The 203,692-nt window shown below is 37.2% G+C and overlaps 2 protein-coding genes across 6 annotated transcripts; one reads left to right on the forward strand and one right to left on the reverse strand.

Annotated features, from left to right (window-relative positions):
* Positions 1 to 5,901: 5,901 nt before the first annotated feature.
* RSF1 (remodeling and spacing factor 1) lies at positions 5,902 to 163,465 on the reverse strand. 2 transcript variants are annotated; one of them, XM_072794759.1, is made up of 16 exons: positions 162,968 to 163,465; positions 118,742 to 118,833; positions 77,392 to 77,484; positions 76,796 to 77,001; positions 66,671 to 66,825; positions 41,155 to 42,911; positions 39,181 to 39,387; positions 31,563 to 31,667; positions 30,379 to 30,458; positions 25,286 to 25,340; positions 24,445 to 24,554; positions 21,673 to 21,740; positions 20,182 to 20,389; positions 18,474 to 18,694; positions 15,849 to 16,037; positions 5,902 to 13,463 (listed from the first exon to the last, which is right to left on the reverse strand). In XM_072794759.1, the coding sequence occupies exons 1-16, from the start codon at positions 163,152 to 163,154 to the stop codon at positions 12,901 to 12,903; spliced, it is 4,296 nt and encodes a 1,431-aa protein (XP_072650860.1). In that variant the 5' UTR covers positions 163,155 to 163,465; the 3' UTR covers positions 5,902 to 12,900. The 2 variants fall into 2 exon arrangements, with proteins under 2 accessions (XP_072650860.1, XP_072650859.1); XM_072794758.1 differs by having other exon boundaries at positions 41,146 to 42,911.
* AAMDC (adipogenesis associated Mth938 domain containing) lies at positions 160,103 to 201,019 on the forward strand. 4 transcript variants are annotated; one of them, XM_072794774.1, is made up of 5 exons: positions 163,561 to 163,701; positions 172,126 to 172,298; positions 174,199 to 174,348; positions 198,835 to 198,930; positions 200,844 to 201,019. In XM_072794774.1, the coding sequence occupies exons 2-5, from the start codon at positions 172,281 to 172,283 to the stop codon at positions 200,982 to 200,984; spliced, it is 405 nt and encodes a 134-aa protein (XP_072650875.1). In that variant the 5' UTR covers positions 163,561 to 163,701; positions 172,126 to 172,280; the 3' UTR covers positions 200,985 to 201,019. The 4 variants fall into 4 exon arrangements, with proteins under 4 accessions (XP_072650874.1, XP_072650876.1, XP_072650875.1 ...); XM_072794773.1 differs by lacking the exons at positions 163,561 to 163,701; positions 172,126 to 172,298 and adding an exon at positions 160,103 to 163,251; XM_072794775.1 differs by lacking the exon at positions 172,126 to 172,298 and having other exon boundaries at positions 163,543 to 163,701.
* The last annotated feature ends 2,673 nt before the right edge of the window (positions 201,020 to 203,692 follow it).

Here is a 203,692-nt window from a genome sequence, read left to right on the forward strand (position 1 = left end):
TTGGCTCCGGGTGTGATCCCTGGGGTCAAGTTCCATATCGGGCTTCCTGCATGGAGCCTGCTTCTCCCTCTGCCTCTGCCTCTGTCTCTGCCTCTCTCTCTCTTGTCTTTCATGAATGAATGAATAAAGTCTTTTAAAAAATTAAAAGAAGCTATAGCAAAAAGGAGATTGAGTTGGAATCTTAGAAAAAATATTTAACTTAGGAGCCTCGGTTTTCTCATCTATAAAATGAGAATGTTTATTTCCTGTGATTAGGTAACAAGATTTGCTATTATTTTTAAATGACTTAAATGTAATGCTTTTTGCCAGACATTGAGATTGAGAGCAGATAGCCCTTGCTTATCAAACAAGGGCTGGAAAAACAATTACAATGTAGTTCATTAAGCATTAAGCAGTATAATATAGAATATGCAGCGTTATGCAGAAGCACCTAGTTCAACCTGAAGGATGAGGACAGACTTCTTGGAAGAGGTGGTACCTGAGTGGCATCTTAAATAATTATCATCCAGGGATGCCTAAATAAAATAAAAAAAAATAATAGTAATTATCATTTAGAATTAGCCATGTGAAAAGAAAGAAGGTGTGTGTTGTGTATGATGAACTGTGAAATGCTGTAACATAAATTTGGATAAGGATTCAAGTTTTTTTTTTTTTTTTTTTTTTTTTTAATTCATGAGAGACACACAGAGAGAGACAGAGACATAGGCAGAGGGAGAAGCAGGCTTCCTGTGGGGAGCACATGTGGGACTCCATCCCAGGACCCCAGGATCACGACCTGAGCCAAAGGCAGATGCTCAACCACTGAGCCACCCAGGCATCCCAGGATTCAAGTTTCTTTTCTTTTAATTTTAATATTAAAAAAAATAATAATTTTAATATTATTTTTTTAAAGATTTTATTTATTCATGAGAGACACAGGCAGAGGGAGAAGCAGGCTCCATGAAGGGAGCCTGACGTGGGACTCGATCCCCAGTCTGCAGGATCACGCTTGGGCTGAAGGTGGCACTAAACTGCTGAGCCACCGGGGTTGCCCAAGTTTCTAAAGAATTTTCTGATGAAGTGGGGCGCCTGGGTGGCTCAGTCAGTTAATCCAACTCCTGATTTCAGCTCAGGTCTTGATCTCAGAGTCTTGAATTCAAGCCTGATGTTGAAAAAAAATTTTTTTCTGATTAAGTATATTTTACATCTTGAAATGCATGGTCCTTAAATGTAGTTTTGACAAATACACATACGATCCTATTGATATACAAAACATTTCCATTACCCTGGACAATTCCCTCTTTCTCTTTCTACTAGCGATTATCTCTCCCAGAAGCAACCACTAATCTGATTTTTATCACTGTAGATTATTTTAGTCCATACTAGAATTTTATATATAAATGGAATATACAGAATATATGCTTTTGTGGAAATCCCCTTTTACTCAGCATAATGTTTTTGAGACGCATTCATGTTGTTAATCAGTGGTTTGATCCTTTTTATTGCTGAGTTGTATTCCATCGTGTGAATATACCACAGTTTCTTTATCTGTTCTGTTGATAGACATCTGGGCTCTTTCTGGTTTTTGACCATTATGAATAAAGCTTTGTTAATATATTTTTTAAAGATTTTATTTATTTATTCATGAAAGATGCAGAGACACAGGCAGAGGGAGAAGCAGACTCCTTGCAGGGAGCCTGATGTGGGGCTTGATCCCCGGATCTGGGATCATGCCCTAAACCGAAGGCAGATGCTCAGCCACTGAGCCACCCAGGAGCCCCTGAACATTCTTATACATGGGTTTGTGTGGATATAGGTTTTCATTTCTTTAAGGTAAGTACCTACAAGTAGAATTGCTATGTTATAGGTTAGTTTGTCTACTTTTTAAAGAAACTGCCAATAGTTTCCAAGTGGTTTTACCATTTTATATTCCCACCAGCAAAATGTATGGGAGATCCAGCTGCTCTATAGCCTTATCAACATTTAAAGTCAGTCTTTTTCATTTTAACCACTCTAGTGGGTGTATAGTGTATCTTACTGTGATTTTAATTCACATTTCTCTGATAACTAATAGTGTTAAACACATCTTCATGTATTTATTAGCTTTTCATGTATATGTATATATATTTTTGGTAAGTATATTTTCAAATCTCTTGGGAATTAAAAAAATAACAGACCTACAAATTAAATGTAATCCCTATCAAAATTCCAATTGTCTTTTTTTACAGAAATTGACAAACTGAACCTGAAATTGATATTAAAGTGTACCCAGAACTGTCAAAATAATGTTATAAAGAGAGAAAAAGAGGTTGGAGGACTCACTTCCTGATTTTAAAACTTACCACAGAGCTACAGTAATTAAGATTGTGTAGTACTGGCATAAGGATAAATAGATCAGTGGAATAAAATTAAGAGTCCAGAAGTAAACCCATACATTTCTGGTCCATTGAGTTTTGACAAGGATGCTAAGATAATTCAGTGAGGGAAAGAACAGTTTTTCAATAAATCGTGCTAGTATAAGTGAAAAGCCACACATAAAAAGAATGAATTTGGATCTCTCCCTGACACATATACAAAAATAACTCAGAATGAATCAATCACCTAAACTTTTTTTTTTTTTTTTTTAAGTTTTTATTTACTTATTCATGAGAGACACAGAGGGAGGCAGAGACCTAGGCAGAGGGAGAAGCAGGCTCCACACAGGGAGCCTGACTCTGGACTCTATCCTGAGCCAAAGGCAGATGCTCAACCACTGACCCACCCAGGCGCCCCTCAATCACCTAAACTTAAGAACTAAACCCATAAAACTCTTAGATAAAACAAAACAAATTTTTGTGACATTGCATTAGCAAACAGTTTCATAGGTTATGATGTCTAAAGCATGAGCACACAAAGAAGAAAAACAAATTGGACTTCATCAAAATTTAAAACTTTTTTGTGTCAAAGAATACCATCAAGAAAGTAAAAAGACTGAAGAATCGGAGAAAATATTTGTGAGTCCTATATTTGGTAAGGATTGGTATCCATTATAAGACTCATAATAAAAATACAGATAATCCAATTTTTAAAAAATGGGCAAAGGATCTGAACAGATGTTTCTGACAAGAAGTTAAACAATGGGCCGATAGCACATGGGAAAGTGCTCAATATTGTTAATCTTCAGGGAAATGCAAATTGAAACCACAATGGGAAACCACTTCATATCCACTAGGATGGCTCTAATAAAAAGAGATTGACAAGAATAATTGTTATTAATGTGAAGAAATTGGAACCCTCGTGCATTGCCAGTTGGAATGTAAAAAGATGCAGATGCTGTGTAAAACAGTTTAGCAATTCCTGGAAATGTGAAACAAGAGTTACCATATAATCTAGCAATACCATTCTTAAGTATGTACATAAGAGAACTGAGGGGATCCCTGGGTGGCGCAGTGGTTTGGCGCCTGCCTTTGGCCCAGGGCGCGATCCTGGAGACCCGGGATCGAATCCCACGTCGGGCTTCCGGTGCATGGAGCCTGCTTCTCCCTCTGCCTGTGCCTCTGCCTCTCTCTCTCTCTCTGTGTGACTATCATAAATAAATAAAGAAAAAAATATTTAAAAAAAAAAAAAAAAAAAGAACTGAAAACATTTCCACACAAAACCTGTACTGGAATGTTTATTATTCATAATAGCCCCACAGTGGAAAGAATTCAAATATCCATCAACTGATGAATGGTTAAACAAGATGAATAAACAACATAGTAGAATATTATTCATCCATAAAAAGGAATGCAGTACTGATTCATGCTAAAACATGGATGAAGTCATGAAAACATGCTAAAAAAAAAGTCAGACACAAAAAGCCACATATTGTATGATTCCATTTATATAAAACGTCCAGAACAGGCAAGTCCTTACAGACAGAAAGTAGGTTAGTAGTTGCCAGGGTCTCAGGGGAAGGGGAAAATGGTGACTGACTGCCCATAACACTGGGTTTCTTTTGGGGGTGATGACAACCTTGTGAATATACTAAGGACCTTTAAATTGTACATCTTTAAGTAGTGAATTTTATGGTATGTGAATTTCATCTCAATTTTAAAAACCAAGAAGAAAGGTTTTAAAATGAAATTTACAATTTGGTTTGGAAATCACTGCATAAGCACATCTAAATTTTTAGAAGTGGCTGTGTCTCAGAGAAGACAAGCACCACAAAGACTGCTTCCTAGCCCTGTCTTCCCCTCTCATATGCCTTTTCTGGTTTTGGGTCCTTGCCTCTTCTGCACTGTCCTCATTCTGCTTATTCCAGTTAAAACTCTAGCCCTGCCTTCTAGATCAGTCTGAATCTGAAACCAATTTTCTGGTTTTCCAGAATTGAGCCAGCTTGCTTCTCTTGATTGTTGGTAAGCCCTAGTTACCTCAAAATTCATCCTTATTTTTATTTTTTATTTATTTATTTTTTTCATCCTTATTTTTAAAAAACAAACCAAAACATTAGACTTGGAAATACAGAAAATTTACTTTTATGGTTCAAGCTAGAGACAGCACAGGTTCTAATCAGGTTCTATCATCATTAATCAAGTCCTTCCAACTTTTTGGCTCCAAGTGATAGAGTAAGAGCTATTTGTTGCAGGAGTTCACAGTGCAATTACTGGCATCCTGCTAGCAGGCATAATGCCAAAGTCAGAAGAAAACGGGCATCTTCGCAGAAAGATAGGGAACAATTGCAGGGAACAGGGAGTAACATCTCTCCCCATTGTCAATTTCAGCTTTCTGTAATAGTTGTTCCTAAAGATGGAGTTCCAGTATGTGGCTGAGAATCCTGCTAGTTTCCCAGAGTTTCTCTTAGGAATTTCTGGCATTTCAGTGAGTCTTCCAATAAAATTTACCATTTCTATAGACTGGCAGTCAAATAAGAAATAACTGAGAGGCAGATTGAATGGAAGACAGGGTAACACTTTTGTTTTCCAGGATAGAGGTTTGTATAAAAAGGACTTGAGTATAGAAGGGTGGAGAGTAGTGAAATCACTGAAATGTGAAGTCCCACAGGAAGCAAGAGGGAAGGGGCCAGATCAGGGACACAGAAGTGATGTGATAAAAACAGGAGACACCTCCTTCTTGGAGAAGGCTGGAGACAAGGTTGAAAACTTGAGTGTGGATAAAGTAGCTCTGAAGTGGGCAAGAAAAACAGGAAGCTATAGGCTTGTACTGTGAACTAGTAGGTTCCTGGTTAACTTTCCATTTGGGATATGCTTTCATGTGCTAAACTAATGCTGCAAATATTAAATCACATCCTCTTAGAGGATCCTCTTTTTCTTTGATTTTCATTTGGACTTTGAGGACCTTAAAGAACTCATGCAAAGTCATTGAAGGGTCAAAATTATACAAGCATTCATTTCACCCAACATTTAACTTAGTTTCACTAGGAATCTTTTCATTATTTTTTATAATTATGCCTCTACTAAATGGCCCCAGTATAATACACCAATTCTCAGTTTTTAAAAGAAAAGAGGGATGCCTGGGTGGCTCAGCAGTTGAGGATCTGCCTTCAGCTCTGGGTATGATCCCGGAGTCCAGGGTTGGGTCCCACGTCGGGCTTTGTGTGGAGTCTGCTTTTCCCTCTGCCTGTGTCTCTGCCTCTCTGTGTCCCTCATGAATAAATAAATGTTTTTAAAAAAACGTGTGAGTTCTCTAGAAGTTAAAGGGAAATCTTTCAAAAGATAACCTTCTAAAATCTGTAACTCACCTAGCTGGCATACAGTCTTAAAAATTACTTTGGGGAAATTGATACACTCGCAAATTTACATTCTAGATAGTAGAAAACAATTCATCTGTTCCTTAGATGACAAAATTTTCAGCCTTTGTCAACTATTACTGAAAATTCTTAGCCTTCTATGTGCCATGAAGTTGAAAATAAACTAAGTTTGCAAACACATCATGCTAAATACATCAAATTATTTAAATTTTTTATTATGACAATTGACATATATTAAGTGAAAGAAATGACAGAAGTATTATAATAAAACATTTTGAAAGGAAAAGTTACACAATTAGGCCAATAGCTATAAAATAGCTTTAGGCCTGGCTTATAACACCAAGAGTTCTGATCAGACTGTAGTGAGACATTGAACATTTCATTAACAAAAAATATTGGCACCAGCCACAACATATTTTGGTTGTCACTTACAAGGAATATTATATTTAAACAACTATGCACTGCAATTCTAACACACTAGGTGTTCATACACTGCAGTTAACCCCTGAAGCTTTAAGCTACCAGGAATTCCCATATTTTCTATGCACAAAATTTACTTTGTGCATTATTGGAATTACATTTCCAGTTTTCAAATCTCCCCCCCAACACACACACATGCAGTACATTATATGTGGCAGAGAGCATTCCAGCTTCCCCTGTTTGACTAACAGCACAGTCCTGATTACCTCAACAGTTTTATGCTAACCATGGAGCTTCTGCTTTAGCTCTCATCTCCTAGAAATAAAATAAAGCATTCTGAGAACCTATTCCAGGAATAATTTTTTATGCATAGGAAAATAAAGCATTTCATATAAGCATGTCTGAAAATCCAAGAGGCATTTGATCAAATGCACCCTGAATCTCAGCCACTATTACTTTAAAATCAAAATGAAAATTTAACATATACCATTTACAAATTCTTATCTGGAATTTGTATTCACCTGGAAATTCATGATTCCCAGACTTCACCTCTGAATGGGTGAAGATAGCAAAGAAACTGACAATCCCACATTAGCTGACAATAGATTAAGGTAGTTTAGATAGAAATTTTGACACACTTAGATGAACTTAATTCTTTATAAGAATACACTTGTGCTATAAAGGTGAGAAACTAGAATGGTAAAATTATCAGATGGCAAACATACTGGTATCTTAAGTTATGGTAAAATGTGCCATGTAAAAGACTGCTAGAATTGGCAACTCTACAAGCTTTAAAGATAACTTTTCATCAAATGTGGAGAGAATTTGAATTTGAATTTGATATCCCTTCCAGCAGAAAAATATTCCTGTGAAATTAAGTCTACTGAATAGTAAGAATCAAATCAAGCAATTCTAGTTTTTCCTTCTTTTACAGATTGAAAAGAAACGAAGCTCTGCCCAACCCACCCCGCCAAAACCTCCTGGCAGGTTTGGGCAAGCTACAATTCAGATACTATTATCAAGAAGCTACTTTGCTAAGAAAACAAAACATCAGACCAACAATGAGAATACCCTAGTTAGGCATTACAAAAATCACACACTATAATATGCTGTTAACTGCCAAATTTAGGCCATTATAGCTGTTCCGAAATTGAAAATTCATTTACACTAATATAAACTAGATCTGTGTGTGTACATGTTATGTGTCTTTATGTATGTGTGTATATGTGTATACGTGTTTGTGTATTTTTCATGCAATGATCTTAAAGCTTTGGAAATAAGGGTTATAAGCCTAATTCCAAGGCTTGTCCACATAGCAGTATTGACATGCACCAACTCTGCTAAAGGGCAGGAAAATGAAAAAGACCATGGCACAGATTTTTAAACAATTTTAGTTTTAATTACATAATGCACCTGTAGATGTTCTAGCATAAACACAATTGTAAAAATCTACATCCTATTTTAGGGTATCTTTCCACCTCCCAACCCTTAAAAGCTGTACAATTATATAAAAAATGTGACTCTCAAGCAAAATAAATTTTTTTTTTTTTTTTTTTTTTGCAACATACAAAATAAGTTAAATGATTCAGAAGGTCTTGAGCCATTAAGTATCCCAATGACTGTGTTCTGGTCATCCATAAGCATGACATGCAGCTCCTGGTCTATGACCAGAACTCAATAAATACAGGTCAAACAAAACCCAAACATTTAAATTAGATTTCTTTAGAAAGTGATGAAAGTCAAGAAAATATATAATTAGGGTTAACAGTTCCATTCTTAACTTACATCATCCAGTGGCAAAATGAACAAGGCAGGTCACTCAGTCCTTAGTGCATTTACTAGCTTGTACCGGTTCGGCAAAAAACACAAATGTAGTTCCTTTAAATGTTTTTTTCTCATTCAAAATGTCTAAGGAGCTTAATTAATAAATTTCTACTCATCTAATAATTTGTTATGCCCTCTTGTATAACTTATGCATAGGATAGATAAATCTTAAAAATTATTAAAATAAAAATAACATTTTCATTAACTGAAATCACAATGTGCCAGAATGGGTTTGCAGCATTTCCCAGAATGAAACTGTATAAATATAAAGTGAAAAAAAGATTGAGTTTACATGACCAAAATGAGGGAAAAAAATTCACTAATGGAATCCTATTCTACTCAAATTTCTGAGAGGGTTTATGTGAATAAAGTATTGAGTGTACAATCTAAAGTGGTTATATACCAAGCACACTACAGTTTGGCTTATGAAGACCGCTTGCTTGCTGGGGAATGACTCTCTTCAGTATGTTACATAGTTACTTAGCAATTCTTGGCACTCAAAAAAAAAATGTTAAATGATGATTTAAGTTGAAGTGAAATATCTTGAAAACAAATTATTAAGTGTACACATAACATGATAACTCAGTTTAAATACATTGATAGCAAAGGGCCTTGTCTTTTGGGATTGATATAAAAATAAGAAAATCAGCAGTTGAACTGCCACTTGCAAAGTAGGTCTACAGGTACATACTGGGAATGGTGGATAAAATAGGAATGGATTTTATTCTAAAAAGGTTTAATAACAATATTAAACAGAGGACTAGGTAGACAATAGCAGATATGCAGTCTTGGCATTCTTACTTCTTGGAGAACCAGGAATATTTTTTTAGAATGTCAAACCAAGAAGAGAAACTTCACTATTTTTCTCTAGACTTTCTGTAATTAAATGTTCATAATTTCACGTCAGGTATAATTATTTGTCTTATGTCTTTTTAAGTCAGTTAATGATTTCAGAGGATTCATTTTACTAACATCTAAAGTATGTATACACATATTAACTTATATATATATATATATATACATACATATATGTATGTTCTATTTTAAAAAAAAGATGTGGGTCTTTGAATACTTGTTCTATAGCTGTGAGGCAATCATGGACCTGTTTCACTGTGTTGGTGAAGGGCAGAGTTCACAACTTTTTCTGATTATTAAAACTTACAGATTCATTGGGTTCCTTTCAGTCATATGGTAGAACTAGTGAATGGTTAATATCTCTTATCCCCACAAACATAAGCTAAAAAGGAATTCTTTGTGCTAAAGTAAATTCCATCAAGCCCATTTAAATATCGGTAACATTTTCCCAGTACTTTACCTCTAAACAAGGATATGCCTACATTTTTAATATACATACTTTGTTCAGATGCATATTATGGGATAGGGTATCAACCAAAAAGTGAAAACTGGAGTTTGTAATATCCTTTTAAATTTAATTTAAAATGTTTTTTCAACAATTTCTTTAGCATTCGAAGTCCTTGGTTCTTTGGCAGGTCATATTAAAAAAAACAAACTATCAGCAGACATGAATTTATTCTAAATAAAATTCCTCTTTATTCTCTGCATCTGCAACCTTGACCAACTGGAAAAAGACGTGTCAAGGAGGAAACCCAACCTCAATATAGCAAATATACTCTTGAAAATATCTCTGCCATCATTCTCTAATAATGTGCCAACAATGGACAATGTTTTACACTAAACCCTATTTCATCGACACAAGTCTATGAAACCAAGATGTGTATTCTCAGTCTGAGTTCTTGTCACATATTTTAATTCAAAGCTTCTGCATTGTGAAAATTTGGCCAGTTTTCAAACCTTTACAGAAATTGCAAACTAAATATGCTGCACACTAAACTACAACTCCCCTTTATACATGTGCTATAGACTGTGGAGTTTTTGACACTGGGAGTCCACCTGTATTTCAAAAAAAGTTTAAAGTATCAAAGGACTCTATTATATGGCAGCTACATTGGATTTAAATCCATGGTTAGTACTCTAAGGATCCAACACGTTCTAAACTCTAGATGAGCTGCTGCTTTCCTACACTCTGTCCAGTTCCTAATGACTGAATTACACCTTTGGATAAAGGACATTTACTTTTTCCTACATTTTAAAAAACTTCTTCAAAGCATGTTCAGTTAATATTTCAGTGAACACAAAACTTTATAAGGGACCAAATCTAATAATCAAGCAGCAGAATTGGTTTTGAACTGTCCAACATCTAATTGGCCATAATTAATCTCTCTGCATAATAATTTGTAAGTATGAGCTGTTCAGATTGCACTCTTTGTAGATGAAACAGTTAATTGGCTTAATCAGAATGTAAGATTAGAAGGCAGGCATTCACTCTCAAGTTCATACTTGATTCAAGTTCAGTAAATTAATAGGCAGCAAAAGTGGTATCATAACCCATGTCAGTGGGACCTATGCTAACTGAATACTCCGTCTTTACCATGGTAACAATGACCTTTTTGCTCTCTGTAGGAAAAAGATAAAAAGAGCTCCTTATTTCACATTAGGCATCCTGTAAAATAAATAATCTACCCATTGGATATTTGTGATCACTTAACTACAGAGTGGTGGAAGCAGAAGTTGGTGTGTCCAGAGGTAGAGACGGGGTACGTGGGAGTTTCTACGTGGTAGTGGCTTTACCCAGCTATAGGACTAAAATGGCAGAGGAGGAACGGGGGCAGTGGAGGCCACCTGCACATTCAAACCACTTACCTGGCACTAGTAGGAATCCTTCTATTGCCTGCCTATTAGATAGTTTAAAAAGGCTAACAACCATTCGTAACTGATTTTCAAACCAATGAACCAACTTGGCTAGAAAGGAGGCTTGGTAAGTGACTGTGGCTCCTTATGGCAATAACCTTGCTCCACTGTCTGTAAGTGTAAAGCCCTTCCCTCCCTTCCAGCAGAACATTGTCTCAAAATACAAATCACAACTTGCTTGGAACCACGTGCTATGGGTGCATCCTATTTTTAGGCTGCTTTCATTATTTTATTTTTTATACAGATACATATACATTGCTAGAATCAAAGCAAAAATATTAATGGGCAGGTACTACACAACTAAAGTGAAACAAAACACAACAAACAAAAGAACCAACAAATGAAAAACAACAGCTATAAACTTTCAAGGCCAAAAGATAAGATTTAAGGGCAACACCTGTTGAGGAAGGGAAAGGAGTATAAAGTTTCTAGAGAGGTATTTATAATGCAAGTCTAATGCCAGCTTTTTAATAATAAAAAAGAGAAGTGCTTTACTATACACTGACTAGCACATATAATGCTTAATTTGGAAAGAAAAATCAACAAAGTTCTTGGGCCAGCAGCAGATATGGTGTGTCCATTGCCGGCAACAGACACAACACTGGAACAGAAAAACCCAAATCCCAGGGCAAAAGTATTCACAGAAGTAATGGCTGAAGGTTTCGGAATTTGACAGGCAAGGTTTAATCACAAGTGCTATACTTTATACAACGTTATTTATGGCTCTGCCGGGAATTTTACAGCTGTAACAGTAAATAAGACAAAGTTCATATTTTAGTGTCAATTACATGTTAGATATTTAATTATAAACCCCTTTTTTCTTGAAACAAAGGGGCATATCTCTCTTTAAAGTGTTGAGATGTTTAAAATGGATGTCATGCCCAGTAAGCAGACTGGCGGTTCTCAATCAACTCTAGGTTGGTTGTGTGACTATTAATGAATTTTAATAGAAGTCTAATGGCCAAAGGCCAAAACTACATTCAAACCCTGCTAATATATCCAGGCAGATAGGAAATTCCAATGCACACACATACACACACACATATACACACACATACATGCTAAAACTCAAACTAAAAACCTCCCAAAGGAACTGCTTTGTTTGTAGACTTCAATTTGAAGTAGATACTAAGGGCAAGAATAGACCAGTTAAAATTCACCTGAAAATCCTTTCCCCGTCTTCAAATGTGCTAAAATACCGCTGTCAGCTTAGCATCTCTTCATGTATGTTATGTATAGATGTATTTCTTTCAAAATGGGGTATTTCAGATATTTAGATATTAAGTGGCCAGAAGACAAGAGTTACAACTATCTGCAAAGTTTACAGTCCACTTGGGCCTAAAGAAAGACCACACTTATTTCACTAATAACTCTCTATTGATAGTATATTAGAGGCCACTTCATCACCACTGCATAAAGCTGCTTAAAAAAAATTGCTGCTAGCACAATCTGGTTGTCAAAGCTTCATTATACATTTTACTGTACAAATGTTTTTCAGATGATTTTTTTTTTAAAAATAAGAAACTCCGCTATAACAGAAACTCAGGTTAGAGTTTTTAATGATGGTGCTTTCTCCGTCTCTTCTTTATTAAGTGTGGTTATCTCCAATAGTAAACAAGCTGACATCATGAATTCTGTTACTGAATGACTTATGTATGATGTTATCTACAGTTCTCAAACTGCAACAATACAGACTGGAGCTTTTAAACAGTCTGTTCATCATCATATATGCCATGAATGTTTAAATATAATATATATTTAATATGAAAAAGCTAAAGCACAAGTGCTTTCTCCCACCCCTAATTCTGTTTTGGGTCCTCACAGATTCGGAATGCATTCTTATCCACCCTTTTTCACAAAGTCAGGAGAGCTCAGGAAATATAAAGTCAAAAATATACAAATCTTTGTTGTTATTATAATAAGATTTTTTTCCATGAATGAAATTACCAAGGACCATGAACTTGGAAAAAGAAAATCAAAAGGAATTTACAGCAATTATTTATCTTCAAAGTTCAAAACTGGTCACTTCACAGAAAGACTTCAGGGTTTGTTGAAATTTTTCTTCTAAAAAGTCATTCTGTAGTGGAGTTTTCTAGGAAAAATAAAACAGCTTTTAATAACTGGCCCGCTGGTGTGAGAGCTACCGTGGAATAAATTAGCACAAAAATGGAAAAAAAGTCTTATAACTGTTCACTGTTACAGACATAATCAACAAGGTCAGTCACTCTTAAAAGCTCATCTTCCTCCTCTTCTGGTGCCCCTGCCTCCTGCCCACCATTTGTCCCATTGGGGGCCAGGCTTGCACTGGCTGTGCTGTTGTCCTTGGGGGTCTGAGGCTTCTCAGCTGGTTTGCCAATCAAGTTCTCAATGGCTTTGCCAGGACTCTGTCCATTGGTGGAAGGCAAGTCCACTAAGCTATAGTCCAAAGGGCTCCCCACCTTGCCTACATTTTCAAAGTCCTCTTCCTCATCGCTGTCTATCCGATAGGGCTTCTTGGTGCTCTCTTGCTGTGACGGCAGGACCCTGGGTTGGCTGTCATGAGCAGGTTGATCTGCATCTCCATGAGCATTATCACAACTCTCCTCATCTGTCTCGATCCTGTGTAGCCGTTTTCGTGATGGTTTGCCTTCTTCTTCCTCGTCTGCTTCTGAATACTCATCTGTGCTTCGACCCCGCTTTCGAACTGACCGCTTTGATTCTTTAGCTAGCTCATCATCTTCAGAGTTCTTGGACATATAGCTCTCTAGAATAAATAGCACATTTAAGCCATCGACACAGTTAACCATATCAGATTTAAGTAATTCTCCTTTTCCTCCCCATATTCACCCCATCTCCTGCTTTTAGACTTGCCCATGCATCCATATATCCCTCCAATAACTGGCCTGATTTCTCTCTCCTCTCAGGACTGTAACAATCCACAGTATGATCCTCTCAGGACTGTAACAATCCACAGTATGATCCAACAAAGCACAGTATGTGCTTTTTAACTAAGATTTTAGGAAAGAGCAAAATCAGATTTCTTTTTTTTTTAAGATTTTTTTTTTAATTTTTATTTATTTATGATAGTCACAGAGAGAGAGAGAGAGAGAGAGAGAGAGAGAGAGAGGCAGAGACACAGGCAGAGGGAGAAACAGGCTCCATGCACCAGGAGCCCGACGTGGGATTCGATCCAGGGTCTTCCGGATCGCGCCCTGGGCCAAAGGCAGGCGCCAAACCGCTGCGCCACCCAGGGATCCCTTTTTTTTTTTTTTTAAGATTTTTTTTTAAAATCAGATTTCTTAGAAAACAAATATGATGATCCTTAAATTAAATGAAGATAGGGTGGTCACACACTGAGAAACTCTTATCCACTAGCCCCCAAATTATGGAATCATGTAAACATAATAAGGAAAGATTAAACTGAGCATCCAACTCTCTACACAGCTGAAATATTGCACTAACTCTTAACCCATGTTATTAAATGTCCTTCCTTGTTAGTCCTTGAATGTCTTCTTTTTTTTTGTCTCTATTTATATCTAGGTGGTCTCATTTAATCTCATGGCTTTGCATCTATATGCTGATGACTCATGTTTGTTTGAGGCAACCCCTAAGTTCCACACTCATGTATCAACCTGCCTACTCAACATCTATGCTGGAATTTCTAAACAGGCATATAAAACCTAACATGTCCAGAACTGAGGTCCTACGCTTTTGCCTCAAACCTGCACTGCTCTGGTCCCCACCATCTTAGTTACTGGCAACTCTATTGTTCTAATCACTTAGTTATCTTTGGATTGTTTTCTTTCTCCCTTCTAACCCAACAGTAAATTCTTTGAGTCTACCTTCAAGAAACAGAAGAAGAAAAAAAGAGAAACAATGGCGTGGTTGGCCCAATAAAACATGATTTACAAAATCTTTATTTACACAAACGAGTGGGCTGTAGTCGTTGACTACTGCTCATGACACCTGCTGATCTCTGCAGCATCTCATTCAATTCACCCCTTCGCTCATTCTTCTTCAACCACCCTGGCCTCCTCTCTGTTCCTGAGCATGCCAGGCACAAACTTGTTGCTAGGCCTTCACATTAGTTGTTCCATCTGCCTGTATCACTCTTCCTTCATAAAAATGCATGACATATTTCCAACATTTGTCAGGTCTTGACTCAAAGGTGTCTCAGTAAGGTGTCCCTGTGGTGCCCTATCGGAGGTCCCAGCTACTCTCCCAACCCAACTCCTTGTTCTCCCTTATTCTTCACAGCATTTATCCCCACCTAATACAGCACAGGTTCTACTTATTTATCTTGTCTATTATTTCTCCTTCTAATTAAAGTAAGAGATACACATGGGTGTTACATGTTTTTGGCTGTTCTGTTCACTGTTCTAGTCCCAGCGCCTAGAATAGTGACTAGTGCAATAATATTTGTTTGTAATAGTTAGATTATAGAATTTGTCTGTCTTTAATGACACATGAAGAGAAATAACCACAATCAGATGTTCACCTCCTTTCTTTAGCCTCCCATGTTCAAACTTTTTTTTCCCCCTTTACCTAGCTTGGGCTCAAACTTAATTGATAAGGTCTTTGAAATCTTCAAAACAGATCATAAATGACAAAGAATTAAGTAAGTCAAAAGAAAGGGGCAGAAGTGAGGGTTAGAATCATATTTATAAGAACTGGAATAACCATAAGACTCAATGGATATCACAAATTCGTATTGGAGAGCTTTTCCTACACTCCTGGTATAGAATACAATTAAAACTATTATTAAGAAATAATACAGTTACCAACTGAAGCTCACTGTCAAGGTAGAAAGAGAGAGCAGGCATCTGTATCTGAAATTGTTTAGTTATCCAAGCACAGGTTATTTCAAAATGAGGGCCATGAATAATAAGGAAGCAGAATTCTTGCTCCAATCTTAATTTTCTGAGATTTGTCTATTTCATGAAGAGTTTAATTATTACAATGGAGACAATAAAAATCAGTATCTTATCAAGTATCATTTATTTAATTTATAAAAAGGAATCAGGCAAAAAAATAATGGGTTCTGTCTCAAAGATATCACTGCTTATACTGAATCACAATCCTGAGTTTACTTTATAGCTTCTATTTCTGCCTTGTCCAAAGTTCTGTAAACTGGAGATCTACTCTTTACCTTCACTCTCTGAGCTGGAAAGCCTGCGCTTGTGAACTCGTCTGATTTCTTTTCCCCGTCGTAAACTCTTCTGGGAACCATCACTTTCGGAATCTTCTTTGTAGTTAATTTGTCTCTTCTGGTTCCTCCTTGACCGCCTTCGCCGAGTTTCTACAAAATCGTCACTAAAATCATCGCTAAAATCACTTTCTGTTCAAGGAAAAAGAAGTACAAAATTTAAGTCTACTCAAGAGAAATGTGATTAGCTCGTAGGTCATAAAAATATAAAATTATTAAGTAGGGTTCAGTAATAACAATCTTTAAATTAATAATAATCATTGTAAGTCTTTTTTTTTTCTAAAGTAGGCTCAATGGCCCAACCTGGGGCTTAAATTCATGACCCTGAGACCAAGAGTCACATGCTCTACTGACTGAGCTAGCCAGGCACCCCTATCAGTGTCTTATTTTCCTTTTAATGATATGAGTAAATGCAGAGGGGTCTTTAATACCAAACCTCACTAATGTTCCCTAGTAGCGGCCAATATTTGAGAGTAAATGATGTTTTATACAATTCTTATCTCAACCTACAGCTACTCAGACAGCTACATGGCTGCTCTTCTTGGTGGATAATTGCTATTCTGCCTCAAAAGAATCTGCTGTTCCTATGTGTACAGGTGTATGGTACAGTTATAATTTCACAATGTATTTTATGGATTAAACTCTCTAATCCAAGAAAACTGACAAATTTGTTTCAAAGAAGCATAGAACTGCAGTTATATTTTTGACCTTTTTCTGATGTGGAAATAAAATCTGCTAATTATAGCATAGAAGGCTACTTAAATTCTCAAAGTATTGTTAAATAGCACTGTCCTTACCATCTCTGATTAATAAACAAGAGACTATGATATTGTATCAGAATGGTATTTCAGGAGTGCTAACAAATTCCACTGAATTATCACACCCACCTTTGTTTTTTAATGAATTTCAAAAACTTCAAAATGGCTTGCCAAAAGTGTTAAGGAGTCCCTACTGGCCAAACCTGGGACAAACTAAGTCTATATAGCAATGGTAACACATACCCACAGATTAAAATAAGAATCCACAAGCACATCCTGAAATAAAGAAATAAACATATAGAGGAGAAGGGAAAGTGCTTTCTTAAAGAACATCAAATAATAAATATGAAAGGAATGATGGAACTAGAAAATCATCAATGAATGCTAAAACTTTGGGTGAAACATCTAAAAAATGGTATAGGCACATCTGGGTGGCTCAGTGGTTGAGCGTCTGCCTTCAGCTCAGGGTGTGATCATGGAGTCTCGGGATCAATTCCCAGATGGGGCTCCCTGCATGGAGCCTGCTTCTCCCTCTGCCTGTGTCTCTGCCTCTCTCTCTCTCTCTCTGTGTCTCTCATGAATAAATAAATAAAATCTTAAAATTAAAAAAAAAAAAGGGAAATGGTATATATACAGTCTCAAAATGCCCTCCTACATATTACTGTTAAATTATAAAGGGAAAAATAATAGAGACCTGGATAATGCATATTACCTCTGTGATATTCCTTCTGAAAAATGTGTACCTGAGTTTAATTGCAGGAAACAAAAAAACCCAATTGAGGAGCATTTAACAAATTAACTAGAGTGTATTCTTCAAAAATGTCAGGATCAATAAAGCCAAAGTTTGAGGAATATTCTAGATTAAAGACTAGAGATATTAATAAATGCAATGTGTATTCCTGGATTAGATCCTGGCCTAGGAAAAAAATTGATATGAAGGACAATTTTGAGACACCTGATATCTGAATGTATACTGTTAATTACAGAAAGTAGTTTATCAATATTTTAAAATGTCTGACTTTGATAATTATACTGTGATTATGTGACATATGAAACAAAAAACCCATAAGCCCAGCTAGGTCAAGGATGTAATACTCTTTCCTGGCTGTGACACTTCCTCAGTGAGAGGACAGCTACCTATCTGCCAATTCTATAAAGTACTCATATCTGTTCTTTTAGATGCTGTGCCTGTCACTATTTATTCAGTTAATAGGGATAAACATAAAATATAAGAATATTAACTACTGCTAACTTATATTGGAGAAAAATGTTCTCAGCTTATTGAGAATGATTCCAAAGAAACACTATGAAGATAAAGTCTAGACATGGAAACTTTGCACCAAAAGAATTAATCACAATCTTTTTTTTTTAAAGATCTTTCTTCTTCTTCTTCTTTTTTTTTTTTTTTTTTTAAGATTTTATTTATTTATTCATGAGAGACAGAGAGAAAGGCAGAGACACAGGCAGAGGGAGAAGCAGGCTCCACGCACGGAGCCCAATGTGGGACTTGATCCCGAGTCTCCAGGATCACACCCTGGGCTGAAGGCAGGCGCTAAACCACTGAGCCACTCGTGCCACCCAATTAATCACAATCTTCAATGAATTTGGTATGCAGTTAACACATCCATCTGTATTTATTTTCTGAGATATGCTTTAAGTGCTTTCTGTGAAAAACTTAGTTACTAGTGAGTCATAAGAAGAGAATTCAAAGTTTTATTAGAAAGCTTGTATTATAATTGAATGGAATTTTATCTTAAGAACTCTTAACTACAGAGGTCATAAGAATTGAGCAGATACAAATTATTTTTACCAGAGTCTCTACTATTTTCCTCAGACTCTTCCTCTTCATCATCATCAGAGTACTTTTTCTTTGGGGTCTTTCTCCGCAAACGTCTGCTTTGCCTCATTGGCCGGGAGGGATGTCGCCTCAGTCTCCGGCTACAGAAATCAGTGTCACTGTCATCATTAGATGGTGGGTCTTCTTCGCTTTCATCTGGGTTTTCATCTGATACAACAAACTCATCTTGAGATCTGTCCAAGAGAAGCCAGATGAATTATGATTCTGAGTTCAAGTTCTAACAAGTCCAGTGAATCATTAAGTAATGGTTAATGTAAAATACCTGGATAATTTTATCAATTTGTCGGTTAATAAAATAGAGAAAGGTTTTGCCATCTATTCTTTTCTTGGATGAGTTAAGAAGATGAATTGATGCTGATTTTTGTATATAAATTGCTTTGGCATTTTGGGATGTCCCCCACATGCCTTAAATTCAACACATCCCAAAGAGAACTCATTATTTAAAATCTATTCCTCTCTTCTTCTGTTGCCTAGCCTTACCTACCCAGTAACTCAAACCAGAAATCTGATATTTTTCCTAATTTCTCACATCTAATCAATTATTAACTCCTCCCAGTGTTGACCTCTTAAAAGATAATTATCTCAAACCCGATCTCTCCTTGTTCCGGCACTCATCTCCTACCTAAACCACTGTAGCAATTCCTCAGGGAGTTCCTCTAGTCTCTAGACTCATTTCCCCTCCATATATCCTCCAAATGAATGCTAGGATGAATTTTTCTAAAACATAAACCTCATTAGCCTGATGATTAAATCCCATCCGTGGGCTTTCATCATCTTTAGGGTAAAAGTGAAATTCCTATGCAAGAGAAACAAATCACTCCATCTGCTGGTTCCTCTCTATCTCTTAGCCACATCTCCCACAGGGTATTCTTTACTTCTCCTTCCCCAAATTCTTGCTACCCTGACATACCAGGAATTTCCTAAACATTCCATGATGTTTTATGCCTAGCAAGGCATAATTGTACCTTGGACACGTGACTCCTCTTAGGATGCCCTCTTTCTCATCTCACTTTGAATCTAAAATGGACTGATTTGCCTAATTTTTCATTCTTCAAATTTCAGATCAAGCTTTATTTCAACTCAGGCTTTCCTGGAACTCCCTAAATTGATCAGATTCTTCGCTTATACCATAACTTAGGCTTTACCTACATTTTGGTAGCAATCACACAGAATGATTTTTTTTGTGGTTTATGTTTCTCCCACTAACAATCTGAGAGGAGAAACTTAGTGATACTCTTTCAGCATTTGCTCTGAAGAAAATCTTTCCTGATCTTCCATACTGGATTGCTTACCCCAACTCAAACCTCTGTGGGTCACCAGAGAATAGTACCTAATTACCTGTACTTGCCTAATTATCATATTTGACTAGGAACCTCTCATGGACATGGCAGAAGGTGGCATGGAGATGCACAGCAAATGAATGCTTGATTATAGTTAATAAAATGTAAATACAATTTTGAATATTAAACCGTAAGCCTACTTTGTTTTGATCTAAAAAGAACCAAAATCAGCACTCTTGAATCTGTTTTAGATAGCCTAAAAATAAAGAGACTGTCCATGTGCATGAAGAACAAAGCCCCATTGCAGCATGGCCGAGCTTCTCTGCGAGCCCCATTTAGGCCTGTAACTAGGGAATGGGATCTCCTGGCAAACCACACACCCGTCACTGATCTTGAATTCATCCTCACTCTCTTCTTCATCCAGGTTGCTATCACTGTCCAGATCATTCAGTCGCCGGCGTTTCTTCCGGCGTGCAGCAGCTGCCCTCTGGGGTCGTTTATTTTCTTTTCTTTCTTCATCCAAAATAGTAGAGATGTCTTTCCCACGATGACCTGTGATGGTGGAGATATCTTTTCCTCGACCAGCTCCTGAGTTCAGGGGTGGAGGGGAGGGCATTAAGGGGAATAGAGAGAGGGAGGAAGAGAGACAACTGTACGTTTATTAAAAGCTTCTCTTTAATATCTAATATCCTTGTTCATGCTCATTCATTTTTTTCCTACAAACAAGCAGTTTTCTCAAAACTTCAGCTGACAGAGCTCTCAGTGAGAGAATTTTTGCATGTGTTTTAGTCTACACTAAGCAGATGTTTACCATGTAAGCAAGTTTTTAAAAATTTGAAATAATTCACATACTATATAACATGCACCCTTTTAAAGTGTATAATTCAGAGATTTTCAGTGGTCACAAAGTTGTGACTACTAACCACTAACAAATTACATCACCACTAACAAATTCCAGAACGTTTTCATCAACCTCGAAGGAAACCTCGTACCTATTAGCAATCACTAAAGAATCTCTTCTTCAAAGTTGTCTTTTGGACAACTTTAGAAAGAGACCAATCTGTTTACTTTAGAAAAGAGACCAATGGCTTTTGGCTTTAGAAAGAGACCAATCTGTTTACTTTTAAACGTGTGTGCAGGACAGAAAAGGTGAGAACCCCACAGCAAAGCTGTACATAAGGTGTAGAGTCCTGAAAAAGCTGGTCGGACAGCCTACTTATTACTAATCCTCTTCAGAGTTTTCCTAAGTACTAACGGAAACTATAATGCTCCATACTAGAGCACTGGTAATTCTCTATATAGCTCTTTCATTAAATTACCTTCAAATCCTTTTATTTTTATGTCACCTGTTAAAGACTATGAAATTAATATTTGATTTTTAAAAGGCTGATTTAAAGTAATCAGATTCAGATTATCCATAATATTTAAGATTTTGTAGCAATAGTGATCTAAATATAGACAACAAGAAGTTTAACTGGGTTTTCTATTTGGAAAGAGAAGTAAATTTTTTTAATCTATAGAGGAACGTTTACATTTTGTATCAGGTCATAAAACTACTTGAAAAATAGTAAGATCTGAGTCTACACACTGAAACTATGTCCACACATTATTTTGAATCTCAGACATTTAACCATAGTGATCGTGATACACATTGGGGAGAATAAAAAAATTATGCTTATTGCTCTAATCAGCATTATTTTGTGTTTTTTATTGAAAGTAATCTGTATGCCTAATGTGGGGCTCGAAGTCATGACCCTGGAATCAAGAGTCGTATGTTCTACTGACTGAGCCAGCCAGGCGCCCCTAATCAGGTCATTTAAATTAACTTATTGGCCCAGTCATCTGAAGAAGAGGGAATGATAAACACATACCTCCTCCATCAGCTTCTTTGATATCATCTTCTATAGCTTCATCAATTGCTTCATCAAATTCATCAAATCTAAAATATATACACAATAATCACATCACAGCCTGGTTTATGGGTTAGGAGGAGTCGCTTCTGAAATGAAAAAGGTCTCAATATAAAAATGCTCTCTGCCACTTTGGGCTTGTGTGAGTTGGACTACATCACTTCACACCTGCTAACCTCAATTTCTTTTGTAAATCAGCATCTAACTCATTTTCCAAGATCATCTATACCAGGCATCAGCAACTGTTTTTGCAAAGGGCAGACAGTACATATTTTAGGCTTTATAGATTATATGGTCTCTGTTGCAACTACTCAATCAGCCACTTGTAGTGCAAAAGCAGCCATAGATAATGCAAGTGAACCAATATGGCTGTGTTCCAGTATAACTATCTATGGACACTGTGATTTGAATTTCATGTAATCATCTTACAACTTTCTTTTTTGGGTCTTTTTTTTTTTTTTTTTTTTTTATTTATTTATGATAGGCACACAGTGAGAGAGAGAGAGGCAGAGACACAGGCAGAGGGAGAAGCAGGCTCCATGCACCGGGAGCCCGATGTGGGATTCGATCCCGGGTCTCCAGGATCGCGCCCTGGGCCAAAGGCAGGCGCCAAACCGCTGCGCCACCCAGGGATCCCTTTTTTTTGGGTCTTTTTTTTCAATCATTTATACATATAAAAACCATTTCTAGGTCATGGGCTGTATCTACATAAACTGGCAGTATTTGTTCCACAGGCCATAGTTTGCCAACCTCTCACTATACAAATCACACAGCAAAGTAAGTTGAATTGGTATTCTAGTAATAATACTTAAGCGTGAGGACTACACTATTATTGTCCTCAAAGATCATATTTATTACCAAAATCCATATACAGATGGTCAGAATTTTAGAATTATCTATCTCTCACAAGGGCTGTTTCCCCTAACTTAAAGAATCTTTGACAAGTCTAGACGATCCCCTCCAAGATTTCTTCACATACAAAACTCCTTTCACTTTAGACCTGAGGTGACCAAAGGGATAAAGTGACTTGTCTAAAACTATGCAAAATATGGTAATTACTAGTTGCGTGTGGCTATCTATATTTAAATTAAAATGAAAAATTCTGTTCCTCACTAGCCAGATTTTAAATGCTCCATAGCTACATATGGCTACTGACTACCGTGCTAGAGAGTAAAGAAATAGCACATTTCCATAACCATAGTAAATTCTATCGGACAGTGTTGGATTAAAAGCATACAATGGATTAACAAGAGTTTAACAGCCAAATATTTGCTTTTTGAGTTAACTCATTGCAGCTATGGATTTCCTCTCTAGGAAAAAAATACATATCCACACAAACATAAAATTTTATATCTAATTTCAGAGGACTCCCAAGTTCCAGGTTAAAAATTCTTCTACAACATAGATTTTAATAGTATGTATCAAACCTTACAGATGTATCATAATTTAGTTAAAAGTTTACTTCCAGGTTTTTCACAATTACAAACAAGGTTATGAAAAACAACCCTGCAGGGGATCAATGGTTTAGCTCAGCGGTTTAGCGCCTGCCTTCAGCCCAGGGTGTGATCCTGGAGTCCCGGGATTGAGTCCCATATTGGGCTCCCTGGATGGAGGCTGCTTCTCTCTTTGCCTGTGTCTTTGCCTCTCTCTCTCTCTCTCTCTCATGAATAAATAAATAAAATCTTAAAAAAGAAAGAAAGAAAGAAAGAAAGAAAGAAAGAAAGAAAGAAAGAAAGAAAGAAAGAAAGAAAGAAAAACCACCCTGCAGCTGTAGCTTAGCCTTTCCTTAACATAAATTCTGAAAAAGTAAAACTCTGTGTATCCACTCATCCAGATAGAATGACAGATACAGATAAAGCCAGATGCAGTTAACAGCAAACAGTATTTCTCAAGGACATGTTGCAACATGTGTAAAGGGCAGAAGACTGTGAAAAATAGACATGGTCTTTACCTTCATGCTAACAGTCTAGTGGGCGAGACAAATATTAATTTAATAATTAAAATCACAATCACCACGATAAGTGCTTTCAAAGAGAAGAACTGGTTGTTTTTTTTTTTTTTTTTAATTAATTATTTATTTATATATGATAGTCACACACACAGAGAGAGAGAGAGAGGCAGAGACACAGGCAGAGGGAGAAGCAGGCTCCATGCACCGGGAGCCCGACGTGGGACTCGATCCCGGGTCTCCAGGATCACGCCCTGGGCCAAAGGCAGGCGCCAAACCGCTGCGCCACCCAGGGATCCCGAGAAGAACTGGTTGTTATGAGGGCATATAATAGATTTGATCAAGAGAAGGTTAACAAGGTAAAAACAGGAGGAAAATCCTAGGTTGAGTAAAAAATATGTGCAAAAGAGTTGAAAGAAGACTGTGGCTAATAAGGACAGAGGGAAAATGTGGATGAGACAAAGCTGAAAAGCTGAGTACACAGCAGACTAGGCAGTGCCTGTAGGGGCCTTGTTAAAAGCATCGATCCTTATCCCAAGAGCTATAGAAATCTGACAAAGTAGATTTGAATGCAGAAAGCAGAAGAGAATGACATGAGCAAATTTAGGTTTTGAAAAGATCATGCTGGCTGCTCTAAAGCTGTATGATTCTAAAGATAGTAAGTAACAGATATAATCACTATTGATCATTACAAAGGGAAAAAGCATATACTTTTGGGTCATGTTGTATAATTAAAAAAAACATTTTATACTCTTTCATTGTAACCATTTCTATATATTTCATACCTATAACTTATACATTTCCGTGTTCTAGTTGACCTCCTTTCAAGTAAGTTTGCTTTGGCTTTTTTCGAGTCTTTTTTCTTTTCTTCATGATCTTCAGAAAAATCTGGCTCCTGGTTTAAAAATATGATAATACATATATAGGTTATGAGTCCAGAAAAAATTTCTTGAAATAGTTTTCTAATATCTGTCTGGCAGTACATGGGAAAGATCTAAAAAAAGTGAGGTGATTCCCCCCCAAAAAAACTGAATGAACACGGCAATACTAAGTAAAGAGATTTAAAAAGAGTACTGATGATCAAAAAAAAAGCACTTCTGTATTAAATTCTTATATTTAAATTTATAATTACCTCTTTCAAAACAACTGTGATGAAGTTTCTCCACTGATGAATTTTTTTAACAAATAATTAAATTTAACACATAGAAGATACTTAGTGAAATATCTGAATCAATGAAATAATGGATTTAGAAAAAGAAAGAAGCATGATGATGAAGGAAAGTAACTAACCAAAACAGGTTACTTAAGCATGTGATTTAATTAAGTCTGAATGAAAATGGAAACCATCTTACATGTACTTTCACTCATGAGATATCCTTAATTAGAAATTAGACAAATAAATGTAAAACAATATTCCTTCAAAGAAACCAACTGTTAAGAACAAATATTGAAGTTTCTAACAGAAAACAGGAAAATCTGGGTGGTTTCTTTATGGTCCTAAACTTTCACTTTTAATAAAACAGGTATACTATATATTTAAAACCATTCACATTACATAAACTGGGTTAAATTTTAGAACAATTACGGCAGTCTCTTCTTCAAAAATACTACAAACCAGAAACTTACTTGTGGAGGAATGATGTTTTCAATACTGATACCCACATACACCAAACGTTCTTTCCTTTAAGTGAAAAACAAAAATGTACAAACCTGAGATTTGCTAAAAATAAAATTGTTATGATAACATTATTAACACAGACAATACTAAAATTATGATTTCATGTAACAGCAAAGGCTAGATCACAGACATGTTGGCTACTGTCTATAAAGCTTATCATACTGGTATCTGTGGGAGGCACAAAACTTTCTCAAAGTAAAAATCCTAAAAAGATGTAATTGAAAATTATAGCCTTGAGAATAATTATACTGATGAAATAAAACCTGTAAACTGAAATAGACAAGGAAACTTCATGAGGAGAGTCACACTGCAACTCACAGAAACTCAATGCTGGACAAACTAGATCTTTGTTATGCTAGAAGTTTTCATATATATACCACTGTAATCTCATGGTAATAAACATATAAAAAAAAGAATTCTATACAATAGAACCATATAAAGGTCCCAGTGAATGATACTAAGACCATTCATTTGCAGAGAAGAAAAAAGGCAATGCAGCCACATGGCTCTGTACCCTATTTGCTCCAAAGAAGATTATTTTTAGAGTCAGTTAACATTTCTCCAGGAAATATGAATTTGGAACACTGAGATTTCCATAATTTCTTATCAAAGAAACAAACCTTTGTTGATTTTAATTCAACAAATTTTACATAACAAACTGTTTCCACAATAGGTATTTTTTTTCTGGTTTTCTCAAAGTTAATCTAATTCACTAAGGACAGAGGAGCTGTCCTGTATACATGGAGCTCCTGTATACATGCCTGTGTATGTTGAACTGATGGAAATGACCACTCTTCCTTTACTTGTGATGTCCCTCATTGAAGGAACTGGATTGAGGGTGCATTCAATGTAGCCTTTACTGCCCTAGAAACCCATGGCTCTGCTAACAAGAATCTTAGTCTTTTTTGAGACGGGTTATAAAGCTACTCAGTGGAAAATTGGCATGTAAGAAAATGATAAAGTTATTTTAATCAAAACCTGATTAAAAACAGGACAGTAAATGAATTAAAAACTAGGAAAGCCAAGAACAAGTACTATCTGGAATTAACATGTAAGGCTTCATGGATATGTTACTAATATGTTCAACACCAAGTTTACTATTGTATCAGTTTCCTCTTTTATACCTCAAAATCTCTATTTTCACTTGATTATTATTATCTCCTCAACTCAACTGAAAAACATTTACTTCACATCCACCATACTTGGGTGATGATTTGTGTCAGGCTTGGGAATCCTAAGGGTAAATAATACACGGTTATTGTCCTCACAATTATTTAACAACTGATTGTAGTCCATTATGAAGAGGTATAATGGAAACATGAAAAAGAGTAACTTTTTTGAAGAGCTGAGAAAGTTGAGGCTTTAACTAGGTGGTAACAGTTGAGTAGCATCTTGAAGGTAGGTTATGATTTTTCATCACAGCACTTTTTGCTTTTTTTTTCTTTTTTAAAATGCTCAGTAATCTTATAGAAAAAATGTATCTTCTATTCTATCTCACCACCACCTGGCTCAATGATCATACTGGGCCCAGAAGTCGTCATTACAAATAACCACAACCCTCCTAAAAATTCCATTTCAGGGAACCTATTATCTGACTTCTACTGGCTCACTTTCCGGCTCACTCCTTCTAGTCCACTGGTTCCAACAATTCCCTGACTCCAATGGGGCCTCTGTCTATCGACTCTGGCCTCTTTTCAAAACTGTCCATTAACTCCCTTGTGTCCTTACTTTCCCCCTTACCTGGCTTAGACTCCATGGTCCATCATTATAAATACTCCTTTGCATACACTTTCAAATTCCTTGTCTCTTTCTCTCCTTCCCTCTGTTACATTACCTGGAAAATTCCAACCCTGATTAAATCCAACTCTCTGCTAGCAAACACTAGTAAAAGTACTCTGGAAGTACAGAGCTATTTGAATTCCCAAATAATGTCTAGCACCAAATTCTGGAAGGGATATTTACAAACCAGTTGAAGGGGCATCAAATTTCAGAGCATCACAACTCCAGCTCTGTTGACAGTTGCTGTCTAGTCACTAATTACTCATTGACAAATCCTTCTTCATCATCATACTGTAGAGTCCTTTAAGGTAGACACCACATAATATACTTCATTTTGATTACATTGCCTGGCATAAAATAGGTGCTCACTAAATGTTGGTTAAATGCTGAATAAATCTGGGGCGCATGGGTGGCTCAGTGGTTCAGTGTCTGCCTTTGGCTCAGGTCATGATCCTGGGGTCCTGGGATGGAGTCCCATATCAGGCTCTCCACGAGGAGCCTGCTTCTCCTCTGCCTATGTCTCTGACTCTCTGTCTCTCATGAATAAATAAAATCTTAAAAAAAATGCTGAATAAATGTACGAACAAAGGGAAAGATGCTCTTATTCTATGATATAGAGAGTAACCAAGGCTCTAAGTTTCTAGGATGAGCGTTAGAAAAAATATTTCCACAGATTTTAAAAACGATGAATAAAATGCTCAATTTTAGAAACAGATGAAATCACCTGTAATTTACAGTTAATATATTATTTACTTTAGAAATATACATATTTTGCTGTTTAGAATCCCTAGGATTCATATATATCGGGAGCTATAAAGAAAACTTTATTAACGAGATTATTGGGGAGAATTAAAAAATAACAGCAATAATTCAGTTAACTGGCTTTGTGCCAGACTGATCTCTCTGTAATAGTATCTTTGCTCTGTTTTCTGTGAAGCAATCTCAAAAAGGATTTAGTGTGTAATCTAAAGCCACAATTATGGATGTCCTCTTAAAGGATGACATTTAAGTGAAGGAGACTATCCAAAGCAGAAGCAAAAGTAAATGAATTAGTAAATGGGAGACCAATAGTGTGAATAAGTATTGTGGCACATTTTAACATAAATTTCTAAAATTTTAAGTATTTCTTGATTGTAACAATATATCCCACAGTGAGGCAGTTTAAAAAATTTTAACCAGTCTTTCCACATATAAAAGGCATAAACATCACAAGTTTCCAAAACACAAGCAGATATAATTTGACTATCAGACAAATTGCTAAGTGGTTTATATTGGACTTTTAGAGAATATATTTTCTTCCATGCCCTTAAAGAGTAAGCCTATTAACTACCTACCTTGCTAAGTTAAATCAGTTTTAGGATATGAAAACACTACTCATTTCTCAGAAGGGTAGGCAGATTTCAAAAAGAATTTTAAAAATGCCTAATTTTTTATTATGATTTAATTTGAGGCATCCCTAGTTAGATCTTTTCTAGTGTCAAAAACAGAAACAGGAACAACTATAAATATCAGAATAACCCTAAATAATTACATACCAGACTATTATCCAGAGTTTCTAAATACAAAGGTATTTAAGACAAGTGATTTTTAAAGATGAAATATTTTTATCTCCTAGTCAACTTTAGAGATTAGTTTTGCCTTTAAAAGAAGTAGCATCCATTATAAACCAGAGAGCTCAAGTTGACTAGTAAGGAATAAAACAGGAACTGGAGGCTGAACCTACAGAGTTCACAGTATGGGGGAGTAAAGGGAGAGGATTATCAAATGAGCTAGCTGACTGTTAAAGCAAGCTAAATTTTGGGGTGGAAGACTATGAGACAGCAGGTGAAAGTTACAGTAGCAGCAAATGAAGGTAGTAAGACCAACCAGGAGACATTGCTTAGATTTTCTCACAATATGTATGAATGGGCATCAAATCCTCCTGATTAAGCTTCTGAAAATTCTCTTTTAACACCTCTACTTTATTATGTAAGGAATGCTCTAGTTCAGGCCTAACCAGCTCTCCTAATCTCCACTGCAACAGTCTCAACCCTAATTCTCTCATTCTTATACTAGGGCATTTTTCTGAGATAAAGATCTGATTATACTTATCTCTCCTTTGATGGGTCTCCTAGTACCTGTAGAAATAATTCAAATTCCCTAGTCAGATATGCCAAACTGTGCACAATTCGGCCTCAATCTACTTTTCAACTTCATCTCCTACCACTGTCCCCTTCTCATGTCCACATTTTATTTTTGCTTGCATTTGGCTCTTTGCCTGAAATACACTTTCTCTGCTTGTCCAACCCTATGTTATCTTCCAAGGACTTGCTTGATAACCCAAACCCTTAACAGAACTAAAATGCCCCTCCACAGTATTTTTGTACTGTTCTGAATAAACCATAATCTGTCTACTTTATTGTATCATTGGCTCCTCTGTCTGTATTCTGCCAGAGGTTAGTTCCATATAAGGAGAGCTTTGTCTCATTCATCTTTTCTCTTTAGTCTGATACACAGTAGGCATGAATGACTGTTTGGCAATAGATTAATCAAAGAAAGTACAAATAAATATAAATAAACAAACTTACTGTCCTGATTTTGAGCCCCCTTTTAAAGATTGGGTTCAACTCCAGTCTTACCTCTTTCAAGAAGTCTTCTCCAACTGCTTTAGGACAACATTGTGGTGGTAAATTGAAAAGGGAGGTGTTTCTTAAGACTAGAAGTTATGACTCTTATGACACAGTTCAGCATTTAAATGCTCTTTATTTTACCAGTGTTAATTCTGCCCACACAAAGAGGTGACATGGATAACTAGACCAGTTCTTAGAATTTTCTTGCACTCATTACAATACTTAGTAAGATATATATCCTCCACAATAACTGGGCCAATATTTATTCAGAGTGGGTTTTGAAAAATATTTTAGATCAGGAGTTCGGCAGGTCATAAGGTTTTTGTTGTAACTACTCAACTATGGTGCTATAGTGTTAAAGCAGCAACAGATAATATATAAACAAATGAACATGGCTATGTTTTTTTTATGGACAATGAAACTGGAATATAGAATTTTCATCTGTCATGAAATAAGATTCTTGTTTTGATGTTTTTCAATCATTTAAAAATGAAAAAAATTCCCAGTAATACAAAAACAAGAAGCATGTCAAATTTCACCTACAGGTCACAGTTTGCCAATTCTTACTTTAGATAGATATGTTAACCTATAATGCAAAATAATTTTACTATCAAATTCCCAAGTAAAACATTAACACACACATATCACAATACCTGCGTTCAGCACGCTCCTTCTTCTTTAAGGCAACATCCAAATCCTGCAATTGTTCTTCTAATTTCTCACACAGTAGTTTCTGAAAGAGCAAAACATGAGTATTATTCCTTTTCTTTTTGTTTAATTTTAAAGAAATAACTACACCCAGAGAGGGCTTGAACTTATGATCAAGAGTCACATGCTCTACTCACTGAGCCAGCCAGGTGCCTCATGAGTGTCATTTTTAACACTTTTTCTCATGATCATTTATCCCTTGCATGCTGGCTCATGGATACTGGGCTATGCTGAGAGCTGATGAGGGGTCACATAGTGAATGAACACGAAGATGGTCCTTGTGTTTAATTACAAAAAGAGGTGCTTTAGCCTCCAGTGAACTGAATATGAGCACAGTATCTCTGCAGTAACACATCAGAGAAACTCCTAGCCTCATTAAGAAATACATTTTATGCCTACTTTGCTGGTGATAATCAATGTTTAAGATAGCATTTGGCTCAACATCTTTATAGTGATTAAAAAGTTTTAAGAATCGCCCATTTTTAAGGGAGATGGTTCTATGTACAATATAATGGTGGCAATCACTATTTTTAAAAAAGAGAATGGGAAAAAATTACAAAACCATGCCACATGGTTACTGGGTCAAAACAGAAATGAAGAATGTAACTCAGAAAGCTATGCTAAGCCAAGGAAGTCTGTTTCACTGGGAGATGCAATAAAGCCTATCATTTTTAAAGCAAAATCAGACTGGACCTGTGAGAAAGGACCCCTGGGGTGCAGTGGCATAAAGATAGCCTGTTGTTCAACTTTCAAAAGAAATTCACCTGAATCAAGATATAAGAGAAATATAACCCATGTTTCTATTCATAGTAGCATCATAATGGCACAAAATTCATAATATCAACTCTAAAGGGATAAAAGAACAGGAAGAAACTTATTTCTTCCCTTATATATCATTTTAATTTGGGGCTATTTGTGCCTATAACAAATGTGAAAAAAAAAAGAACACCTAAAAGATATTAATAAAAGAGAATTGTTTCAATAGTCTCAAATTTACAGAACTTTAAATGAAAGGTAAACAGTATTTACAAAATGCTCTGAAAATGAAAAATGTTTAGTGGCTGTCCAGAAGTTTTAATAATCGGAATATAAAACCAAAGACTAAAAACAAAGGTGTGCTGGGTCATACATGTTGGCAAGGAGGGCAGAACCATTCTCCATCTGGGATGATCATCAGAGGAGGACGAAGGCAGGCAGTGTGGTATCCACTGTCACAAGAGTCACACAGAAGAATCTGAAATAAACCAGGGGTTAATGTCAACCTAATTCTATGACTAAAATTCAAGGACTCTGAAGTTAAAGACATTTCAATATTTCTTAGTACTATACTATGAAATATACAATTTCACAGTATCTTTATGTGCAAAAAACTAAAAAAGTTCTGCTAATTGAGATCTAACATGACATTTTTAATTTAATTTTGTATTTTTTAAAGATTTTATTTATTTATTCATGAGAGACATAGAGAGAGAGAGAGAGGCAGAGACACAGGCAGAGGGAGAAGCAGGCTCCATGCAGGGAGCCCGATATGGGACTTGATCCCAGGTCTCCAGGTCTCCAGGATCACACCCGGGGCCGAAGGTGGCGCTAAACCGCTGGGCCACCATGGCTACCCTAACATGACATTTTTTAAAAGAGAAAACAAAATAATTTACAATATGTTAAATTACAAAATCCAGTGAAAAATTACAAGTTTTTTTTTAAAAAAAGATTTTATTTGACAGAGAGCAGGTGTAGGGGGAGGAGCACAGAAGGAGAGGAAAAGAATCTCTAGCAGATTCCATGCTTCCATGCGGAGCCTGACGTGGGGTTCAATCTCATGACCCTAGCCAAAACCAAGAGCCGGTCACTCAAGTGACTACATCACCGAGGTACCCTATAAGTTCTTCTTTTTTATTTACTTATTTTTTAATTATTATTTTTTAAGATTTTATTTATCCGAGAGAGAGAGAGAGAGGGAGAGAGACGGAGGGAGGGGCAAGCAGAGGCAGAAGCAGGTTCCATGTAGGGAGCCTGATGTGGGACTTGAGCCTGGAATCCCGGATCACGCCCTGAGCTGAAGGCAGACACTTAACCCCTGAGCCACCCAGGCGTCCCAAGTTGTTGTTGTTGTTCTTCTTCCTCTTCTTCTTCTTTTTTTTAAAGTATTTTATTTTACTTATTTTTTATATTAGGCTCCACGCCCAGTGTGGAGCTCAATGCAGGGCTTGAACTCACAACCTGATCAAGACCTGAGCTGAGATCAAGGGTCAGACACTTAACCAACTGAGCCACCCAGGAATCTCTTAGGATTTTATTTTTAAGGAGTCTCAACATCCAATGTGGGGCTCAAACTCACACCTCGAGATCAAGAGTCACATGCTCTACTTATTGAGCTAGCCAGGTGCCCCAAATTATAAGTTCTTCTGAACTAGAGTTGCAATCCTTTTTATAATGTGCCTTGAGGACTGTAACAACATATTCTTTTTAACAGAGTTTTACAGTTCAATCATCATAAACTTCCTGACTACACATAGGATTTAAAAAATACAGATAATTCCCACTTTTAAAGAAAAAACTTTTAGTTATTTATTTGACAGAGAAAGAGAAAGCACAAGCAGGGGGAGCGGCAGGCAGAGGGAGGAGAAGCAGGTCCTCGGTGGATCAGAGAGGTTGACTTGAGGCTTGGCCCCAGGACCCCTGGAACATGATCTGAGCTTAAGTCAGATGCTTAACTGACTGACCCACCCAGGTGCCCCAATTCCCACTTTAAATATAGTATTTCGGGGCAGCCTGGGTGGCTCAGCAGTTTAGCGCCACCTTCAGCCCAGGGCCTGATCCTGGAGACCTGGGATCGAGCCCCACGTTGGGCTCCCTGCATGGCGCCTGCTTCCTGCTTCTCCCTTTGCCTGTGTCTCTGCCTCTCTCTCTCTCTCTCTGTGTGTGTGTGTGTCTCTCATGAATGAATAAAATTTTAAATAAATAAACAAACAAATAAATAAAGTATTTCAATTACCTGTCTGTAAGAAACATTCATGATCCTTTTTATAATGTAAATTCAAATATGGAAGGGACAAAGGTATGAGGAATAGAGCTATACTTAGGACCATTATGTTCGCAAACAAAGGCTAACAGTAATTAGATTTAAGTCGTCATTTTATATTATTGGAGTTTAAGATGACCAATTCTCTGAAATTTAAAATGTACCTCAGGAATATTTAACTTAAAAACACTTATTTTTAAATAATTTTATATTTCATTAGAGTTGCAAAGATAGTAGAATTCCCATAAATCTTTTACACTGCTTCCATTAATGTTAACATCTCACATAACCTTGGGACACTTATAAAAATTAAGAAATTAATATGAGTACATTACTATGAACTGATCAACAGACCTTATTCAGATTTCACCAGCTATTCCACTAATGTTCTTTTTCTGATTCCAGAATGCAATCCAGGATATTATATTGCATTTTATATGAACACTAAAATTAGTGGGTGAAATTTTTTAATTACTGTGGTTGATTTTAAGTTTTATCTTCAAATTCTTTGATACTCCACTAGTGCTCCAGAAAGTGGAGCTTAATTCTCCTCCCCTTGAGTGTGGGTTGGACTTATTGCTTCTAATGAGAATAGGTATGCAAAGTGAAAAGTAGTAATTTTACAGTGATAAAAAAACCAACAGATATTACTGTGATCAAGGTTACTATTACTAGTAAAAGTCATGATGATATCATATATCATATGCACATTAAATGCAATATAATAGGAGATTTTCTTAATCTCCTCCAATCTGTAACAGTTGCTTAGTCTTTGTCTTCCATGACAGTTTAAGAGTACTAGTCAGATATTATGTAGACAGCTCCTCAGTTTGGGTTTGTTTGAGGTATTCCCTTGATAAGACTCAAGTTATGGGTTTTGGAGAAGAGTACCACAGAGGTGAAGTGCCCTGCTCATTGCATCACATCTGGAGGTATATGATATCATCATGACTTTGCATACCTATTCTCATTAGAAGCAGTAAGTTCAACTCACACTCAAGGGAGAAGAATTAAGCTCCACTTTCTGGAGAGTGGAGTATCAAAGAATTTGAAGATAAAACTTAAAATCAACCACAGTAATTAAAAAATTTCACCCACTAATTTTAGTGCTCATCAGCACTACATTATTGCTTGCAACAATTGCTACCGTGGTGTTCTAATGATGATCATCTATTTTCTTCATGCCTTCTATTATTTTGAATTCTTCTGTAAAGAAAATATGACCTTCAGGACGCCTGGGTGGCTCAGCGGTTAAGCGCCTGCCTTTGGCTTGGGGCGTGATCCTGGAGTCATGGGATCGAGTCCCGTATCAGGCTCCCTGCATGGAGCCTGCTTCTCCCTCTGCCTATATCTCTGCCTTTCTCTCTCTGTGTCTTTCATGAATAAATAAATAAATATCTTAAAAAAAAAAGAAAATATGACCGTCACCCCTATTTATTTGTTTATTCAGTCACTTCTTTGTATCAGGCTGACTAATGAAGATTAGAAGATTTTATTTATTCATGAGAGACACACAGAGAGAGGCAGAGACATAGGAGGAGGGAGAAGCAGGCTCCCTGGGAGAGCCCGATAAGGAAGGCAATCCCAGGATCCCAGGAGATCACGATCTGAGCCGAAGACAGATGCTCAACCACTGAGCCACCCAGGTGTCACTGGGTTAGAATTTAAAACCATTATTTATTATTCAAATTGCCCCAGCAACAGGCACTTTGCTAGTTCTTTCAAGTTCGTTCCTGTGTCCTTAGGACTCATCTGCATCCCTTTTTTTTAAAGCACTTTATCACTTTCTGACACTATAGAACACTCCAGGCACATCTTGTTATTTTCCCTGCCCAAGCCTTTGAATTAGCCATTTCTCCTAGAAACCCTGTTTCCTTTAGTGGAGAATGGTATTTAGAAACCAACATCTGGGGAGTACCTGGGTGGATCAGTTGGTTAAGAGTCCAACTCTTGATTTCAGCTCAGGTCGTGATCTCAGGGTCATGAGATCAGGCCCTGTGCTGGGCTCTGCACTCAGTGTAGAGTCTGCTTCTCCCTCTCCCTGATCTCTCTCTCTCAAATAAATACAATCTTAAAAAAAAGAAAAAAGAAAAAAAAATCAACATCTAGGTACTGAATGCTATGATACTAGGTATCACTGCTTCTGGGCTCTCTCAGAGGACAGAACTATGATATATATGTATGTATAGCAACCCATGTATACACATAGATCTATATTAAAATAAGCATGAGTTCACACTAGTATCTCCAGCTCTGATCCAGCACAACAGGGCTCATTCGAGCCTTTGATATTGTTTATCTGCAACTTCCTTTTACTGACACTGAGAAAACTGCCTCCAATCCCCTCACTTCATTTATTTGTTCAACTGTAGTACAGATGTAAAGCAGTTTCTAAAATGCTAACACAAATCGCGAGTAGAGGAGGGCAGTGGGATACGTACCCATGTGCAGCGATTTAAAAGTGAAAAGCTGCCTTCTCCCTTCTCTGAACCATGCATCATCATCTGCTGCCAATACCCAGAACTCAATACTAAGTCATGTTAGTGTTTTACCTGAGTTATAGGACTGACTGATCACAGGCATATGGGGACTAATCTGGGCACTGGATTTCATTCATTGCATTGTTTCCACGGTAAAACATAATCTAAATTTCAAATAACAAAATTAAAAGTAAACTTCTGGGATGCAATTTCTTTAAAAAGTGATATTTGTCTCTATTAGAGATAAAGATAAAATTCCATTAAAATAAATCCAATTGTGTAGGATTTCCAAGCCTCAGGCAATGATCCACTTATTTTGACTAAAGCATCTGGAATATCCTATAGAGTTCTAGACTCATCAATGAATTCATTGTTTTTCTGCTGTAAGCTCATTGAAGACAAGGATCATACCTTTTTTTTTTCATATTTTATTTATTTATTTGAGAGAGAGAACACAAGCAGAGGGAGAGGCAGAGGGAGAAGCAGACTCCTTATGGAGCAGGGAGCCTGAGGATGGGCTTGATCCCAGGTTCCTGGGATCATGACCAGAGCCAACGTCAGATGCTTCACCAACTGAGCTACCCAGGTCGCAAGGACCATGTCTTTCTAATTCAGCATTATTTCCATACCACTTAACACATAATAATTGCTTGACATTTTGATCTGATGATTATTCTTAAACACTGGGCATAGGGATCCCTGGGTGGCGCAGCGGTTTGGCGCCTGCCTTTGGCCCAGGGCGCGATCCTGGAGACCCGGGATCGAATCCCACGTCGGGCTCCTGGTGCATGGAGCCTGCTTCTCCCTCTGCCAGTGTCTCTGCCTCTCTCTCTCTCTCTCTGTGTGTGACTATCATAAATAAATAAAAATTAAAAAAAAAAAAAACAAAACACTGGGCATAAGGAATCCACTGCTATTTGGGATCTTCAGTTTCTAATGTCACTCTTTTTTGGCACAGTAATCAGCAATGGGATTTTCAGAGTAGTTACTAAAATGACCAACTAAATGAAAGTCCTTTATGTGTATTCCAAGAAGGGTGCAACTTTCTCCAGCTCCTCAATATCATCTCTGCTCACTTCATATTACTTCTCATTTCTTCACACCCTTTTGTTGCTGACATCTATTGCTGTCTCAGTCAAAATGCACTCTCTTAGTTTAGTTTAAAAAGATATTAGAAATGGCAGGGAAAGAACATAAGTGTTAATTTTTGATTTGGAGAGCAGAAAAGACCACTATCTCCAATCTTCTCCTGGTCTTTTTCCACACAAAACTCTTGACCTAACTTTCACTGCCTGATGATCATAAAAATTCTTGGAAGGGTCTTCTCAGCCTAATTTCAACACATATTCTTTTCAGAGCTGAAGTCATTCTCTGGTTCTAAGTTGTTGTTTTTTTTTTTTTTTAAGATTTTATTTATTTATTCATGAGAGACAGAAAGAGAGAGAGGCAGGGACACAGGCAGAGGGTGAAGCAGGCTCCCTGCAGGGAGCCCGACGTGGGACTCGATCCCGGGACTCCAGGATCATGCCCTGGGTCAAAGGCAGGCACTAAACCGCTGAGCCACCTAGGGATCCCCTAGGTTTTATCTTTTATTTGAACCTTCTGAAACTACAGAATATGATAAACATTATTGATAGATTTAATTTCTAAATATGAATTAAACATTAGGGAAGAAAAAGAACAAGTAAACCACAAATAACTTTAGCACATAACAGATGTCAGGAACTATGCTAAGCCAACTTTACATAACTTACTAAAAACAACCCTCAGCAGGGGGCACCTGGGTGGCTCAGTCGGTTTGCCTGCCTTCCAGTCAGGTTATAATCCCATGGTCCTGGGATGGAGTTCCACATTGGGCTCCCTGCTCAGCAGGAGTCTGCTTCTTCCTCTGCTCCTTACCCAGCTTGAGGTCTCTTTCTCTCTCTCTCAAGTAAATAAATAAAATCTTAAAAAAAAAAAAAAAAAAAAAAAAAAAAACCTTTCCAAAACCCTCAGCAGTCTCTCCTTTGCTGTCCTACCCACTTCCTTGTGGTGTATTCAATAAACTTCTATCTCCTTTAAAAAGCAAACAAACAAAGAACACTAACAAGAAATATGTGATAGTATTTCCATTTTAAAACAAACAAAATAAGATGCCAAGAAGAGAGCACCAGGTAAGTGGTGGAAGCAGGACCTGTATCCACACTGGTCTGACTCCCTTGGTTTTCCATCACCCCACACTGCTTTCTTTCTTTCTCTCTCTTTTTTTAAAAATATATTTTATTTATTTATTCATGAGAGACACAGAGAGAGAGAGAGAGGCAGAGGGGGAAGCAGGCTCCATGCAAGGAGCCTGACATGGGACTCGATCCCGGGTCTCCAGGATCACATCCTGAACTGAAGGCGGTGCTAAACCGCTGAGCCACTGAGGCTGCCCCCCACACTGCTTTCTAAGAAAGAGTCTTGGAGAATTATCTCACATGAATCTTCCAAACTTTATTGGATTTGGAAAAGTTTCTGCTACACAAATTCTAGCTACATGGAAGCATCTTTCTTTACTTTTCTTTCTACTTAGAAGTTGGAAATTGCCTCTAAAGTCACATCTACTCAAAACAGACCAGTTGCACAGAATTGGGCATTAACAAAAGTGTTTCTTAAATAGGCTCTTTAGAAAGCTCTTATGAACTGCAAAAATTATATAAACAGGTAAGGAACTGGATTTCCTGATTTACGCTACCTTTGAAGAACTTACTTCCTAGGTAAGAAAGTACCATGTAAATCTGTCACTATTCTTCTAGAACTTACCCTCTTTTTTTTTTTTTTTTTTTTAGAATTCCCCATTTTCTAAAGTTTAAAGCCCTACTAGGTTATTACTTGACTTAAATGTTGTTACAGAAGGCAATAAGGTGTTTAGGCCTTACTTCTTTACAGTTGGCACTTCAGAAATATCATTATAAATTAAAGGGAAAGAAGAAACATTTAAAGGAAAAGAACAAAATAGAAAAATTTGAATGAATTAATTGATCTATGAGAAGAAGTTAGGAGTGTATCCTTAAGTAGAGGAAATGTCAGCATATAAACCCAGTAGAAAGCAGAATTGGGTTATTACTTGAGAAACAGAAATAAAGGTTATTTTATTTTGTACACAAAGCTGTGCCAGCATTAAAATATTTCAAATTATGCTCAAACCCAAAAGACTCAGACTGGATTGGGTAACCACAGCATGCCAGTAAAATGAATGTGGTTCATTTAGATCAGGTACTTACTAGTTCAGGATGGTTTGGAAGGCCACATTTTTTGCATGGTTCATCATCATCTGCTAGGATGGCTTCTTCGCTTTCCTTTTCTTCCTCTTCCTCTGAAGCTGCAGATGATTTTTCACTGTCCGATGCTTCACTTTCATCATTGCTAGAATATTTCCATCTACCACGTGTTCGAGAACCAGTCCATCGAACTTTGCCTTTGGGTTTTACCTTGTATAAAATTAAAAATTGGAATAATTTGGTATAATAAGAACATTAAAGAACAAACTTCTCATTATATGTCCATTTGCAGTCAAAATACAAGAAGAAAATGAAAATTACTGTGTCTTTATCACAGATCTACCTACTATTATATTTCAGTAATATTCCAATATTTATTCTACTTTCGTTGGGGGGGATAATTAACATCTTGTCTTATAAGCATTTTCCCTAGTCATAAAGTATATTGTTAACATCACTGTAAATGACCATATAAGATGCCATCACATAAGATGCCATCACACAACTGTATTTATCTAATCCCTTACTAAATAAATAGACATTTAGGTAGTTTCCCAGTTTTTCACTTTCATAAAAAATGGCTCCTTATAAATATAAACTTTTACAAACCTCTGTAGTTAGGATAAATTCCTTGAAGAGCATTCTGGGTCAAAGGCCATGCACATTTTAAAGGCTTTCTAATAGAGCACTGAATATATTCTCACATATTGCTATATAAAGTTTTAAATTCCCATATTAGAGATGAATTAAAAAATTTTCATGGGTCAGAACTGCATATAAAAATCCTGACAAATATAAAGAAGCATTATTCAGAGATTAGGTTTATAATGTTGTAAACTGCTTTTTATTGCCTTGTTTCAGTCTTTTAATTCATATTTCAGTTCATTCCTACAGTGTAAGTCCCCATCAATGATCAAAATAATTCTAACAACAGAAGGGGAAAAATTTTTTTAAATAAAGAAATTAAAAATTCAGTATTTCAGGGAACAAAGGATCACTTACAATGAAGAAGTGATCTGATCATTTAAATAAATTAAAAATAAAAGTAGCACTTTTAATTTTAACAAACTCCTATAAGCTAGCTGTATACTTGTACAAGATTTTGCTTAAAATAAAAGTCATAGAAAAAAGAATTCTGGCTTCTAAGACTAATGATTAAAATAGGGGAAGAAGATGCTCTCATACACGGTAATGAGAGAATATACTAATGGGGCCTTTTGGGGAGGCCAATGTGGCAATAGCTACCAAAAGTTAAAGTATACACATGCCCCTTGACCCAGCAATGCCAATTCTAGGAGTCTATTCTAAAGAAATACTCACTTATGTCCAAAAGGATCTTCAATGCAGCATTGCCTGTAATAGTGAAAAATTGGAAACAACCTAAATGTCAATCAATAAGGGAGTGGTTAAATAAGCTGAGGTACATCCACACTATGGAATACTATGTAGCCATCAATAACCAAAAGGTAGACTACATCTACTGACATAGAAAGAATTCAGACACACACTGATAAGTGAAAAATTCATAGAAAAATGAACACATTTATCTTTTAAGTGAACGGGTAAATATTTATGAACATAAATATGAATTGGAAAAAGATGTGGAAAAAGAACTGGAAAGACATGCATCCAAAACTGTTAATAGTGTTTACGTGACATTTTGATTTTTCAATCCCACAGCTTGAGTATTATCTGCATAGTTTACAAAGAGAACATATTCCCTGTAATAGAGAAAAAGTTTAAAAGATGACAAGATTATATAGTCTGAAATTTAATGTCTGGAATACTAGTGAGAAAAGATATCTCAGCTATAGGAAGAAAGATATATATATATATATATATATATATATACACACACACACACACACACATATATATATTAAAGTTCTCTTTAGCCAAAACCAAGAGTCACACTTAGGCCCAATTATTTCTAATAAAAATTAAAGCTCAGAACAGGAGAAATTTTACCTTGCTTACTTTAGAATTCGTATCCTTCTCTGTTTTTTTCATATTTTCTTTTTTGTCTGCTTTCTGCAAAGCTGCTGACTCTTCTTCTATCTCATCTTCTCCTTCTCCTCTTTTTTTATCAGCTTTCTGATCTCTGATCTCAGCCACTTTTGCTGTGGGTCTTGATATTCTTGGAGATCTCCTTAAAGTACGACCCACATTTGTTTTCTCTTCTTCCTTTTCTGTCTTCTCTTGCTTGGTTTCTTGTTCTAGAATTTGGGGAGGACAATCTGGCTTTTTCTTTCGACTGGATATCCTAATTGTTAATTTGATGCCCTCTTTCTGCCTTTCAGAGGTTATCTCTGTGTTTTCTGAGGCAGTGGTTTCTTCCTCAGGAACCAGCTTATATTTAAATTTGCTTTTTTGCACAGAACTCTTTGCCTCAGAAGGATCTTCTGTGCCAGAGGTCTGGGCATTGTCCAGATTATCCGTTTCTACCTTTGTGGATTCAGAATCCTTTTTTAGAATTTCTGGGTCTGTTTTTTCCAGGGGCTGACCTTCTGTGGAACTTGTGTTCTGACATTCTACCACCTCTTTTTCTGAGGCTAACTTCTCACAGTGGTCTGTCATGTTAGACGGTGCTGAACCTTCAGCTGCCTCTGGAGAGACTGGCTTTCCTGATTCTGGAGTATACTTTGGAGCCTCCTCTGGTATTGGACTCAATCTTTCTGTGTCCTTCTCAAGAAAAGTCTTTTTGGACTTCTCTAACTTTTCAAGACATTCTAGGACTGGTGGGCGCTTATCCTTTTTACTTTTGGAAGACTTCTCGTCAACTTTCAGGGTACAAGATTCAGTGGCAGATAAAGAGGTTTTCAAAGAGAGATCTTTTGCCATCTCAGAAGACTCAAGAGAGATTTCCATTTCCAGAGGACCAGTTTCCTCTAACTGCCCTTTTTGACTCTGGGGCTCTAAGATTAATATTGAACTATCTGCATCTTTCCCTACAGGGACCACTTCCTTCTCAAGATCGCCTATTTTCATATTCGTTATGACAGAATTTAAGGACTCTGCTCCATTTCCCTCTACGATGACACTTCTATCTTTAGATGGGCTACAGCTATCTTCCTTTGTATCACAAATCCTTGTCTCCATTTGTTCTGTCTTAAAATTTGAAGTTACCTTTTCATCACTAACTTCTCCATTTACCAGTTGTTTCCCTTCATGACCCAAAATAGTAATCGTAGAGATCCTTTTACAAGTCTCTTCCTCTTGCTTTATTTCATCTTTCAAAAACTCTTTTGTTGGAGTAACTGATTTACACAAAGGTCCTTTGATTGGACTGTCAAAATCATCACTCAGTTTAATTTCTCGTTTTTTTAGGGGTATCTTGGCCTGCTGGTCATTTTTAAGTTTTTCGGTTTCTTCAGTAGACTTCTCAGTGATTTCTTGAGAAGATCTAACATTGCCACCAAATTCCAGCCTCTCTGGCTCTAGCTTCTCCATGCTACCTTTGATATCTTTAGGATCTGCTCTAAATTCCTTTACTTCGACTTTAGTGGGTTTGACATTTTCCTTGAAGGAATCACTTTCTTCTTTGATAATCCTTTTTTCCTCACTTTCTGGCAAAGGTTTTTCTAGCTTGACTATGACTGGCAGTTTGACAAGTTCCTTTTCATCTTCTTTTTCTATTTTCACAGTAGCCTCTTCCAGAGCACTGGGTGTAGAACAGTTTTCTGAATCTACTGGCTGCTCTTCACTTTTCATCTTCTCATTTTCCTTCTGTTCCTCTACAAATCAGGAAAAAATTTACATAAATCTAAGCATTTAAGATTATAAAATACAAAAGGCTAAATATAATTGATATTCTCAATTGAAATTTCCCTCTTAAAAAAGGTGGCTTGTCAATGGACATTTGATCAAAAAAGAAACAAAAACCAAAAAACCAAACACTCCAAATCTGACGGTGAAGGAAATTACCAAACCTGAAGCACAACTTCTAAATATCAAAAAATGGGTATTCAGAAAGATTCAGGTTTCTGCTTTATACTTTTAGCTTCAGTGTTCCTCAATGGAATGCAAATGTTTATACAGTTCAAATAATTTATTCAAGCTCAAGTGATGGCTCAAAAATGTGAACTAAAAATACTACATAAAACATTTCCAAAAGACCATATTTGTTTTAAAAACTGACAAATGTTCTTCCTTGCAAGTCACTGAGCACTTCATTTCATTGAGGTAGCACGAGCATGGGAAAATGTTTGTTTTATGCTTTATACAGATTACTAAAAGTAACACAATTCTGCACAGAAAATGAAACATATGCCCACAAAAAGAATAAAAGGTCCATAATCTTAATACCCAGAGGCAGCCACTATTATTATTTTAGGTTACTTCTAGTCCTGTATATTTTTAACAAAGTTGGGATCATGTTGCCCCATTTTTTTTTTCATTGAAACATTACCACTATCTTATGATATTTAATGCCTTTTAAGAAATCAGATTTAATTATATAGCAGTCCTCAATGTGGTTGTATTAAAATTTACTTTATCAAATGCCATAGTAAAATTTCAGAAGTTAATATGTTACCAACTATATACATTTATCATCAATTCTTCTTTTTACCTTAATTGGCTATGTATTTCCAACTTTTATAGAGTACTTAATAGTGCAAAAACCAAATCTGGTAAATAGCATAATCTTTGTGATTTTTTTTGCATTAAAAAAATTATTTTAAGTAGGCTCCAGGCTCAGCCTGGAGCCCAATGTGGGGCTGAAACTCACAACCCTGAGATCAAGACCTGAGCTGAGATCAAGAAGAGTTGCATGTTTAACCAACTGAGCCACCCAGGTGCCCCAATAACATTACATTTGAATGGGATTACACAGATTGCACAAACAATATAAACCAGTGCTCAGAGAATCTAAGCAGAGCGTTTTCACAGAATTCATTAAGTACTAATTTTACCTGTATTTCCCATCACTTCACTATATCCCTACAATTGAAAAAAACAGCTCTAAATGGAATTTTACCAAAGTAGTAATTTTTACCAAAAAAATTGCACACATTAAACCAAATTGATAAACTAGAGTTATAATGTATTTCACAGGTATAAAATGGAATAAAAGAGAAGGGAGATGAATCAGGACATGTTTTTGAAAATAAGAACGCAACATCTTTAAAAGAGTAAATATTTTAATTACAAACAACTAGTTCTTTTACTTAATTCATGTTGCAAATATACCATTCAAGAACCACTAAGAACCACTCAGAACCTGAAACAGGAGGTCAGTATTGCTCTTCACTCTTTACATTGTCAATAATTTCATATATGCATGCCACTAAGGAAATTAAAGACATGACATTAATGATCTAATTTGTGTTTTCTCCTTCCCACTGAAAAAGTAGCCTTAGTAAATTCCTGATCATTGAGATCAGTTAGCACATCAGGAAATCTAATTAAATGAATATCTTAACAATTAAAACACTGATTACCAAAAAAAAAAAAAAAAAAAACCCACTGATTACCATTTTAAAAAATAACTTCAACTTGTAAAAAGATCATTCAGTTATATATAAGCATTTTCCTGAAGTTTTCTTAAAAAGAAACTGTAAAAGAAATGCAAATGACTTGAAGAGATATAAAATCTGAAGAAACTTTTTTTTTTTTTTTTTTTTTTTTAAGAAACAAAACTTAAGGTAAAACTTACTTCAAAACTCACATTGGAGCAGCAACACTGGTTGGCAAACTTGAGGTAATCCAAGAGAAGTATTATCTACCATAGGTTTTTATTTATTTTTATTTTTTTTTTAAAGATTTTGTTTATTTATTCATGAGAGACACACACACACAGAGGCAGAGACACAGGCAGACGGAGAAGCAGGCTCCATGCAGGGAGCCCAATGTGGGACTCGATCCCAGGTCTCCAGGATCAGGCCCTGGGCTGAAGGTGGCGCTAAACCGCTGAGCCACCCGGGCTGCCCTACCATAGTTTTTTTTTTTTTTTTTAATTTTTTCTAATTTATTTATTTATGATAGTCACAGAGAGAGAGAGAGAGAGAGAGAGAGGCAGAGACACAGGCAGAGGGAGAAGTAGGCTCCATGCACCGGGAGCCCGATGTGGGATTCGATCCCGGGTCTTCAGGATTTCGCCCTGGGCCAAAGGCAGGCACCACCCAGGGATCCCCTACCATAGGTTTTTAAAGTGGATTCACTCACCTACTCAACAAATATTTACTGATTACCTATTATGTGCTTTCCCAACCATCCCAACCACAATCTCTATGGAATAAAACACTGACTATCCTATAAAAGTTAACTGTAAAGGACATTGCTAGGTATCTACCCAGTATAAACATACCTTTTATTGGGCTTCACTTTATTGTACTTTCCAGATACTGCATTTTGTTCAAATTGGAAGTTTGTGGCAATCTTGCATCAAGCAAGTCTATTGGCACCATTTTTCTAAAAGCATTTGCTCACTTCATGTCTCGGTCACATTTTGGTAATTCTCACAATATTTCAAACTTTTTCATTATACTACGTTTGTTACAGTGATTTGTTATCAGTGATCATTTGATGTTACTATTATAATTGCTTTGGGGCTCCACAAACCACACCCATTTAAGACGGTCAACTTAAAATTGTGTGTGTTCTGACTACTCCACCAACTGACCAACCCCCCCATCTCTCCTTCTCCTTGGGCCTTCCTATTCCCTGAGACACATCAATACTGAAATTAGGCCAGCTAATATTTTACAATGGCCATTAAGTATTTGAGGGAAAGGAAAAGTCACACATCCCTCAAGTTAAATCAAAAGTTAGAAATGATTAAGCTTACTGAGTAAGGCATGTCAAAAGCCCAGACAGGTCAACAACAATGCATCTTATACCAAATAGCTGGCCAAGTTGTGAATGCAAAGGAAAAGTCCTTGGAAGAAATTTTAAAAGTGCCACTCCAGGGATGCCTGGGTGGCTGAGCAGTTAACCGTCTGCCTTCTACCCAGGGCGTGATCCTGGAGTCCCAGGATCGAATCCTGCATTGGGCTCCCTGCAGGGAGGCTGCTTCTCCCTCTGCCTATGTCTCTGCCTCTCTCTCTGTGTCTCTCATGAATAAATAAAATCTTTTTTTTTTTAAAGTGCCACTCCACTGATCACGATTAAAACAACAACAACAACAAAAACAGAAGCAAACAGCCTTTATTGCCAATATGCTGAAAGTTTTAATAGTCTAGACAGAAGATCAAACCAGCCACAATATTCCCTTAATGCAAAGGCTAATCCACAGCAAGGCCCTAACTTTTCTCAATTCTATAAAGGCTGAGAGAGGGTAAAGAAGGTACAGAAGAAAACCCTGGAGCTTGCAGAAGTTGATTTATCAGGTTTAAGAAGCCATAGAGACATAACATAAAAGTGCAAGCAAAACAGCAAGTGCTGAAGCAGAAGCTGTAGTTACCCAGAAGACATAGCCAAGAAAATTCATGAAGGTGGCTACACCAAACAACAGATTTTCCATGCAGATAAAATAAGGCTTCTAATGGAAGACAATGTAGGATTTTCATAGCTAGAAAGAAGTCAATGCAGGCTTCAAAGCTTCAAAGGACAAGCTGACTCTCCTGTTAGGGGCTAATACATGACTTGGAGTTGAAGCCAATGCTCATTTACCGTTCTGAGAATCCTAGGGCCCTTAAGAATTATGCTAAATCTACTGTGTCGGTGCTCCATGAATGGAACAATAAAGTCTGGATGAGATCACATCTGTTTACAACATGGTTTCCTGAATATCTCAAGCCCACTATTGAGATAACTGCTCAGAAATAAAGATTCCTTTCAAAATATTACTGTTCATTGACAATGAATTTGGTTACCCAAGAGCTCTGATGGAGAGGGACGAGATGGATGTTGTTTTCATGCCTGCTGATACAACATCCATTCTGTAGCTCATGTATCAAGGCATCATTTCCACTTTCAATTATTATTTAAGAAATACATTTAATAAGGTTATATATAGCTGCCAAAGATATTGATTCCTCTGGTAGATGTAAGCAAAGAAAAAAACTCTTCTCAAAAGGATTTACTATTTTAGACACCATGAAGGACATCAGTGACTCCTGGGAAAAAGTCAAAATATCAACATGAACAGGAGTGTGGAAGAAGTGGATTCCAGTTCTCATGGATGAATTCATAGGGTTCAAGACCTCAGTAGAGGTAGTAACTGCAGATGTGATGGAAACAGCAAGATAACTAGCATGAGAAGTGGAGCCTGAAGATGTGATTGAATTGCCACAATCTCATGATAAAACTTGAACAGATGAGGAGTGACTTCTCATGGATGAGCAAAGTAAGTGGTTTCTTGAGATGGGAATCTGCTTCTGGTGAAGATGCTGTGAAGATGGTTGAAATGACAAAAAGCATTCAAAATATTACATAAACTATATTGATAAAGCAGTGTCAGGCTTGAGAGGATTGATTCCAATTTTGAAAGAAGTTCTACTGAGGGTATAATGCTATCAAATAACATAGCATGCTAGAGACAAATCACTGATGAAAGCCAAGAGTCAGTCAACTGATGTGGCAAACTTCATTCACTGTTGTCTTATTTTAAGAAACTGCTACACCACCTCAGCCTTCAGCAACCACCATCTGGATCAATAAGCAGCCATTAACATGGCTTATTAAGGTAAGACCTTCCACCAGCACAAAGATAACGACTCACTGAGAGCTCAGATGATGGTTAGGATTTCTTTTTTTTTTTTTTTTAAGATTTTATTTATATATTCATGAGAAACACAGGGGAGAGAGAGACAGAGGCAGAGGCAGAGGGAGAAGCAGGCTCCACACAGGGAGGCCGATGTGGGACTCGATCTTGTGGGATCATGCCGTGAGCCAAAGGCAGATGCTCAACTGTTGAGCCACCCAGGCATCCCGATGGTCAGCATTTCTTAGCAATAAAGTATTTTTTTTTAATTTTTTTTTTTAATTTTTATTTATTTATGATAGTCACAGAGAGAGAGAGAGAGAGAGAGAGAGGCAGAGGGAGAAGCAGGCTCCATGCACCGGGAGCCTGACGTGGGATTCGATCCCGGGTCTCCAGGATCGCGCCCTGGGCCAAAGGCAGGCGCTAAACCGCTGCGCCACCCAGGGATCCAATAAAGTATTTTTTAATTAAGAAATGTGCATTGTTTTTGTAGGCATAACACTACTGCACACTTAACAGACTACAGGATAGTGTAAATATTACTTTTATGTGTACTTGGAAAACAAAAAATTCCTTTGATTCATTTTATAGCAATAGTTGCTTTACCGAAGTGGTCTGAAACTAAACCTGCAATATATCCAAAGTATGCTTTTATCTGTTTTTTTCTTCTAACAGAACCCTGTTTTTGTTCAGTAAAGTACTTGCCTCTTTAGATACCTATGAGTCATATGATTCAGTTCTGACCAAGGAGATGCATGAGGAAGTCTCCTGGTTGAGACTTACAGGGTTCAACTGACCTACGTCTTTTGCTTTTCCTACTTGCTATCCACAGTCTACACATAATACCTGGAGAGGGAGCAATCAAAGCCACATGGTAAGGATAGCAGACTAGGAAGGATAGTTTATGGCTTCATGGAGCTGCTTAACCAGACGTGGATTACTATTTGACGTTTTATTCCAAGGGAAAAAACCCAATTCTGTTTGAACATGTAGCCAAATGCAATCATGTCTAAATCATTTTCCTTTCACTTTTGTGTTCTATTATCTTTCCTTTTCCATACTAACCAAAATTCATCCATATCCACTTAATACCTATTGGGCTTGTCATCCCTTGGATGATAAAGGGGTAACTAATCCCTGATGAGGCTTAATTTATTTATAATCTTTCTCTTCTAAGCCAAGACTTAATTTTAAAAAGTATAGTGGTTTCAGAGTCTGTTCAACTCCTACATACCTAAGGTAAATTAACACAAACACTTTAAAAAGCAAGCTGGAAATATCCACTCTAAAGCTTGAAGAAATATACTCTGTAATAGATTAATTCTGCTTATAGAAAATATATTAAACATGAGTATTTATTATAAGCACTGCTATAAAACTGCAAAGTTAGAAATAATCTATATATCTTTAAAATAGGAGAATGAATAACCAGTATATAGCAAATAATAGAAAAGAAACAAATTTACATGGATCAATTATGGATGAATTTCAGAAATAAAATGATGAATGAAAATAGCAAGCTGCAAAAGGGCAGGTAGCATCTGCAAAGCCATAAAATGCACAAAATGATGCTATGTATTGATATGGCTACATACACATGTAGCAAAATCATAAACATATGAATAAGAATAATTCACAGGACTGTGGCCATGCCTGGAAGAGGAGGGTAAAGGAATGGAATGAAAAATGAGGGAAAATAACTATTTCTACAACGTTTTTAATCAAAAGCAAATTTTAGCAATATCTAAGTGTTTTATACTATGTTGTTTATTTGAACTATTTCATTAAAAATTAAGAAATGAGGGGACACCTGGGTGGCTCTGTGGCTGAACATCTGCCTTTGGCTCAGGTCATGATCCCATGGTCCTGGGATCAAGTCCCGCATTGGGATCCCCACAGGGAGCCTGCTTCTCCCTCTACCTATGTCTCTGCCCCTCTCTCTGTATCTCTCATGAATAACTAAACCTTGAAAAAAAAAATTAAGAAATGAGTTCGATAAATCTTAATGCTCTAGTGCCACTTCCACATTGGCTAGTTATGATCTTAGGAAAATTATCTTTCTACATTTCTTTAGACTCTGAACTCTAAAAGTGAAATAAAAAAATATCTATAGTCGAAGAACCACTGTGAGGGGTGCCTGGGTGGCTCAGTCAGTTAAGTGTCCAACTCTTGGTTTCTGCTCAGGTCACAATTTCGGGGTCATGGGACTGAGCCCTAAGTAAACTCCGAACTTGGCAGAGAGGCTGCTTGAGGATTCTCTCCCTCTCTCTCTCCCCCTCCTGCATCGTGTGCTTTTCTCCCACTCCCAGTAAATAAATAAATAAATCTTAAAACAAAACAAAACAAAACAAACTGCTGTGAAGGCTTGTTTGTTTTTAATGCAACCTGTGAAGCACTTTGTCAGTCAGGAGCAATACTAGTCAGGAGCTATTATTATTGTTATTCATTATTTGGCCCCTTCTTACTATAAATTTTAGCCACATTAAAAAACTGTAGTGTTTCCCAAAGATGCCACCATTGCTTAGAAAGCCATTTCTACTTTTTACCCCTCCATTTCTCTCTTTCCCAATTTGTAAAACAATTAAAATATCAATAACCACTAGGATTGTTAAAGACTACAGAAGGATGGCATAGCTAATCATTCAAGGATAGTATTATCATTATTACTGTTATTTTATTGGCAAAATCTTACACCTGTCAAGCCCAGTCAAAATATCACTCCCATTTTATATAGTTTTATCTGAGTTTTCCCCCTACTTTCCCCTACTAAGAATTAACCACTCCCCCCTCCTGTGTACTGCTTTACGTAGGGTTTTATAATAGCACTTATTACCCCTAATTACAATTGTTTACTTACAAATCTCTTTTACTAGTCTAATGAACTATGCCACTGTGAAGAGTTGTGGCTTATTACCTGTGGTACAACACTGAAACATCCTCTGGTTATACTGAATAAATTGAAATGGTAATAAATTCTAGACTCATAGTGATAAATTACATCTATACATTTTAAGATGTAGCTTTTACTAATACAGAATCTAGTTTATCTGACTAACTTACAGAGATTTGGGCAAGGACATGACATATTTAATAGCTGTTAAGGTATACTGCACTGAAGGATTAATAAATACACTTATGTAAGAGACTATTTAAAATATAAGAATAACATTAAAGGCCCTAAGCAAAAATGGGTTATTACAGATGGGTCATTCAAAGAAGATAAAATGTACAAATTCTACTAGCAATCAAGGAAATTGAAACTCAAAAAAATATAATTTTTGATCAAACCAACCAGTAAAGTTTGTTTAGTGAGAACATTCAAAACATTTTTTTAAAAAAAGATTTTATTTATTTATCCATGAGAAATACACACACAGAGGTAGAGACATGGGAAGAAGAGAGAAGCAGGCTCCATGTAGGAAGCCTGATGTGGGACTTGATCCCAGGACTCAGGGTCACGCCATGGGCCAAAGCCAGGTGCTCAACCACTGAGCCACCCAGGCATCCCAACATTCAAAACTTCTAAGGGCATAGTGAAAGGAACATGGTTCATACACTAATAGTATTATAGTATAAGCTGATACAACCACTCAATAATCAATATTTGTTAGGTGCTAACTTTATATGTGGAACTTTCTTCTTTAAGGAATTTTTAAAGACATAGGGAAATCCTAATAGTAGAAGAAGTAAAAAGATATAGAATTCCATTTATCACATAATCTCAATTCTAATAAATAAATAAACAACCATGCCTAAAGTAAAGATTAGAAAGAAAGAAATCACAATATTAACAGTGGTTTTCCCTCTTGGCCACAATAGGTATTTTTTGCTTTTACCCAAGTTTTCTAGTGCAAACATCTATTATCTTTACAGTGACATAAATTATAAGTAAGCAATCCAATTATAAGAAACCCTGGTTTGCCCAGGACTGAGAGGTTTTCTAGGACATGGGTCTTGCCATGCTTAAACAGACAATCTAGACAAATGAGGACAGTTGATCACACTATTCCCACTCATGCTGACTTGTCATTAAAATTAAATATGTACGCTGCTGTTTGTACAATGGTACTGCTAAATTTCTTTGGAACTATCTCTTATTCGGTTTATCAACCAAAGTAAAATGTGTTGACCATTTTGCAAGACAGCCAATTAGGCCTTAAGGAGCATTAAATGATAGCAGAGCAATGCAAATTTAATCTGAACCACAGAAGCATCCCTTCAGATTTAGCATTCAAGAATTTAGGTTACTTTACATTTACCTTTTTAATATATTTTCAAAATTAATTGGCAGTAAACAGGTACAATGCACCTACCATGAGCAGAGATCTATATCAGCTACTGGGGATAAAGGAATAAGATTGGTATTACAATAAATTCATGGTCACCAGCTATCCCTGAGACACTGAGGCTACCCAGTAATCTTCCTCTTTTTCTCTAGCAGTAACTATTTTAATGTTCTTCACTATCCTCAAACCTGTAATCTCTCTGCTATGTCCACATCTTCAAATGATTCTGTCCTCCATTTCAAAATAAAAAAAGAAGCCATGAGGCAGAAGTTTCTTCTTATCACCAGACCTATAAACCTACTCCTGTTAAAATAGAGATGTAAAAGCTAAGGCCAATCTTTCTACCTATGTTTTGGATCTCATCTCCTCCAGTGTACTCAGGAAGGGTTTTAAATAATGTCATTATCTCACTTGTTTTAATGAGACCTCAGTGGCTGTCTTATGCCAAGTAGATGAAAGAAGATCAAGGAGAAAAACAAGAATAGTTTGGGGATTATTTCAAGAGAATTCATGGTAAAACATTTTCAAGGTCATCTCATTTTATTCAGACTAAAAACCATTCTCGATAAACCACAAGGCCCTAGATAACCTCTACACATCTCTCCGCCACCTCCCATAGCCTGACCTCCATGACCTCATTTCCTCCTGTATTACAATACCCCTCACTCATTCTGCTTCAGCTGTATTACTCACCTTGCTATAAAACAGGAGCCAGCAAATTTATTCTGTAAAGGGTCAGATAGTAAATATTTTAGTCTGTATAGCAACTACTCAACTCTACCTTTGTAGTATGATAGCAACTATGGACAGTAAGATACTAAAAGAAACAATACATTCTAATTAACAAAAGCATAGCCGGTCTTGTGGCACCCGGGTGGCTCAGTTGGTTGAACATCTGTCTTCGGTTCAGGTTATAATCCTAGGGTCCTGAGATCAAGCCCCACATCAGGCTCCATGTTCTCCCTCCTCCTCTGCACCTCCTCCTCACTTGTGCTCTTTCTCATTCTTTCTCTCTCTCAAATGAATAAATAAATAAAATCTTATAAAAAGATACAAAACAAAGAACAGTAGGCCGTATTTAGCCTATAATCCCTATTCTGCCAATCTTTGCCCTAGTATATTAAGTAGGCATGCTCCCCAGTCAAGGTCTTGCATTTGTTTTTGTCTACTTAAAAAAAAAAGCTTTTCCTTGGGTCTGAATGGCTTGCTCTCCCCCAACTCTTTAGTTTTTACTTGTCACATTTTCAGTAAGTCCTTTTCTAACCCCAATCTAAAGTTATACCCTCCCTCATCCCCCAAATTATTTTCCTCCATAGCTCCTTATCATCTAATGTGTTATGTATTTATTAATCATGTTTATTGTCTAGCTCCCCATACTATGTAAGTGTCATGAAGGCTAGAAGTCAATTGATTTTCTTTACAGACTTATTCCCAATACTAAGCATAATGCATGTAATACAGCATGTACTCAATAAATATCTGTTGATTGAAATGAATGAATGAAAAATTACAGGTAATATCAACTGTGTCTAGGAGAGGACTATATTTTTGAAACTGAGTATTTTGCTTGGCAAAGAAACTTTTCACCATTTTAAAGATGCTGATAGATTTTGCATTTTTCCAAAAGGGGCTCAAAATATTGCATTATCATTTGATATTATCACTATCATGTACCTAATGGACAAATAATAGGAGCTGCCTACACTAAAACATCAATACTAACAATTTACTATATGTTAAAGGGATATGAATTGGTGCCAATTCTTTTATAACTTATTATAAAATTACATGGTGGGGGCACCTGAGTGGCTCAGTGGTTGAGTCTGGTTTCAGCTCAGGTTATTATCCCGGGGTCCTGGGATCGAGTCTCACATCAGGCTCCCTGCATGGAGCCTGCTTCTCCCTCTGCCTATGTCTCTACCTCTCTCCCTATGTCTCTCATGAATAAATAAATAAAATCTTTATAAAAAAATTACATGATATCGGATTTTTTTATGATTTAAGTATATAAACCAATTAAGTCACATAAAACAAGTAACAGATTAATAAATTATTAGAAGGCAAGTAGGTGGTGCACCTCAGTGGCTCCGTTGGTTGGGTGTCTGCCTTTGGCTCAGGTCATAATCTCAGGGTCTTGAGATTGAGGCCCTTGTCAGGCTTCCTGCTCAGAGGGGAGTCTGGTTCTCCCTTTGCCCTTCCCCTCAACTGGTTTTCTCTCAAATAAATAAATAAATAAATAAATAAATAAATAAATAAATAAATAAATAAAATCTTTATTTAAAAAAAGGCAAGTAGGAAACAGAACCTTGCCAGCTATTCTATAAACCCTACACATGCCTCTTCCCAAGAATTCTCTCTCCATACCAAGAATTATCATTAACCTGACTTTTATGTTAATCACATCCTTATTTTAGTTTTACCTGTGTATCATTTTTTTCTATCCCTTTAATCTCCTGTTGTCCTCTCCATCCTTTACTTTTCTTGCAATCTACCTGTTCAAGTCACTGAATCATTTGTCCTTTAATTTCTGGATCTTGCTGACTGCACTCTCAGGCTCCTATGTCCTTTTTGTCCCTCAAATCATCACTTTGATCTATAGACTTCATCAGATTCAAGTTCAATTTTTGTGGCAAAACTACTTCAGTGATGGTGCATTCTTTATCAAAAGGCATTAATGTCTGAGTATTTCTCTCTTTTTGTGATGTTAACAGATATTAATGCTCACTATCTAAAGCCTTTATCGGGAATTGCAAAACGGTATTTCCATTCTATCATTCCTTCATCAGGGACTTGTTGGAATAAATTCTATAAACTTTACAAATTCACTATTTTGTTACACAGTGGTACAGTTCATACAGAAAAAGAAGGATAAATATTTGATTCTTTTCATTTATTTAACAATTTCAAAATAATAATTTGATCACCACTGGCATTTTCTGAAGGCAATCCATTTTTCTTTTAGTATCATAAGGAGATCTTGGATCTAAGACATATTTAATTACAATCTTTTTAAGTTAGTTCTTCAGTCTTTTATTTATTTATTTTTTAAAGAGTCAACACGAGGCTTGAACTCATGACCCTAAAATCAAGACCTGACCTGAGATCAAGAGTCAGATGCAAAAAAAAAAAAAAAAAGAGTCAGATGTTTAACCAACTGAGCCACCCAGGCACCCAGGTGCCCTGGGTCTTGAGTTTTTTTTTACATGATTTGATAACATTCACACTATCTGGAATGACAAAATATTTCTTGGCTCTTTCCCATTATGCCTCTGAGTTAGTGGGAAACTGGTTTTTACAAACACAATCTAGGAGTTAAGGCTGATCACTACTACGGGGTTGACCACTGTTTCTGTCTTTTCGACAGAACTAGAAAATACACGCATATATTTTTTTAATAAAAATAACTCAATTCATAATGCTATTTCAGTATTTTCTTAATCTCTTCTATCTTACACCTTATTTCTCCCCTCCCCCCGCCACTGAGAACTTTGGTTTTAAAAGACAATACAGATGATATAATTAAAATATTAGTTATTATTTTTTCTCATGTTTATGCAAAACACTCTCAGAAAAACAGTATCAACATCATCAAAGTGACTTAATAAAAAATTAAGTGTTTGTGTGTACTTTTCCCATTCTTTCTTCATCTATTGTCTTTATTATATATAGTTCCATTTTCAAAACACATAGCCATTAAAGACTACACATTATTTCTCATATCTGACATTTAGATTTAGTTACATGTAACTACAAATTTAATGCTCACCTAATAGTCTTTTTAAAATCTTATTTTGCAATAGTTTTAGACATACAGACATGTTACAAAAATAGTTCAAGTATACCTTCACTGTTTTTCCTAAAGTTAACAACTTATATACTCATAAAATCAGGAAATTAACACTAGTAAAATACTATTAATACAACAGATTTTATTTAAATTTTGCCAGTTTTCCCCCAATGTCCTTTCCATTTAAGAATCCAGGTCTCATTTTGTTCTTGTGTTTGTCTTTGTCTCCTCCAATCCGTGACTGTTGTTCATTCTTCCCTTGTTTCTTCTGACTCTGACAGAGTTACTTTGTAGAAATCTCTTAGTTTCAGCTTTTAAATGTTTTCTCAAGATTACAGACTGTATATTTCTGACAAAAATCCCACAAAAGAGATGCTTGTGGATTACATCAGAGAATCAGGATGTCAATGCCTTGATCATTTAGTTAAGGTGCTATTGGCTGGTTATTACACTGTGAAGTCATGATTTTTCTCTTTGTAACAGGTAACTATCTTCGGGAGCTACTTTGAAATTATGCTATTATTCTGTTTCTCCGTAAACTGTAACCCACTTTTAGTATCTGTCAGAGATCTTGTCTGCAACAATGATTACTTTAGTGTTGCCTTAATGGTGATTCTGTATTTCCCTCATTCCTTTACATAATTAACCAATATTTGTCTGCAGGGAAAGCTGTCCCTTCACCTCTATTTACTTATTTATGTAAGTATATACTTATGTAAGTAGAATTCATGGACATTTATTTAAATCCATGGTTTAAAAATCTATCATATAAATTTGTAGCTAAAACAGTTTCTGCTTTTTTTAAAAAAGATTTTTAATTTATTCACTTGAGAGAGAGAGAGCACAAGCAGGGGAGACGCAGAGGGACAGGGAGAAGCAGATTCCCCACTGAGCAGGGAGCCCAATGTGGGGGCTTGATCTCAGAACCTGAGATCATGACCCGAGCCAAAAGCAGACGCTTAACCATCTGAGCCACCCAGGCGCCCCAGTTTCTGCTTCTTGCTGGCACCTGTGTACTACTGATATACTCAAATTCTTTTTTGAGCACATCCTCAGTTTCCGGCATTCTATGATGCCCCAGGCTCATCTTGTATTCTCCCAAAATTGATTCTCGCCAGAACCAATCTAAGGAGCACTGGTTCCTTTTATTGGAGAATGGTATTTTGAAATAATCTAGAGACTAAGTGTGCACATTGCTATTGGGGTATCATTGTTCTTAGATTCCTCTCATAAATAGAGGTAGGAAACATATATATGAATATTAAGCCAAAAAAATGAACACATTTACATGTATTTTGATAGCACCCACCACTGATACTATGTTATTCATTTAGCTATCTGAAGTTCATTCACTTGAAGACTTCTAAAAACAGACCTTAGATTTTGGTCAGTTTATCTGCAGTCTCTATTTGAAAGCCAGTTTGGTTGGACATAAAATCCCTGGGTCACGTTTTTGTTGCCTTACATACATTAGGGCATTTTCTTCTATCATAAAAGCACTGCTTTCAAATACAGTGATCGCAGTCCAATTCTCTTTCTGCTATAAGTCATGTGGTCTTTTTGTCTGGATAACTGAAGCTTTTCTTCTTTAAATCCCTTAAAATCCTTTAAATTTTATTGGAGTACGTCTTGAAGTTGGTTGTTCTGGGTTGATTTTCCAAGGTATATAATGTCTTTTCAGTATGCAGTCTGACAACTTTGTTGAAGGAGGTTTTATTAAGCATAGATTCTAGTATTTTTGTCTATTCCTTTGCTTTTTTTTTTTTGTGGACCCTTGTTGGATTTTCTTTTGCATCTTCAAATCCTTATCTCCTTCTATCAAATCTTTATCTCTCTTTTCATTTCTTTTTGATCAAAAAAAGATACAGCTTTCCATTTGCTATTTTGTATAAGCACTAATTCTTGAGTTTGTTCACTCTGACATTTCTTCTCTATTTGTGAAAAATCTTGACTCTTCTCAGTTCCACCTATGAAGTTAGAATTTCCACAGTTTGTGGGAATGTCTTTAGGATAAGTTTTCATTCTCTACGGTGATATTTTTCTGCTTCTCACTTTTTTTTGTTCTTATAATCCTATGGGATCTATTTTGATGCTTTTTAGTTGTCTTTTTAATATCAAATAGATAGTTTTTCTAATTTCATAGCTCTAGAGCTCCCCATCTGTTATTTTTGTGAGATATTCAAATTTAAGTGATTTACTTAATGAGATGAATGAACTCTATTTCTCTTTCATACTTTTATTTGAAGCTTCTTTTTTGCATGCCTATATTGTCCCTGTCCTACTTAATTTGGATCCTATTCTTAGCAGTTTGGACAAAGCTCAGTGTGGAGTTTATTCTGGAAGGGAGGTTTGGCTGCAGAAGTTTGAGAATTCCTAAGACCCACAGTACCTGAGAGCTCCTTTACAACCTTAGTTTCAGCTATTGTCTATAGTTTTTCATTTCTACCATTAATATGTTCCTTTAATGAAGGAATTTATAGACTTAAAAACCATACTGCTACTTTCCAAAAATTGTGACTGATAACCTCAATTTTTTCGCTAATTCAAATCACAAAAACTTAATCAGAACGTTAATCTACCATGAGATTTCAACAGTTAATCTAATCATGAGATTTCTTTTGCTTTTCTCCTTCCTTCCTTCCCTCTCCAATAAGCACAAATCGTTCACATAAAAAGTAACATGGTCAAAAAAAAAAAAAAAAAAAAAAGGAAGTAACATGGTCTGTCCTATTGTTCCTGGCATAAAAATAAAAGAAATGCAAACTTCAGTGTAATTTGTCCTTTTTGCTGACTATTCAAGGCAGGCTTAACATAAAGAAAGAATGATGGTGACGATAAAAACAGTACATTTTCTTTTATTTTCATAAAGGAAACTATGTAAGATATCTTAACAAGGTGACAATAACATCTGTATTTTATCTGCTCTCTCTATACTTTTCTGTAATGAAACAGTATTTAATGTAGTAGGGCAGCCTGAGTGGCTCAGTGGTTTAGCGCCGCCTTCGGCCCAGGGCGTGATCCTGGAGACCTGGGATCAAGTCCCACATTGGGCTCCCTGCATGGGGCCTGCTCCTCCCTCTGCCTGTGTTTCTGCCTCTCTTTCTCTCTCTTTCTGTGTCTCTCATGAATAAATAAATAAAATATTTAAAAATATATTTAATGTGGTAATATAAAAATGGATTATTTTCTGCCCTGTACAAGGACATTTTAAAATCCATCCATAAGTTTCTAAATTAAACATCCATATCATATCAAATCATTTCTTTGAAGCTGTTAACAATGAGTATACACCCCTTCTAAGAAGGGGTTACAAACTGGCCCACAGGGACCAGGCAAGAAAACATAAATGAGTAGAAAGGGCTGACAGGTAAGAAAAACAAAAGTTTGAAATATTAAGTAAATTCTGTTTTTACTGAACGCAATATAAATATGTATAATGCTGGTGATTATGTTTTAAAATTTAAAAACCCACTAAAGTTTTATTATTTCATTTCTTAATTCATTTTCCTTTGATCTGGAATCAGAAACTGGATCATTTTTTTCCAGGAGCAGGGGCTAGTCATTATGACAGTGTTGGATCTAGTACTTACTTAGCACTGTTACATGTAATACAGAATTTAGCTTTGAGTCATTTAATAGAGAGTTTACTAATATATATTTCATGCCAATAGCTGCTGGTGAGCGCAAAGTATTAGCAAACACTGACAGAATTTTTAATTTTTTTTAAAATTTATTTATGATAGTCAGAGAGAGAGAGAGAGGCAGAGACATAGGCAGAGAGAGAAGCAGGCTCCATGCACCAGGAGCCTGACATGGGATTCGATCCCGGGTCTCCAGGATCGCGCCCTGGGCCAAAGGCAGGCGCTAAACCGCTGTGCCACCCAGGGATCCCAAAGTCTTTTTTTTTTTTTCCAGAATTTTGTATACAGGGAATCTACTCTCAGGATTTTCACATAATTTTTATTATAATTGAACACCATCATTATTTAGTTTTTAGTACTATAATATTGATATATATTATATTGATAGAGTAGAATAAAGAGCTACAGGATAAACCCAAATTTACTAGTATCTAATACTTTAGATACTTCAGTTTAGGCAAACTGAACAATATCAATTTTTCTCCTTAAATCTGAAGTCAGAGAACCTATTTCAGAATTCAGGCCATCATATCCATTTCTGGATACTAACTACAGTGTTAAGAAAGTGGGCCAGATAATTTCGTATCTACATTTCCTATTGAATCAAGTTCATGAAAAATGAGTGAATCAACTAATAAGATTACAATACTAATAAGTATTACAATCAACTAATAAGATTACAATACTCAGTGTTTCAATTGTATTGCTCACCTGAGCCTTTGAGAAAATATGTGTTAAGATATAGATTTTTAAAAAATCCAAATGGTATTAAAAAATCACAAGCCCCCTTCCCCCAAAAGGCTTCCTAGCAACAGATCATGGCTTAAGCCATCTATGGGCCACAGGCTAAGAACAGGTTTTCTCCTCTTCCTGAGAACCTGACTATTGGTTAAGCTCTGCTCTCTTGCTAAAAAGAACTGAAATGTCAGCCAGATCATCACTAGACAACAGTGCACATGTTATTGATAACCTCTAATTGATAAAATGCAGGTAGGCAGAAAAATATATAAATACATAATGGGGATACCATACTTGGGCCTCTCCTGAGTACAGCAAGGACCACAGAACATATGCCTATACACCTAAGACATACTGGCTTCTATGAAATATCAGGCTTTTAAGACAAAACGGTTCCTACATCTACTCAACGTGAGCCCCATATACTTGGCTCCTGAAGTTGTCACCTAGGAGGAGATAGTTCCTGGATGGCCATATAAACTGCTACACAAACTGCGGCAAAGCCTACATCTGTAGGCCAGCTCCTACTCCTGCTGACAAGCTCTGTCTTACAACCATTTTAGTAGACTGATGCCAAGTATGATCTGTAGTAGTCTTGTGAGTCTGAATACTTAGCTGAACCGAAGACCACTCCTGGTGGGCACTGCAGATCATCAAGTCTCATAGCACAGAAAAATACTGTATTATGTAGTTCATTCATTAGGCAAAAAAATTGATTCACCTATGATTCAGGCTTTAAGAGTTTATCCAGTTCAAAAGGTTAATTACCATGACTGTGACAGATTTCACTTTTAACTTTTTTATACAAAGAAACACAAAGTTAATGACTTCCGTTTTTTTGTCTTTAAAAATGATATGTCTTTACAAAATGTCATTATCTCAAATTTAAGCTTTGTGTCAGGTATTATGATCATAATAGCCAAAGAATGATCATATCTAAGTAACTTTTTCTAAATATGACCTGTCTACATTTTTTAAAGATTTTATTTTTAAGTAATTGCTACACCAAAATGGGGCTTGAAGCCACAGCCCCCAGATCAAATATCATGTGCTCCAACTACTAAGCCAGCCCAGTACCCCTACATTTTATTTAAGAATTTCCTTTCAATATACAAAAAAGCCATCTCTTAAAGTTGGGTTCATTAAATAGGAACCATATCCAAATTAGCTCTCATCATTTAAAAAGATTAATCGATACTACAAATTAGTCACTATAGGTAATATTATTATCTGTGCTTTCATCAGCTAGAATAGAAAATATAACAAATGACTTGACTTCTTGTCCCGTTTGCTCCTAGTAATCTATTCACAATGAGCAAGAGTATTTGCAATTACACTTATGTATATAAATGCTCAGTCTAGTTGGACACATTTTTTAATGGATCCCAAATTCAACATTAAAAAAAAAAAGGTTTTGATGCACAAGTACTATTTTTTCTTAAAAATCTATAGCTGGGACGACTGGGTGGCTCAGCGGTTAACGCGTCTGCCTTTCAGCTCAGGGCATGATCCTGGAGTACTGGGATTGAGTCCCACATCAGGCTCCCTGCATGGAGCCTGCTTCTCCCTTAGCCTGTGTCTCTGCCTCTTTCTCTTTCTGTGTCTCTCATGAATGAATAAATAAAATCTTAAAAAAAAAATCTGTAACTGCTCATCAACCACTGAATAATATACGGAATTGCTGAATCACTATATTGTACACCTGAAACTAATATAACATTGTATGTTTAAATACACTGGAATTAAAAAATATATATAAATAAAATAAAATATATAAATGCTAATCTTAGCATTAAGAAACAAATCTCAAAATTTCAGTTCTCCCCTTGTTCTGCTAGGTATCTTTTCCATTACTCATATTACCATAGGACTGGTTCATAATATTACATGTATGGACTGAATTATGTCCCCCCTAATTTCCTGTCAAAGCCTCAATCCCCATTGTGACTGTATTTGGAGATAGGGTTCTTAGTAAAGTAATTATTGTTAAATGATATCAAAAAGGTGGAGCCCTAATCCAATAGGGCTAATGCCCTTTTAAGAAAAGGAAAAACAACAGAACACTCTCTCATCATACACACAAACAGAAGAGGCCATGTGGGACAAAGAGAAGGCAGCTAATTCTAAGCCAGGAAGGAAGCCTTCACCAGAAACTGAGCCTGTTGGCATCCCAACTTGGGACTTCTAGCCTCCAAAACTGTGAGAAAATAAATTTCCATTGTTTAAGCCACCAAGCCTGATATATTTTGTTATGGCAGACAGGGCAAACTAAGATCTACATTAAGTTATATTATTTTGCCATGGTGAATTTAAGTTTTATATCAGATATTGTGTTAGTAATGGCTACAAGAGAATCATCTGTAGCTTACTTTACCTATTATAACTGTAGATATATTCTTCACTGCCTCTCTCATTCTTTCTCTTGTTTTTTCAATATTTGAAAGACCCATGAATATAATAATTTTTTTACTTTATATCGTAAGAAAAACAAAATTTAAGTACTAAGCTAAGCAACTGAGACTGAAAGCCCAATATGTGGGGACGTGAGAGAGGATTAACATAAACTGGAGAATGCAGATTCTAAGGATAGTCAAACCTTCCTCAGTTACAGCCCATTGTTGATAGACAAAAATAATGCTTCATTGTTACCAGCTCTTCTAATTTCCAATTTTAAAGGTTAACAGTAAATTCAAAGTAAACAAAACCCACACATGTGTGAAAACATGTTTCCACAAAAATCTGTACATGAATGTCCACAGTGGCATTATTCATAACAGCCAAAAAGTGGAAACAACTCATATGTCCATCAACTAATGAATGAATTAACAAAATGTGTTATATCTATCCAAGGAAATATTATTCAGTCATAATAAGGAATGAAGTGCTATATTAAGGAATGAAGTGCTGTATGAAACATGTTACAACAAGGGTAAACCTTGAAGGTAAAAGTGAAAAAAAGAAACCTTCCAAGTGAAAGAAGCCAGACACAAAAGGCTTGTGTCATATGATTCCATTTATACGAAATGTTTAAGACAGGCACACTCAGAGATAGAAAGTAGATCAGTGGATTCCATGGGTTAGGTACAGGTAAAAGCAGCTAATGACTGCTTAATTGTTACAGGGTTTCTTTATGGGGTGATGGAAATGTTCTATCAATAGATGGTAGTGATGGCTGCACAACATTATGAATATATTAAAAACCACCGAATTGTATACCTTAAAATGCTGACTTTCATCTATAATTAAAAACAAAACAAAACAAAACAAAAAAACGAAACAAAAAACAAAGCAGCACTGTACAAACCAAAATAAACATATTTTCAGGCCAAATCAGTTTAAAACTGCCAATCTATAATTTCTATTCCCTATTAAAAATTCTCAAGTGATATTCTTTACCCATTCTACATATAGGCAGAAGTGTATGATGCAAAAGCTAACAAAAGGAAAGTCTTTTTCCAATTAGCAGAAAAAAAAACTAAAAAAAAACTAAAGATTAGGATTTCCCCAACTTTATTTTTCCCCATACAAGGTCTGTTTTTTAGTTTCCTAGTCTCTTCTAAATTAGAATATACAATATCTAACATGGAGTGAAAATATTTATTAAACTTCTAGGTAGTATACCACCTGACAAGATATCCTGGGTCTTAAACAGAGAAGGGCTTAAGTTATACTTAACACTGGCTTTGAAATCTATCATCTATCACAGTCTGAGAATAAGAAGTCAACAAATATTTGAGAGCTTCAAGCTTGGTAGTATGACTGACCCTAATATAAGTGAGGAAAAAAGTAGTACTAATTAAGTGCTAGCGGAACTTAGAAAAAGGATTAAGATTATGAGATTCAAGATGGCCCTGAATAACTAGAATTTCCAGAGTAGACGAACAGTATCTCAAGGAGATAAAAGCATGATAAGTACACAGAAGGAATGGTCAAGACAGAAGGAGATAATAAAGGCATCTAGATTATCTGGAACCAGTGATCATGTAAAAAACTAGTAGGAGATAACCCTAGAAATATAGTTTGAGGCCACACTGTGAGATTCTGAATGACAGTTTAAGAAATTCAGACTTCAATTTCAATTATATCTGAAACTTAAAAAAATCTAATTATTTAGTTGGTGAATATTTTAAGACCTATGATGCCATCTTTGAATCTCTTCTTTGCCTATGTTTATATGTAATACATTTCTTCTTGGCACTTATACAAAAAATAATTTTGCTAAGGTTGGATACAAAGCATGGCCAACTCAACTAACAAAGAAAAAATTATTTTGGTTGCAAGAAGAGGTGTAGATGTTTTATTCTTTCTCCAGTTCTTGTTTATTTTTTCCCTCCTGATGTCTGATTTCCAAATATCCCTGCTTTCCCTCCCCTCCCTGCCCAAGGGCAATGTTTGTTTACATCTGAAAGTAATAAAAATGACTTGGTCTTGTTTGGAACAGAACCAATAACTACACCTGAGAGGATGGAGTAAGAGATGGGGCTTTAGGGGCTGAATAAAATGGTCTACTTCCACAGTATGTGTTACTGCAGCATCTAAAGCACAAGAACTCTGACCTGGGCAGACCAAAGACTGCCCAGGTGAATATCGGGTGTGCCAATAACAGGCTGTGTGACCCTGGAAAAGTCACTCAAACCTTTCCTTGTCTTGCTTCTCTCGTCTGAAAAAATGAAAACAAAAACGAAATACTAATGTCATAACTAACAGAGTGGTTGTGAAGATTATAGGACTTAGCACATGTAAAGCACTGAGAACAGTACTTGATGCATGGTCAATGGTATGTGTCAGCTATTTTATTCACAAAACAAGGATTTTAGTCTGCTTACTGAAGTCTCAAGTCTAAAATGGTGTTTAGCACAGAGTAGATGTACAATAAATTTTTCCTGAATGAATAAGAAACATTTTGCTGTTAGAGTAAGAGAAACAGAAGAGACACTATTTCAAAGAGAAAGGAGAAAACCAAAGAGGGTTAAATGTCTTGCTCCTCCTCTTACACTACTTTTTAAAAAGATGTCCTCCCCCACAGACTCTCTTTAACTGTGCTGAATGTTAAAATATCAGCATTCATTGAGGAATATTTCCAGAAACAGCTGTCTGAAAAATTTTGCTGTATTTAAGCCAATACAAGGTTAGAAGGAAACTGCTTCTATAACCTTGCTATTCAAAGTGTGGTTCTCTGACCAGCCACATCAGCATCACCTAGGTCCTTGTTAATTAAAATGGCATATCAGCAGCCTCACACAAGACCAACTCAATCAGTGTCTGCATTGTAAAAAGATCACCAGGTAAATTGCATGCATATTAAAATTTGAGAAGTACGGCCCTAGACCACTCTAGCTGAAGACCATGGGTGATACAAGGACTAGGGGTCATCGCTAGACTCTGACACTTTATTATCTATAGGACTTAGGGCAAGTTTATAAACTTTCCTATTTCCCTCATATATAAAATGGAAATAATTAACAGTAGTAGTTCCCTCAAGGTACTAATATGATGATTAAGTGAACACACACATTTGGTGAACTGCAAAGTAACATGACTAGAGGGAAGGTAAAATGGCACAGCAGCTGTAAAATATGGTATGGCAGATTCTCAAGCTACCACAGCAGGGCCCAGCAATACCACTTCGAGGTATATACCCAAAAGAAGTGAAAGCAGTGACCAGAAGATATTTGTACACCCATGTTCCTAGCAGCATTATTCACAAAAGCCAAAAGGTGGAAGAAAGCCAACTGTCCACTGACAGATGAATAAAACAAAATGTGATATACACAGACAATGGAATATTATTCAGCCTGTCATTACGCTCAGTGAAATTAGCCAGTCAAAAATGAATAAATATCCTATGAATTCTTAGATAGAAGATTCCTAGAGTTAGGCAAATTCACAGGGATAGAAAGTAGAATGGTGGATGCCAGGGGCTTGGGGGTTGGGGAGCAAATGGGGAGTGAGTATTTAATGGATAGAGTTTCAGATGGGGAAGACGACTCTGGAGATGGCAGTGGTGATAGATGGTCACAATGTGAATGTACTTAATGCCTCAGAATTATATACTTAAAAATGGTTAAAAAAATAATTTTTATGTTATGCATATTTTACTACAATAATAAGAGTGAATTTAGTGAAATTTCTTTGCATTCCTAAATTAGTAAAAAATATGCTATGATGATATGAACATTTTTTATTTAAGTTTTTAAAATATTCAATATATTTTGAGAAGAAAGTACTCAATGGCTTTTTGGTTCTTATTTTTCATTAAAGAAAAGAAAAATCAACCTTCCTCTACAGGAAGACTTCCAATTTTTCAAATTGAGAGAATTCTAATTAATATAGCTGGAAATAGGAGTGGAAGAGAAGAAATTACAAAACAAAGCAAAACAAAACACACAAAAAAAACCTTGTTTAGGTGCTTCTTCCTCCTTTTTAGTCTCCTCATCCTCTAAGCTGGGACTTTCCCGGGAAGAGTTGTCCTGTTGGCTAGAGTTTTTCAGTAGCACAGGATCAATCTGTGCTTTCAGGAGGGCAAGAGTCTCAGCCAACTCGTTTCGATTTCTAAATAAGGGAAAAAACAAAACAGCATAAAAATCTTAATTCTGCTCTAAAGAGATTTCAAAATAATACCTATGAAGAGATTAAAATTAAAATAGAAAAACATAATTAAAAAACATCCAAAACACTGGTACATCTCAATTACCTTGAATTTAAGTATTAGGAATGAAAGCATATTAAAAAAAATTTTTTTTTAAAGATTGTATTTATTTATTCATGAGAGACAGAGAGAGAGAGAGAGAGAGAGAGAGAGAGAGAGACGGAGGCAGAGACACAGGCAGAGGGAGAAGCAGGCTCCACGCAGGGAGCCTGACGTGGGACTCGATCCCTGATCTCCAGGATTAGGCTCTGGGCTGAAGGCGGCACTAAACCGCTGAGCCACCCGGGCTGCTCAAAAGTTGGATAATTTTTAAAAGTTCTATGCTCTTAAAAGAGTATAAAATCAATGTAAAATTTCCTTGAAGCATTTTTTTAAACAAAATGATTCACATTCTTGATTCATTTGTAAATAAGAACTCTTCTACCTACAAAAAAAATATTTGATGCTGTTATAAAATTATGATCCAGGTCTGAGTAATTATAGCAGTCAGCTCTTATAACACAGTTCAAAAACTTAGGAATTTAGGAAACTGTATGTTGTTCCATCAATTACAGTTTACAACTACAGGAAGGGAATTCAATTTGAATAAAAAATACAAGAAAATCCCAAATAAGGAATATTTAACCTATCAATTCTCTATTTTTACTACCTAGACCAGAGCTGTGTTAGATGGTTGATTTGAATGCCACTTACAAACAAGAAAGCTCACTTGGATATTTCTCCTTCTCAGATAAGCAATGTGTAACAGTGAAGAGAAAAAAAATGAAACCCTGGACTAAGAGTTGGAAGTCAGTTCTGGATCTGCCACTGAGTTTTGCAACACCATGATCTTCCCATCTGTGTTGTCAAAACACTGTGCATGCACCTCTAATCCTATGTAGTTCCTATTCAGATGAAATTACTTCTGTTCTTATCTGTTATTCCACACATGTCCTCTATCCTGTCCCCTTCCACTTCTCTCCCAGCTAACCATGGTGAGAGCAGGGACACTACCTTATGAATTATGAAGTAGACTTGAAGAAGTATTTAATGAATGAATAGAATCCTGTTCCAAACCTAGATGACTCTGTGCCCCTGGACAAGTCATATATCTTCACTAGTCTTCAGCTTATCTATAAAAGAGAGGATTCACTCAAATGTTATTAAAATGGCCTCCTGGGCAGCCCCAGTAGCTCAGTGGGGGCAGCCCCGGTGGCTTAGGGGTTTAGCGCCGCCTTCAGCCCAGGGTGGGATCCTGGAGACCCGGGATCGAGTCCCATGTCCATCCCGGGTCTGCATGGAGCCTGCTTCTCCCTCTGCCTGTGTCTCTGCCTCTTTCTACGTCTCTCATGCATAAATAAATAAAATCTTAAAAAAAAAAAAAAAAGGCCTCCTAAGGAAAGTATTAAAATTCCCACTGATGGACACCTTTCAGAAATGACAACCATTTTGTCACTACGTATAGGAGTGAACACACAGGTTTATCACATTTTAATATTGAGTATGGGAATGAATTCATAGGTTACACATATTATAAATAAGGTGAAGTTTTAGAATTTTAATTATCTAATAATAGAGATCAGATTAAGATTAGATGGTCTTTCAGAATCCTCTCTGGTACTGCCTCCACTTCACAAAAAATAATATTAAAACCTAGAGACAGGGGTGCCTGGGTGGCTCAGTTGGTTGGGCATCTGCCTTCTGCGAGGGTCATGATCTCAGGGTAGTGGGATCAAGCCTTGCATGGGGCTCCCTGCCCAGCAGGGAGTCTGCTTCTCCCTCTCTCTGCTCATGTTCTCTCCCTCTCTGTCTCTCTCAAATAAATAAATAAAATCTTAAAAACAAACCCGAGAGAGAGAAAAAAAATTATTTTTGGCAAAGTTCCTATTTCCTACATTACATCAACTTCATTACGCCTTCTAACCCAAGGTTCTATCCAATTAATGTTATTACTTCTCTTAGTATACTGAGAATTCCATATGTAAAAACTGCCTCAACCTTCTTGGTTTTTTGGAAGTCATGCTGGGAACTGAATATATTTAAGTTGTTCACTGTATCTATTTTAAAAAGTTTCCAAACATTAAAAGAGAACCAATACTGTTACAAAATCCACATCAATTACTGAAGTAAGAAACAAAGGAATTTAGCAGAACTCCCTAAAAAGCTTTTAACCTAACAACTGGGTTAACATGCAAGCTTCATATAGTCATAATTATATGAAAACAGAAAACTGCTCATCTTTGGAGTTCTCCTATTTTGATAAAACAAGATTTAGTATGCAAAATAATTTTTTAAAAATCCTATATTTGAACTAGTCAGAGGGGATTTTTATAAACATATTCAAATTACGCCCCAAATTCTTACCACTATCTACAGGAACTCTTAGAAAAGACTTTGGACACTAACAACAATTCTGTGTTCTGCTCTCCTTCTCTCCATTGCTGGCTTTGTTTGCTCTAAAACATTTCTTCACTCAGGTTTATTAGATACATCCCTCCAAATTACCATGCTCTCAGGATGTCAGGTGTTTGCACTTCTGCTCTCTTAGTCTAGAATGTGTTCCTCATGGCTAGCCCCAACTACTCTTGGAAGACAAGTATAGAATGAATAAACAAATATGGTATATCCATACAGGCCAATACTATTTAGCCATAAAAAAGAACAAAATACAGATTCCAACTATATAAATAAAAACCTTGAAATGATTATGCTCTCGAAAGAAGCCAGACACAATGGGCATATATTGTATAATTCTGTGTTTATGAAATGTCTGGAATAGGCAAATTATAGAAACAGAAAGTAGACTGGCAGCTGCCGCTGGCCAAGTAAAGGGAGAATGGTGATTAAAACTACTAACATGCAGGGTATGCAGTACAGGGTTTCTTCATGGGGTGGGGAGAATGTTCTAGTTTGATAGCAGTGATGGCTGCACTACTTCGTGAATATACTAAAACCACAGAACTGTATTAAAAATAAAAATGAGGGGCACCCAGGTGGCTGAGTCAGTTGAGTGCCCAACTCTTGGTTTCAGTTCAGGTCATGATTTCAGGGTCCTGATATGGAGCTCCTCCTTGGACTCCATGCTCAGCAGGGAGTCTGAGGTTCTCCCTCCCTTCTCCCACCACTGACACGTGCATACTCTCTCCTGAAATCAATCAATCAATCTTAAAACAAAAGAAAGATGATGGTGGCTTGGACAAGAACATAACTATGAAGGGGATGAGGAACCAACGAACACTGGATACATTTTGCAGAGAGAACTGTTTGTATTTGCTGATACAGTGGATGTGAAGGGAGAGAAAAAGAAATGTCAAGAATGCGCCCCCAAGTTTTAGATCCAAGCAGATGAAAAGATGTGGTTGCTTTTAACTGAGATGGGACAAATATGTTGAGGTGAGAATGTTAGAAGCTCAGATTAACAGGCAGATTACGGATTTTGATTTAAGAGATTCCTAACTCTTGTGTTTTACTATTTGTACTTGAAGTTAATTTAGACTTTGGCGAAATGGAGCATATCATCCTAATTATTATATTGTGGAATATGATTTTTCCTAGTCTAAGGGTTGCTCAGGGTTAAGAGTTAGTGGTAGGATTAAATCTTTATTTTTTAAAGATTTTATTTATTCATGAGACACAGAGAGAGAGGCAGAGACACAGGCAGAGGAAGAAGCAGGCTCCAAGCAGGGAGTGCAACGTGGGACTCGATCTCGGGTCTCCAGGATCACACCCTGGGCTGAAGGTGGCGCTAAACCACTGAGCCACCTGGGCTGCCCTGGGATTAAACCTTTTAAGAAGCAATTGAGCTGACAGTACAATACCACAAAATCTAAAACAAAAGAAATCAAACAAAAACAAAGCCAAGCATAGGCATCATTTCTGCCCAGTATGAACCCATACTTGGTTATTTAAGTACTGGGCCCTAAATAGCACACTGGATCTCCATCAGAGTTCATATTTATGACCCTATATTATCATCGACAATTTCCCTGTATCTCTCTTCCACAGTTTGGAACTCCTTAAGAAACTGCATCATGTCTTTGCATTTCCAGGGTAGAGCACAGTGTGCTCTAAGAATAGCAATTCTTTCTAAGTATCTATAGTATATGATTGCAGGGTTCACCAATAATTTTCCATCTTTTTTTCATCTGATTCTAAATTAATGAAGTGACAAAATAGGGAAGATAACGGAGTGTGATAATATTTCTTACGGGGGCCAGGAACCTGAAGGAAGACAGTAATGAGTGATGTGATTAATATGTTCTAGGCACTCCTCCAAGCACTTTATATGAACTAGTTCATATAATCTCAATATAACCTGATTAAAATACAGACTATTGTCACCCCCCATTTTATAGATGAGGAAAGTGAGGACATCGTAGAGAGGTATAATAATTTAATAGTTTTTAGGTCACAGTACAGACTAAAGGCAGGATTGAATTATAACCTGACTTCCAAGACCGTCTGCTCAATCACCGTGCTATACTAGCAGCATATGGTTTAGAAAGGTTTTTGACAGTTTGTAATTTTGGGTAAACTCGGCACACTGTTTAGAATTCAGCTTTTTGAAAATGGTTGTCAAACCATTACAATTTTTTAAATATTTTTATTGAGGTATAATTTACATACTTTGAAACGAAAAGATCTTAAGTGTTCAATCAGTTTTGACATTTTGGTTGCTTTAAAGTTTTGGCAAGTATGAACAAAGCTGCTATAAACATTTGTGTGCAAGTTTCTGTGTGGACATATCTCTTAACTCCTTTGAGCAAATACCAAGGAGTATGGTTGCTAGATCACATGGTGTTTAATTCTGTAAAAAACCATTAAACTGTACTGAGAAGTGGCTATGCCATTTTGTATTTCCACCAGCAGTGGCTGAGAGTTCTTGTTGCTCCACATCCTTGTCAGCATTTGGTGTTGTCAGTGTTCTGGATTTTGGTCATTCTATTAAGTGTATAGTAGTATCTCATTTTAATTTACATTTTGTTAATGACATATGATGTGGACCACTTTTCATATGTATCTCTGTACAAATATATATATTTGCCATCTGTATATCTTTACTGGCAATATGTCTGTAAGGTCTTTGGTCCATTTTTAAATCAGGTTATTTACCTTTTCTTAAAAAAAGGTTTATTTATTTGTGAGAGAGAGAGCAGGAGGAGGGGCAGAGGCAGAGGGAAAACAGACTCCCTGTTGAACAGGGAGCCCACCGTGGACCCAACTCCAACTCCAACTCCATAATCCGGAGATCACAACCTGAGCAAAACCAAGAGTCAGATGCTCAACCAAGTCAGCCACCCAGGTGCATCTTAAATCAGATGGGTTTTTAATTATTGAGTTTTAAGAGTTCTTTGTATATTTTGGAAATAGGCCTTTATCAAATACATCTTTGGTTAAGTATTTTCGCCCAGGGCAGCCTGGGTGGCTCAGTGGTTTAGTGTCACCTTCAGCTCAGGGTGTGATCCTGGAGACCTGGGATCAAGTCCCATATCGGGTTCCCTGCATGGAGCCTGCTTCTCCCTCTGCCTGTGTCTCTGTCTCTCTTTCTCTCTGTGTCTCTCATGAAAAAAAAAAAAAAAGTATTTTCTCCCAGTCTGTGGCTGAACTTTTCATTATATTGACAGTTCCTTTCCAGAGCAGAAATTTTAAATTATAATGAAGTTCAGCTTTTATCACTTCTTTCTTTCAGAGATTGTACCTTTGGTGTTGTACCAAAGAAGTTATTGCCAAACCCAGTATTATCTAGATTTGCTTCTGTGTTATCTTCTTGGAGTTTTATAGTTTTGCATTGTATATGGAGGTCTGTAATTCATGTTGAGTTAACTTTTTGTTGAGGGTGTAAGGTCTGTGTCTAGATTCAATGTTATGCATATGGATGTCCATTTTTTCCAGCATCATTACCTTTTCTCCACTGTACTGTCTTTGTTCCTTTATACAGGTCTATTTCAAGGCTCCCTATTCTGCTACACTATATATTTGTCTAGGCTTCTGGTGTCCCTGCATCTGCCTCTTCTTTTCACCAATACCACACTGTCTTACCTACTGTAGCTTTATGGTAAGTTGTGAAGTCGGTTAGTGCCTTTCAGTGCCCCACTGCATCTAGGTTATCAATTTGTGAGATAGAGCTGTTCATGGTATTCCTTTATTATCCTTTTGATGTATGTCCATGTACTTGTACTGATATCCCTTTTTTCATTTATGATATCAATAATTTGTGTTCAATCTCTTTTTTCATAGCCTGGCTAGTGGCTCATCAATTGTACATCTTCTCAAGGAACCAGCTTTTGCTTTATATGTGAAGTTTCTTCTAAGTATTGCTTTCACTGCAAATTTTCAACCACATATTTTGAGTTGTATTTTCATCTAATCCAAAAAATTTAAAACTTTGTCTTGAAATTTCTTCTTTGACCCATGTATTATGTAGAAGTATATTACTTAATATCTAAGTATGTGGGGATTTTAAAACTCTCTTTCTATAACTGATTTCTAGATTAATTCTATTTTATGGTCTGAGACTAGACACTGTGTATTATCTACGTATTGCATTTTCAGAAGATCAAATAGAGAAAATTCTTTTTTTATGGATCCCAGTTTTTAGAAAAATATTCCACTTTATTTTTAAGTTGCAAAGTTGTTACATTTTAAAATTTATCAATTATTTAAGAAGGATGACTTTCAGCTTAAAAAAAAAACAAAGCAGAATTCTTAAGACAACTTTTGTCACATAATCTTTTTTTGAGAGTTAAGCAAAAACATGTTTTCAACATCAGAAATCCCCAAGAAAATCAGCATTACTTTAAAGAAATAATTTTAAACAAGAGGAGATTTTTCATTTCACTAGTAAAAAATAATATTCACCAATGAGGAAAAATAGCGAAGTAGAATCTGTTAAACAAAAAAATCATAATTCTACTTAACTTGCTTAGAGTCTGGCATCCGAATCTAAATACTAGACTCCAGAAGGATGTCATCAGGGCCAGGTAGGATAATGGCCTACACATTACTTGGTAGTGTAAAATGCACATAATGCATTTTAATGACAATTAAGATAATAATTTTGGCAACAGGCAAGAATAATACAATGCTTTTCACATTCAACAATCACAAAAATAAGAGACTTATAGGGACAAGACAGTTCACCGCATCTGTCAAAAGTAGTACTACTGTGTCAATTTAAAGAAACTTAAATGTCATGTCACAGAACAGGTCAAGTATATGAAGCACAGACCAAACTGAGAATCTGTAGAAAACTATGGCAATTCTCAAGAAAATACACATATTAAATAAAACTAAGAGCTACTATTTACAGTAAAAGGGATTTCCACAGGTTCCTGAAGCTCCTCTACAAATCCCAGAGCTGTACTATATTCCTTAGGATAACCACAATTGCTCAGCTTAGTGCTTAATTATACATGTTGATAAGCAATATAAATTTACATATTCTTCACAATAACTTTACTATCATCCTCATTTTAAAGTGCAGGAAAGAAAAAAATAAAAGTGCAGGAAAGAGAATACCAGGGAAATTAAGTATTCTGCCATCACACAGTAAGCAGAGGAATCCAGATTTAAGCACAGTTAACTCTAAACCTAAGCACTTCTCTCACATCATCCATTAGGGTATGATCTAATTAAAACACTGTACATTAGAAATGGTTTTAAGCATTATGACTGATCAGTAATCATAATTATTTTTCTCTGTCATATTTTCTTCATATACAAAGTAGGAGAGAGTAACTCTTAAACAACAATGCAAGGTTGATACAGGAAATAATAGAAGTGATAAAACATCATGAACAGAACTTCATTCAATGTTTATAGGGAGAGATGGTAAGTGAACTTCATTTCAAGACTACTTTATTTCCATTTAGTAAATTAACTACATGGAGAACCATATTATAGTATGATTAAAGGATGTTTATGAAACATTCCCCTATAAATTCATTCATTTCCTTTATTCTTAAGACACCAAAGTTAAGCTTCCCTGACCCAAATGTTCCAAATTTCCACAGATTCTCTCTTCAAAACATTAATAAATAATCACTATAAAAACCTGCTAAAACTAAAAAATGAGCAAAAAAGTCAAGGAGTTTTTCATAAGCAGTGGTTATATATTCACTAAGTTCTCCCTACTTACAGATTTATCTATAGTTTGATAATTTCAAAATTAATATAAACTGTGGGTACTGGTATTAATGAAATAAATTCTAAATAATTATATTTAAAAAATAGAAAATTAGAGATACAAAGATTCCTTTAAAAACAAAAAGATTTATTTTTTTGAGAGAGACAGAGAGTGCAAGAGTGGGGGGGGGTGGTGGACAGTGGGTAAGAGAGAGAGGTAGAGAATCTCTAGCAGACTCCCTGCTGAGTGAGGAGTCCCATACAGGGCTCGATCCCATGACCCCAATCAAGATCATGACTTAAGCTGCTATCAAGAGTCGGATGCTTAACCAACAGAGCCAGCCAGGTGCTCCAGAGACACATGATTCTGAATAATGACCTCAGTGTCACTTACTAATTAAAAAATAAAATTTTATTTTAAGGTTTTACATGAAATGTTTCCACTCAAATATATCTTTTTAAAAAGATTTTTATTTATTTATTCATGAGAGAGACAGAGAGGCAGAGACATAGGCAGAGGGAGAAACAGGCTCCCTATGGGGAGCCTGATGCAGGACCCTGGGTCCATGACCTGACCCAAAGGCTCAGACACTGAGCCACTCAGGTGCTCCAAGAACAGGTGACTCTTGATGTCAGGGTTGTGGGCTTGAACTGTTCAGTGCAGAGATTACTTAAAAATAAAATCTTTTAAAAAAATACAAATAAGAAATCAAGATTTTTTTTAAAAGGACTATGCCAAAAAAGGGGTGCAATATTCCTCAGATTTCTTCAGAACTGTAAAGGAATGTATGCATAGTAAAGATTAAAAATATACTAGGGGCAGCCCCGGTGGCGCGGCGGTTTAGTGCCGCCTGCAGCCCAGGGCATGATCCTGGAGACCCTGGATCGAGTCCCACGTCGTCGGGGCTCTCTGCATGGAGCCTACTTCTCCCTCTGCCTGTGTCTCTGCCTCTCTCTCTCTCTCTCTCTGTGTCTCTATGAATAAATAAATAAAATCTTTAAAAAATATATATATACTAGGGAGGTGGGCGGGGGGTGAGGGTGACTGGGTGACGGGCACTGAGGGGAGCACTTGATGGGATGAGCACTGGGTGTTATTCTAGATGTTGGCAAATTGAACACCAATAAGAAATAAATTTATAGGGATCCCTGGGTGGCGCAGCGGTTTAGCGCCTGCCTTTGGCCCAGGGCACGATCTTGGAGACCCAGGATCGAATCCCACGTCGGGCTCCTGGTGCATGGAGCCTGCTTCTCCCTCTGCCTATGTCTCTGCCTCTCTCTCTCTCTGTGTGTGTGTGACTATCATAAGTAAATAAAAATAAAAATAAAAGAAATAAATTTATTAAAAAAATTAAAAATAAAAATATACTACAGTGCCAAGATGAACTGGCCAAATTAAAACAATTAGAAATAAATAAAGGATGCCTAATAGAAAACTGTGCCTAGATAAGAACGAAACAATGCTTTTCTTGTATTTTTAATGTTTTTTTCTGTGCATATTATTGGTGCATTATTATTTGTCAAATTCCAGCTTCCTGAAGTATAAGGTACATGTGTTGATATGGACCACCATGCTAAATATATCTACTTGTTTGAGAAATAATTAAGTACCCACTATGGGAATTGTGCTGGGCAAAAGGCTAGGTTCTGGCAATTCCCCAACCCTACAAAAAAAGGATCACCTTAGCCTTAGAGATTAATCTCTTCTTGTAGAGAAGAGATTAGAGTAAGAAATGCAAATAAATGTGAAAAGATTCCAATAAAAGATACCTGACAATGCATTTCCATGAAGAGCCATCTTGATCATCCTGTTCTTCTATGTACATTCTGACATTGTGATCTTGATCCAACTGGTACCAGTACATGAGGCCATCTTTGTCTCGGCCAATTGGTTGGAGACGCATGGTATCAGCATCCTCTTCATTGATAATGTTCTTGAATTTGAGATTGTCATCAAACTGACACTCGCAGAGGTACTGAAAAATAGTCATAACATGGCTTAAAATACTTCATAAATGTTTCTCCATCACAGTAAATATGGTATGTTTAACCATAGAATTGATTCAGGGATGGGAACAGAAAAAAATACCATCCTCTCACCACTTTTGTACAACCTGTTTAGAATAAGCAACTTAAAAAGATATATTTCAAGTTAACACTTTAGTATTACTTAAATTTACAGATTTAATATAACCAATGACATAAAAATAATATATTTCAAAAGTACTGTGTTTGTACTAGTCTCCCAAATTTTCTTATGTATAAAATTTTCAATGATTCTTTCTGCTAAGCTTTTAGGTGACATTATTCTTGGAACAACTATTGGTGAATAAATTAAAATAATTATAACATAATAAATGTATTACCTTTAAGAGTGCTAGTTTGCATTCAACACTCATTTCAAGATAGCCCTTCTTCTCCATCTCCCATGCCCAGGTGCTATTAAATTCTTGGCATATCTGTCAGAGAAAGTCAATATGTCAATATCTTAATACATAAAAGCAATTTCTATTTACCTTGGTATTTTGTTGTACAATTATGTTAATTTATTTATAATGGAGTAAGTTTATACCAAATACAATCCAAGGCAAATCCATTCTTAAATACACCAGAGATACTTACTTATGACTAATGATCAAATTTAAGTTAAGTAGTGATCTCTATAGTTCTCTCATCTAATCTCAAGAAGTTTTTACATATTTTATGGCACATTTTCCTAAATGCAAAAATTATCTAATTCCCCTTCAAAATGGCCTAAAAGTTCCTTGAGGGCCATAGTTTTTTTTATCTTTATGCCCAGAACAGAGGTAGACATTCAAAAAACAGGTTAAATTGTAGGTACATTTTTAAAAAATATTTTATTTATTTGAGAGAGAGTGAGAGTGAGTAGAGGGGTGGGGAGGGTGGGAAACAGAGGAAGACGGACAAGGGGACTCCATGTTGAGCATAAAGCCCCATGGAGGGCTCAATTCCAGGACCCCAAGATCATGACCTTAGCCAAAATCAAGAGTAAAATGCTATCCTGGAATACTGTATGTCTCTGGTTGATAGGATTATATATTGTAGAGAGGGGAAAAAATTCTATCAAAAGCTAAAAGGTCAGAATCTGAATGGACATTTTGCCAAAGAACATATAAAACGGCCAATATGCACAGGAAAATAGGATCATCATTAGTCATTAGGGAAATCCAAATCAAAACCACAATGGAATACTACTTTATATCCATAAGGATAGCTGACATTCAAAAAAGAAAAATAAGGGGCGCCTGGGTGGCTCACTGATCTCAGGCTCTTGAGATCCAGCCCCATATTGGGCATTCAGCTCAGTGGGGAGTTGGCTAGAGATTCTCTATCTCCCTCCTCTGCCCCTCCCCATGCTCACATGCTAACAAAAATAAATCTTAAAAAAGAAAAGAATAATAACACTAAATGTTGGTGAGGATATGGAGAGACTGAAATGCACAGGTTTTGAAGGGAATATAAAATGGTGCAGTTGCTTCATAAAAAAGCTAAGCAGTTCCTCAAAATGTTAACACTAAGTTACCAAGTGACTTAGCAATTCCATTTCTAGGTATTTATATAAGAAAAGTGAAAATACATGTACATGTAAAAATCTGCATAGTGTTCGGAGTAATATTTTTTTATAATAGCCAAAAGGTGCAAACAATTCAAATATCCATCAACTGAAAAACAGATAAATAATATGTGGAATATCCATGAAGTGGAATTTTATACAGCTATAAAAAAAGAATGAAGTAGTGGTACATTCTACAGCTTGGATGAACATTAAAAACATGCCCAGTGAATGAAATCAGATACAAAAGGTTATATATAGTATGGGTCTATGTATATGAAATGTACACAACAGTAAAATACATACAGACTAAAAATTTATTAGTAGTTGTCAGGGGGCAGGTAAAGGGAGGAATAGGGAGTGATAAAAATGTTTTAGAATTAAGACAATGGTGATGACAGCACATCCTTATGAATACACTAAAAATACTGTATTGTATAATTTAAAGTAAATTTCAAGATATGTGACTAATATCTCAATTTAAAAAAACAGAGTTAAGAATGCAAACCCAGCTTATGACTTGGAAGTACCTACTGAGGACTCTGCTATATACCACACCTAAAAGAAGAGGATGTTGATTGACTATCTTAAAGGTTAAATCTGAGGGTGTAGAAGCTCATGTTCAGTATAAGACGGGCTGAGAATGATATAGCTCCAACGTCTGCTTGACAACCCAAGTACAAAGGCATAGCCAATGACTCATGTAGTCAGATACCAAATACAAATGAACAACTCTTAATTATCTTTTATCATGTGAAAGGGGATAAAAGTGAAAAAGGGGTAAAGAGATAATTAAGACACAGGCCTCTTTGCCTCACACTACTTACTTTCAACTTATTGACCTTCCTTACTTATAATTTAGGGTGCAAAAACTTTTGTGCTAATATTCAGAGATGAGTAGGATACTCTTTTGTTTCTTTAAGAAGGCAAAGGTAGACATATTATTTTGCCATTTGAGAAAAAAAACAAAAATCTCATATCAGATTTGCCCAAACAACCATAACCCATTGCTATCACAAAGTAAAGACTGTCAAAAAAATAATCTGTAAGTGACAATTATGCAGGACTATATAGACAGATTTTTTTAAAAGATTTTTTATTTATTTATTCATGACAGAGACAGACAGAGAGAAAGAGAGAGACAGGCAGAGGGAGAAGCAGGCTCATGCAGGGAGCCCAACGCGGGACCTGATCCCGGGACTCCAGGATCATGCCCTGGGCCAAAGGCAGGCACTAAACCGCTGAGCCACCCAGAGATCCCCTATGCACGACTATATAAGTCTACACCAGAGGTCAGCAAACCTTTTCTGTTAAGGGCCAAACAGGAAATAATTTAGGGTTTGTAGAACATACAGTGTCTTTTCAACTATTCAACTCTGCTGTTGTAGTGGAAAAGCAACCACAGAAAATATATAAATGAGTAAACTTGGCTGTGTTCCAACACAACTTTATTTATGGATAAGGAAATCTGAATTTCATATCATTTTCATACGTCAACCATTCTCCCAACCATTTTAATATGTAAAAACCCCCACTTAGTTTTCAGGCCATACATAAGTAGACAGCAGGCCAGATTTGGCCCATGGGCCAATGTTTGCCTAGAGTGCCAGAAACTAGCTGTGTCTCTGAGACTGTCTATGACAGTTATTCTTGGATCCTTGTGAGACAGAGAAACTAAAGGGACTCCATGAAAAAACTGCTTTTTACCTTCTTCTATTTCCATTAGGACATCCACCTCCACCTTATACATGTCTTATAGAACAGAAAATGAATGTCTTCCTTGTGAAGGTCAAGGATTTAATGACTTCTTTGGAAGTCTTCCAGCATAATAGATGACATCTAAGGAGTAACCAGGCAGGGTCATCACAAATGTTTTCCAAGACACTGACTCATCAAGACCACTGGCTGGCACCAATACATGAGTGACTTATGGAGAACATCTAAACACTCATCTTTGTTCCTGGATGCCAGAGAAGACATGTGCACCAGACAACAACCCTCAATAAAAAACCAGACCCCAAGTAATAAGACTCACTCTCCTCTCCTTTCCAAGTCTTCCAGATGCTCTGTATGTATCTGCACTCTCTACATCTTCAATAAACTCTGCTCTCACTTCCTCTTGGCTCACATTTGATTTTTTTTCTTTTTTAGATTTTATTTATTCATTCATGAGAGACACAGAGAGAGAGAAAAAGAGAGAGAGAGAGAGAGAGGCAGAGACATAGGCAGAGGGAGAAGCAGGCTCCATGCAGGGAGCCTGACGCGGGACCCGATCCTGGGTCTCCAGGATCATGACCTGGGCTGAAGGCAGAGCTAAACCGCTGAGCCACCCAAACTGCCCTCACATTTGATTTTTATCCTGTGCAAAGCCAAGGACCCTCTTGACTGGTCCCTAGGAAACCCGCTCTGAGTCCGAGGACCCAGCAAGCCTACATCACTTGAAGCAAGAGGATCCTTATTAGATTATTAATTCATATTAACTCCCTATGCCCCAACTTGAATCTGATCTGCTTTGTAAACATAATTTGGTTTTGCATGCAATTTCTCTTTAAAGCATGTTCAGTATCTAAAAATGAACATTTTTGTATAATGTTCCTATTTATCACTCTAAGTCATTATTCCATAATACTGGCTCTATGTTTGATTCTCTCTAATCTGGTTAATGAGAGGTCATATCCTGTAGTATCCCCCTGCATGGTGCCTAAGGAACAGCCTTTCTGATATACACGTACACATGAAATCAAAGTTCTGTACCTGTAAGACTGACTGATATTCAGCCTGGGAGGCCTCTTGGCCACCTAGCTGCTACCATTCCAATACCCCTAGGCTGTCTTTTCCTCTTACACACAGAACAACAAGAATGAAGATGGGAAATAGGGACGGGGGGGGGGGGGTGTTTAAAAGTCCACATCATCTCAATATTTACAGGAAAGGTGGTTTCACATGCCTACACAGCAAATATATGGAATTTATGTCAGTGAGATCATTAAACACATTAATCTTGGAGGCATATATGCAATCAAGTACCAATAATCCTTCTCTTTTTTGATAACATAAAGCATTAAAAGGGGGCAGAATGAGGGTGGGCATTAAAAAGGGGAGGGATTGGGTAGAGAAGAAAACTGCAAAAAATCTCAAGCATGAACATCCAAAACCCTGCATTAAGAGACTAAATCAAACTCTAACATGGCTTCTAGCAGCCTCAGGACTTATCCCTGGGACCACCCTGTTCCTCTTGAGTTCCTGTCTAGAAAACTCAAGGTTTCCAAAAGAATTTACTATTTGTTCCAGCCAACACCTGATCTAAGTCCATGAATTTACTTTTCCATTTATTTTAAAAACAAACAAAACCTTACAATTGTAAATCTTTCCTCTGTCCCTTTGAGATGTATATGTGTCTCCTGTAAGAGTGTCTTTCTCAAGGACTTGAAAGCCATTCCTTTGATTTAGAATCCTCAGGAAGGATAGGACCTCCCAGACTCTGTGCAAGGGTAGAAAGTTTATCTTTCAATGTTGACAGACCAACTTTCAGACCAACCCTCATACTTACTTTTTGTTAACTTTTCCTTTCTCTAACCCCTTTTCCTCCCCCTCATTTCCACCTCCTGAAACCCTTAGTCTCCCTTTAAAATACCAGTCACCTCTGGGTAAACTCAAATTGAGCTCAGCCCCTTCTCCTACCATAACAGTTAAGTGAATGAAGTCTGTCTTTACTGCCTTTATCTTGGGGGACGGGTGGTCTTTGGATGCCTTTATTTTATAAGTTTATAAAGAGAGTCATTTATCTGGTGATTCCACTAATATTTACTGAGCACCTACTCTATGGCAGAAACTAGTCAAGGAGCTGGGATACCATGATTAAGAAGACAGGTAACCTGCTATCATGGAGCTTATATTCTTAAGGATATTACAACAGATAAAAATAAGAAAATATTAAGTAGAGCCAAATGCTTTGTTGAAAATAAAACAGTAATGTGCTACAGATAGTTTGAGTATTACTCTGGTTGGGTGCTCAGAGAAGGCCTCATTAAAAAAGTTGACATCTGACACAAAAAGTGGAGACATAGAAATCAGCCACAAGAAGGTCTGATGTAGGAATGCTTCAGGCAGAAAAAAAACAAGCTACTAAAAAAGGCCTTCAAGTTTGGTGTATTTAGAAAAACAGAAAAAAGATCAGTATAAATGAAGCAAAATAAAGGGGAAGTGGCAGAAGATAAGGTTAAAGAGGTAAAACAAGGGCAAAATTATGGAAGCCATAATAAGAAATTAGGATCTTATTTCAAATATAATGGGAGGCCACTGGAGGATTTTAAATGGGGGAATAACAAAATGTGAGCCATGTTTCAAATACAGCTGCTGTAAATGGATTGCAAAGCAGGGGTGGGGGTGTCGGGGGTGGAAACTAAGAAACCAATTTTAAGGCAAGAGATAATGAATGATGTCATGGACTATGGAGGCCACAGTGGCAACAGAAGTTAACTGTATTTTGGAGGTAGAATCATCAGGACTTTTAGTAGAATGTATGTGGTCAGTGACTGGAAAGGAAAAACAAAGGTGACATCTACATTCCTTGGCTTGAACAAATAGGATGAAGGTGCTTCTAACAAAGGTATTAAGACAACAGTACCAAAGAGAAGGAAGTTGACAAGAGATTTGTATCTTTCAAAGTTAGTGACTGAGCTGAGACTTGAAGCTTATGACTTCTGGTTCAGAGCTCTTTCCACTGGATCATATTTCTTTACATAAACCTTTTAAAATCTGAGTCCAGAAGAATTTAACTGAGCTCTGAGAAGTCAACTCATCTTCATACCCCTCGCTTGTAGCAAAGTATGCAATACAGCATATACAAAACAAACATCTGATGAATAAACGAAAGAAACACCAAAATAATGCTTTACCTTAATTAAAAAACCTCTTTTAGGTTAACCACTATTAATTAGCAGCCAACACAACACGTCTTTAACATTAAAAATTCTTACTAGAATAATAATAACAGCCAACATTTATTGCATGTTTACTAGTTGTCAACTACTGCTATTATTTTAAAATATTAACATGATCAATTCTCACATGCTTTAGATGTATGTACTCTTATCCTCAGGAAGTTATGTGCTTTACCCAAGGAATTAGAGTAATTAGTATCAAGGGTCATTTACAGTGAAATTAGTATATATTCAGGTCACCAATCAGGTCAGCTGTCACCATCAAGTTGTGAACAAAGGCTAGAATGAGAATTACAAACAATCTAGAAACTGAGTAACTAACACATCAACTACTACAAAAAGAGAGAGGAGAGAAACCTTAATTCAATAAATGGATAAAAGGAGATCAGCAACAACTCAAGGGTAAAGTTTTATTTAAGTGGTGACTTTAGTGCTAGGACTTGAAGAATGAATAGGTTTTTACAAGAGAGGAGGTGAAGAGAAATTTCAGGAAGAAAAAAAAAAACAAAACAGAATATGCAAAGCCAGGAGGGTGTGAATGATACTGGTCTATCCTGTCAATGTAATGGTGAAGAGAGCAGTTCTTTCTGCTGAACTCTAGAGCCCTAGATCTTGAGTGCTTGGGTTTGAAAGTGGGTACAGACAAGGCTGTGAAGGGAAGGCAGTGAGAAAGGTTGTGAAAGTAGGTCATGGCTTGTACATATGGGGGCTCAACAAGCATTTGGAAGCACTATTAAAAAACAGTTCTGGGCAGCCCGGGTGGCTCAGCAGTTTAGTGCCGCCTTCAGCCCAGGGTGTGATCCTGGAGACCCGGGATTGAGTCCTATGTCGGGCTCCCTGCATGGAGCCTGCTTCTCCCTCTGCCTGTGTCTCTGCCTCTCTCTCTCTCTCTGTGTCTCTCATGAATAAATAAATAAATAAAATCTTAAACAAACAAACAAACAAACAGTTTCATTGCACTGTGCAAAACTGATGGGATAATACAGTCTGAGGTCAAGGAGACCCACTAAAGCCTATTTTCCAACAATTCAAGGGAAAGAGTTGAGTTGAGCTAAGCTATTTGAGAGAAGCAGATTTAGGTGGCTAGTGCATCCACCTTACAAAAGCATTAAGTTTCATGTTTAATATACGGTTTTACTATTTGCAATATAACATTCACATTTCACTTGAGGTGGGTATTCTTTAAAACTACAAGATTTTTGAAGGCCAAATACAAAGTCTGATTCTTCTATTTTCTATAGTATCTACCAAGTACAGGGCCTTGCTAATAGTGGACACTCAATCTCAATGTTCTCTGCTATAAATTGAGAGAATTTACTATTATTATGGTATATTTGGGAACACTGTCTATAAGAATGCATTAAAAGTTATACAGAATGGATGTTTAATTCCTTAAAAAAATACACAGGAACTATTTTGATGGCAAGATTTCTCAAGCAATATGGTTTTAAAAATCAAAAGAACACCAAAACCCTACTGACAGAGCATAAGTATATATTAATTAATTAGCTCACTCCACATTTTATCAGGAATGTACTGTGTCCCAGACAATATGCTTGACACCAGGATACATAAGATACTATAACTCCTGCTAATCGAACTCAGGATTAGAGGGACAGGCAGCTGAAATCTCAGTTAACTTATAAACTGGGCAAAATTACACATGGCAAAGCTTTGAAAGGCTGATCTCAAAAGTAGCCTATTCTGAAGTTTTGGTTAAGTAAAAGGTACCCTGAAAATATGTGAAATAAGTTTAGCAGGAAAAATAAAATCTCTATCATACCTATTTTATATTCATAGGTAAGATTAACCATGTATCTAAAATGTAATTAAAATGGAAAGTGCCTCTTTCCAAGTAATCTGCTTTATATCAGTAATCTAGGTAAAAAGGGAAATATGGCTCTAGGGTCCTGTAGGTTGAGATTCAAATCCTCGCTTTCCCTATCAGCAGTGTGATCTTGTTAAATCACCACCACCTCTTTGAATTTCAGTATCTTCAACTGTAAAGTAGGGGTTTTACTAGTAAAACCTAGGTTTTGCTAGTGAAAGAGACAAGAAAATAAGGATGGCTATCAGATACTCACTGTGCTATAGTTTCCTTATTATGTAAATGTAAACCTAAAAATGTTCTAGTAAATGACCACAAGAACCAACTGGAATACAAGTAAAACAGAAAGAATTAAGAGCTGGTAAGAAGTATATCAGTGTCCTTCAAATTGTACATAAACATTGTTTCATGACATTTTTGTTTCATATACATATATAAAACATGCCTAAGATTTAAATAAAATTATTGGTGATTGACTTGTTTTAATTTCCTACTTTTATTTTCTGGGTAATTGACCTCATTTAAAATGTGGTCAGGCCAGAAGGTGGAGCACTCATGCCCTAACACTAGTCAACTGTAGCCTGAAAAGGTACTACTTATCTATCCCAGCCAGAAGGTTTTCTTCTTGCCAGTAAACAGACGAACGGGTAAGAGACTGTCACAACTCAGCCCATGAAAAGCCACTCCACTACAAACTCTCAGTTTATGACTCTTGGTTTATAGTCCATCCCAATACCTCCTTCCTTCTATCAAAGAAATGACCTCTCTTTTGCTCTCTGGACTTGCCCAGCTTGCTTGTCCTAATTCTTGGCTATTCCCTAATAAATCCATTTTTTGCTGATAAAATAATTAACAGTTTTATTTTTGAGGTTAATAAACCCTATATTATACTGAATGGCTTCTCTTTTTATGTATGCTCTGTAACCAACATGACAGTGAATACGTTAAAGCTAAGATCACTGCTAGATCTACAGACAATTCCCTGATGGTTGCACTTCTTAAAATTTTATTGTGGGGAGATTATATATACAAAATTTAAAAATGAAATTTGGCATTTTAATCATTAAATGTACAATTCAGTGGTATTAATGACATTCACAATGTTGTATAACCATTAGCACATTTTATTCCCCATACTTCATCACCCAAACAGAAACTCTTGAACCCAAAGCGATAACTCCCCACACTCCCCTTCCGCCCTGCAGCATCTGGTAACCTATCTACTCTCTGCGCATCTGCCTGTTCTAGACAGGTTATACAAGTGGAGCCATCCAATATTTGTCCTTCTGTACCTGGCTTCTTTCAGGTTAACATATTTTTAGGGTTTATCTGCACTGTAGCAAGTATAAGAACTCCATTCCTTCTTCGGAATGAAAGATATTCCACTGTATGAATATACCACTTTTTGTTTATCCATTCATCTGTTGACTGACAACTGGGTAGTTTCAACCTTTTGGCTATTGTTGAGTTATTCTACAATAAACACTGGCATACAAGTAGCTGAGTCTCTGTTTTCAATTCTTTTAAGGATACAGCTAGGAGTGGAATTGCTGGGTCATATGGCAATTCTATGTTTAGCTTTTTGAGGAACTGCCAAACTGTTTTCCACAGCAGCTGCACCATTTTGCATTTCCATCGGGATTATATGAGGGTTTCAATATCTCCACAACCTTACCAACACTTACTTTTTTTATAAAGTAGCCATCCTATTAGGTATAAAGTGATGATACCTCATTGTGGTTTTGATTTGCATTTCCCCACTGACTAAAGACATTGAATACTTTTTCATGTGCTAATTTATTAATCTTGGTATATCTTTGGACAAATGTCTACTCAAATATTTTGCTCATTTCTAAGTTGGGTTATCGTTTTGTTGAAGTTTGGGTTTCTTATATGGCTGGATATTAAATTCTAACAATTTACATAATTTGCAAATATTTCCTCCTATTCTGTAGGTTGTCTTTATACTTCATCATTTTCTTTGATGTACAAATTTTTAATTCTGATCAAGTTCACTTTATCTTTCTCTTGTTGTTCACATGATTTTGGGTGGTATCTAAGAATCTACGCCAAATATAAGGTCATGAAGATTTAACCCTGTGTTTTATTCTAAGAGGTCTATAGTTTCACTTCCTTCATTTAGGTTGTTGGCCCGACGTGAGTTGATTTTTGCATATGGTGTGAGGTAGGGTATCTTGAATTTGGCAAGTTGTTATATTTCAAAAAGAAGCATATTTCATATGATAGGCAACAGTCTGAAAAAAAAGAGGTTTTCTTTTAAAGATTTATTTGAGAGAGAGAGAGAGAGAGAATGCAAGCAAGCATGAGTGGAGGGACAGAAGGGAGAGGGAGAGAGAACCCAAGCAGACTCCTTGCTGAGCAGGAGCCCAATGCAGGACTGGATCTCATGACCCTGAGATCACAACCTGAGTCAAAACCAAGAGTCAGATGCTCAACCAACTGTGCCACTCAGGTGTTCCCAAAGAAGCTTTCAAAATATGACATAAATCTTATATATAGTCCATCCTCTCATTTTCAGATAAGACAAGAATAGAGATAACTAACTATATAATAGTAACAATTTTCAATGGTAGGAACATTGTATACTTAGAAAACTTCACAAGATTGTATTTTTTACTTCCTACATTTATCTGATGAGCTAAAGCAATGAGAAGTGACTTTAAATTACAATTTTCATATAACTTCTTTGAAAACACATTAATATTTGAGTTATAGAAACGTTTCCTATATAAAGAACTGACAGGTGTGCACACTTGAAAAAAAAAAAAAAAACATCTAAAGAAGAGAAGCATGTTCCCCAAGTCTACTCAGAGGCACAATTGTCACAAGAGGTTTCCCAGCCATAATTAAGGTAATTCAGCTTGTTGCTCTATGGAAAGGCTTTCAGGTATATTATTATCACAAAATACTCATTAGACCACCTGAAGTCACTTAGTTCAGTAGAAAACCGAAGAAAATAAAACCCAGGGGCAGGCCGGATGGCTCAGCAGTTTGGCGACACCTTCAGTCCAGGGCCTGATCCTGGAGAACCAGGATTGAGTCCCGCGTTGGTCTCTCTGCATGGAGCCTGCTTCTCCCTTTGCCTGTGTCTCTGCCTCTCTCTCTCTCTGTGTTTGTGTCTCTCATGAATAAATAAATAAAATCTTAAAAAAAAAAAAAAAGAAAGAAAAGAAAACCCAGTATTTTCTATATCCACAAGTATAGTGAGTTTCTTTAGCCCAAGTTGCTGTTAGTTTCCAAAGGAACGCTACCCACAGAAAAGAAAAAAGTTGTCTAAAATCACTATGTTGTTTCTCTAATTTATTATTATTATTTAAATAACATTTGCTAGGTTCCAACTATTTGACAAGGTACTATGCTGAGAAAATTCACACGTATTTTCATGAGAAAACAGAGGATTCAAAGAAGCAACTTAACTTATACACAGTAATTAGCAGAGTTCGGATTTTTCCCCATTACTTATCCAGCTCTTTCTACATCACCACATGTAATTCAGTTATGAGTGTATATTATGGCTGCTCACACCTTACCAGTGAGTAAAGGGTACTCTTTAGGGAACATTTTACAAAGTTAAAAGTATGTGAAAATATTTTCCAATATGCAAAATACTTTCCATTAAGTATTCATGCTGTGGCATGAGACAAACTTGTATTCAATCCTTGCTTCAGCATCCACTATCTATGTGACCTTGGAAGTAGTTTAATTCACCATCATCTGAGGTGTGTTTTGAACTATATGATAATGTATGTAAAACAGCATAAGACCTATAGTAAGCTCTCAAATATTAGTCCTTAGCCTTACTACTAAAACATTAAGTTTTAGAGAAATTGAAACACTAATAAATTGCTAGTGGGAGGGTAAAATGGTATGGCAGCTATAAAAAAAAGGCTGGTAGTTCCTCAAAAAAACTAAACATAAAATTACCATATGACCCATGAATTACAATCTTAGGTATACAGACAGGAGAAATGAAAATACATGGTCACAAAAAAACTTGTACAGTACCTAATGTTTACAGCAGAATTATTCTTAATAGGCCAAAAGGGAAAAAATTCCAAATGATCATTAACTGGCATGGATAAATAAATATAAATATGGTCTTATCCATATGATGCTATTACTATTTGGCAACAAAAAGAAATGAAATACTAATGCATGTTACAATATGGATAAACTTTGAAACAATTATGCTAAATAAAAGAAGTCAGACACAAAAGGCCACATACTTTTTATGATTCTCATTTACAAGAAATGTCCAGAATAGGAAATTCATAGAGACAGAAGTACATTATTGGTTGCCAGAGGACTGGGAGAGGGAGGATTGTGATTGGGACTGTTATTAATGCGTATACAGTTTATTTTAGAGGTAATGAAAATGTTCTGGAACTAGATAGTGACTGTAGTTGCACAACATAGTGAATATATTCAAAACCAATGAATATACTTTAATATGGCAGATTTTATGCCCCAAGAATTGTACCTCAATAAAAAAGAAAACACCAATAAACATATTAACAAGGCAAATAAAAATTAAAGATAACCACCTTAGTTTAGTTTTGAAAAATAAATGTAGCAGTAGAGAAAAACGCTTGTCAAAATATAACCAAAAACAATTGTTTTAAATATTTTATTTATTTATTCATGAGATACACAGAGAGAGAGGCAGAGACAGAGGCAGAGGGAGAAGCAGGCTCTATTCAGGAAGGCCCGATGCAGAACTCCGTCCCAGGACCCCAAGATCATGCCCTGAGCCGAAGGCAGACGCTCAACTGCTGAGCCATCTAGGCGTCCCAAAATATAACCAAATTAATAAATGATAAATGACTTGCTAAAAATAGAGAGCAATCATCCCTAAGGAGTAAAAACAGCGGGTCTTTTCAAAATTACTATTTAGATTAAAGCTATTATTGTCAAGTTTATTCACTTTCAAGAGATTTCTAAACCTGTTAGAGGAATCATCAGACAAGAGATAGCCCTTGTCTTCCCTCTACTTTTGAGGGACAAATGAATGAGGTATCATTCTGATGAGGGGGAAACACCCCAAAAGAGATATATTAGGTTCTTTTCTATTCAATGTCATTACCTCTCAAGTATGTTTTTTCCTCTCGAGTATTAAGCATCAGAAAAAATTCTGCTTACTCTAAGAAACATATTTATTTTTTATATTTAACATTTCATAAAATCAAGAATTTTTTTAAGGTTAATGATTACATTCAACATAATAGCATTTCTTTTTTCTTTCAACAACCATCTCTAAATCATGTGGCATGAAGAAATTACAGAACCAAAGAAAAACAGCAATAATAAATTACCATTGTCTCTTAGAAATTATTCTGAGGCTAAAGGAAATCAACTGTGATTTCATTTATAGGATAATTTATTAAGACTTGGCTTTCCCATTACTTTTCAAGGCCATTATATGGCTGTCTTTGAGCAGAAGCCAGAGCAGTAGGGAAGCCAAGGCACAGGTACTGAATTTGTTGAAGGGAGATACTTGTTTATTAACATATTGATATTCACTATCCATGGCTAAGGTGTATAAAATTGCTCCTGTGGTATCTTTAGTGATTAATAACCACAGGAAATAGAGGAGTTTCGTGGAAGCATGAGAGTTCACTGCAGAGAAATTTCTTTGTGACTCACCAAATAAAAAAAGGAATATGAAGCTCAATAAGGCCAAGGCCTGGTCAACTAAGCAAGGAGTTAACAGATCCCAGCAGAACTGCTAGTTTTAATTTCCACTTACTGGGTTTCTTTATTTTTAGGAGGGTAATTCCACTTTTTTTTTTTTTTTTTTTTTTTTTTGGTAATTCCACTTTTAAAGTAAAAAGCCACCAGCAGGATTTTCAAGTTTCTTTACTCTAGATAATATTGGAGAATATATGTCAGCAAGTGTAGGATATGGCAATACAATGAATGCTCTTATATTCATTTTCTATCAGTTACCAAGATTTATTGATTTTGCCTTCCAAAAAGCTCTCACATTCACCCTCTTCTTTCCATCCTTACTGCCAAAACCTTAATTCAGATCTCTTCATTGCTCAGTCGGATTATCATAATAGCTTCCTTTCACATGATACCTGGGCTTCCACTCATTACCATTCTTTCTAGGTACTTATTTCAGTGAAGCTGAACTATTGGTAATTTCCTAACAAATTTCTGCTCATTCTACAGGTCTTAGTTTAACTGTTTTAGGGAGACACTAACAAGAGATGACAAACAGATGCTAATGCTGACTGATTTGTAGTAGCAGTGAAGTCAGCTAAGACAAAGGCTTAACAGAAAAAGCTTAGATTGGTAACATTAGCTATGAGCCAAGGAACAGGGCCTAACAGATGCCAGATATTTGCTCTGGACTTAAACAGAATTTTACATTAATTATATCCTACTGACTTCAAAAGGAAATAAAACAGGTCTCCATTACAGATTACGCACAATGATGCCACAAAGAGAAGGATAAAAGATCAAAAGTCTCATAACAGGGAAGGTAAAAATTCCATGAGAACACTATCTAATATAGATAAGAAGTACAACAAAGAAGCATATTTAGAGTTAAGCCTATCAGCAGTGAACTGAAAGAAAATTGAAATTGTCTAAGTGATTACTTAATACCTAAAATTGATGCATAAAGGATGAAAAAAGCACTCAAGATGCTTACAACCTATAAAAAACACAAATATGAAGGACAATATTAGTGGCATTTTGAAGCACTAGATTCACAAAGACCTGGGTTTGGATGCTGGCTCTGCCATTTCTAGTGATGTGAGACCAAACAAGTTATCTTGTGTCTCAAAACCAATTTCCTTGTGCAAATTGATAAAAGAAAATATCTATTTCTAAGGTGAGCTATGTAAGGTAGATATTAAACACAGTGCCTGGTACATACCAAACATGCAATAAAAAAAAACCATATGATAGGGGTGCCTGGGTAGCTCAGAAGGTGAAGTGTTCTAACTCTCGGCTTTTGGCTCAGGTCATAATCTCAGGATCCATGGGATCAAGCCTGGAGTTGTGCTCCACGCTCAGCACAAAGTCTGCTTATCTCTTCCTTCTGCTCCTCTACTCACTTGTGTTCTCTCTCTCTCTAAAATAAATAAATAAAATCTTTAAAAAACCACAACCCCATATGACAGGTTCTATAATGGAGTATAAATTGATGAAAGAACGTCTTCCTGGGAGAACATCTTAGAAAGAAAGTACTTGAGCTGAGATAGGAAGGATAAATTAAGTTTGCCAGGAAAACAAGTTAGTAGGGAGGCATTCTAGGCAGGAGATATAATATATGCAAAAACACCAAGGAATGAAAAAGAAAGCAGATTCTGTGAAAGGCGTACAGTATGAGCCTAAATAGTAGGGTGCACAGGAGAGAATGTCATTAGATATGGCCAAAGAGAAGTGGCTAAACCATTAAAAGTGCTGAATACTCTGACAGAGTTTAGATTTTTGAGTGAATGGGAATGACTAAATAATTTTGAAAGTGATATAACATTGCTTTTAAACTTTTGTGTTTAAAAGGTCATTCTTGGGATGCCTGGGTGGCTCAATGGTTGAGCATCTGCCTTTGGCTCAGGTTGTGAACCCGCAGCCCCAGGATGCGGTCCCACATTGGGCTCCCTGCATGGTGCCTGCTTTTCCCTCTGCCTCTGTCTCTATGTCTCTCGTGAATAAATAAAATCTTAAAAATAAAATAAAATAAAAGGTCATTCTTGTAGCAGTAAGGAGAAGGTGGTAGAAAGGTACAAGACTAAAAGCCCAGAGGCCAATCAGAAGGTGAAGTTTTAGGCAAGAAATGATAAAGGCCTGAATTAGCCCATGGCAATAAGGATGAACAGAGACAAATCTGAGAAATAGGCAGGAAGAAATACTAAGAGAACTTGGCTATTGTTTGGGTGTGGACAAGGAGGGTTTTGGGACGATGCCCGAATCATGGGTTGGGCTCAGAATGTTGGTGGTAACATGAACACATCATGGATTCAGTATGTACAAGACGTATGAGGAGGGAAGATAATGAATATGATTTCTGATATGTTAAGTTTGATTTGCTTTGATATCAGTTTGATAGGCAGGCAGCTGGATATAAATGGAGATGTTTGTAATTTGGTATAAAGCCTAAGACAGAGCTACAGTTATGGGAGTCAGTTTATAAAACATTTTCTTTCTTTCATTCATTCATTTATTTATTTCATTCGTTCATTTACAGAGAGAGAGAGAGGCAGAGACACAGGAAGAGTGGAGAAGCAGGCTCCCTGCAAGGAGCCTGATGTGGGACTCCACCCTAGACCCCGGGATCATGCCGAGCCGAAGGCATATGCTCAACCTCTGAGCCACCCAGGTGTCCCTATAAAACGTTTTCTAATAATAAACTGTCAAGGAAACTTACTGATGAGACTTCACACAAATATCTTTGTTCAGTCACTCAAGTGTGCTTGGGAGTTAGATAAATGGTAGCCAAAAAGGTGGACAGAGTTCTTATCTACTTATAAACCAGCAGACAACTAATATAAGAAACTATAAAAAACACAAGGAGATATAATATGTGCAAAAAACACTTCTTCAGTAGGTACAGATGTGTTCTTGTTCATTCATGTCCTTTTTATCTATCTAGCAACTAACCACCATGTGGTTTTCTGGTATTCTAATTTCATAAAGGACAGACCTAAGAGAAATAGAGATATATAGATGGCTGATGTGCCTTCCAGATTAGATATTTAACTTTTCCTGCAGAGGGCTGATGGTAAATATTTTAGGCTTTGCAGACCAGACAGTCTCTATTAAACAAACTACTCAATTTGGCACTTTACCATGAAAGCAGTCATAGATCATTGTAAACAAACAGATGTGGCTGTGTTCTAATACAACTTTATTTACAAAAACAGGCAGTGAGCTGTAGTTTGCCAACTCCTCCTCTGGACTATCAACAATATTCTTAATGCAGACAGAAGAATGACTAGGAAAAAAAAATCCCTAATGAAGCTTTTGGCCATAGTAAAATGACGGCCAAATACTCTATTGTTAGAAAAGACGTGGGACTCGATCCCCGGTCTCCAGGATCACACCCTGGGTTGAAGGCGGTGCTAAACCGCTGAGCCACTGGGGCTGCCCTATAATGTTCCTTTTTAAAATAATGTAAGGATTTCTTTCTCATTGCCATATACAGAACTTTATTGTTTTTGGATACAAAGTCAGAAAGACCAGGTTGAGTAACTTGGCTTTGTGTCCTTTGCAAAGTTACTTGACCTCAATTCATTTATTCATTAAACAAATAACTATTAAACCCCTATGTGCCAAGCACTGTGTTAGGACATAGTCACCTATTTTTAAATATAATATACTATGTCATATCTCATGCTATATACTATGCATAATATATAATAATTAAGTTCAATTTTTTGGTAATACAGGTGTATTAATGAGAAAAATAGAATTATTTGGGGGGAAGTGGATAACAGTGTGCTTAACTGGAATTCAAAGTACTCTCTTTCAATAAACTGATTATAAATGTTCTACTTTGTGAAAAAGCATTATTGGATCAGAGCCTTACACAACTGCCTGTGTGGCTAAGTTGGTTGAGCATCTGACTCTTGGTTTCGGCTCAGGTTATGGTCTTGGGATCATTAGAATGAGCCCCATGTTGGGCTCCATGCCCACTACTGAGTCTGCTTGAGATTCTCTCCTTCTGTCTCTCCCCCTCATTCACTCTCAAATAAACAAATAAATATAAAAATAGGCAGCAAGACATAATTTGAGGACTTCTGATGTATGTAACACTGTATAAGGCATATAGGGTCTAGTTCTCATGAATTCTGGTTTGGGACAGAGGTTTTTATGAGCAAATACAATTTCCTCATCTGCATAATGGGGATATCAATATATGAATCTACCCTGCAAGGGTTGGGTGAAAATTCACATACGTACAAAGGTGATTCTTCTTATTATTTATAAAGGACAGTACTTAGGAGAATAATAACATAAAGTAGACAATCAACAGAATACAGCTTTGATTTTCCCTACAGTCATTAGAGAAAAGATGTCTCCATGCTCAGCACATCTTCATTTGTCTTCCTGTTTCACATAAAGTCACCTATTTTTACCTTCAGAATTTAATTAATAACTTACCATCCCAAGAAATACTTTTACAGTTTTTGTGACATGGTAACTTCTATTAACTAAATTACCATAATAGTATCTTTTATAGAACTTAAAAATTAGGTGACAAATGTAAGCTTCAACAGTATCTTAGATATTATCATCAATAGTACTTTTACTCTTGAAGCCAGTATGTCAGGCACTACAAGGAGTGCATTTCATACATTATTTCATTAAATTCTCACAATTCTGCAAGATAAATGGTGGTTTCTCAGTTCTGTAAGATCACATTTTCTCAGTTTTACAGATGAATCGACCTGGGTTCAGATAAGTGAGATAAAGTTTCCTGAGATCAACAGAACTAACAAAGAATGGAGCCCAGATTTTCTAACACCAAAACTTTCTTTCCAATCAAACTTTGACTTAGTAACAAATGTAGTAAATTTGTTCAATGTTTAGCATCAAGTTATTTTTTTTTTGTTTTCTTTTTAAAGATTTTATTTATTTATTCATGAGAGACACAGAGAGAGAGGCAGAGACACAGGCAGAGGAGAAGCAGGCTCCGTGCAGAGAGCCTGACCTGGGACTCGATCCTGGGTCTCCAGGATCACACCCTGGGCTGAAGACGGCGCTAAACCGCTGAGCCACCTGGGCTGCCTTCAAGTTACGTTTAAAGTAAATAATTAAATGTACTAATATGAGAATTTCATCATTCTACTTATAGTTTCTACAGAAAAGAGCACATTTTTTATAAAAATGAAAGAGGAAAAATACTTTTGGCAAGCAATTTTTGGAAACCCTACTGAGTTTTCTCATCAGATTATAAATCCCTTATTAATATAATAAATCTGTATTAGTTTTCTACTGCTTCATAATAAAACACTACCTTCTTCAAGAACGGCAAATGTGCTGAATCCTCATGCTTCGAATATTTCTACCTTCTTCCTGCCTCTTTTGTTCTTAAAGGATAATGGAATTTACACTGGGCCCACTGAATAATCCAGGATAATCACCCTAATTTAAGGTCAATTAATTAATAAATTTAATTATATCCATAAAGCCCCTTTTGCCATATAACATACTCATGAACATAACACCAAGGAGTGAAGACACAAGGGTAAAACTTCTGCTTACTGCATAACCCATATCAGCTGTTCCAATTGCCTTCCATCAAAATTACTGAGTGGATCATTTCTAGTTATGCTTTCATGTTGAGTATTTCCTACCTTATGACTTTGGGTTACTTGTATTTTTTACATTATTTTCCTAAGCATTACTGGCTAGAAGAAAGGAAAGAGAGAAATGCTTTTCTATTTTTTGTGAGTCATAATCTTTACCACAAATACTGAAAAGAGGAGAAATTTTTAAATATATTTGCATACTCCAAAACTATTTTATTCTGGATACCACATTGCACTTAAAGCATTTACACTCTGCCTGCCACTATATTTATGTTTACCTACTTTGCTTTTCTGCCTTGAGTCTGTCTGAACTCCAGACTCAAGAATATAAGTCTCATACATCCCCTGAAGTGCCCTACTGAGTCCTCTACAGAGCATGACATCAAAAAATCTTTACTGGACAGATGAAAATGGGCTGGCATTAGCAGCTGTGGGTTCTTAGCTAACTACAGTTATGATTATATTCTGTGTTTAACTCAATTATTTTAAGGCAACTTCCAGCTTTTCTATTAGATTATTCTGCTCCATCTGTTACTCATGCAGTGTTTCAGGGGTCAGAGGAAAAGAGCCAGCAAAAGAAAGTAAGAAAGCACAATTAGAGATAGAAAGAAACCGGGCAAAGCTGAGAGAGATTTAAAAACCATTCAACTCTGTGAAAGAGTGATAAAAATAGGTTTAGTAAACAGATCTGAGGAATGTTCACTGGATGTTACAACATGGCAGGGCTTCTTTAGACATTTTTGGTGGCACAGTGGAGGCAGAAATGTGGTAAGATTCAGTAGGAAGTAAAAAAAAGTGAACAAGGCAAATGTGGGCAATTATGGAGAAGCTTGATTATTATAAAATGAACTTACAGTTTTGGTTCAGTATTACTATTTTCAAACAAAATGTTATTAGTCAAAAGTTTTCAAATAGATATTCTCTAAGTATTAACAGAATTCAAAGAAGAGTATGGAAGTAGATGTTATCATGACAACAATCATGATGGTATGGAGTTTCAAATTACATTAAAATATATGTTATCCCCTGAATTGGAATAGTAAGGGAAAAATTATAGCACAGTTTTTCCTTCTAATGTTTTAATTTTGTAGCTAACCAATTACCAAAGACTAAGCAATAACATCAGTAAATAGGGTTGTTTTTCCTGCAGTTTAAACATACGTTCAGAAGAAAATAAATCTTTTATTTACTTTAAAAAATTAAAGCACATTACTGGTGAAGTGGACAATTTCCATTTCCATAAATTTTGCTTTTCAAAGTGCTTTCACAACTATCATTACTACCTGATAATCCCTACAATTGGGATTCTGGGCTTTCTCCTTTCTCAATATTAATGTTTTTGTTTTTAATTTAAGTAAATCTCTACACTCAATGTGGTGCTCAAACTCACAACTCCAATATTCCTCAAATTTTAATTGGAAGTTTGTCACAAAAATATGAAATTAGAACTTTTTTTTTTTTAAGATTTTATCTATTTTAGGGACGCCTGGGTGGCTCAGTGGTTGAGCATCTCCCTTTGGCTCAGGGCATTATCTCGGAGCTCCAGGATCGAGTCCCACACTGGGCTCCCTGCATGGAGCCTGCTTCTCCCTCTGCCTATGTCTTTTCCTCTCTGTGTCTCTCATGAATAAATAAAATCTTAACAACAACAAAAAAGATTTTATCTATTTTAAAGGGAGAGTGAGTATGCATGGGAGGAGCAGTGAGGGAGAAGAGAATCCTAAGCAGACTCCACACTAAGTATGAAGCCCAATGCCAGGTTCCATCTCAGGACCCAGAGATCACAACCTGAGCCAAAACCAAAAGTCAGATGCCCAACCAACAGTGCCTCCTAGGTGCCCCTAGGACCCTTGATTCTTATTCCAACACTACTTAGCCTCAGGTCAGGAAGTTACTACAATTAGAGTCCACAATAATTTACAAAAACATATTATAATATAATCAAAGCTTTAATTATTCCACCAAATACTTATGGAAATGGTAATACCTAACATGCTTGAATCACTTAAGGTTCTACGAAACAATATAAATTAAAAGAGATCTGGAACCCCAGGAAAGATAGATTGTAAAGATAATTCTCATTTCATAAAACAAATGTGCTCCTAGAAAGCTACACATGAATGCAATTTTATTTATTTTTAAAGATTTTATTTATCTATTCATGAGAGACACAGAGATAGATAGATAGATAGATAGATAGATGATAGATAGATAGATAGATAGATAGATAGATAGATAGATAGAGGCAGAGACACAGGCAGAGAGAGAAGCAGGCTCCACACAGGGAGCCCGATGTGGGACTCGATCCTGGGTCTCCAGGATCATATGCTGGGCCAAAGGCAGGCACTAAACCACTGAGCTACCCAGGGATCCCATGAATGCAATTTTAATAAATTCTTATGTTGAAGGAACTATGTAATTTCTGAGAGCAGTTATTTTCAACTCACCTTCCATTTATTTTTCACCTTCCATTTTTATTGATCAACCACTTCCAAGAAAATATTTCATAGGATGTTATAAAATGAACTGTGTTCTCTCAAAATTCTTATGTTGAAGCCCAAACCTCCAAAGTGTCTGTGTTTGGAGATAAGGCCTTTAAAGAGTTAATTACGATTAATGAGGTTATAAGAATGGGGCTCCATAAGATTGGCATCTTTGAAAGAAGAGACTCTAAGCCCCCTCCCTACAGGAAACACAGAGGAAAGGCCAAGTAAGGGCACAGTGATGACAAGGACTAGCATAAAGTAGAATGAGAGCAATCAGCAAATATGTCAACACCTTAATCTTGGAATTCTAGCCTAAAGAACTGTGAGAAAATACATTTCTGTTGTTTAAGCCACACAGGCTGTGGTATTTTGTTATGGTAGTCCCAGCAGACTAATACGTGGGTTTGGAAACATTTCTGGGGAAACTTTAGGGCTTTAATGAAAAACAATTTGAAAACTGCTGTGCTAAAGAAATTTCTTGTACTGCAAATAACCACAATGTAATTAATGTTTTATGTGCATTGAACACATAATTCTCAAAGCAAATGAAGATTAGAAGTGTCTATTTGTTCCATAATCATAAAGAAGGACTTTATACACTGAAACGAAATTTTAAATGTCAAACCATGGAGTGCTTGGGTGGTTCAATCAGTTGAGAAGCCGACTCCTAGATTCAACTCAGGTCAAGATCTTGGGGTCATGGGATCCAGCCCCCATTGGGCTCCACGCAGGGTCTGCTGAAGATTCTCTCCCTCTTCTTCCTCTCCCTCCTCCTCCATCCTTTTCCCAACTCATGCACATGTGCCTGCTCTCTCTTAAATAAATAAAATCCTTAAATGTCAAATCACTGCAACTATGATAAAAATCCAAGTCAACAAATGTATCAATGGTTAAAATAGATTAGTGTAATAGATGATCAAAAAGACACTGATGTTCATCAGTGGTCTATAAAAGCTAATCACTTAGGACTGAGAAGTAAAACTAAATGCTTTTACGTAATCTGTATAAAAGTGCTTTACAAATTAGCAGACTATATATATGTTCACTATTATAATTAAAATCTGGAATATTTGCCAGAAAATAATGATAATGATAAAATGAGGACATATTTTAAATTTCATGAAAAGTTCATGGAATGAATTTAGCAAATTTATGAAAGGAACTAATGAACCAGAAAAGCATTAATTCTGAGTGGTAGGAATATGGACATTATAATATTCTTGGTTTTTATCTATGCACTTCCCTTTTTTTCTATATTAAAAATAAAAAAGAGGCTGTGGGAAACCTTTTTCTCAGCATCATTTCCTTAGAAATATCACAAGGGGGCACCTGCATGGCTCAATCTTTAAAGTATCTGCCTTAATCTCAAGTCATGATCCTGGGGTCCTGGGGTCCTGGGATCAAGACTGGCAGCCCCCTGACCCCCGCCCCACATGTGGTTCTCTGCTCAGTAGGGAGTCTGCTTCTTGCTCTCCCTCAGCTCCTGTCCCCTTGCAGGTGCTAGCTCTCTCTCGAAATAAACAAACAAAATCTTTTAAAAAAGAAAGGAAGGAAGAAGAGAGAAATACAGAGAGAGACAGAAAGACCAACCACAAGGTTGGTCTTCAAATTGAGGAAATTCCAGAGCTATGTTTGATTCTCAAGTAACTACAACTCAATCCAAGGAGGTATGTGAAACGTAATTTTAAGCAGTGTAGTATTGGTCAACCTTAGCCTTTCTACTAACCTAGATCTTAGGGCCTCCTAAATTAGGATCAGTGGGATTCTTTTGAATAAATAGTTTAAAATTCTCCTGGCATCAAAGAAAGCTTAATGTATCCATGAAATTACTCTTAGAAGAATCTAAAATAATAGGTACTAAAAATTGGTATCAGATAAAACTGCATTTTTTAACAAGTTTGAGCACCTACCATTAGTATTAGATAGCAAAACACTGAAAAACTTGCACATACCTCTAACTTAACAGAATTTGCATCCTAGTGTAAGGCTGAATAAAATGGAAGCAAGGGGAGCACATATGAGAAGATAAATTGACACTTACAAAAACAGTGTATGTATATAACTTCACATACTCTAGCCACGTACTATATGGCCCACAAAGAAATAACTTATGGAGAACTACAAAATACTAAGGAAACACAACATCAGGCACACTAAGTAAGAAAGACACTGAGACAGTCACATACATACATAGGGCTTTCTGCAAGATAAGTGTTTACTCATTCATCCATTTACTGACTCAATAAAAACTTACTGAGCAACAACTAAGTGTGAGGCACTAGTTCAGCTATCAAAAATGCCATAGAAAAATGATAAAAATTCTTGCCCTCACAGAGCTTTAATTCTACTGGAGAAGATGGACTTAAAAAGTAAAACTGAAGATTTTAGAGAGTGTTATCTACTACAAGGAAAATAAAGCAAGGTCATATATGAAGAGACTGGTAGAAGACTCAAGAGCAAGGCTTACTTTAAATAGTCATTCAAAGGAATAAGAGCCAGAAAGAGGAGGACCATTCTGGAAGCCAAAAATCATTCTGAAAGGGAGAATATAGTATATAATGAGATCAACAGAGAGAAGAGCAAGTCAAGAACCCAGAGGAGAAAACGGGAGCCATCACATCAGCAACTCTGTTGCCATGTTAAGAAATGTATTTTCTATTTAGAAGACAACAAAGACTCCCATATTAAGGACTTACAGCGAAGGAGAAAAATCACTCTGATTTTCACTTTATCACTGTAATTGTGCTAAGTGGTCTAAACACAGGGAAACCAGCCTGGAGTTTCTTATAATAATCCAAGTAAGAGACAATGGCATCAACTAGAGCAGAGGCAGCAAGGGTTGTATAGAATGAATTGAGAGAAATTAAGCAGGCTAAATCAATCAGGACCTGGTAATATACTAAATGTGAAGGACACACACACACACAAACAGAATGATGATCAGGTTTTTTTTTATTTTTTAAAGATTTTATTTATTCATGAGAGACAAAGAGAGAAGGCAGAGACATAGTCAGAGGGAGAAACAGGCTCCCTGCGGGAAACCCAATGTGGGACCTGATCCCAGGGCCCCAGGGATCACGACCAAAGGCAGGTAGGTCAACCACCTAGCCACCCAGGCATCCCGATGATCAGGTTTGTTTAAATGACTAAAAAGACAACAGTTTACCAACTCATTTACCAACCTATTTACCAACCCAAGGAACAATAAAACCCTAGATTACAAAAACCTACAGTTGACCCTTGAACAATGCAGGCATTAGACAAGCTAATCCCCATGAACTGTTAAAAATGAACATATAAAAAAAATGTGCATATAATTTTGACTCCCCCAAATCTTAAATACTAATAGCCTACTACCAACCAGAAGCTTTATCTATAACATGAAAAGTCGATTAACACACATTTATATTAGATGTATTATATATTACATTCTTAAATGGGGAAAAGAAAACTTTAAGAAAAATCATAAGTGAAGATACACTTACAAGTACTATACTGTATTTTAAAAAATTCTGCATGTAAGTGGACAGGTGTACAAACCCGTTTTTCAAGGGTCAATTATACTACAAATTTAACATCAAATCTACCCAAGTTCTGATTCTCTATTCTCTATGGCTAGGAATAAGTATTTCTCTTTGGGTCTTTTTTTTTTTTTAAGATTTTATTTTTAAAAAATTTTTTTAAAGATTTATTTATTTATTTATGATAGACATAGAGAACGAGAGAGAGAGGCACAGAGACACAGGAGGAGGGAGAACCAGGCTCCAGGCCGGGAGCCTGACATGGGACTCGATCCCGGGACTCCAGGATCGTGCCCTGGGCCAAAGGCAGGCGCCAAACCACTGAGCCACCCAGGGATCCCCCTCTCTTTGGGTCTTAATGTCTTCATCTGTTGCCATTTAACTTCCTGAACTTGGGCTACTGCTGGCCACTGTCTGCAGTCATGTCTATGCTGATGCCACTGCTGCTGAAGGGCCTGACAGGCCTAAACCAGCAGTTCCTGGTACCGTCCAGGTAATGGACAGGCCTAAACCAGCAGTTCCTGGTACTGTCCAGGTAATGGACAGGCCTAAACCAGCAGTTCCTGGTAATGTCCAGGTCAATTCCAAACCACCATGGGAGTAGCTTGGGACCCTGCATGTCACCATTGGGCTCACCTGCCTTCCTATGTTTCCTCTTGTCATCATCAGGCTGGGTCCTGTCACATCTGGAGACCTACAAGAAGTGGGAGTGAAGAGGGCTGTGTCCTGACCACTCTGGCCTGATCATGCCTGCTACATTCCTGACAGTCATGTCCTTCAACTACAGTGACCTCTTCTGCAATCATGACCTCTTGATTTCTTCATGGTGACATGCTGAGACCAAATATATTGGTTTTTAAGGCCCTGCTCAGTAGGGTCCCCTAATAACAATAAAGTCTATTTAAATCTTGAAAAAAATAGTATTTTCATCTGCTAAATCAAGAGCTCTGAAAGAAAGAAGTCAGGATTTAGTGTGGGAAATGAGGAGTGAAGGATGATACTTATATTTCTGGTTTGGGTAAGGAGGTGGAGGTATTGGTGCTATTTAACCAAAGGTATCAGTCAGGATAGTCTAGGTTATGCTTCAGTAACAAGTAACCCTAAATCTCAACCATTCACAACAGGAATTGGCAAACTATGGCCCACAGGCTGAATGCTTGTTTTTGTAGATGAGGTTCTATTAGAACACAGCAATATCCATCCATTTAGGGATTGTCTGCAGCTGTGACAAAGACTATAAAGAACAAAAGTCTAAAATATCTAGTATCTGACCCTTTAAGAAATGGTGTGCTGATCACTGAGTTACAGCAACAAAAATTTATTTCTGGCCTATATGTTGATGACAGGTTAGCAGTGGCTCTGTAACCTATCATTTTCACCCCAAAATGGGCAGCACTGACTTAGTAAAAAATTCTGCATACAAGTCATCGTAGTGAAGGGAACAGAGAATATGTAGAATACTCACTGCTCTTAAAGCTTCTGCTGGGGAATAGGGGAAGGAAGCTTCTGCTCAAAAGTTTAACATTGTAACTTTTTGTATTCCAATGACCAAAAACAAGTCACATGACCATGCCTGAATTCACCAGCAGGGGGATATATAATCTTCACAAAGGAAGGGAAACCAAGTATTTTAAGTTGCCCCAAACAAATCTGTTCCCCCTGCCCCATTTCCAGAGTTTATGCCACTAAGGAAGGGCTGATATTCTCCAACCTACTTTACAAATAGGTATAATCATGTGACTGTGCTCTTCCTAATAGAACAAGAAAAGTGAAGAATGCAAATTCTGCTTCATTTCTTAAAAGAAAATTGTTTGCTCTATACTTTTCTTTCGCCTTCCTGCAGCTAAAGCACATTCTACAACATAAAAAAGCAAAATACTCTATGGTGGAGCAATAAAATGTAGAGAATCTGGATCTCTGAATAACCTCATTGAACACAGTTGTCCCAGGGGTAGAAAAGTCAGATTGTTTAATAGAGACAAATAAATTTTTTGCCTATTTAACCAAGTATATTTTGGAATCTCTTTCTTATAGCAATTCAGTCTCTATCTAATGTTGATTCATCAGCATTTTTTAATGAAGGTGTTCAATATGTAGTTGAATACACTTAAGATTCAGAATGAAAATATAAGTCATTAACACATAGGGGTGTAAAGTCTTGGGAACAGACAAGAATATCCAAGGAGAATATAGAAAATGAGACTAGAGGAAGGTCTGGAACAAAAAAATATAAAAGCTTTCAAGAGCTTAGACAAAAAAGAAAGATCTGGGAAAGGAGATTAATGGGGTAAAAGGAAAATCAGGAAATTACTGTAGGAAAGAAGCTAAAAGAAGAGTATTATAAGGAAAGGTCAGAGAAATTAAAAAGATGTGAAAGTATCACTTTTTATGGATTCACTTCTCATGGATGCCCTACACCACTCCTCCTTCAGCTTTGGTTCTGAGCCAAATCCAGTAACTTTATGCTAACAAACAGAATACGGCAAAAGTGATAGTATGTAGCTAAAACGTGGTTACAAAGAGATCCTGACTTTTGTCTCAGTCCCTTTCTCTCATCCAATGGCTCTGCTGCAATGTGTTAAGCAGCCCTATGGAGAAGCAACGCCCTACATAATTGCCAGTGCTCTGAGGTGCTGTGTGGACAAACCATGACAAGAAACCAAATCCTGTCAATAGCCATGTTACTGAGATTGGGAGAGATTCTCCACCAGTTTAGCCTTCAGATGAGAATGCATGCCAGGCTGACAGCTTGACTGTAGCCTACTGAGAAACTCTGAGCCAGAGGTATCCAGCTAGGTGCCACTGAAATTCCTAACACAAAAAAAAAACTGCAAAAGAATAAATGTTTGGTGTTCATTTTTTTGTAATTAGAGTTAGATAACATACAGTGCTATATTAGTTTCAGGTGTACAATATAGGGACTCAGCAATTCCATACATCACCCCATGTTCATGATGAAAAAAAGTACACTCCTTAATACTCACCACCTATTTAACCCAAACTTCTCCTGGTTCCCCTCTGCTAACCATAAATTTGTTCTCTCTGATGGAGTCTTGTTTCTTGGTTTCTATATTTCCCTTTGCTTGTTTGCTTTCTGAATTCCAAATATGAGTGAAATCATATGGTATTTGTCTTCTCTGATTATTTCACTTCGCATTATACTCTCTGGCTCCATTCATGTCGTTGCAAATGGTAAGATTTCATTTGTTTTTATGGCTAAATAATATTCCATGGTGTGTTCATACACACCACATTTTTATCCATTCATCTATCAATGGACACTGGGATGTTTATCTTGGCTATTGTAAATAATGCTCCTATATAGGAGCATATGCACAGGGGTGCATGTATCCGTTCTAATTAGTGTTTTTGTATTCTTTGGGTAAATACCCAGGAAAGCTGTTGCTAGATCATATAGTAGTGCGATTTTTAATTTTGTGAGGAAGCTACATACTATTTCCACAGTGGCCGCACCAGTTTGCATTCCCACCAACAATGCAAGAAAGTTCTTTCTTCTTCACATCCTCACCAATACCTGTTGTTTTTTGTGTTGTTGATTTTAGCCTTTCTGACAGGTATGAATATCTCACTTTAATTCTGATTTGCATTTCCCTGACAGTAAGTGATGATTAACATCTTTTCATTTGTCTGTCAGCCATCTGTATTTCTTCATTGGAGAAATGTCTGTTCATTGGAGAAATGTCTGTTTTTAAAAATTGGATTGTTTTTTCAATGTTGAGTTTTTATAAGTTCCTTATATATTTTGGATACTAACCTTTTATCAGATATGTCATGTGCAAACACCTTCACCCACAGGAAGGAATGGGTCCATTGGGACCTTTGCTGTGTGGAGGCTTTTTATTTTGATACAGTTTTTTTAGTTTTGTTCATTGGGTCCTTCGCTGTGTGAAAGCTTTTTATTTTGATATAGTCCCAATAGTTTATTTTTGCTTTTGTTTCTCTTGCCTTAGAAAAGAAGTTGCTATGTCCCATGTCAAAGAGGTTACTGTATTCTCTTCCACTTTTCTATAGTTTCAGGGCTTACATTTAGGTGTTTAATCCATTTTTATTTTTTATTTTTTATTGTATTGTATTGTATTGTATTGTATTGTATTGTATTGTATTGTATAAGAAAGTGGTCCAGTATCATTCTTTTGCATGTCGCTGTCCAGATTTCCCAACACCATTTGTTGAAGATACTGTCTTTTTCCCACTGGATATTCTTTCCAAGTCTGTCAAAGATTAATTGATCATATAATTTTGGTTTCATTTCTGGGTTTTTTGTTTCATTAATCTATGTGTCTATTTTAGTGCTAAGTACCATGCTGTTTTGATTAGTACAGTTTGTAATACAACATGAAACCAGGAATTGTGATATCTCCAACTCTGTTTTTCTTTTTCAAGGTTGCTTTGGTTAGTCAGGACCTCTTGTGGTTTCATACAAATTTCAGACTTGTTTTCTCTAGTTCTGTGAAAACTGCTGTTGGTATTTTGATAGTGATTACATTAAAGGTGTAGATTACTTTGGGTAGGTTAGACATTTAAAAATATCTGTTCTTCCAATCCATGAGCATGGAATGGCCTTCTACTTCTTTTTTTTTTTTTCTTTCTACTTCTTTAACGTTATCTTCAATTTCTTTTATCAGTGTTTTATAATTTTCAGAGTACAGGTCTTTTACCTCTTTACTTATTTATTTATTTTATTCCTAGGTATATCATTATTTTTGATGCAATTGTAGATGGGATTATTTTTTAATTTCTCTTTCTGCTGCATTATTATTCGTACATAGAAAAGCAAATTTCTGTATGTGGATTTTGTATATTCTGAAAATGAATAAAATTCATTTATCAGTTCTAGCAGTTTTTTGGTGTAGGTTTTCAGGTTTTCTAGATATAGTTATCATGTCATCTGTAAATAATGAAAGTTTGAGGTCTTCCTTAACCAATCTGGATGCGTTTTATTTCTTTCTGTTATCTGATTCTTGTGGCTAGGACTTCCAGTAAGTACTATGTTGAATAAAAGTGTTGGGAGTGTAAATCCTTGTCTCATTCCTGACTATAGGGGAAAAGCTCTCAATTTTTTCCCATTGATGATGTTCACTGTGGGTTTTTCATATATGGCCTTTATTATGTTGAAGTATGTTTCCTCTAAAACTTTGTTGAGACTTTTTATCATGAATGGATATTGTACTTCTCAAATGCTTTTTCTGTGTCTACTAAAATGATCATATGGTTTTTATACTTTCTCTTGATATAATGTATCATATTAATTGATTTGCAAATACTGAACAACGCCTGCAATCCAGGAATAAATCCCACTAGAACATGATGAATGTATCACTGAATTCAGTTTGCTAATATTTTATAGAGGATTTTTGCATCTATGTTCATCAGGGATATTGGTCTGTAGTTCTCTTTTTATTGGTGTCTTTATCTGGTATCAGGATAATGCTGGCCTCACAGAATGAATTTGGAAGTTTTGCTTCCTTTTCTATCTTTTGAAATAGTTTGAGAAGAATAGGTATCACCTCTTCCTAAAATGGTAGAATTCGCCTGTGAAGCCATCTGGTCCTGGAATTTTGTTTGTTGGGAGGTTTTTGATCACTAAATCAATTTTGTTGCTGGTAATTGGTCTGTTCAAATTTCAAATTGGTTGTTCAATTTGTTGGCATAAGTTTTTCATAATATTCTTTTATAATTGTTTGTAATTCTGTGATGTTGACTGTTATTTCTTCTCTCTCTTCTCTATCCTTTGTGATTTTGGTCCTTTCCCTTTTTTTCTTGCTTAAGTCTGGCTAGAGGTTTATCAGTCATCGATTTTTATGAAAGAACTGTTCCTGGTTTTATTAATCGGTTCTTTTGGTTTTTGTCCTTTGTTTATTTAATTTCTATATAATTTATTTCTACCCTAACATTTATCATTACCTTCCTTCTGCTGGTTTTAGGTCTTGTTTGTTTTACTTTTTCTAGCTCCCTTAAGTGTAAGGTTAGGTTGTTTGGGTTTTTTGTTGCTTCTTAACATAGGCCTATATTACCATAAACTCCCCTCTTAGAACCGTTTTTGCTGCATCCTATAGGTCTTGGACCGTTTTCTTTTTCATGCATTTCGATATACTTTTTTAATTTCGTTTTTTATTTCCTGGTTGACCCATTCATTGTTCAGTAGCATGTTATTCAGCCTCCATGTATTTGTGATCTTTCCAGATTTTTTCTCCTGGTTGATTTCGAGTTTCACAGCATTATGGTCAGAGAAGAAGCATGGTATGACTTCAATCTTCTTCAATCTGTTGAGACTGCTTTTGTTAACTAATATGTGATCTATTCTGAACAATGTTCTGTGCACACCTGAAATAATGTATATTCTGCTGTTTTAGGATAGAATGTTCTGAATGTATCTGTTAAATCCATATGCTCCAGTGTGTCATTCAAAGCCACTGTCTCTTTGTTGATGCTCTGTTTGGATGATCTGTCAATTGATGTAAATGGGGTGTTAAAGTCCCTTAGTATTATTGTATGACTATTGATTAGATCTAATGTCTGCTGTTAACTTTGTATGTATTTGGGTGCTCTTATGTAGAGTTCATAAATATTTATAATTGTTATAACTTCTTGATGGATTTCCCTTTATTTATATTGTGTCCTTTGTTATACCTTTTTACAGTTTTTGTTTTAAAGTTTGTCTGATATAAATATTGCTACTCAAGCTTTCTTTTGACATCCATTTGCATGACAGACGTTTCTCCATTCCCTCACTTTCAATCTGTAGATGTCTTTTAGTATAAAATGAGTATTTTACAGGCAGTATATAGATGAGTCTTGTTTCTTTAATCCACCCTATCACCTTACATCCTTTGACTGGACTATTTAATTCATTTGCATTAGAAGCATTAGTGATAGATATATATTTGAGGTCATTTTATTTGTTTTGTGGTTGTTTCTAAAGATTTTCTCTGATCCTTTCTGGTCTTTTACTGATTTTTTTTGCTGATTTTCCTTAGTGATATATTTGGTTTTCTTTCTCTTCATTCTTTCTAGGTTTATTGGTGGTTTCTGATATATGGCTACCATTAGGTTTTTCTACAATCTCTTGTGCACATAGTAGTCTACATTAAGTTGATGGTCATTTAGGCTTGAACCCACACTTTTTCTTCTCTCCTCCCTAGATTTTAGGTATGTGTTTACTATTTTTTTTAAAGTAGGCTCCATGCCCACCATGGAGCCAAATATGGGTCTTGAACTCATTACCATGAGATCAAGATCTGAGCTAAGATCAAAAGTCAGATGATTTAATGACTGAGCCACCCAAGTGTAGGTATATGTTATTATATGTATAATATATATTATACATATAATAACATAAAGATTTTATTTATTTATTCAAGAGAGACACAGAGAGAAGCAGAGACACAGGCAAAAGGAGAAGCAGGCTCCCCCAAGGGAGCCTGATGTGGGGCTTGACCCCAAGACCCCGGGATCACAACCTGAGCCAAAGGCAGATGCTCAACCACTGAGCCACTCAGGTGTCCCTATGTTATTATATTTTATAATTTTTATGGATATCTTCATTGACTTTTTAGAAATATTCATTTTTACTGCTTTTGTGTTTCCTATCTTTATAGTGTCACTTTTGGTCTCTCCTTTCCATTCAGAGTCCCCTTTAATATTTCTTGCAGGTGTGGTTTAGTGGTCATGAACTCCTTTACTTTTTGTTTATCTGAGAAACTACCTCTCCTATTCTGAATGATAGCCTTGTTGGATAGAGTATTCTTAGACGCAGATTTTTCCCATTCAGCACTTTGAATGAATATATCACACCAATCACTTCCTTCTAACTTGCAAAAATTCTGCTGAAAAATCTCCTGCTAGCCTTATGGCTTTCCCCTTATAAATTACTGACTTCTTTTGTCTCGCTGCTTTGAAGATTATTTCTTATCACTACACTACACATTTAATTATAGTATGTCTTGGTTTGGATCTGCTTTTGTTGATTTTGATGGAATTCTCTGTGTCTCCTGGATCTAGATGTCTGTTTCCTCCCCCAGATTAGAGAAGTTTTCAGCTATCATTTCTTCAAATAAATTTTCGGCCCTCTTTTTTCTTCTTCTGGAACTCCTACAGTACAAATGTTATGATTTTTGATGAGCAACTGAATTTCCTAAGTCTATTCTTGTTTCATGTAATTCTTTTTCCCTCTTTTGTTCAGCTTGATTACTTTCCACTTTACTTTTCACTAACTTGTTCCTCTGCTTCTTCCATCCTGCTATGCATTCCATCAAGTGTGTTTCTGATTTTTTTTAAGCCCTTTATCTCGTCTATGTTATTCCTTATCTCTGCTTTAAAGGTCTCACTCATGTCGTCCACTCTTTTCTCAAGTCTAGTGAGCATCTCTGTGATTATTGTTTTAAATTCTCTATCAGGCATGTTACTTTTATCTGTTTCACTTATGTCTCTGACTGTGCCTTGTCCTGTTCTTTCCTTTGGGATAGATTTCTCTATCTCCTCATTTTGTCTGTCTCTCTGTATCTGTTTTTGATTTTCAAGAAAGTCAGCTATGTCTTCTACTCTTTAAAGCAGTGACTTGGGATCCCTGGGTGGCGCAGCGGTTTGGCGCCTGCCTTTGGCCCAGGGCGCGATCCTGGAGACCCGGGATCGAATCCCACGTCGGGCTCCCGGTGCATGGAGCCTGCTTCTCCCTCTGCCTGTGTCTCTGCCTCTCTCTCTCTCTGTGTGACTATCATAAATAAATAAAAATTGGGCAGCCCCGGTGGCGCAGCGGTTTGGCGCCGCCTGCAGCCCAGGGTGTGATCCTGGAGACCCGAGATTGAGTCCCACATCGGGCTTCCTGCATGGAGCCTGCTTCTCCCTCTGCCTGTGTCTCTGCCTCTCTCTCGCTCTCTCTGAATGAATAAATAAATAAATCTTAAAATAAATAAATAAATAAATAAATAAATAAATAAATAAATAAATAAATAAATAAATAAATAAAAATTAAAAAAAAAATAAAGCAGTGACTTTACAAAGAGGAGGTCTTGGAGTACCCTGCAGTGCAACGTCCTCTATTCATCAGAAACTGGCACTTCAGAAGAGTATCCTATGTATTGCTTTTTTACTGATATCATTTTAATAACTAATAATGCTGAACATATTGTTATATGTTAATCAGATATTATGGAATTCCATTTTGTTAGACTCTTTATCAAATTTTGATTTCCAACAAAAGCAAGACCTGAGATGAGTTCAAACAATTTAGTTGGAAAGTGATCCAAGGAAAGCCTCAAAGAACAGACACACAAATCCAAACAACTGCAGAACTTCTTTCATATTGGTGAGCAGCCACAGTATCAAGATGGAGTACTCTGCTTCTTTCTTTCATGTCTCTTTGTCTTCTTTGTACCAGGGCCAGTTTCAGACTTCACACAGAAAACTTCAACCAACAGACATCAGGGAAAATATGGTTTGGGATGCACTGAGCATTAGGCACAGCTCAGAGAATGTTAGACTTCATATTCACTGTTTTCACCAGCGAGGTTCTGAGGTCATTTCTCATGAAAGCAATAGATAACTAATACAAAGCAGAAAAGGGAAGATGGGAGAAAGCTAATGGAGAACAAAGAATTAAGGAAAAGTTTACTGTTCTTTAATAAAATAGTAGAGGGGCACCTGGGTGGCTCAATTGGTTAAGTGTCTGCCTTCAGCTCAGGTCATGATCCTGGAGTCCTGGGATTGAGCCACACACACACCAGGCTCCCTGCTCAGGAGGGTCTCCTTCTCCTTCTCCCTCTGTCCTTCCCCCATGCACTCTCTCTCTCTCACTCACTCTTTCAGATGAATAAATAAAATCTTTAAAAAATAAAATAAAATAAAATTAGTAGAGACTTTATCATTCAAAAAGGATACGGAAAAAATATATATCTGTACCTAAGGTATGTGAATGTTGTGCATACACTTTATTAATAGGGGAGCAAAAGTCCTAATAATCAGGAAAAAAGGGAAAAAATCAGAAAAGACAGTAAATATGAAATTAACAAACCTCACTAAATACCCAAGTAGAATAATTATATTTTAATATTGAAGGGCCTTTTACACACATGCACACACACACACGTTAAGTGACGCCATAAAACAAGTCTCAACAAAATTAACTGGATTAAAATCAAAGTATGTTCTTCATAATGGAATGAAATTAGAAGCCAGTAAAAGGAAAACGTATTGCCAAAATTTATAAGTATGTGGAAATTAAACAATGTACAACTAAATAATCAATATGTCAAAGAAGAAATCCCAAGAGAAACAGGAAAATAGTTTGAGATGAAAGAAAATTAAATATAACATACCAATTTATAGAATGAATCTAAAGAAAGGAATAAAGATATAATAGCTGAAAACATCTACATTAAAAAAAGGAAAATCTCATATCAATAAACTACACTTCTACCTTAATGCCAGAAAAGAAGAGCAAACTAAACCTAACAAAAATGAAAGGAAAGGATAAAATAGAAAAAGTATAGGGAAACTCAACAAGACCATATAAAAGACCAACAAAATTGGGGTGCCTGGGTGGCTCAGTCGATTAAGTGTCTGCCTTTGGCTCAGGTGAGTCTCGCGTTGGGCTCCTTTCTCAGCGGGGTGTCTGCTTCTCCCTCTTATCCCGTTTGCACTTGCTCTCTCTCTCTCTCTCTTAAATAAATAAAATCTTTAAAAAAAATAAAAGATCAGCAAAATTGATAACCCTATAGCTACGTTGACCAAGAAAAAAAAAGAACATACAAAATGAGTAAAATAGGAAAAGAGGGAATATTACTACCTATACATAAATAAGATTACAAATGAATACTATAAATAAATGAATGCCAATAAGCTAGATAAAACAATTTCGTAGAAAGACATCAACTACTGAAATTGACTCTAAAGAAACACAAACTAAACTGACTTATGCGAGAGACTGAGTAAACAAACAAAAACAATACTTCCAACAAAGAAAAGCCCAAGCTCAGATGGCTTCACAGCTAGATTCTAATAAATGTTTAAAGAATAAACATCAGGGATCCCTGGGTGGCGCAGTGGTTTAGCGCCTGCCTTTGGCCCAGGGCGTGATCCTGGAGACCCAGGATTGAATCCCACGTCGGGCTCCTGGTGCATGGAGCCTGCTTCTCCCTCTGCCTATGTCTCTGCCTCTCTCTCTCTTTCTCTGTGTGACTACCATAAATAAATAAAAATTAAAAAAAAAAAAAGAGTAAACATCAATACTTCATGAACACTTACAAAAAAATACAGGAAATAATTTGCAACTAATTCTATGAGGCCACAGACATCTCAAGAAAACAACACATTAGTATCCCTTGTGAATACAGAGACAAAAATCCTCAACAATAAATTAGCAAACCAAATCTAGCAATACATAAAAAGGTTTATGAACCATGACAATGGGATTGACTGCAGTACTGCAACAGTTTCAACATATGAAAATTAATCAAAGTAATAAACTATGTTAATAAAGGAAAAAAAACCACAAAGTTGTCTCAATAGATGGAGAAAGAACATCTGACAAAATTCTAATACCTTTCATGTAGTTGGACCCCTATCTTATAAAATAAACAAACGTTAACTTAAAAGAGATTATATATCATGATAAAAATACTAAACATACTAGGAAGAGACCTTTCTCAACTTGAAAAAGAACACTGGTGAAAAACACATATCTAATATCATTAAATCTTAAAAGACTGAAAAACTTCCCCCTAGGGTCAGAAACATGACAAGCATGTCTGTTCTCACCATTTCTATACAACAGTGTACCAGAGGTTCTAATAGAGCAATTATGCAAGAAAAAGAAATAAAGGGGCTCTAGACTTGAAAGGAGGAAGTAAAACTACCTAGATTTGCAGATGACATAATCTTAATCCACAATAAAACTATTTAAACTAATAATCAAGTTTGGCAAAATTGCAAGATACAAGATTTCTTCATATTAGCAATGAATGATCTGAAAATGAAATTGAGAAAACACATTTATAATAGCATCAAAACCAAGAAAATACTAAGAAATTGAACAAACTGAGTGTAAAAACTGGACTCAGAAAACTACAAAATGTTTTTGAAAGGAATTAAAGACCTAACTATTTTGAAAGACATCCTATTTTCATGGATCAGAAGACTTATTTTTGATAAGAAGCTGATACTCCCCAGATTGTATCTAACCCTACATATTATATCTAACTCTATCTAAATCATAGCTAGCATTTTTGCAGAAATTAACAAGCTGAAAAAAAAAAAAGAAATTAACAAGCTGATATTCAAACTCATTACAAAAATGAACGAGAAAACAGAAAAGCCAAAACAATCTTGAAACAGCAATTTCAAAATTTATCACAAAGTAATCAAGACAGTATGATACTAGCATAAATGATGACATATAATAAGACAATAAAATAAAGACTTCAGAAATAAACCCTTATATTTATGGTCAACTGACTTTCTACAAGGATGTCAAGGTAATCGAATATGGCAAAGAATAGTCTTTTCAATAAATGGTAATGCAACAACTGGATAACCACATGCAGAAGGATGTAGCTGGATCCCTATCTTATAAAATACACAAAAATTAACTTAAAAGAGATCTTAGATCTAAACATAAAAGCTAAACGTACAGAACTGTTAGTATAGACTATAGGATTATATCTTCATGATCTTGGGTTGGGCATGGTTTCTTAGTTATCACACCAAAACACTTAAAAAGAAAAAATATATTAGATTTCATCAAAATTAAAACTTTTGTGCATGAAGAAAGTTACACAGAAAGTAAAAAGATAAAAAAAAAAGGGAGAAAAACATTTGCACACCATATAACTGGTAAGGGTCTAGTATGCAAAATATATAAAGAGCTCTTAAAACTCAAGAACAGAGGATCCCTGGGTGGCTCAGCGGTTTGGCGCCTGCCTTTGGCCCAGGGCGCGATACTGGAGTCCCGGGATCGAGTCCCACATTGGGCTCCCGGCATGGAGCCCGCTTCTCCCTCCTCCTGTGTTTCTGCCTCTCTCTCAATCTCTGTGTCTATCATAAATAAATAAATAAATAAATAAATAAATAAATAAATAAATAAATAAATAAATCTATCTATCTTAAAAAAAAACAAAACTCAAGAACAAAAAGACAACCAACTAAACAATGCAGAAGGATAAGAGCAGGCATTTTTCCACATTTCCCCAAAGATATACACAGCCAACAAGCATATGAAAAGAATGCTGAAACATCATTTAGTCATGAGTAAAATGCAAATCAAAACCACAATGGGAACTCACTTCATACCCACCAGGATGGTTAAAATAATCAATCAATCATAAATGTTGATGGGGAAGAATGTGGAAAATCTGGAATCCTCATAAATTCCTAGTGGTAATATAAAATGATGCAGCTTTGAAAAATAGTCTGGCAGTTCCTCAAACAGTTAATTACAGAATTATCATATGACTCAGTAATTCTATTCTAGATATAAGAAATAAATCACATGTCTACCCAAAAACCTGTAACTAAGTATTCGTGGTAGCATTTTTCATTAAAGAGCCAAAAGGTAGAAACAAGCCAAATATCATAAACTGATAAGTGGATAAATAAATAGTATATCTATATGACTGAACATTATTCAGGCATAAAAAGGAACAAAGTACTGGGGTATTTGGGTAGCTCAGTCAGTTAAGCATCTAACTCTTGATCTCAACTCAGGTCTCAATCTCAGAGCTGTGAGTTCAACCCCCGTACTGGACTCCATGCTGGGCATGGAAGTTGCTTAAAAAAAAAAAAGGAAGAAAGTATTGATTCATATTTTAACAGAGATGATACTTGAAAACATGCTAAGTGAAAAAGCCAAGACGGTCAAGGCCACAGAGTGTATAATTCTATTTATATGAAATGCTCAGAATAGGAAAATTCATAGAATCAGAAAATAAATCAGTAGCTGGTAAGGACTAGGGGAAAGGAGAGTAATTCTTAATGAGTATGCAGTTCCTTTTTGGATGAAAATGTCTGGTTTAGACAGTGATGATAGCTGTATCACCTTGTGAAAACACTAAAAAGAAATGAATTGTGTACTTTCAAAGGGCAAATTTTGTTATGTGAATATAACTCTATTTTTATTCTTCTATAACTTTTTTGTTAAAAAAAAGATTTCATTTATTTATTCATAAGAGACAGAGAGAAGCAGACACATAGGCAAAGGGAGAAGCAGGCTCCTCACAGGGAGCCCAATACGGATCTCAATCCTAGAACCCCAGGATCACGCCCTGAGCCAAAGACAGGCGCTCAATCGCTGAGCCACCCAGGTGTCCCTATAACTCTATTTTTAATAAAATCGTCTCATTTTATTTCTCACATTTTATGAAGAAATTGAGACACAAAGGAGCAAAATAGATTATCCATGGTTCTCAAGTTTGTTTAGAGATAGAATTAGTGGGATCCCTGGGTGGCGCAGTGGTTTGGCGCCTGCCTTTGGCCCAAGGCGCGATCCTGGAGACCCGGGATCGAATCCCACGTCGGGCTCCCGGTGCATGGAGCCTGCTTCTCCCTCTGCCTATGTCTCTGCCTCTCTCTCTCTCTCTCTGTGACTATCATAAATAAATTAAAAAAAAAAAAAGAGATAGAATTAGTATACAAGATATTTCTACCTAAATTCTCAGAACATGTGAACAAACAAAACCACTTTAATAAACAGTTTTATTTATAAGAGGCTACACCCTCTAAGATGTTATGGTAAAAAAAAAAAAAAATCAATGTCCTGAAATTCCAGCATCTCTTTTTAAGCTCCAGACCCTTATTCTTAATCATTAATAAATATTCTGTTAAAGGCAAAACAGCAATTTCACTTGAATTTTTAAAGCACTTTGAATAAATGCTGCTCAGTTATCATTTATACTTTAATATTTTTCAGAGATTTCATTCAACCTTAATTATTCAGGCTTTTAGAGAATCTCATTGCATCAAATTTTTGAAATGTTGAGCCAACTTTGAAGTGCTCCAAACTTGTAGAAAGATACTGGAAAATATTGGGTTTTTCAAAAGTTAAAACACTACTATCACTGAGAGTTTGGGGTCTATATCTCTTCTCTTTAAATGTGAGAAAAACTGTAGCTTCTTCAAACAACAGAAAATGGTGAAAGAGATCTTTCTAAATTCCTTGCCCGGAGAAATCAGTGAGCTGATTAAAATGATTATTATTTCACGTCACTTAATTTGGAATGGTGTGTTTTACAGCAGATAAATGGAAAAGCACATGTGACTTGTATGATAAAAGCAAACAACTCTTGTTCCCTGATGGGAACATAATACTTTTTCATAATACTCTAAAGTCATATATACACCTCCCCACCAAAGAAAGCAGTTATGTAAATACAGGGGTATATAAACACATATATATTTTTTTAATGGTAAGAAAATTACGTAGTTTTTAAAATACCAAAAAATATCACCTAATACTCTGGCATGTTATAGAATTCAAAATGCTCCCAAATGATATAATGGAGGAAGGTACATACAATTTTAAAAGTTTGGATGCAATTTCAGACAATTTTTCCTCAATGGTCTTTCCTGCATAGGATTTATCGTAAGGCAACACTTTTCTGAATTCCCAGGGTGTTTTTACTGAGGATAGGTTTGGCCTTAATTTTGAAGTCTCCTACACTTGACTTAAAGGTGTTATGACTTTTTACCTTTTAAGTAACAGACCAATTCTGGCTCTACTATATATTCTGTGTGATTTCAAGGAAAAACAACTTTCTTTGCCTTATCTATGTCTTACTTGACTTGATCAGATTTTAAGGATTAAATGAGAGAAGACATGAAAACTCCTAGGCACAGTGTCAGGCGTAAAAGAGACAGAATACCTCTGAAACCTAACCTTAGGACTCGACTATGGCTTAATAACTGCAGAAGAGAATCACATACTGATAGTAATTATATGGATTTCTAAGTCATAATTTGCAACTTTAAGTAGACCATTTTAAAAGTTAAGCATATTTTGAAATATCAATTTATGCTATATATGAGTAATATTTCAGTAACAGAGAAGGTTAATTTTTAACATTTACCTTGATCAAATATTTTTCCCATCTGTCTGCTGTAACAGATTTGCCAATCTTCCTCATCAACTTCAAATGGAGCTCCACCAATTCTTTAGGTACTTAAAAGAAAGAAAAAATACTGTCAGCCAGCAAAATAAAACATTTATAAACATTCAAGATGATAAAAAAAGAACTCTTCCCAATCCTGAGTGCTTTTTCAAAATAGATGATGTTGGTTTTAGCTATCCTTTAGACCCTGAATCAGAAAAGACTAAACGAGGACAAGAAATAACCTGAGACTACTCTTTCAAAAATGAGCAGGAACATTCATTCACATTTTCTTACAAAGTATTATCCAGTAAGAAGGAACTTGAGGGGTGTCTGGGTGCCCCAGTAGGTTAAGTGTCTGCCTTCGGCTCACATCATGATCTGAGGTCCTGGGATTGAGTCCCACATTGAGCTCTCTGCTCAGCAGGGAGCCTGCTTCTCCCTCTGCCTCTGACCTTCCACCCTGCTCGAACTCTCATCTGCTCTCTCAAATGAATAAATAAAAAACCTTTCTAAAAAACGAACTTAAATGTAAACTAGATTTTTGATAATGATGCATCAATGTAGATTCATCAATTCTAACAAATGTACTTCTGTGGTACCAGGGAATGGACAATGGGGAGGTTCCATCTTTTGGGGAAAAGTGTATATGTGAACTTCTGTTATCTAAAACTGTTCTAAAAAAATAAAACCCATAAAAAAATTAGATCGAGTTAATCATACAACTAAAATTTCTACTAGTGCTTGTTTCTCTTAACACATATTTGGATAATTTACTTAGCAGACCAAGACACAGATTCATAGAAAAGAATCAAGGAATACAAATTCCAAGTTGATGGATATTTCAGAAATAAGTCTAGTGGTTTTCAAACTATTTCACAAAACTACTCTTTCAACCTATACCTTCTTTACGTGCTACAGCTCTTTATAGCATCCCTATAAATCTTCACTTGACAAACTTCAGGGACAGAAAATTGACTTAACTTTCAAAGTTCTAGTTATTAGAAAGTTAGCCTTTTACATGGTCAAAACCTGCCTTCCTACACTTTCCTTCTCTGGTTCTTATTCTTGTTCTCTAATTTCAAAGACAATAATTTCAATTCCTCTTCTGTTGGAACCTTCAAATATTTGAAGGTTCCCTCAAATTTTCTCTTCTAAAAACCTTCTCTCAGATTTTCTCTTCTAATTGTAAACAATCAGAGTTCCATATATCTCTTGGGCATTATCTCATTATGTTGTTTAATTATATGAGTCAGACTTGAGGTAAATAAAGGACACACATACACACCTATCAAATTTAGCATATCCCAAATACCACCAGTAACCTAAGAGAAATTGGAGGTATACTCTCTAAAAATTTAGGTTCCATAATCAAATGCATTAGAAAAATACTGGATCAAAAAAAAAAAAGTTGTTTTGTTGTCGTTTTCTACTGTAAAACTTCTTGATGTCTTTATTGATCTTAGGTGCATTGTGAATATCCAAGAAAAGGATATAATCTGTAACATTACCTAATATATTTGATCATGGAATTTTGTGTGAAATACACATTATCCTTTTTTGTTAAGATTTTATTTATTTATTTATTTATTTATTTATTTATTTATTTATTTATTTATTTATTTGAAAGAGAGTGAGTGAGCTCCCTGGCAGACAGGAGAAGCAGACTTCCTGATGAGAGAGAACCAGATGTGGAACTCAATCCTGGGACTCTGGGATCATGAACTGAACTGAAAGCAGACACTTAACTGACTGAGCCATCCAGGCACCCAAACATACACTATCTTCTATAACTTAGGATACAAGTGCTCTAAAGAACATGTTGGGAAATGATGGAGTAATTTTCAGTCATTCTTTCAGACTCTTCATACTCCACTAAAGCTAATTTTAACTTCAAGATGATTTTCTTGAAGTATAAAAAATTCACCCATCCAACAAATTACTGTGGGACCACTACCAATAAACAAGAAAAAGACTCTACCCTTAATAAGCCTACTTAAGTGGGTCTTCCTAGGGGTTTGGATAGTGGGTGGGTTGGAAGCTGGGATCAGGGAGAAGAATAGGAGGGGTGGTTATAGACAAGTGGACAGACTATTCATACTAAACCTAAACCTAAGTTTGGGATTGAGGGTACAGCACTGAAAATGGGGGAAAGGACATTACTTACAGAAGTAACAGCAGATGCAAAAGACTGGAAAACAAAGTGATCATGGAAGTGGAGGCATGGACACAGATAAAAGTATGATCATGAAGAACCTAGTATGTCTAGGCTAAGAAGTTTATATTTTATTTAAAAGTTGAGGCAAGGGACACCCAGATGGCTCAGTCAGTTCAGGTCATGATCCTGGAATCCTGGAATCAAGCCCCACATCAGGCTCCCTGCTTAGTGGGGAGTCTGCTTCTCCCTCTCCCCTGCTTGTGCTCTCTCTTGCTCTCACTTGCTGATTCTCTCTCTCTCTCTCTCTAATAAAATCTCTTTAAAAATCAAAAAAATAGGGCAGCCCGGGTGGCTCAGCGGTTTAGCGCCACCTTCAGCCCAGGGCCTGGTCCTGGAGACCCGGGATCAAGTCCCACGTCAGGCTCCTTGCATGGAGCCTGCTTCTCCCTCTGCCCATGTCTCTGCCTCTCTCTGTGTCTCTCATGAATAAGTAAATAAAATCATAAAAAAATAAAAATAAATTAAAAAAATAAAAGTTTAAGCAAGTAAGTGTTTTCTACACTTTAGAAAGCAATTAAATTGTAGGAAAACAGACTGCTTTTATTTGCTTGCTTGTTTTAGGAGGTAGGAGGCAAGGTAGAGATTAAATATACATTATGGAAAGTATCAACCCAGAAAGATGGGAGTAACCTGAACTTAAGTAGAAGTGGTATAGACAGAAGTAGGCGATCTGAGAAATGTTTAGGAAACAAATAATACAACTGAGTGATTGATTGGCCATGCAAAGTTAGAGAGAAAGTTAAGAAAAAGGCACTGGCTTAGGCAACTGAGTAGATGCCAATGAGAATACAGTAGGAAGAAAAAGACCAGGGCTCGGTTGTCAACTGCACCACTTAATACAAAGTAATTAGGATTCTTCTGGTGAAATTCTTTAAACCCTGAATTTCAAACTCATCCATAACGGGCTACATTAGCTATCTTACAGTTTTAAAGTAGGAAAACATTACATAAAGCTAAAATATCTTTATTTCTGTTGTGATACTTGGGGAATCAAGGCCTGTGTCAATTCTTCCTTTTCTACTTTTCTCAAACACAATAGTCTTGATGATTCTGCCTTCATACATCTCAACCCTGTTCCTACCTCCAATTTCTCTAGGATATCTAGATATCTAGAAAAATAGCTACGGTAATCTCTTATAACAAAACCAACCTTCCAAATATACTGTTTTCATTAACACTTCCTATTCACTGTCACCTTTTCTGGCTCCTAAATACTTATATTAAACTCATCCAGATTTCTTACTGTAGCCTCAGAATCTTATATTCATTCTTAACCTAACATTCCAATCCTTCTCTCTCACTTTCATACTGAAATCCTTGATTCAAATTATTCTGGCCTGTTCACATGCCCAGACCACTACCTATCTGGGCTTTATTTAAGCCCTTCAGCTTACGGTTTTTTCCCCACTTTAATCATATTTCTCTTTCAGTGTCTCATCAATAAAAGGCCCAAAGTCTCTGTGATAGCCTTCCAACGATTCTGGCAACATGTCTGTCCTTGGAATGCCCAAAGTACTCATACTGCCTGTATCATTCCCTTAGCAGCTGGCTAAACCTTTACATCAGTGTTTTATGTATTTTTTGATATGTGTTCCATATCATACAGATATATAAAATCACAAAAAGTTTTGTTGATACAAATAGTACTATTCCTAAAAATCTAACATGGCAGAAATAACTATACACCAAAAAAATTGCTTTGGGTCCACTTGACAAATTTAGTCATTGTTGATTTAGGCATGTAGAAATAAATTATATACTACTTGTTTATTAGGGCACTGGCTCTTGCACACCACTGTCCAACAGAAATATAAGATGAGAAAAAAAAAAGAAATATAAGATGAGCCACATTATTTCAAATTTTCTAGTAGTTCATTCATAAAAATAGGCCAAAATTAACTTTAATAATATGTTATTTAATACTATATTATTTCAGTATATAGTCAGAATCTAAAATATGTTATTTTACATTTTTTAGATATTTTATTTTTTTGAATTGTAGTATAGTTGACAAATAACATTATATTAGTCTCAATTGCACAACACAGTGATTCAATATTTGTATACAATATTGTATTCAGTATTTGTATACCTTGTAAAATGATCACCACAGTAAGTCTAGTTAACATCTACCACCTAATATGCCTGCAAAATATTTCTGTGATAAGAATTTTTAAGACTTACTTTTTTAGCAACTTTCAAACAAGCAATACAGTATTACTAACTATAGTCACAATGCTGTATATTATATTCCCATGACTTATTAATTGTATAGCCGGAAGTTTGTACCTTTTGACACCATTCAATTTACATCTTATTTTTCACTTAGTATTCATTTTTTTTTTAATTTTTATTTATTTATGATAGTCACACAGAGAGAGAGAGAGGCAGAGACATAGGCAGAGGGAGCAGGCTCCATGCACCGGGAGCCCAACGTGGGATTTGATCCCGGGTCTCCAGGATCGCACCCTGGGCCAAAGGCAGGCGCTAAACTGCTGCGCCACCCAGGGATCCCTCACTTAGTATTCAAAACACAGTGTGCATTTTATACTTACAGCATATCTCATTTCATACTAGCCATATTCAAGTTCTCAAGAGCCACTTATGGCTAATGGCTACTGTAGTGGATCATATAGAGCTAGCATACCTAAAACTAAAATTTATAACCCACAATTTGCTAATAATATACTTACATTTTTGAGATATAATTAACATATCATATTAATTTCAGGTACACAACATAATAATTTAGTATGTGTATATGTTGCAAGATGATCACCACAATAAGTCCAGTTAACATATGATTTGCTTATATTTTTGTTACAAATAGAACTGATAAGCTGATGACCTTTAGGGACATTAGTAGCTCTTAATATTTTGTCAACTGTTAAGAAACAGGCAAAAACTTAACAGAAAAATTAACCAACATCGTAGTTAAATTGAAAATATTAAAATTCCCATACTCTAAATTCTCTAAACATGCTATCTATTCAATAGACCATTCTATAATGATGGAAATAGTCTTTATCAGCACTTTCCAATATAATAGCCATCTACATGTAACTACAACACACTTGATATGTGGCTAATAGAACTGAAGCACTACACTATTAATTTTTAAAATTAAATTTAAATATCTACATGTGGCAAATAGCTACGACTTTGGATAGTGCAGCTATAAGTTCTCAATCATATTTTTAAAATACATGATAATTTTCTAAAACACAGAGTGACATCTATAAATTCACTTATCTAAATCACTCGGAACACTTTCTAGTCTCATTTTCCAAATATTTGGTAATTATTAACTTCCTTCTACAGGTATCTGTTAACAAACTGTGTCATTCCGAAAAATATAGGTTTTGTCATATTAAACTAAGATCTCTACCAACACATGACAGTTTGATATATAACCTTTAACTGACCCATTTCTTTCACAAGGGCTCAAGAGTTAAAAGATTCTGAAGCAGAAGGAAAGGTCAAGGCCAAAGGTCAAGGATGTAGGTATGAAGCAGCAGAAAGTGGTAGAATCTCAGACTGCATTCCTGATCCAATCTCCCAAAGATGTTCTATATTTGGACATTTTTCTAAGCATCGTTCTAGCACCAAGCCTTGAGAACGCTGCTACTTCTACAATTCTAGACTTATTACTTGTAATTCTGCTTTCTAAATGGTCAAATTTTACAGCAGCTCATAATAACATATGTTAGAATTCTTCTCATTTCCCAATAAAGTCTTACTTAAATGTCCTGTATGCTTGTAAGCATAGATACACTTAAGAGTCACAAAACCAGCTGATTTTATATGTCACTGATCAAAGAACACTGATTTCAGATATAATGATTAAAAGATAACCTTACAGGGGCACCTGGGTGGCTCAGTGGTTGAGCATCTGCCTTTGGCTCAGATTGTGATCCCAGGGTCCTGGGATCAAGTCCCGCATCAGGCTCCCTGTGGGGAGCCTGCTTCTCCCTCTGCCTGTGTATGTCTCTGCCTCTCTCTGTGTGTCTCTCACAAATAAATAAATAAATTCTTAAAAAAAAAAAAAAAAAGATAACCTTACAATAAACTTTACTGCCCAGTTTTCCCAAACTCTGTTGAGGAAGCACAGCTTTAGCAATAATGAGTCTATTCCCACAGACCCCCTGTTCCTTGAAATAACTGTTACATATACCTTATCTTTAAATTATTCATTTAATCAATCATCCTAAAATTTCCTGAAAAGAAATGGACTGAGATAATGAACTATATCTTAAGCCACTCTCTGAAAAACAATAATTCAGAGATGCCAAGTAAGTATAAGGTACTAAACTCAGCTTATTACCATAATGGGTAAAATAAATCCAAGAGCTGTTGCAGGCAGACAAACCAAGGGGTATCTGCTGCTCCACCTTGAGTTTATGAATTTCATTTAAAACCATACTGCTGTTCCCTTATAGGTGGAGAAAAAAAACATGGTTCAGATGATTTCAGAACCAAAACTGTGAAAATGTCTCTGCTTCAAAGAAAGTAATCAGCGTACTACAAATATCAGCATGGTTGGAGGTTGTGATAACCAACAATTCACCACTCCTTCCTGAAAGAGAAGTAGATGTTTCTTTATGGAGAGGAAAGGCCTTTCTCTGTGTAAGATGATGTGAGACACACTCACATGAGTCAGTCTTTATAGGGTTTCTTTTGGGATCCCTGGGTGGCTCAGCAGTTTAGCACCTGCCTTCAACCCAGGGCATGATCCTGGAGTCCCAGGATCGAGTCCCGCATCAGGCTCCCTGTATGGAGCCTGCCTCTCTTTCTCTGTGCCTCTCATGAATAAATAAAATTTTAAAAATAAAATAAAATAAATGTTTCTTTTTCCTTATATTCAAGGCAAAGCATCCTGGCAGAGGCAATGAGATAATTGAGGCAATGGCTTCCGTAGTATCACAGGCCTTCAACTCTAATCAGCTGTTATTTCTCTTCTCTCTTTTCTCTCTACTCCATTTAATAACCATGAAAGACTTGAGGGGTATAGAGGGGAGAAGAAAGAGAAAGACCCAAAACAAATTTAAAAAGAAATAGTGATGTGAATAGTATTTAAGGAAGAGGAGGACTTTTCCCACAACAAAAGTGAAAAGTTGAAAGCCTAGTACATCCTTAACCAAGATGCACCAATTGCTAACATTTTAGGGAAACATCTTACATAGGGTAAAGCCATCAGGTAAGGCTAATAAAGATGAGACCTTAAAGAAGCAATCAACTAAGCCAAGGAAGAGAACATGCTAGCCACAAGGAAATGCCTGTAGAGAAGTCCTGAGGCAACCAAAAACTTCCAGCGTGGCTGGAGAAGTAAACAAGGGACAAACTTCATAAAGCCTTAGGGAGCTAAGTAAAGAGTTTAGATTTTATTCTAAGTGAAATGAGAACTCAAGGAAGAATTTAGGAAAGTTTCATGATCCAAGTTTTTAAAAGATCATTCTATGTCTAGGACCTGCTTCGAAACAATCTAGGCAGCAGGGGCAGGGGTGGAGTGAGGTCTGTAGATGGAGTTACAGATGAAACAAAATCATAATACTGTCCTGAAGGGGGGTGATGGATATATGAAATTCATTATACAACTTCCTACTTTTACATGTTTCACATTTTTCATGATTTAAAAAGTTAAAGGAGATGTGGAGGTCACTTTGGTTGCTCTGTGAGGAATGAGGGAGAGGGAAGCAAATAGGATTAATTAGGAGGCTATAGCCATACTTCAGGAAAGAGGTAATAATGGCCTGAACTAAGGCTGCAACAGCAGAGATGCAGAGAAGTGCCCTCAAGGCAAGTTGCAAAATGTAGAATGCTTCTTAAAAGCACCTACACCAATCTTAATCTCAGGAAGTGACTACTGTTTATTTGTCTTCTAAGTGATCCCAATTAATTTGTTCATGTTTATTTTTTTTTAATTTTATTTATTTATTCATAGAGACACAGCTAGAGAGAGAGGCAGAGACACAGGCAGAAGGAGAAGCAGACTCCATGCAGGGAGGGAGCCCGACGTGGGACTCGATCCCGGGTCCCCAGGATCACGCCCCTGCAGGCGGCGCTAAAGCGCTGCGCTGCGCCACCGGGGCTGCCCTAATTTGTTCATGTTTATTTTTTTTTTATTTTTTTTTATTTTTTTAATTTATTTATGATAGTCACAGAGAGAGAGGGAGAGAGAGAGAGAGAGAGAAGAGGCAAAGACACAGGCAGAAGGAGAAGCAGGCTCCATGCACCGGGAGCCCGATGTGGGATTCGATCCTGGCTCTCCAGGATCGCGCCCTGGGCCAAAGGCAGGCGCCAAACCGCTGCGCCACCCAGAGATCCCTTTTTTTTTTATTTTTAAGATTTTATTTATTTATTCATGAGAGACAGACAGAGAGAGGCAGAGACACAGGCAGTGGAAGAAGCAGGCTCTATGCAGGGAGCCCAATGTGGGACTCGATCCCAGGTCTCCAGGATTACCCCCTGGGCTAAAGGCTGCGCTATACCACTGAGCCACCCAGGCTGCCCTTGTTCATGTTTAAAAGCAGAAACCACAACTTTTTGTGAAACCATATTCCTACATTTAGAAAAGGAACATATACACACACTTGATACTTAAATACTTAATACTTAAAATCTATATTATATGTATATTATTAAAAAAGCACTAGACAAAGTCACGAGAAAGGTACAAACCTCAATTATCTCATCCATAAATGGTAATTTTAGAACAGTCACTCCACTTCCAAATTGCTTTCTGGAAAACTTAAAACTATAAAAATCCACAATAGTATATACTCTCAGGGCAAAACTGACATCATATAGTCTTAATTATCTAAATCTCACTTTGCAATTATCTATCCTCTATCTCCTCTTCCTCCTCTCTCCCATTCTTAGATTGAAGCTCTATAAAGAACAGATTAAACTGCCTTTTTCATCACTGTATTCTCAGTACCAACCACAATTCCTGATTCACTCAATAATTTGATGAACTGAAATACAGACAAGAAAGCAAGGGAAGCAATAGAGAGAGAGGGTGCAAAGTAAAAGTTCTGCAGCTGCTAGAAAAAAAAGAGTTGCTACAGGTGTCAAAGAGAGGGGCACCTGGGTGGCTCAGTTGGTTAAGTGTCCCACTCTTTATTTTGGCTCAGGTCATGATCTCATGGTCCTGAGATTGGGCCCTGGGTCAGACTCCAAGCTAAGCATGGAGTCTGTTTAAGATCCTCTCTTTTCCTCTCCCTTTGCTCCTCCCCCTCCTTTCTGTAAACTAACAGTATGCAGGAAGATTTTGAGGAAGAGGAGATGAAAATGATGGCAAAAGTGCCAGCTCTGGGCTCCAGTTCACTATGAGTCATTAGATGATATCACTACCTCAAGACAACTTATTTGCACTTGATTTTTTCCCTTCTCTCTCCCTTTGGAGGGGAGTAATGGAAGAGGTAAATGCACCCACTGAAATGTGTATATAGGAGCAAATAATGAAGTCTGTATGTTTAACTGAAGAAATACCTATATGAGGGCACTTGGCTGGCTTAGTCAGTAGAGCATCTGAATCTTGATCCCTGGGGTCGTGAGTCTGAGACCACATTGGGTGTACTTAAAAAAAAAAAAAAAGAAAAAAAGAAAAAGAGGACAGGTGCCTAGGTGGTGCGGTGGGTTAAGCATCAGACTCTTGGTTTCCGCTCAGGTCATGACCTCAGAGTGTTGAAATCCAGCCCTGTGTCAGAGTTTAAGTTTCACTTAAGTTTCACTCCCTACTCCCTCTGCCCCTCTCCTACCCTGTTCTCTCTCGCTCTCACTCTCTCTAAAATAAATCTTTAGGGCAGCCCGGGTGGCTCAGTGGTTTACTGCCGCCTGCAGGCCAGGGCGTGATCCTGGAGACCTGGGATCGAGTCTGACGTCAGGATCCCTGCATGGAGCCTGCTTCTCCCACTGCCTGTGTCTCTGCCTCTCTCCCTCTCTCTCTGCATCTCTCATAAATAAAATCTTAAAAAAAATAAATCTTTAAAAAAGAAAGAAAGGAAAAGAAGTACCTACATATACAGTGATTTCCTAATACTAGATCTCTATAAAATGCCAGACTTCTATCTTCATCATGTACACCCCATACTATCTAAAAACTTGAACAGCATACTACAAGATGCCTTTATGATCCAATACCATGATTTTAGGTGTTGTGAAATCAGTCTGATACTTCTTTTAAAGACAATTCTGAAGAACTATGAACTTAAAAGAATTCCATTTCAGGGGCTGGCTCAGTCAGTAGAGCATGTGACTCTTGATATCCCAGTTGTGAGTTCAAGACCTACAGTAGGCGGAGAACTTACCTAAAACAACAACAAAAACCCTCTATTTCTTTGTGAAATGTATATTGTCTTCATTCCTTCCTAACAAGTGACCAGTTCACACTTTTCCTTCAATCAACATTCATTTAACAAGCAGAGATACATAGGTGACACACTAGATCATCTTAGAGTTTCTTGAAGTCTTAGCAGAAATGAGTTCACTGTAATTTCTACAGTTATTACAATAAATAAGAAAATGTTTATCAAAACACTATTCTAAATCGTAAAGCAATACAAGCCAAAGTTACTGTTATTCACCACCAGATGGTGATCATGTCTTATTAAAAGCAAAATGCTGATACCTTATTTGGGGGCCAGCCAGCTGATCTAAAAATGATTAAAAAGTAAACCAGAGTTATCTGAATAAAATGCTGGTGATTTTTAGGTAAATTCAATCGAAGCATCAGCAAAACAACAGCAATAAAAAATAGGTTCTGCCTAAAGACTGTTAAAGCAACCAACAAGGAACATCTGATAACCACAATTTGTTTTTTTTTTAAGATTTATTTATTTATGATAGAGAGAGAGAGAGAGAGGTAGAGACACAGGAGGAGGAAGCAGGCTTCCTGCTGGGAGCCCGACACGGGACTCGATCCCGGGACTCCAGTATCGCGCCCTGGGCCAAAGGCAGGTGCTAAAACGCTAAGCCACCCAGGGATCCCCTGATAACCACAATTTAAAGAAAAAAAAGGTATATGTGTTTTTTGCAGTCTTATATTATTTAACCATTCATATGACCCTGAACTTCTTAACTTCAGACAGAGATATTTCTACTCAGCAAAATAATACTATTGAACATTTTACAAGAAAACAAAACCAAACCAAGATGCTCAACATCACTAATCATCAGGGAAATGCAAATCAAAACCATAATGAGATATCACCTCACACCTGTCAGAATGGCCAAAATCAAAAAGACAAAAAATAGTAAGTGTTGGTAGGACAGGAGAAAAAGGAACCCTTGTACACTGAATGGTAATGCAAACTGGTACAGTCACTATGGAAAACAGGACAGAGGTGTCTCAAAAAAGTAAAAATAGCATTACTGTATGAGATCTAGTACTTCCACTATCAGATATCTACCCAAAGAAAACAAAAGCACTAACCAGAAAAGATTTATGTACCCTTATGTTTATTGCAGCATTATTTACAATAGCCAGAAATGGAACAACCCAAGTGTCCATTCACAGATGAATAGATAAAGATGTGTAACATATGCAATGCAATGCAATTATTACTCAGCCACAAAAAAGAATCGTATCTTGCTATTTGCAACAACATAGATGGACCTAGAGGATATCATGCCAAGTAAAATAAGTCCATCAAAGACCAATACCATATGATTTCATTCATATGTGGAATTTAAAAAACAAAACAAACAAAAAGACCAACAAAAAAAAGACTCTTAAATACAGAGAACAAACTGGTTGTGACGGGAGGTGGGGGGATGGGTGAAATAGGTGAAGGAGATCAAGAGTATGTTTATTGTGATGAGCACCAAATAATATACTAAAATTTTTAATCACTATATGGTACACCTGAAACTAATATAGTACCATAGGCTAATTATATTCGGATTTAATGAAAGGGAAAAATACAAAAAAACTGTATTATGAAATGTTAAAACAAATCCCCAAATAGAGACTACTATAACAAAATCCATGAACTCATCACCCCACTTCAGCAATGATCAAATGCCCAAAAGACATTTCCCACCCCAAAATGCTATTTTAAACCAAATTTTAGGTTATCATTTAATCTACAAATATTTCACTGTGTATCTCTAAGGGACAAAAACTCTATAAAAATAACCATAATACAATTATTACTACCTAGAAATTAGTAGTTCCTTAATCTCATAGAATTTCTGTCAAACAATTTTTAAATATTATAAATCAACCAAGAAATGAAATTATATTGTACTGTTACTGTTAACTCTGCAGCAGATAGACCATGGTGGCACCTCACCTTTATTCTCCCAGCACTTAGAGGATTCCAGTGCAGGCCAACCTGCAACCATGTCCAAGTTTTTTTTTGACTACAGGGCAGGGAAATTAACCCTTCCTGAGAGCAGCCCTGAACCAGTAGCAGACAGAAGCTCCATTACCCCATGGCTAGGATAAATCTGAGATATGATCTACACTCTCTCAGAACTCAACAGGAGGATTCCGTTCCAATTGCCTATAACGTAAGTTACTTGATAACACACTCTGCATTAGTTTTTCCCCTTCCAGGTCTCACTTTCCCTTCCCTTATTGGTGTTTCCTGGCATTGCTCTCCAAATAAACTATGAACACTCACATTTTTGTCTCAGGGTTTGCTTGCTGGGGAATACAAAATAAGACCTCTTAGTTTTTTGGTTTTTTTTTTTTTTTTAAGATTTTATTTATATATTTGAGAGATAGAATGAGCAGGAGGGAGGGACAGAGGGAGAGGGGAAGCAGACGCCCTTTTGAGCAGAGAGCCCGGCGTGGGACTCAATCCCAGAATGCTGGGATCATGACCTGAGCCAAAGGCAGACACTTAGCCATTTGAGCCACCCAAGTGCCCCTGACCTCTTAGTTTTGAATGAAAGCTGTGAACATCCTAAAAAAAAATGTAAACATAAAAATTTTTGCAAATATGTTCAACAAGTTTACAGATAACCCAAAAGGCATAGACATATCCCAGTTTATAGAACCCTTGCTCCTATAGGTTCAGAATAGCTGTGATCTTAATTGTGTTTTTGCAAGTGTTCTATCGAGATTGTTCAGTTATGTTGAAAACCTAACATCTCCACCCCTTATTCTTCAACTGTCAACAAAGCAGCATCATTACCTCAATACTTAGTTCTATGTATAGAAAATCTAACTGAAAATAAGACAATTGTTGCCTTAAGGTTCTAAACACTTTAAAGAAAAAACAAAGTTCATAGAAGGAGTGGTTTACTAAAAACTGGGTCCCAGGAAGAGCCACAAAATGTTAAACTTACAAGTATTTTCACTTACATAGGACTTTTAATTGATTTTTTTTTTTTTAAGCTACTGCAGGCCTCAAACAACAGGTGAAAGTTATAAAATTTGTGGAGATTTCTTTTGAAAAAAGTCCCCTCCAGCTAACACACTCCTATCATTCTGGAAAAAAAGTTCTATGAATTCAGTCTGCATATTCTTACCTGTTCCATTTGTTCCAAATTCAGCATAATCTGACTTCTATTAGTTAAATTAAATGGATGCTATAGCTTTTGTCTTAATTTGGCAACATGTACACTGTGACCCCCTCTCTTCCTTCTTGAAACCTGGCCATTCTGTGACACCACTTTTCTGATTTGTCATTTCTTTGCCCCCTTTTATTTCTTTGCAGACCCTACACTCTGGCCCTCTCCTTGAAAATTGATTGTTTTATTTTTTTTAATTGATTCTGTTTTAGAACTTCATTTCTTTTGTCCCCAAGTCGTCTCATCAGTCCCTTTGCTTCAGTTTCAATATGCTTCTCACTGTGCTGGTTGTGGGTATGTTGGAGTAACAAAAAAACCTTACCAATGCAGCTTCAGGAGGCTACTTTTTCTCATGTAACAAAAAGACTAGAGTAATGCATTGCTAGTTTTGGTTTAATAACTCAACAACTCCACCTGAACTTCTTGGAATTCCCAAACATTCCATACTGTTTCTAGACTCCAGATCTTAACATACACAGTTCCCTTTATCTTCAACTCATCTCTCTATTCATCCCCAGAGCTGTTTGGTTGTTGTTTCCTTGGTTTGGTTGTTTGGTTGTTGCTTCCTTAATCAGGATTAAGTGCCCCTGATGGGTATGCCAAAATGATTCTACTTATGCATTACACTGTATCATAAATGCCTATCTGACTAACTCTATCCAACATTAAACAAGCCTTAATCTTCAGCACCTAGGACAGTACCTAGCACATACCACAAATTCAATAAAGACTTGTTAAACGAATGATTTGGACTTAAAAAACAAACAAACAAACAAACAAAAAACCTTTTTCATAAATATGAACCTCTCCTAACCCTAGGACCTGACTGATAAGTAAATGAATTAAAAAAATACATATTTCTTGCTTATACTTAATGAACTATATATAAAACAGAATGAAGTCCTAAAACCGCAAAAGGAAACATGTAGAAGAGAATATATATTTTGGCAATATGCATTTATGTGACTCAATCAACTTTACTCATGTACCAGTTTACAAGTGGCCAACCACAAACTGGCTTTCATGAATGAGTAAGCTTCCTAACACAACAACAGACTAAGATAAACAGAACACAGAAGAGAATGACTAAATAATCCCCTTGGGACCCCATTCCAGTCAGTCATCACACTCCTAGACACAGGTAACCAAGGGGTCTGCCTTCTGTCACTATAGCTTTGTCTCTTCTAGAGTTTTATATAAATAAAATTATATTTTACGTACTTACTTTGTCTGGCTTTTTTTGCTCAGCATAATGTTTTTGAGATGCACCCATGTCTTCCATGCATTGGCAGTCTACTCCTTTTTAATATTAGTATCACACTGTATGAATATATTTGTTCATCTCATCACCTGATGAATGTTGTAGTTATTTCCAGCTTTTAGTTGTCATAAGCTGGCTATGAATATTTCTACAAGTCTTTGTGTGGACATGCATTTTTATTTCTCTTGGGCAGATATCAATGGAAACTGATAGGGTTTATGGAAAATAAAGGCTTAATTTAATAAGAAACTCTCAAACATTTTGCTAAAGTAGTTGCACTATTTAATCTTTCCACAATTACTGTATAAGAATTCCAGTTGATTCACATCCTCATCAACACCCGAGGCACCATCAGTCACTTTAACAGAATGTTTTCTACTTTGTTGGGTACAGTATTCTAGAAATGTCCAGAACATCCAGTTTGTGATAACACTGCTCATGTCTTCTGTGAGTTACTTTGTCTAGCTGCATTATCAATTACTGAGATAGGTGATGAAATTTCCATTATACCTTTAGAAAATATACATATTTTTCAGTTCTGTTACTGGGTAAAAACACTGTTGGAATTTTTGTATTTTTCTGATAAATTAACCCCTTTAGCATTATAAAACATCCCTTTCTATATTGGCTTGTTTCTTGTTCTGACATCTCCATTTTCTGATATTAGTATTTGTATGTATGGTATTTCCAGTTTTCTAATGATTAGCTTTGCACAGCGTATAATTTTCTACCCTTTCATTTTAAACTATTTCTTTATATTTGAAGTGGATTTTTGTATAGCATACAGTTGGGCTTGATTTTTTTATCCACTGACAATTTCTTTTATTTAATTTTAATTAATTTTAAGTTAATTACCACAGGTAGCTAAACCTTCAGAGACAGAAGGTTTAAGCTAAAGGCCAGAAAATTAAGGCTCACAAGGCAAATGCACTCTGTCAACTGTGTTTGTACAGCTCACAAACTAAGAATGATTTTACTTTTTTAAAGGGTTAGGAGGGGAAAAAAAAGAAAAATAGTATTTTCTGGGGCATGTGACTCTTGATCTCAAGGTTGAGAGTTCAATCCCCTTGCTGGGTATAGATTACTTAAAAATAAAAATCTTTAAAAAAATAATATTTTGGCAGCACCTGGGTGACACAGTTGTTTGAAAGTCTTACTCTTGATTTTGGCTCTGGTTGTAATCTCGGGGTCATGCAATCAAGCCCCACATTGGGCTCTGGGCTCAGCAGAGTCAGTTTAGCATTATCTCTTCCCTCTCCCTCTGTCCTTCCATGCTTGCTTGCTTTCTCTCTCTCAAATCTTTAAAAAATATTTTGTAACACATGACAATTACATGAAATTCAATGTCTACTTTTTATTGGAACGCAGCCATACTTATTCATTTATACAATGTCTATGACTACTTTTATGTGATACTGGCAGAACTGAACACTTTCAACCGATACCATATTGACCACAAAGCCTAAAATATTCTTTAATCTGACTCTTTATAGAAAAAATTTGCCAAACCCTGATTAAAACCATTTATACTAACACAATTATTGATAAAATTGGATTTAAATCTATAATCTTGTCATTTGTTTACTATATATCTCAATATTTCTTTGTTCTTTCTTTTACTGTGTTTTGTGCAGAGTAACCATACTTTAAATAAACATACTTTAACGTTTTGTTTAATATCCACTACTGGCTAATTAAACACACTCCTTTATTTTGATATTTAGTGTTTGCTCCAGGTTTTACAATATGCATCATTACTCAACACAGTGTAACATAACATCAAATGATGCTCTCCCACTTCATGTAAAACATGAGCACTTTTTACCCTTCCAACACTCTATTTCCATTTCCCTGCTCTCATACTTAATACTACAGTTCATACATACATTTTCCTTCTACACATGCTGTAAAACTTACATTATGATTTTTGTTTTAAGCAGTCAATTATCTTATCTGCTAATAAGCCCCTGGATGTTCACTGGTTGGCCTTATGGAGTTTCACTTTATGCATTTATGATCCCAGCATTCAGCAGCAGACTCAAAGTAGCCACTATATGGATTTCTAGAGTTCTTTTGTCTGCATAGCTCCTTTCTTTTCAGAACCTGGCTATGCAACTTCTAGTTGCCTAAGCCTCTTCAACATCCAAATTCTGGCTTCCAAGTTCTCATTAGACTCTCTCTTCCTGTTTCTGTGTCTCCAAAGTTGCTTCAGGACAGGAAGCTATAATAGTGGTAAACCTAACTAACCTCTTTTATTTCCTCTCTCTCAGGGATCACAGTCTTACTCTGCCTATCATATAATAACTAAAAACAAAACAAAACAAAAATCTAAAACAAGATAATTCATATATTTTGGCCCAGTTTACGAGTTGTTTATGACAAGGGGATAAAGACTTATTACTCCATCATAGCCAGAGATGGAATTCGTAATTTTTATAAATAATATTAAAAACGTATGTGTTTGCAAAAATGCAGATTTGAAGGGGTACATGCACCTTGATGTTTATAGAAGCATTATCAACAATAGCCAAACTATGGAAAGAGCCCAAATGTCCATCAACTGAAGATGTGTTGCATACACACACACACACACACACACACACACACACACACACACAAAAGTATTAGCCATCAAAAAGAATGAAATTTTGCATTTGGAACAACATAGATGAAGCTAGAGTGCTTTATGCTAAGCGAAATCAGTCAGAGAAAGACAAATAGGAAAACAGATCAACGTATGGGAAGAAAAAAAGAGGGAAGCAAACCATAAAAGACTCTTTTTAAAAAGATTTTATTTATTTATTCATGAGAGACACACAGAGAGAAGCAGAGACACAGGCAAAGGGAGAAGTAAGTTTGTCGCTGGGAGCCCAGTGGGGGACTTGATCCCAGGATCACAACCTGAGCCGAAGGCAGACACTCAACCACTGAGCCACCCAGGTGCCCCCATAAGAGACTCTTAATGATAGAGAACTAAGGGTTGATGTAAGGAGGGGTGAGGGGTGGGCTAAACAGGAGATGGGTATTAAGGAGGGCACTTGTTACGATGAGCACTACATGTGATATATGTGATGAATACTAAATTCAACTCCTGAAATGGATATTATACTATAGGTTAACTAACTAGAATTTAAATAAAAATTGGAAAGAAAAAGGGTTATTTGAGCAGATTATGTGAATTTAAAGAATGAATTAGAAATAATTCTATTTTTTTATACATGACAGGTAAAAGGAACTAATATTAAATCCTTAAAACAACTTTAGAGGTATTATTGTCTCCATTTTGAAGAGGCTCATAAGTTAATAACTTGCCCAGGTCATACCAATATCAAGTGGCAAAACTGAGATTCTAACCCAGTTATTATTGAAGGCCATGTTTTTTACTCTATACTACCTTGCTTCACATTATTTCACACCACAGATACTGCATTTTAAATGACTTGGTTCACCAAAGTAAATTTATGAAAATCTCCTGTGCTTTACTTAGCAAGGTTATTATTAACTATTAATCAAAATACCTGACCAGCAAGGAGAAAAGAAATTACCATGGTGTGTTAAGAGTATTTCATATAAATGCAATGATACAATATCATTGTTAGCCTCTGTGACATTTTAATAAGTATATTTATTTAAATTTAAAATTGGCATCTTAAAACATTTTAAATGACTCATGGACTTTTGGTTATGATTCACACAAGCCAGTATATTCCTGAGGACCATATATATTTCCTATTTCATGTAAGCAGACATATGTTCACCATCTAATGTTGGAGACCATTAAAATGTAAGTTCCACTGAAGTTTTATTCACAATACCTAAAAAGAGTTTAGCATACAAAAGGTACTCTTGAGAAATAAAAGATGCCCATAATTTTAATTCTCTAGAAGTACAGTAATGGTTACCTTACATTAAGATGGTGGGCTGACCCTTCTACCCAAATCCCTTTAAATGACAGTTCAAAAAAAAGAAAAAGAAAGTAACGTGCTTGTGTTTGCAATAAACATGGAGTAACAGGAACTGTATCGATCTTACTGCCTGAAACAGCTAAGCAATGCAACAGAATCTATGAAACAGTGGAACTCAAGACATAATACAAGAAGCAACAAAAGAAGGTGAATATTAGAGATGAAAAACAAAGGCGATAAGCCCTATTATTGCCCCAGTGTACTACCTGGGTAAAAGGCAAAAAGGGAGGACCCCAGTCAAAACCTGGTCATTTTCTTATATTAAAGAGATGAAGCGGGATCCCTGGGTGGCGCAGCGGTTTGGCGCCTGCCTTTGGCCCAGGGCGCGATCCTGGAGACCCGGGATCAAATCCCACATCAGGCTCCCGGTGCATGGAGCCTGCTTCTCCCTCTGCCTGTGTCTCTGCCTCTCTCTCTCTCTCTGTGACTATCATAAATAAAATAAAATAAAAAAAAAAAAGAGAGAGATGAAGCTGGAAGTCAAGAAGGCAAACTAGAGACATGAACTAGAATTCATGGAATACAGGGACAGAGAAGAGAAAAGTTGTAGAAGACACTCTGGAAATATAAAAATGGTTCTCTGAGTCTTCATATTAAAGCACTGATCAGTGTATGTATGTGAGTAAACTACCCAAGGTCACAGAAAAAAATCACTGAAAAGGAATAGAGGGAACAGTGCCCAATGCCCACAGAGGTCTATAAGCAAGTCCTGTCTCTTAAGAGTCAGAACAGAAAAGCTCATTTATCAAATAGCATTGATCAGAGCAGGGGCCAACAAATTATATCCCAGAGGTCAATCTGGTCCACCTATTTCTGTATAGCACAAGAAACTCAGAATGGTTTCTACATTATGAGACAGCTGGGGGGTGGGGGGGGGGTCGACCAAAAGATAATATTTCATGAAAACTTAGAAGTATGAAATTCAAATTAGAGTATATAAGAATAAAGTTCACAAACATGCTTGTTCATTTAAATACTATCTATGGTTGCTTCCATTATACAACAGAAAGGATAGGTAGTTGAGATAGAGACTCTGCAGTCTACAAGGCCTGATATATTTACTATCTGACTCTTTACAGAAAAACGAATCTTGTGTCAGTAGGAAAAATATTAACCCTAGAATAAACATATATCCAGACTCACCTGACAAAGCTTAAAAGCAAGATACTAAATAATTAGTTCCAGGGCCCCCAGGTAGTTCAGTTGGTTAAGTAACCAACTCTTGATTTCGGCTCAGGTCATGATCTCAGGATTGTAAGATTGAGCCGTGCATGGGGCTCCTCACTGAGCATGAAGTCTGATTAAGATTTTTTCTGTCCTCCTCTCCCACTGCCCCTCCCCCCCTTAAAAAAAGTTTCCAAGTAAATAAAACATGTCCCAGAGCTCAAGAATATAAGTATATAAAAATATCTAGCATATACTGTGGCATTATTTACAATAGCCAAGATAAGGAAGCAACTCAAGTGTCCATCCACTAATGTAGTACATACACAAAGTGATATTACTCAGTCATAGAATGAATGAAATTTTGCCATTTGTGACAACATGGCTAGACCTAGAGATTATTACGGTAACTGAAGTAAGTCAGACACAGACGCCTGGGTGGCTCAGGGGTTTAGCACCTGCCTTCAGCCCAGGGCGTGATCCTGGAGTCCTGGGATCGGGTTCCGCATTGGGCACCCTGCGTGGAGCCTGCTTCTCCCTCTGCCTGTGTCTCTGCCTCTCTCTCTCTCTCTCTCTCTCTGGGTCTCTCGTGAATAAATAATAAAATCTTAAAAAAAAAAAAAAAACGAAGTCAGACAAAGATAAAAACCATATGATTTCACTTATTTGTGGTATCTAACAAAAAAAATGAACAAAGAACAGAGAACAAACTGGTGATTACTAAAGGGGAAGTGGGTCAGGGATGAGAAGAACAGGTGAAGGGGATTAAGTAATACAAACTTCCAGTTATAAAATAAATAAGTCATGGAGATGAAAAGTACAGAATAGGGAATATACTCCATAATACTGCAATAATGTATGATGAGTATGATGAGTACACTTAACCTTGGTGAGCACTGAGTAACCTACAGAATTATTGAATCATGTTATATACCTGAAACTAATATAACATTGTATGGCAACTATACTCAATTTTTTCAAAAACAAAAACAAGGGGCGTCTAGATGGCTCAGTCAGTCAAGCGTCAGTCTGACTCTTGGTTTTGGCTCAGGTCATCATCTCAGGTTCGTGATATCAAGCCCCATGTTGGTTTCCCCCCGCAGCGGGGAGTCTACTTAAATTTTGCTCCCTTGCCTGTTGCCCCTCCCTCCACTTACTTGCCTGCATTCTCTAAAATAAACAAATATTTTTTAAAAATAAAAAAAGCAAAAACAAAATGAAACAAACATCTAGCATTTAGTATAGTAAAATTTACAATGTCTACTATCTAATCAAAAATTACCAGACAAGCAAAGGAAGCAGAAAAATTTAACCCATAGGGAGAAGAAAAAAAAACAATCCACTGACTCAAATAATAGAATTAATAAAGCAATATGAAGTTATAGAACCATAAGTGACCATAATTTATATGCTCAAGAAACTAGAGGAAAGACTGAACATGTGGAGTGAAGACATGGATGACATAAAAAAGACTTACTGCCATTTCCAATGATGGGATGGAACTAGAGGGTATTATGCTAAGTGAAATTAAGTCAGTCAGAAAAAAACAAATACCATATGATTTCATTCATATGTGGAATTTAAGAAACAAAACAGATGAACATAGGGAAAGAGAGGGAAAAATAAAATAAGATGAAAATTGAGAGGGAGGCAAGCCATAAGAGATGGTGAACCCTAGGAAACCAACAGGGTTGCTGGAGTGGAGGGGGAGGGATAATTGGGTGATGGGCATGAAGGAGGGCACTTGATGTAACGAGCACTGGGTATTTATATGCAACTAATGAATCATAAATTCTACCTCTGAAACTTAAAAAAAAAAAAAAAAAAAAAGACCTAAATAAAAATTCTGGAGAGGAAAAGCAGTTTCTGATTAAAAAACCCTGAATAGGGACACCTTGGGGGTTGAGGGTCTGCCATTGGTTCAGGGCATGATCCTAGGGTTCAAGATCAAGTTCCACCTTGGGTTTCTTGTGGGGAGCCTGCTTTCCCCTCTGTGTCTCTGCCTCTCTGTGTCTCTCGTGAATAAATAAAATCTTAAAAAAAAAAAAAAACCTAAATAGGATATAAGCTAGATTAAGCTTGTCCTCACCACTACAAAAAAAATGTTAGTGAACTTAAAAACACAGCAATAAAAAAGAAAAAATAAAGAAAAAAATACTAAAAATAAGTGCACAGATCAATAAACTGTGGGACAACTTTAAGTGATCAAATAGACATCTAATTTGGATTTTCAAAATAAAAAAATTTAAAAAAAAATTTAAAAATTTTAAAAAAGCTGCATGGCTCAGCTGGTTTAGCAGCTGCCTTCGGCTCAAGTCATGATCTTGGGGTCCCAGGATTGAGACCTGCATCTGGCTCCTTGCTCAATGGAGAGTCTGCTTCTCCTTCTCCCTCTACCCCACTCATACTCTCTCTCAAATAAATAAATAAAATTGTTAAAAAAGAAAAACAACTAAAAAAAATGGAGTTCATGTATCAGAAGACTCAATGTTTAAAGGTGTTATTTTGTGCAAATTCATCTGTAGATTCAACAAAATCCCAATAAAATTTTCAGTATTTTATAGAAATTGATAAACTTACTCTAAAATTTATATGGAAATGCAAAGGACCTAAAATAGGTAAAAACACCTTTTAAAAAGAAGAATAAGGTTAGAAGACTTAAATTATCTGACTTCAGAATTTACTACAAAGTTAGGGAGCTGAGTCTAAGCAGAGTGATACTGGCCTCAAGACAGAAAAATAGAGGGATCCCTGGGTGGCGCAGCGGTTTGGCGCCTGTCTTTGGCCCAGGGCGCGATCCTGGAGACCCGGGATCGAATCCCACATCGGGCTCCCGGTGCATGGAGCCTGCTTTTCCCTCTGCCTATGTCTCTGCCTCTCTCTCTTTCTCTCTCTCTCTCTCCCTGTGACTATCATAAATAAATAAAAATTAAAAAAAAAGATAGAAAAATAGATAGCTGAAACAGAACGCAGGGTACAGAAATAGACCCATACATATGCAATTAATTAACTCTTGAAAAAAATATTTTATTGAAATAAAATTTACAGGGGCACTTGGGTGGCTCAGTGGTTGAGAGTCTGCCTTTGGCTCAGGTCATGATCCTGGGGTCTTGGGCTTGAGTCCCACATCAGACTCCCCATGGGGAGTCTGCTTCCCCCTCTACCTATATCTCTGCCTCTCTCTGTATGTCTCTCATGAATAAATAAAATCTTTTTTAAAAAAAGGAAAATTTAACTAACAAAATCAATCCATCATTTTAGCCATTTTAAAGTGTAGAATTCCATGTTTTTTAGTATATTCATAATATTGTACCACCATCACCACTACCTAATTAACAGAATATTTCCATCAACCCTGAAAGGAACTTCAATTCTTTCAATTCCCCCCCACCTCAACTCCCACCAACTAATTTATATTCTGTCTCTATGGATTTGCCTAATTTATAAATTTAATATAAATGGAATCATACTCAATGAAACCAAAAGTTCCTTGTTTGAAAAGATGAACAAAATAGATAAAATTTCAGCATGACTGATGAAGAAAAATAGATTCAAATTACTCAAGTTAGAAATGAGGGGAGGGATATTACTAATGATCTTACAGAAATAAAAAGATTGTTAAAAGAACACAATGAATAACTGAATGCCAATATATGAACCTAGATGAAATGGACAAATTCCTAGTAACAAATTACCAAACTTACCCAAGAATAGAAAATCTGAATACATAGGGTATTCAAGTAAAAAGATTAGATAACCAAAAAAACTTCCCCCAAGAGAAACCCAGGATCAAATGGCTTCACTGGTGAATTCTACAAACATTTACCGAAGAATTAACACCAATCCTTCTCAAACTCCTCCAAAACACAGAAAAGTTCAGATGAACACTTTCCCACTCATTCTATTAGGCCAGTATCACTCTGATACCAAAACCTGGCAAACAAACAAACAAACAAAAAACGAGAAACCTATAAAAGAGTAACCTTTGTGAATATGTACATAAATCTTCAACAAAATGTAAGTAAACTGAATCCAGCAGCATACTAAAAAGATTAGGGATATCAGCCCCACCTCCACGGAAGGGAGAGGGACTGAGGATTAATTCAATCACAAAAACTGTTACACTCAAATTCAGAAGACCTTCCTGACTCATGCATGAATACACTGACACATGGGGAAGCTAATCTACACTGATTCCACAGAGAGAGTGCATGGAAACTGTATATTACCCTCCCAGACCTTGCCTTATGTGTCTCTTTATCTGGTTGGTTCTAAATTTTATCTTTTAAAATAAAACCATGATAAGTATAGCACTTTTCTGTGTTCTGTGAGTCCTTCCAACAAATAATCGAATCGGAAGCAGATTGTGGGAACTTGTGGCTGGCATTTGCAATGGAGGCAGTCTTGTTGGTGACCATGCCCTCAAATCTGTGGAATTTGTCGCTACATCCAGGTGATTGGAGTAAGATCAAAATTGTACTGCAGTACATCAATATAAAATCAAACCAAGAATTTTTGTGAAATTTTACAGGTGATTCTGGAAAAGTCATAGGAGACTATAAGGGGCTGAAAATAACCAAATGGCATTTCAAAAAGAACATGGTAGGAGACCTTGCCTTAGCAAATCAAAGGTCTTATTTTAAAGCTATAATAAAACCATGTGCTGAAGAATGCACTAATGTAACAGAGAACCTAGAAATAGATCCACATATATGTCGAAATTAACATGTGAGACGTGGCATTTGGCATTACAAATTAGTGTGCAGGGGGGAAAAAAACCCTCACACATTACAGAAAAATAAACTCCAAGACGTTTAAGATGAACAATTTGAAAATCAAAACTTTTAGAAGGAAACACAGATGAATATCTTATGACCTCAGAATTATAGACAAAGGTTTCTTAAACAGATATAAAAAGTGTAAACATTAAAAAAAGATTTACAGGGCAGCCCGGGTGGCTCAGCAGTTTAGCGCTGCCTTCAGCCCAGGGCGTGATCCTGGAGACCAGGGATCGAGTCCCATGTCGGGCTCCCTGCATGGGGCCTGCTTCTCCCTCTGCCTCTCTCTCTCTCTCTCTCTCTCTCTCTCATTCTCTCTCTCTCTCTCTGTGTGTCTCTCATGAATAAATAAAATTTAAAAAAATTATTAAAAAAGATTTACAATTATACTACACTGAAATTTAGAAGTCTATTTTAACAAGAGATAGTATAAAAATAGCATAAAAGATAAGCAACATTGAGATGTTAACATTGCAAATAAAAATGACAAAAGACTAACATCTAAAATATATTAAGAATTGTTACAAATCAATAAAAACAATCACAAAGGAAACTGGGGAAAGACTATAAAAAGGCAATTCACAGAAGGGAAAACCAAATGGCAAAAAAACATGAAAATGCTCAAGCTTATAACAACAATAAGAAACTAATTCACAATCACATTATTAAAAATGTAAAAGTTTGAGAATACCAAGTATTGAATATCTGATAAATGGGAGCCCTCATACACTGACGGCAGTATATAAATTGATAAAGTCATTTTGGAAAACAATCAGGCTATACCAAAGCTAAAACAAAAATTTATATACCCTCAGACATTCCAACTCTAGGCCGCTAGAATGTTCATTACAGCTTTACTTTTAACTGCACAAAACAAATCTACATATCCACTAATTCAAAAAAAATTACAGTACTTTTTATGTAATAGGAAATAAGGTAAATAAAAACAACATGCATCAACATGGATATATTTCCAAAACAGTATTGAGGGAGACACCTGGGTGGCTCAGTTGGTTAAGTGTCTGCCTTCAGCTCAGCTCACGATCCCAGAGTCCTGGGATGGAGCTGCATTTCAGGCTCCCCATTCATGCTCTCTCCATCTCTGTCTCTCTCTCTCCATCTGTTCATGTTCTCTCCACCTGTCTCTCTCTCTCTCTAATAAATAAATATAATCTTAAAACAAAAAAGTGTTGAGGGAGAAATAAAGGAAATTGCAGAGGAATGCGTATAGCACTATACTATTCACAAGTAAAGTTTCAAAACATGTAAATTCATACCATGTATTGCTTATGGATACATAAATATATATTCTTAGTATAAAAGTTTTCATGGGAATAATAAACTCTAAATTTCAGGACTGTGGTTGCCTGTGGGAATGGAGGACAGAGAATTAGACCAGGAATAATACACAGAATAAATCTGTGATTTCAATGTTTTTAAAAGAAAAAGCAAAGCAAAGAAAAAGGCACATCCTAGAAAATGTCAGAACTCCAGGGATTTAAAATAAAATTATAGGGGGATCCCTGGGTGGCGCAGCGGTTTGGCGCCTGCCTTTGGCCCAGGGCGCGATCCTGGAGACCCGGGACCGAATCCCACATCGGGCTCCTGGTGCATGGAGCCTGCTTCTCCCTCTGCCTGTGTCTCTGCCTCTCTCTCTGTGTGTGTGACTGTCATAAATAAATAAAAAATAAATAAAATAAAATAAAATAAAATAAAATAAAATTATAAAATCTTTCAGGAGGAAAAGCAGCTCACTTACAAAGGAACAAGAATCAGACTGACAGATTTCTCATCAGCAACAGGGGGTGCTAAACAAAGGAGAGTAGTATTGTCAAAGTTCTGGAGGGGGAAATTATTTGAACACTGGAATACTGTACTTTAAATGAGGAGTCAGATCAGAGTGCAAAATAAGTGTATTTTCAGACATGCAAGAACTCAAGGTTCAACACTCAGAAACCCTGTTTGAAAAAGAATGTACTACAGAAAAAGAATGAATCTAAAAAGAAAAAAATGGGAACCAAAAAAAGTGGTGAGCACATCGACTACTAAAACATAGACTGATTTAAATAATTGCTGAGAAACATAAAAATAAATAATTGACACTATGGAACTAAAATCCCAGGTAATTAAAACATGACAGGTTAGGTGTGGGACTGAGAGAGAGAGAGTCAGAGAGGGAGCCCATTAAGATTCTTATGTTGCTTGGCAATACATAATTATTAAAGCAACTTACTGTGCTCTAATATCAACCTTACAGGAAATGGGAGAAAATCTCCCAGTATTAATTTGCTTATAGATAAATTATTTACGTTACTGAGAATTCTAGCTTAAGAAGTATATGTAATTTCTTTAAGTGGTAACATTTTGTCTTTCAAGATGGTGGAGACATCCTCGCTAATTAAATGGCATAAGACCAAAGTTTAATTATAACTCAAGAAACATTATAAGTTTGAGTTACCACATGGTGTCTAATAGCATGTGTAACAGTGGAAAAAGAGACACTCTGAAAACAGAATACAGCTCAAACATTTCTGCTAGAGAATCTTTCAGGATTAATGAAGAATTACTCATCAACTATCAACCCACACAAATGACACACATTTACTTATGTATTTCTCATCTATAGAAAAGATTCAATCCACATTACCTATTTGACATTTCTTTTTCACTGTTTAGGGTGTGATTTCAATTTATATGAAGTACCATTTGTTTCTTTATACGTAAGAGGTAACAGAAAAGATGTCCAACTATCAAATCTTTATCCAGCAGGACACAGTAATCTCTATAATCTGTGGTCTTTCTGTAAATGAAAATGACAGTTACTCAATTATAGAAAGCTTTACCTATAAGAGAATAAAACTGGACACCTATGCCAAGATAGTTTAACAAACCAAATTTTACTTATCTTAATTAATTTGTTTTTTCAAAGATTTTATTTATTTATTCACGAGAAACAGAGAAAGAGAGAGGCAGAGACACAGGCAGAGGGAGAAGCAGGCTTCATGCAGGGAGCCTGACGTGGGACTCGATCCTGGCTCTCCAGGATCACACCCTGGGCTGAAGATGGCGCTAAACTGCTGAGCCACCTGGGCTGCCCAACAAATTTTTAATTATCTTAAGCACATAAATAAGGCACTCTAAAAAAAACATCCTTAACAAAATGTTAAATATATATGTAATATATGTATAGAATATACATGTATATATAACAACTTAATTCACAAAAATCAAAAGAGCTATAAAATAAGATAGACTGCCATAATCTATTCAGAGTAAACTTTTAGTAAGCTATAAAATTAACATGGCTAGCTTTTCAAACAGTGCTCATATACATTATTAGAATTCTGAATTTTTAAAAATAGGGAATATCTTTTCCCCCATAAACCCCGGGCCTTTATGGCTATTTCTTTCTTCAGTAAATGAACTATTTACTACCTACTCTCTATGCCAGAAAACTTCTCTAGCCCTACACGGCCACTGACCTAATTCATATCTCAACAATTCTACAATAATGACCTGGGGCTGAATTCCCCACCTTCAAGCTACCCACTGTCTTTCCAAGAATTCAAAAAATTTTACTTTCAGAAAGGAAAATTTTCAGGGGTGCCTGGGTGGTTCAGTCTGCCATTCCTCAGGGGGAGATGGCTCTGCTCCTCCCCTGCTCATGCTGGAGCTCTCTCTCAAATAAATAAATAAATAAAACATTAAAAAAAAATAAAATAAATAAAAAACAAAACAAAGAAAGAAGGATTTCAGGTCAACCCTAGTGGAGAAGATATGGAACAATTCAGAAAAAAATGGGCTGGGAATTTTTTTTTAATTAAAAAAGGTAAATAGCAGAAAAGTAATAATGACTTTTCCCTGAGCTATCTTGAAAAGATAAAAGAAAAACTGGATTTTAAAACTATAGTCTAAGATTCCTATAAAAAGTAATAAGCTGGGCAGCCCTGGTGGCTCAGCGGTTTAGCGCCGCCTTCAGCCCAGGGTGTGATCCTGGCGACTGGGGATCGATTCCCACATCAGGCTCCCTGCATGGAGCCTGCTTCTCCCTCGGCCTCTATCTCTGCCTCTCTGCCTCCCTCCCTCTCTCCCTCTCTCGCTCATGAATCAATAAATAAAATATTTTTTTAAAAAGTAATAAGCTTAGAAGACAGAGGTTAGCACACTTTTGACGTGCAGTGAAGACATGGGATAACCATATGACCTAAGAAAGAAACTGAGAGATTACACAAAGATTTTCCACCTCAGGTACAATTACAAACCAAGATGACGGAGCCCTGGGAAGAAACAAGAGTAAAGAAGAGAGGAAAGGAAGAAAAAAGAAAAGGAAGGAAGAAGAGGGGAGGGAGGGGGATTCAGTAGTATCTATCTTTATAAACAATACCCAAAAGGAAATGGGAGTTGTACCCTGACAAGTCTCTAGCAAGCAAAGGATAAAAAGAAAAACTAAAACTATATCAAAATACCCACTATTACTAATTTGAAATATGTGACATTTATTCATGCAACTAACATTTGAGCATCTACTTTATGCGAAGTTTTGACAGAAACAAAGTGAATAAGGCAAAATGAAAAATTTTTAAAGATTTTATTTGAGAGAGAGCAAGCTTGCACATGAGTGGGGAGAGGCAAAGAGAGAGGGAGAAACAGACTCTCAGCTGAGGAGAAAGCCTGACTTGGGGCTCAATTCCAGGACCCTGAGATCATGACCCGAGCCAAAGGCAGACACTTAACTCACTGAGCCACCCAGGCACCGCAGACAAAATGAATTCTTTATAGAATTTATAATCAGTCACTGACATGCTGCCTTTATTTAATGTTTTTTCCTTTAAATGAAAGAAAAATACTACTAAGACATTTATAATTCTTGTGTCCTAACCTGATTTTCTCACATCATCTGAAGTTTGCAACCACAAAATTTTTAGAAACGTAATGCTTGGGCAGCCCGGGTGGCTCAGCGGTTTAGCGCCGCCTTCAGCCCAGAGCCTGATCCTGGAGACCCGGGGTCCAGTCCCACATCGGGCACCCTGCATGGAGCCTGCTTCTCCCTCTGCCTGTGTCTCTGCCTCTCTCTGTCTCTCATGAATAAATAAACAAAATCTTAAAAAAAAAAAAGAAAGAAAGAAAACAGAAATGTAATGCTTGAAGTTAGGTTGCAACTTCCTAAACACACTGTATTATTTCACAATTCTATGGCTTTTCTGGTGTTCTTCTCTACCTGGAATGCTTATCCATCTCCTATACAACTGTTCAAATTTCCATAATGATTACAGTGATGCTACGAAATGACCTGGGCAAAGGTAGGTACTTGCTTTTTTATATTCTCAAAGTACTTCCTCTATTACAGCAGTTATACTTCTATATAATTGTTTGCATAGATTAATACAAACATATGCTGTCTACAAGACACATACTTTAAAATCAAAAAACAGGGATCCCTGGGTGGCTCAGCGGTTTGGCGCCTGCCTTTGGCCCAGGGCGCGATCCTGGAGTCCTGGGATCGAGTCCCACATTGGGCTCCCGGCATGGTGCCTGCTTCTCCCTCTGCCTGTGTCTCTGCCTCTCTTTCTCTTTCTCTGTGTCTATAATAAATAAATAAATAAATAAATAAATAAATAAATAAATAAATAAATAAATAAATAAATATTAAATAAATAAATAAAGTCTTTAAAAAATAAATAAAATTAAATCAAAAAGACAAGGAGGTTAAAAGGATGAAAAAGATGTATCATGCAAAGCAGTAACCAAAAGACAGCTGGAATAGCTAGCTACACTAATATCAGGCAAAAGACTTTTTTTTTTAAGATTTTATTTATTAAAAAAAAAAATTTTATTTATTTATTCAGGAGAGACCCAGAGACATAGGCAGAGGGAGAAGCAGGCTCCCCATGGGTAGCCCGAGGCAGGACTCCATCCCAGGACCCCAGGATCATGCTAAAGGGAGATGCTCAACCACTGAGCCACCCAGACGTGATCCAGGCAAAGGACTTAAATACAGAATGTGAAGAAAAGTACCAGGACAAACAAATTAAAACAGACATTAATTACTGGCTACACTCTAAAATCACTGACTCCAGGACCCCAACCCCCAAGGACTCTAAATTTATTGGTGAGTGTGGTTAAGTCCCAGGCATCAGTATTTTTCAAATGGATTCCCCAGGTGATTCTAACATGCAGCTAGAAAGAGTTAATTAAATCACCTGACTATAATAAAGGTTGAAAACCACTAAAACTGGACACCTGGGTGGCTCAGCGGTTTATCATCTGCCATTGAATCAGGGAGTGATCCCCGGGTCCCAGGATCGAGTTCCACTTCGGGCTTCCTGCGTGGAGCCTGCTTTTCCCTCTGCCTATGTTTGCCCCTCTCTCTCTCTCTCTCTCTCATGAATAAACAAAATCAGGAAAGAAAAAAGGAAAGGAAAGGAAAAAGGGAAGGGAAGGGAAGGAAAAAGGAAAGGAAACCACTAAAGAAAAAAATAAGACCACTTCTTCATTTAGGGTATATGAAAGTCTAACAGTAGGGAACAAACCCTGGAGGCTTTTGCTGACACACTACACAAAACTTTGCAGCTACAGGAAAAGAAATCTTAATTCAAAATGATTCAAGAAGAGAATTATTTCCAAGTCTGAGAAAGGCTAGGGTTGTCCTAAGCAATGACAATCAGGTAAAGGACTGTGTTCAAGAGATTCATCAACTGCACCTATGAAGTTTTATTTCTTTACTTTTAATATATTTCAGTATCCAACTAAAATAGTATACCTTTTATAATAATGCTTACACTAATAAAATTGGTACTTTTAAAAGTAAAAAAGCATAAATGAGTAGTAAAGTATGCTATAAACTGACTCAGAAGCCTAACTGTTCAAATTGTTGCTCAGTGTTCAGACCAAGACCATGATACGGAGGATCACATTACAATCCTAAAATCATACCTGAGGGGACAGACAGCACAGCGAGTGGTTAAGAGCTAGGGCACTGAAGCCAAATTTACCAAGTTTTAAATCCCTAAACATCATTAACTATCTCTATATGAAATGTTCCTCCAATACTTTAATACTGTTAGGTAAGTTACTTTACTTCTCTCTAAGACTTAGTTGCTTTATCTGTAAAGAGAAAATACTAACTGTAACAGAGTAGTTATAAGGATTAAGAAGATTTCTTAATATTTATAGAAGATTTCACTGTAGAGCCTGGCTCAACAATAACTGTAAAATTATTACTCATGAAATCTTAAAAATAAATAAATAAATAAATAAATAAATAAATGAATGAATGAATGAATGAATGAATGAATGAATGGGACACCTGGGTGGCTCAGTGGTTGAGTGCCTGCCTTCCGCTCGGGGTGTGATCCTGGAGTTCCAGGATGGAGTCCCACATCAGGCTCCCTGCAAGGAGCCTGCTTCTCCCTCTGCCTATGTCTCTGACTCTCTGTTTCTCATGAATAAATAAATAAAATCTTAAAAACATATATATAACTAATGGCACTTATGTAACCTAGAAAATTATGTTAGAGGGACGCCTGGGTGGTTCAGTGATTGAGCAGCCGCCTTCAGCCCAGGGTGTGATCCTGAAGTCCTGGGATGGAGTCCCACATTGGGCTCCCTGCATGGAGCCTGCCTCTCTCTGCCTGTGTCTCTGCCTCTCTCGGTGTGTGTCTCTCATGAATAAATAAACAAATAAATAAAATCTTAAAAAAAAAGAGAAAATTATGTTAGAGACCATATACTCCAAAGATCCTCATTTTTGTATTTACATAATTAATTTTTGTTTCTAAAAAAGACAGAAATGGAGAAGATAATTAAGGTTGAAAAGGGAGGTCCGAAATATGGGAAAATGGGCAGGAAAATGGATAAATAGTTATCACCATAAATCAAACCAGATAAGCACAGAAGATAAAAGATTATAAAATGATAAGGCCATGAAGATGGAAAGAAAGACAAACCAGAAGATCACTCAAAATTTATAGGACCAAAAAAAAAATCTCTAAAATGAAGAATGTTATGGAATGTCTGGGTTCAGATGCAGACCCAAGTTAGCACTACTAGAGATGGCTTCTTTCACGGTTTTAATAAACTACAGCTTGGCAGGCCTTTAATGGGAATATAAATTAAACTCCATTGTATTTCTTATTAGACAAATTCTTGGGCAGCCTGGGTGGCTCAGCGATTTAGCGCCGCCTTCAGCCCAGGGTCTGATTCTGAGACCCAGGATGGAGTCCCACATCAGGCTCCCTGTGTGGGGCCTGCTTCTCCCTCTGCCTGTGTCTCTCATTAATAATAAATAAATAAAATCTTTAAAAACAAAACAAATTCTCCAATGTGTTACAATCTTGCTATATCCCCAAAACCCAAACACCAAAAGCAAGTTACAATTTGAAATAACTCATTCTGGGGGATCCCTGGATGGCTCAGCGGTTTAGCACCTGCCTTTGGCCCAGGGCATGATCCTGGAGTCTTGAGATTGAGTCCTGCGTCGGGCTCCCTGCATGGGGCCTGCTTCTCCCTCTGCCTGTGTCTCTGCCCCTCTGTCTCTCTCTCTGTGTCCCTCATGAATAAATAAATAAAATCTTAAAAAAAAAAAGAAAGAACTCATTCTAATTTTTTCCCTAAAAATTTTTTTAATATTTAAACATTGAGGAAATGGCAATTACATTTATTTGCAGAGTCAACTGTGAGGATGCTCAGGACAAAAGGAATAAAAATATCAAAATAAACTCTCTGACGAGTGCCTGGCTGACTGTCAATAGGCAGAGCATGAGACTGTTGATCTCAGAGTCCTGAGTTAAAGTTCCCATGTTGGCTTACTTAATTTACATAAATAAATAAAATTCCCTAACATATCCAGCATTCTAAGTGCCAAAGCTTTATAAACACTATGCACTTTGCCTGTGAAACTGACTAATGCTCAAAACACACAATTTCACCCTAGTAAGCAAGGTATTCTCTAGAATGTTCTCCCCCAACCCTCTGTTCCGAGTAACCTATTTTAAGTACTACATTCAATAAATATATTCTTTCCCATCTAAGTAGATGGCATCTCCATTTACCCAACCTTATCCTAACCAACAACTGAGGGCTCTACCTCCAAATGAGATCTTAAAACCAGCCCACCTGGGTGAGACTCTGAGGCCAGTATAACAGCAATATTACATTTTTCTTATCATTACTGTCAATTACTATGTCACTTGGTCCCCATCCCAGCCTTGCAGTATGACAATTAGGCAGAGGAAGCCATGGATATCCTTGAAAGAAATTACTTCAATGTAATGTCCTCACCCTGTTAACAGAAAAGCTTTTAGATTCACCTAAGAGTAACAGTTAAAGAATTGTGTGTCGAATTAGATAAATATTGAGGAAACTACTACTGTATTATTTTCATTCACAGGACACTCTAGGCACTAAATCTGTATTATTCTAGTTCTAAACAGTTCTCAAACCTGGAGACAATCATTCAATCCCTTCACTAGAACAGGGACCAGCACTCTTCCTGTGAAGGGGCAAACAAAACTGTAGCTCATGAAGGCCATATGTTCTCTGTCACAATCACTTGCTTCTGACACTTTAGTGTGTAAGCAGCCTTAGACAATATGTAAACAAATTAGCATGGCTGTGCACCAATAAAACTTTATTTACAAAAACAATCAATGTGCCAGATTTGGCCTACAGCTACAGTTTGCTCACCCCTGCATTAGACTATCGCAGACTAGGTCATAACTTCCAATTACATGCATTCTTTATTTTTTTAAAGATTTATCTATTTTAGAGAAAGTGCATGTGTGCAGGAGTGTGTGAGTGGGGGAGGGACATAGGAGGAGGGAGAGGAGTAGACACCTAACTGAGCACATAGTCCTACACAGGGCTCGATCTCATGACCCTGAGACCTGGACCTGAGCCAAAATTAAGAGTCTGTTGCTTAACCGACTGAGCTACCCAGGCATCCCTACATGCAATCATCTTACATACAGTATTACATCTAATGGGATGTGAAATCTGATTACTTCAAGTGTTAGCACTAACCAGTATGCCAATTACTTCCAACTAGCAATGGAAAGAATCTCATTCTCATATGTTGGGCAAATGTTTAAGAGTTCATGTAAGATTCAATTGTAAAAAACATTTTATTTATTTATTTATTTTTTCCCTGGGCCAAAGGCAGGCGCTAAACTGCTGCGCCACCCAGGGATCCCTAAAAAACATTTTAGAATAGAACACAGTCCTATAATGAACTGGGAAACAACTATTCATTTCATAAACATTTATTCTTGCCTTCAAGGAGTTTATTCTCTTGGGGTGCTTAGGTGGCTCAGTCAGTTAAGCCTCTGATTCTTGATTTGGCTTAGATCATGATCTTAGGGGGTTGTTGAGATCAAGCCCTGAGTGGGCTCCACTCTGGGCATGGAGCCTGCTGAAAATCCACTTTCCCCCTTTTTGTGCCCCATCCCCCCTCCTCTAAAAAAAAAACCCCAAAATAAAAAAATGAAGTTTACAGTCTTGTAGGCTAGGCTGTGAGTGCAAAAGGTGTTTACAAGTACTGTTCTATAAAATCTACAAAGAGCTCATTGGGGTGAGGTGGCAAAGTGGTTAATTTAACTTGAAGAAGAAGCAGGAAAAATTTCACAGAGCACCTGATGCTTAAAGAGCAGATTAATGGTGGGTAGTACAGTGAGCAGGCATGGGAAGATTGGGAGTCAATATTCAACTCAAGTAGGAGGATAAGGAAAAGGTATAAAGATATGCAATAATCTTTTGTATCTATAGAAATCTACAAGCAGTTCAGTATGACTAAAACAATAGCAACAATGATAGAAAACTGAAGCTGAATATAAAAGAGGATAAAGAGGGATCCCTGGGTGGCGCAGCGGTTTGGCGCCTGCCTTTGGCCCAGGGCGTGATCCTGGAGACCCGGGATCGAATCCCACGTCAGGCTACCGGTGCATGTAGCCTGCTTCTCCCTCTGCCTGTGTCTCTGCCTCTCTCTCTCTCTCTCTGTGACTATCATAAATAAATAAAATTAAAAAAAAAAAAAAGAGGATAAAGAAATAGATGATTTGGAACAAAGTAGAAAGTATGCCAAAGGTTAAAGAGTAAGATGGTTCCTCAGTTTCAGACAGGGTGTCTTGAGTGGATGATGGTAATAATCACCGTGAGAGGTAATTTATAATTAAAAGCAAATAAAGGAAGCAAAACAATTTTCCTTTTATAAAAAGCCTTAGAAGACTTCTTTTGAACTTAAAAAAAAATAACTGATATATAACATCATATTAGTTTCAGGTGAACAAATGATTCAGTATTTGTATATAATGCAAAATGATCACTCAACAAACCTAGTTAACATTCATCACCACACAGTTACAAATTTTTTTCTTCTGATGAGAGCTTTTCTCTTAGCAATTTTCCATTATACAAAACATCATTAAATATAGTCATCAAACTGTACATTATATCCCCATGACTTATTTATTTTATAATTGGAAGTTTGTACCTTTTGACCACCTTCATCCATTTTCACTTTTTGATAAGACTACTTTTAAATATATATATTTTTGATTATTACCAAAGTAGTACATAATTAGTACAAGAAATGTGAAAAAGAAAAAAGAAAAACCTATAATCCTATCATTCAGAATATGATTAAGATAAACATATACAAATACAGGGGAGAAGGCATAGATAGAATAAACACAAAGCAAAACTTTTACATTAAAAGGTCATGAAAATATACATCATTACAAAGTGCACATATTACTTCTCCATATAATTTTTTTAAAAACCCAACTTATTGCTTCATTGTCTATCTTTGCCAGTAAACTATGACCTCCATAAAGGCAAGATCTTCTCTTTTTCATTAATGTATCCACAGGGTATAAGTGTGCCTGGCACATAGTAGATAATCAATTACCGTTTGTTGAAAGAACAATTTTTAGATGAAGCCCCAGATTACTCTCTCAAGCAGTATTTAATACTATAAAAATTCTAACACAAAAAGAAAATAGAACACACACCGACACCTTTAATAATGGGATCTACCATACAGAAAAGCAAAACAAAACAAAAAATACCAAGGCATAACATAGTAAGATTATATACACTGGGGCACCTGGGTGGCTCAGTCCATTAAGCATCTGCCTTTGGCTCAAGTCATGATCCCGGGGTCCTGGGATCAAGTTCCAAGTTATGCTCCCTGCTCAAAAGGGATGGGGCGGGGAGGGGGGGGAATCTGCTCTCTCTCTGCCCTTTGCCCCCTGCTTGTGATCTCTCACTATCTTTCTCAAGTAAATAAATAAGATATTTTTAAAAATATCTTATTTATTTATTCATGAGACATAGAGAGAGAGGCAGAGACAACAGGCAGAGGGAGAAGCAGGCTCCACGCAGGGAGCCTGATATGGGACTCGATCCTAGGACTCCAGGATCACACCCTGGGCAGAAGGCAGGCGCTCAACCGCTGAGCTACCCGGGCATCCAATAAATACAATATTTTTAAAAAGAGAAAGATTATATTCATCAGGAAGAGAGCCAAAGAAATTTTCTTTTTTTTCTAAATATTTTTTTTAAATTTTTTTTATTTATTTATGATAGTCACAGAGAGAGAGAGAGGCAGAGACACAGGCAGAGGGAGAAGCAGGCTCCATGCACCGGGAGCCTGATGTGGGATTCGATCCTGGGTCTCCAGGATCGCGCCCTGGGCCAAAGGCAGGCGCCAAACCGCTGCGCCACCCAGGGATCCCGAGAGCCAAAGAAATTTTCTTAAATACAGGAACACACACAAACATCTTCCTTGAATAGGAGTCAGGTTAAAATGTACTTTGGGTCTGAACTGTTCTTACTTTTCCACACTGCATGTGGTTGTACATCTCACCATAAAATTGTCACAGAGATATTTTTAGTCTATTAATTTATAGGCTAGAATTCATAGACTATTACTACACTTGATAAAATCTCAGAGAAAAAAATTAGCCTCTGAATGGTGACTTTAAGTTAAGCTCAACTTAGCTACTTCTTACTAGATTAGAAAATCCTTAAAAGAAAGCTCAGGTTTAATGTGTTTTTAAAAAATAATCCCCACAGCATTTACTGTACTTAGCATACAGCAGATATTCAATACACATATTAAGTAAATGAAGTAACTAATAAATGCTTAACTTTTAAACAGAGATTTTAAAACAGATAAATTTCAAGGGAAACGTCTTAGCAATTAAAAAATAAGTGAGTCAATTTGCACTAACAAGCCCAATTTTGCCAGAAAAATCCTCTGTCTGGAACAATATCAGCAAACTCCCTCCAGACCTCCACAACTTTTGGATACCTCCACTCTGTTAATATACCAAAAATTATGTAAAAGAAATACATTTCTCTCTTTCCTTCTAATAAATGTCTAAAGACCATTTCTTTATTCAAAAAACAGAAGAGCCCAAACTGGACATTTTCAATTAAAACAGGTTCTGGTTCCTGCAATCTACCACTGTGGATCGACATAACTCTTGGCATGTGCACCAGTAAGATCTTTTGCTTAAAGCAACAGATGGTTAGCTTCAGTTATGGTAAAGTCATCTTTCTACTTTGTAGAATTCACCTAAAAACAACTGTCACACAATTCAGTTAGCACCAGTAGGAGTTCCAGTCATAACTCCAGTTATATATGAAAGGTATACTCTTTTGTACTTGACATTTGACTGTAAGAGCTGTACATTGAATCATTTAAAAATGAGAAAAAAAAACACGAAACTAAAAGTGCACTAGTAAAATAAAATCTTAAATATAATTCAAACTAAAAATTAATGAGTCAACTCATTTAATACCATATAAATAACTCAATCATAGTACCAACTAGGGGAATTGTAAGACATTATCCACACATACCTTATTAGACTGTTATTAGATATAATTAACTTTTCAACCAATACCTATACAAAGACTACCTTTAAAGAATGAAAAAGTTCATTTTCCTCTTGAAAAAGACACATGGGAGCCTTGGCTGTTGGTAATCTCACAAAGTCAATGTCCATTTTCACTTGTATCCATACCTTCCATTCATCCAATTGTAGTCAAGAAGAAGATGGGGAGGTCCATGCATAGCATAGAACTAGGGGGGCAAAAGTAGATTGTGAGGGAGTGGGGATCAACCAACATCTTCAGGGGCGCCTGGCTGGCTCAGACAGTGGAGCAACTAACTCTTGGTTCAGGCCCCACCTTGGGTGTAGAGATTCCTTTGAAAAAAAAATTTTTTTGAACACTTTAGCCGGCACACCCTTTTCCTATTCTAACTTAAACCAACAAGAAATCTAATTTTTTTTCTTGATGGTTTCAGCACACAGGTGGACTCTGAAAAGAATGGCCTGAATAGCACCAATGGGTTGCTACATACACTTGAAATCAATCTCTGCACCTGGGTTTTCTTCTCTACAAAATAAAGTCAAAATGGACATAGTACTCCTTTCTTTCCGGTCACAAAACTCAGTGATAGTCTCTAAAGCACAAGTTTCCAAACTAACACCCTCAGTATTTCAGTAACTTTTTTAACAACAGCAGGACGCAAAGAAACACTAACAGCTTCACTTATCAAGTTGTTAGTAGCAACTTGAAAAACTGATCTACCTTAGCTGAAAAAAAAGTTTTTACTTCATTCTTAAATAATCACAATTACTTACTTACCTACAGAAAGCATTTTATGGTTAGGCAATATGAACAACTTCTCAAACCTTGGAATCAAACTGGACACTGCTATTCTTATTTCCTATTTCTCACTGATTTTCATGCAGCATTTACATTTTGTCACAGTAACCCCACCAAAACCCAACTTCACAAAGGTACATCACCCAAAGGAACTTAGCACAATCTAAGGTTCAAATCAGGAACTGTGTAAAGCTAGTAGTTTTCCTGGCAACCAAGAGATATCAAGTCCTGCTATCTGTTCCTTGAACATTTAAACAACCACATAGCACCTCTGTAAGTTGGTGGCAATACCTTGAGGTATCTCAGTGTAGTGTAGGAAACATGGCCCTGTGGCAAGGTATAATTTTGTGGCTTTGGACTCAGATCTAGGTTAGAAATCAGATTTTAGGGGTGCTGGGTGGCTCAGTTGGTTAAGCATCTGACTCTTGATTTCAGCTCAGGTCTTGATCTCAGGGTCTCAGGATGAGGCCCCAGTTAAGCTCCATGCTCAGCAGGGATTCTCTCCCTCTGCCCCTACCCTCCCCCCCACACCCAAGCAAGCACTCTTGAGCTCTCTCCCTTCCTCTAAATAAATCTTTTAAAAAATCAGATTTGGGAACCCTGGGTGGCGCAGCGGTTTAGCGCCTGCCTTTGGCCCAGGGCGCGATCCTGGAGACCCAGGATCGAATCCCACGTCGGGCTCCCGGTGCATGGAGCCTGCTTCTCCCTCTGTGTCTCTGCCTCTCTCTCTCTCTCTCTGTGACTATCATAAATAAATAAAAAAAAAAAATTCAAAAATCAGATTTTACCAATAACTATATATCATCTTGGGCACTGGGCAACTAAAGCAATCTCTTAAACCTTAGTTTCTATGCCTGCCAAAAAGAATTAATAGTACCAACCTCAAAGAACAAAGAATGAAATGATGTTTGTACATAGTAAATACTCAATATATCATTCAAACTTAAATTTAATAATTTCCTCTCTAGGGGATGAAAGAAGAATTCTAAGCTAAAGCCACAATGCCAAATAAAAACTTATCAACAAATTTTTAGGGAAATGATCATAAAGTGCTCAAACAAGGAATATAGAGAACTACAGTTTCCTCCAAAGGATGCCATAATATTGCTATACCTATGACAAAAAGTGAGTAGGTAAAAGGTTTTAAACAGTTTAACTCACAAGAATATACTTTCAAAAGCACCTCTGGGACACCTGGGTGGCTCAGTGGTTGAGTGTCTGCCTTTGGCTCAGGTTGTGATCCCCGAATCTTGGGACAGTCTCTTGGGACAGAGTCCCGCATCAGGCTCCCCATAGGGAGCCTGATTCTCCGTGTCTCTCATGAATAAATAAATAAAATAAAAAAAAAAAAAGCACCTTTTAACGGATAATCACACTAGGAAAAACCAAAAGTTTTATAAATTAGGATTTTTTAAGCAGCACTAAGAACTGCCTTCTAAAAATGCTCATTTATATAGAGCAAAACTCAATTGATTATAACAAAGATTTTTCCCAAAGAGCATAATAGCTAAATATAATACCTCTGCTCATATCCCTATTCTCACATGTTAAAAATTTAACATCTTTAATAAAATTTGTAATACAAGAATACTGCAAGAGCTTGGTTTATGAAAGGATTTTTGAAATATTTCATTTGATCCTCAGATATTATCTCTACTCAAGAGACAAGGTCTATAGAAATTAAATAATTTGCTCTACAACTTATATAATACTGTTCTGTGCTAAAACTCATGTCTCATGTCTCTTAACTCTTTTTTTTTTTTTAATCTTAACTCTTTCTAGTACACAACTCCTTTCCAAAAAGATTCAGTTCAAATTTTGTTAGTTGGACTAGAATTGCTTCATCCAACTGTTATAAGTAAGTTAACCATCATCAAAGGCCTGAAAATCTTTTCCCTGCACAGTAATGGCATTTCACCTGCACAGACTTTTCATTTGACAAGTCTGTTGAACTGTATAACATTACTTAATAATTATTCTTAGATCACATTATGTGAAGATCCATTATTATAGATGCAAATGCCAATTATAGATGCTTTACCAATGGTAATGCACTGGCTGAGCCCCCTGGTATAATCTCTCTGCCCAGAATATTTCTCAGTTTTCACTTAGCTGGTGGCCATTGCTCAACTCTAGATAGAGAGGAGGTAACATGAACTATTAAACTGACCTTGATATTTTTTCTTCTAAAACAAGCCAAATGCAACAGCCGAAATACTTAAAAGGAATGGAAGACAAGAAAACTTGTATACCACCCAGAATACAATGCCATCACAGGTCTATACCTGCCTTTCAACTTGGTCCCAGCAAATTCCAATTTGCCAGCAATCCTTTTCCCCAAATTTCTCTCAGATACGTATATTAGTATCACTTCCAAAACTATCCTAAACACAGCTTACTAAGGCATTCTACTTCATAGTGACTACTACTATAAAACTTGAATGTAAATGCAATTTGGTAATAAAATAACTATACTGGGAAGCTTAACTTTTAAAGAAATGCTGCAGGAAGTCTTTATTTAATGTAATTTATCACTCCTATTTTACACGACATTAAAAAACTACTCTTTTAGGGACGCCTGGGTGGCTTAGTGGTTGGGTGCCTCCCTTCCACCCAGGGCGTGATCCTGGAGTCCCGGGATCAAAACTGCTTCCGGCTCCCTGCATAGAGCCTGCTTCTCTCTATGCCTGTGTCTCTCCCTCTATCTCTCTACGTCTCTCATGAATAAATAAATAAAATCTTTTAAAAAGAAAAAAACTACTCTTTTAGAGGGGCCTCGGTGGCTCAGTTGGTTAAATGTCTGCCTTAGGCTCAGGTCATGATCCCCGGGGGACTGAGATAGGGATAGAGCCCCATCCTCCTCAACAGGGAGCCTGCTCTCCCTCTCTCTCTCTCTCTCTCTCTCTCTCTCTCTCTCTCGGCCCCTCCGTCTGCTTGTGCGCGTACTCTTTCTCTCAAATTAATAATAAAAACTACCCTTTCATATGCCACAGTTTGTTAAGGGCAGAAAGAGATTTGGGCTGTAGATAAGAAAAAATATAGGCCTGTACAGTAAGTGCTGTATTAATCTGAGTCTTTGGTAGCCACAACATCATCTTCACTATAGCTAATATTTTGAAAACTTCACACCTGGAGCCCTTCTAGCAATGTAAATACATTCTGTTAAACTTCTTCACTTCCACGGAGAATTGAAAAAGCAACCTTGTTTTCTTAGAAAGGAAACAGCTATCTGTCTTATACAAAAACTACGTTAGCAACCTAATACGAACCAAAAAAAAAAAAAACCTATTTAGGAAACGTCTAAGGGCTGTTCCCAGATAAAGGCAATGCTCAGACACAGGGGGTAAAAACACACACAAAAAAAAACCCCAGAAAAACAAAAGGCCTTCTTAAGAGAAGAAATATGCCAGGAAAGAAGAGGCATGGATGAGGAATAAATAAGGGGTGAAATGTACGCGATCAGTGTAAGGGGAGGCAGCAGGCACAGCGCTGAGATGCTCCGGGAAAGAACCAGCAGCAGCAGCAGCAGCAGAAGCAGCAGCAGCAGCAGCAGCAGGAAGTTTCAATGGGGCCGGGCAGAGCATGCGCCCTGCACCCGCGCGGTGGCCTTATGTGGAAGGAGCACCACTTGCGAACACCAATAATAGACCAGCAGCACCAGAGAGAGAAACATGAGCAACAAGCACCTTCTTCAACTGTTTCCCCCTCCGTCTGAGCCCCTCCTCCAGCCTACATACTAACCACCCCACCCCACCCTGCAAATGGGAGGACGACTTCTTCCCCTAAGCCTCGCTGCCACGATGAAGGGGGAAGGGATTAGAAAAGTGGGGAGATGCTTTTCTATTATTTGGGGGGAGGTGGGGAGAAGAAGGAGGAAAACTATGGGGGAGGAAAAATTAACCCTGTAGCCTCCAAAGTGGAGAAGCTGAACCGACTTCGACCCCCAAAGCAAGAATGGAGGAGGACCCCCCCACCCGCTCCCATGAGGGAGGAGCAAACCTCCCTACTCCGAGGAAGGAGTTTTGGGGGTTAAACCGGCCCTCGAGGGGAAGGGAAGAGAGACGCGAGCGACTCTCTCGGGGGAGTTCCCACTAGAGGGAGGGAGGGCTGAAGTGTCCGCTGGCCCCCGCCCACCCAGGTGGAGGGAGAGAAAGGGGCGCCCCGAGAAGATGAGCCCAGCCTCCCCCGAGATGGTGGGGAGGATGGTGGGAGGAGGGGAAGAAGCAAGGGAGGGGAGGAGGAGAAAAGCGCAAAGCTGGCCGGAACCTGCGCTCCCCTTCCCCCGCCACCCAGGGGGAGAAGGGGTGGAGGACCGGCCCCTGCGGCCGGGAAACAGTCCCAGGGGCGGCCGGCCAGCACAATGACCGCTCCACGCCCCCAGCCCACACCTAAGCCGCGACGCCCCCACCTCCGCTCGGCGCCGGGCCCAGTGGCCCTAGGGGGTCTCGGCCCCGCCTCCCCGCTGCCCAAGACCCTGGGGGCTGGGCGGAGAGGCCGGGCCGGCCGGAGCTGCGCCCCGGGGGAAGGACGGAGCCGCGGAGGCCCGGGATGTCCGTGAAGAGCAGGGCGAAGGAGCGTGCCAGGGCCGCTTCCCGCCGGGCGTTCGGGCCCCTCGCTTACCTTCTCCACTGCCGACGTCCGGCGGCGGCGCCTGCAGCACCCGCTCCAGCTCGGGAAACGGCAACTCGGGCAGGTCGAGCAGCGGCCCGTAGCGCTCCAAGAAGGAGCAGACTACGGCGAAGTTGGGGCACGAACCCGGGCAGCCCGGAGGAGCCATCGCGGCCGCCGCTGCTGCCGCCGCCGCCATTTTGAACTGGAGGATGGAGGAGGAGGCGATGGGGGCGGTGGAGGGAGTTGGGTTCCGAGGAATGGCAGAGCAGCCTTGCGGACAACAGGAGGCGCTGGTGAGTGAGCTCCCCCGTGGATCCGAGCGTCTCCGGCACGGCGCCGCGATCCCACAATACAACGGCTGCTCGGAGCAGTCGAGAACCGAGTCAGACTGGGGAAAGAGAGGCCCTCCGTGCCTTTCACTTTCCGCCCTCTTTCCGCCCCCCTTTCCCTCCCTCCACTTCGCCCCTCCCACCTTGGGTTTGCCACTGCCTCGTGTGACAGGGGGAATGAAAACAAGGGAAGCGGGGCCGGGAGGAGGACTGGAAGCTGAGGAGGCGGGACTTCTTGGGAACAGTGGCCAATAGGCGGGGGGGGCGGGGCTTCGGGCGACGACTCGCTGAAAGGCGCTTTCGGGGCGGGGCGAGCGGGGGGAGCGCTCCGCGGAGACGGCCCGAACCGCCAGAGGTGAGAGGTAAAGCGCGGAGCCGTTTGGGATCGCAACTCTCCTGAAGAGAGGCCTTTGGGTGAGTTTTGGGGGGAGTTGAGGGGGGGAACCTCCGGGATCTGAAACCGGGCCACAAGCTCGTGGGGGAAGTTGAGGAGCGTGAATAAGAAGCAGAACAAGGAGAGAAAAGAAAAAAAAAAGAACAAACCCTACCACGATTCTGAGAGAAGTTTGGAAACGGGAAAGGTAGAGAGGTGCCTTTAATTGGGGGTTGGGAGAGGACCTTTGTGAGGAGAAGTGCCTGCGGAGCATTTGCTGAGGGCTACTGCTGTCTCCTGGGGTACAAGAGCCACAACTGTGCTGGAAAAGAGGGTCTGAGGGCTCGCGGGACAGGAGGCCGAGGAGACGGCTCTGCGAGGATCACCTGTCTGAGGAGTTGGGGCCCTGGTAGGAGGTCACGGTCTGAAGGGGCCAGCTCCTTAGGCAGACCTAGTTATGAGGGGGCAGGGCCCTGCTGTGGTTGCCAGGGGGTGACGGGAAGAGACTCAGGGGAACGAGGATCTGAGGGGACGAGACTTTATAGGGGACCAGGGTCAGAGGGTGGGCTAGGACTCCACTAAGAGGATACGCGACTTGGTGCAAGAGCAAAAAAAATGTTGGAAGACAGGGTCGGCTTCGTTGGGGGCAGCAGTGAGCGTTCTCCCACCAAGAGTCTCAGAAAACCATCAATCATGCAAAGTAGAATGTGCAACTTGGGATGCAAGGTGCGTTATGGTTAGGAGCCTGAGCGTTAGAAGTCGGCCAGACTTGGGTCCTAACAACTGCTTCAGGTCATTGCAGAAGATTCTTCACTTCTTTGAACCTCTGGGAAGCGTGAGTGATAACGGTACTTATAGGGTTGTAACTAGCTATTCACAATAAACTGATCAGCACAATGCCCAGGCACATTCATTGTAACTATTTTTTAAATGTTAGTTACTACTACTGCACAAAGGGATTTCTAAAATTTAGATTGAATTCAGCTATAATTTATACAGTTTACTACCTTGAGCCAGAATTTTCAACGTGCATTTAAAACTTACATACTACCAGGGAGCCTGGGTGAGTCAGTTAGGCATCTGCCTTCAGCTCAGGTCATGATGGGGGCGGGGGGGGGGGGGGGGCTGGAATGGAGCCTCATCCTCACCCTGCTCAGTCGGAGGGAGGGGGGTCCGGCAGAGTTCCCTGCTCCGCGGGGAGTCTACTTCTCCCTCTCCTTCTGCCTTTTCCCTTCCCCCTACTTGTATTCTCTCTCTCCCTGTCAAGTAAATCTTTTTTTTTTAATGTTAACACTTACAAAAAAAAAAAAAAGTTAATATTTACATAGCACCTATTTAAGAATTTGAAACAAGGTGTACTGCCAACCAGGTAAAATCGGAAAATTTATTATTAAAGGAAGATAAAGAAATACAGAGTATAGGCAAATAATTGGGAACAGAGAAAATGCTTACAAATACTGAATTTTGTTCTATATTTGTAGGAAAAAACAATGATCTTTATCATTCTCATTATCGAAAGAAAAAATATTTTTATCAAGAGAGAAAAAAAATCTAGAGGTGTTTGGGTGGCTCGTCCATTAAGCCTCCAACTCTTGATTTCAGGATTGTTGAAACTGAGCCTCACTTTAAGCTCTGTGCTGAGCCTGGAGTAGGCTTAAGATTCTCTGGCTCCTTCTCCTTCTGCCCTTCCCCCCTCATGCTTGTTCTCTCTCTCTCTCTCTCTCTCTCTCACACACACACACACACAAATTTTTAAAAAAGAGAAAAACATATATTCTAAGTGGAATTTATAATCTAGAATATTGACTCCTTATCCTGAGTAACACACAAACTCTTTTTTTCTGTTTTTTAAAAGTTTATTTAAATTCAGTTAATTGGGATCCCTGGGTGGCGCAGCGGTTTAGCGCCTGCCTTTGGCCCAGGGCGCGATCCTGGAGACCCGGGATCGAATCCCACATCAGGCTCCCGGTGCATGGAGCCTGCTTCTCCCTCTGCCTGTGTCTCTGCCTCTCTCTCTCTCTCTCTCTCTCTCTCTCTCTCTCTCTCTCTGTGTGTGACTATCATAAATTTAAAAAAAAAATAAAAAATAAAAAAAAATAAAAAATAAATTCAATTAATTAACATATATTATTGGTTTCAAAGGTAGAGGTCAGTGATTCATCAATCTTATATAATACTCAGTGCTCATTACATCAGGTGCCCTTCTTAATGTCCATCACTCAATTATCCCATCCTCCCATCCCATCCCTCTTCCCTCCAGCGACCCTCAATTTGTTTCCTATGATTAGGAGCCTCTTATGGTTTGTCTCCCTCTCTGATTTCGTCTTGTTTTATTTTTTCCTGTCTTCCTTATGATCCTCTGTTTTGTTTCTTAAATTCCACGTGTGAGTGAGATAAACAACTACTGGGCACAGACTCTTTTTAAAGGGAAAAAAAATTTTTTTAATTTCTCAAATACTCTGGAAAATTCCATTTTGAGAAATACTGCCATGAGGAGACACCTGGGTGGCTCAGCAGTTAAGCGTCTGCCTTCCGTTCAGGGTGTGATACTGGGGTTTGGGATGAGTCCCGCATTGGACTCCTTGTGGGGAGTCTGCTTCTCCCTCTTTTTTTTTTTTTTTTTTTTTTTGCTTCTCTATGTCTCTGTCTTTCTCTCTCTGTGTGTCTCTCATGAATAAATAAATGAAATCTAAAAAAAAAAAAAAAAGATATAGTACCATGAGAAAGTAAAGTCAACAATGTGAATGCACTTCATGACACTGAACTATACACTGAAAAATGGTTAAAAGGGTAAGCTTTATGTATATTTTACCACAATAAAAATGTAAAAAACAAAACAAAAAAGGAACTAAAATCTTACTTTAGGAAAATATCTATGGCTGTGAGTTATAGCAAAAGAAGTTTTCATTTAATGTGTAGTAAAATACAGTTTTTAGGCAACACTGCTTAAATACATGTCTAAGTTAAAACATTGGTGGAATTCTCAGAGTGCCAAGTATATATCCTTAGATCTGGGGACCTGAAGACCCCAGTTTAAGAAAAATCTAACCTAGAATACATCCTTAACAACAGTTTTACAGAAAGATACAAAAAAAAAAATCTTGATAAGATTGTTATATAATTCAATCCTTTTAAATAAAAGGCAGATACACAATATTAAACAAAATTACATCTTTGTGAAGCAGAGAAAGAAACTTGTGAATGAACTTTGATAGAACTTTCAACCAAATTAAGTTTTAATTATGTAATTTTGTAACCCTTACCTCCCCTTCCTTTCTGGGTCTTCACTTTCAGCTATTACAGTATCTCACCTCCTGTTCTTCCATGGGCTGTAAAATAACATAGTAAAAGAAAGCCTTATACTATAGTTTTCTTTTCTCAATCCTCACACTGTGATTCAAAGAGGAACTGATAAATAAGGTTAGAGTTTCTGCCTTTTCTAATCCAGATTGGCATGGGAACAAAGTCCTTGGGCGTCAGAAAGTTATATCCGCCCAAAAGATAAATGTTTTACTACAAGATATAGATCATACCTTCACAAGTCTGTTCTTGAAAAGAAAATAAACAACAAACACTCACATTACCACCATCTCTTTTTGCCTTTCAAGGCCAACAAAAGTTGTAGGTTACAAGAGTCTAGTCCCAATTTATGTAGTTAAATAATTGAGTTATATACATCAGGCTAGAATATAAAGATAGAGGAGCTTTAAAGAAAAATCCATAATTTATTGCTACTGCCATCAAGAAGCCTTCAAACAAGAATTAAATTATCTACACACAGTCTTTGTTTAAAGTTCACTTTTTTCTTTTTTTTTTTTTTTTTTTTAGATTTGTTATTTGAGAGAGAAAGACCGCATGTGTGCACATGGGATGAGGCAAAGGGAGAGAGGAAGAGAAGCACACTCCCCACTGAGCACAGAGCCCAAGCACATGGGGCCCACCTCATGACCCTGAGATCATGACCTGAGGCCAAAATGAGAGTTAAGTCACTCAACCAACTGAGCCACCCAGGCACCACTGAAGTTCACTTTTTTTTTTTTTTTTTTTTTAAGATTTTATTTATTTATTCATGAGAGACACAGAGAGAGAGGAGCAGAGACACAGCCTGAGGGAGAAGCAGGCTCCCTGCAGAGAGCCCAATGCTGGACGATCTGGATCCCCTGACTCCAGGATCATGCCCTGAGCTAAAGGCAGACACCCAACCACTGAGCCATCCAGGCGTCCCTGAAGTTCACTTTAAAGAGTTAATACATCTAGATATATTACATGTAAAGAAAAAGCTATTAAGTGTCAACAGAAATAGGAATCAGTGTTCTTCAAGATAGTTTAATAAGAAAAAAATAAAAAATAAAAAAGAAAGATAAGTGTAATATAACAAGATTTGAACCAGCCATTTTTTGTTCTTTTCCTAATAATTGAATTCTTTGTTGCAGCAGAATTCTACTCATTTAAGAAAGCACTTTTAGATGTGTCTTACTATCTTTTTTCCTTAAGAGTTATACATTAGTCCTCTTTTCTTTTAAAAGAATAGCTGAGACTAATTTCTCTGGTGGAATAAAGATTTTTACTAAAAAAAAGTGTATGTGGGCAGCCCCAGTGGCTCAGTGGTTTAGTGCTGCCTTCAGTCCAGGGCATGATCCTAGAGATCCGGGATTGAGTCCCATGTTGGGCTCCCTGCATAGAGCCTGCTTCTCCCTCTGCCTGTGTCTCTGCCTCTCTCTCTCTCTCTCTCTCTTTCTCTGTGTGTGTCTCTCATGAATAAATAAATAAAATCTTTAAAAAAAATTTTAAAAAGTGTATGCAGGAAACAACTGATATTAAAATGTATTATACCTCATATCATTGCTATGTGTCTATATGTTTTAACTTTATTAGATAATTGAGGTCAGGGGTCACATTATACAGTTTGGTATCTTGTACAGAAAACACTGATATTCACTAGTGTGCACTAGAAAGTTAAGATATTAAGATATCTTAATATCTGTTAAGATACTAAGATACTATACTTACATGCTAATTGCAGAAGAACCCTGTCCTGAGTGAGCCTCCCACGTAATCCCTGGGACATTGGCTTCCCTAGTTTCATTCTAACAACTCCCAGCAACTGAACATTCAATACGGACACATCAGACCCTCTTCTAGCCCTCCACTCCCATTTTGATGTAGCCAGTGCACATGCTGCCCTCATTATTTATTTTGAATGTAGCCCTTGCCTATAGTAATGTTTTTTAAATGAAGGATCATAACCCATTAGTTAGTTTTAAAATTAATTTGGTGGATCAAGACCAAAATTACATTAAAAATGAAAAAAAAATAGAACAGTACTAAAAAGGGAGGATGCTAAAAAGTGAATAGAAAATAGTGTATTATAAAAAATAGTGTATCACATATAATAAGGGTATGATAAATATATATATTGCAAAAGTAGATATGAAATATGTATATTTGTAGAGGTGTGTGTGTTATGATATAAAATGTATTTGTTGTGATTTAGACAAAGTTTGAAACACATTCCCTTAGCTCTACATGTGGAGGAAAATGAATGAACATCTGGATAAATGAACAAATTTGATCTTTATCATTTGGTAATGACAAAGGAAACATTGTTGGGTAAAATTTCTGTCTTATCTCCATACTCCTAGATGACATCTAAACAGGACTACAGTAGTTATTATATATTTTTAATTCAGTAAAACTTTATGGTATGTCAGACACATCAGTTTTCCAAGTACCAAGCAGAACTGGGTTGCAGAAGTATTTCTTCAATACTATTAAGATGACATTTGGATATCTGGTGAATCCTTAAGATAAATTGTGTCAAAATAGTTTAAGTTGCAAGTAAAAGACAAACAGGCTTAAACAATAAAGGAAATATATTACCTTACATCATTGAAAAGATGAGTGGTAGCTCATGCATGAGATATGATCTAATCAGGTCATAACTCTCCTAGGATGTCTGTGTTGCCTTCCTTTGCATGGGCTGAATTTTCAAACTGATTTCCCTCCTGGTACTAACAGTTTCAAGGTACCCTTCTATATTGTATCCATCCCAGCCTCAGTATCTCAGAATTTCCCCCCAAAAAGTCCCTAAACACTGATTGGTATGTCTCAACTCACATATTCAGCCATTCAGCCAGTGTGACCAGTATAGAAAATGAAAGTAGAATGTACTCAATGCATTAGCTTAAGTCAGTGCTTCACTCCTATAGCTAGAGATAAAAAGGTCAATACTTCATTCCTAAAGCTAGGAATGAAACCACAAGGAGTCAATACATCAAAAGCCCTAATAGACATGAAGCAAAAACTGACAGAATTGAAATGAGAAATAGAAAATTCAACAATACTTCTTGGAGACTTCAATACTCTGCTTTCAATAATGGTCATCTAGGACAACTGGAAAGAACGTCAACCAAAAAAAAAAAAAAAAAGGCTTGAACAACACTATAAAATAACTAGACCTAACAGACACCTATGGACACTGCACAACAATAGTGAATACACGTTTTATTCAAGTGCACATGGAGAATTCTCCAAGATAAACCATGTGCTAGGGCATAAAAAGGAAGTCTCAACAAATTTAGAAGTGTTGAAATTAATGTCAAATATGTTCTTCAAACATGGAATTAGACCAGAATCAAAAACAGAAGAAAATTTGGAAAATTCATTTATAGGTGGATATTAAGTGACACATACCCAAATAAGTAATCAATAGTTCAAAGAAGAAATCTCAAGGAAAACTAGAAAATACTTTTTTTTTTTTTTAAGATTTTATTACCTATTCATGAGAGACACAGAGAGAGAGAAACAGAGACATAGGCAGAAGGAGAAGCAGGCTCCATGCAGGGAGCCTAGCCTGATGGGGGACTTGATCCCAAGACTCCAGGATCATGCTCTGGGCCAAAGGCAGGTGCTAAACTGCTGAGCCACCCAGGGATCCCCTAGAAAATGCTTTTAGATAAATAAAAATGAAAATTTTAGGGGATGCACAAAGCACTACTTAAAGACAAATGTGCAGCTGTATATAAATGCCAGTATTAAAAAAGATAATTTTAGGGCTTCTGGCTGGCTCAGTCCATTGAATGTCTGCCTTTGGCTCAGGTCAAGATCCCAGGGTCCTGTTCAGCAGGGAGCCTGCTACTCCCTCTCCTCCCTGTATGTGCTTTCTCACTATCTCTGTCGCTATCTTTGTCTCTCTCAAAGTCTTTTAAAAAAATTTAAAACAATTAAAAAGATTATTTCAAATCAATAGGCTAACTTTCCATCTTTAAAAAACTGGAGAAAAGCAAACTAAACATAAAGCAAATGGAAGGAAATAAGGAAGATTAGCATGGGTATTAATGAAATAGAGAAGAGAAAAATAGAGAAAAACAATAAATCCAAAAATTGATTCTTTGAAAATAACCACAAAATTGACACATCTTTAGCTAGACTGGACAAGATGAAAATAAAAAAGTCTAACTAAAATCTGAAATGAACAAGGTGACATCACGATCTACAGTAATTAAAAAAATATATAAAGGAATATTATAAATAACTATATGCCTACAAATTAGATAATCTAAAGGAAATGAACAAATTCCTAGAACACACAAACTATTGAAACTCAAGAAAATCTGAATGGAATTATAACTAGTAAAAAGATTGAATTAGGACTTTGGACCCCATCCTTTTTCCTCCCTGGCCCCTGAAAAAAAAAAAGACCAAAAAAGACTAAGAGTGCTAATGCACAGAGAAAAGGCCACATGGGGGGGAAAAAAAAGGAAAAGCAAGGAGGAATCCATCTGCAAGTCAGGAAGAGAATTCCCACTAGACACTAATCCTGCTGGCACCTTCTAATGGACTTCCAGCCTCAAGACTGAGAAAATAAATTTGTTTTTTAAGCCACTCAGTCTGCCATATTTTGTTATGGAAGCTTTAAAAGACTAACACAGAAGTCTTCTCAACACTCATAACAACTCAATATATATCCCTTACACCACTTTTCAAAAGTGACTTCATGTTAAAAAAATTACCTTAAAAAACTGTAGTTATTTGTATATATATGTCTTCTCTCCTCAAGGGTAATATTAGTTCCTAAAAACAGGAATCATGTCTTATAAATTTGTACTTTCCTCCTATTGCACCTGAAACTGTGTTTATGTACTTTGCTATGTATTTTCAAAATGGATATTCAGTATTTGAAGCTGCAAAATGGATTAGTAGTTATTAATGTTAGGCAGAAGTATTCACTTTATTAATGTGTTTATTTGGAGAATAACATGGTTTAAGGACATATATATAGGTGCCAGATTGACAAGGGGTGTACTGTGGTGGTTAGTTTTATATGTCAACTTGGTTAGACTATAGTACCCATTTATTCAATCAAATGCTAATCTAAGTGTTGCTGTGATGCTGTTTTGTAGATGTTAACATCTACAATCAATTGACTTTTAAATAAATCAGATTATCCTCAATATTCTTGGTAGGTCTCATCCAATCAGTTGAAAGGCCTTAAAAGCAAAACTGAGGTTTCCTTGAAGAAGAAGAAATAATACATTGTTACTGCAATGACAACTTCTGCCCAAGAGTTAGCAGCCTGCCAACCTACCTACACATTTTGAACTGGCCACTCCACAAATGCATGAGACACTTTCTTGAAGTAAATCTCATAATATGCATAATCTACTGGGTCTGTTTCTCTGTAGAATCTTGACTATTAGAATTAACCTTTTAGTTACTTTACTTATAAATACTAGAATTTCTATGATTCTTTTTTGAAATGTCTCTTTATTGCAATTTTGTATTAAGTTATTGTCATTCTAATTCTTTATATATGCTTTCTTTAGTTCTTTGAATATATTTATAATAAATTTTTTGAAATCTTTGCTAATCAAACATACAGAAACACTCAGATACAGTTTCACTTGATAAGTATGGGTCATATTTTTTTGTTTCTTTGTCTTTTTTGTTTTTTTTTTAAGATTTTACTTATTTGAGAGAGAAAGAGAGCATGAGCAGGGGGAGGAGCAAAGGGAGGAGAAATAGACTCACTGCTGAACTCATGACCTGAGCTGAAGGCAGACACTTAACAGACTGTTTCTTTGCATGTCTTATAGTTTTTTGTTCAAAACTGATTAGATTATATATTGGAGAAAGTCTGGATTCTGATTTTCCCCCTACAGCGTGTTCTTAGTTTTTTGTACTTAGTCACGTACTTGCCTAGACTAAATCTGTGAATTCTATCTCCCATGTGATGTATGGCCCCTGGGATCTGTTTATAATTTTTATTCATTTTTTTAAAGCTTTTTTTTTTTTTTTAAGTAATCTCTACACCTCATGTGGGACTTGAACTCATGACCCTGAGATCAAGAGTAACATGCTCTTCCAATTAAGCCAGCCGGGCGCCCATTTAATTTTTATTCTTAAAAAAAAAAAAAAAAAATTTTATTCTTGTTTTTATTTTTAAGCTTGTCTTCCTAGGGGTCTGCTCCATGTTTTAGTATTCAGTCAAAGGAAGATTGTGTTCAAACACCTAAAGCCAATAAGACCTTTACTTTCTAGTGGTGGATCAGTGTGTGCACTGGGGAGTACATTCAATATTCAGACTGTTTTCATGTCTTGCCTGTCTTTTACATTGTTCTAAGTCCTTCTGAGCCATCTTGCTCCTTGATTTTGCATGTGCTGTTGGCTCCACGGGCCCAGAATGTTTGCATGATTTAGGCCCACTTGTTTGTTGTCTTTGATACACACATTCACAGCATTTGGTCCATTCTGGGTATGTGGAGATCTCACCAAGCCCACAATGGCTATGTCAGCTCTGAGAAATTTCTGTTAAATCCCTGCCTACTCTGCAAATCCATTTCTTGCCCCAAACCGGCCCACAGTAGCAAGGAAGCAGAACCACCTGCCATCCATATTTGCTTGCCATTGAAATCACCAATTTAATTTATAATGCTTCTAAATCAATCAATCCTCCTCTGGCCAAAGCAACAAGACTCTTGTTGATTTTCATATCCTGCCTCAGCCAAGTTGAACCTCTGGATCAACTGAACTGATAATGAGGGCCTGATGGTAATCCCAGGCAGGAACAATTAGCCATGTTACTGTTCTCTGAAATTGAATGGTTTTCATAAATAAGCGCTTCTCAGCTTATAGTATGCCTCTTTCATTATTATTTCTAGAGTGTCAAGTTATTATTTTGAAAGGTTTGTTCAGCTTTCTACTTGCTTTTTTGGAGAAAGGATGTGTCAACCTCCTCACTCCATCACGCTGAAATAAATCTTTTAATTATATTTCTCAAAAAATATCAAGAATTTCATCCAGAGCCTGAGAAGTAATGTAGTTATCTAGTCCATGGTTAAATGATTCAGGATCCCAAGATTAACATTTTACATAAATGCAAAGATGCTTCTTAACTCATAGGGTTTCAGGGTTTACTGCACTTTGTATATAGTATTCTTTTTTAAAATACATTTTTATATCTAGTGTAGCTCCTATATTTTGGAGTTGTTTCAACTTTACTTCATAACTTATTTAACATCTTTTTCTTTTAATTTCAGAGTTCAGTTAAGTTCCTTATGTCCTCCCCTGAAATTGCTTCCCTATCATGGGGGCAAATGAAAGTACAAGGCTCTACTAGAACTTATAAGGACTGCAAAGTGTGGCCAGGGGGAAGTCGGGCTTGGGATTGGAGAGAAACAGGAACTGAGGTAAGCTATTAGTGTTTGGTTGACATTGCATAAGGATGACCAAGTGATTTCCAACCTCCTAAGCCATGAGCAAGTCAAAAGTAACTATTCCTCCTCCCCTTTTGGAGTTTAATACACATACCATTAACTCACCATTTTAAACTATGCAATTCAAGGGTGGCTCAATTGGTTAGGTGTCTGCCTTCAGCTCAGATTATGATCCCATGGGGCTCCCTGCTCGGCAGGGAGTCTGCTTCTCCCTCCCCCTGTTCTTGTGTTCTCACTCTCTATCTCTCTTTCCCTCTCAATTAAATAAAATATTTAAATTAAATAAATAATTAAATAAAGTATGCAATTCAGTGGACTTTTTATTGGCATAAACTTGTGCAATAACTACTAGTGCTAATTCCAGAATATACTTACCAACCCAAAAGGAACCTCATAACCAGTAGCAGTCACTCCCCTTTCTTCCCTCCCCCTAACTCCTGCAACTACTAATCTACTTTTCTTTTATTAAGATTTTCTTTTTTTAAGTAATCTCTACACCAACATGGGGCTCGAACTCACAACTGTGAGATCAAGAGTTGCACATTCTTCTGATGGAGCCAGCCAGGCTCTCCTAATCTACTTTCTGTTGCTATAGATGTGCTTATTCTAGACTTTTCATATGAGTAGAATCATTCAGTTCTCTTAAGTATATACCTAGGATTGGAAATGCTAGTCATAGGACAACTTTATATTTAATCTTTTGAGGAACTACCAAATTATTTTCCAAAGCAAATATACTGTTTTACATTTTAGATTTTAGGAATTATGAAAGTTACAATTTTTCTAAATCTCTCCTCACAGTATTGATTTGTTTTGTTTTTATTATATCATCTTGGTGGGTGTGAATTGTTATCTCATTGTGGTTTGAACTGCATTTCCCTTACATTATACTTTTTCCAGGATTCTCATTGTGCCATGCCCAAGGTAGAGGTTAGGTGAAAGAAGAGAACCCATACCACTTGACTACATTCACTTAGGACTTAGTCTCAGCAGCAGACAGCTGGGGGCAGGATGAGAAACACTTAAATCCTTTCTCCCAGGAACAAAGCTTTCCAGATGGCAGCAGAAAAGGGAAATAGTTCTGTGTTCTTGGCTGCACCAGTCTGGAGTGGAGTCTCCACCTCACTAAGCTGGGAACAGGAATAGGGGAAGGCAGGTAGCAGTCTTCCTGAAAAATCTGATACTCACCTTTCCTACCAAATATTTATAGATTTTCCTAAAGAGATGTTTTTTCGGGATCCCTGGGTGGCGCAGTGGTTTGGCTCCTGCCTTTGGCCCAGGGCGCGATCCTGGAGACCCGGGATCGAATCCCATATCGGGCTCCCGGTGCATGGAGCCTGCTTCTCCCTCTGCCTGTGTCTCTGCCTCTCTCTCTCTCTCTCTCTCTCTCTCTCTGACTATCATAAATAAATAAGTTTAAAAAAAATTTTTTTAAAAAGAGATGTTTTTTCATTTGCTGTTTGTTCTTAGGATGATTTCCAAAGGCTTTGAGTGGTTTTCTCTTTTCCATTTTTTTTTTATTGGGGAGGGGTTTTTTTATTTTCACTTTGGGGCATCTGGGTGACTCAGCATCTGCCTTTGGTTCAAGTCATGATCCCGGGTTCCTGTAATCCAGTCCCACATTGGGCTCCCTGCTCAGTGGGGAATCTGCTTCTCCCTCTGTCCCTCCTCTCCTACAGTCATGCTCTCTCTCTTTCTCAAATAAATAAATAAAATCTTCAAAAAATAATAGTAATAATTTTCATTTTGGAGAAGGTAATGGAGCTCTTCGTGCCATAATGATGGAAGTTGATCCTTCAGTTTTGAAAGATAATTTTGCCTAGTACATAATTCTTGATTAAAAGTCTTTTTCTGGGCATTTGGTGGAATGAACACTGGGTGTTATACTATATGTTGGCAGATTGAATTTAAATAAAATTTTAAAAAAAGATCTGCTAAAATAAAAAAAAATTTTAAATAAGTCTTTTTCTTGGGGTGCCTGGGTGGCTCAGTTGGTTATCGTCTACCTTCAACTCGGGTCATGATCCCTAGATCCTGGAATCGAGCCCTAACTCAGGCTCTCTGCTCAGCAGGGAGCCTGCTTCTCCCACTCCCTCTGCCTGCCGCTTCACCTGCTTGCTTTCTCGCTCTCTCTCTCTCATTCTCTGTCAAATAAGTAAAATCTTTTTTAAAAAATTAAAAAAAAATAAAAGTCTTTTTCTTTAAGCACTTTGAATATGTCATCTCACTTTTTTGGCTTCATTGGTTACTAATGAGAAGTCAACTGTTAAAGGTTCCTTAGACTTGACAAGTCATTTCTCTCCTACTGCTTTCAAAATTCTTTGTCTTAAAAAAAAAAAAAATTCTTAGTCTTTTGCTTTTGACAGTTTCACTGTGATGTGTCTACATATGAATCACTTTGAATTTATCCTACCTGGAATATATTGAACTTTGTGGGTGTGTACATTGTTTTTCATCAAATTTGGGGAATTTTCAACTATTCTTCAAATATCCTTTCTGCTTCTTCTGTCTCTCCTCTCCTGTAATACCCATTATGAGTATATTGTTATTTTAAATATAACAGGTGTCTGAGGCTTCATTCATTTTCTTCATTCTTTTTCCCTTTTTCTCAAATTGGATAATCTCAATTCATGTATTTTTCAGTTTTGCTGATTCTAACCCACTTTTGAGCCTTTTTAGTGAAATTTTCACTTTGGTTATTATACTTTTCAACTCCAGCATTTCTATTTTGTGTTTAAAAATAATTTCTATCCCTTTATTGATATTCTCTATTTTTTAAGGTATTGTCCTCATACTTTCCTCTAGTTCTATGAATACAGTTTCCTGAAATATGACTAGACAGATTTTTCTTTATATCCCTAGAACCAGTAGGTTTTCCAGTGTTTGCCAAGGGGCTTTGAATGTAATTTGGGGTATGTAGTCAACAGTCAGCCAGGCAGTTTAAAATTCTATTTCTTGCTTATGCAGGGTCTCAAGGTTAGCCAGAGTGGTGAGCCTAGGGCCTTCTCATGTCATTCCTGAACATGTGCACAGCCTTGGACATGTGTATTGTCATTTCAATACCAACATTCATATCAGAGCTTTTCAAAGCCTGGACATCTCATTTCATAGTTTTCTCTTTTAAGTCTTTTGGTTGACCTCGTTTGTCCTATTGTCTAACACACCAGGCATTGTTAAACATTTGTCTCTGACAGTTTTGGAGAAACTTCTTTGAGGGGAAAAAGAGGTTTACGCTGGCAAACTCTTAAGTCAGATCAAATAAAGACAGCCTATGAGTGGGGTTGTCCAGAGAACCATCAGACAGGTCAAATATTGACAATTCTCTGGGATTGGAGATTTGAGGGAATTTTAATCCATTCTTCCATTTTGTGTGATTTCTAGGCTGGTAGTTTTCACTGTGATTATGGGTCCTTGCTTTTCAAGACTACAACGGAACTGGGGATGGAGTAGATTGGAATAGGGCAAGTTAAAATTGCACAAAGCTCATTTTTCAGCAATCCTTTTTAAAAAAAACTTTTTAAATACACCCTGAATTGCTGGAAATCTTTGTTAACTTCCAGAGAACAGAGAAAGTTTATTTTTTACATTTCTGCCGTTATTCTTATTGCTTTTATGAAGAAGAGGATTTTCAGAGGTTCTTCACAACATTTTCTCTGATATCACTTAGAAATAACTTTTGGATTCATACTTATGCAATGGTATACTGGACATTGCTTTCACTGGCTTGTGAGAATTGATCTTATTTATTTTTATTTTTATTTATTTTAATTTTTTAATTTTTTTTTAAGAATTGATTTTTAATTCTTGAGGAATTTTGTAAGCCAGTTTTTAGACACAGCCATTATCAAAAACTAAACTATATAAACTTACTTAAATAAATCATTTAAGATATAGGTAATATATATTTAAAATTAATTATTCCTAATTATTTCACTACATTCTATGCTCTTGAAATATTTATATCCACTGTTATCTGTATGGTGAAAATACTAGATATGTGCTACTGTACATCTCTTATTAACTCTGCATTCACTGATGTTACATTGGTATCTTAAACATGGTGAAACTGTTTACATCACAAAAATTGTAGAACACTATATATTGGGGCTACTTTTTTTTGTCTTTGTAACTTTATGGCTTTAAAAAATTATGGCTTTAAAAATTTTATTATTAAACATAATAATTGTAATTCATTGCAAATTATAAAGAATAATAGATCTGTATTCCAACTTTAAAAATAAAATCTTTGAAGTTTGATCTCTTTTTCTCCACCTTTATCAGTATCCTGAATTTCCTTATATTTTTCAAATATCTATCTGTATCTACAACCCATATTTTGTATTGTTCTTCATGCTCAAATTTTTATATTAATGGTAACATCTGTTGTCCACTTTTTTATGTTATATTGAGATTTTATTCCACTTTTGTCTCTTTTTTGGGAAGCTGTACATTTTATTTCTATTGCTTAGTGGTTATCTTTAAAGTTGTACTATATTAGGTTGAACCATATGAGACTGACAATATTTTATAAGAGTTAAATTTAGGAATTTCATGTACTTCATCCTAATAAAATCTTAAAGTCTAAAATTAATTATCTTTACCTCAGTACACTTTCCTCTCATAGTTCCCTTCTATCTTACACGTTATTGTTATCCAATAAATTAGTTCCTTTAAAAGTAGATTATTTTCTGGGCAGCCCGGGTGGCTCAGAGGTTCAGCATCACCTTCAGCCCAAGGTGTGATCTTGGAGACCCCGGATCGAGTCCCACATCAGGCTCCCTGCATGGAGCCTGCTTCTCTCTCTGCCTCTCTCTCTCTGTCTCTCATGAATAAATAAAATCTTTAAAAAATAAATAAAATAAAAGACTAGAAGAATGAGGGGCCACATCTGCCTTCAGCTCAGATCATGATCCTGGAGTCAAGCCTTACATTGGGCTCCCTGTTCAGTGGGGAGTCTGCTTTTCCTTCTGCCCCTCACCTTGCTCGTCCTCCCTGTCTCTCACTCTCTCAAATAAATTAACAAAATATTTTAAGAAAATTAAAAAAAAAAGACTAAGAATAGTAAATACCCCAGTGTTAATTCATTTTTTTTTAAGATTTATTTATTTATTTATTCATGATAGACAGAGAGAGAGAGACAAACACAGGAGGAGGGAGAAGCAGGCTTCATGCCGGGAGCCCGATATGGGACTCAATCCCAGGACTCCAGGATCGCGCTCTGGGCCAAAGACAGGCGCTAAACCACTGAGCCACTGGGATCCCCCCCAGTGTTACTTCAGTATTAGTTGGCCATTTTGATTTTCAACGATCTCTTCATGTTTGGCCTCTGAGAATTTCCCTTAACCTTTGAAAGCTCAGCTAAGCATTTCAGGGGATGTTTATTTTTATCCAGCAGTTGTAGACATTTTGTTTAAAGAAACTTCTCGGGATCCCTGGGTGGCGCAGCGGTTCGGCGCCTGCCTTTGGCCCAGGGAGCAATCCTGGAGACCCGGGATCGAATCCCACGTCGGGCTCCCGGTGCATGGAGCCTGCTTCTCCCTCTGCCTGTGTCTCTGCCTCTCTCTCTCTCTCTGTGTGTGTGTGTGACTATCATAAATAAATAAAAATTAAAAAAAAAATAAAGAAACTTCTCAAATTTTATAGTTTATCACATTATAAACAATCACACCTACATAATCTGCATAGTACAGTCATACTTGCATAATTGGACTCCACAGAAAAAGAGAACTCCAGCTCATGCTCTCTATTCATGCCTCAGTTTTGAACCACATACACTGATTGTTTTGGTCCAGACATCTAGTATGGTTGAGAGAATGCAGAAATGAGTTTACATTTTTTTTTTTTTAGAGTTTTTTTAATTCTATTTTTTCTTTTTTTTTTCTTTTTTTTTTTATTTATGATAGTCACACAGAGAGAGAGAGAGAGAGAGAGGCAGAGACATAGGCAGAGGGAGAAGTAGGCTCCATGCACCGGGAGCCTGACATGGGATTCAACCCAGGGTCTCCAGGATCGCGCCCTGGGCCAAAGGCAGGCGCCAAACCGCTGCGCCACCCAGGGATCCCGAGTTTACATTTTATCCAATGTACAAGGCATAGTCACTGGATTATCTATGCAGGAAACTGATGTGCCTGACAAAGATTATCCAGATTATGGGTGTAAGATATATTGGAGTACTAATTTATGGTGTGCCACACTGGAGAGATTTTTCCCACCTCAAAAATTGATTTAACACTATATATTGGGAATGCCTGGGTTGCTCAGTGGTTGAGTGTCTGCCTTTGGCTCAGGTCATGATCCCGGGAGTCCTACATCAGGCTCCCTCCGTGGAGCCTGCTTCTCCCTCTGCCTGTGTTTCTGCCTCTTTCTGTGTGTCTCTCATGAATAAATAAATAAAATCTTAAAAAAAAAGAAACCACTATATTTTGTGGATTTATATATTGTACTTTTCCCCCAAAGGACTGTATGAATTAATATTACAATTAACCTCATCTTTTATTAAAGGAAAATTAAATACAGAGAAGTTGTATAACTTGCATAGACGTAGAGCTAAAAAAAAAAAATGGGAAATCAAATAATAGTAAACCCAGGTCACATTCTAACTTTATTTCCCATTCCTTCCTACTAAATCTTGTAAACTTTAAAAACTTACAAAACTGAAAATAAAAAACCCTATAAAACTGGGATGCCTGGGTGGCTCAGTGGTTGAGTGTCTGCCTTCGGCTCAGGGCCTGATCCCAGAGTTTCAGGATCAAGTCCAGCATTGGACTCCCCACAAGGAGCCTGCTTCTCCCTCTGCCTTGTCTCTGCTTCTCTCTCTGTGTCTCTCATGAATAAATAAATAAAATCTTAAAAAAAAAAAAACCTATAAAACTAAGGAGGTACCATTGATGATAATTGGAAAATAGTAAAGAGTTGCCATAAGTTTAGTTTTTATCTTTTAAGTTTAATTTGCCAGTAGGATAAACAAAAGGAGGTATTCTAGAACTAGTTAAAGGGATAAGAGCTGGGAAAGATAAGAGGAAAAGCTGAGGTATTGATCTAGAGCTCATCTGTATAGAGGCAAAAGAACATGGAATGAAAGCCTTGGAGTCCCCATTGATATAATGGAGACAGTAACATTTCCTACCTCACAGAGTTGGTCTAAGGATTAATGTAGTGTGCTAGATATGGTGTAGGCACTCGATAAATGAATTTGTTACAGTTAAATCAGTAGTAGTGTGTGTGGAAATGAGACTCCTGAAAACTATTAAGAAGTTGAAATTGACAGGATAGGGTGATTTATTAGATTTAGCAGGTGAGGGAGATTTCTATCATGGATACATGGGTACATGGTGATGCTGTTCATTGAGATTGGGTATATTGGAGCAGGACTGTGTTTGTGTTTGGGGCAAAGACTGAGTAGGGATAATGGAGTATGTTGAACCTGAATTTATAATACGGCCTCTAGATAAAGATATGTAGTAGACATTTAGATTCATAGGTCCTGGCACTGTCACATTTTGGCTAGGTAACCTTAAACAAGTTATTTAGCCTCTCAGTGCCTTAATTCAATCATCTATAAAAGGAGAATAATAATGCCTGTTTGTCATAAGTTGATGTAAGAGTATGGCATGGGTTGGGAAGAATAGATTTTTTAAATGTATGCAATTTGCCTTCATGCAAATTCATTCTTTTCTTTCAGCCAGTATTTCTCAGTGTCATTCATGAATCTCTTGCATCACAATCACCTAGAGTGCTTATTTAAAATGCATGTTCTTTATCTCCCTCATTCTCTCCACCTACTGAATAAGAATCTCTTGGGGGTGGGACCTGGAAAATAATATACTTCATGGGGTTGCTCTGAATACTAAATATGTTCATCTTTGTAAAGCCTCTACCATTGTGCCTTTTACATAGTACATACTTGATTTTTTTTAATGATTCAGTTCCAAAATTTCCTTTCAATTATACCTCCTATATTTTGTAATGTAACATACACCTGAAGACCTAGTTACTCCATACCAAATACATATTCCCTTACAAACTTACAGAGGAATGAAAGATCATTTGCTTGGAATGACCTGCTTCCCTTTATACCTGATGAAATCTTATATATCCTTCAATTCTTCACATTTGTATTATCTCCTCTACCAAGCACTTCTTAATAATCCTTGTGAGAATGAGCTGCTCTCTTCTCAGTACTTCTGTAACACTTTGTGCCTCTATTATAGCACTTTGTGCAGTCTGCCTATGTTATAATGAGTGTGTATTTATCTGTTTCCTTCATTAAATGGTGAACTCCCTAATGGCAAGAACTATGCATTTTAGCACTGTACCGGTAAGTGGGATCTCAATAAATGTTTGCTGCATTTAATTTGCCATTATAGATATCATTAAACATTTCTTTTTTATTCTTTGTGACATTCTCTCTGAGAAATCATGTTGTGATTCCATTTATTTATTTTTTATTTATTTATTTGAGAGACAGCATGAGGAGAAAAAGGGCCAGGGCCAGGGAGAGCGAGAGTGGGAGGGAGAAGAACAAGCAGACTCTGTGCTGAGTGAGGAGCTCCATTTGGGGCTCAATCCCATGACCATGAGATCACCACCTGAGCCAAAACCAAGAGTCAGATGCTTAATTGAGTGAGCCACCCAGGCATCCCACTTTGTGATTCCTTTTTAATTAGTTTAAAATAAGATTTTTGGGGTGCCTGGGTGGTGCAGTCAGTTGAGTGTTGGATTCATGGCTTTGGCTTGGGTTGTGATCTCAGGATTGTATAATCAAGCACTGCTTTGGGCTCCAGGCTTGGTGCAGAATCTGTTTGGGATTCTCTCTCCTTCTTCATCCCCCTCCCCTTTGTGCTCTCTCTCTCTCTTTTTAAAATAAATAAGTACATATTAAAAAATAAATCCATAAATAAATAAAAGGAGCAGATTTTATCGTGATTACATAATGGAGATATCAAGAAAATCTATCGTCTTCAATAGTGTCCTTAAAATAACAATACTAGCTTCCCCCCCCCCGCTATGGGTTTGCCGCCAGAACACAGGTGCTGTGAAAACCACCGCTAAACCTAAACCAAAATAGGAAAGGAAACAACAAGACTCACATCAATATGATCATCATTGGACACTAGATTCAGGCAAGTCTACCACTAATGGTCATCTGATCTACAAGTGTGGTGGGAATGACAAAAGAACTATCAAAAAATTTGAGAAGGAGGCTGCTGAGATGGGAAAGGGCTCCTTCAAGTATGCCTGGGTCTTAGATAAACTGAAAGCTGAACATGAACATGGTATCACTATTGATATCTCCCTGTGGAAATTCGAGACCAAGTATTACGTGACCATGATTGATGCTGCAGGACACAGAAACCTTATCAAAAACATGATTACAGGCACATCTCAGGCTGACTGTGCTGTCCTGATTGTTGATGCTGGTGTTGGTGAATTTATTTTTTAAGATTTTATTTATTTATTAAAAAAAAAAAAAGATTTTATTTATTTATTCATGAGAGACACAAAGAGAGACACACACACACACACACACAGGCAGAGGGAGAAGCAGACTCCATGCAGGGAGCCTGATGTGGAACTCGATCCCGGGACTCCAGAATCACGCCCTGGGCCGAAGGCGGGTGCTAAACCGCTGAGCTACCCAGGGATCCCCGGTGTTGGTGGATTTGAAGCAGGTATCTCCAAGAATGGGCAGACCCATGAGCATGCTCTTTTGGCTTACACACTGGGTGTAAAACAACTAATTGTTGGTGTTAACAAAATGGATTCCACTAAGCCACACTATAGCCAGAAGAGATATGAGGAAATTGTTAAGGAAGTCAGCACCTACATTACGAAAATTGGCTACAACCCTGACACAGTAGCATTCATGCCAATCTCAGGTTGGAATGGTGACAATATACTTGAGCCAAGTGCTAACATGCCTTGGTTCAAGGGATGGAAAGTCACCTGTAAAGATGGGAATGCCAATGGAACCACACTGCTTGAAGTTCTAGATTGCATTCTGCCACCGTGTCCAACTGATAAGCCCTTGCATCTGCCTCCAGGATGTTTACAAAATTAGTGGTATTGGTATTGTCTCTGTGGGCCGAGTAGAGACTGGTATTCTTAAGCCTGGCATGGTAGTCACCTTTGCTCTGGTCAGTGTTACAACTGAAGTAAAGTCTGTTGAAATGCACCATGAAGCTTTGAGTGAGGCTCTTCCTGGGGATGATGTGGGCTTAAATGTCAAGAATGTATCTGTCAGAAAAAAAAAATGTATCTGTCAAAGATGTTCATCATGGCAATGTGGCTGGTGACAGCAAAAATGACCCACCAATGGAAGCAGCTGGCTTCACACTTCAGGTTATTATCCTGAACCATCCAGGCCAAATCAGTGCTGGATATGCACCTGTGCTGGATTGTCACACAGCTCACATTGCTTGCAAGTTTCGTGGACTGAAGGAGAAGATAAATCATCATCCTGGAAAAAAGCTGGAAGATGGTCCCAGGTTCTTGAAATCTGGTGATGTTACCGTTGTTGATATGGTTCCTGGCAAATCAATGTGTTGAGAGCTTCTCAGACTATCCTCCTCTGGGCCGTTTTGCTGTTCATGACATGAGACAGATGGTTGCTGTGGGTGTCATCAAACTAGTGGACAAGAAGGCAGCTGGAGGTGGCAAGGTCACTAAGTCTGCCCAGAAAGCTCAGAAGGCTAAATGAGTATTATCCCCAATACCTGCCACCCCAGTCTTAATCATTGGTGGAAGAACAGTCTCAGAACTGCATGTGTCAATTGGCCATTTAAGTTTAATAGTAAAAAAAAAAGTTTAATAGTAAAGGACTGGTTAATGATAACAATGCATCATAAAACCTTCAGAAGGAAAGGAGAATGTTTTGTGGACCATTTGGCTTTTTGTGTGTTTGTGTTTGTGTGTATATGTGGCAATTTTTAGTTATTAGTTTTTAAAATCAGTACTTTCTAATGGAAACAACTTGATCAAAAATCTGTCACAGAATTTTGAGAACCATTAAAACAAAAGTTTAATGAGAATAAAAAAATACTAAATACTATTATTAAATAATACCAAATACTACTACCTCCTCCCAAATCTCTACCAATCATTAAACAACAACTATGTCCGTAGTCAAATACAGCTTTTCTGGGATCACACAGCTAATAATTTGAACCTGAGTCCTACTCTAAAGCCCATACTTTACTACTTTTTTTTTTTTTTTTTTTTTTAAAGAGAAGAAGAGCCTTTTTATTTTTTTTTATTTTATTTTTTTTTAATTTTTTTTTTTTAATTTTTATTTATTTATGATAGTCACAGAGAGAGAGAGAGAGAGAGGCAGAGACATAGGCAGAGGGAGAAACAGGCTCCATGCACCGGGAGCCCGATGTGGGATTCGATCCCGGGTCTCCAGGATCGTGCCCTGGGCCAAAGGCAGGCGCCAAACCGCTGCGCCACCCAGGGATCCCCTTTTTTTTAATTTTTATTTATGATAGTCACACAGAGAGAGAGAGAGGTAGAGACACAGGCAGAGGGAGAAGCAGGCTCCATGCACCGGGAGCCCGACGTGGGATTCGATCCCGGGTCTCCAGGATCACTCCCTGGGCCAAAGGCAGGCGCCAAACCGCTGCGCCACCCAGGGATCCCCATACTTTACTACTGTTTCATACTGTCCTTGCTCATTTCTATCCTAATGCAGTAATTGTCTTATTGGAGAAGACTTTTCTATGTCGAAACATACATAGGTCATTCATTTATATATCCTTCTGATAGGGTGAAAGGAGACAAGAAGGAAGATAAAATACAAATTTAAAATTAAAAGAAAGCCAACTGGGCAGCCCCCATGGCACAGCGGTTTAGTGCTGCCTGCAGCCCAGGGCATGATCCTGGAGACCCTGGATTGAGTCCCACGTCAGGCTCTCTGCATGGAGCCTGCTCCTCCCTCTGCCTGTGTCTCTGCCTCTCTCTCTCTCTCTCTCTCTCTCTTTGTCTCTATGAATAAATAAATAAATAATATTTTAAAAAATAAAAATAATAAAAAAAATTAAAGAAAGCCAACCTGGGGTGCCTGAGTGGCTTAATCCATTAAGCTTCCAACTCTTGGTTTCAGCTCAGGTCATGATCTCAGGTCATGAGATTGAGCTTCATATCAGGCTCTGCACTCCATGTGGAGTCTACTTGTCCTTCTCCCTCCCCCTCTGTCGCTTCGTCCTTCTAAGAAAAGGAAGGAAGGAAGGAAGGAAGGAAGGAAGGAAGGAAGGAAGGAAGGAAGGAAGGAAGGAAGGAAGGAATCTTTAATTTATATATATATATATATATATCTTTAAAAAAATGAAAAGGAAAGTCAAACCAATTCCCCAAAGAGAACTAAAGGAAATGTGGAAACTTTAACTTTTAATTTTGAAAAATATTTAACCTACACAACACCTATACGAATAGCACAATAAATTCCCATGCACCCTTAATCTAAATCCTCAAGTTATTAACAATTACCTTATTTTTTCTTTAAACACACACACGCGTGCGCGAAAACACACTTCCCCCACCCCCAAATCATTTGACAGTAAATGTCAGAAATCATATTTCAGCATTTCTTTCCTAAGAACACAAACATTCTCCTACATAGCTGCAATATCATTATCATAAATAAGATTATCTTTGGTAAAGTATTAGCTAATATAAAGTCTATCTTCAAATTTACCTAAAGCCCCAAAAATGTCTTCTGTAACTTTTGTTGATTTTGTGTTTTTATTTTTACAAATCATACAGGCAATAGTTATAAAGTAGAACATAGTTCTTAGAAAGTTGGAGAATTGACGAGACCAGAGGGTCTAGTGCTCAGGATAACGCTACCTAAGGAAAGATAGATGAGCTGAGCCATTCCTAACCCTTTCAGCTCTTGGGTTTGTTTAGTTTTGCTTTCGTTTTCCTGTTCACCTTGTAAATCTGGTTGACAACAGAAAGCCTATGTTGAACCTCTTTTTTTTTTTTCTTTTAATTTTGAAAAATTTCAAACCTACGTAACAAACTGGGAAAAAAAATAAAGAACAAGCACTTGTATATCATCAACCTACACTCATCAGTTGTTAACATTCTGCCATTTACTTTATTTGTCTTTCTCTGGCATACACACTACCCTGTCCCTCTCCCTTTTTTGATAATAATTTTTGCTGAATCATTTGAAAGTGAGTTATTAACATTGTGACACTTGATACTTCATATGAACTCTAAATATTGCAGCATGTGTCTACTGCAGCATGTATAAAACAAAGCCATTCTGCCAGACATATTCACAAAATTATACTCAAGAAACTCAGCATTGATACAATAGTAAATAACATCAACTCCATAGCCAAATTACAATAATTGTTCCAGTAAAATAATATATGTTTTATTTGACTTTCCTTGTCAATCCAAGATCCAGTCAAGCATCATGCACTGCATTTTGTTGTCAGGTTATTTTGTTATTGTTGTTGTCATGTTTCTTTAGTCTGTTAATTGAACACTGGTTGCTCTCCATTTTTTCTCTTTGATGACATAGGTATTTTTGAAGTGTCCAGGCCAGTTGTTTTTGTAAAATAGTCTACAATTTAGATTTATCTGATTTTTTTTCTATCATGATTAGATCCAAGTTCATCATTTGGGGCATGAATACTTCATAGGTGGTTATGTCTTCAGTGCATCATATCTGGAGGCATGTAAAGTCAGTTTGCCCAGTTACCGATGAGGTTATGTTTGATCATGTGGTTAAGACAGTGGTAAAGGTAAGGTGGGCAGCCCCAGTGGCTCAGGGGTTTAGCGTTGCCTTCAGCCCAGGGCCTGATTCTGGAGACCCAGGATCGAGTCCCACATCATGGAGCCTCCCTGCATGGATGGAGCTTGCTTCTCCCTCTGCCTGTGTCTCTGCCTCTCTCTCTCTCTCTCTCTCTCTCTCTCTGTGTGTGTCTCTTGTGAATAAATAAATAAAATCTCAAAAAAAAAAAAAAAAGGACAGTGGTAAAGGCACATTTTCCCATTTGTAATCAATAAGTAAGCTGTAGAGGGCAGCCCCAGTGGCACAGTGGTTTAGTGCCACCTGCAGCCTGGGGTATGATCCTGGAAACCTGGGATCAAGTTCCATGTCGGGCTCCCAGCATGGAGCCTGCTTCTCCCTCTGCCTGTGTCTCTGCCTCTCTCTCTGTATCTCTATGAATAAATGAATAAAATCTTTAAAAAAAATCTTTAAAAAAAATAAGTAATCTGTAGAGTAATAATTTGAAACTTAATAATGTTCCCCAGCAACCTTTCCATCCAGTGGTTTTAGCAGTGACCACAGATCCTTGCCCAACTTCACTAAATTAGTGGTTGCAAAATGGTGATATTTCTATCATTCCTTCTACATTCATTAGCTGGATTCTTCTGTAAAGAAGAGCTTTCCTTTAGCCACTCCCACTATTTTTAGTATCACTATGGGTTTATGTCATCTTTTTTGATTTAATGTTTGCAATGTTCTGAATGTTGAAATCCTAACACCTAAAGATGGTGGTATGGGGGGGGTGGTCTTTGGGTACTTAAGTCATGAGAGTGTAGCCCTCATGAATTTGATTAGTGCCTTAGAAAAGAGGCTGCAGAAAGATCCCTTCAACAACATGAGAATAGAGAAGGCACTAGCTATGAACCAGGAAGGACTTCACTAAAACTCAACCATGCTGGTGCCTTGATCTTAGATTTTTAGCCTCCAGAACTGTGAGAAATAAATTCCTATTGTTTATAATCTACCCAGTTTGTGGCTTTTTGTTACAGCAGCTTAAACAGAATAAGGTAATGTTTTAACCCACTGCCATTTGTAATATTTTGAAGTTTAAATTATTCTAAATTTGGCCAGTGTTTTTTTGACATGTTCTCATCAGTTTTTTTGTTTCTTTGTTTGTTTGTTTGTTTCCCATCAGTTTTTTACCACTGCCTTGTTTTCTGGACATGTGAGGCCCCTCCAAACCTTAGATCCTATCACTTTAAGACTAATATGGTGGACTTGAATCTTATTCAGGGATTAAATTTTAAAGTTAGCATTTAAGGAATGCCTGAGTGGCTCAGTGGTTGAGCGTCTGCCTTTATCTCAGGGCATGATCCCAGATTCCTGGGATCGAGTCTTGCATTAGGCTCCCCCCCGGGAGCCTGCTTCTCTCTCTGCCTGTGTCTGTCTGTGTGTCTCTCAGGAATAAATAAATAAAATCTTTAAAAAAATAAAATTAGTACTTAAGATGAAAATTGCTTATAGTCAAATCCTTCCAGAAGATTCCCTTAAGGTTAGAACACACATGTCATCTTCTATACAGGACCAGATAAAGTAGTTCCTTGCATTTAGGGTCCATGTTGTATGAAAAATGTATATTGCAGGTTTGAACACTAGCAACACACTTGGTGAGGCCAAAGATTCACACTGGAAGCAGCAACTATGGAATTGAGATAAAAGGAATAATATTTCTTTTTTTTTTAAGATTTTTTTAAATTTATTATTCATGAGAGATACAGAGAAAGAAAGAGAGGCAGAGACACAGGCAGAGGGAGAAGCAGGCTCCATGCAGGAAAGCCCGATGTGGGACTCGATCCCGGGTCTTCAGGATCAGGCCCTGCCTGGACCGAAGGTGGCACTAAACCACTGAGCCATCCGGGCTGCCCTAAAAGGAAAAATAGATGCATGGCTGCTATCTCATGTTTAGTCCATGGCATATACTCTTTGAGTAGAATTAGGCTGAATTACCCTCACTATTTAAATAGTCCTTGCTCTTTTTTTTCCCCTAAAAACATATAGTTAAATTCCCATAAGGTGAATGTCCCTATGGCTCCCTTATGTATATTCTGCATATTAGGCATAGTCCCTTGGGGTCCAGTGTATAGGTATATGTGTTCTACCCCAAATGATTCATCTAACCAGTCATGGTTTGGTTTAGTTTAATCCATGGGTCTATGGATTAGTTAGGTTAAAGACTAAGCTGTTGTTTGTAATAGAAATCATAAAATCTAGTGGCTTTATGAAGATAGAAATATATTTCTCTATTAGTGTGGCCTGCCTAAGGCAGAGACGGGGAGGACAGCTCCGGGGGTACTGCCAGGAGCCCATGTTTTGTTTGGTTTTTCTCTTTGTTGCTATGCCAGATTCTAGAGCACTTGAATGGTGGCTACTGGTTGTAGCCATGCTGGATTCTAACTTGAAAGGAAGATGAAAGAGAAGAAAAGATCACATTCAGTGTTTTGTTTTGTTTTGTTTTTTAAGATTTTAATTATTCATGAGAGAGAGAGAGAGAGAGGCAGAGGCAGAGAGAGAAGCAGGCTCCATGCAGGGAGCCCGACATGGGACTGGATCCCGGGTCCCCAGGATCAGGCCCTGGACTGAAGGCGGCGCTAAACCGCTGAGCCACCCAAGCTATCCCCACATTCAGTGTTTTAAGGCCCAAACCTAGATGTTGTATCATTTCTTCTACTTGTACTCCACTGAATTTTATATTGTTGATAGCATAGTTACATTGCCATAGCTAGCTTCAAGGGAGAACAGAAAATGGAGTCTCTAGTTGGGGAGCCATATGACCCAGAAAGGGGGCAGAATAGATTTTGAAAGAACAGCTAGCAGTCTGCCACTTGCCACTATGAAATGTGAGGGCAAGTTTGCCAATGAGCTTTTGGAAAATATTTCCACTCTTCTAAGCTAATAAGCATATTACTAGATCACATACCTGTTTTTAATATTTTGATCATTTTAGTTGCATAAAATCTGTTGTCTTTGTAGTTCTATATATTTTATATTTTGTGTTTTAAAATTATATTTTGAGAAGGAGGCTGTAGGTTTTCTCAGATTGGCAGTATGGCCTGTGTCACCAAAAACAAAACAAAAACAAAAGCAAAACACAAATGTGCCTCTGCCCTGGTAGAGACAGGAAGATCATTTAGGAGCTTCTTAATTCAGGCAAACGGTGATGAGAATGTGACTCAGGCAGTGTCCACCGGGGACAGATTTCAGAGATCCTTTAACCTTCACTCACAGCATCTGCTTTTATCAGCAACACAGCCAGATAACAGCATTGCCACTAACCATTTATTTCAGCAGAAGGATACGCTTCCTTGAAAGTGTAATTTAGCAATGTTTTCTTTCAAATTTAACATCAAATAGGAGGCGGTGTCCCAGACATCCAAGATGCCACTCTTGTTCAGCTAGTATAATGGACATTATTATTAGCTGGACATTTTTACACAATTAATAGCTTTCTCCCAAGAAAAAACAGTAAGCTTTTACAACCTCACATGGTGTGACGGAAAGCCTCTTAAAGAAGAGGAACAGAATCAGACACTCATGCAGGGAAGAGAGCCTTAGTGGTTTGCCTCAAGGGATTGGAAGAAGCAGAGGAGGAGCTGGTGACAGGTTGAGGACACCTCAATAACAGGCTGATGCTCCAATCACAGGCCTGTGCACAAGGCTGTGAGTAATCACCCACCAATGCCTGGATCCACAGGCTTTTGCAGAGTTATCTTTCATTGCTCTGTACGTGACACCCTGGGCCTGCAGTATAGCACGCAGCAGCCAAATTTGTCACTCGAGTTCCATTGATCCAGCAACTCTGATTGGCTGTGGCTGTCTTCAGTCTCTGAATCTCCTGAGGATTATGGTTTTGCACTCTTACTGACCTTTCATTTGATTTTTGAGCAGTGGTCTTGTTTCTTTATACTAGAATGTGAGCTTTTAGAGTCTGGGAATCATGATGCTCCTCAAAGTAGATGCAGTTCTTTGTTAGATGAAGCAGTCTTTCAGTATTTCAGTTGAGTGCATTTACTTAAGGAAGGTGAAGTTCTCCAATCCTGATTTGTAGTTCTATTAAATATTTACCTTGGTCATAGCCCCCAGAAAAGTATTTTGAGTTCTGTATAGCATGACGGCAGCTCAGGGTGGTTCTAGAATTGATCACAGACCCGTTGAACTAAAAAGGCATCATTGAACAAATAAATGTATGTTTAACTGAGAATATGCTTCTATTTCCAGAGTTAGCTCTACACTTTCACTTCCATTAGCTACATAGGATATATCCAATCATATCCTCACCAGCATTTGATATATCATAATGGTTTTAATATGCATTTCCATGGTGAGTGCCTTTTCATGTTCTTCATAGCTATCCATATATCTTCTTTGGTAAAGTGTATGTTCAAATATTTCACCTATTTTTAAAAGTTGGATTGTTTTTGTATTATGGTGTTTTGAGAGTTCTTCATATATTCTGATAAAATCCTTTGTTGGATATGTGATGTACAAATATCTTCTCCCAATCTTTAGATTTTTGTTTTATCTTAACCATGGTGAGAGAAAACATGCTATGGTTGAAGAACTGATAGAAGGCCGTGTATAATATAGAACACGAAGAAAGGGGTGCCTGGGTGGCTCAATCAGTTAAGTGTCTGCCTTCGGCTCAGATCATGATCCCAGGGTCCTAGGATCAAGCCCCACATCAGGCTCCCTGCTCAGTGAGGAGTCTGTTTTTCCCTGTGCCCCCACGCCTGTCCATGCACTCTCTCTCCCCGCCCCCCTCAAATAAATAAATAAAATCTAAAAAAAAAAAAAAAAAGCATGAAGAAAGCAGTGAGACTGGAAAGGAAGGAAGCTGGGAACTTACATACCATGTTAAGGAGTTTGGCATTTATTGTAAGGGCACTAAAAAGCCACTGAATACTATTAAGTGGAAGGGTGACATGAATGAATTTATGTTTTTTTTTGTTTTTTTTTTTTTTTGAATTTATGTTTTAAAAAGATTCCTCTGGCTACAGTTTGAAGAATGGATAATTGGAAAGCTACATTGGTTTTATGGGGACCAATTAGAAAGTTACTACAATAGTCCAAACAAGAAGTAATGGCAGCATAAACCAGGGAACCAGGGTAGTGGCAGTGGAGATGGAGAGGATGGACAGATCCAATAGAAAATAAGAAAATAAATGTCTAACTAATGCCCGTTATATGCAGTCTTTTTTTTTTTTTAGGATTTTATTTATTTATCCATGAGAGACACAGAGAGAGAGGCAGAGACACAGGCAGAGGGAGAAGCAGGCTCCATGCAAGGGGTCCAATATGGGACTTGAACCCCAGAACCTGGGATCATGCTCTGAGCCAAAGGCAGATGCTCAACCGCTGAGCCACCCAGGCATCCCTATATCCAGTCTTTGGGGGAAATTATATTTGATGTTTAGTTGTAGGTTTTTCTTAGATGTCTTTTACCTAAAAAAGATTCCCTTCTAGTTTAGTTTGCTGAGTTTTTTAAAATCATAAATACATTAGCTTGGTTAAATGCTTTTTTATGCATCAGTTGAGATGGATGTATATGATTTTTTCTTCTTTATGATGAACATTGATTTTTGAATGTTGAACCAACCTTGGATTTGTGAATGTTTTCTTGAGGATTTTCATTAAATGTTTAAAAGAGAATGCACCAAAGAAGTCCTATGTGCCTAGAATTTTTTCTGTGGAAAAGTTTTTTTTTCTTTTTAAAGATTTTTCAAATTTATTCATGAGAGACACACAGAGAGAGAGAGAGAGGCAGAGACCTGGGCAGAAGGAGAAGCGGACCCCCCTGTGGGGCGCCTGATGTAAGATTTGATGACAGTTGCAGCCCGGTGGCTCAGCGGTTTAGCGCCACCTTCAGCCCAGGGCGTGATCCTGGAAACCTGGGATCGAGTCCCATGTCGGGCTCCCTGCATGGAGCCTGCTTTTCCCTCTGCCTGTGTCTCTGCCTCTCTCTGTGTGTCTCTCATGAATAAATAAATAAATAAAAACTTAAAAAAAAAAAAAAGACTTGATGATAGGATCAAGGATCACTACCTGGATCACTACCCCCAGGATCACTACCTGACCAAAGGTAGTTGCTCAACCACTGAGCCACCTAGGCACCCTGGAAAGGTTTTAAATTATAAATTGAGGGGTGCCTGGGTGGCTCAATTGGTTAAGTGGCTGACTCTTGATTTCTGCTTAGATCATGTTCCCAGCATCCCAGCATGTTCCCAGCATCAAGCCCCACATCCATCCAGCTCCCTGCTCAGCAGTGAGTCAGTCTCTCTCTCCCTCCTCTTCCCTCCCCCTACTCACACACTCTTTCTCTCTCTCTCTAAAATAAATAAATCTTTTTAAGAAATAAATTACAGGGATCCCTGGGTGGCTTGGTGGCTAAAGCCCCTGCCTTCAGCTCAGGGCATGATCCTGGAGTCCTGGGATCGAGTCCCACATCGGGCTCCCTGCATTGGAGCCTGCTTTCCCTCTGCCTGTGTCTCTGCCTCTCTCTGTGTGTCTCTCATGAATAAATAAAATCTTTTTTTTTTTTTAAAGAAATTACAAATTCAATCTCTAACAGCTATAAGACTATTCAGATTTTCTATTTCTTAAATATTTTTTATAAAATTGTATTGCTCAAGGAATTTGTCTATTTCATCTATCATGTTTATTAGTGTAAAGCTGTTCCCAGTATTTTTTCTTTCTAATATCTGTAGGATCTGTAGTGATATACCCTTCATTCTTAATATTTATGATTTGTGTCTTCTCTTTTTTTCTTGATCAGTCTTTCAAAGGTTTTTCAATTTTATTCATCTTTTTCAAAGAATCATTCCTTTGTCCTTTGGTTAAAAATACTTTCTGTTCAATTTCCAATTACTTTGTGGCTTTTCTAAATATAACATTGTAAACATTTAATTGTAAACAATTATATCTATTTTGTCAGGTGAAATTCTGTATTTCATTTCTTTGAAATTTACAATATATAAATGATGGGCTAGCCTTTAGTCTGTCTTAGTGAATGTTCCATGTACACTTGAAAATATATGTATTCTGTAGTTGTTGAGTGTAGTAACCCCAATGTCTATTAGGACAAATTGATAGTGTTGCTCAAATCTTCCATTTCCTTAATGACTTTTTGTCTATTTGTTCTATCAATTACTGAGGAAGAGCGTTGTTAACAAGATTTCCAGCTTATAGGGACACCTGGGTGGGTCAGCGGTTGAAGTCCTGTCTTCGGCTCAGGGCATGACCCAGAGTCCTAGGATTGAGTCCCACATTGGGCTCCCTGCAAGGAGCCTGCTTCTCTCTCTGCCTATGTCTCTGCTTCTTTCCGTGACTCTCATGAATAAATAAATAAAATCTTAAAAAAAAAATTTCTAGCTATGGTGGTGTTGTATACTTTTCCTCTTTATATTTTGCAGTTCTTTTACTAACACTATAAAGATTTGGAGTTGTTATATTTTTGTTGATGAATTGGCCCTTTAACCATTATGATATGATACTCTTTATCTATAGTAATACTTCTTTTTTTTTTTATAGTAATACTTCTTGTCTTAAGGTCTACTTAATCTGATATTAATATAATCATACCTCGGGTTCCTGGGTGGCCCAGTTGGTTGGGCATCCAACTCTTGATTTCAGCTCAGGTCATGATCTTGGGCCCATGAGCTCGAGTCCCACATTGGGCTCTGCACTGGGTGTGGAGACTGCTAAAGATTCTCCCTCTCCCCCCTTTCTCTTAAAACACACACACACTAACATACCATCTTTCTTAGTGTATTCTTGTGTTTTATGTCTTTTTTCATCATTTTACTTTCAACTTGTGTCTTTAAAGACTGTGTGAGTAGTGTTTAGTTGGGTCTTGTTTTTTAATATGGAGAGTCTTTTCCTTAAACTATTTAGTCCAATGTTATTATGGATATAGCTATGTTTAAGAGTTTCTCTTGCTATTTGTTTTCTGTTTGACCTCATCTTTTTCATTTCTTCCTTTTTTGGGGGTTAATCAACTATTTTTTTAATACTCCATTCTGTATCTTCTATGGTTTGTTTTATTTTGTTTTGTTTTTTAGCTTATGTGTGTGTGAGAGAGAAAGAAAGAGAGAGATTGTTCTAGGGAAGATTTAGGTTCACACTTAAACTAAAAATTATTCTACCTGCAATGAGCCAGGTACTGTCCCAAGCACAATTCTATGTGGTCATTAGGCTTATTTCTTTCAAGTTTCAAGAAAATTGCTCCATGGGTTATAGTATTCTAATGAAGGACATTAAACTGGAAAGTTAAACATGTTTCAGTTCAAATCCCAGCTCCAATGTGTATATATTTTGTGAGCTTTAGTTTTCTTATCTATAAAATGAGAATGGATGTTTTATTTTTTTAAAATACTATTTATTCATGAGAGAGAGAGAGAGAGGCAGGCAGAGACACAAGCAGAGGGAGAAGCAGGCTCCATGCAGGGAGCCTGATGTGGGACTCGATCCCGGGGCTCCAGGATCAGGCCCTGGGCTGAAGGTGGCGCTAAACCACTGAGCCACCCGGGCTGCCGAGAATGGATGTTTTAGTGCTACTTTATAGGATCACTGTAGAGATCACATGGAATAATTTCTATAGATGTATTATGAAATCTGTTAACTCTAAACATGTTAAGATATTATTTCATGATTTAATGAAAAGACTAATTTAATCTCCTTATGCCTATATAAATTTCAATCCTATTTCCTCTATCATCTTTCTAAACTGAAAAACTCTTCTTTCTTTGATACATTTGTCTGTGATATTTTCAGCAGTTCTTTCCTTATGCCATCTCTATGATTAGAATGTACCTCTTCCACAACCACCGCATCAAGGCATACTTCTTTGTGCTCATACTTCAAGACCCATTAAAACAGCATGTCATTCTTGACAACTTCCCACTCATATTTATTCACTCACTCTTCTGAGATCCTCAACTCTGTTTTTTTTTTAATATTTTATTTATTTATTTATTCATGAGAGACACAGACTGAGAGAGAGAGAGAGAGGCAGAGACACAGGCAGAGGGAGAAGCAGGCTCCATGCATGGAGCCTGATGTGGGACTCAATCCCGGGACTCCAGGATCACACCCTGGACCAAAGGCAGGCGCCAAACCGCTGAGCCACCCAGGGATCTCCTCAACTCTGTTTTATCTAATCCTATTGTAACTATTTTCACCCATTCATTGATCTTATCTGATTAAAGCTCCAGGTACTATTTGTTTCATCTCAGTATTTCCGGTGTTGAGTATAGAGCCTGGTGCAGAGTAAGTGTTCAGTAAACACCTCTTGACTGAATGAAAGGATAGAGCTTGACAAATCAGGCAGGGAGGGCTTTTTGTCTCTGAGCCTCAGTGCTGAGTGTCATCCCCATGCAGATAGGTAATAGGTGGAGCCCAGTAGTCGGGCTGGTATTTACCAAACTCCCACTTTCCCATTTGCTAAAGTGGAAGTAACTCAAAAGCCACTATCCTTTAGTGTTGGATTAATGTCTTTAAACACTTTACCTTTAATATCCCTGGGAGAATCTGGGAAGACTTTATGGAATGATACGTTTTAAAGCATCAACAGAAGTTTTTTTGAGTAAAGTGGGAAAGGAGCTCAGTAAAAGGTGGATTCTTCTTTTTTTTTTTTTTAACATTTATTTATTTATTTATTTATTTATTTATTTATTTATTTATTTATTTATTCATTCATTCATTCATTCATTCATTCAAGACACACACACAGAGAGAGAGAGAGAGACAGAGAGACAGAGACATAGGCAGATGGAGAAGCAGGCTCCATGCAGGGAGCCAGATGTGGGACTCGAGCCTGAGTCTCCAGGATCACACACCCTGGGCTGAAGGTGGTGCTAAACCGCCAAGCCACCTGGGCTGCCCCAAAAGGTGGATTCTTATGAAATCTCTCCACAGTCCAAGTTTTGGCTTGGTGTACAAGTGTTTTCTTCTCCCACCCTATCTCTTTCCACTCTCTCACCTGTTACACTCCAGTCATACTGAACTACCTTTAGTTCTCCAGGTGTTTCTTTCCTTTGAGCCTTTGTACATGCTATTTCCCCTGTATTTGGAGTGCTTTGTTCCACCGATTTCCTTTAACCTGGCTAATTCCTGTTTGTCCTTCAGGTCTCAGTTTACATCTCAGCTTACCTCCTCTGGGATGCCTTCCCTGACCACTTGCCCCAACCCTCTAGGTCTGAATTAGGTGCTCTTTCTATGTGTTCTCACAACACCCGGAACTAATGTCCTTGTAGCACTTGTAAAACTATTGACATTTCCTTTTAGTCTCCTGTATTTTTCACTAGACTTGGCATTCCTTTTTTTTTTTAAGATTTTATTCATTCATGAGAGACACAGTGGGAGAGGCAGAGTCACAGGCAGAGGGAGAAGCAGGCTCCATGCAGGGAGCTTGATGTGGGACTCAATCCCTGGACTCCAGGATCACACTCTTAGCTGAAGGCAGACGCTCAACCGCTGAGCCACCCAGGCGTCCCAGACTTGGCATTCCTTAAGGCATTGGATCTTCTATTATTCCCAGGGCCCTGAAGGATGCTTGGCACAGAGTAAACCTCAGTAAACACTTTCTTAATGAATTAATAGGTGAATGAATGAATCCTCCAAGAATGCCAATTACAAAGGTTCAAAGAAGAGGTAGCTGGTATACTCTCTCTTTCCACATTCAGCATTCTCCTGGTGTGCAGCCTGCAGATGTGGAAGAAGTTGTCAAGAAGGGTGTGCAGACCCTTGTGATTGGCCGAGGGATGAGTGAGGCCTTGAAGGTAGGTATCGGTGAGCACAGCCTTCCTGAGGACAGTTGGTGACCTCTTGGACCTTTACCTTAGAAATATGTCCTTCTTGGGAGCTCATCTCAATATATCACGCATCCTCATTTTGTTGAGCCAGTGGATGGCCCAGGATAAAATAAAGGATGTTAGTAATCTTCATCTGGGTTGGATGCTCCAGTCTCTACCTAACCCTGGGCCTGTGCTGTTTTGCCTGGAATTCTCAACCTCTACAGCTGTCAGTATTTGGTTCTTTAGATTTTCACAGTACTTCACATTTTTGTAGTACTTTTTATTTTTTCTTTAAACACAAGTTATGCATTTTCCCTTTTCAGAAAAAATATTTTTATTGTACTTACAAATACATGCTTGTTTAGCAAAACAGTTGACACAGAAATGTTGAGGTAGAAAAGTGAAAGATCCCCACCCCATTTCCACATTTAATATATATTGCTCAAGTTCTCTATGCAGCTGCAAATATACACTCTTATGCATACAGATATACATGTATACACCCACAATCGTTTTTACATAAATACGACCACATTGTACATATTGTTCTGTAACTTCTTACTCATGTTATTACATTGTGGACACTCTTTCACACAAGAGAGATTACAGAGATTTACCTCATGCTTTCCTTTATATAGATGTCGTAAAATCTAGTTCCCTACTGATAAAGGTGTCCTTTAGTTATTTACGTATTTTTTGTTTAACCTGTTTTTCCCATTAAAATAATTCCTTTCTATAAAGCTATTGTTTTTATAAAATTGCTCAAACATATAAAAAATATAGGGCATTTAAAAAATATTTCCTTCTGAGGCAGAATCTAATTAAAATCGGTTTAAAATAATATTCAGCACAAGCCAGACTTAAAAAATATATCCAAAATAGCTGCCATTATTGAGAATCTTATATAAAATTAATTTACAACTGTTTATTAGTGCCTTCTATGGGTCAGATACTATTCTAGGCACTGGAGACAAGATAAGGTTCATGGCCTTGGAAAATAAAACAGTAGACAATTTCAGATTGTAACAAATGCTGTGAAGACAATGGTGACTTATGAGTGGCTGCTCTAAATGGAGTAGTCAGGAAAGGCCTTTCTGAGGAGACATTTGAACTGCAATAGTTAACTTTATCCTCACACCACCCCGTGTATATATTATTTTTTTTTAGATTTATTTATTTATTTATTTATTTATTTATTTATTTATTTATTCATTAGAGACACAGAGAGAGAGGCAGAGACACAGGCAGAGGGAGAAGCAGACTCCATGCAAGGAGCCTGATGTGGGACTTGATCTGGGGACTCCAGGATCACGCCCTGAGCCAAAGGCAGATGTTCAACCGCTGAGCCACCCAGGCGTCCCCCGTGTATATATTATTATCCCCATTTATAGAGGAGGCAGCTGGGTTGAGAAACCTTAGGTTGCTGGCCTATATGGCAAAGTTAGACGTTAGATTCAGGTTGGACTGACTCAAACATTCAACATTTACATGCTAGGTATTTTATATACCTTAGCTGAATTCGTTTTCATACCAGCCCTGTGAGCTAGGTATTATTATCCCTATTTATAGACATGGAACCAAATGGTCAGAGAATTGAATTCACTTACCCAAGGTCACACTGTTAGTCAGACTTAAATCCAAGACTGTCTGACTCCAAAATCCATCCTTTTCCCATTTCCATTTCACATGAGCTTTGTGCATGCATGGTACTTGGCTAACTTCTTAGAAGCTTTGTTGACTCCTTGGGGCTGTCAAATTTTGGACTGGTGACATGCTGGGTAATTGAGGACTGACAGTTGTTATTGTCTAATTTTGTAGAGAACCCTTGCCTCATGGCAGGAAAGGAAACCCAGGAGGGCCTTTTCCCTTGACTTACTCATCTTTTCCCCTCTTCCCAGGTGCCTCCATCAACTGTGGAGTATCTTGAGAAACAAGGCATTGATGTGCGGATCCTCCAGACAGAGCAGGCAGTGAAGGAGTATAATACCTTGGCTGCCCGAGGCATCAGGGTGGGAGGGGTCTTCCATTCCACCTGCTGATGGAGCCTTAAGGAGAATAAATCACTAAGCAACAATGCCTGTGACTATCACTCTTAGCACTCTCCACACCAGCCTCCTTAAGTATTTTTCAACAGCTGTTCATACCAGGACCTGTGCTAGGCTTTGGGATGCATGGATGACTAAGGCCCAATGCCTATCTGGCAGGGAATTGAAAATTAGGGGAGAAGACAGATGTTTACCAAAGTTTATAATACACTAAATGATTGGCCAGAAATAAGAAATAAAGGCAAAAAATAAAGCCTTCTGGTTTAAAGGCCAAGAAAAGTTTCAGTGCATTAAGATTACATTGTAATTGATGCTTTGGAATGTTTAAGCATTAATTCAACCAATTTTTATTGAGTACCTTATATGCCAGGCATTGCTATAGGCTCCAGACAAGCAGCAATGAAAGTCTTATCCTCACACAGCTTATATTCTAGTGGGGAAAATAAACAATCCATAAGGTAGGTAGAACCTGTTGTGAAGAAAAATAAAGCAGAGTGAGAAAACAATGAGTAAAGAAGACGATTTCAGATATGTGGTCAGGAAAAGTCTCTATGCAGATGACATGTGAGCAGAACCTTGAAGGAAGTGACCAGAGCACTTCAGTAACAAGAACAGTAGAGCAGCTATGCCCTGATTCTAGGGTTCTAGGCAAGCTGTTCTACTAGCTAGTCCTGAGCCTAGCTGGACAGTTCTCCCGGCCAAAGATTCCCTTGCTATGAAATGATGGGGCTGGACTAGATGTTCTGTAATGGTTCATAACCACTGTGGAGAGTCTTGTTCTGCTAATTGCCAGGTGTTCTTTGTGAAGCCTTAGAATAGACTGATAGAACTATAAATTATCAGCATCGTCTTAGTTTTCATTCCTCCTCCTCTTTAAATAGTTATGAGTATGGGTGTCAAATAGCCCTGAGTTTGAACTGTGGCTTTCTGCCACTCGCTGGTTGGGCATTTATTTAATGTCTTAGAGTTCCACTGTTCTCATCTGCCAGATAGGGATAATAATTAGTACCTGGAGTTGTATAGGTATTAAATGAGGGTCATTCATACACTGTCTTAGGACTCTACTTGGCATGTAGTGAGGACTCCATGAATTGAAACCATTGTTGTTATTTTGATTATATATTTTGATTAATGGGTCTGCTGTCAACTAATTTCATTTTATTGTTCGTAACATAGCTGCATATTTCATGAATTCATAGAATGCTGAAGCCCAAAGGAACTATTCTCTCATTTATTCTCTTTCATGCCCATTTTTACTGAGTCTCTTACAAATTTTTTCTGGCCAGTTATTGCTGGGCCCTGGGAGTACAGGAATGAATAAGTTATCATTCCTGCCCTCAGGAGTTAATTGGGAAAGAAAAATCAACAATGATACAGTGTGTTAACAATACAATAGTTTCAAGGTTCAATGATGGCCTGATCCTACCGGATGGAAGGGAAAGTAGGGAAGACATCATTAAGACCATGACACAAGCAGAGTCTTAAAAGAATAACGTGTTCATTTATTCACCGAACAAACATCTGGCAACTTTTAGCTAACTAGTCAAGTACGTATCATAGTCATAATTAATACACTGGCCCCTACTGAAGCCACAGTCCAAGAAAGCTGGTGTTTGTTCCACGTGATCCTGTCACCTGTCTGGCCGTTGGACATCTGACTAGGCAGCCAATCCACAGACTGAACAGCAACTTAAGATGTGACTTGGCAAGAAAAGGTGAGCTAAGACAATTGGAATGGAAAATGAAGGGATCTTTCCAAGTTCACCCTACAAGAAATGGCAGGACCAGGTCTGGAACCTGATGGTGTGTCTAGATCTCTACTATACACCTCCTTAAAAGATTTGGGAGTGAGGCACCTGGTGACTCAGTTGGTAGAGTATAGTGACTCTTGATCTGAAGGTTGTGAGTTCAAGCTCCACATTGGGCGTAGAATTTAAAAAAAAAAGCCCATGGGAGTAAGATCCTCACATACCGGACACCCAGCTTGGAGGTCTGGGAAAGTCCTGTTCAGTGACCTTTCTGCAACCAGCCATTTGACAGATACAGGATCAATCTCAGATCAAGAAGCCAATCACCTGTGTAGCTTAGGAGGGTGTTTAATAAAATTCAGATTGTTTCTCTATTGATGCAATTGAATTTTTTTTTTGAGTGAAACATAACATGAGATGATCTCCAGTGGGTGCTGAACTAGGTGTGGGTATAATCAGTGTTCCTACATAAGTCGTCTCCACATTAGAGAGGGCTTAGTACAAACTTAGAAGTATTTGGCAGTGAGTTCATTAAACTTTGTATTGAAATGGCTAATCACTCCCATTTCTGAATCTGTTCTACATGGTCATTGCTAGAAATGTGCTAGAAATGTGCCTGAAGAGAAGCTACTTTTCCACGTGACACTACACTTAGTCTCAGGTCTTAAATCACTAAGCCCTTTGATTTGATTTGTAGGTAGCACAGCCTTCATTCTGCCCACACTTCATCTCTTTTAGCTTGAGTGGCTCCTAAGACAAGAATTCTGCAAGTGCTTCCTGTGTGCCCTGTAATTCTGTTTGTAGAAGTCAGTCATGTCAAAGCCAAATATAAAGTCCTTTCGGAAACTTGAATCCCAGGGCTGGCTTCTGCAGGCATGCCATGGTACTGCTAAGCTTGCTCTGGGTTCTGGGACTCCTTCACTCTCTCCCTGACTGGTATATGCCCGTAACTGT

This window comes from Canis lupus, chromosome 23, assembly GCF_048164855.1.
Source record: "Canis lupus baileyi chromosome 23, mCanLup2.hap1, whole genome shotgun sequence".
Lineage (NCBI taxonomy): Eukaryota > Metazoa > Chordata > Mammalia > Carnivora > Canidae > Canis > Canis lupus.

What these genes read in the sequence shown, in the direction of transcription:
- RSF1 (XM_072794758.1), bottom strand. Translation starts at nt 163,154, where the DNA reads ATGGCGGCGGCGGCAGCAGCGGCGGCCGCGATGGCTCCTCCGGGCTGC. An exon ending in CAAAGAAGCTGATGGAGGAG is followed by an intron (nt 20,390 to 21,672) that starts GTATGTGTTTAT and finishes CCCTGAACTCAG; the next exon opens with GAGCTGGTCGAGGAAAAGAT. An exon ending in GGAAAATAGTAGAGACTCTG is followed by an intron (nt 16,038 to 18,473) that starts GTAAAAATAATT and finishes TTCCTTGAACAG; the next exon opens with AAAGTGATTTTAGCGATGAT.
- AAMDC (XM_072794773.1), top strand. Translation starts at nt 163,168, where the DNA reads ATGGAGGAGGAGGCGATGGGGGCGGTGGAGGGAGTTGGGTTCCGAGGA. An exon ending in GCGGACAACAGGAGGCGCTG is followed by an intron (nt 163,252 to 174,198) that starts GTGAGTGAGCTC and finishes TTTTAATTTCAG; the next exon opens with AGTTCAGTTAAGTTCCTTAT. An exon ending in GGATGAGTGAGGCCTTGAAG is followed by an intron (nt 198,931 to 200,843) that starts GTAGGTATCGGT and finishes CCCTCTTCCCAG; the next exon opens with GTGCCTCCATCAACTGTGGA.